Raw genomic sequence first — 210111 nt, forward strand, 5'->3', positions numbered from 1 at the left:
TATGTGTATACAGAGATGTGAGTGCATGTGTGTATATGCACACATCAGACAGAATGAACAGACCAGTGGCCAGTGGTGGAGAGGCCAGTCAGTGATGGATGAACGCAGACTAACAGTCTAACTCCAGGGGGCAGCCTTCTCCTAGAGGAAGAGTTCAAAGCCTGTAGGAGACTCCCTGTCCCACAATCATTACTCCCCTCTATCACTCCCCCCTGAAAGTAATGAGAATGAAGATTTCAATAAAACTATCACATAGGCAGCCCAGCATATAACCAAGGCCCAGGGGCCTAAAGAGAAATCTTCCCCCTCATTTTCAAAGTCCTCCCTTCCACACTTTTACTAGCCACAGACTCCCTGAAGGATCCTTATTCAAGAGCCTATGGTCCCCTTGTATAGTGGGATTGCAGAAAGCACAGAGAAATAGGGATAGCTGGAGACATGGCCAACTGCAGTAGTTCCTCCTCTTAGTAAAGAGGTGGGAGTCTATGGATGTGGCATGTGGTACATCCAGTGAGATTAGGTCATTGTCTGTTGGTTCTGTTCAAATGTTTTTTCTTCGTTATAAGAGGGGAATGAAGTTTAAGGGAAAAATGACTATGATGTAAAAATAAAAAGCATCAATAAAATGTTTAAGTTAAAAATAAATAATAAGATAAGGAAGTTAGAATAGATGATATCTAAGATTGCTTCCAGTTATGTGATTCCATGAATCTAGGAGTTATAAAGCTAGAAATATTCATAAAGATAGGCTCTAAATATATATGCCTGTATAAATGCATGTATGTACATAATATAACATACGTGTATTGGGTATATGCTATTCCAAAAGTCTGAAGCTTTAAAGCTTAAAACCATACTACGACTTTTTGAACATCCTGTGTATAGAGAATAGAAGGTATTTGAGGGAATGAGGAGAAGGAGGACAGGAAGGACAAGAAGGAGGAGGAGGAGGAAAGCCTTTTCCACAGATAAAGCTTGCCCTAGCTGGGGGGGGGGGGGCGGGGAGCGGGAGCAGAGAAAGCTAGTTTCATTGTGAAAGTCTTAGTCCTGTAAGGACTGAGCCATCCTGTGTACTCTAATACCCTATGGAGAAGAAAGGTCAAGTACCAGTGAGAACAGGCCCTTCCTGCATGTCAGGCCCCAGAATCCAATTTTGAGGGCTTGGCCCTCTCCCCCAAATGAGCATGGATGAGGGTTCTGTCCACTCAACCCCACTATCCATCCATTCCTTCCCTCCATCTATCTCTGGCCATTGATCGTTGTTCCTGCTATCCTTAGGGACACTGATGGAGAGATCCATTTCCTAAGTTAGAGCCTGAGCTTAGGGGTATAGGTAAGGAAGGGACTAGTTTCTCTGGCTTAGACTGAAATAGGAAAAGGAAGAAGGAAAAACTATGAGGAAGGCCTGGAGACAACAACCTTTGCAACAAAGGCAGGGTTTGGTCACTTTGAGTAGTGACTGGTAGGCTGCCATGGCCCTGCTTATCTCTTTCAATTCACAGTTCCCAGCCTTCTTCTCCCTTAGTGGCTCTTCTTTAATAACCATGGTAGTATATTCAGTCTTTCCCCCTCTATTGCCTTCTTCTCCTCCAGAAACATATTTGACCTCCTTTAGCCCAATAACCCCTTGACCCTGATGTCCCTTTGAGTATAGAATGGTATCCTATCCCTCCCCTTTCCCTTACTATCAGATTTCTTGAAAAAGTCATCTACATTTGCCTCCACTTTCTCATTATTCCCTTACTCCTCAACCCTCTGCAGTCTAGCCTTGGCCCCAATCGCTCCACCAGCTGCTCTCCCTGGGTCATTAATGACTGCCTATTTCCGAATCCAATGGTCTTTCTTCTCATTCTACTAAAGCAGGATCATGTAATAGAAAGATCATTGGATCTGAACTTGTGTGTTCAGTTTCCTCCCCTGTAAAACGAGAGCTTTGGACTATATTTTTTTTTGGTTCCTTCCAATTCTAAAATCCTTTGATCCTGCTTGCTCCTTCTATAGCATTTGACATTTTGACTATCCCCTAGCACTAGATCTGATATCAGATGACCTGGATTCAAATCCCACTTTGGCTTGTGTGACTCTGGGCAAGTCATTTAATCTTCCTGGGCCTCAGTTTCTTCATCTATAAAATGAGGAGGTTGGACTAGATGCCCTCTGAGGTCCCTAAATCTATCGTTCTCTTATGCTTTCCCCTCTCTTGGCATCTATGACTCTGCCCTCTTTTAATCACTCTCTTAACTCTCTTGTTCCTACTTGTCTCCTTACTGCTTCCTTTATTCTTCTACCTCCTAATTCAGAGAATTTTCTAAGACTCTTCTTTAACTTTTTCCGCTCCTTCCCTCCCAGTTCTCTTCTTTTCCCTCCCCTCCCTTCCCTCTACAACAGTTCTCTAATCGAAGTCAACCAGCTCCCATGGCTTCAATTAACACCTCCATACAAACATGAAAATCTGTATTTCCAGCCTTGACCCCATGGCTCCATGCTTGCCTTTCCAATTGCCCACAGGGCATGTCCACCTGTATACCCCTCTGGTGCCTCAAACCCAATGCATCCAAAAGTGAATGTCATTTTCCCTTAAAACCTGCCCCTCTGCCAAACTTCTTTAAACTTTTGGTAGGTACCATCCTCCATCCAAGTCAACAACCATGGCTCAAAACCCTTGTCAAGCTTAACTCATCCTTTTTCTACTTCCCTCAAACATTCAACCAGTTTTCAAGTCTTGTAAATTCTACCTGCACAGTATCTATTGAGCCTTCCATCTCCTTTCCATTCAAACAGCCATCACACTAGTTCAGGTCCTTATTATCTCTGGACTCTTGTAACAGCCTCCTTTACCTCCAGTCTCCTCCTCCAATCCATCCTTCACAGAGCAGCCAGATTAATCTTCCTAATGCACACTGTTGATCGCATCACTCCCTGCTCAAATGGTCTCCATTGCCTGTGGAATACAGAATCCTCATCCTGACATTAAGGGCCTTCCACTGTTTGACTCCAACCTACCTTTCCAAGCATTATTCATATAATTTTCTTTCACAAATTCTACTTTCCAGCAAAGCTGGACTGTTTGCCCTGTTCCCGTCTTGTTCTGAACCTTTCCCACAATAGTGGGAAATGTGCCTACAATGGTTTCTGCATCCCCTCCTCCCCCCATACGCATACATCCTTCCACCTGTTGAAATCTTTCCATTACTTTAAGACCCATCTCAGGTGCTATTTCCTCAGTCAAGCTTCCCCTAAAGCTATAAGTGAATTCTCCCTTTTTCTAGTTTCTCAAAATATCCTGTTTAGGCCTCTCCTATACATTTATCCTAGTGAATTGTTTATCTCCTATACAAATATTATTCACTCTCATTTGTATTACAGTATTTTATCTCTTCTATCAAATCACAAGCTCCACAGGATCAGGTTCCTCACAATAAACTCCTTTGTCTTGGTATCCCCAGCACCTAGCATGGTGGGTGCCTTGCATATAGTAGGTGCCTAATGAATGCTGGTTCAATTGAATTGTTTCATATCGCTCACCTAGCAAAATGGCTTCCGCATCGGAGGTGTTTAATATTTGTTCAGCAGAATTAAATGTGTTTTGCGTGCCTGTCTGTACGTGTGTTCGTGTCTGTGGCTGCGTGCTCCTTTTTCTTCGTGTATGTCTATGTGTCTACATATGCATGTGTTCGCTCCCTCTCCCCGCAAAAGGTCAGGCTGAAATGGAGGGAGAGGAAGGGGAGGTCTAGATGCCGAGTGGACAGCAGGCGGGACTCCCCTTTCCCAACGTTCCCCCAACTCCCCCAACTTTGGGATCCTTTTCCCTAGGGCATCTCCCAGAGACCGGTCCAGTGTTGTTTGCATGGGCTCAGCCCTCTCCTTATTTCCACTGGTAGAGGTGGTGAAGCCCAGGGTTTGAGTAGCTGCCAGACTTGTCCATCAGAGGCAGGGTGGGCCAGGGGGCGTGCCGAGAGAGGGGCTTTGGCTGGGTTGGGCCGGGCTGGGCTAGGCTCAGCTGGGCTCTGGGCGGGGCTGGGCTGGGGATGCGCTGTGCTGCGCTGGGCACTGCGCCGCCGCCGGCTGAGGATGCTGGCGCTGCCGCCGGGCGCTCGCCGCCGTCTGGGGAACAGAGCAGCTCGAGCCCGAGTCCGAGCGCAGTGAACGACTTGCCTCGGGACCCCTAGGAACCCAGGACCCCCGACCCACGATGTCCAGGAAGAAGACCCCTAAGAGTAAGGCGGGGAGTGCGCCCGCTTCTTCTCTGCCCACAGCCAAGGAGAACGGGCCGGTGGGCTCCGGAGGGGGCGGCTGTAGCCCGGGCCCTGGCCCTGCCCCCAAGGCACAGAGGAACGGGCTCCTGCTGCCAGGCCGCCCGTCCCTTAGCAGCAGCGGTGATTTCTACGACGTTGCTTTCAAGGTAAGCGCTGGGATCCTAAGGGAAACAGCGGGGGAGGGGGGTGAAGAACAGATACTGAGAGGTTGATAGACAGACGAAGCACAGACCCGCCGTGGCTGAGACCATAGGCTAGCAGTGGTTGGCAGAGGGGCACAGACCTTGGCCTGGGGAGGTTGGCACAGGAGCACAGATCGTGGGATGACTGTGGTTGGCACAGGGACACAAACCCTAAAGGACTGAGGGCAGTTGGCCCGGACCATAAAGGTCTGGGAAGGGGAGAAGAGCGGTGACAAGCCCATGGGTAGGACAGGCAGACTTTGTGAGCAGTGGGTGCAGCAGCAGGTGGCCTAGGGCGGACTCTGCTGGTAGGGGCTGTGGAGTAGTGTGGGACCTGGAAGCTGGGCTGGCCTGATGTGACCTTTCCTAAGCAAACACATTCAGCCCCTTCTTAAACTCTGGCTTTGCTTCAAGCCCCGTAGGACCATGGTTTGGACTAGTGGATCTAGAAGACTAAAAAGGGACTTGCTAGCCCAGTACCCTGCTTCCCTTCTACTGATGTCCCCCTCTGTTTTTGACCACTGGAGCTGGGTACAGACAAAAGAACCTTTGTGCATTGCCTAACTCTTCAGATTTTCTATGATGGCTCTGGAAATGAAAGAAGTAGACTCTCCCCACAGGGCTGGTAGACAAGTAGCCCAAGGCTCTCTCCATTTCCTCTCCAGCAGGTCTGGCAGTGACCTCTCCTGGAAGTTAACTCCAAAAGATTTTATTGATCTCAAAGTTACCCCTTTCAAGCTTTTCTGGTTGGGGTCTCCTCTTTTCACAGTTCCTTAAAGGACATATTCAGTGGCTCTCTTTAATATAACCTACAAACTCCTTAGCTTGGCATTTAAAGTCTCATTCCAGCCTACCTCTCCAATTTATTTTACAAAATCCCTTTCTTTCATTGTATTTCAAGCCAGACTGGCCTACTAGCTGTTTCCCCAACTCCAAGTCCCATCTCCTGCCTACATTTGGGAAAGCACAGACTGTCTATCTGCCATGTTGGGCACATACTCCTTCTTCACTTCTACCTCTTAGAATCCTTAGCTTCCTTCAAGAATCAACTCAGATGCTATCTCCTACAGGAAGCTCTTACTGATTATCAGTATTTTCCCTTGATTATTAGTCTTGCTTATTACTACCCTTTGCCTCCTCAGATTATCCTATAGTTCCTCAGCTGTGTGAATGTTTTTGTATCCCTGTTGCCTACTATGACACTTTACATAATATGCACTTAATAAATGCTTGTTGAGTTGCCATACTGAATTGAAATTGGGGAGTACAGTTGTAACTCCTCTCATGTCAGTAGTTCCTCTATATCACCCATTCCCAAGGACTTGCCCATTTCTTTGGGCAGTCTACAGCAGCCTCTGGACACAGTGTTAGCCCAGGTTACTGAGTGCTAGAGATGGAGACCTTTGTCAACAATGAAGGCCCTTGCGCATCAGGAGTAGTCAAGCAGTCATATGTACCAGTTGGAGCTCTTAGTCCTGAGACTTCCCAAGAATTTCAGGCTGTTGCAGTGTCCCCATATAATCCCCATAGGCAGACTCCTCAATGAGTTGGAGAGTGGGTGGTGGTAGCTAGGCTTATCTATTTCTTAATCTTAACCCCTGGGGCAGCCAGCCCATCCAGAATCTGAGAAGCTGACATCAACTTGAGTAAGGAGAGGTCAGCACCCTATGAGGTCTGCTTGTCCTTCTGCCTTCACTGGCTAAAATCTAGGGCAAGTGGAGGGAAAATATGGGCTTCTGAATGAACACTTGATCAGCATTGCTGTGAGGGTCTCTACGGTCTATGGCCAAGGAAGAGGATTCTTTATTTCAGGGGACCACTAGGATCTAGCACAGACATCAGCTGATCCCTTTAGTCAGGGCAAAGCATTGACTTGTCCTAAATGAAGTTACCCCTACCACACGTAAAATATATGTAGTCATTCCCTCTCTCCAATTCCTCGACCTCCCAATGAAAAAAGATAAACCCAAGAGAGTGATTCTCCCTAGCCATAGTTCATGTTCAATTTTCATATTTTCATGAGCTCCCCAAGCTCATAGTGGGGCATCAGTGTACATCTGAGAATGTCAGATTGTGTGTATGTGGGGTGGGGTATGCTCAGATCATACCTCTCAAGGCTAAAGTTTTGTTGAGGAGTGAGATTATAGCTCCTGAGGTAAGGGCTCAGATCACACCTAATGGGTGTAGGGGGTGAAGCTTAAATCTCACTTCCTTAAAGAGATGTTAGTTTGGCAAAGGGGAATCAGATCATACCTCTTGAAGGCAAAGGTGTTAGGTTGGGAGTGCAGGGGGCATCAGATCATACTCCTGAGGGTGAGGGATAAACTAATACCTCTTGAAGGTTGGGGGTGGTGCCCATTTGGGAAGAGCAGGGTTCTGCTCAGATAAAGTCCTAGAAGGACCTGTGGTATATAGGAAAGAATATTGGATTGGGGATCAAGAGGCCAATCTTAGCTCTGCCACTTATTAATTGGGTAGCCTTGGGTAAACATTTAACTTCTTTGGGTTTTGGTTTTCTCTCTACTGCACAGGGCTATTGTGAGGATGAAGTTGTTTTTTTTTAAAAGGCTACAAATCCTTTGTAACCTATGAAGCATAACATAAACATTAGCAATTATTATCACACCTTGGGAGGAGATCGAATAGGAGGTTGACTTGGATGTTTGGTCATGGCTCTGACAAAAGGTATGTCAACCTGGGCAGAAAACTTACCTTCCTTGATCCTCAGTCTCCTTTTCTGTAAAATGGAGATAAAAATATTTGTGTTGCCTACTTCATGGGGCTGTTGGGAAGAAAGTGCTTTGTAAACCTTAAGGCACTACAGGAATGTGAGTTTTAGTATTACTGTTGTTATTTTTGAGAGGTAGCAAAGTGTGTTTTATATAGAGAGGTAGCTTTGGAGTCAGGAATACTTAGGTTCAGATCTTGACGTTGACACATACTGACCTGTGTGACCTTGGGCAAGTCATTTAATCTGCAAAGGCAACTCTAGGTCAATAGTCAGTTAGCAAGGACATATTAAGTGCTTGGTTTGTGCCAGTCACTGTGCTAAGACTCATAGAGAAGTCAACAATCTGTGTTGGTGAAAGGAGTTCCCACACTGGGAGTCCCCTGTGCCAATGACCTCCCTCCCCCACAAAAGTTAATGTTATATCAATGAGAAGTGGTGACAGGTTACAGGATTCTCTGGGGAAGGACAGAGGGTAGCCATTCAGGAGCAGTTCATAACAGGGGGAGGCTTTAGCCTTTCTATGCTTCCATCATCCCAGGACAGTCCTTCACCTGGGATCCTGGGGGGCAGAGGATTTCAGGGCAAGCAGGGACAAGAATCATTGCTATGCTAACTCTTTATTAGCCCCTTCTCTTTTCCTGCTTCCTGCTTAGTGTTTGGGGATGCTATAGGGGAGATGGGAGAAGGAACTGAGGAACCCAAAAGTATGTAGCAACTCAGGACAGAGTGGAAGGGCTTTGTTATACTCACTGTAACCTGCTGAGGATGAAGCACCCTTGCTCATCCAGGCTGTGAACCAAACATCCCAAGGCTAGGTCTACAGCTACTGCCAACACTCCTGACAGCCCCTCCAGGGCTGACACTAAGGTCCACTCTCCTAGAGGGTCCTTCTTTCCTAATGAGCTCCCTGGTCTCCAGAGCTAGGAAAATTCTTCTTGCCTTCCTAGGCCTAACTACCTACCCTATCCTCTCCTCAGGTGATGCTAGTAGGAGACTCAGGAGTGGGGAAGACCTGTCTGCTGGTTCGATTCAAGGATGGTGCCTTCCTGGCTGGGACCTTCATTTCCACTGTGGGCATAGACTTCAGGGTAAGAGCTCCAAGCACTTTTCCCAGCCCTTTAGTCAAAGCCCTGCTGATAAGGAAAGAGATTACCAAGATTAGAAATTGAAGGGAAGAAGACTGACAGGCTCAAAGTGTAGGGAGCTGTAGGGGTCTTTCTGTCTCTGGGGTAACCTCTGGCCAGAACAGCTAGAAATCCCTGGAGAATGATGTTATATGGGAAATGTCGTGGGTGAAGGCCCTCCCCGTCTCTCTCTCTGATCTCTCTTTCCCTGTTTTTATGCATGTGGGTGTATGTGTCTTTCTGTATGGGGGTAGGGTGGGAATCTGTCTCCTCATGTCACCATGTGAGGGCCTCAGTAGTTCCCTACATACCTGTCTCTCTGTGTTTGCTTTTCACTGTGTGTCTTGTCCGTGTGCCTAGTCATGTGTCTGCCTTTTTGTGTGTTTGTGAGCCCTTTTCTCTAGAGAAACCTAAATTCAGTCTTTAACTCTCTCTGTGTGTGTATGTTGTATATATCTCTAGATATGACTTGTCTGTATAGCTCACATCTCTGTCTCCATCTCTCAGTCCCTGTGTGTGTGTTTCACTGTCTGCATCTGTTTCTCTGGTTGCCATTCCAAGAGTCAGAAATAGAGAGCAAGGGGCTCATCTTAATATTCCTGGATCCTGAGGTCCTGGGTCCTAATGGGAAGTGGAAAAAAAACAACCCTTTCCTCTAGTCCTCAATCCCCTCAACTTGCCTGCTCTGAAATCCCAGGATCCAGCATTTGGTTCTAATTTCCTGGTGTAGAATAAGTGCCATGTAGACTGTCTTTCTTACAATCTAATTATTGACATGTTTTATCAGAGGCAGTAGCCGTGTGCACCATGTGGGCATACTTGGGCCTCTTTTACCCTGAGGGGGAAGTGGGGAGGGTGGGATTTGTCTGACCCTGCCCAGAGCCCCTGCTACCCCTTGCCTCCAGACCAGAATGATTCTTCCAGAGACCAGGCTGAGTAGCAGTGAATTCCACCATTCCTCAGGAGAGGGCTCTATGCTCAGCTCAGCCTGGGCCCCTACAGCTAGAGGAAGATGCCTGACTTCCTAGTGTCTGGGCCAAAGTGGCTAAATTCAATTCAACTTAATTATTTACTGATAATTCTAAAGTTCTATCTTCTGGGCTTCTAATTAGGGGGAGGAAGGCCCGTGGGAAAGGCTCTCTGGAGGCTCACAGGCACAAAGCCACTTGGCAAACCCCTCAACAAGTATGGGGAGATTGTGGCTCCCAGTCAAAGCCCCTGCTCCCTTCCATTGCTCTTCAAGCCTCTCCCCCCCCCCCACCACCCCGCTGCCGACTTCTCATAGGATGGCTAGGGTAGAAGTGGAGGAATTTGGGAGAACTCGGACTTGGATACTGGAAAGGGTAGAGGGGCAGAACAGTGATGGAAAGGGAGGGGGGAAAGGACAGTAGAGTATAAAAGGAGGAGGATAAGAGAAAATCTCCCTATAATCATACATGCCTCCCAGCTCTGCCCCAGCCAAGTCTGTGAGCCCAAGAGGGAACAAGTGGGCAGCTGAACGGAGTTCCAGGTCCATTCTCTCTTGGGCTACTCTGGCAGGGCAAAGACTGCAGGCTGCTGTGGGGTGGCCCAAATGTCCCCTAGGGCTTGGGAGAACTAAAGGCAGAGCGTCTGCTCTTTGGTCCTGACTCCCAGCAGGTGCCCCTTGGATCCTCCCCATTCTATCCGCTACAGATGGCTGGCCCTGGCTGGGTTCCCTGGGGCATCAGGAGGATGGAGTAGCAACTCAATAAATAGAGGCTTGGGTTGGTGTGAATTGGCTGCCATTTCAAGGGCTTCTCTTCCTCTGCCTCCCTTCCCCCCAAGCTTTATCACCCCTTCCCAGTCTATGATCCCCTTCCCTGCCTTACTCCTCAGCTTGACTCTAGAAGAGAAGACAACCAAGGCAAGGGACTGCCAGGTTGCCTGAGGCTATATGAGGGTGGAGGTTCCCCCCTGCCCATGCCAATAAAACCCAAGTCCTTCCTGGGCTTTGCCAACCCTGCACCTCTCTATGTATACGGAATTTTTAAGTGGGGCTGGTTTTTCAGTGGGGGCCTGACTGACCTGGGATATCACTGTGGAACACTATGTGTGTGCTCATGTGAATCTAACCAGCAGAGTACAAGCTGTTGCTCTAGCAACACCCCCCCACACCCACCCCCCCCACCCCCCAGTCCCACCTCCTCTCTCAGGTCTGGGCCTCTTGTGAAAAAATGACTCACTGGAAGCACAGGTGCCATGTACGCCCTCCCCCAAAGTCCACACCTTCCCTCCTGCTCCAGGCTCCTAGAGGTGCACACCTGATAAATGCGTTCAGTGTTCTCAAGGTCACTTGGAGCGGCCCCGTGGGCACCCTGTTTGGGCGTCTGCTACTGGGCAGCCTTACTGTGGCAGCAGGGGGGCTGGGCGTGGTGCTGCCACTACCGCCTGCTCCCTGAACACTCTGTTCCCTCCAATGTGCACATTAATATTCAAACCATAATGGCATTAATCTCACTTGGCTCATCCTTAGTCCCATAAGGTGCTGACGTGATCGACCATAATAGCCTGGGATGAACCCAGGCGCCTCTCAAATGAAGAGCATTAGCGGACTCAATAAATAGTGTTATTTGTAACAAACAAAACAAAATCCAACTTGTCAACAGAGCAGAGCAGGGCATGGCAGCTTGTCCTATTTTTTCATCTGTAGGATGGAAACAGTGGAAAGAATACTGGATTTTGAATCAGAAGTCCTGGGTTCAAATTTGGGCACAGGAATTCATCTCTCTGACTGAGTCTGTTTCATAGGTTCATGGGTTCATAAATCTGGAATAGGATCTAGTCCAATCCTCTTATTTTTACAAATCAAGAAACAGAGACTGGGGCACGTAAGTGACTTGCCCAGATTATATAAATAAGGGTTAGGGGTGGGATTTGAACCTGGGTCTTTCCAGCTCAGGAACAAGGATTTGCACTGTACCATACCACATCTTCCTCTGTAAAAAAAAGGGGGTTGGGCTGGATGGCTACTAAGATCCTACTCCAAACTGTGACCCAGCGATCTTTTGTTTTCCTGGGAATTCCAGGAATTCATGGTTAGGCTGATGCACCCCAGACATTTAAGGGGATTTAGCTTTTGATTCCTTAGGGAGCCCTAGCGCTTTGTCAGCTATTACACCACCCTTCTCAATAAGGAGGTAGGAGAGTCCAATGGATAGAGGGCTAGATTTGGCCTTAGCAACTAACTCGGGTTTGAATCCTAACTTAGATGCTTCCTAATCTGTGAAATGCGGATAACAACAGAGCCTCCTTCACCAAGACATTATGAGGACCAAGTAAGATAATACAAATAAAGGGAAAAGGAAGGGGACCTATGATTTCATTGGTATGAGGACCTCCCAGATAAGGAAACTCCCTCCACCAGTGCAGGTGGGCATCTGGTCTGCAACTTGGACTGAGGGGTTAAGTGACTTGTCTACAGTCACATAGCTAATATGTGTCAGAGACGGAACTTGAACCCAGATCTTTCTGTAGCAGCAGGAAGGTATAGTGGCTAGAGCTTTGGACTTGGAGTCAGGAAGAACTGAGTTCACTGAGGCAGTAGCCTCAGACATTTACTAGCTGCGTGTCCCTGGCCAAGTCATTTTACTTATCTGAGCTTCAGTTTCCTACCCCATCAGAAAATTGGGGATTGATAACAGTAACTACCTTGAAGTACCTTCGTAACTAACTATATGTGTATGTATATACATATACCCATACTTGGGAGTGGCCAGTACACACACACACACACACACACACACACACACACACACACAGAGACAGATATGTTATTTCTTTTTCTTCTTTTCCTCCTCCTTTTCTTCCTCCTCTTTTTACCATACTACCCTGTCTCTCACGTAAAGAACTTTGAATTTTTAAAGCATTATATAAATATCAGTTATTTTAATTATTTATTTGGTTGATTGTTATTTCCTGGACTGTTGCTCTGGGCTTTCTCTGTGTCTTTGTGGTAGGATTGTGCCTGGGCAGATCCTCCAAGATCACCTTGATCAGAGTCAGGTTTTCTGTCTTTTCTGAGGCACTGCCAGGAGGTGGTTTGGTGCCACCTGAAGCATTTTCTGGGAAGCCAGAGCTGAGGCACCATCTCTGCTCTGGCTCTGGATGCAAAGACCTCCTCCTGCTGCTGGCCAGAGCAGGCCTGCTCCTATTCTAAGCTCTTGCTCAGCCTTGCCTGGCAGCAGCTGTCAGAGCCTCAGTGACACTAACATGCCAAGTCTGTTCTTTAAAATGGTGCTTTCAGCTACAACCTGTAGGATCAGGTGGTGGAGAGCTTATCTCAGCCCCAGGACGAGGCTGAGGAAGGGGCAGAAGGGCTATTGCTCCCATCTTTCCCAAAACGGTGGGTATCCCATAGAGGCAGAATAGTGCCCCTACCTGAATGTAAAATGCTCCATGACTCTGATTGCTAAGCTTTCACAGATGTCGCAGCACCTGAATTATTGATGCCCAGCCTTTGCTGCTATAGGGAGCATGCTGTGGTGATATTTAGAGAGAGATTGGGAGTGTGCAAAAACCAAAGCTCCGAGATGATGGATAGATACCAAGTGGCCCCTTAGCCCATGGGTAGTTCTGAGCTCCATCCCACTACCCACATACACGCACTTCATGTTCTGGCTGCTCTCCACCAACCAGTCCCTGGCACAGTCTGCAGAGTTGGCAGATGGGTTGTCACCCAAGCCCTTAGCGTTGGGTGAGGTTGGTGTTTTGCTTTCTAGAGATGATCCATCATGGCCAGAGTGCCATTGTGTGTACGTGTGGGAGCAGGGAATGGCTAGAGTCAGCAGGCCACTTTTAATTAACCATGGCCCAGGAAAGGAAGAGAGGAGCCTGCAGAATTATAATCTCACGTTTCTAGAGATGAAAGGGATTTCAGAGGTTAATTAATGTCATTTTACACGTGAGGCCCAGAAAGGGGGGAGAGGGCTTAGCTGACTTCAGTGGCAGGTTAAAAAGGTGATCAGTCATGAGAAAGTTAATCACATAAGGCTTCCTGGAAGCGGTAAGCTTTTAATTGGCTCTTGGAAGAGCGAAGAAAAACAGCAAGAACAGAGATATGGAGGTTAGGCAGGGGACCCACACTGAAGTTTTAGATTTATGCCAGCATGGGGCAGGGTGGAGGAGTGGGAGGGGAAGGTAGACTAGGATGTTATTTCAAGGATGCTTGAGGATGTCAAGCTGTGAGCTGTGCCCAGGAAGGCCACAGTCTGATCAAGTTATGTCAATAAGCATTTAGTGTTTACCGTGTGCACAGCACTGTGTTAGGTACTGGAAATACAAGGAGGAAGAAAAAAAGATAGGTCCTGCCTTCAAGGAGCTTATATTTTAGCATGGGAAAATACCACATGAAAAAAGGTAAAAACTGGGATAATGAGGTGGGGGAGGAAGAAGACAGAGATGAAGGTACGTGGTATGGAGAAAAGGTAGTCCAGAGAGTCAGGAGTACAGCCTTTAAAGGAATTAACACATAGTTGGCTTGGGTGTCCATCTTAAAATGATGGCTCCTGGGGGGAACAGCCAAGAGACAGAGACAGAGACAGAGGGACACAGAGACAGAGAGGGAGAGAGACACAGAGAGACAGATTCGGGCTGAAGGGATAGAGGACACTTCCAACGTGATAGGTAGTCTAGGCATGGAGGGAGCTTCCTGGGTGAAGAGGTTCCTATGCCATGGTAGATAGAGTCAAAAGTCAGGCTTGCAGCTTGAAGAAGAATGAGAACTATTCACAGCAATGAAGCCTGTTCACAGAATAACAGAATTTCTGAGGTGAAAGAGATTCCCTCTACAACACACTCTCCCTTCTAGAGGACCTCCCCTTCTAGATCTTGCCTGAAAACCTCCAATGAGGAGGAGCCCACCGCCACCTGAAACAGCCCTTTGCACTCTGGGATAGGACCTTCCTAATTGTTAGGAAATTCTTCTTTATATGAAACTGAAATCCACCTCTTTGCATCTTCCCTCACTCCTAGTTCTGTCCTTTGGGACCAAATAGAACAAGTCTAATTCCAGGTGACAGTCCTTCAGATACCTGAAGACAGCTATCATGTCCCTCCTAAGTCTTCTCTTCTCCAGGTTAAATATCTACACATCTTTTAACAGGTTCTAATGTGATACAGACTCAAGACCCTTCCACCTCCTGGTGCCTCTTCTAACTCTTAATTGCCGAACCTTAACCAAGTGGCAGGGTGTGTACATCCCTGGGTCTAGCCAAGCTTTAGAGAAGGGGTAAACCTAGACCTGGGTTTTGGAGGAGCTCCAGGATGGCTGAAAAGATGAGACTCTCCCACAGGAAACAATTAGAGAAGAATTAAAGGCCAGACTCTTAAGAATCCTGAAACTTCAGAGGACAAAGAGCTCCAAGGGAGCTGGAGTGGACAGGAAAAGATTCTTGAGCTGAGCTTTGAAGGATAGTAGTAAGAACTTTGAGACAGAGTGTTGAGACAGATCAAACAGATGTCAGGGCCCCGGGCAGAACAGGGTTGTCTAGGTCTCAGAAGCTGGCGAGGACCTTCAGGACTGATTGGCTTTCACCAATTTAGTTGGTTACTAAGGTCTGTATCCTGTCTTCATTTTGGTGGTCCAACTTCCTCAGGAGTGGACAGGGGCTTACAGACTGTTGTTGTTTTTCAGTCATTTCAGTCAAGTCTGGGGTTTTCTTGGCAAAGATACTGGAGTGGTTTGCCATTTTCTTCTCCAGCTCATTTTACAAATGAAGAGCTGAGGCAAACTAGTTAGGTGACTTGCCTGGGTCATAGAGTAAGTAAGTATTTGAGGCCAGATTTGAACTCAGGAAGATGAGTCTTCCTGACTCCAGGCCCAGCACTCTATCTACTGAGCCACCTAGCTGCCCTGGTTTTCAGACAGAAGGTATCCAATCAATGTCAGCTGAGTTAAGGGGCTATACTGAGCTCTCTATGTCCACTCAATCTCCCAACTGGCCTTTTGATCAATATTGGTCAGGTAGCTGACCAACGAGGTAGCTGAAATAAGGGTCAGAGTTCATCTTGGGGCTAGGGTAATGAACAAAATAAGGTTGTACCAGGATGGAACTTATGATTTTGACCTATCATTAGTTGGTTCTATCATATGTTCTAATTAGTGAACTCACCAAGAATGGACACCTAACCTAATTGTGGCAAACTCCTTTCATGTCCCAAACCCACCACAGACTCCTCTTTCACGTGTCTTAACATACCTCATCGACTCCCTCTATATTCAATAGTCGGTCAATAAACATTTATTAAGCACCTACTATGTTTCTGGCACTGTGCTAAATACCAGGGATTCGAAGAAAGACAAAAGATAGCCTCTGTCCTCAAGGAGCTCACAATCTAAACTTTTTCTTTAACTAATTTTTAAATATTATTTTCTTTTTCTTTTTCCCCAATAACATGTAAAAACAATATTTAAGCTTTGTCTTTTTTTTTTTTTTTTTACAATTTTGAGTTCCAAATTCCCTCCCTTCCCCCTTCAAGATGGTGAGCAATCTGATGTGGGTTCTATGTGTGCAATCATGTAAAACATATTTCCCTATTAGTCATTCCTCACAATCTAATCTTAATAAACACTAATTAAACAATAATAATGAACTTTACCGGCACTGTGCTACAAAGACCAAACTTAAACAGACCCTGCCCTTGAGGAACTTAGATCCTTCTGGGGAGTATACTATGTACACAAGGAGGTAAATACAAAGTGATTTTAAGAGGGAAAGAGAGCTAATGACTAGGAGAAGCCTTGTGTAGGACGTAACACTTGAGCTGTGCTTTGAAGAAAGTTAGGGAAATGTTCAGCGTCAGGCAGAGATGAGGAAGGAATGCATTGCTGACACGGCGGGCTGCTTAGACAGACATGGAAACTGGCGATGGAGTGGCATGTACGTGGAAGAGCTAGCAGGCTAGTTTGTCTGGAATAGAGAGCAATGTGAAATAAAAGTGGAAAGGATGGTGAGAATTGGACTGTTGAGATCTTTAAATGCCAGGCTGAGGGATTTGTATTTATCCTGGAGGCAGTAGGGAGCCACTGATGATTTTTGAGTAGGGGAGTGACGTGATCATATTGGTGTTTTAGCGCTATCCATTTGGCAACTGTGTGGGGCATGGATAGGAGAGAGGAGAATAATGGAGGCAGGGAAAGCAATTATGAGTTTATTGCAATAGTCCAGCCTAAAGGTGATAATAGCTTGCTAGGGCATTTCCATTGGGAAGTCTAAAGCATGAGGCAAGGGAAGGGGGGAGCTGGGTGTCCTCGGCTCTGTGCAGGATACTCTTCTTCCCTGCCCTGAGAGAAGAGCCAGGCTAGTGGGAGTGTTATGATCCTACAACTTGCCCGCTCTCTTAAACAAATATTTATGAAGCACCTATGTCATGCCAGGTACTATACTAAGCACTTTACAGATATTATCTCATTTGATAGAAGGAGAATGCCCCAAAACTGTGGGCAGCTCTGGGGAAATCTGGAGGGGAATTGGGGCAAATCAGAAGGTGAGGAAAGGGCTAAGCAGGTTCCCTGGAAGGGAGGAAGCTGCAATCAGAAGTTCTTTTAAATGGTGTCTCATTTCTGTTAACTGACCCCTAGTTATCCTAGTTATCATTGGATGGATTATGGGATTGCCCATTCTGGTATTTGCTTCTCCTGTCCCTTACCCTGGTGGCATCTAGCTTGGCAGCAGAGAATGCCCAAGGCTCATTATCCTTGTGTGTTTCTGGAGGTGGGAGTGGGAGTGGGAAGGGTGGCACTATATATAGAGAGCCCTACCTGACCACGTGTCAACTGCAAGGTTTGTGGGAGGATGGGGCTCCTTTGTTAGAGACTGAGATGCGTTATGACAGGTCTGTGGAGGGGAAGGGTTAGAGACAGGGGAGCTAGGTGGAATGTTTGGGGAGCCACAAGCTCAGACAAAGGTAGAGGTGATGGGTGTGCAGTATCTAAATACTATCATTTCCAGAGCCCCAGAATGTACCCCACCCAATACCATAGGCAGCCTAGGCTGAGGCAGGGAACAGTGTCTGTGTCTCTTAGTGTGCATAGGGCTTTGTCATTAGCAAGTAAAGTTCTCCAAGCCCCTGGCCATCCCTACTCAATTAAGACCTGTTGGCCTTTTCTCTATCCTTAAGTTCTGTCCCAAGGGGATACTGGAAAATATTAGTGCCTGAAGTTTCAATCAGTTCTTCACCCACTAGTTACTCATAACAAAGTCTAATCAGTTAGATTATAATTGGGTTTGTAACTCTCTTTCCTGTCTCTGACTCCATGGCATCTGTGGATGGATTTCGGAGGCAGGAGATGGACAAGATAAGCTTGCAAATATCTCATTTGATCATAAGTCTGGGGTTCTTTCACTTCACTACAATCCTATTAGGTTTTTTTCCATGGAATATAAATAACCATCTCACATAGAACATCCAACCTGTGTGTGGTGTGAATATAAAATATTTCAATATCTGAGATCTGGACCATTGTGGCTTCAGAGAGTTAGTGTACAACTGTGGCTACACTGATGGTGGCCTTGGCAGAAGGAAGTGAGGGCTAGGTAGACAAAATCTTAGGCAGTGATTCACTCCTATGCTTTTGGATTAGAATCTTATATACCAATTACACTTCAGATGTTTGTAGCACAGAAGTATAATGCTCTTTTAGGAGTTCAGAATTTAAAAAACAAAACAAAACAAAACAAACAAAAACCACTTTCCCTGGTTGTTCCTAAGAGGAGGGTTAACAGTCAGATTACTCTTTGCCAGCTTCGCTCCCTCCCACCCAACACTAGTCACACAAAAGATAATTTTTGATAGCAAGCAAACATATTTATCCAAGCAAATAGTGGATCAGGGAAGTAATACAAATCAGAGTAGAGAATAGAACACGCAAAAGTAAATTAATTCTTCCACTCAAGAATGAGCTGAAACCTCATCTCAGTCAAGGGCAGAATGAACTCACCAGGGAAGTCTATTCTGAGCAGCATCTGTGGGTGCAGGTGCTGGGAATCAGGGTATTTGTTGGGGGACCAGATTCCTCATGTCTGTGGCTCTGGGGGCTTCCACCATTCTTTCTCCAAAGTCTTTCCACACTTATAGAAGCTTCTCAGCCAATCAGCAATCATATCTACATCTGTCCTTCATGGAACTGCCCCACCCACCTGGGGGGTAGGGTGGTGTCACATGTAGACTCTGACTCTTAACACTACCCACCCCTCCTCCTTTCTCCCCTCATTAGATGAGATTTCCTTATTTAAATTTAGCACTAAAGACTCCGACTTCTCACCTCCCCATCAGATCCAAAGCTGAGACAGGAATCAGTCAATTACAAAGTATCTGTGATGCCCCGTGAGTGCCTAATCCTGTGTTATAAGGGGAGTAAGAAACAGAGGAGGAGATGACCCAGGCTCTGTCCTTGGGGAACTTGAAGATTGGGTGGGGAGGGGAAGCTTGAAGAATGAAGTGAGGGAACTAAATGCCCAAGTGTGTGGCTCAGATTGAAGGCTATGGACCTTCAGAAGGGAATCAGTGTGGCTGATGTAGTCATGGAAGGCTCTCTAATGGGGAGACTTTTAGCCATGCCTTGAAGGATGGGTAGAATAGAGGGAAAAGAGGGGAAGGAAAGAGGAAGTAGGGAAGGAGAGGAGAAGCCAGAACTTAGTTGGCTTCCCTCCCAGCTCCTTTCCCCCAAGTGAGGTCTCAGTTTAGACATCTTTGGGAAACAGGGCAAATGTGAGCTGGCATGGGTGTGAACAGAAAGCCCATCTGTTTAATCCCTATATCTTCCCATCCCCCCATCCATTCTCCTTCCATAGGACGAGAAAAGGGAGAGGAGCATTGGTATCAGAACTCTGGGCTTGATGGCTTTGGGAGTTTAGGATGGACCTCCTTCTACCCGATACCCTGAGAGGATCCTCCTTCCAGCCCGAAGGAAGCCTCTAGCCCTGTGGGACTACAGAGAGACCTGTAGCTGAGAGTGAAGATGTGTGAGGTTGGCCTAAGACTCTCCTGTTCCCAGGCTGAGTTGGGTTGAGGATTGCTCCCTGGAGTCAAGTGGACAGACAGTACTTCAGGCTCCTCATAGTGGGGGCCAGGAGTCACGCTCTAGCCCTTTGATTGAATCCAAACTTCACAGAACAAATTTCAAGTCTGCCCTTGAAGAGCTAGAGGGCCATGTGTGGCCTCGAGGATGAAGGTTCCCCACCCCTGGGCTAGAACCTCTTCAGATTGTATTGGCTTTGCCTCTAGGCCTGGGCCCAGCATCTCCCCTTGGGGGATAGTGACTGGGCTTTCTCCCTTTTTTCCAATCTTTCAGAATAAAGTCCTGAATGTGGACGGAGTGAAAGTGAAGCTGCAGGTGAGTGAGCTGTGGAGGTGGGCTGGGAGCCGGGCTGAGTGAAGACTCCTCAGGGTTGTGTGAGGGGATGGGGAGGTGGGATCGTAGCTCTGGCTTGATGGCCTCTCTGGCTTTCAGATCTGGGACACTGCTGGGCAGGAGCGGTTCAGAAGTGTGACCCACGCCTATTACCGGGATGCCCATGGTGAGCTCTGGGCCCATGGAGCCTCTGAGTCCATCCCCAGAAGACAGTCCTGCCCAAGCAGGAGAGCAGAATGAGAGGGCTGGTTTGGATACCCATATGTAATTGTATACAGCACTTCTAATTCATACAAAGAATTGGGGGTGGGGGGGAAGTGAAGGAAAGGACGGAGCCTTAGGTCCCCCAGAGGTGGGTGGAGTCCTCGGGCACCTGGGGAAAAGGGAAGGGTTGATACTGGGCTCCCACAGTCCTGATGTCCTCGATACTGCTGAGGTGTGTGAACGGGCTAGAATGAGGTAGGCGTCATGGGAGAGGCGTGATGGGGGACTGACTGTGTGATGTTCACATCCCCTACCTTCTTCTCTTTCTGTCCGCAGCTCTCCTTCTGCTTTACGATGTCACTAACAGAGCATCCTTTGACAACATCCGAGTAAGTGATATGGGACACCATTATATGCCAGAAGCTCCCACCTTGAGGCACGGGGAGGGACAATATGGCCTGTGAGGCCCTTCATCCTAATTGATGTTAGTGTGGCTTGGGCCAAGGGCCAGGCTGAGTTTATACTGTTTGTGCTTGCAGTGAACTGGATCTCCCCTTCCCTTCCTGCCCAGATGTGGGCAGCACACAGCTCTGAGCAGAAGCTGTAATGGGGGTGGACTCTGCCCCCTTCCTTGCCACACCCAAGTATCCCACCAAAGGCCAGTCAAGCAAATATTACTTCAATATTTGCCAGGAAAGCATATGAACATATGGAGAGTGGAGTCCTGGAAACCGGGACATTGGCAATAGGAAGCAAACCTCCTAGGTAGCAGATGGAGGAGTGCTGATGGGGTCAGCCTTTGCCTCCTCCTCTCACGGGGGCCCAGCGCCAGGATTGTTGAAACCCTCCGGAGAGGCTGGGAATCAAACCTTCTTCCTCAACCCCTGTGCCCCACAGACTCCTCATTCTAAGTCCTGTGACCTCTTCTCCACCTGCTTCTGTGTCCCTACCACTATACCCCACCTGTGGGGTGGTGACTCTCCCATCCCATTAATGCCATGTCCTCCAATCCCCATGCTTTCCTCTCCCCTCATGTACTGTGTCTCCCTAACCCTCACGCCAGGTCCTCTCTCCCTCAAACCTCACCCTAGGCCCCATGACCTTCTTCCAGCCACCCTCCAGATGGTTTGAAATGCTCACCCTGCTTCGGCTCTCAGAGAGAAGGGAAATGTTAAAACCCCAATTACCCAGCTCAGAAATCTCTCCCCTCATTCTCAAATAGGGGAGAGGAACTGGGCAGCCTCATGACTAAGGACTAAGTACCTGGGCTCAGGCAGATTTGTGAATGGAAGGAGATAGGGTCAGATGACTTCCTTCCTGCTCGTGTTTCTGACCCACGTCTCACTTATGTGAGGATCTGATGAGAGGTGGTTGGATGGGGACATAGAGGATCTGACAAGGGCAGGTTGCAGTGAGTCTGACAAGAAGATGGGGATGTGGAGGGTCTGATAGACCAGTCTGGAAGGGTCAGTTCCTGACTTCCCATTTTAGGGAAAGCTGGATAGTGTGAGGGTGAGCTTACTGGAAACCATACCAGATATTGATTTCTTGGAGGGATTATGGCTGTTTCAACTGGGGGGGAGGGAGGGGGAGGAGACCTGCAAAAGCAGTTCCTAAGGGTTGGTCAGGTGAAAGAGAGACTGATTAGACTTGTTTTTACTTGGCCCCACAGGGCAGAACCAGGAATAATGAATGGAAGGAAGATGCACAGGGGCAGGCAGACTTCAGTTCTATAAATTTCCTAATCATCAGATCTGTTAGAAGTGACACTGGTTGGCTGCCTGCCTCAAGAAGGAATGAGTTCTCCATCACTGGAGGTCTTCAAGGACACACTAGTGGGCAACTTGTCAGGGACATTGTTGAGGGGATTCTTATTTACAGAGGTTGGGCTAAATGACCTCTGAGGTCCCTTTAAATGGCCATATCTGTAGGGAAAGAGGCCAGTTCAGCATCTATTTTCTCCAGATGTGAAGTGGGGAACAAATTCATTTCAACATTTATCAGGGGCCTAGTGTATGCCTTGAGGACTGGGGGAGACAGAAGCATATTTTCATACTAGTAAGGCAATAAAGAGACAAACAGAGCACTTGATTTGGAGTCAGAGGACCTGGGTTCAAATCCAAGGGCTCTGTTACTTCCTGCTTATGTGATCTTGGGCAAACCTCAGTCTCCTTAACTGTAAGATAGAGGACATCGACTTTTCTTAACATTTTGTGTGTTCTAGACCCCTCTGGCAGTCTGCTGAAGCCTATGGATCCCTTCTTGGGATGTTTTTAAATGCGTAAAATAAAATACATAGGATTATAAAGGAAATCAATTATATTGATCTATATGGACATGAGATAGATCAACAATAACCACAATATATATATATATAATACATTTAATAAAAATATAAATATATATGAAATATCTAGATATAAAAGTCAATTTGATGGACCCCAGTTATGATCCTCTGACTAGACAATCTCTAATGTCTTTTGTAGTTCTATAATGCTATGAACTTATGACATAGTTAACTATACTATGAAGGGATTTTGACCTTACCTGTGATTTCACTGCCCTGGGAGCTCCTGGTGAGGAACTTTTCCTAGGTAAGATCAGTGGTTTCTGGGGAATTCATAATCTTAGAGAATTTTCTGGGGCACTGAGTGGTTGCCTGGATTTGCCCAGGGTCACCACATCTAGTAGGTCTCAAGGCAAGATGAATCCAGATTTTGTAGACTATTCTACTCTGCCTCTCAAGGAAAATTAAGAGGGTGACTAGATGTTCTCCTTAATGCCCCTTCCAGTTTTAAAATCCTACATTTTATCATGATGGGATGTCTTCTATAACAGTATAAGCCGGCTTTAAGTTGAGCTGAGCCCTGAGCATTGTCTGTGCAGACAGAGGTCTGATGGTCTCCATGCTGGGTGAGCTCTTTATCCTGTTCCCATGGGGGTGGTTGAGGGCAAGAGTTGGTAGCCCATCCTGAGCCTGACCTACACACCCAAGGCCTGCAGGGTCAGGAGGACTTAGACTCCTTCTCTGCCCTCTGTCTAGCTTATGGCATAGAACTGATCTGAAGAGAGATGGAAGCCGAAACAGACCCACATTGGCCAGGGCGGAGAAGGGGAGGCGGGGCATCGACATCCGGACACTTGGGAAGTGTGCAGGCTCTCTCCCCTCCCCAGCTCCTTCATTGAAGAGTAGGGGCCATGGTAGCTTTGTGCTGATGTCTTTTTACTTCCATCTAGTGGTGATTCCAAGTCTAGGCTTCTGCTTGTAACCCACATTAAAGGCGTTAGGAGATAGAATTAATAACAATAATCATAACAGCTAATACGGCACTTACTGAGTCCCGGGGACTGTGCTAAGCGCTTTACAATTATAATCTCACATGATCCTCACAACAACCGGGGGTGGCGGGTGGTGGGGAGAGGTAGGTGCTTTTATTATCCCTCTTTTTACAGATGAGGAACCTGAGGCAAATAGAGATTAAGTGACTTGCCCAGGATCACACAGCTAAATGTCTGAAGCTGGATTTGAACTCAGGTTTTCCTGACTCCAGGCCCAGTGCTCTAGCCACCAGCTCATCTAGCTACCCTTAGAGGTCCTCCCTCTTAAGCCCCATTCCCCCTAAACCTTCCCAGAATTCCCCAGCCCTCAGTTTCACCAAGTGCACCTTTTCATTGAGTTGGACATGACTCTCTCAACCCCCTCAGGGAATAAATAACTAAAGGGGGGGATGGGCACTAAAAGGATAATAACTTGTAGACTTACTCCGGAAGGGGAAGTTGTGGGTAACACTGATGCCCCAATAGGGCAGAACGGGGTGATCAGAGCCCTGGGGGACCCAGTGTGGAGCCCGAGTATCTGCATAGGCTTGAGTGCCAGCACTGTCACTGAGCCTCAATTCTCTGTCAAATGGTGACAGTAGCTGTGGCACTGCCAACAGGTACCACCACAGAGAGGTTTTGAGAACTGAGACTTCTCCAAAATGCTTTATAAATCACAGAAGTGCCCTACGAGGGTGTCCAAGCAAACATTTATTAAGTATTTATTGTGTGTAGAACACTGAAGTTAAGCACTGAAGGAGATATTGAGGATTTTTTTCCCCTTTAATTTTTAAATTTTATTTTATTTCCTGTTCTGAATTCTCTCCCTTCTACCCCCTGCCTCACCCCTCACCCACTGAGAAAGCAGGAAAAACAAAACTGTTACAGCTTTGGGTTGCATGTGGAGATTAGACACAATAGCTGCCCTCATGGGGCTCTCAGGCTAGTAGGAAGATATACCACAATACATAATGATATATTAGAGAAATAAAAAATAAAGGGCTACGGAGGTCTAAGGAAAGGTTTTATGATAATGGGTGGGGGAGATTATGCACAAAGTACATTTGGCCAGGGGTGTCTGGATTTGTGATAGTAGGCACTGAATAATCATTTGTTGGATGGAAGATAAGAGGCAGTCTGGGGAAGTAATTAGAGTTGACCAGGGAGCCATGGAGACCTGGCTTCAAGAGTCCAGGGTCCAGAATCTCAGGCTATTGGAGGAGGAGGGCTGGACAAGTCTTCCGGATAAGCCTCTAGGCCATAGTTTTCCTTCTTATTTCCCTGTAGGCCTGGCTGACCGAGATCCACGAATATGCACAAAAAGATGTGGTGCTCATGCTGTTGGGAAACAAGGTAGGTGGTAATAATCGGCTTGACCTCGCCCTGAGCAGAAGCAGAGCTGGGCTGTTGGGGGCACTAACCTCCCTGATCATTACTCTTTAGTGAGGATCTATTGGCAGGCGGTTGCCATTCAGACTCAGCTAGGCCAGACCCCCTGCACTGTGTCCTTGGTGGCTGGAAGGCTCCTTGTTTCCCCCTCAAGAAGCCCAGAAGGCATTACTATGCTCCCATTCTTTGTACCCCATCTTAGGTGGACTCTACCCAGGAGCGAGTGGTTAAAAGGGAAGACGGGGAGAAACTGGCCAAGGTGAGTACACCAAGTGTACATATATTTGATTAGGAGTGGAGATGGAAATAGGTCAATTGGTAGAAGTACTCAAGGGGTATCAGTGAAGGTCCCAGACAGGGCCATGAGCAGCTCTGGTTTATGTCCAGCCTTGTGATTTGGTCCTCTTTAGGAAGGGGGACTCATTGTTACAAGCACATATACAAGCACCTAGTGGGCTTCAGGCCAAACTCTAATTGCAGTGACATGACATATCTTGGTCCCAAATGATAAAACATACTTCCCTCCTCTTATTAAAGAGGTAGGGGACTATGGGTATGGAATGTTGATGCACTCAGTGTGTTGGTAGGTTTTTGTCTTTCTTTGTTGCAAGTGGGCTTTATACAGGGTTGGAGTGGGTTTGTAGGGAAATAAGTGTTGTAAAAAAGCAAAAGGCACTAATGAAACCTTTTTAAAAATGGAGACCCATGAAACCTGCTGTAATAGCCCTATGCTTGTAGCAAAGTCCACTGGCTTTGGAATCCTAAGGTCCCTTTTCTCTTGCCTCAGCTAAGGCAGAAGAGGGAATTAAGAGCTGACAGAAGCAAGCTCCTTAGACCCTTACACTTTCATAAGAACTGGGTAGGGAGAATGCTGGTCGGAGCATCTCCCTCCCCCAACTTAGGCCAAGTGGAAGACAGATGTTCCTGGGATAAACTTTTAACATCCTCAGGGGAAGGCAGATGTTGGGGGTAAGGAATGATTTTGGAGACCCCTGGGCTTTTGGTGGTGAACCTTCCCCCTCCCCTAAAAGCCCCCAGGATTATGCAGGAGGGCCCGCCCGATTCTATGCTCCCTTACCTTCCCTCCAGCTGGCAAGCATGTTTTACAGGAGTATGGGGTGCCCTTCATGGAGACCAGCGCGAAGACAGGCCTGAATGTGGATTTGGCCTTTAAGGCCATTGCAAAGTAAGTCCCCTTTTTTTCCTTCTCTATTTTTCAAGATCTTCTGGAATTGGGTAGTTGAGGTTTTGTGACTTGGACTGTCCATATACAGTGGGAATGTATTTGTGGGGGCTTGTATCAGTTTTTATGTGGTTTGCTTTCCTGCCCATGAAATGCTTAGAGGTTCCCTGTCCTTGGGTGGCTTGGACCCACTGCTCATTAATTCAAATAGGCTGACCCCTCCTCCCCATGGCTCACTGCCCAACTGGGCTTTCTTCATACACATACATCATTTGCAAAATTGTGGGAAAGAGGTCGACACTACCATCCTCGTATCTGCCAAGTATCTTATGTAGGTTCCTAGCTTGACCTTGGCATGTACTTAAGCCCCCTTGTCCACGAGTTCAGAAATGACCAACCAGGGGCATTCTAGCTGGCTCTGTCTCTCTCCTCGCAGGGAGCTGAAGCACAGGTCCATGAAGATGCCAAGTGAACCCAAATTCAAGCTGCATGATTATGTGAAGAGAGAAGTTCGAGGCTCAGGCTGTTGCCACCCCTGACCTGGAGCTCCCAGAGCCTGCTAGCCCTGCCTAGGGACAGGTGACTGTGCTCCAGTGCTTGTGAGCAACCTTTCTTGTGGACAGTATGTGCATGTCTGTTGTGTGTCACTCTTTGTAAAGGTGAGAGAAGGGAGGTGCAGAGAAAAGGACAGCAAACTGGGTGGAAGGAACAATTCTCCTAGGGAGAAGATAACGGTGATGGGAGCTTACTTTGAACCAGCAAGGCTCCAGACCTGCCTGGAAGCATGGTGCTGGACGGCCACAGACTCAGTTCCTGGAATTAAGGTTCAGTAACTTCTTTTTGGCTGGTCAGGACACTCATTCCCTGACCCCGTAAAAGTAATGATGACAAGGGCTTCATGATGAACCCCATCAGCCCTGGTTGTTCAGCATGGCATGTTCCCTTCACAAAGCATCTCACTTGACTAAACAAGTTTTGCCAAAGCTGTTTATAGACAGGAAGAAAGGGTCAGAGCCTTAAAAAGGACTTGCCTTTGTAGCTAACTTGCCTTTCCAGGAAGAAAATGCAAATTTTATTCTAATTTCAATCAATCTGTTGGTTTTCCCACATGCTAACTCACTGGCTTTAGGTGAACTTCAGTTCCACCCACCACAAGCAGAAAACCAACTTGATAAATCATTTCCATAGTGACAGGGGCTCTGGCTCCACACTTTTCGCTGCTTCTCTTCCCTGATGCCCTTAAATGTCTGGTTCATATCCTGTTAGTTGGATTTCTCAAGCTTTCTTTGGAGATCGCTCCTTTACATAAAGCTATCTTTGCCCAAAGACAGAATATAAATAGTAAAGTTGTGGCTTCCCAAAATTTCAGTTGGAATAGGCAAACACAAGAAGAGTCTTATGAGCTGTGCTCTTATTAAGATAGCAGAAAACAAAAGGCTGCAGATGAACTTCAGATAGATCTACTGCTAAACTATTCCATAAAGGCAAGGTTACATTTCGGCACTACCAGGGTACCCAGGATTAAAATTCAAGTGGGACCTCCAAGAAGGCAGGTTACCCATAAAGTAGGCCTTTAGTACTTTGATGGCAAAAATCAATCAAAAGATAGGGACCACGGGAACTATTCCAAGAACTGTTTTGTAACCTGCCCAGAGGGAAAAGAAAAGTAATAGTTCCTCCTTCTCATCAAAATAAACCGGGCTTAATTCTGTCCCAGGAGTAATTGGGAACACTAGCATTTCAATATTAATTCCCTCCCTTTATCAGGTCAGTTTGGAGACCTACTGTGCTGACCAAATGGGACTCTAGCTTTGTACTTAGAGGGCCTGTTGGTCTCCTGGACCTGCATCCTTTGGACCTTTAGATTGTGAGCTCATTGAGGGCAGCAACCATCTTTTGCCTTTTTGTATCCCCAGGGCTTAACATAGTGCCTGGCACATTGTAGGCACTTAATAAACAATTATTTACCGACAAAAATTTGGGCTGTCCTGGATGCTGACAGACTGAAAGCTGGGATAGAGGTGGAAGTCCGGTCTGAGCACACCAGCCTCCAGTCTTGCTTTCTAAGAGCATAAATGCACACAAGGTTTGCATTTATCCTCTTCATTCCTTGGAAGGTGATAAAACCTTAAAAACAATTTTAAAACCAGGTATAGCTTACGAAGATAACCCACATGGTAGTACTTTAAGGTCTTTTCCTATTACAAATCAGGAAATAGCATCTTTTTTGTGGTCTTCTCATATAGAATAAGGTCATGGATACTGACCATAAAATTAATCCCTTACAAATGTACAGCTTTTTACCATTTCTAAGCACATCGCTGTCCTCCCAGCCAAGCCTCTCAATAACCTTGAAGTGGGCAGAGTATCCCATTTTATGGGCGATAAAACAGATCACTATTTACCCAAAATGGTTACATAGCTGGCCCTTAAACCAAGCCTCTTGATTCCTAACATGAAGCCTGTTTCAACTGGGCTCTGCCACATGGCTGTTTTCCCCCTTAACAAGTATCCACTCCTTCAGAGTGCACTCCACTCCAGTTGAAATAAGCTGAAAAACAAAATCCCACTTCCAGGGACTCAAACCATGTATCATTTCAAACCACCGGTGGGGCTTGGAAATGAATGATACTAGGTGTGCTATCAAAGCCAGTCTAGGAGGGCCCTCATACACCAGCAAACTCCATGCGTGGAGACTGAATAGAATATTTTACAGGTAACTATGAAACAATTCTCTAATTTATCAAGTCTCATTTGGCATACTGGAACAAGTTTCAGGTGCTCACCAAAAAGGGTCCGGAACAGTAAGGGTAACAAGGTCTTGAATTACTTAATTAATCAAGTCATCTTGATGGTAGCAGTGTAACCACTGAATTCCACAGAGGACCGTAAACAGCATATAAAAGCGTTCCCAATCAAGAAAGTAGATTTAAAGAGCAATGAGCAAAGCTTTTGTCTTGTTTCCAAAAAGGCTCGTAGGTTCTATAGCCCTGAATTCAGTGGTCATACTGTATTATGTCCAATGATAGCTTTTCATATCATGAAGTTCTGCTGAAACAAGACTAAGTTACTCCGACCTTGTACAAACACCTTTCCTGTTGGCCCTTCTGTTCATGGCTGTTATGTACTACAATGCTGTCAATAAAAAGTTTGTTGGTTTTTAAAAAAGCAATGTTGTATTTTGTGCTTGGCATTCAAGTCACTGGAAATTTGAAAAATCACCCAACTAGGTCAGACCATGATAATCTATTGTACTGGACTCTTCAAAGATCAGAACAGGCAGTAAGAGGGATATGTCCACTCCCAAACTGCTTCCAAACCCAGCTTGTTCACTGCTATGCCCTTCTGCTTCCTATAGCTATCTGACTGGCAACCTCCCCAACAGACTGCCCACAAGCTCACTCTTCTTTCCCAAAACAATTCAGAAAAGGAGATGACCATAAACTTGGCTCCAGTTTGCTGTTTCAGGTTGGCACTCAATTTAGGAAGAGTTGGCCCAACTCATAAGCGACTGCTGTTAAAAAAAAAAAAGACTATTTCTAGGACTAGCCAGGAAATAAGGATATCGAAAGAAAATTACTGTGTTTAAAAAAAAATACTGAATTTAGAGCAGATACTAGATACGGCCTTCAGCAAATCAACTTAAGGAACTTAAGCTGAGAGGCTTTCAAATCCTTTTAAAAAATGAGATTGGGGGCAGCTAGGTGGTGCAGTGAACAGAGCACTGGCCCCGGAGCCAGGAGGACCTGAGTTCAAATCTGGCCGCAGACATTTGACACACTAGCTGTGTGACCTTGGACAAGTCACTTAACCCCGACTGCCCAGCTTTCCCCCCTCAAAAAAAAATGCCATTTATCAGGTGTATTATAGGTATACATAGAAGGGACTCTTGTTCAAAGAAAAGTCGCAATTTACAAACATTCAGTTTATTCAGAAGAACTTTAATAGACAATTGCAATTAATGACATAATATGTAACAAACCACCAATCAAGGGATGCTAATACAAACTAAGGGTGCCATTTGTCTAAACTTGAGCTCAGATATTAGCTCCCTGCAAACTCAAGCACACCCAGATACCTGCACTAGGCACAGAATAGTTGGAGATGATGGATGGGAAGGTGTGAGTGATGATGCCCTCATACTCAACTCCCCAAATGTCCCAACACTGGGAAGGAAGGAAAATAGGCATTATACACTATGTGCCAGGTGCCATGCTAAGCACTTTACAAATACTATCTCAACTGATCCTTATAACCCTGGGAAGTAAGGCACTATGATCTCTTCTAGGTTGTAGCTAAGAAAACTAAGCCAGAGACAGCAATCTCAAAATAGGCCAGGAACCCAGGTCTGGCATCAGTGGCGTTTTTCTGTACAGGTCCTGAGACATTTGGTAACCAAGTCCTTGGTTCTGGGCTGCATTCCTGAGGCTCAGGTTTAGCAAAAAGGGCTTTGCCCTGATCATTTAATTTGGACAATTTACACTAAGACCCAGGGCAATAGATTGTTGGGGAGAGGTTAGAGAAACAGTCCAGAAAAGGACCATCTTCAGCTCTGCATTTAACTATAGTAGGACTTTATGAGTGACAGACTCCAATTCATGGCATTACTCCTACAGAGGCTGCAACTCTACCCTGTGGCACCATTATTTCCCATATGTTGTGAGGTAGATTCACAATGGATGCCAGAGACAGCAATTTATTTTTCCTAGCTGTTTTCATCCTTTTGTCAGAGGTAAACCTCAGACAAGTATCTTTTATGGCAGGTGCCGCCTACAGCTAGTATGGAGTAGCTGCATTTGCAAATTCATCTACATATATGTATGTATTCTGTCAAAATGTGTTATGGCATAGGGCCACACACACACGCAGTCACTGAATGGTACTGGGAAATGGGTCTTCTCCACACTATGTTCTCTCCTTCCTTCCCCAACCACAACAAAGCTGCTACCATGGTAGAAGTGATCCAAAGGAAGGATGCACCTTGGAGCCAGGACACTGAGAAAGCTCCTAAGCACCAGGTGATGCTGTGTTCTAGCTCTATACTTCCATCTCCTTGGCACTTAAATACCTGGAACAATGGGTGAGGGAGACGGCGGGCAGAAATGGACAACAGGAATAAGGCATAAACACCAGGAAGTAGAAAGCTGCTTTAGCATGGAGGCATGCCGTGTTTTTCATTTTTAGATACAAAGGTTTGAAAATTTTATACAGTGAATGGCTATTCAGCTATTGTCAGCTACTGGCTAGAGCCCCTTACCATCCACAACCAAACTGCCTTTTCACTGTGGGCAGACTGGATTTTATCTTCAAGGTGCCCCCCACCCCCAGCTCTAAATCTTTAACTTACCCACAACACAAACAGAAATTCATGCAGGAGAAACTGTTGTAGCTTGCCATGAAATCTAAAAATAATAATAAAAAAAAACACCACGATGTATTTAGAAGGAACAATTCTTGAGAGACTGGTGACTTCCTGCCACCCATTTTTCAGTTGATGTCCAATTAATTATAATCTTTATTGAGCCTCAGCCTTGCTAGATAATCAAACTGCATATGCAGGTTTCATACGAGGTGTCAGAAATGGAATTGTCTCATCACTGGCTCAGACTATATTAAAAATAAAAACATGTACAAATCTCACCTATTTGGTGGTGCAGTTCATCCACAGCACAGGATACACCTAAAAGTTTAAAGAGTGCAGTTATTACCTACAATTCAATGGAATAAAATTCTGAATAAATCGCAGTTCCCGAGCAGAAGTCAATAAATTGCAGCCTCAGATCTCAAGTATAATCAGGTATTGGCATTGGCAATACTCATACGAGGTGTCAGAAATGTGGATTTCATCACCGGCTACAAAGAAGGTGTGGCAAATGGCCCAAGGTAATTAAAAGCTCAGGTCTATTGTATTCCAGGTCATTTTGTGGACGGAGAATGCTTTCACTAGCAACTATGGAATTTCCAGGACCTACCTGAGATCAGGTTAGCTGATAACTTAGAACAGGAAAAATGATATCCCTAAGCTTTTCAAAAGAATTCCTCCGGTGGTCTCCCACTAGGTGGCAGCAAATAAGCGGCACAACAACTGCTTACTAAGTAAGAGTGAAGACAACCAACCCAACAATTGAAGTCGGACTCGGGATTACAGTCCCAGACTCATTATTTTCCCCAACTAGGCACTTTGTTACCTGGATTAATTACTCCATTACCTGGGTACGGCAGTTAATACATTTATTAAAGCGTCTACTATGAGCCAGGCACTGTGCTAGAGCACGAGGGATACAAAGAATAGTGAACACAGTATATCCGCTTCTTCCACGTCAGAGTGAAGCTGGGAGGGGGTTACCTTGGGGCCCATGACCATGAACGCCTTGCTTTACGACCAACGGGAGCTTACTCACGCCCATTGCCTAGCGTGGAGGGGCTCTCAGAAGTTTCCACCTTAAGAGCCTGATACAGAGAATGAGACAACTAGCCCCGGGCTCCCCAGTTAATCAGTAGGCGACCTAGACTAAGTTACGAGACCAGCCCTCCGGGAAAGCAGACAAATAAAAGTTCCATAGAAATGGAAATACCCTTGGTGGGCGTGGGGCAAGTTTCAGTTCCTTCCCTCAAATTTCACACGTGGCCTTAAAGTCAAGGCTGATTCTACCTAACTTTGCCCTTGGGTAGGCTGTGTACCCTTCTGCAGACCTCAATTTCCCCATCTGTAAAAGGAGCAGAGCGGGATAGGTAATCTTTTTAAGATTCGTTCGCGCTCCTACAGGAGTGAGGCCCGCCCACGTGGTTCGACTAGTTCAGTGTGCACGCGGAGCACGAAGGTAATAAGCGAAGGCCGGCCAGGCCAGGGCCAGAGGCCCCGCTCACCTCGATCGTCTGGCGGCGCCGCAGGAAAGCTCCACCTGCTGGAAGATGAGGCCCTTTCGGTTGTTGTTCCCAGGTACTACAGCAGGGTGACAGAGTAAGAGTGAGGCCTGCCCGGAACTCGGAGTTAGCGGTGCCCGGCCAAGCCGAAGCGCAGAAGAACATGCCTAATTACGCAGCCAACAGCAAAGCGCGCGAGCCTCAGAAAGAACGGGAAGCCTGCCTCTTCTGGTTTTTATAGAGCACTAGTACCCTGGCTCTACGATTGGCCTACCCCCACCGGAAGTACCCGCCCACTAATGCCCCTTGGCCCTCTGCCCCGTAGTTTCCGCAGCTCGCGGTCGCACTGATAGTCATTTCGACTCTAGTACATCTATCTGACGATGGCTAGCGTGCCTTCTCAGCGGGGCCACTTCCAGCCACGAGAACCGAAACTTCGCCCTACTATTGGGTCTGATCGGGATGGCCGGTGAACCAAAGCCAATAAAAATCCAAATTGTAACATAGAGTGATTTTGCCGCTTCCAATCAGGATCGGCCACGCGCGAGCCACCGGGAATTGTAGTTTTCTTCAAGGAATCCCCTCCGGCGGCTGCCGAGATCGATGAGGCGGAAGGACTACAAGTCCCAGAGAGCGCGGTTTCCGCGCGGTTCCGGCTTCTCGCACCCCGCCCCCTTCCCGGCAAGAGGAGGAGGAGGACTAAGGGGGTCACTATGTGCCCGGAGGAAGGGGCTTATTCCGCCGCCTCCGCTTTTGGGCAGCAGCTGACCGGTGAGTCCCCGCGGGGCAGCTCACGTAGGACCGGAGAGCTTTGGTGTTTAATGGGTTGCATGATCCCCGAGGAACTGGCGGCCGCCCTTAACTGTCACAGATTATGAGAAAGGGATTTGGGGGTGGTCGGGGCGGCCCCAGGACGGGGTGGAGGTGTCTGGCAGCCTCTAGCTGGGTTATTGGGGCCTGGTCGTCCCAGCCTGGGGGAAGGTGGGCACTGTCACGTCCGTGGAGACTGGGGATGGGGGTGGTCAAGATCTCCTGGGCCGTCACTCATAGAAAAGAGGGAACTGGGCTGTATGGGCTGGACTGGAGTCCGGAGGGTCAGCACTGCCTCTGGGGTGTCAGGGCCATCACAGACTTGGGGAAGGCCCGAGGCTGGCAGGACCCGCAGGCTGAGGGATGGGTTAGGGTTGTCTCAGACCAGATGAGGGGAGTCAGGCAGTGGAGCCAAGACCGTTCAAGGCTGGGGATGGGATGCTCCTGTAGTCTAGAGGGGAGAGGTTCGGTGGCATTTCAGGCTGAGGTGGCACAGGGTCGGGAACGTTCCTGGATAAAGAAAGTGGGGTGGTCAATGTCTTCACCTAATGGTAGGGACGGAGTAGGGACTGGAGAGGGGAGGATAAATGCTTGTGTTATTGGCTGGGTGGGTAAGACCCATTCCTAGGCTGGGGAGGAAGATGAAACCTGGCCACCACAGATTTGGCTGGGAGGGGTGGTGGTTAGAGCTACTATAGTGTTAGAAGGGAATAGATAGGTAAAGATCCTTACAGGCTGAAGGCTGAGCTGCCAGGGCAGTGACAAGATGGAAGTTAGGAGAGTCACTCCCCTACCTGGAAATGGGGAGAAGAAATCTTTTTATCTTAAGGTTACATGGTATTTGTGATCTAGGCTGTCTCTGGATGAAGAGTCAGAGCTCTTAAACTATGGACTATATATCCTGGCTGTTAAATTGACTGTGGTCCAAGCTATTGCCAAAGCACGTGTGAATTGGTGGTTATGGCACATGGCATGTGGGGAGAATAAAGTGACCGGCTGGGGCTATCTCCCTAGGGACTTGATCTTGATACTTTTCCAAAGGTGTAGATGATATCAGTCTTCTGACTTTCAGACTTGAATGCTGCCTGCTGTATAAACACTCAGTTGGGGGTTGGGGAATGTTTCTCCATTCTGTAGTGCGATAATTGTGTTGGGAATTAATGGTCTATGATTCTCTCTCTCCCTTGGTAGGCTGAAACTTCTGTGAAATTTTGCTACCTCTTCCATTTGTACAGATTCCATAGGCTGTGATGATCCTTCCTGCAGGCCTTTTAGCAGATGTTTCTAAGCTCCCACATTCTAAGCTCTACATGCCTTCCCAGAGTTTTTCCCTCCTTTTTCTGGCTGTGTGGCACTTATCCTTTTGACTTCTCTCTTCCTGTCCTCCTCCATAAGGAATCTCTGTTGCCTGTGGTTGTTCCTTCCTAGCTCAAATAGAAGATGACTCTTCAATAAACATTTCAGCTTCTCAAATGCTATGTCCTGACATCCACTTGGATTCTTTCTGATCCTGAGCATCTGTCCAATAAAATCTTCTTTTCCATCAGGGACTTTCTACCTTTGAATACCTTTCTGCCAAAAAGGACTGACTCTCAGACATTGCCTCTGAAACTCCAGTATACCTTTATGTTAACTACTTAGGGGTTTGGGTGGCTGAAAACATATCAAATAAGAAGTATACAAATGTAACTTTTCTAGAAAAGACAGCTCACCCTACAATGTAAAAAAAAGGCTAGTGAAGTATAGAAAAGTGCCTGGAAACTTGAAGGGAGTCCTTAGTGTTACAGTTATTCAGGATAACCCTCTGCTATTTTTGTTGCATTTTAAAAGAAATTTTGCAGAACAGTGCTGAGGGTACTTAGTCACATTTATGCTAGTCGTTGAAGGTGGGGCTTCACTTAAAAGGAGCTCCCAAAGGAGCTGTTCTTAGATTAGTGCTTTTTCTGTAGTCAGAGATGAATTTATCTCCTCCCTCCCACAGATTCCCTCACTACCATTATTTCAGAACCAGATGTTTTATACAATCAGTTAAATCATTTCCTTCTCAAGTATGCCAAGAGTTTGACAACTGAGGCTGTGACCACCTGTTAGTCGCCTATCTTAGAATGTGAGTTCTTTTTGGACAAGGGCCATGTTTTTTACCTTTCTCTGTATCCCTAGTGCTTAGCACAGTGCCTGGCATAAAATAAGTGCTTGAGTGCTTGTCAACCGACATCTTCTCTTTCCATTACCACTATGACTCAGAATTACACAAACTGATGACTGAGCTGGTATACAAGCTTCTGCCCATTTGGTCTTTCTCTGCCTCATACCTAGCAAGTCCTTCTTGATACTTTTCCAATATCCAGTTCCCCTAATGCTTAATTGCTTAACCCTTTTCTCCAGCTCCTTTGCCCCCTTACTTTTGTAATAATAATAACTCATGTTTGTACAGGGCTTTAAGATCTGCATAGCACTTTCCTCTCAACAGCTTAGTGAGATAGGCAGCACAAATATTAAGTGTTATCTCTATATTTTCCCCAAGTATTATTACTCCAATTTTTTCAGATGAAGAAACTAAGACTCAAAGATATAAAATGACCTGCCCAGATTGCCGAGCTAATGAGTGTCAGAGCTGTGATTCCAGCCCAGGCCTCTCCTCTATATAAGTCTAGCATTCTTTCTATTGATCCATGATGCCTCTGGTTCCTCTATACCTCAGCTATAATTCTCCCCAGTTTCATGTTTCTCTGCTAGCCTCTTTCACCATATCTTTGGAACCTCATTCCTTTGTAAACAAACTTCATTTCATCCTCTCACAGTCACCTGGAATTAAAGGAAACCTGGTTTTCCCCTGAGGTCATGTCACTTACCTCTCAAGTGCTGGTCACATCTCTCCTGGTCTCAGACTCGTAGCGCCAGGAGGAAGACTTGGCGTAGTCCTTGTTTCCTGTCGAAACCTTTGACCTTTATTTTGTCACAGTCACTCAGCAATTTCTTTTGAATTTCCTGAGGACCATCTGAGGATCTGGATTTAAGTGCTTACTCTGTTATTTATATATTTATATATAAATATTTATTTATATTTATATTTATATCACCCGTGTGACTTTTACTTCCCCCTCAGGGCCTCAGACCTCTCTCCTGTCAAATATCTCAGAGGTCCTTTCCAACTGGAAGTCTTGTCATTTCTCCTCCTCTCTGTTATTGTTATCTATCTATGGGAGACTTTCCCACCTTCCTCTTATGATCTCAATACCCAGTTTAGTCCTTCTCTTTAGTCTATATTTGCTGGCATCCTTAATGACAGCTCTCAAGTCCAATAGGACTTAAAGGAAACCAGGGAAGCCATTAGGTGGAGATGAGGAGAGAGAGTGTTCCAGGCATGGGGCCAGCTGGAGAAAATGCCTCCAGTGGAGAGTTGGAGCATCTTGTTCATGGGACAGCCAGGAAGCCAGTGTCACTGGGTCAAAGAGTATGTGGCAAGGAACAAGGTGTAATGAGATTGGAAAGGTGGCAGGGGACTAGGTTATAAAGGGCTTTGAATGCCAAATAGAGGACTTTGTATTTGATCTTGAAGGTAATAGGGAGCCACTGGAGTTTATTGAGTAGGAGGGTGTTGAGTAGGGGAACAATGATCTCCTATGATCATAGGCCCCTGCTAGATCTAAATCAATGAATCCATGTAGTTATAATGTACACAAAATGCTTTGCAAACTTTAAAGTCCTATATCAACATAATTATTATTATTATTAATATTTCTGTATTTGAAACCCTTCTCAGACTGGCTCCCACCTACCTTACCAGTCTTATTTTGCACTGATTATATAACAGGTAAACTATACTACTGCGACATTTAAAAAGTTCAAGAGACATATATTCTGGGTAATCAACTATTTTGTTAATAATGCTATCATTTTATTAATAAAAGGGTGTCAACCAGACTGAACCGGTCTCTAATCTGTGGGTGGCTAGAGCCAAACAGAGCAGGCTAGAGACAGGAGAGTCAGGAATCAAACAGTAGTTTAATTTCAAAGTGAAGGAGCTTGCATGCAAGGAGGCAGATTAGACACAGGTGTGGGGGGGAGCCTGTTGGGGGGACCTGCTTTAGTGTGGCTGAACCTTGATTTACATGCTTGTGACTAGAGAAGCAGTCAAAATAGTAATGAGGCACAACAGCAACAGTGAGGTAAGGTTGTTTAGTGACAAAAAGTCCATTTATAGCAGGGCTTCATGTCTGGGCCTGTTGGTGCTTGCTTGAGCTCAGAGACCATCAGTTCTAGAAGGTGAGCACAAAGGATTGTTGTTATGCCAAGTTCAGGGCACAGCTTGCTTGCTGGGCCTTAGCTCTGGAAAACAGGGTCTCTCTTAATATCTTGACAAAGGTCAGTGACACTCTTGAATGCCAAAGATCCCTCATACAGGTGGGCTTACAGTATATATGCCCTTGGAAAAGTGGGTGTTTCTAAAGGCAGTAGTCAACTCTGATTGGTTAGCAAGTGGTGTGGGGGGCAGGGGGGGGGGAATATATGAATATTACAATAAGAGGTGGACCCATTTCAATAGGGGGTTGGGGGGGTGTAACTTTATGTCACTTACTGCTAAATTGCCCAGCCTTGGCCACTCTGTTCAAAGAATTTATACCCCCCCACCCCACTACCCAAGCCTGAGCAGAATGCTATTGGACAGAGTTTCATCTTAGATTAAATTCCATGTAAGATGGGTGGGATCTGAACCAGATTGAGGAGAGAGTTGATTCATTCTATCTCATTATCAGTAATATCCTTCAGAGACTGAACTTTGAAATGAGGAATTTAGAAAAAAACTCTGGATCTCCCCAAATCAGTGGTTATTAATAGTCATTTCTTTCCCTACCTAGTTTTTCCTTGAGCTCACCCTACCCTGTCCTGACGTTATGCCTTTGTGTATGTCATCCCCATGCCTGGAATAGTTAAAATCCTTCTCTTCCTTCAGGATCCAGCTTAGGTGCCACCTCCTCCATGAAGCCTTCCTTTTTCTACTCAACTAGTAATGATTCCTCCCTCCCTCCAAACTGTCTCCCCTGTTTGGCCTTGTCCAAACAACTAGTACATTCTAACACGTAATTATTTGTACACATGCCTTATACCCTTATTGCATTATGAATTCTTTGGGGAATTATGTTGTTTTTCACTTCTGTATAACCAGACATAAGTACAGTACACTGCACACAGTAGGCATTCAATATTTATAGAATTGGTCAGTAGATTGGTATATCAGCCACATGGCTTAGTGAATGAAGCCTTTTAGATAAGTGGAGAATGTGAATGAAAGTTGTTAGGCTCAAGGGGCCCCTTTGTAGTATTTGCTGAAATGCTAATCTTCTTGATAAAATGAGGAAAGGTTGTCCCGTTTTGATGCTGAATTGGACTCTGAGCCTGGACTCCCTGCCTCTGTTATACCCTTAGCCTGCCCTAGAGAAAACCTTTAGAAGTCACTAACAGAGGCCCTCAGCCTCCAGGTATGGCTAGGCAAGCTGTTTTGGCCAGCTTGGCTTGATTCCAACAGGCCCATCCCCTGCATTCCATACTCCCAACAATGGCTGCTCCTCCAGGGGAGCTGGGGTCTAAGGATTCCAGACAAGCCATTCTTCTGCCAGCTCTTGAGGGCCAAGTGTGGTTTATTTGGAAGGAACACAGTGAAGGCTCAGCTGATGGGATTGAGTGTGACAGGGGCTTGTTTGGAAGCAAAGGAGACAGCCAGAGAGCAAGCCCCTCTCTGACCTCTGGGGGCATCACAGCCCTGCACAATAATTGATATTCACCGTGAGAGTGGCAGCAGCTCATATTTATGTAGTGATTTAAGGTGCTTTACTCACAACAACCCTGTGAGGTAGGTGCATCATCAAGGCAAGATTAATTTATGCTTGATATTCTTTGTTTAAGAATAATAATAGTTAACATTAATATAGTGCTTATTTGATGCTCAAAAAAAGCCTGGGAGGTAGGTGCTATTGTTATCCCTACTTTACAGATAACTAAGGCAAACTAAGGCAAATGGAGGTTAAGTGACTTGTCTAGGGTCTCACACAGCTAGCAAGTATGCAAGGCTGGATTTGAACTCAAGTCTTCCTGATTCCAGGCCCAGCACTTTAGCCTCTGTGCTACTTAGCTGTCCCAGTGGCATGTATTTCCCAACAGATTTCCATTCAGGCTGGTGAAAAATTAAAACAAGTTTTGGCATTTAAAATGGTAAGCTTTATTTATTCGGAGAATTTGTTGTTTGATCACCTTCCACAATGAGGATGGATAAGTGAAATGCTACTTCAATAAACTGATTATATTCCAGGGCCAGGATGGTCGACAGACCATAAATGCAGAGATTGGTTAAAAGATGAGAAATCACCCTAGGCTGGAGGAGGAAGGACTTAGTGGATCTTGAAATGATAAATAAAACAATATCCTTTTGCCCATTCATAAGCAAAGGTAGCAAGGAGCATGGTATGTGTGGAGGAGAGTGAAATTAATCTGACTAGAATTGAAGAGACATGGTATAGAATAGGACAAAGAGGGGAATAAAGTTGAAAAATCGATAGAGAATGGCCAGATTGGGGTGGACCTTGAATGTCAGGCTATGCGGTTTGGGTTTGATCTGGAGGCTTTTGGCCTAGGGAAGGATAGGATTAAAGTTGGGCAGATTGAAAGGGGGAGGCTAGATACAGTCAACAGCATTTATTAGGGGCTTACAGTGGCTCCCTATAGCAAGCATTATGTTAAGCCCTGGAGATACAAATACAAACAAAAAGAAAAATCATTCCTGTCCTCAAGGAGTTTACATCCTAATGGGGGAGGGGGAGGCAGGACATGAAAGGGAACTGAAATGCAGAGGGGATAAGCAGAGAAGGGACTATATTGAGGTGGTAAAGTCCAAAGAGTCAGAAACTGCCCTGGGAGAGGAATGAAGGAAGGCTGACCTGAGACCTTCTCCAAAATGGAGGTTCTGGGAGGAACTCACCAATGGGAACAGGGGGCCATGGGGGAAAGGAGACCAGTTACAATAAGACCTGGTCCAGGTTTGGGGGTTCTGGGAATAGAGAAGGAACTAATCTGAAGTTGTGTGCAAGGAGTGATCCATGGGATTTGATGTAGGAAAGGGAAAGGGAGAAGTTGGAGGGTGATGTTGAAAGAAGGGTGACAAATGGTGCCATTGACAAAATTTCAAGTTGAGTTGAAGGGATACCCCTAAGGCATCTGCCTCCTGCAGGCCAGTCCACAGCATACTGGGCCTCACACTATTCCAGTAGAGATGACTCAGTGGAGACTGGCAGAGTGAATGAAAGACAGAGATTCCTGTTGCCATTCAGTTGAATTGCCTTCAGGGTATTTGGGCAGTGGGCCAGAGAAGTGCCTAGATACAGCTGCCCAGACACACACTGCATGTTCCAGGGAAGAACGTCGGGGTGAGAGGAATCTAGTGGCACATCTGGGAGAAAGTCTATGTTTACGTTGCTATGGGAAATCCATGTTTCTATAGTATTTGGAGCCTTTGCTCATAGGCCCCAGTGACATACAGCTGCCTCTGGGATGTGGGGTGGCAGCCAGCACACAGCCTCATAGAGGGCGAGGAACATCTTGGCCAGGATACCAGGTCAGACTGTTCATTCCAATGGAAAGAACCCTCTGGGATCATCATCAGGTCCCACGTGCAGCTTGTGGGGCTTCTGGAAGGAATCCAACAAGCACAGCCTCCCACCTGGAGCTCTGTTTAACTGTCTCTAAAGTCAGACCAGAGTCCACCCAGCTGGGAGCTGATGTTTTCACCAGTCCAGCTCTCCACCCTTCAGGATTATTGCTGCGGAACGTGCAGCTTAATTATGGTTCCAGATCTCAGCATGTGCTGTTCTCTGGAAAATGTCAAACTACTAGGACCCGCCTGCATGCAAGCTGGATGCATAAAGGCTCAGGGCCAAGAAGCACATGCTAAAGCCTCTTCTTTTTCTCATACTCTGGCAGACCAGGCAGCCTGTGACCCTAACAGCAGGCGGCTCTGTTCTGAATACCCAGCCTCAAGAAGAATGTTGAGAGTCTTCCCTTCAAGAGTCACTTGACTCCTGAAGTCCAAGCCTGAAAATACAAATTCCATCCAAGGTGAACCAGGAACTATTGGTCTCCCCTGGGTGATTCTAATGATCCAGGACTAAAAGAGATCTCAAAGCACATCCAGATCCCCAGATTCTAATAAGAATAGTCAATCAGTCAACAAGCATTTATTAAGTGCCTACAATGTGCCAAGTACCATGCTAAGCACTGGAGATACAAAAAGGCAAAAGACATTCTGTCCTCAAGAAGCTCACATTCTAATGACAGGGACTGTATCTGTGACTTTATTGGTATAGGAAGCTATCAAATGAGAAAACTCCCTCCAACAGTGGAGGGCAACACCTTCTCTGTAGTCTCTGACCCTAGAGTACAGAGAGGGTAAGTGCTTTGCCCAAGGTTATACAGCCAGAATATATCAGAGGTATGACCTAAAGCCAGGTTTTTGTGACTCCTAGGACGGCTCTCTATCTCTTGTGCCATGTTGCCTTGTAATAAACAAAATAAATGCAAAAGAAGTAGTGCATGGTGTAGTGGATTGGTACCAGAAGACCTGGGGTTCTAATCCTCATCCTGCCACCAACTTATGTGCAAATCCTTGGACCTCTCGGATACTCCATTTCCTGACCTGTAAAATGGTTAGTCTCTAAGTGCCACCCCCTCCCCCCCCTTCTAGATCTAATATTCCATGGGTTAGAGAAGAATTTGATTGGTGGGTTAGAATGGTCGTGAAAGTGTTCATGGAAGATGTGAACCTTGAAAAATGGGTTGAAAATACAAGGATGGAGCAGTGTGGGCTGGTGGGCCAGCTTTCCAGGTGATGGAAATGTTTTTCTTCTGGGTGACCTAAACAAAACAATGGAGTTCTCCAACTGTTTCCCTAGAAGAGACCTCAGAGCCCAAAGGTGTTAGGCAGGAAGTTTGGAGAGAGAAGGAAAGGACATCTTTTTCTTCATACGTAAATATATGTTCTCAAGAAATTGCATTACTTATACCTGTTCCCTAAACTTATCATTCCATTTCTTACCTCTGTTTTCATACAAGGCATCTCCCGTGGCTGAAATACATTCCCTTCTCTTTGCCTGTCATAATCTTTATCTTCCTTCAAGGCTCAGTTCAGGTGCCACCTTCTCTGTGAAACCTTCCATGATCTCCCTCCTCCTCCTCCTCTTCCTCCTTCTCCTCCTCCCCTCTCCCTCCTCCTCTTCTCCCCTCTCTCTCCCTCCATCCTTACACCCCATCTCTCTGACTCTCTGTCTGTCACACACACACACACACACACACACACACACACACTCTGCTAGGGCTCTCTTCAAGTTCTCTTGCATTATAGTTCTCCAACAGAATGTAAACTTCTTGAGAGCAGGTACTATTTTATTTTCCCTTTTGTCTTTTTATCCTTGTACCTTTCATCCCTTTAGTACACTGTACACAGCAGGCACATAATAAATGTTAAGTTGAATCAAAAGATACAGAGAATCAGAGGGTGGGTATTTCTGGGGGAAGAAGAAAAAAAGAGCACAGGCAAGGGAGATGGTATTGGAGGAGTGAAGAACAATAGTACTAATTGAGGGAATCAGACTCCTTCGGCATGAAAGCGTCTGCTTATGAGCATCGTTAGCCAGAGGTAGCTGTAAATCTTGGCCGAGGAAAGGGCAAGAAACCTTTTTTCAGCTAATAACACATAAGCCAACTTTGAACGGAAGGACGCTGGTATGTATCAGTGAGCCAGCAATAAAGGAATGTTTCTTGAGATGCCTAGTTGAACGTAGATGGAGTTGAAGTAGTTTCTGTCTGGCAGCATGAATAAGATGGGACTCTTGTCCATAGCAGTTATTACACATAAATCAAAAGAGGGGTTAGAATGAGGGGCAGGGAGGGGGAAGACATTGTTGTAATGAAAGGTGATGTGAAAAAGAGATATCAGTAAAAAAGGAAATGTTTTAAAACATAATGGCAGCGTCCCTCCCAACCAGGAGCAGCAATATATTCATCCTTTTGCCTTTGGGGATGAACTGGGCTAACAATGTGAAGGGAGGTTGGGTCTGGATGTGGGAGAGGAAGGATTCTGTTCAGTTTATTTCATCTGGACCAAATCCCACTTCTTACACATACTCTTTGTGACCATGGGCAAGTCATTTCACCTCCTTGGACCTCAGTTTCTTCATCTGTAAAATATGTAGGTTGGACTAGATGGCCTCTGAGGGTCATTCCAGTTCTCTCTGAATCAAAACCTCTGAAAAAAAAAAAAAAAAAACCTCTGAATGTTACTGCTGCATCCTCCTGCTAATGTTGGGCCAGAACATAAGCTATGTTCTAGGGAGTCTCTCCTATGCTGAGAAATCCAAGAAGTATTTGTGAATGTATAATCTTTTATTGTTTGACCTTTGGTCTCAAAATTAGATATATACAAGGCATAAAAAACTGTTCCAATTCAAAATGCAGTGATGTTTTAATGATGGAGACAGAGACCCCTCCAAAGACCATGGGGACCCTCTACAGAGGTACAAAGTTTCCAGTATGAGAATTATTCAGATCCAAATGTTTCCAGTGCGTTGTTACTGTCAGATTTGGGTTCCTTACACATTTTTGAATGGAGACCATCAATTCAGGTTAGGGCAGTAGTCACTTGGTAATTTTATACAAAGTTCCTACTTGTATCCCTCCAGTGATATACACATTCACTTAGGATACTTTGAGGTTTTAGATAGTTTCCTTTTGGGACTGAAATATTCCTTTTGATGTTTGGGTTTTTCTCTCTGTCTTTGTCTTTCTCTCTCTCTGTCTCTTTCCCTCTCTCGTTCCTCCCCTCCCCCCTTCCTTCCCTCTCTCTCCCTCTCTCCTCCTTCCTCTCTCTCTGTTCCCTCCTCTCTCTCCATCTCTCTTTCCCTTTCCTTCTCCTTCTCTCTCTCTCTCTCTCTCTCTCTCTCTCTCTCTCTCTCTCTTCCCCCCCCCCATTCTCTCTACCTCCCTCTTCCTTTCTGCCTTTCCATGTGGCATCCATAGCCGAGTTTCACAGTGCATGCCCTGTCTACCTTTTTGTCTTAACCAAGCTTTGGGATAGCTATTTCTGAGCACTGAAATCCTGAGACATCTCAGCACTAGTTGGTGTGAAGTTGTGCTATGTGCCCTCTGCTAAAAAGCCAGGGCTGATTCTGGGGAAGAAAACACAGCAAGGCAAAAAGGTTTTGGCATCTCCTCCTCCTCTCAGTTTCCTGTTCTTTGAGGAGCTTCTAGGATGACTGGACAACTTCCTAGTCTGGAGAAAGATTGGTTCTAAAGGCTATTTGGCCCAGATATTGCCATAACACATTTTAGGAGTAGACAGGCAGGTTTTCTGGTGTGAGTTTGGGAATTTTTCCCTCATAGATAGCTAGTAAGTATAGTTTTGACCTGCATTACAGGCCAGGCATACAAGATTTCTGACAGAGATACTTCAAATTGAGTGAGGTAGGAGTCCAGACAGACTCCTTTTAAATGGCACTTTCCTTTTCCTGAAGGTCAAATAAGTAAGCTCTGAGCAGTTGGAGGTGAGTGTCACTTGGGAGCCTTTCCTGGTACTGTTTCCTGATTTTGTGTTTCAGGCTGGAAACTTTGTTAATGGAAAATTAACTTCCTCTTGGGTTCTGTGAATTTATCTAAGTAGCTCCCCAGCCTGGGCCCCATAGACAGGCCTTTCTTAAAGTGAAGGAGTCACAGTTGATAATATAATCCCATGATGATTATCAGATTAACTAAGACTCTGAGGTTTTCTTCTTGGATTTAGCAACTTCTGTCCAGCCTGTCAGTCAACAAATATTAAGTGCCTACTACATGCTAGGCACAGTGCCAACCAAGTCTGGGGATACAAAGACAAAAAACAAATAGTCCCCAACCCTTTAGGAGTCTGAAGTCTGTCAGAACTATCATATACACATATATTTATGTATAAAATATATACCAGATCTTCATGTATAAGTATATACAGAATAATGGGGGGAGAAAGGAAATCTGGCAGCTAGGAAGATCAGGAAAGGCCTCATGTAGGAGATGGTACTTGAGCTGAGCTTTGAAGAAGTTAGGGCATCTGAGAGCTAGAGGTGAGGAGAGAATACATTTCAGGCACAGGGGCAATCAGTGAAAAGGCATGCAGATGGGAGATAGGCTATCATATATGAGGAACAGCAAGAAAGACAGTTTGGGTGAATAATTGAGTACATGAAGGGAAGTAACATAAAGTTAGAAGTGTTAATATAATACAGAGTCATGTAAAGTCAGAACAGTTTTGACCAGATTATGAAGGACTTTATATGTCAAAGAGAGGAGTTTGCATTTGATCCTAGACATCCTAGGGAGCCCCTGGAGTTTGAGGGGGGGAAGTGACACAATGAGGCCTGTGCTTCAGGAATGTCAGGTTGGCAGCTGCGGTGTAGAGGATGACTGGAGAGGGGAGAGAGAGTTGTCTCTGGGGGACAGCCCAGTGGGGCCATATCAGAGGCAGATCATTGTTTAGACATACTTTTGCAGGAGAAAGAGCACACTGGATTAGGAGTCAGTCAAGCATTTATTAAACACTTCCTATGTTCCAGGTACCATGCTAAATACGGGGGATACAAAGAAAGGCAAAATAGTCCTGGCCTCAAGGAGCTCACTTTCTAATGAAGGAGGGTCCATGTAAATAACTAGACTTGCAAGATGGGAAGAGTAGATACAAGGTAATCTTAGAAGGGAAGGCACTTAGGGAACTGGGAAAGGCCTCCTCTGGAAGGTCGATTATAAGCTGAGTCTTGAGAGAAGCTAGGGAAATTAGGAGGCAGAGGTGAAGAAGAAGAATATTTCAGTCATGGGGACAGGCGGTACAGAAGGCAGGGAGTCTGGAGGAGCGCCTTGTGCAAGGAACAGTAAGGATGCCAGTGTAGCTGTATGGGAGTGGAGTAAAGTAGAAGACTGAAAGGGACCAGACTGCAAAGAGCTCTCAGTGCCAAATAGAGGATTATTTCTTTGACCCCTGAGGCAACAGAGGGCCATTGGAGTTTACAGAGTATGTGTCTGTGGAGCTATGTGGGGAGTGCTGAGTGACATGGTCAGACCTGTGCTCTAGAAAAATTGCTCTGACAGCTGAGTGGAGGATGGATTGAAATGGGCAAAGATGAGGCAGGGAGAATATTTAGAAGAGATTTGCAGTAGTCCAGGAGAGAAGTGATGAGGGCCTGAGTTAAAGTTAGTAGAGAGCGGCAGCTAGGTGGTGAAGTGAATAGAACACCAGCCCTGAAGTCGGGAGGACCTGAGTTCAAATACTGAGTTCAGATACTTGACACTTACTAGCTGTGTGACCTTGGGCAAGTCATTTAACTCCAATTGCCTTGCCTTCCCCCCTCGAAAAAAAAAGTAAAGTTAGTAGAGAGAAGAGAAAAAGGGACATATGTGAGAGATGTTGTGAAGGTAGAAAGGACAAGATTTGGCAACAGAGTAGATATGTGGGGTGAGTGAAAGTGAGGAGCTGAGGGTGATGCCAAGATTGTAGACCTGTATGGTTAGGTGGCATGATGGTGGTACCCTCAGCAGTAATGAGGAAATTTGGAAGAGGGAGGGTCTGAGAGGAAAATTATGTTTTGGATGTGTTGAGTTTGAGATGTTCAAAAGGCAGTTGATGATGTGGCACTGTAGCTCAAGAAAGGGATCTATGGACCTGGACCTATGTAGGAGATGATAATTGAATCCATAGGAGGCTATGAGATCACTAAGTGAGAAGGTATAGAATGAAAAGAAAAAAGGACCTAGGCTAGAGCCTCGGGGATACCCATAGTTAATGAATACAGCATGGATAATGAGCCAGCAAAAGAGACTGAGGAGTGCTTAAGCAATTGAACCAGGAGAGAGCAGTGCCACATCAACCCAGAGAGTAGATGGTACTCCTGAGAAGGTGCCGAAGGGAGGTCAGCAAGGATGAGGACTGGGAAAAGGCCATTGGATCTGGCAATTACAAGATTATCCGTAACTTTTGAGAGAATAGTTTCTTTTGTATGATGAGACCAGAAGACAGATTGCTGAGGCCTTAGAAGAAAATGAGAGAAGAGGAAGTAAAGGCAGAAGACCTGGGTTCTAGTCCTGGCTCTGCTTAGTTGTATAACCTTAAGTAAATTTCTTAAGCTCTGAGCCTTCAAGAGTCTCACCTGTAAAATGGGGATTACCCAATCTTCTCTATGTCACAGGTCCATTGTGGGTATCAGATGAAATAATATATGTTAAAGCACATTGTAACTTTTGAGTACTGTACAAATCTTGGAATTATAGATTAATAATGATAGCAATAATGGTGATGATGGCTAGCATTTATATAGTGCCTATTATGTGCCAGGCACTGTTCTAAACATTTTCTAAATAGTATTTCATTTAATTCTCACAACAATCCAGCATGGTAAATGCTGTTATTATCCTTATTTTACTGTTGAGGAAACTGAGGCAAACAGGGTTAAGTGACTTGCTCAGGGGCAATGTCTGAGGCCAGATTTGAACTCTGGTTGTCCTAACTGCAGGGCCCTTTCATCACTCTAGGCTTTTATCTACTTACTTGCCTAGCTACCTCCATTAGATCAGATTATTAGATTAAAACTACTAGTGACATTCAGGACTATCCAGCATAGGGCTTCTTAATGTGGGGGTCTATGAAGAGGTTTTAGAGTATCTGTCAACTTGGATTGGAGGAAAAAATTACATCTGTATTTTAATATAACTAACATAATTTTAATATAACTTGAGCTCCTTGGCTTCACTACACTGCCAAAGGGGTCCAGGACACAAAAAAGTGAAGAACCCTGATCTAGTACAGCCACTTCATTGTGCAGATGAGGAAGTTATTATTTAGAGTCACCATGAGCCTCACACACTCTCCCTTCCCAGTCCCCCTCCCACTCCTCTGGCCAAAAACAGTGGCTGCCAATGCTTGGGGCAGAGTAGCCCTGAGCTATGCTGTGCTGTATGTTCTCCCTACATGATTCATTTGCATTCAGCCATAAGAGTTTGGAATCGCTGTGATCTCAACACTTTGGACTGTGCACTGTTGGCCTGGACAAGAAGCAGTGCAGTATGGTGGAGAGCTTTTAGAATCAGAAGCTTCCAGGCTCAAACTCTGCCCTTACTGTTTCTGGGTTCTTGGGAAAGTTACTGCTTCTCTCTGGGTCTCAGATTTCTCATCTGTAAAATGAGAGAGATTGAACTAGATCTAAGGTGTCAAATAGAAACATTTTTACAGGCACACAATGACTTAGAAAATCACAAATGAATATTATCTGGGGTGTATTGTATATTTGGTTGTTAGGGGATTTTTTTGTTAAACATTTCTCAATTACTTTTTAATCCAGTTCTTAAGATTAACCCCACTGAACCAATAGGCTGTATTAAGAGGGAATATGGGATAATTGGAGGAGGAGAGAAGTCATGGATTGCAAAATCAAATCCTGTTTGTGCTCCGCTTTTTAAAAGCTTGAAATATCTTAGTATTGAGGTTCAAAATTTTAAAAAAGCCAGTCCGCTTAGTTGGGAAAACTGCTTCTCATTTCACAACTTAGTTGAATCTAGTTGGTGCCTTTCCATTGAGGATTCTATATGACTGAACATGTGAATAGAAACCTTTTCCCACCTTTCTCCCATCTTCTCATCTCCCCTAGAAAGCTTAGGGCCTTTAAGATGAATCTATTTCTGCTAATGAAGATGGTGGGGGACTGTTTGCCCTCTTAAAATCGTTCAGTTTGGGACAAACTCAACCCAGCTGCAGCAGGAGTTGTGATTGGCCGAGGCCTGGGGTTTTCCAGGGTGATTTGCATATTGTCCAGTTCTCTGCATGCCTTTCTGTTTACATCACTTCAGAGAGACACATAGAGGCACCCACGCAGATTGAGCAAGAGACATTTTGAAAGAGGATGAGTGTGCAGGACCAGCAAGAATTTCCTAGGAGGTAAAGTGTTTGTCTGTTCTTCTAGGCTTGGGGGTAACAGTTGGGTATATTTCAGCAGAGCTGCTGATGCTGCCACCACCCCCACCATCACTACGGGTTGGATTTGTTGCTGATGAAATTGGCATTTTGCATTTTTCCTGTAGCAAACTGTGGTTCCTAGTAGCATATGGATATTAAAATTCAGGTTGGCTTATAATCAGCAAACTCATACTGACCCAGCAGCTTAATTGTTTTTCTGTTCTGTGACTGAAATGGTAGCCCAGGTAAAGGGGGATTTTGAAATGAAATTAATTTCCAGTCTCTAACTCTGCATCTCTCAGGGAACACTTCATTTCATGTTTCTGTAGTGTGACTGCTGGTTTGGCTAACTTGCTGCTAACTTGTTTTCCCAGCAAAATCTTGCCTTAGACATTTCTATAGTTCCTTGGTTTCTTTGCTCTGGACTTTGGACCTCTGACTGAACAGCTTTCAAGACTGCACCTTAGCCCAAACCTGCTCAGATATTCTGCTGTTTGTCTTAACCTCCCAGGATAGAAAATAGTAGTTGCAAGTTGTCTTGTCCTGTTTGAAATCCTTGTCAAAAGCATGCTCGTGAGAGCCTTTGGGTTTTGGCTTTTCTTTTGTGTGGAGAAAGTAAATACCTGTTTCATACCTAGGGCAGGGGAAAAGTCTGCGCCTTCAAACTGGCAATTTTCCCTATGTAAAGAGCTTCTCTATCTGCCCTAGAAGCAAAGTGGTTGTTTTTGTGATAGTGCCAGCTGAGGTGTCCTAGTTAGAGCCGTGTGGTCCAGGGTTTCCAGGGTTTCGAGGCACAGTGAGTGGAGAACAGAAGGGAGACCCTGAGGGCTGTCCTAGTTTTGTTTTGTGTGTGAACCAGACAGCATGCAGGCGAGGAATTGAAGTCACATGTTTTCCTGAACAGAGACTGCTAGTGATTGTCCCCAGCTTGTAGAAGCTGGCTGGCCTTTTGACCCTTGGGAATCTCACCTTCATAGCACCTTTTCTTTCCCCTAATAGATTTTTGAAGACTCCACAGGCTGCCAGACATACTGCTTAATGCTTTATCCACCATGCTGACAGCCCTGTAGAATTTTTATTGTGCTACCAAGAGCCTGCATCCTCCTCTGAGCTAGTGTGGCTTAGGTTTGGGTTCAAACTGAAAAGTAGAATCAGAATTCCTAGCACTGGAAGGGACCTTAAAAATCATCCAGTCTAACCTTCCCATTTTGTGGGTGAAGAAACTAAGATCCAGAGAGTTAATGACCTGAGTCCAAGCTATGTAGAGAGCTGGGACCCAGGGCTGCATTTCTTTTATTCCACCAACTTGGAGATGAAGTAATACTTTGGGTTGGAATGGGTCATACATCCATGTAGCCATTCTAGTTGGAAGTGAAAGTTCCCATCCTTCCTCCTAGCCCTAGGAATGAACAGTACGGGGGGGGGGGTGGGGGGGGGGTGGGAGTGGGGGTGGGGAGGTGCTCATCGTTGGCTTGGAACCCTGTGTAGGTTCCTTCTCATTCCAGAATGTTTGCAAAGGCTACAGGCAAGCCCCTTCATGTGCATTACCTTCATTCTGGGGGGTTCTTCCCACTGGTGAGCACTCATCCTCCTGTAAGCCCCTCTGCCCATAGGGCACCGTCCTGTTCCAACTATCTGTGAGGCGCTGTAACACTAGGGTCATCCCACCGGACCGTCACTTCCCTGCCCTCTTTAAGACTGTGGTTGGTTTGTGTTTATAGACCTATTTGGGGTTGTTTCAACAAATCAATGAGGCACGGTTTCCTGGATGTGCAGGGTATTCATCTGTTTGCTCATGTAATTTCTGGTAGAGTAGAAAGAACACTGGCTTTGTAATCAGAGGACCCTAGGTTTGAATTCTTTCTCTGACACTCTCTGACCTTGGCAAGTCACTTAACTGCCCTGGGTATCATCTGTAAATTGAGGGGACTGGACTATATGGCCTCTTGAGTTCCCTCTCAGCTCTAGATCTATGATCTGCGACCATGTAGAAAAGCAAGCACTTGGACCTCGCCTTCACAGAGCTGCCAAATTAATTAGACAAGTGAGACATATGGAAAGGCGAACTAGTATGATCAGGCAAGACATGGCAAGTACCAAATGAATGGAAGAGACTCCGAGCCAGTTGTTCAGAGGAGGGAGAGATCACTGTGAACCTAGAAGGCTTCCTGGTGGAGGTGGGGCTTGAGTGATAAACAGTATTGATTGGGGAGGGAAGGGAGAGCAAGCATTCCAAGGTGAATTCTGTCAACACAGGTGCAGAGACAGGAATACACTTAGGTGTGTTTAGGGAACAGTCAAGAGACCAGCCTGGAAGGAATGAGGTTTTATGTAGGGAGATGTAGCTATGTTCATGCTAATTCCGTCCATGTGGTCCCAGTTAAATCTAGACTAGAATTCAGAGATGTGGGTCTGAGTCCCAACTTTATTGTATTCTTTGGATGAGTCCCTTTCAGAGGCTCTGTTTCTTCACCTATAAAATGAAAATGATAGCCCCTGCTCTGCCCTGCCTACCTGAACGGGGTGTTGTGAGCATCAAAGAAGACAAGGGGAAAGCACCTCATAAGCTGTAAAGTCCATACAAAGAGGGGGTGGTGGTGTTCTTTCATAGATCTTTATTAGGGAGATGGATGATAGGCCCCCTAACAGTGTCATCTTCACTTTCATACCTTCAAATCAAGGCCTAGAGCGTAAAGAACTTTGGATAATTAGCTCATGATCCTAGAAAACATCAACTGGCTCATTTTGGGATTTAATGTGGTCACCTTTCAGCCTCTATTATAATCCCTTTTCCCCACACTAATTCAGCTCCATTTCTGGAACATTTGTGGTCCTTGCCCTCAAGAACTCCTATTAGAAATACATGAAAAGGACACATACACACGCATTCACAAAATAAGTTGGCTATATGAAACTTCAGCCCATAGTACGGTAACATCCTCCTTAAGTCACAAAATTGTGTTGTGTGTTAGAGCCCTCTATGTTAGTATGTAGCACTAGGAACTATGAAATGTCAGAACTGGGAAGTAAGTTGGGGGTCATGTAATGTGACCCCCTCTTTTTACTGATGAGGAAACTAAAGTCCAGATGAATACAAAGACTTGCCAAGGATCATACGATGAGTTAGTGAAAAGAGCACTGGACATAGTAAGAGAAGAAGACCTGAATCTGACTCCCAGCACTCCTATGTCAATAAACATTTCTCAGTTAACTATATGCAAGGCACTTGGGAAACAAAGACAAATATTAAACGGTCTTTCCCTTCAAGACATTTATTTTTCGTATTGGTGTGACCAATCAGCTTAGGTTCTGCAGTGCCGAGAAGAGCCAGATGGCTGTGGTTGCTTACCTTGGGCTCTGGGACAAGGGCTCTATACCCGGAAAGGGTCCCATCTGAGAAGGAAGCAGTGTTTGAAGGCAGATATGTGGCAGGGGTCAGGGGGTCAGACAGAATCTGCTACAAAAGCTATTTAGCCCAAGCATTCTTGTCTTTGATAGTTTATGTCTGAAGGGAACAGTACTTTTCAATCCCATTGGTTTATGGAATTGTCAGGCTTTTTCCTCTCTAATCCCAGGCAGGAATTGCTGCTGGTCTCCTTGCCAGGCTGATGGCCTCCACTACCACCCCCTCACCCACCCCACCACCACCACCATCCTCTACCAGCTGGAAAAAAATTCCAGCACCTAAGGGTCTCCCATTTTTAGACTTAGTGCAGTGGTTCCAATATAACACCATCCCCACCCACTCCTCCATCCTCTGTCCCATTAGTTTCTTATCTCCTGTGGCTTCTGTCACTGATGGGACCAAGACACGCTGGCCTGGACACAAGACAGGCTGAACTACTAATGATCATCAGATTTGTTGGCATCAATCAAAAAACTTCCCTGGGTGTGGTGGCCTCAGGGTTTCTGCTGGTCAGACAAGGTATGGAGATGGGTGGGAGAAGTCTCTGAGGAGAGTGGATGGCCCTGGACACAGACTGGGCAGTGGTGTTCAGTGCATGAGAGCATTGGGTGCCCTGATGAGCCTGTCAGTAATAATGAGGATAATGGAATTTATGTAACGCTTTAAGGTTTTACCTATATTATCTCATTTTATCTTTTCTGTGAATTAGGTACTGTTATTACCTCCATTTTACAGATGAGGAAACCGAGGTTAAATTATCTGAGATGGTATTTTAACTCACTCGGGTCCTCTGACTCCCAAGTCCTGTCTCTACTATACCTAGTTCCTAGGAGCTCCTTGGTCATCCGGGCTTGGCCAAATGCCTAGGAGCTCTTCTCAGTAGGCCCTCCATACAGGCTTGCTATACCCTCCCTCCTGCTTCCCTTTTTTTCTTTCTTGGCAGAAACTGGGAAGTCACATTCAAAGTCAGCTGAGACGTTGTGGGCCTGGACCATGGACCTGTAGAATCTCATACTTGTTTTCAAGTATAATTCTTACTCTTAGGAAAAGATATGACAGTGACAATACTAAATTGGGGAACATAGCCACTTAGCCCTCTTGTGCTGTTGTAGGCCATCCAAAGGGAAATCTGGCATAGTGTCATAGAAAGATCACTGTATTTGAAATCAAGACCTAGATTCAGGCCCCAGTTTGTTCCTTACTACTCATGTGACCTTACCTCTCTAGGTTTCAGTTTTTTCATCTGTGCAATGAGAAAGCCACTCTGAAATCCTGTGATACTAGACTTGGGGGAACTGTCTGGGCATAGCAGCAAGGTACAGTTTTCTTTCCCAAGAGATGACAAGGTGGGTTGCTTTTTGTAACAGAATTTCAGTGATTTGGGGTCGAATACAACCCATCAACAGGCCTTTGGTGGTAGAGCCATGGAGAGCCATGCCCTCATGACTCGTGGAGTCCCTGATGCTGCCCATGAGACAAGCGAAATTGGTTAGAAACATGATGGCATTGGCCTACCCCTGACCCCTGTGTGGCTCAGTAGGGTGGCCATTAGGGTTCACCAGCTGCCCAGTCATGGGTTAGGGACACAAGGGACACTTTTTAATAGCACTTTTTATAAATGCATCTGGTGCCACAAGGACACAGAGATTTCCACTCCTCACAATCCCTCCTATTTCTTTTTTTGCCACCAGCAAATCCAAGTCCTCATTTACTGGGGCTCCTCAAACCCCAGATCACCTGTTGGGAAGAAGCCACCCAATTCACACAATTTTCACTGTTTCTGCTTTTTCCCTTATTGCCCAAGGAGGATTAAGTACTGGTCCACTGATTTCAAGTATAGAGAACTTCCATAAGAAGCAGTTCTTTCTACCAATGCAGGCCAGCATCTTCTCCACAATTAATGGTTTTAGAGAATTGCCTAGTTCTCCATGGTGAGGTCAAACTCAGATAGAAACTTATCCCTGTGGGTCACATATTGACTTAGAATGCCACAAATTGATATGTTGTATTTTTACTTATTTTATTTTATTTTTATTTATTTTATTTATTTTGTTAAACACTTCCCAATTGCATTTTAATCTGGTTGAGGCTGTGCTGGGGCCTCGAGTACTGAGAGGTTTAGTGACTTGCCTAGAGTCACACAGCAAGTATGTGTCAGAAGTGGGACTGGAACTCAGATCTTCCTGGTTTCAAGGCTAGCTCTACCACACTGCCTTTGTCTTCCCCAGGAACAGCACAAATAAATACACTTAGCTATTTAAAGGAGATTTACCATAAGGTACTACATGAAGGGTATCTACATTGGGGGAGAAGGCACAATAACAGATCGAAAGGGCAATAGTTTTACAATTTACAAAATTTCTTACGGTTAATTCTGACTCTTAGCACCAATGACAAAGCATATGGTCCATTCTCCTTAGTTCCTTCCTGCCTGTTTTCTTGGCCTGGGCCTTGATAGTAACTCATTACTAGTTCTGCTTCTATGGATTTGGCTGGGCAAGGGAAGCCTTCTGGAATCTGGTCGTCCAACCCTCACTATGGCATGGGAACCCAGGACCTAGCAGAGATCTTTCCATTGCTTTCCTGAAAAATGGGGGGGGGGGGGCATTGAACCAGATGATAAGGTCCCCTTAAAGCTCCATGATCTAAGAATATTTTGAAAGAGCAGAACCAGATAAAAGATCCAGTTTGTAGAATCTGTTTCAAGGTAATTGGCACAGTGGATAGAGTTCTGGGCCTGAAGTCAGGAAGACTCATCTTCCTGAGTTCAAATCTGGTCTCAGACAATTACTAGCTGTGTATCCCTGGCCAAATCACTTAATCGTTTGCCTCAGTTTCCTCTATCAGAGTCTCTGTGTCTTACTCTATCAGAGTCAGATTCTATCTTCCCCTTGCCTCAACTCGATTCTTGCTGAAGAAGGTTCTCCAAGCTGGATCTTTTGTGGTTCTTCCCTTTCACAAACTTCAGAGAAAGGGACCGCCTCATATGGCTCAAAACCTTCATTTTCTAGAGAAGTGCAATCTCTTACCCAAACTAGTAAGTAGTGAGTCCAGGACCTGAATTCAGGCTTTCTCACACCAAGTCCAAACCTTGCCACTACACCATAAATGACCTCTTCCATTTCTGCCATATGGCTTTAGCCCTTTGGACTAGGCCCATGTCAGACTCCTCTAATCTTCATCATCCATGCCTTTACTATGTGTCTGCTTATCCTAAATTAACTTGTTTTCTGGCTCTCAACCTATGCTCTTAAATAAATTCCTAATTCCTCAATATTGGCCAAGCTAAGTTCATGGACATACCTACGTCCAGAAGAGATTCTTCCCTTTTCCAGCTACTGTATGCCACCTCAGAGGCATAAGACACTCATGTGGGCCTGTGGATCTTGAAGTTGACATGGTATTGTAATACAGAACTACGTTACATTGTCCATAATCATCAGCGTATTGACTATCTTCCTCACCTTTCCCAGCAACTTAAACAAAGTCATGTCATCACAGAGTATTATCAGTGCCAAAAAATTCATATCTCTCTGATATAGAAATTTATTTTGTAATAAGTCAAATGATCTATTAAAAAGTAAACATTTAAGTGGATAGTAACACAGAGGGCACAATTTTCAAATGTGGAAGGTGGAAGATTAAGCTTGCTCAGGACACACAGATGCCTTCTGGCCTACGTTTGCGGTTTCAACCACTATACATGGAAATAAGCAAGAAGACCCTAGTGTGTTCAGGAGTAGCAGTGGCCTGGGTTGTTTCTGGTTGCTTATTTAAAGCTTTTACTAGCCCTCAGCCTGGCTTTTTTTTTTAAACCTAGACTAATTTTTCTCAGGGCCCTATGGCCTGGTGACTGGAGCTGATTATACAGTAATGAGAACTCACATTTATAAAGGTTTGCAAGTACTTTAGATGCATTGTCCTGTGTGTTCCTCAGAGCAGCCCTGTGAAGTAAATACTGCAGGTATGATTAGCCTTATTTTACAGATGAGAAAACTGAGGCTGAGAGAGAGGAAGTAGCTTGCCCAGGGTCACAGAAATTCAAACCTAGGCCTGCTGCCATCTCTATGTGTGCTGCTCTTCCTGTTATAGCGAACATAGCTCACACATGTTGAACTAAGAGGCAGCAGGACCCTTTGGAAAGGAAATCAAAGTTCCCTAGCAGAGTGAAGAATTAAGGGTCAGCATTCTACAGTGTGGGGTACATGAGGTACTGGCCCTACCTAGATTTTTTGGCCAAGGTGGGACCAAACCTGGGGATCTGACCTTGAGCCAGAAATCCCAGTTAGTAAAATAAATGTCCAGTTTAATTCAACACACCATTATTAATCACCTACTGTAGGTAGAGGCCCTCTGCTGGGTCCTGGGGTATTTAAGGTGAATGAATGAAAAAGTATTTATTAAACATTTACTATATGCCAGGCAAGTATTGAGGATACAAATAGTTTTTAAAATTAGGCCCTGGCCACCAGGAGCTTACATTTTAATGGGGAAGATAACACATGTAGGGAAGTGGTGACTAGGAGAGGTTTGTTCTGGAAAGGTGGCAGACAGATAGTGAGATGGCCTAGGTGAAGAACTGAATGGGATGTGAAGCCAAAGCATGTTCTGGTGCCTAGACCAGCTTTATTTTTTTTTTATTTTAAATTTATTTATTTTTAGTTTTCAACATTTCATTTCCACATGATTTTGAGTTCCAAATTTTCTCCCCATCTCTTCCCTACCCCTCACCCCAAGATGGTATGCATTCTGATTACCCCTTCTCCCAATCTGCCCTCCCTTCTGTCACCACCCCCCCTTATCCACTTCCCCCTTACTTTCTTGTAGGGCAAGATAGATTTCTATACACCATTGCCTGTATATCTTATTTCCAAGTTCCCTGTAAAAACACTGGGCCAGCTTTAGATAGTGAGATGAGTGAGCTATTTTGTACACGGTCACCAACCAGCTAAGTTGGGCATTAAGATGGGAAATTAATCAGACATGGTACCTGCCCTCCTAGAGCTTATACTAGCATCAGAAAATATTTCCTATTTATTAGAACTCTGCAAAAATGGAATGGCCTGCAAAGGGAGTGGGTTTCTCCCTTTCCCTAGAGGTCTTCAAACAAAGGCCAGATGATGTTGATTATATCATAGAGAAGATTCTTAGTCAAATATGACACTTGAGTGGCCTCAAAAATCCCAGCTGTCAGATTCTGTGACAAACACATAGATTTAAGCAACTATATGTTCGAATGACACCTGTATAGAAGAATTCACATGAGAGATTAGGTCTAATAAACAAATTGGAGGAGCACAAAGAACTCTGGACCTTGAACTCAGAAGACCTGAGTTCCTATTCAAGCCCAGCCACTAATAAATGACTGTGTGACTTTGGGCAAATCATCTCGTATCCCTGAGTCTGTTCTTCATGTGTCAAATGGGGATATTAATGCTAGCTGTAATTATCTCACAGGATTGTGAAGAAAATGCTCTGTAAGCTATAAAGTACTTACATAGAAATGTGACATTATTATGAATGATTATTATTAAAGGAGGGAAATGCCATCAAATGTTGATTGCACCCTATTTACATTGTCCTTCACTATGAATTTATAGTTGTTATTTTAGAATTCATAAGAATACTCTTAATGTGTTGTTTTTTAAGGAACGGTCCACATTGGGCAATATTTTTCTCTTTTCTCTGTTGCCTTTGCTCTTGGATGGGGCCCAAGCAATAGAGCAACAGCCATCCTTGGCTTCTGAGACTCGGCCTCACACATGGCCCCAAGAGAGGGAAAGCAGTGCCTTGCCCAAACAGCTCAGCCATGTCTTAGTGTGGCCTCCGAGCCAGGCCTGGGAGGCACAGCCCCGTTTCCATCATCAGGGCTTTCTAACCAAACGCCTGTGGAATCTTACCCTCTCATCTGTGTGGTCCCAAATCTTATTTTTTCCCAGTCTAAAAAACATAGCCACATAGTTGCTTCATCTAACAATCCAGGCAATAGAGCCCTTGGGTGGGTTGGATAGAGAGAGTGTGAAGTCTGCTGCCTCAGTGGTCCCCAGGACCAGCACTTGTCCTGGACATGACTTGTCTCTGCACCAGGAGGGTCTCCCTTCCAATCCCTGAATCACCTCCGGTACACAGCTCATAGCTACTCTTTCTGCTCCTGCTGGTTTCTAGCTGTAGCAGCCTTGACAAATGAGGATCGATGCAGGGGGTGAGGTTGGAGCTAAAACTATCCTGCCTCTCCCTGTTCAGACTTCAATCACTACTCGGAGCAAAGAGCTAGGACAAAGGCTAGGAGATTTGAGGTATGGTCAGGGAGCAGGATAGTAAAGGTAGAGGAAAGAAAATCGGGCAGCACAGTATTGTCTGTTTCCACCTGCCTGTGTCTTTGACTTCTCTCATTTCTTTTTGGTTCTCTCCTCTGAGGTAGGCTGGATTCCCTACCCTCCCAGGCTATCTCCTCCTTTGTCTTCTTTCTGAGAACGCCCAGCACCAGGAATGATATCCCATTGTCTGTCAGGGTAACTAGATTGTCCCTTTGCTGCCCCTTTATATTCCTCCTCTGGGCCTGCTTCTCCCACTCAGTGGACCAGGTCTCTGGGGCAGACACGAGCCCAGTCTGCTCTTTGGTAAGGAGGAAATATGTTCCTGCAGCAAAGTCTAAAGCTAAGCAGACAGTGGGAATGTTGATTGCCCATCCTCCTCCTGACTAGTTTCCCTTTCACATGTCCTCAACCTCCTTGCACACACCCTGTGTCCTGCAGACCTGAGGCTATTTGACCATTAGCATCTGTTTCTGTTTTCAGTGCAGGCACCGATGTTAATAATCATAAAATTCTCATAATTTTCCAAGCATGATGGCTAGGATGCAGTGGCTTAGAAATCAGGAGCCCTGGGTTCTAGTCTTGTCTCTGCCTTTAACTAGGTTAAATTACTGATCTGGGCACCTCATGGGGACAATGAGACTAGTAATCCCTGGCCTACATACCTCACAAGGCTGTTATGAGGACCAAATGAGAAAATGAAATGGGAAAGCATTCATGACCCAGAAAGCCCTGTCCACATGTGAGTGTCAGTTAACTAGCATGGACTAGGCATTGTGCTAGATGTTGTAATACAAGGAAAGACCAGAACAATCTCTGCCTTCCAGAATTTCACATTGTAATGGAGACGGCACCGTGTAAATAACTAGGACATACAAGCTATAGATGCTTGAGTCACCACCCAAGGTAACATAGCTAGTTGGGTGACCTCTCTGAGCCTCAGCACAGCTAGTCAGTGGTTGAGATGGGACTAGACTACATGACGCCTGATTCCACATTTAGTGGCATTTTTTATGCTACACTGCATCATGGCACATCAGGGACTCCATCCTTATTCCTGTGGGGGTCTTCAGCATCTGCTTGCCTTCAAGGCTGATCCTAGAGGGTAAAGCCACTGGCCTTTTAAAGTCAGTGACAAGAGGTAGGTCCTTGGGTTTAGCTTGGAGATAAGTGCTATCTGCAGAATGTGGAATTGCTATTGTGGGCAACAAGAGGGAAGTCTCCCTGCCCACCCTGAGCATGTGATGACTCTTCTCTCCTCCTCCACCACACCTCCTCCTTCCCCCACCACTTCCTCTGCACTGCTGAGAGGCTGTGTTCAGGGAAGAGGGAAGGAAGTGGCTCCATCCTGGGTCTCAGACACCAGAACAAGAATCAGGAAGTGAGGCCTTTGAAATGGGATTGGCTGTCTGAGGGTAATGGGAAAGGAAGGCCTTTAGCCTGATCCGAGTTCAGACTGAATCCCTTGTGGCCTCACCCAGGTGCTCACAGGCACTCAGCACTGTAACTGCTCAGTCTCATACTGAAGGGGGGGAATGGGTTGGTGACATGCTAGCCAAGACTTTGGAGTCTGCTTGTGTTCTTTAAAGAAACTTTGCTTTTTCTCCCCTCCCCACAGAGAAAGCTGCCCGTGGATACTAAATGCTGCTCTAGATTATGAGCTCAAGCAAGAGTGCACGATATAATCGTTTCTCTGGTGGCCCAGCAAACCTCCCTCCCTCGGACAGCACAAACGGGGTAAGGGGGAGAGCAGGCACTCCTCTGAGTTCCTCCCAAATCCCGGATCAGGAGATAGCCTAGGACCCCATCCCGTTCTGTCTTGCCTGTTGATGGCTCAGAGAGAAGCATCCTTTCTAGGCAGGAGGAAGGACTAGTGTACTTTCAATGCTGTCACTGAGGAGCCAACTTCTTTATCCCTATATGCCCTTCCAGACCTTACTACCATGGCCTGTCATAGGCGAGGGGCTTCTTGAGAAACAAACAGCCAGTTCTGGAGCCAAAATCCTGCTAGTGCAGATGAGTGACTAGATGTGGGAGGGAGAGAGCTGCCTGAGCAGCATTTGGTATTTACAGAGGGCTTTACAGACACTTTGGTGAGAATAGCTGCTGGCCTTTCTGACTGCTCCTATGGTTCTCTGCTGGTGGCCACAGGTATAGACAGTACAGAAAATAGTGCTTCCCAGACTAAACTGACCACAGAACACTTTACAGGCTTGAGATATATTCACAGAATCCATAAATCCTCCCGGGAGACTTGGGGTTATGTAATGCTGTTGGGATAAGTAGGGATCTGGGAAATTTTGAAGCAACATAGCAACATAGAGGAAATTAAATTAACTGCTCTACCAAAAAAAAAAACCTGCCATGCACAAATTTTTGGATACGTTTGCAAATTTGATAATCTATTAGAGCAGAAAATGGCACTAGCCTAAAATTTTCATGGAACCCCCCTGCCCCCCCAGTTGGTGTTGGTGGAACAAACAACCTAACCAGGGTTTTATGAAACACTGTTTAGGAGATGCTGATGCAGGGGTGACTACTTGTTTTTACATACTCTGGCCAGCCCCTCCCCGTCCTGATTTTTGGGCACTAGTAGCCATACCATCTGCCCTGGTTCCTGCCCCCCAGAATGTGGTCCCAACTCAAGACCTATTGACCATCCCGTTATCTTGGGTACCCTCATCTTGGTGGAATTTGACAGAACGTGTCTGCCCGCCAGGTTAGTCCTGGCTGAGGCCAATGGCCTGGGCTCGCAGTGGGGAACATTATTATGTTCTGAAAACAGAACTGTGGTTTTGGGAATGACAAGGACCCCTTGCCCATCCTTAGCCTGTGATAGCCTGCCTATTCTGTAGGACTGTGTGGAGAGAAAGAAGGGTTTGGACACAGTGATAAGGAAACTGAGTAGCAGAAAGACTCCAGGCATAGGGTGTTACCTTGAACCGTCTTTAGGAGTCAGAGCCCCACAAGCATTTTGGGGCTTCCCTGGGGCAGAGGTACGGAGCCGAAGGGCCCACATGAAATCTCCCAACGTGGCTCCATTTCTTACAAAGGTTCCTTTCATTGAGGAGTCTCTGAGACTGCTGCTCTGTGCCCTAAGGGGCTTATGTCTGATTCTGGCATCTTCTCTATGTTGAAATATAGGAAGTGGACTGACTATGCACAAGGCTGGGTGGGGGGGTGCCAGTGTTTTCTAAGGTTCTATTGATTGGCTAATTGTTGCCTTTTGTGCCTTACGTAGTAATCCTATCCTAAGTATACCTTACTTCTCTACGTCTCTTAGTGGACAGAGACATGTGCATTAAGTGTTGGGCACTCAGCGGCTAGCCCTGTAAGAGGCAGAAGGCACATAGTGGGTGGAGCGCTGGGCCTGGAGTCATGAAGACCTAAGTTCAAATCAGGCCTCAGACACTTCCTAGCTGGATGACCCTGGCTGAGTCACTTGGCCTCTGCCTGACTCAATTTCTTCATCTGTAAAATGGGGATAATGATAGTACCTCCCTCCCAGGGTTGTTGTGAGGATCAAATGAGATCATATTTGTAACATGCTTATCAAACTTCAAAGCGCTCTATATCATTATTATTATTAGAGCCATTTTAAAAGGCCCTAGGTTAGTCTTTAGGAATCCTCCTCCTTAGCCTCTGGCAGTGCATTAGCTCGAGGGAGGGAATGTGATTATGTCATCTCTGTTCTCTCTTTAGACCAGAATGGAAACTACCTTTGGTCCTGCATTTTCAGCTGTTACCACCATTACTAAAGGTGAGCTCCTGCCAGGATCCAGGTGTTACTCTGAACCTGCCACACAGACTTTGGTCCTTTGGGGGGAAACCTTGGGTGGAGAGAGATCAGGGAGGAGGAATTCCAGTTGTGAATTCACCTGGAGAAAACAGCCAGGTGCCAAAGCCAAGAGGAGGGAGGCGCTTAGGATCATGAGATCATCACTGTAGAAAAGCTGGTAAAAGCCTTGGAGGCCATCTCATCCACTCTCCTTATTTTGGGGGGAGGAAACTGAGTCCCAGGAAGATGCAGTGACTTATCCAAGGTGACTGGAGAGCACAAGTAAGCTCATGGGCTCCCCTCCCTTGTCCACAGTATGGCCTTGACCCTGGGATCCTGGTGGACACCTCCTCCCTTCTACTGCTGGGTAGGTAGGTAGATCAAGTGGGTCAGCCTGCTCCCCTCCCTTTGAGCTTGGGGTCTCAAGATCCAAAAGTGTAAAGCCTTTACTTACCTTAAATAACACAATAGTAGCGTTAAGTTCTCAAGCTGGAGGCAAAGCTCACTGGAATTAGAGGAGACAAATCTGGCAGAGTTGCAGGAAAATTTAGGAGCTCTGGGCTTTCAGCACGACCCTTTTTAATGCTCCGTCACTTAATTGTCCTTCAGATCAGCTCCGTTTCATGATAGCAACGGCCCCTGCTCACACAAAGTGCTTTGTGCACGTGGGTCTCCCTTCAGTGGTTTCTTAAGTGTTGTGTATGCAGCCCTTGGGGAAAGCTCCCAACCCTCTCCTTAAAGAAAGGAGAGCAGGCCATAGAGTTGGTGCCTTTGGTGGACCTGTCTCCCTCCCCCATCCCAGCTACATATACATGTCACTGAGCTGTCTATGGAATTATAGCCGACACTCCTGGGCAGAGTTAGAAGCTGGCAGTCCTTATCTTGCTAACTACCACTCCCCTCTCAATTCACACACACACACACAGCTTTCCTTCTGTGCAAATTTGGGTAATGCCTGAAATGTATCATCTTAAGATCTGAAGGGAAATGTGCTTAACCAACAGTCATGCTAGTATCTAGCTTCCTGGACTGACCCCTCCTCTTTCTTCCTCAACTGGAGCCTCCTTAAGGCCCAGGGAATCTTGGCGCTGGCCTGAGAAGCCCATGGGGGTTCCTAGGGACAAATATTTTTCCTTTGGCCCACCTGCAGAATAAGCATCCATGCTCTAATAGGACTTCAAAAATCCCCAGCCAAAACCAATCCTAATTTATTTACTTGACACTGTGCAGAAAAAGGCTACAAACCACACTTTCCACTGTAAGGGACAAGCTCTGGAACACTTCCGCTCTTTAGCCCAGTGTAATGGAGAGAACCTCAGCAGGGGGTCGGGCAGCCCGGGTTCTGGGCCTGACTCTGTCCCTAGCAAGCTCTGGTCCCATCTGGTTCTGCCATTCTCTGGTCTAGCTACAGCGTTCTTAATTTGAGTCCTTTACAGTTGTGCAGAATCTCAGAGTTCAGAGATCTCCAGATCATCATGTGGCCATCTTGCCTGTGCTCAAACACCTTCAGTCAGGGGTCATCTGCTGCCTCCTGAAGGAGCCCAATCCATTTGTGGACATTTGGCATATTAACATCATTGTTAGCTGGTTTTTCCTTCTATCCAGCCTAAAGTGGCCCCATTGTAATTTCCACCTGTTGCTCCTGGTTCTCTGCCTCTGGGGCCAAAATTAACAAGTATGACCCCTCTCTCACATGGCAGCTCTTCAAACCCTGACTATGATTTCCAGCTCTCTCCACTCCTGCTCCACTGCTTCTCCCTCTTTCCCCCCACCCCCTCCCCTGCATCTTCTCTTCTACAGATTGAACATCTCCTTTTCTTTTAACTAATCCTTGTATGGCACAATCTTAAGGCCTTTCACCATCCTGGTTGCCTTTCCCAGGAAGTTTTCCAGCTTATCAATGTTCTTCCTAAAATATAGCCACTGAGAACTAAACACAGGACTCTAGCTCTAGTCTGACCAGGACTTTCACCCCATAGTCCTGGGTGCTGTGCCTTCCTTAATGCTACAAGGAGCCCCATCACTACTTTGACTATTGTTGGGCGGTACCAGTTAGAGTGTTATACATAACATTGTCTCACCTGGGAAGCTCTAAATTAGTCCGTACTTTGGTCTAAGCTGGATCTGAACTAGATTAGGTTCGAATGTATTTGATTTTGGGATGCGATCAGAAGCTATTTAGACACACATACACACACACACACCACTACCACCACCACCAGGTCTGGTTCTTCCTATCACTCTTTCTGTCCCCAAACTGGACTATGGGGAGAATGGAGATTATGGTTAGACCATTGGTTAGACCATCACTTCTTAAACTGTGGGTTTGACAACAGTAAAAGTTTTCTGAATGCGCAATGACCAAAATGTATTCAAAATCAAATACATAATGAATCCAAGGTGTTTCTGGCAGCATTTGCCATGTTGCATCATACAACTTCATTGCAGACTTAGTTCTGAACACAGAGCTTGGGTACTTTGTACTGCACTTGCTCTCAAGCCATAAAACACCAATTAATGCTGGGAAACTCAAAAGAAGTCTCAAGTGGAAAAGGTTTAAGAGGCCCCAGGGTAGCCAAGGCAGTGGAGACTCAGCTGTATCTCGCACCTAATAGGATTCCTGGCCCAATGGCCCCATTTTCTCCTACAGGTGAAGACTTCCCCTTCCCCTTCCCCAGATGCTTTCTAGGAATAGTTTGAATTTCTCTTCATGCCCTGTCAGTTGGTTTTTCCCTACTAAGACAAAGGGTATGGTTTCTTTGTTTTCCCTACTTTTCCTGAGGATACTTATTTAAGCTGACAAGGATGCTTCTGGTTTTGCTGAAGCTATGGTGAAAATGGTATGTGGCAAATATTGCTCATTTCATCTCCAAAAGTACATGCAGAGCTGTGGATCCAAGCCTACTCCGAGACACTAGAAAAAGGACCCATGTTGTGTTTCTTCCCTCTGGTTTGTCTCAATCTCCTTCCCTTCCACCCCCCAACCTTTATGAAACTCAGAAGTTAGACATAAACCACTCTAGGGCTTTTCCATCTGTTAAAACCATTTTTTGTTTCAGTAGCTGATGGGACCAGCACATACAAACAACACCGTAGGACTCCCTCCTCCTCCAGCACACTCACCTACTCCCAGAGAGATGAAGAGGATGGCATGGTATGTCAACTGTCAAATTGTCTTTCCAGCAAACAAGTTATTGCAGTCAGATAGTAAGCTCAGGAGGCATGAACAGAGTTTGCATTTGGGGCTGGCAGGGCCTATACTGACTTCTCAAAGAATGTGAAGGGTTCTCTCCTGCAAGAATGCCATTTCAAGAAAGGTGGGAAGGTGAGGCCATGTATGGATGAGGCAGCTCAGTTGGTACATGTGTACATTTGAGCTCAGGAGCTCATTAAGGTGAACTCATTTGTGGCTCTTTGGGGGGGGGAGGGGGGCTATTGAAAGCTGTGCCCTGAACCAGACAGAAGCCTGTAGAGCCTTCTGCTCTTCTCCATGGCCTGGGCTCTGGGACACATGGAGAGTGGGCAGGGTGTGGTGCCAAATGGGGGAGGCTTGTTGCCTTAGCCAGTGCCAGGGGCTTTGAAGAAAGAACTTCTGACGTCTTTGAAAGTTCTCAGCCTTGAGGAAGGTGGTGACTGGCAGAGGGGCAGGACACTGGCCGGTTAGTGCTCCAGCCTTGGCACTCTTGGGTGGTCGAGTTTGAGGACAAAAGTTGGAGATACAGAGGTGTTTCAACAACCTGGCTAGCAGCTTCTGTGGGGGTATAAGATTCACCCACAGCCAGCACCCAGAAAGCTGCCAACAGCACAGGTTCTTTCGATCTGCTTAATTAAGGAAAGCAAGGTAAAAGGGTTGACAGGCTTAGTTTTAATTCAAATATCATTCAGTTAGTTCAGGGGAACTGAACTTCAAACCCTGAACTTCAAAACAAAATGCAAACAAATTACAGACATCAACAGACTTTGTCTGATTCAAGTCCCAACAGATAGTTACCAGAGTTCAACAAAGTTTCAACATCCGGGTTTACAAGCTGGAGGGCCCCTTAACTACAGCTGCCCGGAGTCTCCTCATCAACACCATCTCCAGAGCCCCGCAGCAATGGCTCTCTCCTCCCTTCTTATAGGGCTTCAGCCATTAAACATCATCTGAATCACCAGAGCTCAGGCTCTGGTGATTGGTTCTTGAGTTGGCCCCTCCCCTTAGGACCGTGGGAGGTTCACATCCACATGGATTACATTAACACCTAATGGGGTTTGGGTCTGGGGCTTAGCACCTAGTATAAAGCTCACTGAAATAAATTGAGTCACTCAAAGAAAACAAAGGCCATTCTGGTTACAAGAGGCAGGAGCTCTGACCGTCAAGTCATGGGGCCTAGGCTCAAAGCCTACCCCTGTCACTTCACACCTGTGTGACTGTGGGCAGATCATTCATGCTCCCGGAGCCTTGGTTTCCTCGTAGGTAGAATATGGACTGCACTAGATGGTTTTTAAGATCCTTTCCAGGTCTGCATCTCAGGGCCTCGAGGTGATGGAATCCTAATAAAGCTGCCCTTAGCCCCAACATTCTAACTTCCTTATGGGCCCCACTGAACCGTAGAAAGGACCCCTCCCCTATTACCTAATCCCTTAACAAACCCCTCCTGCCTTTTTAATACTCATAATTTCTGTTATGCAATTGCATCCTTACACTATAAAAATACATTTTAATTTCTCTGAAGTTGCTGGTTCCTCTTGGAACTTAGCCCACTTCATGAGAGGCATCATTCTCAGTAAACGCCTATACCTGGATTGGAGGTGGTCTGACTCTGAATTCTTTGAGATGGTTCCACCACAACACATGATGAAACCACAACATGCGTAGCACAAGCAGATGAAACGGTAAAGAGGTTGTTATGTGTAGGCACAATATGTCTAGGAAGCTTTTGTAAAGCCCTTGTGGCTACTTTTGATAACTTCCAATCAATCAGTCTTGGGCTTTTTGGCTTTGTTTTTAACTTTCCATTCCTGTTTCTGTTTTTCATTCTCTTCATGTGAGTACAAAGTTATCAGACTGAGAGCTTTCCTCACCTCTAAGTGCTCTGAACCATGGGAGGGTTGGAGGGTCCTGATGTTGAAGCTGAGCAGGATATGGGGCTCTCAGCTACTCTTTTTTAGCACAGTGCTAGAACAAATGCTTCAAACAGCCAAATGATTGGAGATTTAAAGAGATGGAAGAGGGGGAGAGAGAGGACTGTCGATGCAACACAACAAAATTAGAAGGTCTGGCACGTGCCATGTTCCCTTCCTACCCCTCACCCCAGGCCCCCAGAATGTAAGCTCTTTGAGGGATGGGGGATGGTTTGGGTTTTGCCTTTTATGTCCAGTACCTATCGTTGGTGCTTCACACACAATAGTGCTTAATAAATGTTTGTTAAATTATTTAGGTTTTTTGTTTTTTTTTAAAAAAGAAAGAAAAAACACAAGAACAGGATAGGTGGACAGCCCAAAAGCCTGATGATGATAGGAGTCCCCAGTATCAGGGAGTGTACCAGAGAGGGTCTACCCTTACTGGGCCTGAAAGGCTGGTGAGACTAATCTTCTGTCCTTAGGGCAAGGGCCTCAGCTAGATATTCTCCTGAAGGCAAAGTTGCCCTTTTAAACCCAGGCTCTTTTGTTCTGAATCCTAAGTTTTTCTGTTTGGGGATGTTTGTAGCTATTGCTGTTTTTGTTTTGGCTTTGTCTTGTTTTTTATCCTCAGCACTCAGCCTAGCAGAAGGCTTGTAGAAGGTACTTAATGCTCTTGACTGACTGACTGACTGACCATTGTGCTGGCACCTTTTCTCCTCAAACATTTCTGGTTTATATTTTGCATTTTTCAAGGCTCCCCAGCCTCTTTAGTATAGATCATCCACCAAGGGCTGCAGCAGCAGCTTGGCATTTGTCTTCCAGACTCCCCAGGCACGAAATAGGAGCCTTCATTCCACTGCCTCCTCCACATGGCCACCCTGGCTTCCAGAGCTCTGCTCTGCTCCCAGCCTCCTTTCCTCAGGAAGCTCCAGGCACCCAGTTTGTCCTCCTCTAAGCTTTAGTAAACACTTGCTCCGTTCTAAGCACTGTGCTAGGCACCTGAGATATATAGGCAGAAGTGAAACAGTCCCTGACCTCAAGGTGCTTCCATTCCATCAGGGAAAGTTACTCTATTAATAAATATGTACTTAATGCTTCCCCAGGCAGGAGCCTCATCCTAGGAGCCTCTTGGGACCTGGTTTCCCTGCCACACTCTCCCCACCCTAGTTTCCCATGGCTCAGGCACACAAACGGCAGTGACAGAGCTGTAGGCCAACTGGCTTGGCCGCTCTCCCCGTTTTTTGGAAGTTGTACTTGGCCTCTTGCTGTGGTTTGGATCTGTTCTCTGTGTCTCTCCTGGTTTTCCATTGCCCGTTAGGATGTTTTGACTCATTTCCTTAAACTTTCCACTCTCATTCCTCTTGTGGTGTTTCCATGCAAAGATAATAAAGGAAAAGCTATTTGAAGCATTTCTGAGTGGTGGGAGGGTATTGGCGGGATCTGGCAGCCCTGTTGAGCACACAGGGTACAGAATGAACGTGGCAGCCCTCCATGTGAGGAGCAGGCTGGGAGCACCCTGAAAACTGGCTCTGCTCTGGTCACGTCCTGTTGGAGTAGTGGAGGGCTCACATTTCAGCCCAGACCCAGTTCCCTCTCCTGCCCTCTCACTGGTTATTTTGATTTTTTTTAATGATTAGAGTACAGGGTAGCTCAGCAAGACTGAACAGTGTTCACTGACGCTGACCCAGGGAGAGGATAGATTCGACTAGATGGAGAGGCAGAGGTAATCGTGAGTTCAGCTTCTCTCCTTTCTGGGCTCTGAGCTCCTGTTAGGGGACTGCCCTTCTTCCAGTAAGGCTAGGCCAAGCTTGTATTCTAAGGTCTAAGACCTGTGATGACCAGGTCCCCAAGCACTCCCGGTGCTTAGCAGTAATTTCTGGGCTTGGTGGGAAAGCTGATGGAGTTGGAATTGGAATATGTGGACCTCTCTGTCAGGAAAAATAACTACGACATTCACCCAGGGGGAAGATGTGTTTATGGTTGTCCTGGGAATGGTGAGCAGCAATTTCCATCTCCTCCGTGGATAAATGAGAAAAGATGGGTTTGTACTGCAGCTGGAGGGATTTCAGTTAAGCACAGGCAAGTTTGGGGCTTTAGTTTAGTTGTTTGGTTCTTTGTTTTTTTCTTATACTCTGAGCCTGAGAAATTAGAGCATCTGAACACAGGAAGGTCCAGGCATCTCTGTTTCTGGAGACATATCTGATGAGCCATGTAGGCTCCCCTGGGTCAGGGATGGGTTAGCTCCAGTCAGGTCTGAAGAGGGGGTGGCCACTAGAGGTCCCTTCAGCCTTGGAAGGAATCCTGTCTTTTATGGGATCCTTAGAAACTCTTTGACCTTAACAATCCAAAGCAGCCTCAAGAGCTTTCCAGAAAAAGTGGAGCAGTGTTTGTGGCCTGAGCAGGCCCCCTCCCTTTCCCCACTAGAGGCATGCATGCATGGGCCCTTCTCAGGCTACGGAGAAGGTATCACCTTGCTTTCCAGAAAGAACAACTTTGTGTTTGTAGATTTAGTCTTTTGCTGTTTCAGCTATTCTGCTCCTTCCCTATGTGCCTGCCCACTAGGTCAAATTGTCTGATTTTCATGGCCTGGCCTGGCCTGACCTTTTGGAGGATGGAGAGAACTCAGGTTTAGGGTGGCAGCAAAACCCTTTCTAGTGAGCTCTGAGGATCATGCTAGCACCTCCCTCTCGATGCCATCGATGGTCAGATGGTAGTAAACTTCAGTAGCAAGGGCCTGATTGTCTCATGCCGTGCCCACCCCCCGCATCCCCAAAGACTGGTGGGAGCAGGATTTTGTGTTGGCCTTTGGACTGCCCCACTAAACACAGGAAGCAGGAAACAGCCCAAGAGTGTCCTCATTGAATTGAATAGGAGGAAGTCACTCCATTGACACAAAGAAAGTTGGCAGATGTTAGATAGGGAGTAAAACAACAAGTTCTTGGGCTGCGGCTTCTGGGCCAGTCAGCCCCGGGTGCTTTCTCTTTCTTCGGGGAATGATTCTGTTTCAAGGGACTCTGCTCTTTCAGCGCTTCCACAAGTAGGCCCTAGTGGGATGGGTGGAGCGGAGCCTGGTGCGTTGACGTGAGCGTGTGACTGGTGCTCATGCTTGAGAGACTTTGTCCACCATCACACTCACATCCCTTCCTTTATGGGGATCACCACAGGCTGGAAGGCAGCAGGGCTCAGGAGCCAAATCTGAGCTAAGCCCTGGCTCACTGTTGCCTGACTTGAGGGAGCCTCACCGCGGCTCCAGAGCCTTGGAGGATACGGAGGTCTCTGCCGAGCTGCCAGGCGAGCCAGAGCACCAGATCTGTTGGGGCCTGGCCTTAGAGGTCACGGCTGACATTTCCTGAGGTAGGGTCTGAGGCTGACTCTTGTCTTTCTGTCTGTCTTCCCTTTGCAGCCCCCAATCAACACTCCTCGTCGCTCTGATTCGGCCATATCTGTCCGCTCCTTGCATTCCGAATCCAGCATGTCCTTACGGTCCACGTTCTCCCTGCATGAGGAGGAAGAAGAGCCAGTACGTATCTGGGTTGTGGGAGGGGTCAGGAGAAGCACATGCAGCAATGTGGAGACCCAAGGGGGCCAATATTCTTCTAGTTGGTCATAGAATTTAGAGCTAGAGGGGGCCTTGGAGGTCATTTAGCTCGACTTCCTCATTTTACAGATGAGATAGTGAAGCCCAGAGAAGTGACTTGCACAAGGTCACACAAACATCAGTAGCAGAACTAAGGTTAGAAGCCAGGTTCTCTGACTCTACATGTCCTATCCTTTCTGCCATAGCGCACTGCGTCCCTCAAGGATGGCCCCTGATCAGTGTATGGAGCAGGGTCCTCAGCCTCAAGGCATTTAAGTGAGAATTAATGCTGCCCCCTCTGCATGCTCATAAGAATATACGCTACACCTTCCCTGCTCAGCCAGTGAAATGTTTCACTGACCTTTGAAGAAATATCCCAGGCAACCTCAGGAATGAATTAATACTAAACAAGGAAATCAATAGTGTTTTTCTCTCTGCATTCCCATCTCTATCGCAGATGGCACTGCACAGACCTGGTTCTCTTTGTGATTTTCCTGGGCTTTGGTGTTCTTCTGTCTTAGTCTGTTTCATAGTACCCTGGTTGGATGCAGGAGATTTATGATTTGGGGTAACTTGGCTCATGTCCCTGAATTCATAAGATTCCCAGAATTCAAAGTGGTTTCAGATTCAGTCTGTCCCCTACTTCACTGTAGTAGCAGAGTCCTGACCCTGAGCCTGCTCGAGGCAGGTACCCTTTTTACTTCTTGGAGCCTATGTCAGACAGCTACAGATTTAGAGCCAAAAGGGACCTCAGAGGTCACTGAATCCAACTTTTTTTTTTTACAGATGTGGAAACTGAGGCTCAGAGAGGTTAAATTACTTGCCCTAAGTCATAAAGGTAATAAGTGGCAAAGACAGGACTGAAACCCAGGTCCTCTGACTCCAGGTCTAATGTTCTTTCTGCCACATTATGCTAAGTACAGGAGAAAGCCATAAGACCCCACAGAAAATTTGTATATAATGTAGATGGGAGCCAGCCCTACTTCCACTGACCCTCTTCACCTATCTGTGCCTCTGGAGCCACATTTGCAAGACCTAGGAATTCTTTTTGCAACACCTAGGCTGACATTTTCTCCTGTGGAGAAAGAAGGCTTGCAGAACCATCTCTTACCCAAGAGCTGTGGCCTCAGTGTCACTGTTCTAATGACCCTGGCACTGGCCTCTTCTTTGCTGAGGAGTGAAAGGAACTGGTGCCTCAGCCATTCCTGTGGTATCCTTAATTCAGCAGATTTAGTTTAATTCAGCACATGTTTTTAATACTTTTTTGGTTCTTAATTTTTATTGTCATCTTTTGTTTTTACATCACCTTAATTTCCAAATATGTCACTCTGTTCTTCTCTCCCCAGTAAGCCATCCCTTGTAACAAAAAGGAAAAAAAATTTTTTTAAGTGTTCAGCAAAAATAAACAAGACACCAACCAAAACCAACAGTAGATGCAAATATTGTATCTCACCTCTGCAAAGAAGGAACAGAGGTGCATTTTCTTATCTCTTCTCCAAGACCAGGCTTGTTCATTATAATCACACAGCATTCAGTTTGGGCATTTTGGTCTTTGTTGTTGTCACTGTATAAATCGTGTTCCTTGTTCTGTTTACTTCATTCTGCAAGAGTTCACTTAGCCTTCCCATGGTCCTCTCAGTTTTCCATATTCTTCATTTCCAGCAACATGACAATATTCCATTACAGGCAGGTATCATAGTTAGTTTAGCTGGTCCCCAATTGGCAGGCATCTACTTTCCAGCAGACATTTATTAAAACTCCCACTAGGTGCCCTTTACTGAGCTCTGGGATGCACAGGTAGAAACCACCCAGACCCTTTCTTTCAAAGGCCTTACAGGCCACTAAAAGAGGAAGCCAGGCACATAAATAACTGACTCACAGGAGAGTGCACTTCTATGCAGGGGGGGAAACCAAACAAAATCAGAATACTCTGTGAAACTGCAAGAGGGAAGAGGCCTGGAAGGGTTGGGGGAGAGAAGAGGAAGGTTTCATGAAGGGTTGGCCCTTCACCTTAGAGGAGATGGGGAAAGGAAGGAGCGACGTCTGAGTTCGGGACAATGTTCACTGTCTAGCTAGAAACTGCCTTTGAGTGATACTTATTCCTTGAGGAAGTTGTGTGTGCAGAGGGCTCGCCATCTTGGGGGAAGGCAGCTGACTCCCTCCCCAAAGCAAGATGCTCTTCCCTGAACTTGTGGACCTCCTCTCTCCATGTGGCACGCAGCACATTGTGGGTGCTTTGGGGGTCTTTCCAGAGGGAGGGAGATAGCCCCACTATGACTAGAGCTGAGTGATGATTGTTACTGGACTGGCAGTGGTGAAGGGGCTGCCTGTGCTAAGATGGAGGCTCCTCGAGGTCAGGAATTATTTCCTTTTTATGTATGTGTCCACATTGCCAAGTGCTGTTCCTGACACATAGTAAACACTTAATAAATGTTTATTGGATTGGATTTGAATACTAAGGCTGCATTTGGCACAAGGCGTCAGTGGTCCTTCCCTGAACACCTGCCCATTCAATCAGATCCTTGTCCTTTTGAGGGACCGATGGTCACCTGGCCATTGGCAGTGTCTTCTCCCCTCCTGTGGCCTCTGAGGGAAATGAACCATTCGAAAGGATTTCAATAGCCCTTTTAGAATGGATCTGACCAATTAGGTCTGGCTTGGGGGTCATGTACTGAGCAACCCACCTTGGTTCACTAACTTCCAAACCTGTCAACATGGGTGGAATGTCTCCCTGAATCTTCCACAGTAGCTTAGTTAGCAAGAGTACAAGGATCACTTTTTCCACAGCTCAGGCCACCAGTGCTTTGTGCCCAGCAGGCTGGTCCCTTTGGGGCTCTCCTTGAGCCCCTCATTCTTGGTCCTCCTTGGTCCTGCTCAGAGGGAGGCAGGGAGGCATCTCTGCCCGCAGTGGCCAGCCTGACCTGCATGCTGAGAACAGCCCTTGGAGGAGGTTTGCCACCACCAGCTTCACCCTGGGGCACAGGCAGCTTTTTGGCTTTTCTTCCAATGTCCTCAGCCTCCCTTTTCATCTCGGTTCTAGGAGCCTCTGGTGTTTGCGGAGCAGCCGTCAGTGAAGCTGTGCTGTCAGCTGTGCTGCAGTGTGTTCAAGGACCCAGTGATCACGACCTGTGGGGTAAGGAACCTACCCCCTACCCCAGAGCACCAGGGTTGTGGGACCATGCTGTGCTCTCTCTCTGCTCAGGGTTTGCAACCCCCAAATCCTCAGTGGGAGAGGCAGTGTGGTATAGTTCAAATCCCACCTCAGACCCTCACCAGCAGCTGTGTGCCTCTGGGCAAGTCACTGAACTGAGATTTGCTAGCAAAATCAGAAAGCCTGCCACCTGCAAAAGACTGGCTTTGTTAGCTGGATTGTGGGCTCCAGAGTCTGCCTGCCTTAGGCTGGGGTGGAGGGGGCGGCATGGGAGTGGAGGAAGGGGGAGTGGGGAGAATAGGGCACAGTCATTGGATTTGGAGCTAGGAGTGACCTTTGAAGTCATTTTGGACCATCTTCTCCATTTCCAGCCTAGGGAAAGGACATGACCTGCTCGGTGTTACACAGTCAGTTAGTGGTCAGAGCCAGGATGAAATCCCAGGTCTCCTGACAGCCAGTTCAGCTGCCTTTGTTGTACCATGCCACAATATCTGAAATGTAGCATTGCTGTGATAGGGACATGCGGCCTTCCAGGCCCCAGACCAGAATTACCAGTGCTGACACCATGGGGAGTAGTTCTGGGGACAGGTTCACTTCTGTGGTTACTATAACTTCCCCCACAGCAGATTCTGTGTTTTCTACAAGTCACCCCTAAATGTTCTCTGGTGGTCACCTTGTCCTGGTAGGAAAGGCAAAAGGAAAACCATTCTTCAGCAGGGGAGTCAGGCCAAGCCAGGCCACTGAGCTGAGAGCAACAGTGATCAGCCAGGCCGTGGCCTTCAGACCACCCGAGGGCCTCTCATCCATGTCTTTAGTGATTCAGGGACCGATTGGGCCTTGAGGAGTAGCCGTGGGATCATTGGGCTTAGGGCTAGAGATCTCAGAGATATCTCCCTAATCCAACTCCTGTAGGTAAGAGAAAAGGAAACTGAGATCCAGAGAAGTTAAGTAACTTGCCCAGAGCCATAGAGATAGTAGTTGCACCCCTGGGATGCAAGCTCAGGTTTTCTAACTCCAAAGCCAATGTGCTTTTCTCACCATGGGGGGTTGGGCCCTGGTTCCCAGAGCATGAGTCTGTGTGTGAGCCAGGCTAGTTACCAGGTCTCCTGGTCTGAGCTCACCCAGGTAGCAGGCCCCTGGCGCAGGCCTGGGGGGTGGGGGCCAGGTCCAGGCAGAATCAGACACTGACAGCTTTTGAAAACTATCTGAATGAGAGTCCTGTTGTGAGCCCACTTTTTCATTGTCTCCACAGCACACATTCTGTAGAAGATGTGCCTTAAAGTCTGGTAGGTACTCGACCCTCTGCACCACACTCCGCAAGCCTGCCTTGTATCTCTGCCAGTTTGTTAACTTTCCTCTGTACAAAAATGCAGCCAACTTCACAGCCTGGAGAAGGGCTTTTTAAGGGCATCCCAGGGTGCCGCCTCTCTAAGCTGCCTGGCATTATTGATGGATGCCGCTGCTCCGGCCTAATTGTCACCATTAGCAGCGAAGTGCTTTTGGGATTTGCTGTGATTAAAATTCCAAAGAGCAAATCGGAGATGCCTGAGAGCTTCCGAAGGGGGGTGGGGAATGGAGAGGAAAGGAGATGCCAGGGGCTCAAGAATGGTCTAGAATATGCCCTGCAACCTCTGCAGCCCTTCTGTTCACCTTTAAGGGGGGTAGTGGGGCAGGGCAGGAGGCCGTCACACATCTTGCCACATCCTTGGGAATACCTGTGCCCTCTTTCAGACAGTCACTCAAGGGGACACGGTTAAAATAGCTAGATGTTTCAATAAGAGAATAAAATTGGCCCAGTGCTTCCGTTAGCCCCTAAGCTCTCATTCCATCTGGTTGAAGGTGACTACGGCTGTGAGCTTGAGCCCTCACCTGAGACTCACCTCTAGGTGGTATTCTGTGTTAGGAGTGATCAGTTATGATTTGGGTCAGGTGGAGGAATGTCAGCCCAGCCCAGGGTCAGGGAGTATGCAGCTTGGTGCTCAGTAACTTTGACCTAGATGCCAAATATCTCACCTGCCTGACAGTCCCTTTTCCCATCCTTGAGGTCTGCCCACCATCTCTCTATCCCACCTTCCATCCTCAGAGAGAGAGTCTCTTTGAGACCAGTCACTGCCCCATACCCCTCCCCTTACCTAAGTTTGAATGAGGCTCAAGGCAGGCTTTTGGGAAGGTAGAGATCTTGGGACAGATGTTCTAGCTTCCTGATTCTTTTGTCTTATGACTCCCAGATCTGAAAACCTGTCCTCCAGGGCGAGGCCGGCCCCTGGGAAAGAGCGGAGGAGAGAGTCCCCTCTCAGGGTCTTTGTGCCATCCCCTGCTAGGGCTCCATGCTGGTACCCTGGTTGATAAAGGCCCCTTTTGCTGGGCCTCAGTTTCCCCATTTGTAACCTGGGGATAATAGTAGCAGCTAGCATTTCTGTGACCATCTATTGTCTCAGTCGATCATCCTGACAACCCTGTAAGGTAGGTGCTGTTACTGTCCCCGTCTTACTGAGAAGGAGACTGAACAGCGGTGGGCTTCAGCCAGCTCATGCCCCTTCGGCAGAACCAGTGCCTGATTTTAGGTTGAGCCAGGGCGGGGCCTCGTCTCGGTTCCATGGAGAGCCGGTTGTTAATTTGTTTGAATCCCACCACTGAAAGTGAGGCTGGAAGCAGTTTAAATGACTTGCTCATGATCCTGTAGCTAGTATCTGGGGCAAGATTTGAACTCGGGTCTTCCTGAATTCATGTCCAGCACTCTGTTTGTTGTAGCACCAGCCCGTTCACCTATCTTCTCCTTCAGATAAGGAAGGGGGTGATTTAATATAGAAAATAGTTCCCTGGAGACCGAATGTTCTCAAGTGAGCCCCGCCCCTCCCGCCCCTGCAGTCCCTGTACCCCCCCATGCTTCTCTGAAGCACATAACAGGCTGGACTGTAAGCAGGTGGGGTGGGAAGGAAGTGGGCAAGCAGAGGCCCCCCAGAGAAGGAAGGCCCGGCCCCACAAAGCTTCTCCCTCACTCCAGGCCCCAGGCCTGACTAGCTTCTCTGCCAGCTCCCTGGAAGGGCGGTGACTCGTCTGACCAGGGAGGCACGGGTCTTGGCTTCCTGGGAACTTCAAAGCCCTCACAGTGACAGAACACATGAATACCATTGTCACCCGCTCCCTGTTTGCGGAGCCCTCTCCTCACTTGCCACATCTCGCCCTCCCTTCAGAGAAGTGCCCAGTGGACAACGCCAAGCTGACCGTGGTGGTGAACAACATCGCCGTGGCTGAGCAGATTGGCGAGCTCTTTGTTCACTGCAAGCACGGCTGCCGCCCCGTGGGCAGCGGAAAGCCTGCCACCTTTGAGGTCGACCCCCGAGGCTGCCCATTCACCATCAAACTCAGCTCCAGGAAGTAAGTGAATGTGCCTGGAAGCCATTCTTCACACCCTGGGGGCATGTGCTGAGACTGAGGCCATCTCCAGCCTCTCCTTTTTGGGGACTTCTCCCTGGTGGGCCTCTCCCAGGGCCAAATGGATTCAGTCAGAGGGCTGTACTTGAGGCCAAGGTGCAGGTTTTCCCATCCTGGCCCAGCCCCTTCAGGAGCTTCATAGCCAGCATATCCCCATTTGTTACCACACTTACACCTCTCTCTAGTTCCGGCTGGTGGCCCAGTTTCAGGAGGGACTTCTAATCCATGTTCTGGGGCTGAGGCCTGGGGAAGTGAGGCTTTCCCCAGGTCAAGTCCCTGGGCTCAAATTCTTGTCGTGTCCTTGAGCAGAGACCACGAAGGCAGCTGTGACTACCGGCCTGTGAGATGCCCCAACAACCCCAGCTGCCCCCCTCTGCTGAAAATGAACCTGGAGGCACATCTCAAAGAATGCGAGCACATCAAGTGTCCTCACTCCAAATATGGGTGAGTGGCCTGAGCCAGGGCCGAGCCTGGACAGGGCGCTGCAGCAGGCCACTTGGCAGGTGGGGGGACCACCCTGCCTAGGCCAAGGCTTGGGGATGGGGGCCTCAGCTGGCAGTCCTGGCTGGGCCTCTGGCTTCCTCGAGCCTGGAAGAAGCTGTTGCTTATGAAGATGACTGTGAAAGGGTACTAAAACCCATTCTCTGACAAGGGCAAAGATAAGCCTGTCCCTTGAGGGAGGTCTAGATTCAGAGGTCCTAATAATAGTAGTAGTTCTAAGAGCTGGCATTTTCATACTGATTTAATGTTTACAAAGCATTTTACTTAGGCTGTCTCATTTGAGCCTTACAATAACTCCTTAGGAAGTAATTATCCCCAACTTACAGATGAGGAAACTTAGGCTGAGAGTTAAGTGACGTACCCAGGCTCACATAGCTAGTAAGTGACTTTGGTGGGATTTGAACTCAGGTCTTCCTGACTCTGTGCCAAGCACTCTATCCACTAAGATACCTAGCTACAGAGGTTCGTCCCCAGCCCCAGTGGGGAGCGCATCCTGGCTGATTGCCTTCCAAGCTATCGGGGAGCATTTGAAGCCTAAACAGGACAGGAGCTACTTGGAGCACATTCTTCACTCTAGGTGCCGGCGCTGCCAGCATCCAGATGGCCAACGCAAGCCTCCTCCGTGCCCCTAGGGAAGGAAGCTAAAGAGGGGATTCTGAGAGCTCATAGAAGGGGGGGAGGCTAGTGGGTAATATTGGGAATATTGGTAACTCCAGCTACCAACTGGAGCCCTTGGTGTGACAGGGAGAACTATCTACGTCCTGCTAATATTTATCCGTAGACAGCGTAGGGTCTGGGCCCAGCCATGCCTTTTTCTTTCCCCAGCTGTACATTCATAGGAAATCAGGACACCTATGAAACTCACCTGGAGACCTGCAAGTTCGAAGGTCTGAAGGAGTTCTTGCAGCAGACAGATGATCGTTTCCATGAAATGCATGTGGCCCTGGCGCAGAAAGACCAAGAAATCGCCTTCCTCCGATCGATGCTGGGGAAACTGTCCGAGAAGATTGACCAGCTGGAGAAGAGCCTGGAGCTCAAGTTTGGTACGGGAGTGCAGTCCGGGCCTCTGCGGAGGAAAGCAGATTCTAGTAGTACTGGGTCCTGACCAGAATCGGGCCTCATCTGCCGCACAAGTCAATGCCCAGTGGAGCATTTCCTGAGAACCCCTCCTGGGTCGGCAGAGAGAACTTGGGGAGTGATGGGGAGGCCTCTTATCTCCTTAGCCCCAGGGCCAACGACAGAGAGAGAGAGAAGTGCTCCAATTCCTGAGCATCCTTGGGGGTGAAATAGAATTAGTGAGTAACCTCAGCAATACCTGCAGCCAAGTGATGGCTGAAGAGTGCCCCCCACCCTCCCTGGAAGATGGGCGCCTTCTTCCCCTTTCCTTAAGCAGTGACCACCTTTGCTCTAATCCTGGCCATGCCTTCTGACTTGTTCCTTCTAGATGTGTTGGATGAGAACCAGAGCAAACTGAGTGAAGACCTCATGGAGTTCCGACGGGATGCATCCATGTTGAATGTAAGCCTTTGGTCTTTGGGGCCACTCTTTGTTGTCTGTAGCTCCTAGAAGTCTGGGCATAAATTCCAGGGGGACTCAAACTTGGGACCGAGCTTGAGCTTTACCTTCTTTGGGGCCAAGTGATAAACTGGGATCTCTAGCAATAGGGCCAAGGATGGGCCTCAGCACCCCACTGCCCCCCCCCACACACACACACACGCATGCGCACCCACGGGTACATTTAGCAGGCTCCAAGTAGTATGGGATCCTTCCCCCATCCCCATGCAGTAGGACGTTTTACAGGACATTTGTTGGCTAAAGCCTCCCCTTTGTGAAATTACTTGATATTAGTCATAAGGCGAGCCTTTGTCTGAAGCTGATCCTCAGGCCCTGGCGCTGTGCCAGTGAGGGGAAAGGAGCAGGAATCATGACTCTCCCTGCCCATATTTTTCAGGATGAGCTGTCTCATATCAATGCCCGCTTAAATATGGGAATCCTAGGATGTAAGTATTCGCTCCCAATCTGTCTTTTCTCCAAAAGGGTTCAGACCTTTCTGATGTTCCCAAGGGTCCCTGTTTATTGAGGTTCGGGGTGGGCTTAGCGGGGAGCAGGGCAGAGCTCAGTGCCAACGTGAACCTGCACCCTGGGGCAGGGACCAGCCGCTGGCCTTTAGCCTCACAGCTCTTGTTTGTTTCTCAGCCTATGACCCCCAGCAGATCTTCAAGTGCAAAGGGACCTTTGTGGGCCACCAGGGCCCTGTGTGGTGTCTCTGTGTCTACTCCATGGGGGACCTGCTTTTCAGCGGTTCATCAGACAAAACCATTAAGGTAGGCTAGGTCCCCTGGGAACGCGAGCATGTGTCCCCAGGGCACAAATTTCAGACCTGACTGTGGTGTTGTATTGTCCTGTGGTCTCCTGTCACTCTGGGTCTTAACGGCTCTGGGCATTTTGGCAGCTGAACTCCCCATTGTTCCCTGTGCCCCAGGGGTGATGGGGAACAGCATGTCATTATTCCCTCTTCTGGCCTCCAAATGCTGTCTTTTCCCAAGTGTGTTTGACTGAGCCTGTTGCCCTGACAGCTCACACAAGGTTGTCAGCCTCTGGCAGCCTTGAAGGTGACCTGTCAGGGGTCAGGGAGCTTTGGGAGCAGGACTTGCCTGAGCCATCAGGGAAAGGATTTTGTTTTGCAGACCCTCCCTAAACAATGGCCATGCTAGCCTCAGTCTAGTGCTTTCCCCCTCTGATTTGGGAGACCGTGAGCATACCCTGTACAGTATTTAGGAGGGAGAAGAGAACACTGGAGCTCCTAGGGTACCACTAACCTGTCTAGAGCTGTCAGGTGGCACAGAGCCCTGGGTGAAGCAAGAGATGGCAGCTGCTAATCACCCACAGCCTGTTGTTTTTGAAACAGATAAGGAAATAAAAACATCTTTGGGCTGTTCTTCTCTAGCCAGATCCTCCCATGCCAGCATTCACTGCCCTACTAGGAAGCCTTTGTGTCTGGGTCCAGACCTGTGTGTCTGAAGTGAGGGGGAAGCAGCCAGGGTCTCCTGGCCTCTTTCTCTGAGACTCCTGGACCAAAAGTTCAGCCCTCCCTCCCCCCTTCCCTCATAAAGGCCTTTCTGCTCCCTGAAGGTAGGATTGAGAAGCCTCAGGCAGGACCCAAGCACATTACGTTCTTCATACTCCCTGCCCTTGCCTCCTCTGTGCCTGTGCCCCTTTCTAGAACCCCTGACCACAGAGGCCTTCAAATGCTGCCCTACTTCTGCAGAGTCAATGGGCATCTGCATTTCCAGTGAGTGCCAGTGCAGGGTCTGTACTTAGAAGGGGCTTTTCCAGGAGCCCCTGGATCCTGGGGATTATAGGTCCAGAGTCAGAAGGGACAACCTAGTGCAACTCCTTCATTTTGTAGATAAGGAAATTGGGGCACAGAGATCCAGGGATCTGGCTACGGTCTTATAGGCTATAGGCTGTAAATTGCCTGGCTAGAATCTGAACCCAGGGCCGCTGACTCTTGGGACAGCTAGGTGGCACAATGCATAGCGTGCCAGGCCTGGAGTCAGGAAGACTCATCTTCCTGAATTCGAATCTGGCCTCGGATACTTATTAGCTGTGTGATCCTGGGTAGGTCACTTAACCTTATTTGCCTTGGTTTCCTTATCTGTAAAATGAGCTAGAGAAGGAAATGCCAAACCATTCTAGTATCTTTACCAAGAATACCCCAAACAGGGTCACGGAGAGTCGGATGTGACTGAAACACCTCAACAGCAACCACCCCTGACTCTTATGCTCAGTCAGCTTTTCCACACTATGATGCCTCATCTCTCTAGAGGGCAATTGCTTTCTTTGCTGGGGGGAGGACCTTAGGGCCTCATTGCTTGTTGTCAGGAGTGAGAGGAAACAGCTGCAAAGGACAGGCTCTCCTTTGATTCCTGCTTCCTCTCATCAGCTGACTTTCCAGCCTGGGGTCAGGGCGGCTGTCCAGGCCAGGTCTGCAGCCTGAGACCTGTTTTTCCTGTTAGGTGTGGGACACCTGCACGACCTACAAATGCCAGAAGACCCTGGAAGGCCACGATGGCATCGTGCTCGCGCTCTGTATACAAGGGTGAGTGTGGAGGAGGAGGCCGCTCTCACCAGCATGCACACACATATCTCTGCGTATGCGTGATGGTGTTTGTAGTCTGTAAGGGGCGAGGGATCAGCGCTCATCAGCACTAGTGTACAGAGGATGGAGGCGTAAGCCTTTGGTAGCTCTCCAAGGAAGTTCCTGGGTCAGTGAGGCCACTGGCACAGGGAGCAGCCCTCGGGCAGGTGGAAGTGGGGTGGTGAGTGAGGGGCCTGTGATGTGTTTTGTTTAGGGGCTCAGCAAGCCACTCATGGCCAGATGCTACCAAGATAGCAGCTTTGCTGTGCATAGACTGCAGATTTATTCAGCGCTAATGTGCACAGTAATTACTTCACAGCTCATATTTGCACAACGTTTTCCAGACATTCATCAGTACACAGCGACGGGGATGGGGATGACAGGCAGGGGCACTCCCATTGTTCAGATGAGAAAACTGAACCCAAGGCTTGGGGAAGGTCCTTTTGGTCCTGTGTGTAGACGAGCTGAGGAAGAGCATGAGGGTCCTGGCATCTGATGCTGACCCTGGCCTTCGAGGCCGCAGACGGGAGCAGCACTTGAGAGCTGTGTACCAGCTGGAGGTCTCTCCCATGTCACTGCAGCTGTTCCCTTTAATTCTCCAGGTGCAAGCTCTACAGTGGATCTGCAGATTGTACCATCATTGTGAGTGTGGCAGAAGAAAGGGCTGGGGCAGGCTGGAAGAGAGTGGGGAAGGGGCTGGGTGTCCTGTTCTCCAGAGATGGCAGTGACTTCAGGGCAAATGTGGGAGGGATACTGAGAACCCTTGCCACAGCCTGTGCTGCAGGGACCTTCCAGGAGAGGCTCTGCATCTCTGCCTCCATGGGTATTCCTCAAGGCCTGCTCACCTGAGGGGGCTGTTTCAGTAAGGCATCAGGTCTTCTTTCCCTGCCTTTGTCTTATTAACCTAAGGGTCCAGGCCCACTCCACTCCCTGAGAGAGAAAGCAGTGGTACTCCTCCCAGAACATGCTGCCTTCTCACCTTTTCTAACATTGACTGCAGCTTCAGCCAGAACCCAGCATCATAAGCCCCTGCTCATTTCAGATCATAGAAAACAAGTTCATCCTGGGCTCACTGATGAGCTGGGAACGAGTTTAAAAACCTGTACTCGGTCTCCACCCCTAACACTCCTAGCCTCAGAAGCCCAGAGTTGAGAAGGACATAAAGGGACTAGGTCTCCTGGAGCTGGGCTCTTGCCTTTGGGAACCCTAGATTGGAGATGGGTTTTTTCTGGGCCCCAACTCTCAGATTCACTGAGACTGAAGGGACCAGGCCCTGACTGAGCCTAATTCCCCACATGTTTGCCCCCCAGGGAAAACAGGAAGCTGGAAGCCCAAGTACTGAGACACCCCTCCAGAGCACCGAGTCACAGTTAGCTCCTGTCTCTTCCTTCTCTAGGTCTGGGACATTCAGAACCTGCAGAAGGTCAACACCATCCGAGCTCATGACAATCCTGTTTGCACTTTGGTTTCCTCACATAACATGCTCTTCAGTGGTTCCCTCAAAGCCATCAAGGTACAGAGAGAGTCGGAGATGAGTGTCCCTCAGGGCCCTGCCAAACGTGAACCATGTATAATTTAAGGGGTTGGGGGAAAGAGTATTGTGAACTAGCAGTGCCTGGTTGAATATTTCTCTAGGAAAAGGAATGTGAGACTGACCATAACTCATAGAAGAAGTGGATAGAGAGGTACAAATGTGGAAAGTGGTGCCCAGTGTGTATGTGGGGATGGCTGCCACAGAAGTTGGTGGGAGGAGTCAGGGGAGGTCTAGATTTAATCAGAGAGAGGAGTCTGGGTATTAGGAAGAGGATACGCAGGGATTTTGGCAGCTGACCACAAATGGAGGGCTGGTTAAAATGCCAGGTAGATGATAGCACAGTTAGTCCAGGAAATTGTGCCAGTCTCTGTGGCTCAATTAGAGTTGTCTTCAGCTAAGGTCCCTATGCTGTGTAGGTCAGCACTTCTATGCTCTTTATATGCATTTTATTTTATTGTATTTCCCTTAAGTGCTAGTAAAGTCCTTTGGAAAAAAGCATCTTCTATTTGAAGTGAGCTAAAGAAGGAACACAAGAACTGAGAGCGGTGGAGAGAGACACAAGGGCTGGCCTCTTCATCTTTGGGGGCAAATTACTAAAGGTAGAGTACAGGATAGAAGAGGAAAGGAAACCTAGCTGGAATGGGCTGGCTAGTCTTCTTTGCACTTAGGGTCTGCTTTCCTTATTGGGTAGGTGTGTGCATGTGCATGCATATGTTTATATGCATGTATACACACATACATGGTGGCACCTGCAGAGGTACCCACTGTGTGTGGCTCTGACACAAGTAGCCATTATCTGCACAACTAGGCCTCTCGAATGGTCTCCCCCCCGGCATGTTGATGTCCACGGTGCCCAGGCTCTTAGGATACACATGCCTTGTCCACTAGAGCTGTACTGTCTCCATCAGCCTCAACCCACGTGGCTCTCCTACAGAGGGGGAGGCAGGATGGCCAGTTTTTGCCCAGCCTCAGAGGACTTTTTGACTGCCCTTCAGGTTCACCAGAAGTTGTAGGCTGCTTCTGGGACCCCTGGAGAGTACCGTCCCATAAGCTTGGGTCTTTAAATTTAATGCTCCAGGTTAGCCTGGTCTTACAAATCCAAAGACTGGTTCATTTTTCCCCTCGTCCCCTGGCCGCTGGACCTCCATAGTACCCTGAAGCTCCAGCTGCCCAGCATTCCTTATGGTGGCTTTTGACAGCAGGGCACTCGCACATATAATACATAGAAATATACCCATGTGGATAAGAACAATCATCTAACAAGGCTTTATTAAGTACCTACTATGTACCAGGCACATGGGGCAACTAAATGGTGCCATAAATAGAGTGCCGGGGTCTGAGTTCAAATCTGGCCTCAGGTGCTAACTGTGTGACCCTGAGCAAGTCATTTAGCTCTCTTTGCCTTGGTTTCCTCATCTGTGTAATGAGCTGGAGAAGGAAATGGCAAACCACTCCAGTATCTGCCAAGAAAAGCCCAAATGGGGTCACAGGGAGTCAGACACAACTGAAAACAAGTGAACAACAGCCATGTGCCGGACAGTGTGTGCTGAGCACTAGGGATATAAAGAGGGAAGTGAAAAGCTCTCTGCCCCAAGGAGCTTATATTCTAACCAGGGAGACAACATGCACATATCTATCAGTATATACTAAATGAATGCAGAGTAGTTCTGAAAGGGGGAACACTAGCAGCTTGGGGTTTCAAGAGAAATAGAGGATCCATTTGAGTCCTAGGTGACAAGAGAGCATTCCCAAGAACGGGGGGCAGCCAGTGAAAAGGCCCACAGAGGAGAGCTAGAGGGAAGGCATGTGTAAGAAGGATGGGACGATCGAAAGGGACTGAGTGTCAAGAGCTTTCTATGCCGAGCAGAGCTGCTTCTGTGTGACCCGAGGTGGGATAAGGGCTCAGAGGGGGTGACACGGTGGGTGTGCTGGGGGAGACAGCAGGCCAGGTGGAAGGAGGTAAGGGCCTGAACCAAGGAGGTAGTTACGGAAGTGAAGAGAAGGAGATACCCCCAAGAGATGCTGGGTGATATGTGGGAGAGAAGTAACACGATTTGGCAGTGGATTGGCTTTGTGAGTCGAATTTGAGAAATATCCAATAGGGCAGGTTTATAACTGAGGTTGTTTTTCTGGCCTTTTGAATGAGGGGAGGGGGAAAGGACAGACACAGGTAGGTGGCAGGGAAAGAAGGCAGATCTTCATTTGAAAAAAAAAATCTAATTTGATTTTTTAAAATGTCCAAAAGGCAGTTGGTGACACTGTATTTTAGTTCAAGAGAGAGACTGAAGCCGAACAAATAGATGTAGGATTCATGTACACTGAACCCATGGAAGCTTACGAATTCAGCAAGGGAGAGAGTGTAGAGAGAAGAGAAGGCTCAGGACAGAGCCTTGAGAGAATATCCACGATTAGAGCATATGATAAGGATGATGATTCAGCAAAAGAAACCAAGAAAAAATGGCCAGGCATGGAGGAGAACCAAGAGAAAGCAGTGTCACATGAGCCCAGAGAGGAGAGCCTCCCCCGGAAGAGGAGGTGGGCAAAGTGTCAGGAAGGCCGGGCATGGAGAAGAGGACCTTAGGCTTGGCAAGGCCAAGATCACTGGCCGCTTTGGAGAGGGCACCTTCAGCTGAGTGATGAGATTGGGGGCTGGACAGCAAAGGGTTTAGGAGAGAATGATAGAAATGGAAGCAGCAAATAGAGATGGTTTTTCAAAAAGTTAGACTGAAAAAGGAAAGACACAGAGGATGCTAGCCAGTGGGGAGGGAGGAGGGTATGTTTGCAGACAGCAGGGAAGAAACCAGGAGATGGGAGAAATGGGATATTAGAAGGAGGAGTGAGAGTGGAGGATTTCTGCCCAGGAAAACAGGCAGGGTCGGGATCAGGGGTGTGTTTAGAGGAGCTGGCCTTTCAGGTGAAGACCCACCTCTTCATCAAGGACTGGACTAAAGGAAAGAGTTGGGGACTGAGATGAGGCGGGGAGAAAAGCGCTTTCAGCACAGAGCCTCGGTAAAGTATGAGATGAGGTCTTTGGGTGAGCCGGTGGGAGAAGGTCTGAGGGAAGAGAAAGGTGAGACAGCCCTTGAGAGGGGGCTAGAGGGTCAGCAGAGATGGCTCCTGGTGGACATTCGCCTACTGGAACTTGCAAGCAGGTTCCTCTGGGCCGCTGGTCACCAGCTGTTCTGTTTACTTGCAGGTTTGGGACATTGTGGGCACAGAGCTGAAGCTCAAGAAGGAGCTCACAGGCCTCAATCACTGGGTACGGGCCCTGGTGGCCTCTCAGAACTACCTGTACAGTGGCTCCTACCAGACAATCAAGGTACTGGGACCGGAGGGCCAGAGACCAGGAATTGCCTAAAGCAGGGGCCTGGCCTGGCCTAACTAAGCTTCCATCCCCACCCCAGCCCTGAGAGAGATGCTCCAGAGGCAACCCATTTGTGATACTGTGAGGAGGGAGCAGGGCCTGTCTCCATGGCAATGCTCAGCTACCATCTCCTGTGCAGAACCACAGCTTTCAGCCTGCAGCAGAGGGGAGGCCAGGGGCTGGCTGGGGAGTGGGAGTCTGTCTCATCCCTGGCAACTGCCTCCTGTGGGGCACTGGACAGGATGTAGTTCTATAGAGGAAACCCCAGCAGCAGAAGATGGCACAGCGAGTGGTACACTGCATATTTTGAGGCAGAAATCAAATGTCTGGATGTGCCCAAGATTATCTGTCTCTGTATCTTAGGACTTTCCCCTTTTGAGGGAAGGGGAGGCTCCAGCAGAGAGACTGAAGCCTATCCCCAAGGGCACCCCCGGAAACCCCAATAGGAGGGCTATGCAGCAGCACCTGCTGCTCTAATCACACCCCTAGCAACTTCCAGCCCTATGCTACATCAGAAATGGAGAGGAAGAGGCAGAGCCTGAACAGAGTTCGGCAGCCTCCTCTCCCCTCGGCCTGCCCAGCCCTCCTCCCTGGGCTCCCCTCGTGCCCTGGGATGGTACGTGTAGAGAGGTAGGCCTAGAAATCCCTCCCTGATGAGCAGGACAGGGCTTTTTCCTAGGCATGTTTAGTGTCTGGTAAGTGGCTAAGGAAAGAGAGGGAGCTGGGAAAGAACCACACCTCCACACCCCCAAATGGAGACCTGACCTTTCACTCGGCCACAGATCTGGGACATCCGAAACCTCGAGTGTATCCATGTGCTACAGACTTCGGGGGGCAGCGTCTACTCCATCGCAGTGACAAATCACCACATCGTCTGCGGGACTTACGAGAACCTCATCCATGTAAGAGAGAAGGACCCTCGCCATTCCTCGTCTGGCCCAGCCAACCCACTCAGTTGCCTTGCTTTCTCAAGACATGGCTCTGTTTCTGGGGCCTCTGACCTCGGGGTCAACATGGGGAGCACCCAGGCAGAAAGTGCTATTTCTGTTCACTCTGCCTCTTTGCCTGCACCTGCCTCTTTGTGTTTGCCTATCTTTACTTGTGGTCACCCATCTATCTCATTTGTCTCTGCCCACCTGTCTGTCAAACACCATGTCTGCTCATTGGCCTGTCTGGCAGGGCCATTGGGGATGCTCATTGCCCTGCTTCCGACCATCTTTATGTCTCATTTTCTTCCCCAGGTTTGGGATATTGAATCTAAGGAACAGGTGCGGACATTAACAGGCCACGTGGGGACAGTATATGCCCTGGCAGTCATCTCAACCCCAGACCAGACCAAAGTCTTCAGCGCCTCCTACGATCGGTCACTCAGGGTACGTGTCTTGGGCTTGGTGGCTAGAAGCCTCTAAGAGTGCCTCCAGTGGGAGGGGGCATGGCCCCTGGCTCCAGGTTTGGTCCTGTGCTTGGTCAGAGCTCAGGGCCCATTGCTCTCTCTTCCCCCTCTCTCCTCAGGTCTGGAGCATGGACAACATGATCTGCACACAGACTCTTCTCCGACACCAGGGCAGTGTCACTGCACTGGCCGTCTCCCGGGGTCGACTTTTCTCCGGAGCTGTAGACAGCACTGTCAAGGTGAGTAACTAAGAACACATCCTTGTTCATCCCCAAAAGGTCCTGACCCTTCCCGTTGGTCCCCGACGAGCAGAGTTGGGTTGCCCATTTGGTTAGGACGTCATGCCCTAGGGGACCTCTCCAACCTCAGTCTGACACAGTCCTCTTTCTCTTTTCCTCAGAGAACAACCTACAGTAGGGTGAGGGTGATGCAGTCTCTGCTCAGAACCACAGGAATCAGGGCAAAACATCTCATGTTACCCATTTTTGACTGGGGTATCCCCAGTCTCTCCCACTATGAAGTCTCAGTGATACTTGCTGGCTAGACTTCCCTAAGTAATAGGCAGGTTGGATCATTCGTCAAAGATGCCTTGAATGGGGGCCAGGGCTAAGAACTGGTTTGGATCATTCTGAAACCTTTTCTTTCACAGGTTTGGACGTGTTAATGGGAGAATCCAGGCCAGTCCTCCCCCTGGGAACCATCAGATCCTTGCCCTGTGTTGTGCCATCCCATGGCCAGAGCCTTGGAGGGAATCCCCAGGAATGGTTGCCACACAAGTCAGCCAAGCAGCTGCTCCTGAACTTTTGCCCCAAAGCTGCTGCCCCAGGTACTGGGCACCCTCCTGGGCAGTGCAGGTACCTCAGCCCTCCTGCTCTGCCCATCCCACCCCAGCCACAGGATGGAACATTAAGTGGACCCATGGTGGACTCCTCCACAAACTTACACACGTGCACATGTTCATGCCAGACGCAGAACTCCAGCCAGCTCCTCAGAGCCCCTGTCAGAGCAGCCTGGTGCGGTGGGGGTGGGTGGCCCCAGCCCAGAGGCCCAACCACTCCTAGAGAAAAGGGGTACCCCCCCTTCCCTTTGCAGACGGTAATAGATGCTCCCCCAGCACTTGGGGCCTGCTGGTTGGGCCACACACACAGACACTCCTTTCCTCCTGCCCACTGTTGCTCGTCATGCTGCCAAGACACTGTCAAGCTCCTATCAGAGGGTGGGCTGTTGGGGACGTTTACCCAGAGTCACCAGGTACGATGCTCAAGGCCCACAACAGTCCTCCATTCACACTCCCCACATCATGGAAACCCCTCGTCAGGCAAGGGACTGGCCTTGGGTACATTTTTACTCACATTTTTTACTGTTTTTAGACTGTATATAGATTTGATTATGTCCTCATTGACAATAAAATCTAAATGGTGGTGAGTCTGAGTTCCTGGGGCCTGGGCGTGGGCTAGGCTGGGGTCTCTTGACTCTGAGGACATAACAGGCACACAGGTGTGGAGAGGAGAGATCTGTGTGCATATGTTATACTCACACAAGTATATATGTACATATACTTAAACATAAAATATGATTTTCATAAGTCTTTTTTAGGACCTATGAAAGGTCAAGGGTAGGGGGTGAGGAGACATGAATCTAAAGGTTCCCAGAGAACACCAGGCTCCAAGTCCGTCGGAAGCAGGGTGCAAGATGTGGTCTGACTGCTCCATCTGCTGGCTCCAGAGCCCCGACCTGCATTCTCTCCAGGCCTTTGGGGGTCCACTGCCTCAGAAGAGAATGAGTTATTCCCTCACTCCCCCAGCACAGTTAAAAGAAGAATCCCCTGGTAGCTCCCCCAGTGACCTCTGCCACATTTGATCCTCCTACCTCACCTGAGGCTACATGGAAAACCCATGATGACCTCTTCCACAAAAGACAAGTGGAGTTTACCTCAGTATCTCCAGAATGAGTCATCATTGTGGGGGTAGCATCACGTCCACAGTTATGCTGTTTCTGATAACCAGATACCATAACCTCTGTGAGTCCCAGCTCCCCACCTTCCCCAAAAAACTGGCCAGCACTTCCATTTTCTGACATTTATTGAGAGCCGATGGCAGGAAGCGCAGACGGCTGCATAGACCACTCACCATCCCACAGGGCTGGGCACACAGATCCTAGAAAGTCCAGTCTGTCCAGGGCCCAGATCCCTCAGACACACACCGACCAGACGCACAGATGGACGGCCTGGGTGCTGTGAGCCTCATCCACCGTGGGAATGACAAGGCCATGATGTCCTCTTGGGTGTGTCAGGGGGACCTTGGTCCAGATGCTTTGGATGTTTGCCGCCCAGCCTCAGACTTGGAGGAGCAAACCAAAAGCCCCGTGGGAAGGGGGCATCACCAATCACCAGGGAGATGGCAGCGCACACATACACACACACGCACACACGCACATACAGCGTGGGGAGCACCAAGGGAGATGGACAGCTGGAACAATGTAGTACAATACAGAATCTGGACCAAACAACCAGCACAGAGCACACCTGTCTCCCCAGCCCAGAGGCCTTCGGAGCTGTCACACACACATAGTCGTCTTCACAACAGCTAGTTTCAGGCTTTTAAAAAATTTGTGTTTAAGAAATGTCAAAAGTTGTGCCCAACACATCTGGATCAGCAAACAACAATGGAGATTAGTCAGTACTTTTTGAGTGAGGGAAAAGGGGTCTCAGGAAGGATGGAGGAGAAAGGAGGAGAAAAAGAATGAGCACACAACGCTTTTCAGACCACGAGCAAAGGCGTTCATCTGAACTTGGAGTGGGGTCTGCACTGGCCACTTGGGGCAGGAACAGCCACTGTTGCATTCCAGAGGGTCGCTCACACCCTCACACCCACACACATACACCCACACACACACACACACACACACACACACACACACACACCACCTGCACAGATGAGCCAAAACACATGGAATTATACACCAACACACTCCATCCGCCCTTCACAGGCACACCCACATGTGCTAACATAGAAGGATACATCAACACACACTCTATCCTCTTACACACACACACCTCACCATGCCCACTCATCCACACCCACAGCTACCCTCAAACCAGCCAGGCAGACACCACACAAACAGCCCGCCTCGGTGTGTGTTTCCTCCGCACACACACAATCGCACTCCCCAGGGCCACAGCCACACCCAAGAGGAGGAGGAGAAGGGAAGCCCCTAGTGCCCGAAGGTCTCTGTGGTGTGGTGCCAGGGGACGCAGCCCGTCAGCAAACAAGGCACATCCTTCTTGTTCTTCAAACGCAGAGAAAGAGATGAAGAAAGAAGAGCAGCAGGCATGGGATGGAGACTTCTCGGAGCCCCCAGGCACACTGATCCCACCCTCTGGAGGGATGGGAAGCCTCCTGTTTGTGCTACTGGGAAAGTGGTCTGGCCACTGAGGGACAGACAGACAGTCAGACAGACAGACAAGACAGGTGGCCTTGGCCTCCAACAGCTTTTGTCTCAAACTAAAATCCAGTTTTCTCTTGGTTGGTAAATGGTTTTCTATAGAATCAATAATATTTCTTTCTTTAAATATATATTTGTTAAAGTTAAAGTTTTTACCCTTTTGGATCTCTGGGAAAATCTGCCTCAGCTCATTTCCAATAAATTAATACTCTTCTATAGCTTATTATCTGGTCTATGCCTCTCGCTTGGGGGGGTAGGGGTAGGGGTGGGGTCATTGGGAACACTCTGACCCAGGGTCAGTCTGTGGGCAGGAGCCTTGGGAGGAGCTGTCTCTGCAGACTTACCCCAGGACCAGGCTACTACGACTGGTTGCTTTGTGCTGTGATGGGGCCCAGAGTGCGGGGCTGGGACAGAGGCACCACCACCCCCAACCCCAGAAAGAAAGTTAAGCAAGAAGAGGCAGTCCCCTCCTCCCCCCGGCAAGAACTCCCAATCGTAAGCAGTTCCTGTGCTGTACCTCTGGTCCTCAGGCCTGTGCTCTGCGGCTGATTGGGAGTAAGGGGAGGGGAGGGGGCCTGGGCCTGCCTGAGGGTGGGTACTCCCCCACCCTCCAGTGGTCCAGGGAGTTCATCCTAGGGAGCCTAGGACCAGCCCAGCCCACAAGCCTTCTTGTCCCCTACTGTCTCCACCTCCAGCCAGCCCCACTTAGCCTTGTCCCGTGGGCACTGAGGCCAGCAGCCCTTGACCCTACCCTTACCACCCAGCCACCCTTAGGGGCCTGACATAAGAGTGAGGCCCCCAGATGAGGCCTGGGGACCCCCTCCCCCTCTCCCTGTAGTAGTGGAGATAGGGAGGGCACATCCTGGACAGATTGATGGGGACCACAGGAGAGGGAGGAGGAAGGAGAAAGAGCTAACCCAGCTGTTATTATTGCATCATGGAGGGGGGGGAGCGGTTTGAAGCAAGAGGAATGCAGCCCAGGGCCGCTGTGAGGCGATCACTGGCAGCAGCTGCACCGGTGACCAGAAAGCCCTTGGACAGGGTAGGCCAACCTCTGACCCCAGCCTCCTGCTCTGCACATGGCCCCCCGAAATGTTGTGCTTGTGATCAGGGGGGGCATGGAAGGGCAAGGGGTGGGGACCCCTTTCAAGGGCACTGCTCTCTCGGTCCCAATCCCCCCACCCCAACATCCCAACCACCAATTACCAGTGCTAAAACACCAACCACCATCTGATCAGCCAGGCCCTGGGGCAGGGGACGGGGTGACCCTCTCCGTCTCCTCCCACCCACCCCCAGGAATACTCCAGCCCCCAAGGACTCTGAGTCCTTGCCCCCCAACCTCTCTACCTGCTCCACACCCTCATCCAGCCCAAGTCCCTGCCTGGAGGCTGGGTCAGTGCCAGGCAGAGGTCAAGGATGGGGCAAGGAGGCAGCAGCAGCAAGGGGCCAGATGGGGAGGGGGTTCCATCGAGGAGGCCATCCCCCCAGAGAGCACCCTCCCCCAGCCTGCAGCACAAAGAAGGCGGCCAAAGGATGGCCTGCTTGGAGCCCAATCCTGAGGTAAAGTTCTGTGTGTGGAGCCCGGGGTGGGGCAAGGGGGGGAGTCCTGAGGTTGGCTGGGCACCTGACGGGCTCACTCCAACATGGCATCCAGCTGGTCAGCCAGGTCATCAAACATGCTGCCAATGTCATCCAGGATGCTGACTGTACTCTTGGACTCAGCGGCCGAACTAAAATGAAGAGACAGAAATTGGGGGTGAGGACTGAGGAGGCAGTGGCCAAAGGGGAGGGGGAGGGGGAAATCACAGATTTAGAACCAGAAGGGACCCCCCCCCCAGGTCATCTAGTCCAACACCTTTGTTTTACAGATGATAAAAATGAGTCCCAGAGAGGGTGGTAACTTACACAAAGTCACATGACATTCGAATTCAGGCCTGATTATCGACCAAGAGAATGGTGACCAGGTAACTATGCATAAGGGGACAGTGATGGGGAGAAGGGGAAGAGGCAGTGACAGAGGGAAGGGTAATTGGAGGAACAGTGGCAGAAAAGAAGGGACAATAATCAGGGAGACATTGAGCTGGGGGCACAGAACATACTCAGCTGCCTGCCCGTTATCTTGTTTAATTTTCTCCTCCACAGCCTGCAGGGCAGCAGCCAGAGAGGCGCTGGTCTCCTCCAGCTTCTGGTGAGCACTGTCGCTGGCACTGCCATCTCCGGGGGGCACGGCCATGGCGGCCCGAGGTGGCTTGATGGGCACCTGCTGGGGGGGCACACCCGGCGATGGGGGCTTGGCAGGGCTGGCACAGAGGGAGGGCGGTGTGCTGGCTGGCTTACTGGTAGCGGCAGCAGCAGGTGCCTGGCGGGCTGGGGAGGGTGTGGGCGTGGGGCTGGCACTCACAGACTGTAGTCCCAAAGGGGCCTTGACTGGTTTGGGTGCTGTGGGCGGGGGTGGTGGCTTGGGAGACACCGGCGGGGGCGTTCCATGGGCTCGCTTCACCTCTGTTGCGGGGGAGAAAGAAAGTTTTACCAGCCATGCCATCTTCAGACCTTCTAGATCCTGCTTTGGTGGAAAAACTAGCCAATGGTCTATTCCTGCTGGCCAGAGCTACCACCAGCTGTGCCAGCTCTGGCCGGCAGGGACACACAGCTAACCCATTCCTTCGCCGGTACCCATCCCGAGTCAGGGGCCCTGGAGGAGCTGGGTCCCACTAAACAAAAAGGATTCTGAATGTCTTAACCTAAAGGACCAGGCAGAGTCCCCCTGGTGATGATCTCCTGGGATGAGCCTAGGAGGCAATCCAGTCTAGGCTCAGGGTAGGTCTGGAGAGCACAGAAGTATCTAGTTCAATGACTCTAGTTCCTTCTTCTTCTTTGAGTGGTGGGTATGTTCTGTGGAGAGGAAGGCAGTCCAAGAGCTCTAGGCTCCTGACCCTGTGGAAATCTAGGAAGTAGGAGCCAGTGCCTAGGCATACTGACGTGTAGGGTACAAACAAGTCACTGCCTGTGTGGGGGCCTAGGGGCAGCAGGAGCCAGTGGATATGGCATGATATCTATCAAGTGTCCAGGTGTACGAACATCACTGAAAATGCTGCCCCATCCCATCTCTTGCACAGGTGTGGACCAGGGGTGAGGCAGGAGCCCTGTCTTGGTCCTTGTGCAAAATGCAGATTCCACTGTATTTGCAATCCAACGTCTAGATTCCTGCTACTTACTCTCTGTACAACCTTAGACTTAACTGCTCTGAGCCTCAATGTCGATATCACATAGAAAATGAAGGGATTGAACCAGATCGTCTCTAAGGTCACCTTGAAGCACTAAATCTTATGTTCCTAAGAAAAGAGTCCATTTTTTTGATGGGAGGTCCTTCCGTGTAACGTCTGCCCTGCCTCCTCTCCTTCAGGGTCCTGGATCTCAGATAGCTGCTCACTGGGGACAGGGCTGTACATACCTGGGCTGCCAGGGCTAGGAAGTGGTGCCTTCTTGGAGGTGGTTGGAGGTGAGCCTTGGATCTTGGGGACCGGTTGGGCCAGGACAGGTTTAGGGGACACTGGGGGCTTGGCAGGCTTTTTGGCCTCTCCGTCAGGTGGGGGGGGAAGAGGCAGATGGGTGAGGTCTGCAGGAGGGGGCACAGCAGGGGGGGGCAGCAGGGGCAGCTCTGCAGGGCCACCACTCTGTTCAGAGGCTGGTCGCCGGCGGACAGTACCCGTGCCATTCTGATACACGGACAGTGGGGGTGGCTCCAGCCCAGGTTCCCCCCGTTCCTTGGTCTTAGGCCTCCGTTTCACTGTATCTGACTCGGTCAAGATAAACTTGACATTCTCCTGCTGGCTCTGCTTGGCCCGGATGCGACGCTTTAGCGTGGCACTGGCCTCAACCTTGGCCAGGGGAGGGCCTTCGCTCCCCTCCCCTTTGGCTGGGCCCCGCGGCCGCTGCCTAATAGTGAGGCTGCCCTCCTCGGCGAAGGGGATGTGCTCGGGGGGGCCCTGCTCCCCACGGCGGGCAGCAGCCAGCAGCCCAGTGACAGGGCCACTAAGGGTACGCCGACGATTGACTACCTCACCGTCCAGTCCAATAGCATCCTTGTGCTTCACTGAGGCCAGCACTGTGACCACACGGCCCGGCTCAGGGCTGGCAGGATGCACGGCTGGCCCTGGGTGCATGGGATGCCCTTCGGGGGGCCTACGGGCAGCCCGGGCCCCACCCCCAATGGACGACAGCTCCAACATGGCAGCAATGCTCTTGACACTGCCCGCACTTCCTGTGTCCACGCTGCCAGCCAAGTCGCTGGCCCTCCGTCGCTGGGCCCGCCCACCCGATGCGCCCTCCTCGGGCCCGGCCTCCTCTCCCTCTCCACCCTGGACCGGTTCATCTACCAGACTGGCACTGGACACAGCGGAGCTGGAGCGCTTGGGTGGGGGTGGGGGGGGCCCCTTCTTCTTGGGCCTCACGGCAAAGGACTGGCTGCGGTTGACGTTCTTGTCGCTGCCCGCCGGGGTCCTCACCGAGTGGCTCCGTCCCACCCGTCTCTGCACCGTGGCGTAGGGCCCCGCAGCGGGCACCGTCAGCTCATCACGGTCAGGCTCGCCGTCTGAGGCTGCATAGCGGTTCAGGCTGTGTGCCCGCTTCTTGGGCCGCCCGGGCTCCTCCTCCTCGGCCTCCCCCACGGCCCCAGGCGGCAGACACAACACGGGTACGGCCATAGGAGTTGGAGCCACCGGTGGGGGCGGCCCACCTTCGCCTTCCACAGGCTGGGGCAGCACGTAAGCGAAGCCCCGGTGGGTGGGCGACTGAGGAAGCGAGCGGGGTGACATGGGACGCTCGGCCGGAGGCAGCAGCTGCGGAGTAGGCTTCACCTTGGCAGTGGCCGGGGCTGGGCTGTGGGGAGTGCCCAGTGTCTGTGGGGAAGCTGGACGGGGCTTGGTGGGCGTCTGAGGCGGTGTGAAGTGGCTCCCAGCAGCACCTGGGGGGAAGGACTGCCGAGGCTTGCCAGGCACCGGGGGCACGCTGGCTCTCTTGACGCTGTGTCCGTGGCGCGAGGGCCGCGCCTCCTTGGGGCTGGGAGTGGAGGCGCCCTCATCGGCCAGGTACTCTTGGCTACGGGACATGGGTCCGCTGGGGCCTGGAGGCCCATCTCCCAGAAGCTCTTGGGAGCTGCTCATGTGTCGTGCCCTCCCACTCAGGCTGGGCTCATGAGGTAGGGCACTGGCCCGAGGCGTGGGGGGCAGACTATTGGTGGGCTTCTCAGCCCCACCCTCAGGACCCGAGGGTGGGCCTGTCATGGCAGCCTGCAGTTCATCGCTCAGTTCACTGTCTTGGAATGTGATCATCTTGGGTGACTGACATTCAGCGGGGGTGGGCTCCGGAGGCGGGGGAGACTCAATGGCCACCACCTCCAGGGACTGAGGGGCCTTCCTGCGCAGGGCCCCTGCCTCATACTTCCCATACTCAGCTTTCTGCAGCTCTGCCAACTTCCGGACTGCCAACATCAGCTTCTTCTGGTGCCCTGGATGGGAAATGCAGCAGATTAGTCTAGCCATGCCATGGGGACAGTTAAAGAGCTGGCCAATAACAGAGGCCCCACCCCAGATATTCCCTGGGTCACCTGGGGAAAGGGCGAGGCTAGGCAGAGTGGGGGAAGAAAGGTACCTTACCCAGCTTAGTGATGCCAATCTCCTGCAGATCCTCCCAGGTGATGTCAGTGATAAAGTCAATGTTCTCATAGCCATTTTCCACAAGCACTTTGTAATATTGGGCAAGGCCGATCATGGAAAGCCACACAGCCAGGTTAGCCTGAGGAAGGAGACAGCAAAGGACTCTCCTAGGTCTCAGGACAAGCCAAGCCTAAACAGATAGGTCCAGGCTTCCCCTGAGGCCCTCCCTGGCCACTGCCTTGTCTTGCCTTTCCCCCATCTCCCCCCAGCTGTTCTCAGGGTCACTAACTTGTGGCTGGGGTCAGGAAAGGGAGCAGTAGACTGGGGAAGAACAGACAGACGGACAGACAGACAGGTCGGCAGGTGCCTCAGAGAAATCTGATCATGAGAATATCAGACAGCAGACATTGTCCTGAGTCTTGCTCTAGGCCTAAGACCTTGGGGAGGCCAGTGCTGGAGGCGGGGGAAGGCCCCCTAGTCTGAGCCAGCCCAGCCTGGCCTGCCCGGGCACTGGCACTCACCACACACCACCGTAGACACCAAAGCATCCAACATTTTTGTCTGTAACACACCTGTGACCTTACCCAGACATATGGAGTAGGGAGGGCCATGTGACTGCTTCCCCACCCCCTCCCCCACCCAGCCAGCCAGCCATTGGTCCAACCATCTGTCCACCCCACCACCACTACTCTACACAGACACACATGGACACACATCTAACCACATCCTACGTACATGTAAAACCCCAGACACACACACACACACACACACACACACAATGTATCTCATACCCACCATATACGGATACAGTACACACACACACACACACACACACACACACACACACAATGTATCTCACTCATACCCACCATATATGTATACAGCACACACACACACCATCTTCTCTCCCCACCACAATCATGACTACAGCTTCACCTTCTACTTCCCTGACCAGAACAGAAGCAAAAAAGAAGAAAGAAGCCTGGGACACATCTGTGTTGAGCCCTAATGTAGGTATGTGCTTGCTGAGATGTGGTGACTTCCCCCTACTGACCCCACTTGTCATATGTGTGCTTGGGCGATCCCCACGAGAAAAGAAACTAGGATATCATCCTTGGGCAAGGAGTCCCAGGTGAGGGAAGGGTTGGATGAATGGCGTCCCTGAGAGCAGGGCATGGAATCAAAATGGACAGAGCCCTTCAAGATCTACTGGTCCATCTTTCTGCCCCATTCCCACTAGTAGATGAAAAAGCCAAGACCAAGGGAAGACTGAATGGCGGGTTTGAGGTCCCCTCCATGAGCATGAGTGACCAGCCCAGGACAAACCACCAGTTAGTTTCCAGGGCTCTCCTCACCACCTCCTATAGTATGTGTATGAGTCCAGTGGGCAGGTATTGATTGGGTGGGCCTGACCTGGTGGTTTGTGGGAATGTGGAGGGCGGGAGTTAACAATGCGTATATGCATACAGCTCTGTGGATTTCATACTATAGGTGCTTAATAAATGCTTGCTGATCGAATGACTCTGTACCTGCTCTTGGGCCTTGGCACTTGCCTAGCAAAGAATAAAAGCTCTTCAGCTACCCTGAACCCAGGGCCCAAGACTCTGGGTCCAGCATCTCCTTCTTTCTCCTTCTCTCTCAGCCCAGACTCCAGACAGTGCACAGCCCTGGCCCCAACCATGCCCCACTGCCCTAGGACCTGCCCCACTGGGGAGGCCAGCCCTGGTGCCCATGATGGACAGATGGCTGGACAGGTGGCTCACTGCTGGCAGGGCCCGCGCTGCTCCCGAGGGGCCATCCTCAGTGTCTGACCGAAACGTCGCCTCGCTCGTCTCCCCAGGGCCATGTTGGGGGCAGCGGCTTCGTCCAGGCCAGCGGGGGCTGATGGGGCCCTGGGGTGGCCCAGCGAAGTTGCAGGTATATGCCCCATGCCATTGGCCCCAGGTGTGGCTGCCCTGTGCTGGGCAGCACCTGGGCTCCAGCGCAGAGGGTGACTGTCTGTCTGTCCTGGGGCTCCAGAGTGGGGCAGCACCCTCTGCCCTCCCCATGCCCGCCACGGCTCTGCCACTGCCGGGGCGGGAGGGGCCTTACGGGTTTGTGTTCAGGCAGCCAGTCGGGGAGGGTCAGGCTGTTGATCTCTGAGGTTATCTTCTTCCGGTGGCCAGGTTTGGTGACACCAATGGCCGTGAGATCCTAGGGCAGAGAAAAGGCCCCGTTATGGAGGTGGCAGGGTTCCTGGGGCCCATCTTCTGGGCCCAGCCAGTGGCCAGCTCACCTCAGGGGTCATGCGGCTGATAGTGGGGAGATCGTAGCCAGAGGTGATGAAGTTGGAGGCATAGTGCTGCAACTGGAAGGTGGCGAGCCATTGGGTGACAGCCTCCGCACTCTGGAAGACACAAGGGAGCACCTGCGGCAGGCTGGGCCGCCGGTGGACAAGCCTTCACTGCCCTGTGGGGTGGGCGCTTCCCGGCCTCTCCTGGGACCACTCAGCCCCAATTCTGCTGCTTCCTCTTTCAGCCTGGCCATGGTCATCTGTAGGGCTGCAGCCGTCATCCAGGCCCCTCCCCAGTGCCGGCTTTTCCTCCTCCTCCTCCTCCTCCTCACTGGCCTTGCCTGGGCTCAGATGCTGCAGCTGCTGCCCAGCCTGGCCACCATCCTCCAGCGCTGCTCAGCCCTCGGGCCCTCCATCCGGCCCCTCCAGCGGAGTCCAGCCACTGTCCAGGGGCCTCACACCTCCCTCCCTTATCCCTCCTCCATCTTTGTATCCATTGCTCCAGACCTGCTCCCCCAGGATACAGAAAACCTAACCGTGTGTGTGTGGGAACATCCTGTGGATAGATGTGGATGTGTCTTAGTGTTAGCCAGAGATCATGTGCCTGATCTCTTCTAACCTGAAGGCTCCCTAGGGCAGGTTTATAGCCCCCTAATTGGGGGTGGGAGTGGGGAAGGGGGTAGAGAAGAGAAAACCTTTCCACAGGACCAGGAATAGGCCTGATCATCTCTGCCCACAGCGGCCTTTCCCCCCATACTGTAGCCTGGTCCATCCTAGCACACTTCCTCCAAGGCCCTGGAGGCCTGACCCCAGGAGCAAGGATGCCAGTGACGCTCCAGAGAGAATTCAGCTCCACATGCCACCTCCCCACCCCCCACATACACTCAACATCTTCCATACATAATACACCTCTCCCAAAACACACACACACACACACACACACACACACACACACACACACACACCTCATCAACTCTAGATACACACATGCATTCCCACGCACCCCCCCCATACACACCACACCATCCCATCCTGACAGAAACATACACATATATACGCCAGTGACTGCCTAGTCTACAACAGATAGACAGTGGCCGAGCTTGCCCTGTGCCTCCTTGCGGGTCATGATTCCCACTCTCTGACCCCCATCTAGGGCTCCTGGCAGGTGACCTGGCAGGGTCTCGCTGATTCTCTCAGAGATCCCCGCTCTTTCCTGCTTGCCTCCTGAACTTGAGCCCTTCATCAAGCCTCCCTGCCCCCACAAGTTAATAGGATCCCTGTAAAGGGAGCAGTTCTATGACCTAAGAAGAGCCCCAGGTTGATCCCTCACCTTTCCCTCCGATGCAGGCTCCATTTTTTTGGGTGGCTGCTCACCATAGGCCTGTCCTGTGTGTGTGACAGGCTGGGCACGTGAGGGACCTGGGCAACAAGAGCAGGAGGAAGAGCTCATTAGAGGCTAGGGACGTCTGAGGCACATCAGAGGAAGTCAGAGGGGAGGAGGTGGAATGATCGAAGTCTCACCTGCAGGGCCCTCGAGGGGCTTGGTTGGACTGTCCCCTGGACCTGACTCCTGGATGGACTTCTGAGAGAGCACAGTTGCTAAGAGCTGCCAAAGCAAAGGCACAGACCCGCTGGGGTCACCAAAGAGCCAGCCTTTGCTGGGGATGTCCCCTTCCCACCTGCTTGCCCATGTGTCCAGTCATACCTTGACTCCTTCAGAGCTGGCGTGCAGAGCATGGCTCCCACTCCCCCCACTGCGCCCACTGGCCATGCCGCCTAGACTACCGCTGCGGTCTGCACCTGCTGACACAAGAGAAACTTCAGGAGTGGTGCCCACTCCCTCGGCCCCTCCTACCAAGTGTTGCTTGCCAGCTGTAGCTAGTGATGCCCATGAGAGAGGAGCCCCTGGCCTGCCCTGGTTTCCATACCAGTGAAGGGTTTCCTCAGGACCCAGATTTCCTCTGGAGGGGCTGCAGAACTGCCCTGGGAAGGGGACAGGTGGGACGGGCTCATGTCAGCTCCTCGGGAACCTTCAAACACAACACAGGTATGCCCTGAGTCTTGACCCCTTACCTCCTGGAAGACACTTAGGCCCCTACTTATGAGGAGTGGGGCCCTGGCTGGGCCTCTCTGGGCTCCCCAAGGTGAGCACAGCAGCCAAGTAGCAATCTCCCTTCTAGAGTACCCCAGGACCCTGAAACCCCAAATAGCGTTGCTCTCTCTTAGTGGGGTAGGTCCTCTGGTGGAAGCAGACAGGCAGGCTGGCCACGGCCAGTTAACCCTTTCTCCCCTCTCATACCCCAGCCCTGAGTTCACAGCCAGGGGCAGGCCAGTGAACCCTCCCCCTTGTACCACAGCCCCGAACCCTGGTATTCTTCAGAGCAGGGGATCAAACAGGGGCCTTGGATCATTTCTGCTCCGCTCTACGTGGGCTAAGGACACACAGAAAGGAGAGAGGGGACAGAAAGCAAATGGAGAGGAAACTGAATAGGCAGATAATACTTCTAAGCCATGCTCATTCCCTCCAGCACCACCTCTGTTCCCCGAAGCTGAGCTCCTCAGAGTGTCCTTCTCTTTCTCAGCTGGTTAGGGCCTACCCTCCCCTCTTACAGAGTTGCAGGAGAGAGAAAGACATAGAGATACCCACAAATATCAGAGACAAGAAGATGGAGACAGGAGAAAGACCCAGAGAAAATGGGAGACAGGAACCAATGAGGGAAATGCAGAGACAGACAAACTGGGTCGAAATGCTAGTAGAACCAGCAAGTGAGGGGCCTGAGTCACTGGCTGTCACTGACCAGGGGAGGGAAACACTCAAAGTAGACAAGTTTGCAGTCAGCCTGTCTGGGGCTTCTCTGGACCACTGCCAAGAATGGCATTCTGGGGAACAGCTGGAGGGAGGAGGAGGGACACTGATGGGGAGAAGGGGTGGAGGAAGATGAAGGGAGGAAATAGAAGCCTTGACAGCACAAGTCAAATGAATATCTCCTCCACCCCACCCCCCCAACCTCAGCTCCAGGGGAGACTGGGTTCATTCTAGGTATTTTTAGGAGTTGATGTAAGAAGTGGGCTAAGGGGATAGGAAAGCTCCAGGCTCCAGACTCTAAACACTGACCTCTGGGTTCCCTCTCTCAGAACAGCTCTGGTTCTACCAAAGCCTAGACAGGTCTGGGTCCTCCTCGGCCTAGCTCCTGATTTCCTATATGATGAACTACCTGGGACTCAGGATCGTCAGGAACATCAGAGGAGACCTTTCTCATTTCTGCAGCTGAGTGATGTTCACATACATGCACACATGCACCCATGTTCAGTTCTCTGACTACCCAGTATGAACATGAGAACCACATGCCAAGGTCACACCATAGGGGTATGGTGGGGGAGGGAGAGAGGATCAAGAAGGGGGTGTTACCTGGTATGTCAGAAGGGAAGAGATGGGAAGGGAAAGGGAGCCACTCCTGCCCCCTACTGCCAGGCAGAAAGACAGTTTTCTCTTCCCACCCCTCTTCCCAGAATGGGTCTGTACTGTTCTCAAACCCCAGAGACTAGAAAAAACCCTGGAAATTGTCCAGGGCTAGGAAACTGAGTCTGATCAGGACTCAGGGCAACTGTTTAGGGTCAGGGATACAGCAAGGTTTAGGAGTGAGGATAAGAATTGGGAGGTGAAGGGCAAAGTTGAAGGTCAAAGCCCAGATGAGGGTCAAAGTAGACTAGTTGCCTGCTCGTTTGGTGATGGCCTCGCCTAGGGTAGATGGGAAATAGCCAACACGATCATTGCCAGTCCGGTTGTCATGGATACAGCCTTTCCACCTGCCATCGGGATGCTGTTCAAGGACCTGTACCAAGTAGGGGGAAGGGTTGAGGGCCTATTGGAGGCTTGAGGGGTCTCGGGGCCCAGGATAGCATGATTCAGGGAAGATCCATCCCCCAACATGAACACACTGTAGTTAAGATAGCAAAATAGCAGAGACAGCAGGGAGGAAGGGTTCAGGAGACCCCACCTCTCGTCCTTTGCTGTCAAGTAGAGCAGGAAATTAAGCTCTGCCCCAAATGGGCTACTGAGGGCATGTTAGTATCACTAGTGACTCTCAACTGATTAGGAATTCTTCTAGATTATTAACTACAGGAAGGGAACAGCTCTGCATCCTGTCCTGGAGCCAACCCTCCCTTGGAAGCCCTAACTCCCCTCCAATGTCCATGTCTCCCGATGATCATTCCCCCCAAAGTGGCCACATTTCCCCAATATCCACAGGGGAGATGGGGTAGGGACCAAGGCCCCAGGAAGTCTCTGACCTCGGTCTGCCTCACTGACTGACCACATCCTCCCAGGACCAATTCCCCCACCCTGGAAAAAGCTACTCATTCTCCCACTTACAGTGATCACATCTCCTGCCTTCACATTCAAACTTGTCAGGTCATAGTTGTTACAATAGTCCTTTGTTGCCCGGACCTGCAGAGCTGCTGATGCCTCTGGAAGTACAAGAGAACAAACCCACCCAGTCCCTGGAAATGAATCCAGCCATCACGCCTTTCACCCTCTAAGGATCCCTGGGTCAAGCTTCTTTAGAGCAGCCTGACCTTCACTCACCACCCCAGACGTTCCCACCTCTCAGCAGCTGTTTGATCTCCTTGCTGGCCTGGGAAGTAGTGAACTGGTGGACGATGTCCAGCGCGGTCTGGCTGTAGGTGTTCCTTACATGGGCATTGATTCCACTCTGGTTGGAGGGGGAAGGCAAACTCAGGTGGAGAGGCTAGGGACCTGGGTGGGGGGTGGCTAGAAGAGCTTGGGATAAAAGCAGAAGATGGGCACCAAACCCACTGCCTCCTCCAGAATGACCACGAGGGAGATGGGGTGGGGACCGAGGACCCTGGAGGTCTCTGACCTCTGTCTAACTCTTGATCTCAGTGCCCCCAGCCCTTCTCTCCCAGACTCTGTCTCCCCCTCCCGGAGCTTACATCCAGCAGGAGCCGAACCACATCCGTCTTCCCACAGAGTGCGGCCTCATGCAGGGCAGTGCCTGACTTGGTCTGACGGTTAATGTCAATGCCAGCTTGGAGGAGGAGTCTGAGCATAGGGGAAGGCAAGAGGGCCGGAGGTGAAGCAGGACACTAGCAGCTAGGTCTCATCACAACCTCCTATCTCTGGCAATGAGTCTGCACCCCCATCACACATCTCTCAGGTCAAAGACTCGGAAAAATCTGACCCTTTCCTTTTTCTCATTTTCTCTTCTCAAATGATCCAATCTGGTGCTATATCTTCTTGGATCTACTGCCACAGCAATACATCTGTCCTCCCCCTTTTCCACTCCTATGCCCACCATTCTGGGATAGGTATAGAACCATTACTATGGCCTCCAAATTGGTCTCTTTGCTTGCATTCCTTCCTCTTTCAAATTCATCCTTTACTGCCAAAGTAATCTCCGTAACACACTACTCCGATGACATTACTTCCTCACTCAAAAACCTTCAATAGTTCCCCATTGCCCACCAGATAAAAATTATATTTCTTTGATTGTCATTCAATGCCCTCTACAGCTTGGGCCTACCCAAATATAGCTCTCTGCTCTAAGCCAGCATCTCTTTCCTTACTGGCTCTCCTGAATTACACATGGCTCATCCCAGCACTCACATTGCTTCCCTTCCCAGGAATCTCACCCCTCACCCCCACCACCTCTGTGAAACTTTCTTTGGTCTTTCCAGCCCAGGCTGCTCTGCCACCTCTGAGCTGAAGCGCACAGTCCAGTCCTCTCTCCCACATGCTCTCTTCCTGCTTTCTCACTTTTCTCTGTGTAAATCTAGCTTCCCTCACTGAGTGTGAGCACCTTTCTCAGGGACAAGAACCTGCTTTGTTCCTTCTCTGTCTCCCTCCCGGACTCTGAACTTCCCAAGGGCAGGGCCAAGGTCTGCTCCTTCCCTGTCTCGCTCTTAGGAATAGGAAAGGAACATGAAGCCCCTGCTACTTGCCAGGTAATACAGTGTGTAACAAATAGCATCTCATTTGATCTTCACAACAACCCTGGGAGGTAGGTGCTATTATTATCCCCACTTTACAGGCAAGGAAACTGAGGCAGAGGCCAATTGATTTACTTAATGTCATCCAGCTAGTGAGTATCTGAGGCTGGATTTGAGCTCAGGTCATCCTGACTCCAACTCCAGATCTCGATCTACTGAACCACCTAGCTGCACAAGACCGGGCATATGGGGTGAGGGAGTATTTAGGAGAGACAGGTTAGTTAACTAATAGAGAAAGAGAAAAAAAAATCCCAGAGCCTCCCCTCCCCTCTCCTGTCTATCCCTCACCAAGAACATACCTGATAATGTCAATGTGACCATTTTTGGCTGCCAGGTGCAAAGGGCTGGTGCCATTTGGGTCAGTGGCATCTCCTGGCCGAGGCTCTAACAGGGCCGCACACATGTTACTACTTAGGAGCAGCTGCACCACCTTTAGGGGCATAAAAGGGAGAAGGAGAGGAGAATCAGGGCAGCTCCTAGCATGGATGATATCACTGTGCCAGAGAAGTTGGGAAGGAGGGACAAGATCAGACATTATCCATCTGGTCTCCCAGGACCATCCCCTAGGCTCCAAACGCAAAAGCACCTGTACTCTCCCTATCCCTCCCCCCATCCCCAGGGCACCACCTACCAAGGAGCCCCATGGAAACTTACCCCAACACGTCCAAACTCACAGGCCAGGTCCAAAGGCGTCTTCCCTGAATTGTCCACAATACACGGGTTGGATTGATGCTGAAGGAGCATCTCTGACTGCAGGTCCCACAGGGGAGGGAAGGCAGGACAGGGAGGTCAGCAAGAGCCGATCTAGGGCTGGCCCCCATCCCTGCCCTGGTCCTCCCTCGACATCTGCTCCAGAGCCCTCACCACATCATAGTGACCGTGCTGGGCCGCCAGGTGTAGCGGGATGTGGCCCTCATCCGACGGGACGTTCACGGCAGAGCCTGCCTTCAACACCAGCTTCATAGGCTCCTTCCTGCCTTGCCAGGCTGCGTAGTGCAGAGGCCGCATCCCTGGGGTAGGAGGTTGATGGTCAACTAGACCCTGACCCCTGACTCGGCCTAGGGTCTCCCCTCCAGAGGGGGCAGGAATGAGCAAGTGGTGGGAGTGGGGAGGACTTGCCTTTATTGTCTTTGATGTCCACAGCGGCCTGGGCCTCCAGAAGCAGGGCAATGAGCTCTGTGTTGCCATTGAGGGCAGCGTGGTGGAGGGCTGAGAAGCTGGGGGAACGGAGTTGGAAGGTCATGTTAGAGAGGCATCCAGCCTCATCTCAAACCCCTCCCATCCACGGGCCAGAGGAAGAATCCCCCGGTGACTTCCCTACTCACCCATCGGGGTCCTGGAAGTTGACATTGACCTTCTTAGCCGAGCCCAGGAGCTCTAGGAGGGAAGAGAGGAATGAAAAGGATGCATGGGAAATCATTGCTCTCCCTGACTCCTGGGAAGGGCATAGAGAGGAGGCCACAGACCACCCCCCCCCAAACACATATATTCACAAAGAGCCTAACGTCAATAGCCTGGCTCTAGAGGAGAGACAGCCCAAATCCAAGTCCAAGGTTAATAGTAATGAATAATAATTATTATAACAATGACATTTTATATAGCACTTAGTACATGCCAGGCACTTTACCATTATCTCACTTTGTCCTCACGATGACCCAAGGAGGTAGGCGCTTTTTCATAATCCCCATTTTACAGATAAAAAAACTGAGGCAGAAGGAAGTAACGTGAAGCTGCAGAGCTAGGAAGTATCTGAAGCCAAATTCTAATTCAGGTCTCCCTGATTCCAGGACCAGCACTCTCTCCAATGCACCGCCTGGCTGCCTAGCAGACGCTTCCACAGTGTTTTGTGATTTACAAAGTACGTCGTCGCCTTCAATCCTCACGACAACAATCACCCTGCCAGGAAGCTATCCTTGTTCCCGTTTTACAGATGGGGAGGCAAACCTCACACAGCCAAAAGCATCAGATCCAAGATGGAAACCCAGACCCTTTCTCTCCACCACACCACAGGTGCTGTCTGTCCTCATTGATGGGAAAAAAGGTGACTTGGAGAGTCAGAGTGATGGGAGGTGGGAGGGGGCAGGGAGGGAGGGAGCAACTGGAAGCTCCCTAGGTTTAAATATACATATTCTACCTTCTTCCCAACACACAAAAATCGAGGCCTGGGGCCGGACCTTTCTCCTCCTTTGACTGCCTAGAACTACATTTCACAGAAGTAGGGACAGGTGATTTTGGCCCTTTGTACCTCAGTTTACCCACTGGTCCCTCTCTAGTGCCCGACTATCATAAGATTTGAGATGCCAAAGGCTCTAGAGATTTCCTCACTACTACAAGAAACCCCTGCAATAGCCTGTAGAACTAGGCTATGAGCCCTGAGCCAATCTCCCCCTTAAGCCTCACCCCATCCCCACCCCCCTAAACACACACACACACACACATTGCCATCTTCCCCTGGGCTCTTGGCCCACCAGGGCACTGATCCAGATGCTGCTGCTACTGCTCTACTGCTTCTCTTCTACTAAATATAGCCTAGGGGGTGGGGTGGGGGAGACAGGGAGAACACACAACAGACTCTCATACACAAACACACACACACACACACACACACACACACTTCCAGGACAAGCTGAGGACTCTGTATGGGAACTAATTGGATAACTCCCCCAGTGAGTGATCCATCTTCTTGACGTCTGCAGGCTGGGTGGGGCAGCTTGGGAAGGCTGGTAGATCCAGGACAGGGGTGTCTCTTGGGGAGTGGTGGAGGCCCCCAAGGCCTCAACGTTAAGCTACTGGCTCAGTGAAGCCCTCACCCACTTTTCTGCACATTCAAGAATAGAGCTGTTGCTTTCCCTTCTCCACCCCACCTCCCCCTCCCCAACTTCCCCCTGGTTCCTCCGCAGGCCCAGCATAACTTGGGAGAGGCTAGGACCAGCTCTAAGGTCACTTCCTGGTCCAGCAGCATAAAGCAGAACAGTCCCTGCTAAATGCTGAAGGAAATGTACATGCATGTGTGAGTATCTCTATCTGTCTCTCCATCTCTGTCTCTAGGTGTTTGAAGCACTCCTAACAAGACTGAGATTCTGATTGATAACAAACCTCGGCCTGAGCCAAAACTCCAGTTCTGCCCTTCTACCAACCCTCCCTGCCACTGTCACACCCTAGGGACCCCCCCACCCCCCACCCAGGATTCAGGCCCAGAACAACCCAGAGCCTGTACTATAGCTTCATAGCCCTCCCTAGAATAGAACCAAACACCCTGCATCAGTCCCCAATTGTCCAGCCCTTCCCTCAGCTTCCTCAATCCTCTTGGAACTGTCTCCTCCAGCTCCACTCCTCAAAGTCCCCAGGATCTGCCATTCCCATTCTGTCAGTTGGACTGCCCCCTTCTGCCTCTTTCTATGGTTACTACCCCAGAGCCAGGACCAGTAGAGACAGTTCAAGACACTGAAGCTGAACTCTTGCTAGAGAAGGAATAGGACAGAGGGCTGGATGGATGGACAAAACACATAGAAAAATGGGCAGCCAGATGGATGAATGGGTGGACGGGCATGGACAGACAGATGTAAGACAATCCCCTCAGAGCTGGCTCTCTTGTCCCCTGCCCTAGGCTCAGGCCCTTCGCCGGATCTGAGTCAGCCCTGGCCAGACTCTAGTGGCCCCCCACCACCACTGGGCCTGCCAGGGCATTGGTTACATAACCTGTTTGTGGGTCAATCAACTCCATGGGGGAGGGGACCTCTAGGCTGGACAGAAGCCCCTTTGTCCCCATTAGGATGAGGGGGTGGGGACTTATGGAGAGGCCTAGGGGGTGCAGCCTGGTGGAAGTATGATAGGATCGAGGAGGAATAGAGAGAAGGGTGTGATTTCTGGGTTGGGAGTTGAGTACTGTGTTCTAGTCCTAATTCTGCCACTGACTATGTGACTTTAAGTAACTTCATCCTGTGACTTAGTTTCTCCCATACGTGAAATCAGGGGTTTGGATTAGATCATCTGTAAGGTCTCTCCTGTTTTCTAAGATTTCTCTTCCAGCTCTAACATTCTGTGTTCTAAAGGTGCCTTCCCTTCCCTAAGGAGGAAGCCTAAGTACTATAGTGGGGTAACAGTGCTGGGCCAGGAAGACCTGAATTCAAATCCTGCCTATGACACTCATCAGTTCTGTGACCCTGAGAAAGACATTTAGCCTCTATTTGCCTCAGTTTCCTCAACTGTAAAATGGGGGACATAATAGCACCTACTTCACAAGGTTGTTTTAAGGATCAAATGAGATCACATTTGTTAAAAAAAAAAAGCACATCACAGCACCTGGCACATAATAAGTGCTTAATAAATATTTATTTCCTTCCTTCTTTCCTATCTCTCTTTCCCTCCCTTTTTTCTTCCCTCTCACTTCTTCCTTCCTATTCTTCCCTCCCTCCCTCTTTTTCTTCCTTCTTTCCTCCCTTTCTCTTTCCCTTCTCCCCTCCCAGATAACATTCTGGGTATCAAAGTCTCTTCTGGCTCCAACATTCTGTGTTCTCAGGTCACTTTCAGTGTTGTCTTTTCTAGCGCTAACATTCTAGACACTAAATCCCTCCAAGCACTAATATTCTGTGTTGTAAATTTCTTCCAGCTCAGGCCTTCTATGGTTCTGCAATTCTATCCAATGAGACCCACACATACATCTGCTCAGTCACACCACAGCAGAGCAGATCTAACTCATTAGCACATAATAGGTGCTCAACAAATATTTTTTGAATGAATGAAGTCACACATCCACATAGTCACAGATCCACGAACTGTCACAGACACAAGTCACCCACGCTTGCCTCCCTGGCCAGGGGGTGAAATTTTATAGAAAATGAGGCTGATTCTCTGGGATGGATTTGAAACTAACACTGGGAAAATGGGAGGGTCCTTGCCAAGAAAGGAATCCCCTACCCCCATCACACACATGTCACATAATCAAACACAGACACAAAAACACAAAGAGAATAAGGCCATAGATAGCCTGGCTATCTTGATGACATCCAGAGATAGGGAGAATCTGTCTCGCCATCAGACAGATTAGGAAATCGAACCAAGATACAGGACACTTGTCCTCTTTTTTTGCTCCAGTCCAGTTCTGTCTTAGAGATCTCCTAGTATTTGGTGAGAGGAGATAGGAGGGAGAGTGAAGATATGGGATCCCAGCTCTTCCATCCCCCTCTTTCCCTCAATCCACACAGAAGGTCACAGATAGCCTCAGGTCTTCCAAGGCATTTTTTGAGGTCATCAGCTCTTTCTCTATTCCTTTAGGGAAAACAGCTAATCCTTCAGTCCAAGAGTTTCCTCAGCAGACATAATAAATGACCACACAGAGACCTTGAGAGCTTCCCACTGGATTATCATCATATACCATCCTTTGATATCAGCTCTGACTCCAGATCTTAACCAACCTGATCCTAATGTCACTGAATAACCCTAAGACAATTACACTGACCTCCAAGCATCAACAAAACCCAGCTCAAGATATCAAGTACCCTGATGCTGTGATAGTGGCATTCTGAGCCCATATTACCGCACTGACTCTGAGATATCACTATACTGACCTCCCAATATCAGCATTGACCCTGTGATATCACCACATTCACCCTAAGATATAATCATACTGATCCCATAATATCACTACAATGACCCTGGGATAGATCACCATGTCATTTCCTAGATATTACACCAACCCCGTGATACCACCCTGACTCAGTGGTATCACTGTACTAATCCCAAGACAGCATTGTTCTGAGCCCCCTAATATCACATCTTGCCCTGTAGATGCTGACAAATGTGCCTGAGTGTGTCCTGTGTCCCCTCGGTAAGGGGCAGGTCTTCTCTCCACAGAGTGAGAGATGCCCGAGGACAAAGGTTGCACACATACATTCAACCCCTAGAGTTCAGTCAAGCTCTGACAAAGCTAAGGTTTTGGCATGGGATAGTAGTAATAGCTTTATGACATGAAGGGAAGGAGTGGGATAGAGGGAGAGCTCCAAGTACAGTGCATTAACTTTAAGGGAGTGGGAGAAAAATAGCACTTCTGGATTCTCTCAGCTCTTGGGAAGCCCTGACTCTAAGGGAAGAGTGGACACACACATCATTGTGTTGATATCATGGCAGATTCCTTGTGGGTTGATTGGTAGAAGGTTGGAGGAATCAGTGCCTTGATGCTCCTGGTTGCTCCCATCACCCACTCTGGTCACAACAAGGTAGGCAAAGCATTAGGTTGACCCATACCCTTGGCCTCTCAAGATCCTTGAATTATATAGCAGCAAAATGATTACAGGCCACTGACAAATGGTCCTCATGGTTTATATACAAAAACACACAGAGAGACAGATATGAATATATGGATATCGATTGTAGGAGAAGATTCCCCAGTCATGGATCTGGGTGATGCTCTTCCTCACATCCCAACACCCATCAGCAGCTAAGTTTTGTCCAGCTACCTCAGTAATATTTTCGGCATCCATTCCCACTTCTCCACTCACCCAGCCACCACCCTAGAAGAGGCCTTCACTACTGCTTTCCTGGATGATCCCAATAGCCTCCCAACAGCCTTCACTTCTCGCCCTTCCAATTCATGCTGCATAAGCTGCCAAGTCAATCCTCCCAATGTATCGCTCTGATCCCGTAACTCCTGTTCAGTGGCTCCCTATTGCTTACTAAATAACCTGATATTCAAGGGCCTTTACAATTTGGCCCCAGCCTACTTCCCCTCACAAAAACATACACATAATAACTCACTTTTCCGTAGCTCTCTGCGGTTTACAGAGTGCTTTCCCTCGATGGTGCTCAACCTCCTTGAGAGCAAGGGTAAATTTGTGTTTTCCCTTTGTATGCAAAAAGTTTTCTTTGCACACGGTAGGGACAGAATAAGAATGTTTTGTTGAATTAAATTGCACAGGATCATAGGGATAAGGCCCCCAGATCTGTGATTCCATTGACATAGGAAGAATTGCCATTGAGGAACTTCCTCTACAAATGCAGTAGAGGACATTCTGTGCAATTTACAGATTTAGTGTGTTGTCTAGAACACTGAAAGGTCACGTGACTTGACCACTATCACAAAGCTTGCACATGCCAGAGATAAGACTTGAACCCAGGCCTCACAAGCCCTGAGACCAACGCCACATCCACCATTCCATCCTGCTTCTCTATGGAGTTGATAATGCAAATATTACTGTTCCCATTTCTAGATGAGAAAACTGAAGCTTAGAGGAATATAGGGTCTAGCTCAGAACCCCAGTCTCAAATACAGCACTCTATATAGCTATTCAAGTGGTATAGTATAAAGAGACTTGGTCTCTGAAGTCAGGAAACCTATATTGAATCCCAGCCTGAATATTTACTTGCTATATATCCTTGGGCAAATCACATAACATCTCAGCCTGTCTTCTAATGTGTAAAATTGATATTAAGACATTCGCACTACCTACCTCAATTCAAAACAGTTCAACATTTTGTTTTGTGGTTTTTTGAGGCCATTAGGATTAAGTGACTTACCCAAGGTGACACAGCTAGTGTCTGAGGCTGGATTTTAACTCATGTCCTCCTGATTACAGTACTGGTCCTCTATCCACTGTGCCACCTAGGTGCCTCCACATTTATATATTAAATGGCTACTATGTGCCAGGGCATCAGGAATACTAATGCTAATGAAAGTTACCTCTGAACTTTTGGTCACAGTCCCCTCTGCCTAGAATTCCTTCCCCTTCCATCTCTTCTTATCTAAGTCCGACTCCTACTTCAAGGTCCAGCTTAAGTCTGACTTCCTCCAAGAAGGCTGGAGGAAGGATGAGGAAATCCAGTTTGAGCAGTTCAGTCCACACTGAACTTCTTCCTCTCTGAGTTTCTACACTATTTGAACTGAGCACCCCCCACCCCTCCAGCCTAGTCCCTGATCATCCCACTCTGTCCTGTCCTTTCATCCCCCAAGATGATAAGCCCAAAAGCCGACATTTGTTCCCCCAGCCCCACCTCCACACACCAAACATTAAACTGGGTACATGGGGCACTCAGTTCAGGCAGGCTAGCCAGACTGGTATGAACTGGTGATAAAAATAAGACGGGAGCATGAAAGAGGATGATGGGCAGGGGAGGTGGTGTGTGAAATGGATGGTGGACGATAATGGAGGAAGGAGACAGGGGCATGGGGAAGATGATCAGAGGACAGTGGAGAAAGGAAGATGGTAGAGATGGGAAGCTGGTTAACAGTGGAGTAGGAGGAATGATGGAGAACAAGAGAGCCTTCTGGTTATAGCGGGGAAAATTTCTATTTCCTCCGAGCACCAGAGCTGCCCACCGAACATCACTCCCTGCCCTGGCTCCACCCTCCCACTCCCTGGGCCCAAATTCCAGCTGCACTTTGCTGAATCAAAATATATCTTACTCCAAAGCAGGCCAGTGTCACCATGGCAACCGTGCTAATTCATGAAGGGGTTTCTCCTCTCTGATTTATGAAGCCCGCCCCCTTGGAGTCAGAGCACCCAGTTGGGGTTTCTGTCCCTGTCTGTCCCTGTCTCTATCTATGTGTGTGTGTGTGTCTGTGTCTGTGTCTTTCCCTGTCACTGTCTCTCCCTGTCCTTAGCATCATCTCTGTCTCTCCCAGTTTCTGTCTCTTCTGTCACTATTTCTTCCTGTCTCTCTTTTCCCCTGTCTATGGACCTAACTGAGCTCTTCCAGAGCCTAGAAACAGATTCTTCTGACTCTGAATCTCAATGTTCCTAGTTCAGGACTTTCCAAGTGGATATCTGACTTGTGACCCTTGGGAGGGGAAGGGTGTTAAGCCAGGTGAGCTTCTGAGAGAACCTATGTGTGATCAAAGGGCATGATCACACTCAGAGGAGAACTTTGCCTTGAGGGGAGGGGGAGTCTGAGAGCTACCAAAAATTGATAGAAGTCAGAGAGATAAGAAATGAGTGCTGAGGGAGAGGGAGTGTCCCCCTACTCTAACTAGTTCCCACCTCCTTATGCCTTGTGTCTGTCTATGTGTGTTTATCTGTCTGTGTCTATGTCAGTGTATTGAACTGCTATATGTCCGTGGGTAATTGTGTTTATCTTTCCATGTATGTTGGTCTATACCTGTGAGTTATTTTATGGGGAGGTGGGGAAGGGGTAGTGCATATGATATTCTGGTCTTCCATCTGATTCTAAGGAAGCCTGAAAAAAATAAGACCTGGGATCTCGGTTCTCACCCCCATCCCACCCTCTGACTCCCCAGAGAGGATAAACATTAAGGCAAGGGTTGGACCAGAGGCTGGCTACCTTGGGGGCTTGATGACTGCCTCCCTCCCCTCACCCTCACCCCCAAGACTGAGAGTGCCTCAAGCCCCTGACATTCCTGGGAAGGGGGGAGCTCCCCCCCCGCCCCGATTTCCCAAGAAACCCCTCCCACTACATTGGTCCCAGGTCTTGAGAATAGGTGGGGCAGAGGGGCCAGATTCACATAAACAACCTGCAATTGTTCACTAACACTCAGTGACACACTTGTACACACGTATTGCCAACTACTGCTCACACACAGATGCACTTTGGTATACACGCCATAGCCACACACGCAGTCAGTCACATGCAGAGGGAGGCATAATCTCGCACACTCTAGGAATTGGCTTCTATCTCCATCTCTCTCCCCCCCTTTCCATCCTTCCCCCGCCCTCCCCCAGCCCCTCCATCCATCTCCTGCTCCTGGGGGAGGCTCTGGCTGAGCCAGGATCAGCGTTAGGATCAGGAGGCTGAGCAGAGGCTCCTGAGCCCTCCCAAGGGGAGCTCACTGCAGCCAAGGGTTCTAACCTCACTACTCTCCTAGCTTCCTCCCTTCCATATCAGCAGAAGGAGACAGGCATTGGGTGCTTAGAGATCCTTTCTCCTCAGCTTCTCTAGACTGCTTAATAAGAGATCCCACTAGGCTAGAGAAATGAGCTCCAAGAATAGACTGGTAGCTCAGACACCTGAGTTCTTATCCTGGTTCTGCCCCAAGTTGGGCGACCTTGGACAGGTCACTCAGTCACTTTGTGCCTCAGTTTCCCCATCAGTAAAACACTGCCTAAACCATATCTTCAGGGGCCATGAAATGGGATTATGTCTCCCCACAGAGCCCCTCCCCTCTGTCCCTTGCCTTTAGCCACCCCTCCCACATATATGCATGCATACATACATACATACTTACATACACACGGTCACATCAGCCACACCCTCAGGGTGGCCCCTGCCCAGTTTTCTCCAACCTTTGTTATTAAGCATGATGAGAAAGTGTAGATAGAAGACCCACCCCTGTCCCCCTGGGGACTACAGGGATGGACAGCCCCTCAAAGAGTGAGAGAATCAGAGAGGTAGGACCCTACCCCTCACTTTCCCCAACCGCACACCTAGGGAGAGGGAGTACACACATGGGACTGTCCAGGTGGCCCAGTTGCTTACGTCTGTCCACCTGTGTGTCTTGGAGTCCCTGTGACCCTGTTCTGTCTGTCCTAGCCCTCTCTGTCCCCATCCATCTCTGTGTCCCTATAGCTTTCTGTAAACCTCTTGAGTATGTGGTGGAGATTGGGGTGGGGGGGGGAGGTGGAGGGACGACATAGAAGGGCAGGGGGAGGTGCGGGTTTGGGCTGCTGGATAAAATGCGCCTCCAGAGCCTGGTGAGGGCGAGTCATCGCCTGGCCCCCACCACCTTCTCTCGGCCCCAGGCCAGCCTCTCTGCAGCCTCTGGTTAAAGTGGGGGGGGGGGAGGAGGCGGGCTACTGGGGGCGGGGCCACAGACACCGCCCCCCTCAGCCTGTATCCCCCTCAACCTCCCAGAGCCCCCAGACACTGCAACCCCCCAGTATCTCCCCACCCCCTGGGTCCCCAGGGGATCCCCTCAGACCCTGCATTCCTATCCCCCAGCATCTCTTCGTTCCATGTATTCCCCTACCTGCACCCCCTCCCAGACCTTACACGCTCCCCTGGCATCTGGCGGCCCTGACAGATCCCCAGGGCCTCCCATGACACCCCAAATTCTCCCAATGCGTGCCCCCAGACCCAGCATCGCCCCTGGACCCCGCATCCCCCAGGCAAGCATCTCACCACCTCAGGAGCCCTCTTGCCCCAAGCCCCCCACCCTCTTCCCAGGCACCCCCCCATTTCTCCGCCCCCAGCCCAAAGCAACCCCCCCGCCGCCCCCGCCCCCGCCCCCGCTCACTGGCTTTCCCGGGCCGCGGCCTCTGCAGCAGCCTCTGCACGGCGCCCACGTCCTCCGTCTTTACCGCCTGCACCAGCTCCTGGTCCTTGCCCATGACGGGGTAGCCCGCCTGGCCCTGCCTGGCCCTGTCCGGCCCTGGTCCCGCTCCGCCCAGGCTCCAACCCCGGCTCCCGGCCTGAGTCTCCCGACCCCAGCCCCAGCCCCGGCCCCGGCCCCGGCCCCGGCTCCGCGCTCGGGCTCGGGCTCAGCGGCGCCGGAGCATCCTCGCCGCGGCTCACGGGCGGGAGGGGGGAGCGCGTCACGGGCGGGGGGCGGCCCGGGGGCGGGGGGATGGCGGGGATGGGCGGGGGCGGGGCCGGGGGGAGGGGCTGCTGCGGCCCCGGGCGGAGGGGGTGTGTGTGTTTGGGGGGGTGGGGTGGTTAATGGGGTTGGGGGAGCCTGGTTACCTGGCGCCGCCTCCAGGACGCCTGGATCCCAAGCATCTCCTTACATCTTCCCCCCACCCCCTTCCGTAATCACAGTGGGTTCCCTCTTGTCCAGCGTGTCTGTGATTCTGTCTGTGTCTGTGTCTGTGCTGGGGAAGATGGATGGAGATGCATAACCTCCATCCCTGGGCAGGATGATGAGTCCTGGGGAGGACTCTCTTCTTGACCCAGTCCTGCAGCATCTCCTGGGGTTTTTCCATCTTGAGATAGATGGTGCTCAGACCCCCTCTAGAGTCATCCTGGGGTGGAGGTAGGGGAAAATATTCCCATGGTGCTCAGAGAAACCCTAACGTGCCTAGTGTGAAGGGGATGGTGCTGAGGATTTTTGGGGGGGGGATGAGGGAGGGGCTCAAACACCTTCTCAGAATCTCAAGAGCATGTAGGGGCCTCAGAGCAGTCAGAGATCCAGAGATAGGTATCAGGAACTCAGAGATGATGTCAAGGGATCTGAGACATTGTCAGAGGCTCAGAGACATGTCAGAGACTCAGAGATGTGTCAGAAAAGGTGTCAGAGATAGTGTTGAAGAGGAATCTCCCGGTAATGAATTCAGCGTCAGTGAACCTTCTGAGAACCTCCGTTCCCTCCCCGCCCCCACCCCCAGTGGCACCTCCACAGCCTGAAGCCTTTTACACATTCACACTTCCTGGAAAACACAAAACACCCCCACCCACCTCCTTCCAGCCCCTTCTCCCCGATGGGGGTGAGCAGTCTTGGACTAAAATGGTATTAGGGTTCTGTCAGCTGTAAACCCTTAGCTCCCTTTGAGCCTAGATCTAGTAACCAACAACAGTCCTGCAGTACTCCAGATTTCAGGACTTCACCCCAGCTATGTATCTGTCTGCTCTAGGATGCTGGGGTCAGAGCCTGGAGGATTGCTGGGTCCTACATCAGATATATATACACACCCACAAATTCTCCCTTCACCACCCAGTAAGTACCTCTGCTAAAAACATTTTGATAGAGCCCCATTGCTTACAGCAGCACATTAGCATAGCATTCAAGGCTCCCGATAATCTGCTATCACCCTAATTAGAATTTTGCCCCAATATTCCCCTTTCCATTCTGCACACTCCAGTCAACTTGATGGGGTGGGGAGCCTGCTCTCCTCATTCTCATCCTCCAGTCTCCCATTCTGTAGGCTTTGTTCACATCATTTTCTGCTCCTGAATGCCCCTTCCCCCTACCCCAACATTCAATATGTTGAAAACCTACCCATCTTTCAAGGCCCACTTCAGGTGCTACTTTCTCCAGGAAGCCCACTATGATAACATACTCTCCCCATCCCCACCCCCAACTGAAATGCTCTCTCCCTCATCCGAACCTCCCCCTCACTTCTCAGAACACATATAGTATTTGTGTCACATTCTTCTGGGTATGATGGTCAAAAGGGTCCTTGTTCCATCACTGATATTAAATTAGTTCCCTCAGAGGGCAGACCTGGGTCTTCTTCATCTTCTTCTCCCCCTTCCCCCCGGCTCTTACCCCTTCCCCAGAAGAACACACATGTTTGAGAAATGAATGTTTATCCTCAGATAGGGACATGTAAATTTAGCCCTTGACCCAAGAAGCATTGGCAAGGGCAGATGGCAAGGTATAACCCCATCACCACCACCACCATCAGATACACAGAGGCCTTCCATAGCCAGAACTGGTCAGCCTTGGGGCCCTATTACCTGCTGATGTCAGGGGCAGAAAAGCTAGTTATCTCCTGCCTAAATGCTCTCAAGGCTCACACACTCAGCTCATATATACACTCAGCCCATAGTTTCCCAGGCCTAGGGAAAAGAATAAGACTGCCTTCATCATCCCACATACTGTAACCAGATTTCCTTGGTAGAAGGAGAGAAGTACATGATGTGCAATGTGGTTTGCACAGGCATTGCCCTTCCTCCCCCTCATCCTGGGATTCTCCCACCCTGGGGAATGGCTCAGCCTTCTAGGGATGATACCGAGACCTGCACACCAAGAGGGCCCTGGCTCTGTTCTGCAATTTCCCTCCCAAGATACCAGCCCTACTCTCAACCCTGAGACCTCCCCACCCCAGCCTACCTCCCTTAGGTCATTCTGAAATCTTGGGGGCAAGCCATGACTCTGCATCCCTGGGACTGGCCCTGGCTCCATTCTGGACACCTCTCTGATCCCACTCAGACACACCTCCCTGAATCCACTCCATGCCCCTGGCATTGGCCCTGGCCTCACTTTCCATACTCTTCAGGGCTTGCTCCAACAAAGAAGTTTCTCTCTACCGGTCATTGGCCCACGTCTAACAGCTCTCCCCAATACCAGGGCAGGACCTCAGGCGCAAAGTTTTAACTGGCTAAAGTCCCCTCCTTCCACCACTGTGCATCTGTGAGCCTAAGAGAAGAGCTCAGTCACACAAAGGACATACATGCATTCAAGCCAAGAATCTTGGTGTGATGAAAAACATGCAGGATTTAATATCAGTTCAAATCCCTGCTCTGCTGCCTGTATGACCATGGGAAAGTCTCTTCCCCTTTATGGGCCTCGATTATTTGATAAAGTGATAGGATTAGAGTAAATGATCTACCATGTTTCTTGCAGTTCTAAGCTGGACCACATGGTGACTGAGAACTATACCCTACACTGGTCAGTCTAGGCGTGTGCTGGTAAATGTTTAAGAACTAGCATTAAAAAAAAGATGTATGGGACACTTTTATGTTTAATTTGCAATATTAACATTTTCCGCATTCCCCTTTCTTAAGTCTTTAAAATTAACAAAGCAATAAATCAAGCCCCAATTTGTGATGTTTGAGGATTTTGGAGGCAAAATGCTTGCAATGAAAATTTAAGAGCTGGCATTCAGCATACCATTGCCATGCTAGTGACCTTCCCCAACTGTAAAGAATAAGATGTTTCTTCTCCTAAGTGACAAATGCCTACAGTCCCAACATAACTTGTGTTTTACAAAGAGGCTATCTAGGAGATCCCATAACTGGGAAATTGCCCGAAAGATGACGACTTACTCTGCTCTATTCTCTTTAAAAGATCAAGCCCCCAGAGATTGGACTTAGCAAGCAAAGAAGCTGGTCTTTAGTCATCTACTGGTTAGAAGCAGCAATAGGAAGAAAGTGGTATCTTTTTTTAATGGGGGAAAAGGGGCAGCTAGTATATTGAGCACCAGCCCTGAAGTCAGGAGGACCCGAGTTCAAATCCAACCTCAGACACCTACTAGCTGTGTGATCCTGGGCAAGTCACTTAACCCCAATTGCCTCAAAAATGGGGGAAGAACTGGTTGTCAGAAGGTCCCCAAGGTGGTGAGATGTTTGCCTCAGGGATGCTCATCCAATTTGCAGATGATATAAAGCAAAAGTTCTTTGTTAGGGCCATGGAAAAGAAGGGTGCAGAGTTCTCAAGGACAGTGGCAGCAGAGAGGGACAGGTTTCTATGGCTAGATATGGTTCATGTGAGAAAGATCGAGGAGTTTTCATGAACCTGAAGATCAATGGTCAAAAGTATGATGTAGAAGGGGGGGCGGGGAAGCCATTTTGTTCATTTCATTATTTTAAGAAAATGTTATTTCACAGTGGGTATATATATATTCCCTCTACCAAGGCAGAATGCAACCCCTCTGATGCCTTGGCAGGTTGTCCTGATGAGTTGCGATGGCTGACCAACATATTGATGAATATCTCCAAACTTAGCTGGGTTCATCCTTAGATAGCAGATATACATTCCATTTCTGGCCTATGCTCAAAAAAGCCCTTCCAGTTTGGTAGGACCTCCTAGAACCTTTGTTCTACTAACATTTTTTGTTATATTACTTCTACCAGAGTTACTTCTATGCCATGATGAGACATTGGCACCACAGTTCAAAGAAGGGATACATGATCAGGCCATATTAATAGAACTTTTATATCCAGAATGGGGGAAATCATAGTCTCCCTGTACCCTACGCCCTGATCAGACCATATCTGAAGTATTCTGACCAACTCTGAGTGCCAAATTTTCAAAGGGACATCCAGAGATGAGCAATTGAGCTAATGAGGGGACTTAATATTATTCCATACAAGGCTCAAGTAAAGGAATTGAAAATGTTTGGCCTAATGAAGAGTTAGGAGGGACATAAAAGCAGTCTTCAAATATATGAAGAACTGTCATGAGGAAGAGAGATTAGACCTCTCTTGCTTGTCCAGACGGCAGAATTAGAGGCAATGGGTAAGAGAGTGAAAAGGGGCACAATTGGCTTGGTATAAAGAAAGTTTTGTTAACAAAACTTTCCAAAAGTAGATGGGGATGCCCTGGAAGATGGCATCCTTTCACTTGGGGGCTACAGGTGGAGAAGAGTTCTGGTTGGGAATGTTGCTGTATAGTCTTTTGTAATATGTCACGGCTGCTTGTGAATTCATCAATCAATCAACATTTATTAAGCGACTCCTCTTTACCAGGCACTGTGCTAAGTGCTGGAGGTACAAAAAGAAGCAAAAGACAGTCCTCGTTCTCAAGAAGCTTATAGTCTAACGGGCAAGACAATCTATAAACAAATATAAACAAAGCAAGCTATAATTAAGAGAGGGAAGGCACTGGAATTCAGAGGGGCTGGGAAAGGCTTCCTGTAGAAGGTAGAATTTTAGTTGGGACTTCAAAGATGCAAGGGAAGTCAGTAGGTGGAGATGAGGAAGGAGAGCGTTCCAGGCATGAGGGACAGCCAGAGAAAATGGCCAGACCAAGGGGCAGCTAGGTGGTGCAGTGAGTAGAGCACCAGCCCTAGAGTCAGGAGGACCTGAGTTCAAATCTGGCCTCAGACACTTGACATACTTACTAGCTGTGTGACCTTGGGCAAGTCGCTCAACCCCAATTGCCCTGCCTTCCCCCCTCCAAAAAGAAAAGAAAGAAAATGTCCGGACCTGAGAAATCGAATGCCTTGTTTGTGGAACAACCAGGAGGCCAATGGTACTAAATTAAGAAGATTGGCAAGGTAGGGGGTTATGAATGGTTTTGAATGCCAACTAGAGGGGTTTTTATTTGATCACGAAGGTGAGAGGGAGCCACTGGAGTTTATTAAGTGGGAGGAAAGGGCGGTTTGACATGATCAGACCAGTGATTTAGGAAAATCATTTTGGTGACTGAATGGAGAATGAATTGGAGTGGGGAGAGATGAGGCAGGCAAACCCATCAGCAGGCTATTGCAGTAGTCCAGACATGAGGTGATGAGGATCTGCACCAGAATGGTAGCACTGTCAGAGGAGAGAAGAGGGCATATTTAAAAGATATTGCAAAGATAAAATCAACAGGCCTCGACAACAGCTTGGATATGTGGGGGGGAGGGGAAGGGGAGATAGTGAGGAATCGAGGATAACTTCTAAGGTATTGAGACTGAAGGACTGTGGGGACGATGTTGCCCTCTACAGTAATAGGGAAGGTAGGAGGTAAGAGGATTGGGGGGGGGGGAGAATAATGAGTTCTAATTCAGATATGGTTAGCTTAAGATGTCTACTAGACATTTAATTTGAGAAATCTGAAAGGCAGTTGGAGATTTGAGATTAGAGGTCAGCAGAGAGGTTAGAGCAAGACAGGTAGATTTGAGAATCATCAGCACAGAGATGGTAATTAAATCCATGGGAGCTGATGAGATCACCAAGTGAAATAGTATAGAGGAAGAAAAGAAGAAGGTCCAGGGGAGAAACTTGAGGGACACCTACAGTTAGAGGGTGTGATCTGGAGAAGGATCAAGCAAAGGAGATTGAGAAGGAATGGTCAGATAGGACAAGGACCAGGAGAGAGGGGCATCCTGAAAACCTAGAAGAGAGAAGAGAGTATCAAGGAGGAGAGGGTGATCAATGGTGTCAAAAGCTGCAGAAAAGTCAAGGAAAAGAATGAAGATTGAGAAAAGGTCATCAGACTTGGCAACTCAGAGATCATTAGTAATTTTGGAGAGAGCAGATTCAGTGAAATGATAAGGACAGAAACCAGATTGTAAGAGGTTAGAAAGAGAGTGAGAGGCACCTAGTGTAGATGGCCTTTTTGAGGATTTTTAGCTACGAAGGTGAGAAGAGAGATAAGATGATACTTAGAGGGGATAGAAGGCTCAAATGAGGGTTTTTTCAGGATGGGAGAGAGATGGACATGTTTTTGAGCAATAGAGAATGAGCCAGTAGAGAGGGAGAGATTGAAAACAAGTGAAAGTATAGGGATGACACAGGGGCAATCTGTTGGAAGAGATGTGATGAGATGGGATCATTTGAACAGGTAAGGGGTTAACCTTGGTCAGGAGTAAGGCCACCTCATCCTGTGAGAGAGGAGGGAAGGAAGAGATATGGCAGAAGGTATCTAAGTGACAGGAAATGAGGAGGAGGGGAAAAGAGGGAGCTCACAGCAAATGGTTTCAATTTTTTTCTGTAAAATATGAGGCAAAGATCTCAGCTGAGAGAGTCAGGGGAGGGGGAGCTATGGCAGGTTTGAAAAGGGATAAAAAGGTTTGGAAGAGCCACTGTGGAGATAGTGGGATAATGAATTAATAAGGGAAGTATAGTAGGATTGCCTCACAGCAGTGAGAACCCAGTTGAGATTGTGTAACATAAATTTGTAGTGGACGCAGTCAGAAAGTCGCATGATTTCCTCCACCTTCACTCAGAAGCATATTTTCAGGAGTGATACAAGGCTGAGGTTTAGTAGGGCATAGTTGGCAATGTGTTAAGAGGTTAAGGGATTCAAGGGAGGAAGACAGTGTAGAGTTGAATTGGCTAACCAAGGGTTCAAGAGGGGAAAAAGATGGGGACATCTAGGTGGCTCAGTGGATAAAGCACTGACCCTGGTGGGAGGATCTGAGTTCAAATGCAGCTTCAGACACTTACTTTAGCTGTGTGATCTTGGGCAAGTCACTTACCCCAATTGCCTCAAAAAAATATGGGGAAAAGAGGAGAGAATTTCTAGTGCAGGGAAGATTGACAGGGAGAGAACTGAAGGATTAAGAGATTAGAGGCTGGAAATGGATAAAAAGTAGGATTTTGTAAGGGAAGAAAGGGAGAGGTAAAAAGTCAATAGGTTGTGATCAGATAGGGGATTTTGGAATTCTTGAATACAGAGTGCATTTGTGAACAAGATCAGAAGTACGGCCATCCCAAAGGATATGAACAGGCAGTTTTCAGAGGAAGAAATTAAAGATACCAATAAGCATATGAAAAAATGCTCTAAATCACTATTGATTAGAGAAACGCAAATCAAAACAACTCTTAGGTACCTTAGGTACCTCTCCTGTCAGATTGGCTAACATGACAAAACAGGAAAATCATAAATGCTGGAGAAGATGTGGGGAAATTAGAGCACTGTTACATTGTTGATGGAGTTGTGAACTGATCTAGCCATTCTGGAGAGCAATTTGGAACTATGCCCAAAGGACTATAAAGATGTGTATACCCTTCGACCTAGCAATACCACTTCTAGGGCTGTATCCCAAAGAGAAATGGACCCATATGTACAAAAATATTTATAGCAGCTCTTTTTATGGTGGCAAAGAAATGGAAATCAAGGGGATGCCCATCTATTGGGGAATAGCTAAATAAGTTGTGGTATATGAATGTAATGGAATACTATTGTGCTATAAGAAATGGGGAGCAGACTTCATAATAACCTGGAAAGATCTATGTGATCTGATGCTGAGTGAGGAGAGCAGAACCACGGGAACATTATACGTGATTACAGACATACAGTATCTGTGATGACTAACTCTGATAGACTTGGCTCTTCTCAGAAATACAAAGTTCGAAGACAGCTCCAAAAGACTCATGATGGAAAAAGCTATCCACATCCAGAGAAGGAATAACGGAGTCTGAATGCAGATTGAGACAAACTATTTGCTCTCTCTTTTTTTTTTCTTTTGTCTTCTTTTTTGGTTTTATTTCTTCTTTCTCCTGATTCATTCAATTGGTTATAATTCTTCTTTACAACTTGACTATTATGTAAATAAGTTTAACGTGAAGGTATATGTAGAACCTATTTCAGATTACATGCTATCTTGGGGGGAGGGGGGAGGTGAGGGAGGGGAAGAAAATTTGGAACTCAAAAACTTGTGGAACTGAGTGTTGTAAACTAAAAGTAAAAAATTAAAGTAAAAATAAAGATAAAAAAATTATGACCATCCCCTAAGCCCAATTGGCAAAGACATAACTTTCCACTTTCTTCTATTAGTGGCTCCCTATTACCTGTAGAATAGAGCACAAAATGAAACTTCTTTTGTCTAAATACCCTTTAATGTCCCCCACAGCCTTGGATCACCCCCACTATTTGCTGCCTTAGCTCTTACATACATGCTGGAGAAAAAATCATGAAACTATGCTGACTGAGTTCAGAAGCGAAGATGGTAAGACAGCAGGAAAATGTATAGTAAGTTTTCCCCCAAAACTCCTCCAAACAGACCTAAAAGTATACTTCTGAATCCTCATAGGGAAATCCAAAAAAAAGTCATAGTCATTTTTCCAGCCTAGTGGACACTGGGAACTGGGATCTGGCAAGGATCTTGCCATGGGCAGAACATTCCAGCACAGAGAGAGGCTGGGCACCAGGGCAAGAAGAGGTGCCAGACCCACACTCAGACACTGTGACCTCATGTGGAGTATGAGAACAGGTGCCATCTGGCATCTTTGTCACTCACTGTTCACTACCAGATCCAGGTCATAGATCCATGGCAGAATGAGGAGGGGACCTGAAAACAGTGGTAGAAGTGTAGTTCAGAAGCCAGGAGCAGTAGCATGACTCTGGTCCCAGGGACAGAGCAGGGTCTCAGTTCCAGCTTCTGGCCCAGTTTGAACCCTGAAGAGGAATGATCAGGGCAGGAATCCCAGACCAAAGAGGAACTTGCAAATCCGTCACTCTGAACCAGTGGAGCTTCCCAGCTGACTGATAGCAACTGAGTCCAGCAGCAGTCTCCTGTTGCTCAGACCTGAACCCAAGTCAGGGACTTGCAGAGCTCAGACCAGAAGGGTAACAAACAGACTTTTCACTGGATCAGATCTTTTTGGGAGCACTGAAAGCTTTTAAGTCCCAAGCCTGAGCTGTCCCTGCAATCCTGTAATAATACAACACTCAATACTCGAAGAAAGTAACCTTAGGACTAGCTCAGACCTTCCCTCCAAAAGTGCAAAGAACCTGGCCCTAATATTAAATCTGAAATCAGGAAGTAGGCTGGAAGAATGAGCAAACAAAAGAAGAATCCCACCATAAAAAGCTACTATGGTGACAGGGATACTCAAGATACAAATCCAAAAGAAAAGGACCCTAAAACATCTACAAAGCAAAACCATAAAGGAATACATAGCTTCGGTGCAAATTCAACTTGAGAATTCCTGGAAGAGATAAAGCAAGAGTTTTTTTTTTTTAAAGAGTTTTAAATGATTTTATAAATGAAATGAGATTGATAGAGAAAACAATTAGAAAATAAGTGAGAGCTATGGAAGAAAGAATTGGAAAGGGAATTAACAGCTTAGCACAAGAAGTACAAAACTTTTCCCAAGTAACAAACTCCTTGAAAATTAGAATGGACCAAATATAAGCCAGTGACTCTATGAAGCAACAAGAAATGTTAAAACAAAGCCAAAAGACTGAAAAACTAGAAGAAAATGTAAGATATTTCACAGCAAAAACAAGTGACCTGGAAAACAGATCAAGGAGAAAAAAAATTTAAGAATCATTGGACTATCAATAACAAAAACAATTAAAATTACATTGTTATATCAAGAGATAAAAAAACCTTTAACAAAATGTAGTACCCATTTTAAGACACTCACGCTCACACACACACAAGCACACAAAAGCAAGGGATAAATGCAGCTTTCTTTAAAATATTAAGTGGTATCTATTTAAAATGAAAAATAAGCATTATCTAAGGCTTTCTAATAAGAGCAGGGGTGAAACGAGGATGTCCATTATCATCATTATTATTCAGTATTGTACTAAAAATACTAGACATAGCAATAAGACAAGAAAAAGAAGTTGAATAAATAAACAAAGGCAATGAGAAAAAAAAACCTATCACTTCCTGTAGATGATATGAAAATAATGGTTTACTTACAGACTCCTAGAAAGTCAACTAAAAAGCTAATTGAAACAATTAACAACTTCAGCAAAGTTGCAGGATATAAAATAAACCCAAACAAATCTTTAGCATTTTTGTATATTACCTATAAAACCCAGCAAGAAGAGATAGAAAGAAAAATTATAGGGGCAGCTGGGGCCACAGTGAGTAGAGCACTGGCCCTGGAGTCAGGAGGACCTGAGTTCAAATCTGCCCTCAGATGCTTAACATTAGTTGTATGACCTTGGCAAGTCACTTAACCCCAATTGCCTCACCTCCCCCCTCAAAACAAAAAAAAAAGAAAAAGAAAAATTTCATTTAAAATAACTACAGAAACTATAAAATACTTAGGATCTATCTGCCAAGACACACACAGGAATTATATAAACACGATTACAAAACACTCTGAAGCTAAAGAGTAGGCTGAGTCACTATGATAAAAATGACAATACTATGTAAATTAATTTACTTATTCAATGCCACACCAATCAAACTACCAAAGAATTACTTTGTAGAGCTAGAAGAATAACAACAAAATTCATCTGGAAGAACAAAAGGTCAAGCATATCAAGGGAATTAGTGAAAAAAAAAAAAAGAGGAAGGGGGACTAGCAGTACCAGATCCCAAACTAGACTACAAAGCTATAACTGTCAAACCAATTTGTACTGGATAAGAAACAAAGCGGTTGATCAGAGGAACAGATTAGGTATACAATATACAGAAGCAAATGAGCAAGATAATCTAGAGTTTGATAAACTTAAAGATCATAGCTACTGGGGCAAGAACTCTGTATTTCACAAAAAAAAAACTATTAGGAAAACCGGAAATCAGTCTGACAGAAACTAGGCATAGACCAGCATCGCATACCATAAACTAAGATAAACTCAAAATGGGTACATGATTTAAACATAAATGGTGGTATCATAAGCAAATTAGTGAAGCATAGAATTACCTGCCAGATCTATGGATAGGGGAAAAGTTTATCACCAAAGTAGAGATAAAGAGGCTACAGGAGGTCAAAATAACAATAATAGTAATAATAATTCTGATTATATAAAATTTAAAAGTTTTTGCACAAACCAATACAGTTAAAATTAGGAGAAAAGCAGGAAACTAGGAAAGAAATCTTTGTATCTCTGATTAAGGCTTACTTTCTAAAATATAAAGAGAACTGAGCCAAATTTATAAGAATAAGAGCTAGTCCTCAATTAATAAATGGTTAAAGGATATGAATAGGCAGCTTTCAGAGGAAGAAATCAAAGCTATCAATGGTCATACAAAAAATGCTTGAAATCACTAGTAAAGAAATGCACATTAAAACAACTCTCAGATACCACTTCACACCCATTAGATTGACTAAGATGATGGAAAAGGAAAATAATAAATGATGAAGGAGATGTGGGAAAATAGGTACACTAAAGCACTATTAGTGGAGCTGTGAAATGGAACAATTTGGAGATAGGCCCAAAAGGCAATCAAACTACAGATACCCTTTGACCCAACAATATCACTACTAGGTCTGTACCCCAAAGAGATCAAAGGAAAAGGAAAAGGACCTATATGTACAAAAATATTTATAGCAATTCTTTTTGTGGTAGCAATGAATTGGAAATTGAGGGAATGTCCATCAACTGGGAAATGGCTGAACAAGTTGTGTAGATGACTGTGACAGAATACTATCATGCTAGAAGAAATGAGCAGCAGAATGGTTCCAGAAAAACCTAGGAAGACATATGAACTGATGCAAAATGAAGTGACAGGACAACATTGTACATGCTAACTGCAATTTTGTAACAATAATCAACTGTGAAAGACATGGCTTCTCTGATCAATAGAATGATCCAAGACAATTCCAAAGGACCCAAGATGAAAAATGCTATCTACTTCCAGAGAGAGAACTGATTAATTCTCAATGTAAATTGAAGCCTATTTTTTCACTTTCTTTGTTTTTCTTGCTTTAAAAATTCTTTTTTGCAACATGGCTAATATGGAAATGTTTTGCATGACTTCACATGTATAATTGATACCATATTGCTTGCCTTCTTGATGGGTGGGAGAGGGGTGGGTGGGAAGGAGAGGATTTGGCACTCAAAATTTAAAAAAATGAATGTTAAAAAGAAAAACCTGAGAAAATTTATATAAATGGACACAAAGTGAAGTGAGCAGAATCAGAACAATTTACACAGTAACACCAATACTGTAAAGATAATCAATTGTGAAAGACTTGGTAATTCTGATCAACAAAATGACCTACCTACCACAATTCCAAAGGACTCATGATGAAAAATATTATCTACCTCCAGACAGAGAATGGATACTTTGTTCTTTTTCTTTTTCTGGCTTCACCCCACCCCCTTGAACCTAGCTAGCACAGAAATGTGTTATGCATGACTTCATATTTATGATGGGTTTTATAATTTTTGCCTTCTCAATGGGTAGAAGAGAATCTGAAACTGAAAATAAAATAAAATTGAATTTTAAAAAAAGAACAAAGGAAGTACACAATGGCAGGATATCCCAAAATAAATGACCTTAGTTATCAAAGACCTGGATTCAAATTCAACCTTGGATTCATATTAACTATGTCACCTGTGATAAGTCATTTTATCTTTTTTGTCCTCACTTTCTCCATCTATAAATAGAGGATGTTTGTCTAGCTGACCTCTAAGGTCAAACAGTTATAAAATATAATCCTAAACGAAGAAGAATAATATGCTATTGTTATAATTATCTTGTATCCCAGCACTGGCCATTTTTAGGGATAGAGATAAGGATTGGACTTGTGAGAAACTTCCTTTTATAGTGCAGATCTGGACTTTCTAGGCAATTTACAGTCTGAGAAAGTTGGGTGGGACACTGAAAGATTAGATAATTTTCCAGGGTCACACTGCAGGTAGGTAAACCAAGGCCGTCCTAGTTCCAAGGCTAGCTCCCTATCTACTATCACCCCAGATAAAAGATAGGAATAAAAATAAAATAAAATATAACTGGAAATTTACCAAGATGGATATTTCAAAGATAAAACAATTCTGGGAAATTTCCAAATTACATGTGGGTGATAGGATCACAGGGTCATGTATCTAGAACTTATAGGGAGTCCTCAGAGGCCATCTATGAGGAAACTGAGACCTTATGGAAGTTAAGTGACTTGCACAAGGTCACATAGGTGATAAGTGTCAGAGACAGTATTTGAACGCAGGTAATTTGATTTCAGAATTGGTATACTTTTTGAGACAATTATCATTTTCTATAAAAAATTTATTTATAACAAATTTTTATTTGATATCATTTGGAATTTATTTAGGAATGTGTGTCTATATATGTGTATATATACGTATAAAGCTTCATAATAAAATGTTATTTTCATTTTTAAAAAATTATTAGACTACATGAAAACCATGACAAAAAAATAGCCTTCAAGAAATATTAGAAGAAAATTGCCCAGATCTCTTAGAACCAAAAGGTAAAGTAGGACTAGAATGAATCCACTGATCCCCTCCTGAAAGAAACCTCAAAATGAAAACTCCCAGGACCATTATAGCTAAAATCTAGAGCTTCTAGATCAAATTTTAAAAATACTGCAAATAGTCAGAAAGAAAGAAATTTATGTTATATAACCTCAACTAAGTCTTCACTGCTGCAAGGCAATTCTTTTACACCTGCCTAATTAATTCCCTGTCCCACTCACCAAACCTTTTCATCCCTCTTCAACCTTCCTGTGGCTCCCCAGCTGCCTACTCTCTCAATTGAGAACCTTTACTCATTCTTTACTGAAAAAAATTGAGATTAAGCTTCCTCTTCTCCCCTCTTTCTCATCCCACATCATCCAGATGACTTCTCTCACTATCTCCTCCTTCACCCTATCTCACATAAATAAAAGGTGGCCCTTCTCCTTGCCAAGACACACCCCTCTACATGCACAAATGATTCCATTCCATCGCTTTCTCCAGCAGGTTGCCCTTCCAATCATTCCCACTCTACCACTTCTATTCAATTTCTCCTTGTTCACTAGCTATTTCCCTCCTACAAAAATGTCCATGGATAACCCATCCTAAAAAAAAAAAATCCTCACTTGATCCATCCATCTCAGATCTGCTGGCTATCATCTTTACTCCCTTTCAGGGCTAAAGTCCTTGAGAAAGCAATCTACTTAGGTGCCTTGGTGGTCTTTCCTCCCACTCTCTTCTTAAGTCTCTGTAGTCTGATGTCTGACCTCATCATCCATCCCAAACTGCTCTCCTTTTTGGGATCTCCATCCAGGTCATAAATGTTAATGTCTCTCCTGGGCCCTCTTCTCTCTTCCCTTTATACTGTTTCATTTGGTGATCTGATCAGTTCCCAGGGGTTCATCTATCTTCTATGTTGATAATTATTAAATCATTTTATCCAGCCCTAACTTTTCTTTTAACTTCCATTTGCTCATCTCTGACTGTCTATTGAGCACCTTTAACTGGATGTCCCATAGACATCTTAAGCTCAATATGTCTAAAATGAAATTCATCATTTCCCCTGCCTCTCCCCCATAAACTTTCCCCTCTTCCTAAATTCCCTATTACTGTTGAGGGTGCCATCATGCTCTCAGTCAGCTAGGCTGGAAACCCAAGTATCATCTTGGATTCCTCACTCTTTTTCACCCCCCATATTGAATCTATTGACAAGACCTGTCAATTTTGCCTTCATGACATCTCTCAAATAGGTTCCCTTTTCTCTGCTGGCTTGGCCACCACCCCAGTGGGTGGTACTACCACCCAGGCACGTCCTCATCACCTCATGCCTGAACTATTGCAATGGGTGGTTAATTGATCTCCCTCCCACAAGTCTCTCCCCTCTCCACTCAGCTGTCAAAGTAATCTTCCTAAAGCACAGGTCTACCATGTGTCCCCCCCCCCTTACTCAATAGATGCTAATGGCTCCCTATCACCTTCAGGACCAAGCATACAATAACAACAGCGACAACAACTAACATTCATACAGTGCTTACTATGCACCAGACACTGTGCTAAGTACTTTATAATTATTATCTCATTTTAGCCTCACACCAAGGAGACAGGAACTATTATTATCCCCAATGATGAGGAAACTGAGGCAAACAGACATTAAGTGATTTGTCCAGGATCCCATAGCTAGCAGGTGTCCGAGGCAACATTGGAACTCAAGTCTTCCTGACTCCATGCTTGGTGCTCTATCCATTGCTCCTCCTAGCTGCCTATATTTGGCTTTTAAAGCCCTTCATAATCTGGTTTTCCTGTCTCCATATATTTTACTCCACCTCACTCCCTCCCCATATTATCTTTCATCCAGCAACACTGGCCTCCTTGCTGTTCTTCGAACAAAACACTCTGTCTCCCAACTCCAGGCATTTTCCCTGGCTGTCTCCCATTCCTGGAATGCTCTCTCTTCTCATCTCTGCCTCATAGAATCCCTGGCTTCCTTCAAATTGCAGCCAAAATCCTACCTTCTATAAGAAGCCTTTTCCAATTCTGCTTAATTCTAGTGCCTTCCCTTTGTTGATTATTTCCAATTTATCCTGTCTACAACTCGTTTGTCCATGGTTAATGTCTCCCTCATTAGACTGCGAGCTCCTTGAGAACAGGCATTGTGTTTTGCCCTTCTTTGTATTCCTAGCACTAAGCATAGTGCCTAGCAAATCGTAGGTGGTTAAAAAATATTTATTGCCTGACTGACGATGCATTTCCAGCGTTTCTGATCTTTTCCCTTGTGAAAAAGCTTTAGAAAGTGAATTCAATCTCTTGAGTGTGTGGTACACACTCAAGGGGTAGTGGAAGCATAGTGGGATTAGTTAGCTCAACGACCAGAGGCTCTGCTAAAGGGCTCAGTACCTGGGGACAAATATTTGGATAATAGTTATTGTTTGCTTACAATACAAAGTGATTTCAAGGTCATTGGGGCATCATTCTCTGAGGAAGACTTGAATAGACATGTTATCCCTAGAGAAACTGAGTGTCCCCATGGACCCTCTGCCAGGATAGTTTTTATATAGCCTGATCAAAATTCTCTCCTTGGCACAGCCTCCCTGCAGACTCTTAGCTACCAATGTCACTGGTTCTCACGTCTTCCCAGTTCCAATCACAGGGACATCCCATGATGGAGCTGCATGCATGTAGACAGGTACCGATGCCCCCCTTAGTCTTCATGGATGCGGTACCCTATGCTCAGAGACTGAGTTTCAGACTCCACCCACTGCAGAATCTCAGCTGCCCCCTGGCGCCCCCTGGTGGTCACAAGGAGTAGCAGCCAAAGCCTATGTCAGGCAACGGCTATGACCACCTCCCCGGGTCATCTTGGAGATCACTGAGCTGTGTACTGGACCCCTCCCACAGAGGACTCTATTCCCTCCAGGTTCTTCTGTGGCCTCACTCTATCAATCATCTCTTCTCCTGCATGTTCAATTTTTTCCTCTCCACTGGCTTCTTTCCCTCTGCCTAAAATCATCATCCCAAAAATCCCAAAATGCCTTCTTTTCACCCTACTGTCTGCTCAACAAAGGGTTTAGAGCTGGAAGGAACCTTAGAGATCATTATATCATTACAACAATCCTCTAATTGGTTTCTCTGCCTCGAGTCTCTCTCCATTCCATTCTATTCTACACACTGCTGCCAAAGTAATTTTCCTCAAATGCTGATCTGACCATGATTCCCTACTCATCCAATTCCACTAGCTTCCTATTGCCTCTAGAATAGGAATTTCTAGCCTGGATAGATTTCATGGGGCAGCAGAGGTCCATGAATTTGGATGGGGGGAAATGCATCTTGATTTCAATAGAATTTATTTCGTTTGTAATCTTATATGTTTTATTTTATGCATTTAAAACATCGTTCTGAGAAGGGGTCCATACGTTTCACCAAACTGCCAAAGGGTTCCTGGACAGAAAAAGGGCCAAGAACCCCCATTCTAGCTGTTTAGCTTTAAAAGCCCTGTCTTTACAGCCTTATCTGACATCATTCCCTCCCTTTTCCCACACCCAAAAATGTTGTACTCCAGCCAAACTGGCCTTCTTCAGGTAAGGGACAGAGGTCCCACACATCTCTCATCCCTGTGCCTTCACATGGGCAACCCCACAAGCCTTCCCACCTCAGGGAGTTCTGCTTTTCCTTTAATACTCAGCTTTAAGAACCATCTTCTGCATGAAGCCTTTCTCCAATTGCTACTGCCCTCTCTCCCAAAATACCTTGAATTTAATTACTCTGTATGTGTATGTGTGTGAATATACACGCACACATTTGTACGTATGTATTATTTACTTTATTTACATGTTTAATTTTATATTTCATTAATTTTATTTACATGTATTTATATTTTATATATTGCCATGTAATATATAATGTGCATATAATTATATATGTATGAATGTACCCTGTCCCAAAACCCATTGATATGGGACTCTCTCCTTATTGGTAGAGACAAAGGCCCTACCAGGCATGAGAGACAGGGAAGAGTTAGTGAGAGGCGAGAGAATTCAAACTTTCACCAGTTCCCTTAGAGTCCCACTTTGGGGTGACCCTTGGGTGCTCCTGGATTCCAGCTTCAAAAGAGATGAAAGAGGCCAATCTCACTTCAGATAACTGAAGGGAAAGACTCTGGGGAGACAAGACATAAGAGAAGTGGACAGTCCATTACGCCTCTATTTCCAATTTGCTACTCTAGAGACTTTAGGGGGTTTTCCCCAGGTGAGCTATCTTCCTCCCAATGGGAGAGTTCTTTTACTCTATATTGTATAGCATATATTATCCTATTTATGTCATATGCATGTTATGTATCCTTCTCTGATTTCTGTTTTGCTATTATTTGGATAAATGGGCTTCTTTGCTGTTCTCCATGTGTCTTCACTGTGGAACTGGTATAAGGTAGAGAAGGGGTCAAGCCTTGGATATAAAGTTTAGAATCCCTCCTCCCCCTCAAAAAAATGACAGAACAAACAAAAGCTAGCTTGAACTAGAGCATATACGCAGACAAAAATATTTATGGGAGCTAATAGAATTCTAGCCTTGAACCCCACTTCTCTCTCTGAGGAGAGTAGATTGGTCTCAGCCATAACTTCCTGCCTTCCTCTCCTGGCAGGAATGAAAGTCTTCTTTGGAGAAGAGTAGGAGAAGAAGAGCTAGAGATGTCTATTCTGCCTCTCCTTGAGCCACACACAAGGTCCCACCACATGTGGACCCTCACACCAACACCTAGAACCATTATTGGCACATAGTAGGAGATTCATAAATATTTGTCAGTTGATTAATGGTATTCATTCCCCTCATTTTTCCCAATGAGGAAATCTGTTGCATCCCCCCCACTTCTCATGGCCACACTCACTGTAGAGTCAATGATACTTTATACCTCCATTTCCATAGCACCCACTCATTTCTCAGATTTCAAACTAGCTTCAAGACCTACCACACTTGACTGAAAATGCTCTCTCCCAGTTCCTCCATAACCCCATTAGAACTAAATCCAATGGCTATAATTTCTCATTCCTAGTCCTTCTTGTTCTTTCTGCAGCATTTGACATAGCTGCCCAACTTCTTTCTCCTGGATGTGATTTCCTCCCTTGGCTTCCCTGCTACTGTTCTCTCTTGATTCCCCTAGTTCTCAATCATTATTTCTCTGTTTCCAGCTATCCCCTAAATATAAGCATTCCCCAAGTCTTAGTCCTTGGTTCCCTTCCCTTTCCTGTCTTCATTCTTTCTTGGTGAGTTTATGCATTCCCATGGTCATCTTTATGCAGATGGCTCCCTAATCTAATCTCCAGCCCCAACCCATTGACTGAGTTTTCAGTTTCTGCTTTCTTCTTCTCCTGGGTGTCTAGCCTCAAACTCCACACATTATTAAAAGCAAGCTCTTCAATTTGGAACTATGCCCAAAGGGCTATCAAGTTGTGCATACCCTTTGATTCAGCAATACCACTACTAGGTCTATATCCCAAAGAGATCAAAGAAAAGGGGAATAGAACCTATTAGCACAAAAATATTTATAGCAACTCTTTTTGTGGTAGCTAAGAATTGGAAATTGAGGGGATGCCCATCAATTGGGGAATGGCTGAACAAATTGTGGTGTATGATTATAATGGAATATTATTGTGCTATAAGAAATGATAAGGAGGATGATTTCAGAAAAAAAACTGAAAGACTTACATGAATTTATACAAAGTGAACTGAGAAGAACCAGAACACTGTACACAGTAACAGCAGTATTGGATGATGAAGAGCTGTGAATGACTTAGCCATTCTCAGCAGTATTATGATCCAAGATAATCCCAAAGGACTCATGACGAAAAATGCTATCTGCCTCCCGAGAAAGAACTGATATTGTCTGAATACAGACTGAAGCATACGATCTCTCTCTCTCTCTCTCTCTCTCTCTCTCTCTCTCTCTCTCTCTCTCTCTCTCTTTCTCTCTCTCTCTGAGTTTTCTTGCACAAAATTACTCATATGGAAATGTTTTACAAAATTGCACATGTATAACCTTTATCAGATTACTTACCATCTCAGGGAGGGGTGGGGGGTGGGGGGATAGAATTTGGAACTCAAAAATTTTTAAAGAATATTAAAAATTATTATTACATGTAATTGGGGGAAAATACTCTTTAAAACAAAAAAGAAGGTAAGCTCTTGAGGGCAGAGGCTGTATCTCTTTCTGCTAGTGTTTGTGTCCCCAGGGTGTAGCACAGTGCCTAACACTTACTAAGTGTTTAATAAATGCTGATTGACACATCCAGGACCAAGCTAATCTTTCCTCTCCAAATCTATTATTTTTCCTCCCAGCTTCCCTGTTTCAGTGGTATCATCATCCTATTGGTCATTTGAGTTTGAAACCTGAATATTGTCTATGATTCCTCCCTCATCTCTTACAACCAATCAGTTGCTAAGGCTGGCGGATTCTACTTCCATTATCTCTCTCCCCTCCATCATCTCCTCACTCTCTCTCCTCTAGTTCAAGCTCACATCATGTCTCCTTTTAATTATTACGATATCCTGCCAACTCACCTCTCTGACTTCAGTCTCTTCCCTCAGTTCCATCCTCTACCTAGGGATAGGGATAGGGACCAAGTAGGTTGGAATGGATGGCCTCTGCATCTTGTTTGTTTGTTCTCCATTCTCAGAGACAACCAATCTAGGAGCCTGTAAATGGACCTATGATTCCACTAGCTCCAGGAACTAACTCCTAGATGAGGCCATTCCCTCTACCTGTGCAGGGTGACACTTTTTCTGAAATTTCAAGTCTTAGAGAGTTACTAAGGGGCTAAGAGGTTTAGTGCCTTGCTCAGGGTCAGTCACTAAAGCTAGTATGAGTCAGAGGTGGAACTGGACTCCGGTCTTTCTGCATTCAGGGCCAAATCCCCATCTCCTATACATACTGCTAGATGAGTCTTCCTATTACTCTCTTCAACACTTTCCATTGTCATAAAGACAAAGCTTGAGCTGTCATTCAAGGTCCCCCATGACCCCCAAGGTACCTCCAACTTGTTCCGTGATTTCTGGACCCTCCAGGCTCTTACCTGCCTCTGTGACTTTTATAAGGATTCTCTTAATACCTGGGATGGTCTTTCCTACTTTGATGCCTTTCTAAATCCTACCTGTGTTTCAAAGCCATGCTCTGGAGTCCTCTCCTTGAGAAAGTGTCCCCTGTAAAATCCACTCTATGTGGAGCTCCTTTGTTTGAGATGGATCATCCATCCATCCTTCAGTCACTTATGTAGTTCTCTTAAGTGTGTCTCCCCTTCTCAATTTCCTATTTTCCTATTCCTTACCTGTGGAATAATGAGTGTATTCTGCCTCAATCAGATTATACCTAGAATATTACGTTGAATTCTAGGTCACCCATAATTTGGGAAGGTTCCTTCCAACGCTAAAATTCTGTGGAATAAGGAATGTATTCTGACCCAATCAGACTATACCTAGAATACTACATTGAACTCTAGGTCATCATAATTTGGGAAGGTTCCTTCCAATGCTAAAATTCTGTGGAATAAGGAATGTATTCTGCCACAATCAGACTATACCTAGAATATTACATTGAATTCTAGGTCATCATAATTTGGGAAGGTTCCTTCCAATGCTAAAATTCTGTGGAATAAGGAATGTATTCTGCCACAATCAGACTACACCTAGAATATTATGTTGAACTCCAGGTCACCTATAATTTAGGAAGGTTTCTTCCAATTCTAAAATTCTGTGATTCCATGAGTCTCCTCTCCAGAGTGGCCCATCACAGAGGACCAGGTAAAGATGTGTTGACTCGAATCTGACCCCTTCCCACCCACTGCCAGTTCCCCTCAAAAAGAAAAAGGAAAGATTCTTCAGAAGCTCATTTAAGAAAATACCTTTTAATCCTCAAAGTCAGTTTTATATTCCCATCTCCCTCAGAGGGAGCCCACCACCACCATGCACCTCAGCCCCCGAATGAGCCATCACCTGGACTCTCCCTCCTGGAACGGGGCCCTCGGAAGCCGGGGCCTGGAGTAGGGTTGACTTGGGGATTCAGCACAACCTCCCCAGGCCGGGCCCCTCCTGGTTTCCCTTTCAGCTGGAGGAGATCCTGGTAATCCCGCACCATAGCCCTCAAGGGTTCTAGCTCTGGTAACACATACTCCTCCAACCACTCCTCCACAGTATTAGAGTAGAACACAACACCCAAATGCATCTGCAGGGTCGGCAGCAGGGTCTCCCAGGCCTCGGACACCCTGAGGGAAGGAAATGAGGACATCCATAGGTCACCCTCCCCCCACCAGCCTCCAGAAATCAGTCCTCCCTTAGCCCATGGACATCAGCTTCAGGCTCTCCACTGCTCTCTGAAAACCCTGAGGAGTCAGCCTCAGCATCATTCCTTCCCCGCACACACTACTCACTTGGCCAGTTTTCGGCCAAAGGCCTCCAGATTCTGAGGATTCCCAAACCGATTTTTACGATGGTAAGGGCTGAACCAGCCCTGAGCTGTGCTAGAGGTACACAATGGCAGAACAGGGTACTTCAGCAACTGGTCATACGTCCCCTGCCCTCTCATTTTTCATGTACTAAGAGGAGAATGGGGGTTGGGGGCCAGACCACCCAGTTCTTCTCAAAGTCCTCCCCCCAAGGGTTCTCAGGAATGAGGCACCAGGAGCTGCTCCCTCCTCCTCCCTGGTGGGGGGGAGCGGTCAGAGGGGTGGATGTAGGAGGTACCTGTCCTCCTCCAGAGCTCTCAGCCCAGTCTCCTTCAAATCCTTGACTTGTTCCACCAGGTGATAGACCTCGGCCCCAGGAAACATACCATCTCCTTGGCTATGGATAGGAAGGGAAGAGGATCAAGCAGGACCTGGACTGGAAAGAGGTTAGTCTTCGGCCAGACTTCAGACCGACATGCTAAACTGGACCTCCCCATCCTCTCCCAACTTCCTTCTTCCCCAAGCCCTGCCCCAGGCTCCCATCAAGCAGTGGTCTCCAGGCTGGCATGCAGAGCCCCTCCCAGAGCCCTAACTAGGGAACCCACACCCCAGTCTGGCCCATGACCTTCCCCACCAGGTGCTGGACTCCAGATTGATAGACTGAAACCCCAGAAGCTCCATGACCGTCTTCTTGGTCACCTCAGTGAATTCTCCTAATGGAAGGAAAGGGGGGAAAAAAACCAGGTGATCCAGGTGAGCTGCCCTGTCCACACCAGAGGGGTTGAAATCTAATTCAGTGCATGACTCTAGGCAAGTTCCTTCTGCTCTCTGGGAAAGTCACTGTGAATAGCAACTGTCTGATTGTCTAAGAATGGTAACTAAAGTCCAGAGTACATATAGAAAGAGGGAAACCACACTTTCTTGGGCATTGTCTCCCCTCTCCCTGGCTGGCCAAGCTGATGGTTAACACCAGCCTCAGTTTCCTTTTCTGTAAAATGGGAATAATTATATGTATAGTATCAACCTCACAGGGTTTTTATGAGTAAACTGCTCTATAAATTTTATAGTGCTACAGACATGAGTTACGATGGTTATGACCAAATCCTCAGGGCTACCTAGTATCTTCCCATATGTGTTAAGGAACTGGCAGAAAACCAACTAATGAGGGTTGAGGGTGGATGGGAGGGGAGAGGGGAAGAACTACGGAAGGGAGGTGTAAAGTCCCAGCTGGTGTCCAGTCTCCTCTCCCAAAACTTTTCCAAGTAGTCCTGGGACTCTCATTTGTAACACTCAGGAGGGAGCAAGATGAGAAAGTCTTTAAATTCCCTTCAAGCCCAACATCTTGGGAATGACCACCCTGGAACAAAAGCCATACCAGCAACTAGGGTCTGCAGACAGATGGCCAAGGAAGGAACAGCCACAGGGAGCAGCTCACACAGCACAGAATAGTGGTCATACCTGAAAAGAGGAAGAGAAGAGAGACCCAGAGATGTGCCCAAGACTCTCCATTAGAATGCAACTTCTTGAGGGCAGGTACCCTGCTTTTTACCTTTCTTTGTATCCTCAGCACTTAGCGAAGTGCCTGACACATTGTAGTAGATGCTTGATAATTTCCCATTCTCACCCCATCCCACCCCTCTCTGCCCTCAGCCTAAGCCTTCACCTCTGCCAACCAGTCAGAACAATGCCCTGGCAGCGGATAGGGTGGGCATCCCGAACGTGGGGGCCAGCAGATGCAGCCTGCAGTGCTCGGAGAACACGGAGCCACGACAGTTGGTTGCTCAGGTGATGGCTAAGAGGTGTCCACATCTGGGCTGGGCCAGTGGAACCCTTGAAGGAGCTGGCAAACCACAGACTGCGGAAGCCACTTTCTGCATATTTAGCAATGATCCGTCCTGGGGGTGGGGGGAACACAAGGAGTATAAGAACCTAGAAAGCCGGAGTAGGGGGATGCTGCTATCAAGGGGTCTGGGGAGGGTCCACTCATCCAGGGGATCAAGAGGAGCATCTTTACCACCTTTACTATCTCACGTTGTCCTAGGCCAGTTAAGGGAGGGCAATATAGCTAGTCACAAGTCAGCCTTGGCCCACCTAACAACCAGGGCAGCGGGGCATATGACTCCAATTCTGACAGGCCACATGCTCACCAATCTGGTCAGTGTCCAAGTCAGGGTCATAGAACCATATCATAGGGTCTGCAAGTTGAGGGATCCCCGATTCTAGGAGAACAGGAAAGACTATTAAGAGGGTGCTGAGGAGACCAACCCCAAGGCAGGGACAAAGCATGCCAAAGTTTCCTCCATATCTGGGTCTTGTCCCTCCACCCTCCCCCCCTCCACAGCAGTCCAAACTGTCTTGGGGTTTGAGAGGACCTTCCATAACCAGTTCTTGGGCATGGAAAGGCCTTAGAGGAGTCCTGGGGATGGGGAGAGGAGAATGTCTTAGAGCTGAGGAATAGATTCTAATGAAGGAATGTCAGGGTCTGTAAGATGGGAATATTCCAGGACACCAGAGGCCCAGAATCCAAAGTATGAATATCAACTAGGCAAAGTGAGAGTGTCTGGGATGGGGGGACCCTAGGATTCCAGGGTTGAGGGACAATTGCCAATGAAGGAAGAAAATGGTCTTTAAGATGGGGGCATCCCAGGATACTAGGGTTGGGGAACAAATGCCAGTAAGAGAAAGTTAGGGCCTCTAAAATGGGGGTTTCCAGGATCCTAGGGTTAGGGGTATTCCTATCACTGGGGAGCAAGGAGGGGTCCCAGGGCTGGGGGATGGATGCCAATGAGAGAAGGTCAAGGTCTCTGGGATCAGAGGACTCTGGAATTCTAGAGTTGTGGGGAAAATACCAATGATGGAATGATAAGTGTCTCCATGTTGGGAAGGGGGATACCAGGGCCCAGAGTTGGTAGCATTCCTAGCATCCTCCAACCCTGGAAGGTTGAGAGATGAATGCCAATGAGGGAAGGTCAGGGTCTCTGGGATGGGAAGGGGACCCAGACCCTCAACCCAGAGTTGAAAGATGAATGCCAATGAGGGAATATCAGGATTCCTAGAAATTGGGGGATCCCAGGGTTGGGGTCCCCCTGCCTCGGACGGCCTGGGGTGGGAGTCTTCGAAGCACATCATCCCAAAGTAGCAGTCGAAGCCCTGGGTGGCGCCAGCTCAGGAAGGTCACGACCTCTCGAACATGGTTCAAGTACATGTGACCAACATCTTCCCCATGGCGGAGTAGCCAGGCACGGGAGTCTGCACCCTCACCCAGGTGGAACACCTGCATCCCAAGGGGAGATGGATCAGCTCAGGCAAGACCCCCAAAGCCTGGTCCGACAGCTCCCCATAGGACTCTCCACCATCTCTCTTCCCTCTCTCAGCTCTGACCTCATCAGCTCCCACATGTAACCAGCGGGCATGAGGATGCTGGTCCAGGACCTGGCCCAGGATGGCCCTGATTAGTGGCATCGCCCCAGGCGCGTGAGGATTCAGGGTGCTGGGATAACGATCCACCTCCCGCAGGGGCCAGAACTTCTCATGCTTCAGCACAAACTAGATTGAGAAACACCAAGATGAAGAGGTAAGGGGAGAAGGGGATCAGAGAAGCTGAGAATTTAGGGGGCAACAACCAGTTCCCCATGGAAAGGGAATATGTCCTAATATTTGATCAGTACAGCATCTGCTCTGAGCCAGGACAGAAGTAGAAACAGCTTGGGGGGACCAGGGTGAGGGGGGACAGGTCAGAGAGCTGTGGACTCTTCCCTTTGCCCTTCTGGGATCATCCCCCCAACCCTGAAAAGTCACTGGCCCCTGGGATCCCTGGTCAGGATTAAGATTGGAGGATCTTAGTCAAGCATCAAAGGTTATGGGCCAGGATGAGGATCAATTGCCAGATTCTGAGGTCAGGTTAATAGACTCATGGGCTGGGGCAGGGAGCAGGGGGCTGGTACCTCGAAGTGCCCAAATGTCTGCACCAGGGGAATCACTTCCAGGTGGTTCTGTGTTGCCAACTGCTGTATGCGCTCAATGTCATGCTTACTAAGGATACCAGGGTCCTTATCAGGCCCCCAGTAGCCCCATTGTCATGGCTCCCATCCCCTGCCACTCTTACTCCTGGCTCCCTCTACCTAATGGCCAGCCTTCTACATTAAACCCCACAGATTCCTCCCTCTATCAGACCCTACCGCCCTGGTCTCCTTCCCCTATCAGATGCTGAGGATCCCCACATCTCTGGGCAACCTCCCTTATTGAACCCCATGGTTGTAATACATCCCCCCCCATCTAATTCAGTTCCCACAGACTGATCCTGTTCCCTTATCAGGATCCTCTCTCAGATCCTAGGGCCTCCTAAATCCACAGCCCCACTCCTCCATCAGTCCCCACAAACCCAACCCCCTTCCCACCTGTAGGAGTGGGGTGAACGTAACAACTCCAGGTCCCCATGGAAAGGGAACATGTCCTCATATTCAATCAGCACAGCATCTGCCCCGAGCCGGGACAGAAGTGGAAACAGCTTGGGGGGACAAGAGTGAGGGCAACAGGTCAGAGGGACTTGGATTCTTCCATTTGCCCTGAAAGTCATTGTCCCTCCCCCTTCAGCACAGCCCCTTCCCAGATCCCTTCCCTCATCAGTGGAGGCGACTCGGCCATCCTAGCCAACTGTCTCACCTGTTCCAGATACGATACCCTGGGAGCAGCTCCCTTCATGTCCAGGTGGACAACCTTCATCACTCCTGTTTCATCTCTTCGAGGAACCTCCCCAGTCAACCTCTGGGACCAAGACCCCAGAGTGCTCTCCTCAATCGGTTCAGGAGATGGCTGGCTACCTGCTTCACCCCAGGGCCTGCCTGATGTTGGCTCCAGGCTGAGAAAGCAAAAGACCAAAAAAAAAAATCAGAGATCATTGATCAGCCAAGAGGGAGCAAGGGGTGGGTGGGGTGAGGTCCAAGGAGCACCCACGCACACACATCTTTCCCTCTTCCTGCTCTATGCCTAGAAAAGCACCTGCCCTGATCCAGGAGCTCCTGATTATGGCCTGGTTAGTGATGTATCTTTTGTACATCCAAAGATACCATGGACCTTTACTGGCGTATGAACAATTTTCCTCCCCGACCCTCCCAAGCTCTCCACCCCTCATGCAGCAGCCCTAGCCCCTCACCACCGGGGCAGAAGCAGTCTGAGGCCGGCGCAAGCACAGAGGAGCAAGGAGGCCACTTGCAGAAGCAATTTCTGGTTCCTTTGCAACATCCTGGGGGGTGTAGTTATTCCTGGGGTAAAATAGGAGGGGGGGTCAGTGGGTCAAGCACGGGTCTGGGAAAGGGAGGAATTGTCATCCCTGTGGGGTATTGAGGGGAGATCAAGTCTCAATGGATGGATGGGAGGAGGGTCAGCCTGAGAGTCGATGGGGTGCGGAGAGGGGTGGTTAGGAAGGGGGAAGGGGAGGGGGGGAGGGGAGAGCACCGCCTGGCTTTGCAGCCTCCCCTCCCCCAGGCGAGAACAGAAGGGAGGGAGCCTCGGGTGGAAGCTGGCGGAGAGAGAGGGGTTGATTGATGCTCTAGACCCGGAGCATGGGGGCGCAGAGGCGGGGCGCCCCCGCGAGTCCCGCTCCCGCCTCCCAGCCCCAGCCCGCGCCCGGCCCGCCCAGGTCCCCCCGCACCTGGCTGAGCTGCTCTCCTCCCGGCCCCGTTAGGCGCAGCCGGGTTCCGACGCCTCCAGGCCCCGCCCGCACCGCTGCCCCCCCAACCCCTCCGGGCGGTCGCCGAACCGACCCCCGCTCCCCGGTGCGGGCGGGCAGGTGGGGAGCGCACCGAGATCCCCAGGCTGCGGGTAGCGGGCCGAGACAGCCTCAAGCCCCACCCGACGCTGCGATTGGACGCGAACTGCCGCGGCAAGCTCCGCCCGCTGCCCGAGATGACAGCTCGGGAGGAAGAAAGGATGTAGAGGGATGCAGGGGCGGGGGCGGGGAGGGGGAAGGGAAAGTGTGGGGAAGAACCCCCCCACCCCCACCCAGGAGCGAGTCGCCATAGCCAATTCTAAAAGCCCCACCGGGACCCCATTCCTTTTCCTTTCCACCCCCAGACCCTGCTACAGCTGGACAGGCTTATGGGGCCAACCTCCATCCAACAGAGAACATGTGGACCACCGCCCACCCTTTCCCGAATATCTGGGACCCCCAGGGACTCCCATCCTTCCACATCTAACATGTCCTTCAAGCTTACCTTCCACCATCCTGTCTCCTCCATCACTCTCCCCAGAACTTTCCCCGTCTATATCCTCCGGTCTTCTCATTCCTGCCTGCGATCGATGGGTACTAAGCCTCCCCAGGCTTGCTCCACCCACTCCGCGCCTGCTCTAGCCCCTTCTACTGTGCCCTGTGGAACCCCTGTTCTACTGTGAGCTCTCCATCCCCCACCTTTTCCACAAGCACTCCTTCCAGCTGCCCGCCTTAACAAGAACCTGGCTTTTTCCCTGACAACACCGATTCCCTCCCTGACAATTCTCTCCAATGGAGACTGCTTCTCCCACTCCCTGTGAATGACAGGAACAGAAGGAGGAGTCAGGATGCTTCTTGCTCACTACCATTTACTTATGTCTCCTAGACCTTCAATCTGCCACTATCATTCAAAAACCTTTTCTTCCTTGAAACTCATGCGTTCTTTTTATAACACTCTCCATCTTAGCAATCATCATTCACCTCCAGGACCCTCTCCTCCTCTTCTTCAGGGGCTTTAGTACCTGACCCACTGTTTCTATTAAATCATCCTCAGTGACTTCAGTATTTATACTAATGGCCCGTATAAAGCCCAGATCCCAGAATTCTTCAACATACTCAGCTCTCTTGACCTCCACTTCACCCACATCTTAGACAACAGCTTCACAAGAAACTCTATCGCCTCCCTGATTCTGAACTAAAATACTCCTTTTTCTTACTATTTTTTTTTGGTGAGGCAATTGGGGTTGTGACTTACCCCGAGTCACAAAGCTAGTAAGTGTCAAGTGTCTGAGGCCAAATTTGAACTCAGGTCTTCCTGACTCCAGGGCCTGTGCTCTATCCACTGCACCACCTAGCAACCCCATTTTTCATTCAATTTTTGCTCTTCCTGCATCTCGTTTTTTACCTCATCGTGACCTCTAGCCCTTTGACCTTCCCATATTTTCCCAATCCATTATCCATTATTGCTTTTCCTACCTCTCTATCCAACCCTGGGTAACATGCTGTAGTGGATAAAGAGTTGACTTTGAATCTAGGATAGACCTGGGTTCAAATCCCACCTCTGAGTGTGTGACCCTAGGCAAAAGACTTAACCTTTCAGTACTCTAGGCAACTTTTTAAGACTGAAAGTTGCATAGAAAGTGTCAACCTGCATTGCTAGAGAGTTTCCTCATTTAGAAGTTGCCTAGACCAATCTCAGGTCTCATCCTTAGCCTAGCTAGACTGTACTCTATGGTCAGCCATTGCAACAATGGCTTCCTAAGAAGAAATATAAACTCTAAGAAAAAAATATAAACTCTGTTTGGTTTCTAAAGCCTTTCAAACCTGGCTCCAACCCATCCTTCTAGCCTTATCAGATGTGACTCCCTTCCCTGCACTTTGAACTGGCACTAATCCTAACCCTCATCCCCAGAGTGCCTTCCTCTTTACCTTTGCCCCATAGCATCCCTCTCTTCCTTCAAGAAACAGCTTAAGCCCCACCTTTTACATGACGCCTTTTTGGATTCTCTCACATCCTCATGCCTTCCATTACAAGAAGTACTAAATCTTACCCAAGCAACAAACTCCCTGAAAATTAGAATGGACCAAATGGAAGCCAATGACTCCATGAGGCAACAAGAAATATTAAAGTCAAAAGGCTTGGGAAGAAAATGTAAGTTACCTCTTAGCAAAAACAACTGACCTGGAAAACAGATAGAGGAGGAAAAAAATTTTAAAATCATTGGACTACACAAAAGCCAAGATCAAAACAAGAACCTAGATTTCTTATTTCAAAATCTTGAAATGTCTAGATGTCTTAGAAACATAGAGCAAAGTGGAAATAGAATCCACTCATCACCTCCTGAAAGAATCCCCAAAATGAAAATTCCTAGGAAAATTATAGCCCAAATCTACAGCTTCCAGGTCAAAGAAAAAATACTGTGAGCAGCCAGAAAGAAAGAATGCAAGTACTGAGGAGCCACAGTCAGGACCACGGACAATTTAGCAGCAAACACTATAAAGGAACCAAGGACTTGGAATATGATATTCCAGAAGGCAAAGCTTATGGCTTTACAATCAAGAATAACTTACCCAACAAAACTGAGCATAATGATGGGGGAAGCAGAGAGGAGAAGAGGGACCTTTAATGAAATAGAGAATCCAAACATTCCTGATGAAGACTAGTGTTGTAGAGAAACTTTGAAGTTCAAACACAGGGATGAAGAGCAACATAAAAAGGTAAACATGAGTGAATAATGGTTAAACAAGGATAAACTAAGAAGTTCAAATATAGGGGGATGATACATGTGTCCCCCTTCTCATCATCAGGGTTCATAGAAGGTCCAATTAAACAAGCCCAATTAGACAACCACAAGGAGTGGTTCTGTTATGTCTTGATGATCTTAGTAAAAGAATGGAAAGAGCAGGGAAGAGGAATACACTCTAGGAGAAAGGAAAGGAAGGTTAAGGAAAATTATCTTACATAATGAAGGTGCACAAGTACACCTATACAAATAAAAAAGGAGGCAGTGGGTGGAATGTCTGACACTTGAACCTCACTCTCATCACTACTGGTCAAAAACAGGAAGAACACACACACTTGGGTATAGAAATCCCTTTTACTCAACAGGGAAATAGGAGGAAAAGGGGGAAAAGGGAAAGGGAGATTTAGAAGGAGGGTAGGTTAAGGGAGGGATTCGTCCTAAGAAAAACAAACTCTAAGGGTATTCAAAAATATTTATAGCTTTCTTTAAAATGGCAAAGAATGGGAATCTAAGAAGGTGCCCACAAAATGAAGAACTGATGCACAAGTTATAGTATATAAATGTGATGGGATACTATTGTGCTGAACTCTTTTTATTGGCTCAGTAACCAAAAAGGATTCCAGGGAACTTTTAAGGAAATCTGCTATCCATCTGCTGACAGAGAGGTGAAGAATGCAGAATGAAACAAATATTTTTGGACATAGCAAATGTGGAAATTTATTTTGATTAAGTATATATGTTTGTAATGGGCTTTAGTTTCTTTGTACTCTCAACTGCAGGTGAGGGGTTGGGTGAGAGTGTGAGAAGGTAGATATTGGTTAATGAAAACAAATATTTAAAAAGTAAAAAAAAAAATTAATTTAAAAAATCCTATTGCCTTCCCTGCCAAATCAAACTGCTTCAAAGTTATTCTCATTTATCTCTATATACTTATGTGTAATGCAAGTATATATATATACATTTTATGTGTATGTATATACATAAATGTGTGTGTATGTGTGTTTGTACATATGTATATGTATATATGTATATGTGTGTTTCAGCTAGGTTGTGCAGTGGATAGAATGTTAAGCCTGGGAGTCAGGAAGCCAACTTTCCTAAATTAAAATCTGGCCTCAAACACTTATTAGCTGTGTGACCCTGGGCAAGTCACTTACCCCTATTTGCCTCAGTTTCCTCATCTGTAAAATGAGCTAGAGGAGGAAATAGCAAACCACTCCAGTATCTTTACCAAGAAAACCTCAAATAGTGTCAGAATAATCAGACATTACTGAAAAACAAATGAACAACATATATATCCGCACATATGTACATATGTATGTATGTATGTATATACACATATAACCTATAAACATATAAACCTATATAACATATAAATGATGAAGCATTTCTATGTGCTAATCACTGAGGATACAGATAGAAGAGTAAGATAGTCCATTCTAATATGAGAAACAACACATAGAAGTTTTCAGATGCAAGTAGGATGGAAGGTCCCATAGTCCTTAAGGTATGTGGCAAAACAGACGGTAATGCTTCTAATGTTATTTTCACTGATAAAATCCTCTAAATTTCTCATGTTGAACCACTTGATGGTAGCAAGAACTTCTTTTTTCTTCCTGGGCCCTGGGTAGCGGTAGCTGTAGCCCCTGCAGGAACAATTGCCGGGTTCCATCTCCACAGGGTCATGGTCTTTCCCAGGGCCAAGGCCTGCAGGCACTGGACTGGAAGCATTGCTATTCCAAAGGCCTTTGGATTGTCTCCTTCAGGGTCTAGCTTGCCTGCCCTGTCTGTGTATGGAAACTGGTTAGCGGTTGATGGGGATAGCTGCCCCCTTCTCCTCATGAGTTTATTCCCCTGGATGATGGCTGTGAGGGCTGGGCTAGAAGCAGGGAATGGTGGATGCTTACAAATGGAATACTCAGTGGTACAGTAGATAGAGCTCTGTGCTTGGAGCAAGGAAGACATGAGTTCAAATCTCCCCTCAGACACTTATTAGCTGTGTGACCCTGGGCAAGTTGCTTAACCCTGTTTGCCTCACTTTCCTCATATGCAAAATGAGCTGGAGAAGGAAATGGCAGACTACTCTGGCATCTTTGCCAAGAAAATCCCAAAAGGGGCCACAAAGAACCAAACATGACTACAAATAACAAACAATGGAATACCATAATACTTTCATTTTTACCTTTAAATCCCTTGCCCTTTTGACTTTCCATTATTCCTACCCTGAAAATTCCCAGTGTGGTATAATTTCTGGGCTTTCTCATCTGCCTTCTCCACTGCTACTCTTGTGTTCATTGGTTCTATATAGTTCATTCTATCTAGACTTTAGGACTTTCACTGCTGTATTGTAATCCTTTTATATATTGGAGATTTATATTATTGGAGATAAAAGTGGATAGAGGTCTAGATTTGGAGTCTAGATATGGATTCCAATCCCATACTTACTAGATGTATGACACGATGTGTGACCAAGTCATTTAACTTCTATAGGCCTCCGTTTTCTCATCTGGAAATGAGAGAATCAGACAATGAATTCTGAGGTAACTTCCTTAGCTCTAAATCTATGATTCTATGACTTCCTGTCATGTTCCCCACAGCAAAGGCTCCAAGCTTCCTCCACTCTCTTCAAATGTCCAATCTCATCCCCCACCCTTACTGCTTTATTCACTCTCTTTAGATAACTTCCCCTTAATACTTTTTATATACTTACATACTTATATACTTTTTATACTTATACTGAGAAGATGGAGACCATCCTATATGCTCTCTCTCAACTCTCTTTCTCTACACCTCAAGGTTTATGTCATCCTTTCCTCCCTTCTGGACTCATCTTTGCCAACTTTAATCCTTCAATCTATGCTCTTGATCCCATGCCCCTCCCCCCACCTCTTTAGGGTTTGGCTCAATTACCAATCATCTCTTCATTCAAACATACTCGGTTCCTAATCCTAACAAAAAAAACCTTCCCTTTACCCTGCTGTCCCCGTGAGCTCCTGAGTTGTCTCCTCTTTTTATCACTGAACTAGAACAAAATATTCTAGACACAATGACTACTTCCTCATCAACCATTCACTCCTTAATATTCTATATCCCTGTCACCTGGCTTTTATCTCCTTCATTCTATCAGCATCTCTCTCTTCGAAGTCACAGGTGGCCTTATCACCAAATCCAATGGCCTCAGTTTCTGTATTTGATGCTGCTAACCATACTCCTTCTCAAGAGATACTTTCTCTTTCCCTGGCTTTGTGAAATCGAATTCTCCTGGTTCTCCCTCCATCTCTTCTGTCTGTCTGGCCCTCCTTTTGCCTTCTTTGCTGTCTGCTCATCTTATCCCTTCCCCAAATTAAAGACATCCTCCTGGGGCAGCTAGGTGGCCCAGTGAGTAGAGCACCAGCCCTGGAGTCAGGAGGACCTGACTTCAAATTCAGCCTCAGACAGTTGACACACTTACTAGCTGTGTGATGTTAGGCAACATCTAACCCCAATTGCCTTGCCTTCCCCCCTCAAAAAAAAACAAAATACAACAAAAAAATTTTAAAAAGACATCCTCCCAAGATCCTATCTCTAGCCATCTTCTCCACTCTCTTTCTTTTCTATTCTTATTATTTCAGCTACAACCTCTCCACAGTTGACTCTCGAATCTCTATTGGCCACAACAATAATAGTCAGCATTTATAAAGTGCTTTAAGGTTTGCAATGTGCTTCACAAATAATATATTGCATTTGATCCTCAGAACAGCACTGGGAGATCGATGCTATTATTATCCCCCTTTTACAACTGAGGAAACTGAGGCAGAGAGCTGTTAAGTGACTTGCCTAAGGTCACACAGCTAGTAAATATCTGGGGCAGAATTTGAATTCAGGCCTTCCTGACTCCAGGTCCAATGCTCTATCCACTCAACCACCTAGCTACAATCCTGCCCTGTTAGGAGAGAGCAATTTTTCCAACAGCCTGATTGTCCATTATTATCTTAAGGTTGGTTGGACAGGTTGAAGGGAGAAAAATCTTTGGAAAGGATCCTACCCCCAATTTCACAGGTGCATAACATTTTTAGTATCATCATCAATGTTGATCAAAATTCATTCTCTCATCTTTTCCCCAAATGTAAATAGGAAACAAAAACTCATACTTGTAAACTTACAATTCTATAACACAAACCAACAGATTCAATTGAATTAATTATACTTCAATACTCTAAAGATTTCTGATTCTGCCTTTCTTCACCAAACCAGACCACCACTCCACTATAATTACGCAGAAAGTCTTCATGAGTTACCGAAGCTGTGAAATTCCCCATCCCATAGCCAGCCTAGTGGAGAACTTTTCCAAAATGAGCTAGATTGGTCATCAGACAACAGATGTACATACAGTCTTTTGCTTGTCCCAAGCTTAAAGCCTTGGCAGATACCGCCAGGATTTATATTCCATTGGCATAGCCTTCAAGAATCTAGGGTCTCCACATAGACAAAAATATTTATAGCAGCTCTTTTTTGTGGGCAAAGAATTGGAAATTGAGGAGATGCTCATGAATTAGGGAATACGTGAACAAGTTGTGGTATATGAATGTAACGGAATAGCATTGTGCTATAAGAAATGATGAGCAGGCAGATTTCAGAAAAACCTGAAAAGACTTACACGAACTGATGCTGACTGAAGTGAGCAGAACCAGGAGAACATTGTACACAGTAACAGCAACACTGTGTGATGATCAATTATGATAGACTTATATCTTCTCAGCAATACAATGATCCAAGACAATTCCAAAAGACTCATGATAGACAATGCTATCCACATCCCGAGAAAGAACTAAGGCATCTGAACGCAGGTCAAAGAACACTATTTTACCTTTTTTTGCTTTCTCGGGGTTTTTCCCTTTTGTTCCGATTCTTCTTTCACAGCATGATTAATGTGGAAATATGTTTAACATGACTGTACATGTATAACCTATATCAGATTGCCTGCTGTCTTGGGGAGGGAGGAGAAGAGGGGAAGGGAAAGGAAAGGAGGGAGGAGGGGAGAGGAGGGGAGGAAGAAAAATTTGAAACTCAAAATCTTATTAAAAATGAATGTTGAAAATGATTTTTACATGTAATTGGAAAAACAAATATTATTAAGTGGAGGGGAAGACTCTAGGATCCTCCTCATGCCATGAGGAGACACTGGATTGGACTTTGATGGAGGAATAATAGTAATAGTCACAACAACAACAGGACTTTTAAGGTCTATAAAGCAATTTGCCTCCGGTATTTCCTTTAATCTTTGGATTCAGCTGACTGCAAATGTTTAGATTATCCACATGGATCAAATGCTCCATCTTTGCGTTTCCCATTTGGGCTTTATCTGTCCACTGAATTCAAAAGCCACCATAGAGCATAGTTAACAAAATCAATGTGAGTCATCTCTGCAATGATCTAACATCCCTGCATGAACATGACACTCCTATCGATGACTCCCCAGCAGCAATCATATGTGCCGCAGAGAAATCATCTTGTCTCCAGATAATATCTATAACAGATGTATTCCCACATAGTACATAGAATATTTCCTATTAGGGTTTTATCTAATCCTATCAAACCCAAAATATAAACGAGAAAGAATAACCATAGAAAGTAAACAAAATTGTTAAGAGGCATGATGGCCTTTGAGAAGCTTCTTTTTCCAGGACCGCAGAATGTTAAGGTAGGTCTCAGTCCTCCCAACTATAAAAAAAAAATCCTTTACACAAATAAATGTATAAACAACTCCCAAATTTACTCCAAATCTATAGCTTTTCATCCTGAGAAATTTAGGAAGCCAGACATAATTGCTTATACTTTTGGACAGGAAGTAAAAGACCTAAGCCAGGTTGAAATTTATATCCAAAAGGTAGTTTGACAACAATTATTAATAGCAATAGCTAGCATTTATATAGCATTTTCAGGTTTGCTAAGTGCTTTATATGTGTTATTTCCTTTGATCTTCACAAAGATTATCATTCCTATTTTTCAGACAAAGGAATCTGAGGCAGACAGACCTGCCCAGGGTCCCACAGCTAGTAAGTGTCTGAGGCAAGGTTTGAACTCATAACTTCCTGACTTCAAATGTAGCACTCTATGCACTTCACCACCTAGCAACCTCAATACACAATCCATTATCCAATTGAAAAGTATATATTCATTCTTTTCTGACCAATTTTGGTTCAATACCCATTTCAAGCAGTGTAGTATGCTAGAAAGAGCATTAGAAGAAGAGAAAGAAGACCTGAGTTCAGATCTCTGTTCTGCTGCTTACTCCTTATATGACCTCAGTAAAGTCAATTAACTTCTCTAGCCTCAGTATCCTCATCTGTAAAATGAGGTTAGATTAAATGATGTCTGGCATTTCTTCTAGCTCTACATCTATGATACTAGATGACCTTCAGAATTTCACCCTGTTCTGAGAGGACCTAAGCTCAAATTTGGTCCCAGACACTTAGATGCTGTGTGACCCTGGGTAGGCCACTTTCCCTTAAGTGCCTCAAAAAAACATTTCTTCCTATTTTAAAAACCATTTGTTCCTATAATCTCAGTCTCTAAACAAGTCATCAGCAGTCTGAAATTATTTTAGACGCCAGTTACTTTCCTCTTGGACACTGTGCTACTTAAGGAAAACACGCAATTGTCCAGAAACAAATTTGTCCTTAGTACACCAATCTACATTCTACCCAGAGGAGATGCATATTTATGAAAATAAACACTTTCCTGCATTAGTGCTAAATTAGATTCTTAGCATCTACTGGCTTAAAATTTCACATTAGACAAACCTACAAGTTGAAAACTATCCCACATGTTTCCAAACTTACATACACCACCACCACCACCACCACCACCAATATAACTAAACAAAAACATTTGCACATTACCTGAATATTTCATCACTGTGGGGACTGCCTCCCTAGTCCAGACTTCAAACCCTCACTCTCTCAGTAGCTTATTATCGTGACCTGCTGTGGCCCCTAACATTATTACCCATTGGCTGGCCCTCTGGTGATCACCCTCTACCCACTTGGATAGACAGCTTTTCAAGACACAAGCATACAATCTAATATCAAATCAAGAATGAAAGCTTGGTAGTGTCAATTAAAGTCCCACCTTTTTCAAGAAGTCTTCCCCAATCCTCCTTTATCTTAGTGCCTTCCCTCAAAATTGCCCTCAAATTATCCTATTTATATATTGTTTATTCATATTTGTTTGTGTGTTGGATCCTGCATTAGACTGTGAGTTCCTTGAGAACAGGGACTGGCTTTTTTTTTTTTTGCCTTGATCTGTGTCCCAAGAGCTTAGCACAGTGCTTGGCATATAGCAGGCAATTACAAACTGCTAGTTGACTGACTAGGGCTGCTAGATGGCACCAAAGTGCACAGAGAGCTAGGCCTGAAGTCAGAAAAACTCATCTTCCTGTGTTCAAATCCAGCCCCAGACTCTTAGTAGCTGAGTGCCCCATCGCATACTTTTCTCCTTCCCATTTTGGCAAGACCCTGAGAGTCGGTGGGGAGAGAGAGGGATGGGAAGGGGGTGTAAAGAACCAGAGATAATGTGAAAGAGCCTGACTGACCCCTACCTCTCTTGGTGGTCAGGTTCACCCAAGATTGAATCTAGTCTGGTGAAGGCGAGAACCAAAACTAGGGTACCCTTAATAGGAGAGGGAAAGGGTAAGAGCTCCAGCCTCCCTGGGTCCAGCAGCGGTTCTTATGTTGTTATATAAATACTAGTATATGGGGGGGTATATAGATTATACATATAAATTATGAGGTCATTTGGTGGGGAAGGCAACTGAGGAAGAGGGTATAGATTAGGAAAAGCTCATTAGCACTAGCACTTGAAATGAGCTTTGAAGGAAGTGATGTATTCAAAGAGGTGGAGGCGGAGGTGTGCTAGCCAATGTTTAGCAACCGGCTCTCTAAAAAAAATACAGGAAACAGTTTTAAGTTTAATCTGCATTATTAACATTTTTCTCCATTACTTTCTTGAGTGCAATCAGCCATACAACAAAACAAGTTCTGATTTATAGCAGTTGCTAGTTTCTGAAGTGTAAAAGGTCAACTCGAAAATTTAACAAGTGGCTCTAGCAAACAGCATTTAAGCTGACTCTAGCACACACCAGGGCAGAAGTGAAGGAGTATGTTTTTGGGATCTGGTCTCATCAGGAGGCCCCTCTGTTTGGACCCTTGGCCTGGAGGGAAGGTCCATTGGCACCAGGGCCTCTATTTAAGGAGGGTGCTTAGTACAGTTTTTCTCCACATTTCCTACCACCTACATGACTTTTGAACTTCTTAGGTACTGTCCATCATGCTTCTCAGTGGGTACCTTCCTACTCCCCACAACCCCCTGCTTTTCAATTTCCTTTTGTGTGCTGTCTTACCCCATTACATCATAGGCTCCTGAAGAGCAGAGATTGTCTTCCTAGTACCTGGCACATAGTAGGTGCTTAATAAATGTTAATTGACTTGATTTGGGATGGCTCATACAAAGTCACAGAAATGAGAGATAGAGTGCTATGTATGAAAAACAGCAAAAAAGCCATTTTGGCTGAACCCTATAGTGAATGAAGAGAATACATAAACTCATTTTTAAATCATATTGCTATTTGCCTAAACCACATTGCTGCCCAATTAGAATGGGATTTTTTGCTGCCTTTTCTAAGTCTATTTGTCTCCCCCCAAAAAATGAACTCAAACATTTTGGGGAAGTCAATATTCTTTAATTAAAAAAAAATCTGCTTAGTCATAAAGGCTAATACCTGATTGTTATTTGAATTATTCTTCAAAAAGCTAATTAAGCATACCAGTTTTCTCAATCATTGGTATCTCTCATGTCCTTACTAATTTGATTGTTTCTTTGGGGCTGTTTGTTAATTGCTGATCTATAGTTTTCAAAACCTGAATTAAGAGAATATCTTATTCCTATCTTGATACTCTATGGCTAGGGTGACGTACATTTAGGTTAATGTTGAAGGAAAAAAATATTAATACTAATACGGTACTTTACATTTAGATCTGTAAGTTCTGTCATTTAATAAACATTTATTAAACATTTATGTGTCAAGCACTGTGCTAAGCCAGAAAGTTTTATTTAACGTAATCTTTTACATCCCAACCATTTCTAGCTTGAAGAGAGTGATGCCCAACTGGCATAGTCATCTATGCTCTCTGACCTGACTCTCTGCCCCAAGATTTCAGGTGACATTTAGAGAAATCTTGAACAAGGGAAAGATAACTTAAAATACAGACTGAGTTAACCTTCCATAATTGAATAGTCATTGTCCCATTCCTCCCATTCCCAGAATTAAACAATGGAACTACCTCCCTTGCATTGATATCTTAATCCTTTTCTCTACAGAGAAAGGTCATGGACCTAACTCCAATCTCTTCTGGCAGTTATTCTTTGTTAAAAAACCTTTTTGTCCTCAGCCTCTCACTCACCTTTCCAAGGCACTTTTCCCAAGAGTCTAGAAAGGGCTTTAGAGAAAAATATTATTTCGTAATATTTCTAGAGAAACTAAAAAGTTGTTATTTTGTTTTGTTTTAAAATAAGCCTCCATACCAGTAACAGTTCATCAGCATTGTACATCAATTTCATGATAGCACGCTTGCCCGGGTTCTAGATAATGGACAATGCTCTTGCGCCCTCCCTGTCACCAGTGGAGTGAAACAGGGCTGTGTGCTTTCTCCCGTGCCTTTTAGCTTGATATTTTCGGCCATGTCGTCAAATGCTTTCCATGAGGATGAACACGGCATCAAGGTCAGCTACCGCACTGATGGTAAATTCTTCAACTTGAAAAGGCTACAAATCAAGACCAAAATGGAGGGAGTGTTGGCGCATGATTTTCTGTTTGCAGATGATTGTGCACTCGATGCAGCCTCTGAAGCTGAGATGCAACAAAGTATGGGTCAATTCTCTGCTGCTTGTGCTAATTTTGGCCTAACAATTAACACCAAGAAAACTCAGGTGCTCCATCAGCCACCACCATACCATCCATATGTGGAACTATCAGTTACAACAAATGAAGAAGTTTTAAATGCTATGGATAAGTTCAGTTATGTTGGTAGTGTACTTTCCAGGGATGTACACATTGATAATGAGGTTGACACATGCATTGCCAGAGCTGGCTCAGTGTTTGGGAGGCTCCAGAAGAAAGTATGGGAGAGAAGAGGTATTAGACTGACTACCAAACTGAAAGTCTACAAAGCCAGGCTGACCTCATTAATGTATGCCTATGAAACCTGGACAATATACCAGCGCCATGCCAGGAAACCGAATGGGTTCCATTTGAATTGTCTTAGGAAGATTCTGAAGACTACCTGGCAGGATAAGCTACCAGCCACTGAGGTCCTTACTCAAACTAAACTGCCAAGCATTCAAACTCTGCTTCAGAAAGCACAACTCTGATGGGCTGGCCACGTTGTTCGAACGCAAAATGTATGCTTGCCAAAAAGACTGTTTTATGAAGAACTCACACAGAGCAAGCATTCACATGGTGGTCAGAAGAAGTGATACAAGGACACTCTCAAGGTCTCTCTTAAGAACTTTGGAATTGATTGTGTGACATGGGAGACGTTGGCACATCGGCATGGCATGCCCACACCAGAGAAGGTGCTGTGCTCTATGAGCAAAGCAGAATTGAAACAGCTCAAAGGAAATGCAGGATGCGCAAGTTTGGAGTATCCACCCTAAATGTTTATTTGTGCCCAACCTGTGGTAGAACATTCCAACCTCGTATTGGTCTGATCAGCCACAGTCGGATACACTGAAACTTGACTCTAGCATAGTGATGCCATTTTAGTCTTCTTCCAAAACAAAGGACAACAACCAACCAACCAGTTCACCTTAACCTGCCTCTCTCACTTCTCCACAATGCCACAGGAAGCTCATTATTGGGAAACCTCATCATCCTGCAAGATCCCATTAGCCTTGGTATTTTACCTCATCACTCCCCTCTGGAGTGGAGCCTTGAACTCCAAAATCCTCCATTCTGGGATTTCTCTTATTTCTTCTCCACCTTCCTCTTTTTAGCATTCTTTTGTGTGTTGTCTTCCCCCATTAATCAATCAATAAACATTTATTAAGTGCCTATTATGTGCCAGGCATGTGATAATTAGATTGTCAGCTTCCTTAGATTATAAGTTCCTTGAGAGCAGGGACTGTTTAATACAGAAACACAACCAAAAAGAGAATGAAGCATAACAGACCTGGGCTGTACCCCAAAATGAAGGCTCCCGAAGGATATCACCAGTGGGAGAAGGAGGCTGGCATGGTGGAAGGATATTCCAGAGTGAGAAGACCCCCAAGCACTACTCTACCATGTGCCTTCTTCAGTCCTGCTCCCAGGCCACCAAGTATTACTGTGATGGAAGAAATCGTCAAATAGTGATGAATAGACCCATTATAAATTTGTGCCCTCTAATTTCACCTGGGCACTCACAGATGCATAGAAATTCTTTGGCTCATCTCTGATTAACTATCATGTTGCCCACTTCATCTGTTCCAAACTTTTTCCTCTCTACTCAAGATCTCACTCCCCATGCATTCTCAGTAGCAGATGCCCTCACCTCCAACTTTATCAAGAAAATTGAGATCACCCTCTACATCTAAAAATATCTGTTTCCTTAACCATCCTTTCTAACCCTTTGTATCAGACAGAGGATAATGTGATCTTTCTTTTTACCAAGATTAATTGCTATGTCTTGTGCCCTTTATTCCATCCCACCACATTTCATTTCCTTCACTCTATCAATAACTCCTCTGGTCTCTATCAATAACTCCATCTCGGTCTCAATATTACCAAAAAAGATGAACCAGAGGTCTTAACCCAAGAAGGCATATTTTAATTCCTACATGTTACTGAGATGCAGTGTGATGAAAATCATGACTGGAATATCAGTCTGGAAGGATCTGCTCAAATGGGTCTATGATCTCATAAATTTGGATCTTCCTTCCAACAATGGATATTGCAATATTGCCATGCCTGCTCATCTTGTGAAACTCTTATCCATGTCCTTCTATAAGTTCACAACAATGGGTCCACGGCTTAAACTCAAACTTTTTCCATTCTAGGGTGTCAATTGGGGAATGGCTGAATAAATTATGGTGTATAAGTGTGAAGGAATACTATCATGTTGTAAGAAATGATTTCAGAAAAACCTGGGAAGACTTGTCTGAATTGATGCAGAATTAGGTGAGCAGAACCAAGAGAAGAATTTATACAATAACAACAATATTACAAAGTAACTTTGAAAGAAAGTAATGACCAACTAGGATTCCAGAGGACCCATGAAGAAACATTCTACCAAACTTCTGATAGAGAAGTACAGATTGACAAACTCTTTTGTTTTGTTTTTTGACAGAGCCAATGTGGGAATTTGTTTGCTTGATTATACATATTTGTAATGGGAGTTTGTTTTTCTTTCTTTCTCAATTGAGGGAGGAGAGAAAACAGTAGATTTTTGTTGATTGATAAAAGCAAAATTTAATTTAAAACAAAACAAAAAATGCTTCTTCCCTTTCTTATGACACTATAAGGATACAAGTGGAGCATTTGAGTCATCCCTTGCCCTTTCCCTATGGTCAGCTTAAGGACTCTTCACCTCTTCATCTTCTCTTCTTGTCATATATTTCTTTGACTATCCTTTAGTTTTATTCTTCTTTGGTATTCTTCAGGGTTTATATGTTGTTACCTGTGCACACACACACATACATGCATGCATGCATATACACACCCATTATGAGACTTCCCTTGCCCTCTAGGAGGTATTCATTTTTAATTTTTCAGAAATAATAGCAGACATTTATATGATGCATACTATGTGCCAGGCACTGTGCTAAGTGCTTACAAATAGGAAAGTAGGTGCTATTACTATCCCCATTTTACAGTTGAGAAAACTGAAGCAAACAGAAGTTAAGTGACTTGCTCAAGGTCACACAGCTAAAAAAAATTTCTGAGGAGAAATTTGAACTCAGATCTTCCTGACTCCAGGCCCAGATCTCTATCCACTGTGCCACCTAGCTGTCTATTATATTATGTTTTATATTGAAGATATTTTTTATATTCTTTATCTTGGTGCCGTACAGAGACACTGGTGGAATCCTGGTATTAAAAAGATGAGACATTGTCTTTGGGAAAGTTTGGGAGTGCTTAGAGCTTGGTCAAACATCAAAGACACCAAGATCACCCACTGCATTCTGGGCTATTGCCAGTCATCTTGACTTTTGTCTTGCTATTGGACTTCCCAGATTCTGGAAGAGAGTGTGAGGCTGATGACTCTGCCTCACTTAAATCCAATTCATGCACAAGTCAAGATATCATCCCGTAATACCATTGGTCCTCTTCAGAAATGAAGGACAAATAATAGCTGGAACTGAATTCTGGTGACCATGGGGGAATGTGGGTAGTGCTGGTGTCAATGTGCACACAACAGTACTTCATTGCAATCATATACCACAGCTTATTCAGTCATTCCCCAATTGATGAGCATCCCCTTGATTTCCAATTCTTTGCCACCACAAAAAGAGCTGCTATCAATGTTGTTGTACATATATGTCCTTTTCCTTCTTCTTTGATCTCTTTGGTGGGGTCAGATCTAGTAGTGGTATTGCTGGGTCAAAGGGTATTTGTGCCTCTTTTACCAAGTTGTTCATTCTCTTTTCATAATCTTCTTGCATCACTCTCATTTCTTTTTCCAATTTTTCCTTTACCATTCTTATCTCCTTCTTTAATGCTTCCAGGAATTCTTGTTGGCCTTGGAATTTTTTTCTTTAAGGTTTCACTTGTAGCTGTTTTCACATTGTTTTCTTCTTCTAAGTTTATGTGTTGATATTCCCTGCCACTGTAGTAACTTTTTACAGTCAAGTTTTTTTTTGTTGTTATTTTCTCATTTTCCTAGACTATTTCTTTACTTTGAACTTTATGCTAAAGTTGGGCTCTGCTCACCTGGGGGTAGAAAGGCACTGTGCCAAACTTTAGGCTTTTTAGTGCACCTGTTTTCAAAGGTATTACTAAGAGGGGGTCTGCAAGTTTTTGGTGCTTCCAAGGTGGTGTTAACCTGGGAGAGGTTCGGTCACTGGTCTCCTGGTCTGTGCTCTGATTTTTACCTATGAAGGGCCCCTCCTCTCCTACAATCACAAGTGCTAGCACTCCTTTTGGCCCTGGAACTGTTACCAAGACCTCTGCTCCCTTGTGACTGATTGCAAACACTCCTCCTTACCCTGAAATTGCAACCCAGAACTGCTTATGGGCAATGGAGTTGTCAATCAGCACCAGCAAAGGGTCTCCTGTCACCTCTTTCTGACTGGTTATCTGACTCCCTTACCATCTCTGAGCTGAGAGCTTCTCAAAGTTGCAACTTCAGCCACTGTCCTGGCCATCTCTAAGGCCCATCCCCAGGCTAGATTTTAATGGGAAGGATGTTGCTTGTTCATAAGTCCCCAAAGTATGTTTCCCTTCCAGGGAAGGTTAAACCACGGGATGTCATTGAGTCTAGAGAAAATATTATATAAGCCTATGGGAGAGAAGGATTTCACTAAACAATGACCAGTCACCTGCCTCTTGGCTTCCACTGGCCTTGCTGCAGAACCTTAACTGGTAACCTAATCATCTGCTTCCCACTTTAGTGCCCTCTAAAGCTTCCTCCTGGAAAAGGAAATGGCAAATGGAGGAGAAAATGGCAAAGCACTCCAGTATCTTTGCCAAGAAAACCCCATGGACAACATTGGTTTGCTATGGTCCGTGGGGTCATGAAGAGTCAGACACAACTGAACAACTCAATGGCAACAAGGCCTCCTCTGGCACTTCCCCAATTGGACTAAGACCCTCTCCACCTCCTAGCTCCCAGTGCCTTTTCCAATGCAAACCCTACGCACAGCCTCCTGACCAGTCTCCCACACTCCCTCTTCCTCCTCCCTGTTGAGAGGTAGGTCTCCCAGGACACAACAGCACCACCTGCTACAAGACTGGACCTCAAGGAGGATGTACTTCTCTCAACAGTCCATCCTCCATACTCTACCTCAATCTATTCTTCAGTGGTTGGCCAACTCCCATCTCCTTTTAATCTAGTCATTCCCAACTCCCTGTTCCCTTACTCCTTCTGGGATAATGGGATGGGGAAGTTAGTTGTAGAGGAAAATAATGCTAGTTAATTGAAAAAATCAAATTCTTAATAATAAATGTAATAATTATGATTACACATGATTATAAAATATAATTAGTAATAAATTAGATAATAAATTTAAATAAATGCATGGATTGAATCTTTGTCCTAGAAAACCAATAAGAACACTTCTTCCTTTCATTAGCAAGACAGATGACTATAGAAGCAGAATACGCCATATGCTATCACTGTATTAGCTGCTTTTGCTTAAATGTTTTTTGTTTGTTACAAGGGAGTATTTACTTGTAAAGGAGAGAGTGTTAAAGGAAATTACCTTGGTGCAAAAGCTATTCAACAATAACATTGCTTTAAAATAACAAAATAATTCCTAAAAGAAAGTCTTCGATATTTAGTACCTTAACTTCTCTTACTGTTTTCTAAATAATCTGCTCTCTGACATCATTCAACTGAAACTGCTCTCTCCAGAGTTAACAGTGATCTCTTAATTGCCAAATCGAATGACCTCGTCTCAATTCTTATCCTTCTTGACCTCTCTGCTACATTTGATACTATGGATCACCTTCCCCTGAATAATCTTCCCTCTCTGGGTTTTCTTGATCACATCTGTCTGACCGCTCCTCAGATTCCTATGTTTCCTCATCCAGGTCATACTATGGCTGTCCCTCAAGGCTCTGTCTTGAGCCCTCTTCTCTTTTTTCTCCGTGCCATCTCACTTGGTGGTCTTATCAGTTCCAGGAGGTTTAATTGTCATCTCTGTGCAGATAATTTTTGGGTCAATATATCCATCTTTAATCTCCCACATGAGCACCAGTCCTACATCACCACCTTCCTTTTGGACATCTCAAACAGGATGCCCCATTGGCGTCTCTCAAACTTGACATGTTTAAAACAACTGGTTAACTTTCTCCTCCAATTCTGCCTTCTTTCAAGCTTCCTTATTACTATCTAGAGTACTACTATCCTCCCAGTTAGTCAGGCTCAAAACCTTGGAGTCATTCTTGACTGCTTATTTTCACAGTACATAGCCAATCTATTGTCAAATCTTGTTGTTTCTACCTTGACAACAGCTCTCATATACCTGTGCTTCTCTCTGCTCATGAAACCACCACCCTAATTAACCCCAGGCCTTCATCCTCTCTTCCTATTGCGAAACCCTATGATTGGTGTCCCAAGTCCTTTCTCACTCCAGTCCAATCCATTTCCCACTCAGCTATCAAAAGATATTTTCCCACCTTCTCTTTATATATCTGGTATGTCCGTAGATATTTGTACACTATCTCTCTCGTTAGAATGTGAGTTAAAGCAAGGCTGTTTTTGCTTTTGTATCCCTAGCATAGCACAGTGCTTGGCATATAGTAAGTATAGTCAAGATATTGCCATGATGATACCCCAAATTCAGTTATGTTATTGGGGGTAGGTGATAGACATTCTCTGGGGCGTTTTTTTGCATCTGTTTATGAGCTCCTGTGACTCCTTTGCTTCTTATTTTCTTTCTCTTTTTTTTTTTGGTAAATGGGAGAGTCTTGCTCAACTCTCTTTTTTGTTTTTTGGAGTTTTTGCAGGGGGGAGGGCAGGGCAATTGGGGTTAAGTGACTTGCCCAAGGTCACACAGCTAGTAAATATGTCAAGTGTCTGAGGTCACATTTGAACTCAGGTCCTCCTGACTCCAGGGCAGGTGCTCTACTCACTGCGCCACCTAGCTGCCCCCTACTTCTTATTTTCTTTAAGGTGATATAAAGGCTGCCTGATACTTGAAACCCTCATTGTACTTCAAATACTTGGATGGGAGCTAGGGACTCTTTTTATCAACTTTTGGAAAAACCCTTCACAAAAGCTATACAATGGTTTTACTAGCAAATTTTCCTGGAGCAACTCCAGGTGGGCAATGAGCCAAAAAGAGAAAATGATACTTTGAGATAAGGCTCCAGGACTGGATGAGAAGGTGCTCCTTAGATACCTCCAACTAAAGCTTATGCTCTTTAATCTAATGAAGTTGATTGGGGAATTCATCAAATTTGAGTAGGGATTCCCTTGATCCAATCCTGTTACAGATAAAATCTGGTACATTATAATAGTGGCCTTATACTATAGGCTACCTGTTCTCAAGTTCTAGGCTATATTTGGCAGTAGTCTATTCAGTAGACATGCTGGTGGCAATCTAGGCAAGCTAATCTGAGGAATAATTTTATAACTGTGTGTTGGAATGAATAACTGTTACAGTTACTCAGTTATCTGAGAATGGGTGCTAAATGGTGGAAGAAGACTCTCAGTCAGGGCTATTGGATTAGGAAGGCATACTGTATACGATAACAAAAACATTGAAAAGATGTTCCATCATGCTGTAACATCTCAGGAGGCATAAGGTACTGAATAAGGCACACAAGAAGGAAGATAATGCAGTTGTCATGCTGCATGAGCTGCCTGAAACCAAGGAAATTTGCAGATCCCCAAAGAGATAACTAGAAAGGAAGGTACTTGAAAATTAGTTACTTACCATCAGTGACTAGCAACTTTAAAACCTCCCAGGTGATAAATGAATGGACGGAGAAGGATATATATGTCCTATAGGGAAAAGATGCCCTCCTTAGCAGCAAGTGGCCCAGGGATAGCACCCTCCTCAGTCAGTCAATAAACATTTATTAAGGGCCTACTATGTGCCAGGCACTGTGCTAGGTGATGGGGATACAAAAAGAAGCAAAAACCAGTCCTTTTCCCTTAAGGAGCTCACAGGGGAGATAACACATATGTACAAACAAGCTCCATACAGAATAAATAGGAAATAATTAAGAGAGGGAAAGAACTAGAATTGAGAGGGGTTGGGGAAGGCTCTTTGTAGCAGATGGGTTTTTAGTTTGGACTTAAAGGAAGCCAGAGAAGCCAGTAGGCTGAGGTCAGGAGGGAGAGTATTCCAGGCCTGCAGGACAGCCAGAGAAAATGCCCAGAGCCAAGAGATAGAGTTCATGGAACAGCCAGGAGGCCAATGTCACTGGATTAGAATATGTGCCAAGAAGACTGGAAGGTGGGAGGCAGCTAGGTTTGAAAGACAAACAAGATTTTGTATTTGATCCTAGAGGTGATGGGGAGACATTGGAGTTGATTAATTGGGGTGGGGGAGGGGCAGTGTGATCAGACTTGTGCTTTATTTAGGAAGGTCAAATATGAGTCAAATATGGATCGGAGTATGGAGAGATAAAGCAGACAGACCCACCAGCAGGCTATTGAGCAACCAGTGACCCTGTTCAAATAGTTGCCAAGTCTAGTCCCAGATGACTGGCTTTTAGTCAACAAGTTACAGTCATAGGGGCATCATCATGGAAATTCCAGTCATATTCAGGTTGCATCACTGCCTATCAGAAGATGTCCTAGCTAGGACATGCCACAAGAATGAGGCAAGAGCAGTTGGGGACTGAAGCAGATAAATGTAAGCTATATCTCCTAAGCCTCAGGGAACCTGCCTTTGCCTTATTCTATCTATCATATCATGGGGGACTGGCCAATGAGGGCTTGGTTCAGGGAGCATGCTCAATAGGTTCTGCCTGCTGGCAACCCAGGCAAGCTAATCTAAGGAGCATGCTGAGTAGTTTATGAGCTGGTGGGATACGTATTTCTCTCTCTCTCTCTCTCTCTCTCTCTCTCTCTCTCTCTCTCTCTCTCTCTCTCTCTCTCTCTCTCTCCCCCTCTCTATCTATCTATCTATATATGTAAAGATGTACATATATGAGAGAGGAATTCTCTCTCTCTATGTAAAAATGTACATATACGAGTATACAAGAGAGGTATATATATATATATATGTGTGTGTATTTGTACTTTGCACCACATCACGCTGCTCCCACTACCCCCGGCGTCATTACCTCTTTCCTGGACATGTCTTCATCCCCTTTCTGGTGAAGCCTAGCTGTTATTTTTTTCTCTTTTTGGATCTCAAAGATTTTTCATTCTGAATTCAGTTTGTACATTGCTTAAGAGGTTTGCATAAATTCTGTTGAGTCATTCTGTACTCCTTTGTGCATTTGCACAGACCATTCACCATGTCTGATATACTCACCCTCCTCATCTCTGCCTTTTGAAATCTTTCTCTTCCTTCAAGGCTTAGTAGCCACAACCATGGGGAAAAAAACCCAATAATTCCTCTAGTGAAAATGATCTGTTCCTCCTCAAATTTTCCTAGAATACTTTGTATAAATGCCTCCTTTATCCCAGCAAGGCTGAAATGGAATAAAACACTGTATTTGAGGTAAAAAGACTCAGGTTCAGATCCTGGCTCCCTCACTTATTTACTGTCTTTGTGAGGCTTATGTTACTTGAACTTCAGTTTCCTCATCTATAAAACAAGGGGATTGGACAAAATTACCTCTAAGTTTTTGTTTAGCTCTAAATCTAAACCTATGATCCTATCATTTCATGTGTCACTCTAACTCGTACTTATTTGTAGACATGTATTATATTTTCCTGTTATATTGTCAGATCCTCCTCACCATGACCTCCAGTCCTTCTGCCCCTTTGGTACTCTTCCAGATCATCACTCTTGCTTTGTCTTTTATTTCTTCTCTTCCCAATTGACACAACAATTAACCAGTTCAGCATCATACAACATGCTCTACTTTCAAGTCTTTGTTTCCTCTTGTCCAAGTGTTGCTCATGACTGAACCTTGGATTATTCCCACCACCCCATCACCATACCCATTCTCCCTTCTTATCTCTTATTACTCAGATGACTGCTGCTGCTTATCTCCTCCCTCACCTCTGTCTCAAATGAAGAAGTGACCTTATTCCAGCTTCTGACCTTAACATTGCACCAGAACTGTTCTCTCCAAAGTTACCAGTGATCTCCTAAGTAAGAGATCAATGGCCTTTTCTCAGTCCTCATACTTCTTGATCTTTCTTCAGCCTTTGTCACAATTAATCACCCTCTTCTTCTTGATACTCTCTTCTCTCTAGGTTTTTGGAACACCACTCTTTCCTGGTTCTCTTTCTATGTGTCTGACTGCGTCTTGTCAGTCTCCTTTGCTAGATCCTTATCAATGTTCTCTTTTCACATTTCTCTTGATTCTTGTATTTGAAAGTCAAATTTTCTATTCGGCTCTGGTCTTTTCATCGAGAATGCTTGAAAGTCCTCTATTTCATTGAAAATCCATATTTTGCCCTGAAGCATTATACTCAGTTTTGCTGGGCAGGTGATTCTTGGTTTTAATCTTAGCTCCTTTGACCTCTGGAATATCATATTCCAAGCCCTTTGATCCCTTAATGTAGAAGCTGCCAGATCTTGTATTATCCTGATTGTGTTTCCACAATACTTGAATTGTTTCTTTCTGGCTGCTTGCAGTATTTGCTCCTTGACCTGAGAACTCTGGAATTTGGCTACAATAGTCCTAGGAGTTTTCTTTTTGTGATCTTTTTCAAGAGGTGATTGCTGGATTCTTTCAATTTTTATTTTACCTTCTGGTTCTAGAATATCAGGGAAGTTTTTCTTTCTAATTTCTTGAAAGATGATGTCTAGGCTCTTTTTTTGATCATGGCTTTCAGACAGTCCAATAATTTTTAAATTATCTCTCCTGGATCTATTCTCCAGGTCAGTGGTTTTTTCAATGAGATATTTCACAGTCTTCCATTTTTTCATTCTTTTGGTTCTGTTTTATAATTTCTTGACTTCTCATAAAGTCACTAGCTTCCACTTGCTCCATTCTAATTTTTAAGTCATTATTTTCTTCAGTGATCTTTTGGACCTCCTTTTCCACTGGGCTAATTCTGCCTTTTAAGGCATTCTCCTCCTCAATGGCTTTTTTGACCTCTTTTTGCCATTTGGGTTAGTCTATTTTTTAAGGCATTATTTTCTTCAGTATTTCTTTGGGTCTCTTTGGCAAGATTTTGACTCATTTTTCACGATTTTCTTGCATCACTCTCATTTCTCTTCCCAATTTTTCCTCTACTTCTCTTACTTGATTTTCCAAATCCTTTTTGAGCTCTTCCATGGCCTGAGCCCAACTCATATTTTTCTTGGAGGCTTTTGATGTAGGATCTTCAGCTTTGTTGACTTCTTCTGGCTATATGTTTTGATCTTCTTGGTCACCAAAGTAAGATTCTGTAGTCTGAGTCCTTTTACACCGCCTGCTCATTTTCCCAGCCAATTACCTGACTTCTTAGCTCTTTGTCAAGGTATGACTGCTTCCAGAGTAGAGAGTGCTCTGTCCCAAGCTTAGGGTTTTTGCACTGCTGTTTTCAGAACTATTTCTATTCTGAGGTGGTATGACACTCCTCTCCTGGCCTATGCTCTGGTCTGTGCATGCAAGCACTCCTTTCTGCATTGTAACTACCAGGAGGACTCCCTCTCCACAGCCACCACAAGCTCTGCCACACAGTGCTCCTCCTCTGCCAAGGACTGCCAAGCAGGACTGTGACCCAGATCCAAGCAGGGCAAAGCAAGAGAATCCTGCCTCAGCACCAGCAAAGAGATCCCTACACTCCTGTTCTGATCAGCTGCTTGATTCCCCCCACCATTTGTGGGCTCTGAAGGCAGCTGCCACTGCTGCTGCTGCCACAGCCCTTGCAGCCATCTCTGCCACCCCGGGGCTGGGGCCAGACCACACACTTCTCTCACCCAGGTCCAACAGCTTTCTCACTGATCTGCTAAGTTGTCTTTGGCATTTGTGGGTTGAGAAGTCTGGAAACTGACACAGCTCAGTGATTTAGGGCCCTGCAGCCTGCTCTACCCGGCCTACTCCAGCCCGGTCTGTCTTGGTGTGGGGCTGCACTCCACTCCCAGCATGGTGAGATAGACCCTTCCCAGAGACTATCCAGGCCACCTTGGGCTGGAGCCTTGTTTCACTGTGTCATTTCATGTTTTCTGTAGATCTAGAATTTGTTTAGAGTCATTTTTTACAGGGGTTTGGAGGGATTTTGGGGAGACCTAGAGGGAGTCCCTGTTTTCATGCTGCCATCTTGGCTCCACCTCTCATCCTAGCTGTGCTTTAAGAGTCTCCCCATCTGCAGTCCACTCAGAGCCTAGATACCTGTCTCTTCTCTCCTTAGGGACTCAATGTCTGGTTTTCTGCTCAGGAGCTGCATTGTTTATATGCCTCCTAAGGCTGCTATCCCTATTAGGGACTGGATTTCCATCTGTCCTCTCAGACTTTAAACATCAGTCTGTCTCTTCAGGGTTTAAATATTTCTATTTGGGCACCCATCTGCCTCTTCCAGGATCTGGAAGTCTCTGTCTTCTCTTTATGGCCTGGATGTCTATATCCTCAAAGAGTTTGGATGTTGGTCTGTCTACTCTGACCCCGGATTTTTGTCTCTTTCTCTGTCAGGACCTCTTTTCCCTTAGAGCATAGATGTTCTGTTTCTCCCTTTCAAAGGTTGAATATGATAATGTGTATATAGCCCATAGAGTGAAAGAATCATGGATCTCTGGAGCTGGAAGGGACTTCAGAGGCCATCTAGTGCAACTCCCATTAGAAAGAGGAGAAAAACAAAGGCCTGGGAAGATTAAGCGATTTGCCTAAGGTCACACAGATGGTAAGACTGGTAGGAACTGAATACAAGTTCTTCGGCTCCAAAGCTGATTAATTCACTTTCCACTGTTCCAGGCTGCCTCTAGGGGTGGTACCTTTTCTGTCTAGATCTGGATGTTCATCTTTTCTTTAATGGGCCCTCATGTCTGTTTGTCATTTTCAAAGCCTAATGATTAGGCCCCAATATCTGAATCTGCCCTTCAGAACTGTGTATCTGCTCGCTCACTCAGCTAGGTGGTTCATTGGATAGACCACAGGGCCTAGAGTCAGGAAGATGTGAGTTCAGATCCAGCCTCAGACTCTTACTAGCTGTGTGACCCTGGGCAAGTCATTTAACCTCTGCTTGCTTCAGTCTCCTCAACCATAAAATGGAGATTGACAATTATAGCACCTACCTCATCAGGTTATTGTAAAGATCAAATTAGACAATATACCAAAAACGTGGCTGATACAGAATAGGTATTATTAAAAATGCCTATTCCCTTCCTCTTCTCTTATCTGGTGACCCTGGATATGTTGTTCCCCTCTGAGTCAAGTCTGTCTTGGTCTCTCACTTTCAGGACCTGATTGTTTATTCCCTCAGGGTCTGCATATCCATTTGTTCCAGTGTGGGCCTGGATATCTCTGTATGTCCCCTCAGGATCTGGACATGTTTGTCCCTCCCAAGCTGGGGCTAGGAGGTATCTCTCCTCTCTCTGGAATGGAATGTCTCTCCACTCAGAGCCTTGGGTGTCTTCTTCCTCTATTCCTCTAAAGCCTGACCCTTCACCATTGATAGGTCCTGAATATCTGTCCTCCCAGAATCCATAGTCAGTCTATATCTGAAAAAGCCTGAATGCTTTTCCTTCCCCTCAAGGTCAGATGTCTCTGTCTATCCCCTTCGAGACCTGGGATCAGTCTATCCTGACAGACCTGGTTACCTGCCACTTTTGGACACTGATGTCTGTCCCCTCAACAGTTCTACAACTATTCTTGTTGTCGAGTCAACAAATATTTATTGAGTATCTACTATGTGCCAGGCACTGTGCTAAGGTAAAAGATAGATCCTGCTCTCAAGGAGACTAACAGGGGAGATAATATGCAAATGACTACATACACGCAAAACACATAAATCATAAATTGGAGAAAATGAACAGAGGGAATGTACCAGCACTAATGGAGCACTGGTTAGTGCCCTCTGTGTCTAAGGTACGGAGGATACAAACACACACACACACACACACACACACAAGTTTCTGCCATCAAAGAGTTTATAAGCTTATATTCAATATTTGGCTAATTACATAGTTCAATAAATACAAGATAATATAAAGAAGGAAAGGATACCAATAACTAAGGAGAAGAAAAAAGGCTTTCTATAGGAGATAGTGCTTAAACTGAACATTGCCAAATTCAGGGAGGGCTAAGTAGCTTGGTTTGACTGGAATGTAGAATACATAAAAGGGAACAATGTGAAATAAGTCTGGAGAGATTAGGTGGGGCTAGGCTTAAAATGCCAATTTAACATGCTTTTATTAAGGGGCAGCTAGGTGGCCCAATGCCAGCCTTGGAGTCAGGAGTACCTGAGCGCAAATCAGGCTTCAGACACTTACTAGTTGTGTGACCCCTGGCCAAGTCACTTAACACTCTTTGCCTTAGTTTCCTTATCTGTAAAATGAGCTGGAGAAGGAAATGGCAAACCACTGTAGTATCTTTGCCAAGAAAACCCCAAAAAGGATCACAGAGAGTCAGAACTGACTGAAACAACAAATTAAGCTAGACAACGAATGTATTAAGTGCAAGGGATGCAAAGACAAAAGGAAAAAGAGTACCTGTCCTTAAGAAGTTTACAATCTACTGAGAGGACACTATATTCCACAGATAGGTAAATATAAGATAATTTGAGAAGGGAGAAAACAGTAACAGGGAAGGTGGTCAGGAAAGGAAATAACCTACGAGTTGAGCCTTGAAGTAAAGGAAAAAGTCTAAATGTTGGGGATTCAAAGGACTGTATCATGGGTGTGGGAAGGCAGCCTGGACACAGGCCCAGATATGAAAGATGGAAGGTTCAAAGTGGTAGACTGTAAGTCAGTTTGGTTGGCATAAGGGAAGAATGTGAAATAATGGTGGAAAGGCATTTTGGTGCCAGGTTGCAGAAAACCTTAAATTCCAGGTGAAGGAATCTGTGTCTTATCTTGAGAAAATAGGCCACTTGGGAATTTTTGAGCAAGGAAATAACAGTCAGGCATTAGGAAGATTTTTTTTTTGGTGGCTATATGTGGAGGATGGTGGAGAGAGTGGAAGCAGGGAGACCGATTGTATATAGACTATATTGCAGGAATCCAAGGGAGAAGTGAGGAGGGTCTGAACTAAGAGGAGGCCAGGTAAGTGGATGGATTCCAGAAATCTAGTTTGCAGAGACAGAAACAATAATACTCAACTGCTTATTGTTTGGGAATGACAACTGAATGGTTGTTCTCTTAATAGAAAGGCAAGACATTTAACCCTGATTGCCTCAGTTTCCTCATCTGTAAAAATGAGCTGAAGAAAGAAATGGCAAAGCACTCCATTACTTTGAAAACCCTAAATGAAGTCATGAAGAGTTGGACACGACTGAATGACAACAAAGGTTTGTGGATGGGGAGTGAGAAGACAGAGTTCAGTTTTGGACATGTTGAATCTGAGATGGAGGAAGGGGATAGTAACCCAGAGCTCAGTTTTGGACATGTTGAATCTGGGATGGAGAAAGGGGATAGTAACCCAAGATATCAGTGAAGAGGATCAGCAGGCAATGAATTGGTCATGTGGCTTGAAGTCCAGGAAAAATATTAGTCAGTCAATAGTCAATAAGCAATTACTAGGATTTAACTATGCCACAGACACTGTGCTAAGCACCAAGGACACAAAGAAAATTAAAAAGAGAAACTCAGTCCCAACTCTCAAGGAGCTCTCATTTTAAAGAGGGAGACTGGAAATATATACATATATATATATATATATATATATGTGTGTATTACGTATAAATATGTGTATAGAGAGATATATGTATATGGAGAGGGAAAGAGAGAGAGAAGGAAGAGGAGGGGGAGGAGTAGGAAGAAAGAGAGAAAAAGAGACAGACAGAGAGACAGAGACAGAAACAGAGACAGAGAGACACAGAGAGATTGGGAACTGACTTGACATGACCAAGAAGGAAATTATAGAGAGAGAAAAGAGAAAGACCAGGACAGAGCTTTGGGAAATGCTCATGGTTTAGAAGATGAATGGTGAGAAAACAAAGGAGACTGAGGAGTAGACGGAAGGAGAAACAGGAAAGAAAAACATTTCAAATCCAAGGGAAACAGAGAATATCCTGAAGAAGGATGTGGTGAATAATATCAAAAGCTGCTGAGAGATCAAGAAGGATAAAAAATAGAAGAAAAAAACCATCATGTTTATTAGCCATTAATATTTGAGGGAAAGGAGATGACAGTGAGCACAATCTGATAGGAACCAAGGGTACATGTACAGGGTTTGTACCTTCATCTGAGATTGGCATAAAGGGGGAGGGAGGGGCTCATACTAAGGGCTAAGAGATGTAGACAAGGGAACTAGTGACATATTGCCTCAATTTAATTTCCCCACTAAAGTATGATGCAAGGTGCTCGGCTGGGGGGCAGGAAGGGGACGCGATGGGCAGAAGGCTGCAGTGGGAGGAGAAAAGAGGTCTGGAGCCGATGCAGTGCGGGAGTGCCAGAGAGAATCCATTAAGAAGCAGCACAAGCTTCCAGAGCTCAGTTGAGATTAGATGACATAAATTTGTAGTGGATGTGGTCAAGCCTATCGTCTGTCTAAGGTCACATGTTCTCATTTTCCCTGCACACAGCTGGGGGTCCCTCTCATATAGGAGGAAAACCAAGGGCAAGCAGCTCCACGAACTATCAGGGAAGTGTATGGCCACCCAGGGGAGGGTGGTCAGCACTATCATATGTGGCAGAAAGGTCGAGGAGGATGAGGACTGAGAAAAAGGTAATTAGACTGGGCCAGAAGGCCTGGATGATTGCCTGCAATATGCAATCGAGATGCAGAAGGGACAGTCCCAGGGGCTCCTAAAAAGACGAAAAGTTCCCCCCACTACGCCGAGCAATGGTCTCATCCCGTTTCCCTTCCCCTCCTTTCCTATGGTTTCGCCCTACAGCTAAAAGAATCCAATCGATGACTCCACGCTCAGGTTCGCTGCCCATCGATTCGTTCCGACTCTTACAGCCGTCCTGAGCCCTGGTGGAGTGGGGATCCTTGTGTGAGTGAGGTACGGTGCCTGGGTCCCTGCGGCAGGGGGCTCGGGAGGCAGACTGAGCGGCGTATGGGGCAGGGGGGGAAGGTTTAGGCGGCTAGCGCAGCTCCACGGACCTGGGACCGAGCTAAAGTGACTCACGACCCTAAAACCCTTCGCCCCGCCGGTTCAGCTGTATTAAGCTGAGCATGCGCCATGGCGGCGGCGGCCGCGGAGGCGGCGTAGGCTTAATCCTGGCGGCCGTCCCTCCCTTCCTCTGCATCGCGCCCCGCGCCCCCGCCCTCCAGGCCATGCGCCTGCGCTTCGCATTACTGCGCCACTCCCTGGCCTGGCAGGCGGTGGCTGCCCCCTTGTGGCCCCAATGCGGGCTGCAGGGCTGACAGCAGGGGTCCCTCCTACCTCCTTAGTCCCTTGTGCTCTGGGTGGGTGAAAAGGGGACATCCTCTTTCTCCTTTGAGAGGGGAGTCCGACCTTTTGGAACCTGGGCTCCTGAAAGCCAGAAGAGGTGCTTCAGGAACGGCCTCATTCATTCAACAAAGATTTATGCATGTAAACACTTGTCATACTTTGTATCTCTTTTAAAAACAATAACAAAAACCTTGTAGATTTCAGGCCCTCTCAAGGCAGGACCTGGGCCATTTTCTGTAGGTCCTGGCGCAGTCCCTTGCACATTGTAGAAGCTTAATGGATGGTTGTTGCAATGAGTATTTGTATAGGCAGCACTTAGCATAATGTGTTGCACCCAGTAGGTGCTTATTACTGTGTTGGACTGTTAAGTACCTATTTCCTGCAGTGCTGACATCCAAGACCTACCTCTGCCTTCATAGAGTCAGGGAGCACAGAACACATAGTGGAAAGGCTCGATGTATGGGAACTGTTTGTCATGCCATCTATCTAAATAGGTCTCTCTAACCTGTTTAAATGAAGTCTTGGCTTAGCTTGGCCGCTAGGGGCTTAAAGATTCTGAGACTGGAGATTCGAAAGAAGCATGTTAACAGGGTTGGGTAACAGCGTCTGTAAACCTGGACACTGGAGATGAACTGTCATTTTGGAAAAATAGCTAGTAGTCCAATATGATTGAAGCAGTGTGTGTGATAGCAGTGTTCTAGGCTGGGCCAGACTTAAGTCAGAACTGTAGTTCAGGTTCAATATTAAAACAAAATGGGACAGTTAACATTTATTAAGCACCTACTATGTGCTAAACCAAGTACTGTAGAGACAAGGAAAAAAACCGCTCAGAGCAATTGGCAGAATGGATAGAAAGCTGGGTCTGGAGTCAGGAAGATCTAAATTCAAATATGGCCTCAGACACTAACTGGCTGTGTGACCCAGGGCAAGTCACTTGATTTCTCATTTTCTCAGTTCCCTCAACTATAAAATGAGGATAATAATAGCACCTACCTCCCAGGTTTGTTGTGAGGTTCAACTGAGATGATATTTGTAAAAAGTACTTAGCATAGTACCTGGCACATAGTAGGTGTGTGTTCCTGTCCTTCCATAGCAGCAGAATATCGAATAAAATTAAGCATTGAAGACGTCCCTACTTGATTCAACTGAATGAAGCTCTCATCTGAGTTGTCACTCATTTTCCACCAGCCAGTTATAGAGAGCACCTGAAGTTCCTCCTGGCTGTTTTGTACTCAGGCAATGGGGAAGCCAGTTCATCAGCCTGAGCCTTTGGTTCTTTTAGCACATCAAATTTCAAGGATGGTTTCAAATTTTGTTTAATGATTTGATCAAAATTTCATATTTGATTAAATCTCTTTCATGCATAAGTATGATGCATTTCCCCGCCATGTTTATTAGATTTTGTCAGTTTAAAAAAATCAATCAACCTTGTACAGAACATTGAAAAGCCAAAAATAAAGGATACTGTGGGATATATATGTCTATATATGCACACATATATTAATATATATGCATATAGGCACACACAGATAGATATTTATTAAAGGCCTTTCTTTGGTTTTATCATCTATAATTAGGTCACTAAAGACAGATTTTTTTAAAAAATGGTATTTAATTTTTCCCTAATTACATGTAAAGACAATTTTCAACATTCATTTTTGTTGTTTACAATTTTGAGTTTCAAATTTTCTCTCTCCCTTCCTCACCTGAGACAGTAAGCAATTTGATAAAGATTATACATGTTCAGTAATGTAAAACATATTACCATATTAGTTATGTTGTGAAAGAAGACAGAGAGCCAAAGGAAAAAAAATACAGAGAAAGAAAAATAGTATGCTTTGATCTGCATTCAGACTCCCTCAGTTCTTTCTCGGGAGGTGGATGGCATTTTTCATCATGAGTCCTTTGGAATTGTCTTGGATCACTGTGTTGCTGAGAATAGCTAAGTCATTCACAGTTGATCATCGTACAGTATTGCTGTTAACTGGGTACAATGTTCTCCTTGTCATGTTCACTTCATTTTGCATCAGTTCATATTTAAGTCTTTCCAGGTTTTTCTGAAATTAGCCTGCTCAACATTTCTCATAGCACAGTAGTATTACATTACAATTATATGCCACAACTCATTCAACCATTCCCCAGCCAATTCCCAGTCAGTCTCTAATTTTTTGCCACTACAAAAAGAGCAGCTGTAAATATTTTTGTACAGTTGGGTCATTTCCCGCCTTTTTAAAAAATCTCTTTGGGATATAGATCTAGCAGTGATATTGCTGGATCAAAGGGTGTACACAATTTTATAGCCCTTTGAGGGTAGTTCCAAATTGTTCTCCAGAATGATTGGATCAGATCACAACTTCACTACTAGTATATTAGTGTCCCAATTTTCCTACATCACCTCCAACATTTATAATTTTCCTTTTATGTCATATTAGGCAATCTGATAGATCTGAGGTAGTACCTCAGAGTTGTTTTAATCAGCATTTCACTAATCAGTAGTGATTTAGAGCATTTCTATATGACTATAGATAGTTTTGATTTCTTTCCCTGAAAACTGCCTGTTCACATCCTTGACCATTTAGCAATTGGGGAATGACTTGTATTCTTATAAATTTGACTCAGTTCTCTATACATTAGAGAATCAGATGTTCCATTTCAATTTACATGCTGTAAAAATTGTTTCCCAGTTTTTTGCTTTCCTTCTAATCTTAGTTTTGTTTTGCATTGGTTTTTATTTGTGCAAAACTCTTTTTAATTTAATATAATCAAAATTGTCCACTTTACATCTAGTAATACTCTCTATCTCTTGTTTGGTCATAAATTCTTTCCTTCTCTATAGGTCTGACAGGTAAACTATGCCTTGCCCTCTTAATTTGCTTATGGTCTCATCCTCTATGTTTAAATGATGTACCCATTTTGATTTTATCTTAGTACGTGGTGTAAGATGTTGGTTTCTGCCTACTTTCTACAATACCACTTTCCAGTTTTCCCAGCAGTTTTTGTCAGATAGCGAGTTCTTGTCCCAAAAGCTGAGGCCTTTGGGTTTATCAAACACTAGAATACTATGGTCATTTACTCCTAAGTCTTGTGTAACTATTCCATTCCACTGATCCACCACTCTTTCTTAGTCAGTACCAGATAGTTTTGATGATTACTGCTTTATAATACAGATTGAGATCTACTATGCCCAGGCCACCTTCCTTCACTTTTTTTTTTTCATTAATTCCCTGGATATTCTTGACCTTTGGTTCTTCCAGATTAATTTTGTTATGACTTTTTCTAGCACTGCAAAATAATTTTTTTGTAGTTTGGTATGGCACTGAATAAGTAGATTAATTTAGGTAGAATTGTCATTTTATTATATTGGCTCAGCCTACCCATGAGCAATTAATATTTTTCCATTTGTTCAGATGTAACTTTATTTGTGTGAAAAGTGTTTTGTAATTGTGTTCATATAATTCCTGGGTTTGTCTGGACGGGTAGCCCAAGTATTTTATATTGTCTACAGTTATTTTAAATGGGATTTCTCTTTCCTTCTCTAAATACAGATTATGAAAATCATTCTTTTAGTTCTCTAAGATGCTCATTGCTGTCACTGTCCACCACAGTCCAGGCCCCTTTTGCATTCTGTCAATAGCATTATCTGTAAAGTCTCCCCAAACGAGGATTTCCTGAGACACCTCAGGGAAGTTTCTGAGCAAAAATCTTTGTGCTTAAAAAGGTCAATTTCAGAAGTTGCAAGGCTGCATACCCTTGTTAGGTATTTCTTCATTGCTCTAGAAAACCTTTTGCAGTACTCTCTTCTTTTTTTGTTTTATTTGACCCCACCACCTGACTTGTGTTATTTTCTTCCCTTTCTCTTTTCCTGTTCCATAGTAAATTTTATAAACTCATTTGGAAAATTCTCCTCTAACCACTATTTACATTTAGCAGCATCAATATGTATTTGCAGTGCTCTGCTGAGAATGAACAGACTCCATAGTAAAGGAATTGAAGCGGGTAATTTGTGTCTAACTTGGTATTGCTCCTCAGGTTCCTTTATACATAGGCACAGCGGCCTCAGAAAAGTTCCCAGTATCTCACAAATCTGTGTTCACAGCCTACCACCACCTCGACCCACTGAATACATGCAGTTCCCACTCCCATCCCAAGCCCTAAAGCCCTCCTCAGCCTCAATCCTTTTTAAGGAAAATCTAGTCTAACTTGTATGGGTACAAGAGTTGGGATGTTGCTCCTTCTACAAGGAGTGATAATGTAAAAGTAGCTCAAAGCTAGATTGTGGAGAGCCTGAAAAGCCAGTTTCTGTTTTATCCTAGAGGTAATAGGAAACTGCCGAATGTAGTACAACCCTCATTATAGAGGACTTCTTGTTCAACACTCATTTTACAAATGAGGAAATGTGTAAAGCCTCATCTTAAGTTCTCCTCTGATACCTAAGCCCGGCACGGGGGTGTCCCCAGGTTCTCCAAGGCCATATGCCTACGTCTTCCCCGGCCTCAAGAAACCTTCTTTCATTTTTCCTCCATTTCTTCACCTCCCTACTCACTTGTCAACCACTTGTGGTCTAGCTTCTGAATCCACCCTCTGCTGAAATTGCTCTTGAACAAGTCGATTTCCTAATTGTCTATTGCTATGGTGTTTTCTGAGTCCCCATCTTGTTTGATGCAGTCAGCGCCCCACGCCCCCAGACGTTTTCTCCTCTCTGACCTGCCCTTCTCAATTTTCTTCACTAGATCCTCCTACCTCGTGCTCGACATAAGCAGAGCACCTCAATGCTATGTGCTGGGACCTCTTCTTTTCTGTCTGTTTTGGTGATCTCATTGGTTCCCATGTGTCTGACTGTCATCTCAAAACAGGGCATTCCCAGGTTTATATATGTAGCCCTAATCTCTCCTCTGACCATCGCCATCTCGCTGTCCTCTTAGCATCTCAAATTCAGCATGTTCAAGGTGATGCCATTTATATTCTTGATCCTCTTAGGTATGTCAAGCAGCCTTCCCAGGAAAGTGGATGTGTTTGTTTTGAGCCATGCATACGTTCACAGCAGGTCATCTTAACTTGGATTCATCCTTCTCATCCTTCTATTCACCCACGAGAAGTGAATATTTCATCATGCTTCACCACAACATCTGAGAAAAGCACCTCTGCCCTCTGAGCCATCAAGCACCTAAAACATCACACCTTCCCTAGTTTTGTTGAGGCACCAGCTTTCCAGTAATCTAGGTTCAGAACCTTAGAGGCATCCTTGATTTCTCCTCAACTATCAGTTGCCAAGACCTAGTCAATTTAACCTCCATATCACTTCATATTTCATATTCATCTCAGGGACACCACCCTAGTTTAGGCTCTCATCACCTCTTACCTGGATTATTCTGTCAGCCTCCTAATTGGTCCCCCCACCTACAGCCTCTCCCCTCCCTGGTCCATCTTCCATATGGCTGTCTGAGGCATAGATCTGACCATGTCCTGGGTTCACACATCTTCAGTGACTCCCTGTTGACTTTAGAATAATAGAGAAACTTCTCAACCTGACTTTTAAAGCTCTATGCCATCCAGCTCCAACCAGGCTTATTATACATTACTCTCCTTCATATAGCTACATTTGAGCCAAGCTGGACTAATCTATAACATTGCAACACAAAATTCCATCTCTCCTCTCCATGTCCTTTCACAGGTCATTTCCCCTTGTTTGGAAAGCATTCTTTCCTCCCCCTGGCTTTTCATGATCCTTCAAAGTTCAACTTAGTTCAACACCCTCTAAGAAGCCTTCCTTCATTCTCCCAGCTGTTAGAGTGTTCTCCCTTCTTCTCAGATTACCTTTTATTTCTTTCTGTGTCCTTTTTAATCACTCTCTAGAATGGAAACCCATTAGGACCAGAGACTGTCTCACATCTTTTCCATCTCTAGTACCCAGCACAGTGCTTTGTATCTGATACGCACTTAAATACGTGAAATTGGCCACCCCATGGCAGATTTGATTTGTGATTTCTCACCTATCCTCATTTAACCATCCTACCTTCTGTGGGTGTTGAGTATGTTTTTTAAGTGGTCCAAACTAAGCAAAGGCAGTGGGCACTATGACTGGTATTTGTTTATTGGTCACTCTCCTTGCTTATGGATGGCTGCCATTGGCAGGGATCAGCTGTTCTTAACCAGATTTTGCATTTTCCTTTCATTTGGATTATGGGTTTATAGAGCAGAAAGGCACCTTATAGGTATTTCAATCAGCATTCCCAGAAAGGAGGACATGTTTTCATTGAGCCATCCACACTTTCACAACCGGCCACTTGGATCTGGATTTATCCTTGTGTAGGGAACCTCCCTTCTCCTTCATCTGAGAAAAGCAACACTATCTTAGGCCTCTGAAGTATCATACACCCAAAATCCTGACCTCTCACCACCAGGGCCACAGACAGTGGGTCAGACAGAAAGCAAGTGTGTTGTCCACAAGCAGATTATCTTCTGGATGTTCATCATCTGTTATCTTGGAGTGCTGCAAAGGAATTGGCACCAAGTATGAATTCACCTGGGGACTCAAGCACCAGGTATTTACTGACTCAGATGCCTAACCTGATCTCTTTTCCTTCTCAGCCCCATTCTTCCCTGGTGTTTGAAGACCAAGAAGAGTCTGATGTTGTCCTTTGTAATCACAGGAAGCTAGAGTGGAAGCTTCCCCCATCCTTTGTCTAACAAACTTCCATCTCTTCCTCTCCAGAATCAAAACCACTGTCTGCTAAAGCAAAAACTCCCCTCCCTAGCTCTAGCCCCTTCACCTCAGCCCTACCCCTTCCTGGTCCTAATCCTCTGCTCTCCATTTGTATTATGCTCCCTAGAACCCCTGTGCTAACAGTTTCCTTCACTCTGAACCCTTCCTCCCACATATTTTCCATCATCTTGTACTTGTAGGATCCTGGCTACACCCAGAGGATATTAGAACTCTGAAAGCTTCTCTCACGTATCCTAACAGAGTGGGACACAAGAAGTGTAGGGATATTTTTTGCTCCTTAATATTACTTCTAGACCTTCCCTCCACTGCCTTTAATTGTCAGACTTTCCTCCTTTAAGATGAACTTAATCCATCTATGTCACTTTGTGCAGATCCTTGCTGCATGTATTTACTAGTCTCCAGCTAATTCTTCCTTTCTCAAGGAATTCAATACCCTAGTCCATTCCAACCCCTTCCTTCATACTTGGATATTTTAATAAACACGTTTCTCTCTCATCAAACACATTGGCCTTGTATTTCATCCACCTCTTCAACTCACTTGACTTACATTTTTTTACCTCTGCCGTTCACCAAAGTAGGTATTCTCTCACTCTCACTTTAACCCATGATACTACTACTCTGCTACTCTGATAATAATTTCTTGTTATTCTGTCATCTCTATTTTTGTTTCATTCCTCCTAAATCTGTTCTTTGCCTTCACTGTGACCTCTGAACCTCCCTGCCTCTCCCTATTCTTTCAGCCCATCACTGATTCTTTCCTTCACTTTCTACCTTTGAAATCTCAACTATACAGTTAGCCAGTTCAACTATATGCTGTCCTTTCTGTTTGAATCCCTTGCCTTCCTGACCTGTTGCCACTCATGACTTGTCAAATTTCAGCGTTGGGTTATTGTCACCTTCCTGTGTTACTTTTGCTTAATTTGCAGCTAAATGTCGGTAGAGGAAATTATACAACCACCACGTGGGTCTATGGCAGATTTATGTTACCTAATCTCTGCTGGGCCCTCACTGCTGCATAGGAATCCTTTTATTCTTTCCTGATGGATGTGAGGTTGCGTTCCCCATTGAAGCTGTCCCAAACTTCTCTTTCCTCCTTAAGCTGTCCTTTCCCCTGTCCTTTTTAGGAGAGGACCCCAGCTCCTGTTTTATACAAAAAACTGTCCACTGCAGTCTCTCTTATCACTTAATCAGCTTTTATTAAGCATATAATTTATCCCAGGTGCCATGTACACATATACGTGCATTTAAAATATATACAAAATAAATCCAAGGTAATTTCCTGGGAGTAGACAAGAGGCACAAGAGAGCTCTGGGAAAAGCTTCATGTCATAGGAAATGCTTGACCAAGCTTACAAGGAAGCTAGGGATCCAAAAAGGTGGAGATGAGGAGGGGATAGCCCATGCAAAGTCACAGATGGGAGAGAGATGGGCTGTCTTTTAGAGGAGGGCCACTAGCAACAGAATGCATGATAAGGAGTCATATGTAATAAATCTGGACCCCTCCTGTGAAGGCTTCTAAGTGCCAAACAGAGGACTTTGTATCTGATTCTAGAGGGAAGAGAAAACCACATGGGCTTCTTCCCTGGGTTACATCAACAAACCCCTCTACCTTGTTTCCTCCCATTCTCGCCTTCTTTGCTCTAGTCCCTTAGGAAGAGGGGGTGCTTAACTTTGTAAAGGCCAGTTTTTTCTATTTATGTCCATCTCTTTTTGTCTCTTCTGGGAACTTACCCCTTCTCCTATACTTCTTCTCTCTCATCATCAATCTCTCCTTGTTTCTTCTGGGAACTTACCCTTCTACACTCCTCTCTCTCATCATCAGTCTTTCCTAAATATTGGCTCCCCTCTTGCTTCTCACAAACATGCCCATTTTTCCCCCATTCTTAAAAGCTTCAGTGGATGCTGCCACCCCTTCAAGCTTTCACTCTGTATTCTCCTTTTAAATATAAACTCCTAGAAAAAGACATCTATACTCATTTCCTCAACTCTACTCCTTTTCAGCTCTTTGCCTCTGACTTCACAAGCAACCTTTTACTGAAACTATTATTTCCAAGGTTATCAGTGAGTGATCTCTTAACTATCAAATCGTCCTCCTCAGGACCTCCTCAGGTATTTGACCTCCTCAGCATTTTTTGACATCATAGCCCCACTTACTCCCTTCTCCTTCCTTGTTTTCCATAGCATAGGAGTCGATGATCTCGTTCAGTCAGATACTAAATTCCTCGAGAAGAGAGGGACAAGGCTAGTAGGAATACTTGTGTTTCCCTGGATTTCTGTAACAAAGTTCTCTCCTGGTTCTCACAGCTACCAAACTGATCAGTTTCCTTTTCTAGATCACTCAATTTAACAAGCATTTGTTAAGATTCTTGTAGTGCATTTCCTACCTCCTAAGCGTGGGTATCATTTAGTTCTTGGTCGTCTTCTTTCCCTATGCTCGCCCTTCTGCTCAACATATTCAGTCATCAACTCTGTACAGATGACTTCCCAGATATTTAACTTTGATATCTCTTTTGAACTCTATCCCAGCTTCCTGCTGTCTACTTGCATTGGGATATCCTGCTGGCATCTCAAATTGAACATGGCCAAAGCAGAATTGATTATCTTCCTTCTCCTAATTGTACTCTTCTTCTAAATTTCCTTATTTCTTTAAAAAAAAATTCCATTGCTACCTTTTGTTTCTATATGACCTTTGTTTCTGAATACATCCTTCCCTAGTATCCTCCCCAAGAAGCAATCCTTTGTAACAAAAAATAAAAAAGGAAGAAAAAAAATCAGTTTACCAACACATCAGTGGAATCAATTTCCATACCCATGTTGTCCTACCTGTGCAAAGAAAGAAAAGAAGTCCTTTTTCTCATTTCTTCTTCACTTGGCCAAACTTGCTCACTATGATTACCCAGCATTCAATTTCATTGGATTCATTTTCTTTTAAATAAATATTAATTGGTATATTTAGTTTTTACCTGACCTATTATCCCAATGTATCTATCACTCCTCTCTCCCTGTCCTAGAGAGGTATACTATATAACAAAGATTAAAAAGAGGGGGGAAAAACTTCCACAAAATTAGCAAGCAAACTGAAACAGTCTGGCATTATTTGTAGTGTTCAGTACCCATAACCTGCTGCCTTTGCAAAGAAGGGAGAGAGAGAGGCTCCTTGTCATGTCTCTTCTTGGGGGCTAAGCTTGATTGTTACAATTTTGCCGCATTCAGTTTCAGTGGTTTTGTTGTTCTTTTCATTTGCCTTGTTGTAGTTATTGTCTATGTTGTTTTCCTAGTTCTGCTTTGTCCACTTGACATCAGTTCATGTAAGTCTTCCCATACTTCCTTGGGCACAATAATATTCCACTACACTCATATAACCATTTGTTTAGCCATTCTCCAGTCGATGGCTATCTACTTTGTTTGCAGTTCTTTTCAACTACAAAATGTGATGCTCTAAATATTTTGGTGTTCCTTCCTCCTTTGGATGTTATGTACAGCAGTAGGCTGTCTGGCTTAAAGGGTGTGCATGTTTTATTCATGTTCTTAGAATAATTCCAAATTCCTTTCCAGGACAATTAGACCAATTTATTCCTCATTCAACAATGTATTAGTGTTCCTGGCTTCCCACAGTCCCTCCAATATTGACTGTTCCCTTTCTTTTGTCATCTTTGCCAGTGTGCCAGTGAGATGAAACTTCAGAGTTGTTTCAATTTGCATTTCTCTTATTAGTAGTAATTTGGAGTAATTGTTCATGTGGTTGTTAATAGTTTGCAGTTCTTTTGAGAACTGTTTGTGTCCTTTAACCATTTACCTGTTAGGAAATAGTTCTTGACCGTAACACATTTATGTTAGTTTAGGTATCAGACCCTAATAAGCGATATTAGATGCAGTTTTTTTTAACCCAATCAATAGCTTCCCTTCTCATCCTAGATGCATTAATTTTGTTTGTACAAAAGCTTTTTAATTTTGTGTAATAAAAATTCATCTTTTGTGATCCTCTCTGACCCTTATTTGGTTAAGAACTCTTCCCTTAGTTAGTGCGATGAAAGGTACCTGATCTGTTTCTTTAAAAAAATTTATGACGTGACTTTTAACATTCAAGTGCTGTGTCCATTTGGACATTATTGTGGGTTTGTGACGTAAACCTAATTTCTGCCCAACTACCTTCCAGTTGTTTTGTTTAGCAACTTTTGTCAATTAGGGAGTTGTTTCTCCAAGTGGTAATAATAATCCTTGCTGGCATTTAAACAATGATGTAAACTTTGCACAGTACTTCACACGCGTTATCTCATCTGATCCTCATGACAACCCTTTGAGGAAGATGCTATTATGACCTCCTTTTTACAAATAAAGTAACTTTTAAATTACCTACACAGTTGCACAGCTGGTAAGTGTCCAAGGCAGGATTCCAATTCAGAGCTTCCTGGCACCGAGAGTGCCGTAGCTGCTGGATCACCAAGCAACCTAAAGTAATCTGCATGCTTAGGTTTATGGAACACTGTTACTGACTTTGATAGTTTCTGATTCTTCCTTAGGTAGTCCATCCCATTAATCAACTTTTCTATCTCATCACCGCTTCCAAATGGTTTGATGCTTATGACCAAAATTGAGTTCCAGAATTGCTATTCTCCCTTCTTTCCGATTTTTTCATTATTTTCCTTGATATTCTAGGCCTTTTACCCCTCCCAATTAATTTTGTTACTATTTTGCCTAACTCTGTAAAGTATCTCCTTGATAGTTGGGTGTAACCCTAATTATGTAAGTTCGTTTGGGTAGTATATCAATGTTGTCATATTGATGTGGCCCAACTAATCAGCATTGAATATCCCTCCCAACAAGAGTGTTTTGTAATTGTGTTTACATAAGTCTTGAGCATCCTTTGGTAGATTGAACTTCTCTTTTTCTTATGAGGGCTTTCCTACTGCTGGTACCAATGTTTACAATCTTGTTCCTCTTCTTCACACTGCATATCTAACCCTTTGCCAAGTGCTGATAGGCGTTGTCTTTCAGTGGAAAGCACCCTGGCTCTTGAATCAGAGAATGCGTGTTAAAATTTCATCTATGAAGCTTACTTACTGTGTCTCCAATTTTGGGCAAGTCACTTAACCACCAGGGGTCTTGGTTTGCTCATCTGTAAAGATGGCTTTTGAAGTCCCTCTCCTTCTAAAGCTGTGATCCTGTGATCCTTTTCATTCTACCTCCAGGCCTTCTCTTGTGTCCATCAACTTCTCTGCATACAGTTGGTAGATCCTGCCTGGGTCATTGTAATAGTCTCCTAACCGGTCTCCTGATTCTAACCTCTGCCCTTTCTACTCCACCTTCCACACAGCTGCCAGAGTAGTCTTGCTGAGGCACAGGCCTGACCAGGGCACTCCCCTGCTCAGAAATCTTCAGGGGCCCTCTATGAGAAGAAGATACAAACTCCTGGTGGTGAAGGCTCTTCATGCTCTGACTCTAGCCAATGTTTTCAGTCTTATTGCATGCATTCTCCATCTCAGCCAAAGTGAACTGCTAGCTGTTTCTTCATTTCTCCATGTCCTCATCCCTGCCTTTCAGAGTCCTTATCTTCCTTAGCTACTTCCTCCTCTGCAGTCTTCCCTCATTCTGCCAGGTATAAGTGCTCTCTCCCTCATATCACTGAGTATTTACTTCTGTGTGCCCATGTTGTAACCCCGCCCCCCCACACACACATACACTCCCCACTCCAGTAGAATGTAAGCTTACCAGAGGCAGGATCTGGTTTGGTTTTTCTCTTTGTATTCCTAGTACCTAGCAGAAGAACTTACACATAGTAAGCATTTAATAAATGTTTATCGAATTGAATATGATGAATATTTTTGACTACAACAACTCACTAAAGCTGTCTGCTAATGCATAGAATGGTTACTGTTTGCCTCGGTGGAAGAGCTTACACACAAACGAAATCATGACTCTCAGAAGTAATTGAGTATGTACAAAGCACTACGTTGGATGCAGGGGGACAAAGATAAATGAGATACAATCTCTGGCATGGAGCTTAGACTTCCAATGGTTGTTACTTTCTGGAGTGGAACCACATGCCATCCATGTACCTTCCTGGGTCACATATCATGATGGGAGGGAATTTTGAAGCTATCAGATGAGGAACCTCTCACCCATCACAGCAGCAACAGTACCGCTAAGAGGTGGCTTCTAGAGATCCCTTCATGTAACGAACTTGACTAAGTGTGAGACAACAAAATTTAGATAAGCCACACTCTAGTAAGACACAAAGATAGCCATAATACAGTGCGTTAGAGAATTCTGAAACAAAATGCAGTATGAGTTCTGGGAAGGAAGGCTGTTACTGATCAGGAAGATATAGGATATATTTATTATTTGAATTGTACTTTAAAGGATGGATAAGAAGAAAGAAGGGGAAGACAATTCCAGCCTAGGGAAGAGTATAAACAAAGGCAAAAAGGTGAGGGAGTTCAGGATGTGTACAAGGGGTAAAGATAAGTTCATTTTGACTAAATTTTTGAGTGTTTGGTGGGGAGTAATATGCATCTGAAGGGGTCAGGTGCACTATATTATAGAGTGCCTTGAATGCTAGACTAAAGAGTTTGAACTGTATTTAGGAGGAAGGTCTCACTCAAGATATACAGATTTATAAGACCAAGAGTTTTCCCCTCATAGATAAATTGTCAGATATGAGTGGGCAGTTTTCAGAGGAAGAAATCTAAGCTATCAACAACAGTGTGTAAAAAAAATTGGCAAAGGTGGAAAAGAAAATGGCGTTCTTGGAGGAGCTGTGGGGAAACAGGCACATTAATGCACTGTTGGTAGAGCTGTGAATTGATCTCGCTGTTCTGGAAAGCAATTTGGAACTGTGCCGCAAAAGTCACTAAACTGTGCTGAACTGCTACTAAACCACTGACATAGTGATAACGCTCCTAGGCCTGTATCCCAAAGAAATCAAAGAAAGAGGCCCATATGTACAAAAATATTTGTAGCAGCTCTTTTTTTGGTGGCAAAGAACAGGAAACTAAGGGGATGCCCATCAATTGGGGAGTTGCTGTACAAATCATGACATATGAATGTAATAGAATATTATATCATAAGAAATGACAAAAGAGATGATGTCAGAGAAACCTGGGAAGATTTGTATGAACTGATACAGAATAAAATGAGCAGAATCAAGAGAACAAATTATACAATAATAATATTATGAAGAAAATAACTTTGAAAGACTTAATGCTTATGAGTGAAAACAATTCCAGGTTACCAGTGATGAAGCCTGTTATTCACTTCCTAATAGAGAGCTGATGTTCACAAAATGCAGAATGAGACATACATTTTTGAACATGGCCAATGTAGGACTTTGTTTTGCTTAATTATGCATATTTATTAACAGGGGTTTTGTTTTCTTTTTTCCCCCCTAAATTGAGGAGGAGAGGTTGCCTGGAAGAAGAAGGTTAGGAATGGGATTGCCAAAAAAGAAGGTCATTGAAACTTTTTTGCGGGGGACGGGACACAGAAGAAAGAGGCCCAACTGTGTCAAGTGACTCTTACACGACCCCCAGATCACTCCTTTCTGGGGCTTTTCCATGTTGTCCTTGGTAGTTCCATTATATGCTAAACTTGTCAAGACTGCCAGAAATATTTTCAGCAAAGGATTTAATTTGGGATAGATGTGAAAACAAGTCTTTCAGAGGAATGGAATTCTTATTATCTGGTCCATCTAATACAAGCACTGTGAACTTAAGGGGACTTTGTGAAGCAAATAGAAATGATGTGAATCTGGTCTGATTTTCACAGAACAGTGGAACGTTGCTAACTACTTAGAGCTGAAATCTCCCTAGCAGATCAGATTTACCAAGGTTTGAGGTTGACATCTGACACTACCTTCTCATCAAACTCAGGAAAGAAAGAAAAGCACTTAAATAGAGTTTGCTTGCAAACAGCAATGTGTAAGCTTTGGCCACAACAGTAACTTTGGTTTGGCTAGACCAGCAAATCCCACGTCAGCTGTTTTTTATTATTTAAGAAGCTTGCTGGTCACCAGATGACCTTTAAAAGTGCCAATTCAAAGTTGACTAGGAATAACTTTGCAGGGGATTATGGGGCTAGATCCTTCCAGCTGCATACTAATGTCCATGATGGAACAGAATTTAGAGGTTCTTTTCATCAGAAGTGGGCAGCTAGGTGGCTCAGTGGATAGAGTGCCGGACGTGGAGTCAGGAAGACATCTTCCTGAGTGCAAATCCAGCCTCAGACACTTATTAGCTGTGTGACCCTGGGCAAGTCACTTAACCCTGTTTGCCTCAGCTTCTTCATCAGGAAAATGAGCTAGAGAAAGAAATAGCAAGATATTCCAGTATCTTTGCCAAGAAAACCCCAAATAGGGTCGCAAAGAGTTGGACGCGGCTGAGACAACCAGACAGCAACAAAATTCATCAGAAAGCATGTGATGATCTTAATACTTCTCTAAACCTAACTTGGACATCATGTCCTTCTTGTACCCACTTTGGCATCGCAGCTAGTATCAGATGGATCCTGTTGCTTCTATTTCTGCACAAGTCGCTGGTGCTAGTTTCACTGAAGTTGGCTACGCTCAGACAGACCCTGAGGCCTTGTGTGAAGCTTACATTGTTTGCCCTGATCAAAAAGAAATGCTGAAGGCCACAGGCTGGGGCTCACCTTAGAGTCAGAGCCTTAGTACAACTGAAAAAAACCTGTGGATGATTTAAATAAGAAATGATCTAAATAAGAGCTATACTTTAAATATTTAGATGTGACTTGCTGGTTTCTGATTAAGTTGATGATCTATCTAGTTATCAATGCTACAGTAGTACAGTCACCCATAAGTCATTTAAATATATTTGGTTGCCTATTGACACCACCTACCAATAATGAAATAGAGCTTTATGGATACTGAAAAAAACGCACAGAAGAAAACAAGGAAAGACAGAAGGAATTACAAACAGTACGGCTTTGAAAGTTCTGTGTTGAATTTATCGTATACTTTAAAAGAAAAGCAAACTACATAATAGAGATCCACAGTTTCATCTTCTACTATATACCGTAGTATATATACACTATGTGTGTGTGTGTGTGTGTGTGTGTGTGTGTGTTCTAATATACACACACACACATACACACACACGGAAATTTTTATTTTCTTTTGTATTTGTTAAGTTCAAGATTAGAAAAAATAAAAATTCAAAACTTTGGTAGGCAATAGGGAACCCCCGGATATTTTTGACATGACAAGTGACATTGTTTTTGTGTGAGAAAAATGATTCTGGCGCTTTGACATGGATTGGAGAGGGGAGAGAATGGATGCAAGGAAGGCCTATTGCAGTGTGTTAAGTGGGCACTAAAGAAGGCCTCTCCTGCTGGTGCACCTGGTGACAGGGACACAGGTATTGCAGAAATGAAATTGGTGGAATTTTGTAACTGATCCGATGTGAAGGATGAGTTGAAGATAGTAACCAAGGTTATGAAGATAAGAGAGAGCTTGTAGTGGGAGAGGATCAGTAGATATGGATCTGGAGGGTTTCAGAGTTTACCAAGTATTTTCCTCGTAACTTTCCTGTGAGGTAGGTATTGTGATTGGTCTTTATCTCCGTTTTCCAGATGAGGAAGCCTCCGAGGCTCCAGTCAGTTAAGTAACTCACCTTGAGGCACGCTTAGGAATCTGCAGAGTGAGCCATCTCACGTCAGCTCCAGGGCCCTCTCCTGTGGGCGGTCACCTTCCACAAACCTCTAATCATGAACACCTCCCAGGGCACTGTGGGCAGTGACCCCGTCATCCTCGCCACAGCCGGCTATGACCACACCGTACGCTTCTGGCAGGCACACAGTGGGATATGTACCCGCACAGTGCAGCACCAAGACTCAGTATCCTTTGGAGTGGTTTGGAGACTCAGGCCTGGCCTGTGGAATAGGGGCCATTGTTCCCCAGAGCTTGAGCTCCAAAGCCAGATCAGCTAGCATGGGATAGGGGGTGCTGTAGGAGTGAGAGGATGACTGAACACCATTCCCACCTCAGGGAGTGCTCACTGTCAGTGTGTGATCGAGGCAGCTATGTGTGGACTCAGAGCCAGGAAGATGTGAGATTGAAGATTGCCTTAGACATTGGTGAGCCATGTGACTAGGCAGGCCACTCAACCTCCCTGTGCCACAATTTCCTCATTGATAAAATGGGCTCAATGCCAAGTGAGATGCCTTCCAGCTCAATATCTAGGAGCCTTTCAGTCTTAATTTGTGTGGGAATCTTAGGGAACCATGCAGTCCAACCCTCTCATTTTACAGAGAAGAAAACTGAGGCCCAGTGAGGGGAAGTAACTTGTCCAGAGAGATACATCAAGCTAATGGCAGAGCCAATGCTAGAATTGACTTAGTCTCCATCAGTAAACATTTATTGAGCACCTGCTGTGTGCCAGATATTGTGCTAAGTATCCAGTGCCCCTTCTATTCCCCTACATTGCCTCTCGAGAGACGGGTGAGGACTATAGTAATTGGACAAGGAAGGCTTCCTGTAGGAAATGGGATTGGAATTGGGCCTTGAAAGATTTGAAGAGACTGAGGAGGGAGGAAGGTGAGAAGAGCATGGGTAAAGATAGAGGGGCAGGAGGGGAGCCGGAGGAGGGAGAAGAGTTGGAGAGGGAAGGCAAAGTTAAGTTAAGGAGGTCTCGAATGCCTGGCTAAGCAGTTTGGCCTTACTGCTTCGGGCCCTGAGAGCCCTATCTAGTGGATGTGTGGTTCTTCATGCTCTGCCTCCCCATCTGTCCCAGGCCTGAGGCTTCTGCCCTTTGTCTTGTCACAGTCTGGTTTTCTGAGTAGCTAAATGAGCAGTCTGAGTAGCAGAGAAATGTTATGATAGCATCTTTTGTTCTGCTCCTAGCTCTGTCCTCAATCACCTTAACCTAACCACCTAGCAAGTGAATGCCCTGGAGATCACCCCAGACAGAAGCATGATTGCGGCCGCAGGTACCCACACTGGACCTGATGGGATGAGGGAGTGTCCTGGATTAGCACCAATTACAGATCTTTGGCACCAAGCAAGACCAGGGCCCGAAAATGACAGGCCCTGCAAACCCCAATGTAGTCATAATATTGGCACAGCAGAGGTGGGCGATGGGTTATAACATGGAGCAGTCCCTCCCAAGGGCTAGGGAGCTAGGCATTTCAAAGATTTGTCACTGGTTCTACTACTGAGATGAGCGAGAGGGGAAATACCAGTGCCAAGAACTTCATACAGGAAGCTCTGCCACCTCTGGAATCCTGTCCTTGCCACCCAGCTGGTCAGACGGTAGGCACAGCAAAACCATTTTTCATGCTGATTCCTCTTAATATGGTAAGATGGAGAGGTGTGGATGCTCTGGGACAGAGTGAGGGAAGGTCCCCTAGGGAATCAGTGACTTAGCATAAAGCCTTGAAGCTTTTAGAGGGATATCTTTTGTCATTTCCTCTCCGTTCAGGGCTAGGGTATGAGGAGAGATGTGTTGGTGCCTGCCTTCTGTCCCACCCTAGGTAGATCATGCTGTCAGTCATTTTTCTTCAGGGATTCGTTGCCACCAGCCTGGCTTTCTCTCATGCCTGCCCACGACTCCTGAAGGGAAGTCTGTCTCTCACCCTGGAGGGTGAGAGGGTAACTAGTAAGACTGCACTTGTGCCCCTCAGGTTACCAGCACATCCGGATGTATGATCTCAATTCCAATAACCCCAACCCTGTTATCAACTATGATGGAGTGAGCAAGAATATCACCTCTGTGGGCTTCCATGAGGATGGCCGCTGGATGTACACAGGAGGAGAGGACAGCATGGCCAGGATCTGGGACCTCAGGTGCCAACCCAGGGCCCAGGGGAACACCTGCCTGTGTCTGGGTAATGGGAGACCAAAGAGGGTCTGGTGTAGGATGAGGAGTAAGGAAATGAGAATGATTCAACCTGCTCCGGGAAAACAGGATGAGGGCTGAGCCCAGCTCAGCCCTTGTCCCGGGAATCCGAGAAACACATCATAGAGATTCTTCCTGTGTCTCAAACAGTATTGTTGAGGGCTCACCTGCTTAGATCCTATAAGCAGAAGTGAGAAACACCTGTTCCTCCATAGAGTGTCAGACCTGGAGCTGCAAGCTTAGCAGGGAGCTGCCATACTCCCAGAACCTAGTTCCCCAATGACAGGCCTTCTGGGGCTGCTGATCATTCCCAGGGGCCTGGGTTTTCTGGCAACTCAGGGTAAGGAGCCAGAGTGACTCTCATCTCCAAGATAAGCTGGTACATTGGCACTGCCCCAAGCACCAATCTGAGTTTGTACTTAATGCCAGGTCACGGAATCTCCAGTGCCAGCGAATTTTCCAAGTGAATGCGCCCATTAACTGTGTGTGTCTGCACCCCAACCAGGTAACCTGCTTTCCTGTCTGCCTACTTCCCATCCCTACCCCAGCCAGCAGCCTCCTCTGTCCGTGGCAGCCACCACAACTGAGCTCTCTCTGGGCCTGGCACGCTTGCCTGCAGTGGGCTGATCTCTGGAGGTGTTTCCCCTTGGAAATGGGCTTTGTTGGGTATATGTGAGTCTGAGTCTTTTCTAGGCAGAAGGAAGTTACAGGGAGCTTTTCTGAGGAGGCAGGTGGGTAGGTGTTCATTTGTCTATACCTGCTTCTTGGGGTCAGACTATCAAGAGTGTGGCTAAACAGGAGTGACTGGGACAGAGCAGGTGTGAGAGTCACATGTTGAGCAGATCTGCTGCTTTTCCCTTTTAATGACTTCCATCTCTTGATTCACATTTTCCTTTTGGGGACATCAGTAAGTGAAGGAGAGTAAAAGTGGAGACACAGAGTTAGATTCAAGAGCACCAAGCCTCTGGAATGAGCCATGGCAGCATGCTCTGGTCAGAAAGCTTTGCACCAAACAGTGAAAGCAGCACCAAAAATCAGGCTGAAACTCAAGCCAACCCCTGTGCAGGGCAATAAAGTCCAGACCATTGATTCAGTCCTTTAGATGTCAGAAGTGCCCTTCCACTGGAGTTTGGGCATGGGAGGCCAGAGGTCTACCCTCGGGTCTTTTGGGGGGCATCAGCAACTGATCCTGCCATCCATGCAGGCTGAACTGATTGTGGGTGACCAAAGCGGCGCTATCCACATCTGGGACCTGAAAACTGACCACAACGAGCAGCTGATTCCTGAGCCTGAGGTCTCCGTGAACTCAGTTCACATTGACCCTGATGCCAGTTACATGGCAGCTGTCAACAGTACAGTAAGAACCTTTTGGTTTTTTCCCCACTTAGGGACTCCTGCCTACCGTTTGCATAGCTACCAAACTTCTCTGTGGGCCCAGGCCTGTGGTCGCTGTGCAGAGGGGAAAACCCCAAGCTCCTTCAGCAAGAAAAGAAAAGGAGTAATCTCTGAAGCCCTATCATCCATTCCTACCAACAACTCCAGAGTCTACCCCCTTAGTCTGCGGTCTCCTTAGAGAGACTTCTCACTGAAGGCCTCTGCCAATGAATTTGCATGCCCTTAGCCTGACCAAACCCTGCCCAGGTCAGAATGGCTCCCCATCCTTCCTATTCCAAGCCAGCACTTCTATTCCAGACCTCTCCACACGGCCACACCTGGCCTGGCTCCCAGAGGCTCATGCCCCACTTGTGGGCACACCTTTTGGAAGTAACTACCTCAGCTTCAGGTGCTCAGGGCTCCCTCTTCAGTACCACAGAGCTTTGGGCTGAGATAGTACTGGCCTTTGCCTTGCCTCCTATTCACGTGTTGACATTCAGCCCCTATCCTGGGATGGCCAACTTGAGGCAGACCTCAGAGGACTAAGACCTTCAAGCCCATGGGGGGAAGTAACTTCAGAATTTCCCCTCAACCTCTCTCTCTCACTTTGATTTTGTAGGGAAACTGTTATGTTTGGAACTTGACTGGAGGCATTGGAGAAGAAGTGACTCAGCTGATTCCCAAAACCAAAATTCCAGCTCATACAAGATACGCCCTGCAGTGTCGGTTCAGCCCAGACTCAACGTGAGTGCAGAACAGGACCACTAGCTGAGGGAATCAGGCCAAGGCCCAATAAACACAGGGCCTCTGGCGTTCTTTCACAGTATCCTGGGGGATAGGATGCAAAAGTATAACTCACAGGGTACTGCCGTAAGGTGGCATTGTGGTCCACTGAGTCCAGGGACTGGTTTATCTCACTAAGTACCTTCTATATTCACTGGAGCTCAAGTAAGACATGCATGTTAATAAGGACAGTGCAAAGCAGGCTGTGCCAAGGACCACAGTGAGAGTGCTCTGATACCTGATAGCAGGGAGAGACAGCTTCCACTTGGGGCAGCCCATGAAGACATCCTGTGGCAGAACCATATGGTACAGATGAAAGAACATTGAAACTGCAGTCAGGAGAATTGGGTTAAGATCCTGGCTTAGGTACTGATTAGCTGTGTGACCTTGGACAAATGACTGGACTTTCTTGAGACTACAGAGTCAGCTTAAATCTGATATGCTCCACAAACAACTCACAGCTCAACTCCTATTTGTATGGTACATTTAAGATTTGTAAATAGCATTTACTAAAGACATTCCAGCCTGGCCCATCATTCCAGGCTATCTGGAATTTCATAAATTTGAGTTAATCCCTATCCAGCTCAAAATCCTGTAATCCTGTGATTGGTGTCAACCTGCTGGGACATCTGTCGGGGCGTGCCACAGGGTTCTGTCTTTGGGCAGTTTTATTTTTGGTGCAATCTTGGATGAAGGTATAGATTGCATGCTCATCAGATCTGCATGTGACATAGTGCAGGGAGGGGTAACTTACAAGTTGGATAACGGAATCAGGATATCAGAGGGTCGTGATGGGCAGAATCAAAGGTGGTTGAAAAACAAAGATAAAAGTAGTCTTGTGCTTAATTAGGTTCAGAAAATCAGCTGCACAGATATAGGATGGGAAGACATGGTTAGCTAGTTCATAGTGACTATAAGGTCAGCCTGAGTCAGTAGTGTGATGTGGCAGCCAAAGAAAAGTGACTGTGACGTGAGGCAGTCCTAATAGAAATGGAGTATCCTGAGTGAGGGAGGTCATAGTCCTGCTGAACTGTGCCAGACCATATCTGGGGTGTGGTTTGCAGGGTGGGACTCCATATTTTAAGAGGGGCATGGATGAACTGGAATGTGTCCTGAGAAGAATAACCAGGATGAAGGCAGCATCATGCCTTAGGAACTGGAAATGTGTAGCCTAAAGAAGAAAAGGATTAGGAGGACCTATAATTACTACCTTCAATGATCTGAAGGGCTGTTGTGTGGAAGGGTGGTTTCAGGGATGAGTATAGGGACTAATGGATAGAAGTTTGAGGGAGATACATTTGAGCTCATCTATAAGGAAGAAATGCCTGTGGCTACATTGAGACATAGTGAGTTCCCTATCACTCTTAAGTATGCAAGCAGAAGCTAGATGATCATCTATCAGATTTTCTAAAGGGGAAATGTGAGCATTGGGCAGGGACTGCTCAGAAATTCCAGTAATGTTCACCCTTTCCTTTCCCAGTAAACCACCTGGAGAGCCATCTCTGGGGAACAGAAGATGAGAGTGTAGGTATAGGCAGGCTCTCAGCCTTGTGGCCTGGTTTGGCTTCCCATGAGCCTTGAGCAAACCATTTAAATTCTCTAAGCCACAGTTACATAATCTGTCAAATGAAGCACTTCGAAGCCATAAAACACTATATAGAGATCTCAGTTATCTCTTAGGAGGAACATATATATATATATGCAGTGTGGGTCTCTGCAAGAAGTATGGTGCTTCCAGGCTGAGCTCCTGTGTCTTAGGGATGCCTTGAGATCCTGTCATAGGGAACAGGTTGGCCATTGGTCCTCTTCTTCATCAGATTTTCCCCTTCCCCAGTACTTCATACTCTCTGTCATTTAAGACAGAGGTGTCAAACAAGCATTCTGAGGGTCCCATCCTCCCAAGTGTCAAACCATTAAAATGTAATTGGGAAATGTTTAACAAAATATCCAATAGAATATAGATAATGTTAATGTGTCATTTTCTAAGTCAGTCTGTGGCCCGGAGGGATCCTTATGTAGGGTTTAGTGGCCCCCATTTCTATTTGACACCACCGCTGTCAGCCTGGTATGCTCAGTCGAGTAAAGACAGCTGAACTGGGAAGAGTCCTGTGAGGTGTGAGCCAAGGTGTCCAGTCAGCCATAGGGCAGGCCTGGTGGTTTGGTCTGGGTCCCCTGGTAGAGCACTAAGGAGCTCTCGCTTTCCCATAGGCTCTTGGCCACCTGCTCAGCAGACCAAACATGCAAAATCTGGAGGACCTCCAATTTCTCTTTGATGACCGAGCTAAGCATCAAGAGCAACAATCCTGGGGAGACTTCGAGAGGCTGGATGTGGGACTGCGCCTTTTCTGGAGACTCTCAGTACATTGTAACAGGTAGGGTGCTCCTTGGGGCCTTGGGCCCATTCCCTCTAGACTTAGAAACCAGACAGCATAAAGCCCAGCTTTCTGAGCCAGCCATGAGTTTGCCCTGAGATAAGGTTGTGGTGTCCCAGAAAGCTAGGGCTTCAAAATCCTAACATTGGCCTTAGTAAATAAAGCCTAGCCTGCCAGCCTCTGAGTGGGGAGTGTGAAGGGCTAGACTAATGCCTTTAGTGGCAGCTCCTATTAGAGGGACCATGGCCCAGAGGACAGGACACATCCATTGTGGGCAAGGAGGGGAGGGAAGTGACAGCAGTATTCTAGTTTCCTTTGGGAAGAACCTTCTCCCAGTAATGGGACCTCTTTTCCTCTTTATCTCCAGCCTCCTCCGACAATTTAGCACGGCTGTGGTGCGTGGATACAGGAGAGATCAAGAGAGAGTATGGTGGACACCAGAAGGCTGTAGTCTGCCTGGCATTCAATGACAGTGTCCTGGGCTAGCCTGAAAGCCTCCTTTCTGCCCTTGGGCCTTCAGGGAACAAGAGCTGCTCAAGACTGCAGTGCTAGGCAAAGATATTGGGCTTTTCTGACCTTGGAAAGTCTCAGCTTCAGCTCAGAGCAGAATACTGTCTCTATCCCTTCTTGGTCTGAGGGCACTGGAGAACAGTTCACAGGAGTGGAACTGGGGGAAGAGAAAAGGGACCTTGGGACTGAGCCTCCCACTGGCTAGTTGTAGGGCAGTTTAGGGCTATTGGGTTCCACCAGGGGGCTTCCTGCATGGCCAGGACATTCCCTTTATATGTGTATGTACATATATACAAAGATATCTCTTAGGCAGAGAAGAGTTGGACATTAAAAAGCCAGTTGCATCTGGTGCCTGTGCACACAGCCTCATCAGCTTCAAAAGTGAAGCAGTTCTCTTCAGGCCCTGACCCTCAACGTCATCCTTAAACCTAACATAACTCTTGGCCTGCTGTACAGAGAGTTTGGTGTGGAAGGAGTAAACCCAGGTGGTGCCCAGTCCAGCTGAGCTGCTGGAAAACAGAAAGGGGGTGGACTAGGCCTTGGAGACCTGAGACAACAGGTCCAGAGCGTGGCTGCTTAGAGATGACAGGCTTAGGAGCTCTGGTCGCACCTAAAGCAGGGATGGAGGCACCTTGCCAGATACTGCTTCTGTAGGATAGAAGGGCGTGGGGTTGGCTCCTGATCCCGGGAAGAGCCTGCAAAATCCCAAAGGCTGGGATAGGACATGACCAAGCCACCGAGTCAGCACAGGATCAGGACATTTGTAATCATTTTATTCAGGACTAAGACCAAGCGCTCCCCGGCACCTCCTGTATTAACAGAGAAACCCCTGGTTTCCAGAGAGAAACTTTGACACCTGGCCTACAGCCCACTTGGCTGCCCCACCCATGGACCTGGGGGGATTATGTCCCTGCTTCAGTCCCTGATTCCTGCAGTGACCACGGACAGGCTGGAGCAGGCAGGGCAAAGAGAATCACCCAGGGTGCCTAGGCCTAAGGCTATTCCTAATCAGGAAGATAATAAAAGCAGACAGACACACAGATGTTGTTTGGAAAACAAATATCAATGCAGAGATAAATTAATCTCTGTTTCCGTGAACCTGTAAAGAAAATGTCCAAAATTAAATATCCCCCAAATTGAGACATGAAAATCTAAGATCCCATCTCTGACCCAGGCATTTCTGTTTCCACCAGATACACCCCCTTTCCCCACCATACAGTTCCTATTCCATTGCCCTCCCTCCATTCCCCCCTGGGCCCTGCTAGTGAGGAAGAAGAGAAGGACCAGAGGGCTGGGGACATTCTTTTGGCATATCTATCTCCTTTCATCTGTTTCTCCTGAGTGTTCCATCTCCTGGATGCCTTTAGGAATTTACTCACCTTCTGCCCTTTGCACCCAGTAGATGGGGAGTTGGTCACAGAGGTTCTGGACTGGTCCTCCTACCAGAGCAGGGTCCACTTCATGCCCCGCTAGCACCCCCAAAAACTCTTGAGTATATCTGGTGTCTTTGTTGGGACCCAGTGGCCAATCAGCCTGAAGGAGAAATTAGCATTGTGGGCAGAAGGACCTGAATAACACTGAAGGTGGAACGATCTGAGGGGGCCAGAAATGGGGGATTCCCTCTAACAGTGCCCACATTTTTCCACAGCTTCTCTAACCTCATCTCAAGTTGGAGGGAAGACCCCCCCCCCCATACATGTTAATCTTGTTAATGGAGCAAGGGGAGCTGTAGTCAGGGATTTCCTGGAGCCAGGGACACCCCTACCTCCCAACCCCCTTCATCCATCTGGATGCTCTCTACTGTCACTGTCCCCTCATTATTGAGAAAGGGAGGGGGCAGGAAGTCTCTCAGTCCACCCTAGCCCTACCCTACCCATTGTCCCTGTAAGAAAACCCAGGGTATCTATCATCAGACACAGCCGAGGGAAGATAAGAGTCCTCTGTTCCCCTGAAACCAGAACCCTAGTCCCTCTGCCCTCCCAACATGGCAGAGGGACAGTCATCAGTCACTGGGGGGTCAGGAAACAGGGGCCCTTTGTCTCCTTCCTCCCAGCCCTTACACCACTGTAACTGAATCACAGGGGTATGCGGGGCAGCCAGCTGAACTCCGGAAGAACACTACATGGTGAGCAAGGTCCCTCACCTGAGAGGTGTTGAGGACCAGCTTTAGGGTTTCTCGGTCCCAGGTCTCCATCCTCCGCAGAAAGCAGGACCTTTGTTCCCCAGGGCGATAACACACGTAACCCTGGGGGCAGTGGTACAGGTGTTTGGGGAAAGACAATCCCCCAAACCTCTGGGGGGCTCACAGCACCTCCCCATTCCAAGCCCGGGGACTAGAGAGACAACATTCCAATTTTATAGACCTGGAAAGTGGGTGGATGACTGGCTTGAAGTGTGTTACCCTTACCTATCCAAGTCATACCTAACCTAGGTAAGGGAGGTTGACTCACGTTGTGGCTGTCAAATAGCACGGCCCAGCTGTGGTTGTTCTGAGGTGGGGTCACCACATAGGTCACTGTATCCTGGGCCAGGTCCACTGTGGCTGTCTGATTGGGCCAGGAAGTAGAAGGATTCGAGAATGTCCATCGAACGGCCTGCAGCATAGGCTATGGACAGTGGGTGAGTTCAGAAGGGAGGGTATGGACAAAATAGAGGAGTCCCCAAGTTCCAGGGATGCTCCCCTACATTTAGTGTCCACATCCATCTCATCCAGGCATGGATAGGGAAAGCTAGTTTCAGACAAACTAGAAGCAGGCAAGAGATTCACAACCCAGTAGTTCTAGTTCCCATCTGAACACACAGCCTTAGGTATGGGTTGAACTATGGAAGAGAGTGGGATCCAGACCACCTGGTGTGGGATTTAAGAGCCTGAGCCACCAACTTTCCCAGGGAAGGCTCCCTCTCATGCCCCTTACGCTTAGGGTAGGGGGCAGCTGGAGGCAGGGACTTACCTCAGCAGGGCTGTGTGCCAAGCCAAGGAGCCCACCAACCACAGCCCCAGCCAAAGCCAGCAACAGCAGCAGCAGTGCCAGGCCCAGGACTGGCCAGTGTAACCCTATGGGCAGTTTGGAGCTCACCTGGAGAAGGCCATGCAAGGCAATGTCAAAGCTAGCACTTTCTTTCCTCCTCCCCACCCTCCCACCCTGCTGCATTTTGCAGGGGAATTCTAAATCAGGTCCCTGATATAAATAGAGCTAGGAAAGGAAACTCTTAAAACAATTACTAGGCTCTAACAGTAGAGATATATCCAAGAATATGCAAACATATACCTCCACAAATCTATAATGTGCACAGCACAGATTGCCCTGAGCCTAATAAAGGAGCTGCTCCCCAGATAAGGGGCATCATATTACTCATTTTACCCTTTGGGAGTTCAGTGGTAAAGGGGTAGAAGACACTCACCTTGAAGGGCCCTTGCCCCTGAGCCCCAGGTCCGCTGCTCTGTCCCTCCATGCTGCAGCCTAGGCTCTGCTCCCACTCACAATATCTGGATTGTGCTTGGCCCTGCCCAACCTGGCTCCTTGGAGCCAGCCACAGAAACCCAAGGATGTGTCCATCAAAGCCAAACAAACACAATCTTCCCGGAGGACCCTCAGATCTCTCCCCCCCACCCCCACCTGTGTCACCTGACACTGACATCCCAGGGCAAGACCAGCCAGGAAACCCCCCTTCTCTGTGCCCCAAATACACTCACAGGTGGAGAGAGTTTCTGTCACAGGCCCTCCTAGAACAAGCACCATTTATCAAGGGAGGGTCACAGGGCCTAGCTGCGAGCCTCTAGTGTCAGGCTACCTCCAGACTCCTACTTTGTACAAGCATGTGCATACACATACAAGCAAATATACTCAGGAGCCCTTACTTTAGCTGTGCTAATAGACCTGTGTCCAGTGTGCTAAGAACATTAGCCTCTACCACTTATGCTGATGAGTCAAAATCCGTTCCATTTATGAGCCATGTAGCTATGGGCATGATTTAACCAGAGCTCCAGTCCTCCCAGTCTATAAAGTGGAAAGTAACAATTCCCCTGCCTCCCTCACAGGGTTGTTGTAAGGAAAGCACTTCATAAATTCAGTAGAAATGTGAGCTAACATAGCTATGGCACATATAAAAAAGTTCCAAATGTAAACCAACATATCTGGGGCATTTTCCTAATGACATTCAGCTGGCTGTACTGCAAGAATAGTTTAGTTTTGCCTTTTCTCTGGGGACACCCAGGTTTGACTTGGATCCACGTTATTTGCCATAGGTAACTCATACACATGTTCAAAAACTGAAGACAAACATCATCCCTCCTGCCCAAGTTCACACTGAAGGCCTGGAAGGATGGAGGCTGGGGTCTGAGATTGGTGGAAATTTACAGTGGTCTTAAACAAAGCTCACCAATACCAGGAAAGGGCTCTCAACTTAGTGAACATGGCAAGAGACCAAGAAAACGGCTGCACAGGGCAATGTAACATGAAAAACGGGAGTGGGAAGTGTAGGTTCACAGCTCTGCCATTAGCTGTTGGGCCTTAAAAGCTTGTTGGGCCTTAAGTCTCCCTATTTTGTAAAATGAGAGACGTGGATTGTCAACTCTAACAATTTCTGAATGTGTCCACTGCTTCCTTCCTTCATGAGTTATTGGCGCTTTGAAGGTTGCTCCATCCACAGAACCATCTATCCCAGATTTTATCATCATATGCTATATAGAGGTCTTCACTCTTAAACTGGATTAAAGTTCACAACAGTTTTAGAAAAAAGAAACAACCCTAAGAAAAGAGTCTGAGCAGGTTTGCAAGTTTAATACGAATTCGGGTAAATACAGAGGGATGAGCCCCAGGGGGCATGGAAGGTTCACAAACACTTTACCAGTACAGTTCCATGGCAGATAGGACAACCAAGGGCCTCAGACTTCTGACCTAGGAAACTACCCCAAACAGGATGTGATATTATACCTACTCCCTCTACTCTAGAATTGGCTTGTAACAGTCGAATAGACCTGTTGAGAATATGATCTAGCAGAACCAAGCTTTTAAACCCACAAAAAGATTTCTTTCTATAAATCACATATGGAAGAGGGAGACCGGGGTTGATATATGGCATACACAGCTGACAGTGCCAAGGAAAAATACCCACTTACTGCCTGTAGCTGAGACTGTGGAAGAAGCTGGAGACAGGTAAGTCCTGTGTGTTTATTGCTATGGGAACAAACATCTGTGGGCATCTCATGTGAATTTTCTTGTGAAGTTCTGCCATCTTGCTGTGCAACCCCGTTAACACTGCTTAGAGAATTTGGCTATCAGAATGCTGCTTTTCCTAGTACAGAACCACATTTCCACACTGAGGAGATACCCAATGGCCCAGGGAAGGATCAAAAGCCACAAGATGTCCCTAAAGACTCCACAGGAAGCACCAAATGGTGGTGTGTACTTCCAGTTTCTATAGGCCATGGGCCTCCTAATTCAAAGCCCAGCATCAAAAAGGATGCACATAAGTGTCTCCCCATACCACAGTCCAGGGCAAGCAGCAATTTTACACTGCTGGCATCTAAACCCCCAGAAGAAAGGGGTGTGTGTGTATGTATGTATGTGTGTATGTGTATGTATGTGTGCATGTGTCTCTCACAGGAAAAGGCTGCAAAGCTATACACAGCCTTGCACTGCTTTGGCCTTCTGCTTTTTAAAAGGATCCCATTCTCATTGGCTTGTTCCCACTACCAGACATGGCTGCAGTCGTGCAGGTTGTTTAAGATGAGGCACCTTTGTCATGGGTCTAAGCTTCTTTCCACGGTGGGAGTCAGAAGCCTGGCATGTCTAAAGCAGACCCCGAAGCTCTTTTTCTCACCCACCCACAGAAGCACTGCCAGCACATGTCCTAAGTATTTGAAATCCTTTTAAATATTTTTCCTAGGACATGAGAACAGCAATTAGTACACAGAAGATTTAATTCCACCACTTTACAAAGTTGTTCAAAAGTAAAAAAATAGTTTTTGGTACCAACACCCACTTTCAGTTCACTAAACAGCAGTACTAAACAAGGAGACTGGGTAAGGTGGACACCATTTACATTCTCTCTAGTACGCACTTAATAAACTGTTCTATATAATATACTTCACTTAATATTTTAAATAAATATTGGAGATGGATTGAGACTTCCTCAGGCCTTCTGAGTTGTCCTGAGATTTTACAGATACATCTGGATGGAGGCAAAGCAAGGCCCAAGGGCCCTGAGTTTGAAATGCAACAAATGCCCATTTGTGACATCAATCAGAGTGCAGTTGTCTTGAAAGGGAACGGGTAAGAGGAAAAGAGATGGGGACAGACCCTCGCTTCAATGGAGGGTCTCCAAATGGGAATGTTCCCTTCTCCTTCCCCAAGTCTTGTTAACCCTAAGGCAAAGGCCTCTAAGATGTGGCTCCACCTAGGACAAAAAGATGTTGAGGCTGGCCCTGGTTTGGTTTGTACCAGTACTCAGAAGTCACAAAATAGCCCCACCTCCCTGCCTGAAAAAAAGGCTTATCCCTGAATAAACTTTGAATTTCAGAGTTTTCTGAAAGATAAATTTGAACAAAAGCCTGAAACACCCTTCCCTAACCCTGCTGCTTCAGTTACAACTCTGAAGTTAGCTGAATCCCTGGAAGGCAGGTATTGTGGTGGGCTCTCCCTCCCAACAAAATACACAGTCAGGAGGCACTACAATGTTCCCCCTCCTACTTTTCAAAGTGCATCTTAAAATAGAGGAAATTTGTAAACAAAATCATCCCCTCTGCTCCCCCCCTCCCTAGTTCAATTGCAAGGTTTACAAACTAAGATTTCTTAAATTCCAATACATTCTTTGTACTCATCTAGATGAGTACGTGCTCAAGCCCACCCATTGATTAAGGTAACTTATTTTTTATTTTTTATTTTGGAGATTAAAGACATTGTAACTCTTTAATCTTCAAGAGCTGGTATTAGGTCAGCTATGCTGTCGACATAGAAATCAGGAACCATTTTGTTCCTGGAAGAACAGTCACTTTGCTGGTTGCCTTTCACATCCTCCAGGCTGGAGACCCCAGTAAGAGTCAAGATGGTCTTGAGGCCACAGGTAACCCCCAGGAGGATGTCTGTGTCTAGACGATCTCCCACCATGACGGTGCGGTCTGGATTGAGGCCGAACTCCTTGGCCACACAATCGAAGATGAATCTGCTGGGTTTACCTATGATCTCTGCCTGCCGCTGCGCAGCCATCTCCACTGCCCGGACTAGACAGCCAGTACCTGTGCGTGGAACAAGGAGATGATGGTCACTAGCCTGGGACCCTGGCGTTAGCCCCAGCCTTGGGGGAGCGGGGTGGCCCACAGTGGGTGGCCCTCTTCCCTTCCCACCTAGAGCTGAAGTGATGTCAACAGGGCACTCTCAACGGGCAGGAGGATGCACGGGCGGGCAGTCCCTTTGGGACCTCTGCCCTCAATGACCCAGGCTGGGGAGGAAGGGGATGGGAGGAGACCTTGTCCAAGGCGGACCCGTTTCCCCAGGATTCCGAACAGAAGGAACACGTCCTGCCCTGACCCTCCAGGGGCTGCAGTCCCTAGCCCGGCCCGGGGCCCCTTCCCGGGCTCCCTCCCCCGAACTGACCGGCAATGTAGCTTCCGCCCTCCAGCGGGAGTCGGTTGTCCATGTTGGTGCCCACGAGGAGGCAGCCCGGTTGTTGGAGGTAGCGTACGGCCTTGGTCAGCTTCGCGTAGCTGAAGTGGGGGTCGAAGCCCACCACCACGGCGCCCACGCCGGAATCCAGCGGCTCAGCCAGCCAGTCTCCGGGGCCGACGCCCCGCAGGGGCTCGGGCCCCACGCCCACGCTCGAGATGCCCATGGCCTCCAGCTCGGCGGCCAGGGCCGGGCTGCCCAGCACGTAGGCCTTGGCCGGGACCCCGCCGCCCTCCAGGCGCTGCCGGAGGTAGAGGGCGGTGCAGTAGGCCGTGCCGAAAACCTCGGGGCCGGCGCCGGGCTCCGCAGGGCCGCCGAAGCCCAGGCGCTGCAGCTTCTCGGCGTAGGCCTCGCGGGTCTTGCTGCTGTTGTTGGTCACGAAGCCCAGCCGCTTGCCCTGGGCCCGCAGCGCGGTCAGAGCCTCGGGCGCGCCGGGCACCGCGGTCTCCCCTCGCCACAGCACGCCGTCGCAGTCGAAGAGCAGCGTGTCCACGTCGGCCAGCAGTGCCTGCGCCCTATCGGCACTCAGCCGGACGCAGCGGCCATCGTCGCCGCCCGCCTCAGCCTCCGCCATCGCTGCCCGGCCCGCTCGGCCGCCTAGCCCGCCAGCCCGCCAGCCCCGGACCCGGCCCCGATCTACCTTGGCTCCGTCCCGCCCCCAACGGCCTCATTGGGCGCGAGGCTACGGTGTGCCCCACCCCTCCACCCGTCAGCCAATCCTAAACCATCCTCCTTGTCGCGCGCACCGCCCCCGGTGCGGCTTGGAACGAAGCACCAACTGTCACAGCCCGGCGCGTGATAGCCTACGGAATGCTGGAGCCGATTGGCTGAAGAGCTCGGAGGCCGTTGATGATTGGCTGAGAAGTTTCCAATCGGTGCCTGTCTGGATCTCACCTCTCGCTTGACCTTAGTTTTACTCCCGACTAAAGCTCTCACGTGGTTAATTCGGAGTGCCCTGGGTAACGCTGCCTCCTAATGGTGGGATTGAGGGATTGCATGATTTCGGTCGGCCCTAGTAAAGATATTTGGTGGCCCTCCTGGAGGAATAGAAATAGCCCTGGTTTCGGAGTCAAAGAAGCTGCATTTGAATTCTGCCCCTGCTACTTGCTATTGTGTGATTTGGGGCAAGTAATTTAATTTTCCGCTGTCTGGGAATGTTAAATCATTTCAGTCGTGTCAGACTCTTCGTGACCCCATTTGGGGTTTTTTTTTTTGGCAAAGATAATGGACTGGGTTTGCCATTTCCTTCCCCAAAATCCTATGAATACTTGCCCTAAAACCTCTTCAAGAAAAGCATTGCTGGAAATACTGGCTGCTCGTCCCCCTGCCTGCACATTCCTCTAACTATTGGGAGCCAGGAATCTTACCTCTGCCCATAACTTAGTTGATATTTCAGCTGACTTGCCTATTTTCTCATAGAATTCACCCTTTAACCCAAATGGAAGGGCCTCCCATCATCCTGAGGTCCCCGGTAATTCAACTGTATCGGCCAATTAGTCCAGTGGTCTTCTTTGAGAAGTTTTCAAAGCCGTCTTTTTTTTTTTTTAATTAAATTTTATTTTCAGTTCTGGATTCTCTCCCTCCAGCCATTAAGAAGGCAAGAAATACAAAGCCCATTTCACATACGAAATTGTGCAAAACAAACCTCTGCGTCAGTCATGTTGCAGAGGAAAAAGAAAAAATACACTTCAATATGTATTCTGAGTCCATCAGTTCTCTATGTGGAGGTGAATAGCATGTTTGATCATAAATCTTTTGGAACTGTGATGGATCATTGTGTTGATCAGAGTTACTAAGTCTTCCCCATCTTTACAATGTTGCTATTACTATGTAAACTATTCTCCTGGTTCTACTCCCTTCACTTTGCATCAATTTCTGTCTTTTAGGGCTTTTCTGAAACCATTTCCTTTAATCATTTCTTACAGGGCTTCATATACTGTAAGGTGTTATTCATCCATCCCTCAGTTGATGGCCTTCCCCTCAGTTTCCAATTCTTTGCCACCACAAAAAGAGCTGCTATAGTTATGCGCATGTTCTTTGTCCTTTTTCTTTCAAAGCTGTCTTTAACAAGCAAGATATGTCATCCTAGGTAGCCCTGAAACTTGATGGGATGAGACCCATGATGAGAATACTGAGACCTAGAGAGGGTATGCACTATTTAAGAAAGAAAAAACCAGGAGTGGTAGAAGGGGGCAGCAGCCCAGTAGGACTGTATGTTGAGAAGATAAAGAAGTAAATAGAGCGCCCGCCCTGGAGTCTGGAGTCTGAGTTCAAATCTGGCCTCAGATACTTGACTAGCTGTGTGACCTTGGTCAAGTCACTTAACCCCAATCGCCTTGCCAACTCCCTCCAAAAAAATTTTTTTAAAGAGAAGAAGAAGAAGATAAAGAGATTTCCTCCAGCGGGGACATCCTGGAATCATTGTAATAGAGCACACTTGGAGGAAGATCAGAAACAGAAGCAATAGCCAGTAGAGTACAACAGGACAAAAAAAAGAGAAGTAACTGAGGAGATGAGGAAATAGATCATAAACCTGCTACAGAGGCGTGATATGGTAGTGATGATGTGGGGGGGATGGGGCCTTCAATTATGTAGATATGAATGAAGCATTTATTAAGCAGTTACTACATGAAAAACACTGTGCTAAGTGCTAGAAATAGAGAGCTGGACCTGGAGTCAGCAAGACCCTGAGACACTTACTAGCTGTGTGACCCTGGGCAAGTCACTTAACCTTTGTTTGCCTTAATCCACTGGAGAAGGAAACAGCAAAGCCACTCCAGTAACTTTGCCAAGAAAACCCCATGGACAGTATGGGTCACAAGCAACAATAACAAAATGCTTGAGAAAGCAAGACAGTCCCTGTTCTCAAGGAAGAGGAAGTCAACATATGTGGGTTTCAGGTCTAAATCAGGTGAAAAGGTCCCCAGGTCCTGGACTGTCTGCATGAGAGTTTAAGGGAGCTGGTGGTGGTGGCTTGACTTGCCGGGCACATGTTAGCCCTCACCCTCTCCCC

At 46.7% G+C, this 210111-nt stretch overlaps 7 protein-coding genes, 1 long non-coding RNA gene, 2 other non-coding genes and 1 pseudogene across 18 annotated transcripts; 4 read left to right on the forward strand and 7 right to left on the reverse strand.

Annotated features, from left to right (window-relative positions):
• Positions 1 to 4070: 4070 nt before the first annotated feature.
• On the forward strand, positions 4071 to 28926 carry RAB26 (RAB26, member RAS oncogene family). 2 transcript variants are annotated; one of them, XM_036739188.1, is made up of 10 exons: positions 4071 to 4402; positions 8147 to 8257; positions 19605 to 19646; positions 19764 to 19830; positions 20205 to 20257; positions 24474 to 24539; positions 24778 to 24834; positions 25685 to 25761; positions 26195 to 26337; positions 27526 to 28926. In XM_036739188.1, the coding sequence occupies exons 1-9, from the start codon at positions 4193 to 4195 to the stop codon at positions 26295 to 26297; spliced, it is 786 nt and encodes a 261-aa protein (XP_036595083.1). In that variant the 5' UTR covers positions 4071 to 4192; the 3' UTR covers positions 26298 to 26337; positions 27526 to 28926. The 2 variants fall into 2 exon arrangements, with proteins under 2 accessions (XP_036595083.1, XP_036595084.1); XM_036739189.1 differs by lacking the exon at positions 27526 to 28926 and having other exon boundaries at positions 25665 to 25761; positions 26195 to 26284.
• Positions 28927 to 29678: 752 nt separating this feature from the next.
• LOC118831751 lies at positions 29679 to 32833 on the reverse strand. Its single transcript, XR_005009152.1, has 3 exons — positions 32626 to 32833; positions 31400 to 31438; positions 29679 to 31160 (listed from the first exon to the last, which is right to left on the reverse strand). It is a non-coding gene; the product is annotated as an uncharacterized LOC118831751 (long non-coding RNA).
• LOC118832432 lies at positions 31279 to 31361 on the reverse strand. The gene has a single exon (XR_005009194.1). It is a non-coding gene; the product is annotated as a small nucleolar RNA SNORD60 (small nucleolar RNA).
• On the reverse strand, positions 31530 to 31613 carry LOC118832433. Its single transcript, XR_005009195.1, has one exon. It is a non-coding gene; the product is annotated as a small nucleolar RNA SNORD60 (small nucleolar RNA).
• Positions 32834 to 33280: 447 nt separating the features above from the next.
• TRAF7 (TNF receptor associated factor 7) lies at positions 33281 to 90556 on the forward strand. Of its 7 annotated transcripts, none has more exons than XM_036738314.1 (21): positions 33281 to 33393; positions 60777 to 60895; positions 62861 to 62918; positions 65999 to 66090; positions 71443 to 71559; positions 74657 to 74749; positions 76020 to 76053; positions 77962 to 78145; positions 78512 to 78646; positions 79529 to 79746; positions 80148 to 80221; positions 80655 to 80703; positions 80900 to 81027; positions 82723 to 82805; positions 83447 to 83486; positions 84241 to 84357; positions 87575 to 87697; positions 88525 to 88644; positions 88984 to 89115; positions 89255 to 89374; positions 89785 to 90556. In XM_036738314.1, exons 2-21 carry the CDS (start codon positions 60815 to 60817, stop codon positions 89797 to 89799), a joined length of 2013 nt encoding a protein of 670 aa, XP_036594209.1. In that variant the 5' UTR covers positions 33281 to 33393; positions 60777 to 60814; the 3' UTR covers positions 89800 to 90556. The 7 variants fall into 7 exon arrangements, with proteins under 7 accessions (XP_036594209.1, XP_036594207.1, XP_036594210.1 ...); XM_036738312.1 differs by having other exon boundaries at positions 33308 to 33393; positions 65996 to 66090; XM_036738313.1 differs by lacking the exon at positions 33281 to 33393 and adding an exon at positions 49358 to 49420 and having other exon boundaries at positions 65996 to 66090.
• Positions 90557 to 94181: 3625 nt separating this feature from the next.
• On the reverse strand, positions 94182 to 117790 carry CASKIN1 (CASK interacting protein 1). The gene is made up of 20 exons (XM_036738319.1): positions 117697 to 117790; positions 107840 to 107891; positions 107634 to 107731; positions 107379 to 107524; positions 107169 to 107264; positions 106814 to 106944; positions 105459 to 105567; positions 105109 to 105217; positions 104878 to 104972; positions 104221 to 104338; positions 102434 to 102535; positions 102211 to 102305; positions 102027 to 102111; positions 101836 to 101924; positions 100509 to 100619; positions 100325 to 100426; positions 98234 to 98372; positions 96031 to 98085; positions 94679 to 95081; positions 94182 to 94309 (listed from the first exon to the last, which is right to left on the reverse strand). Exons 1-20 carry the CDS (start codon positions 117788 to 117790, stop codon positions 94213 to 94215), a joined length of 4326 nt encoding a protein of 1441 aa, XP_036594214.1. The 3' UTR covers positions 94182 to 94212.
• Positions 117791 to 139522: 21732 nt separating this feature from the next.
• LOC118830648 (hexosaminidase D-like) lies at positions 139523 to 145913 on the reverse strand. Its single transcript, XM_036737549.1, has 14 exons — positions 145729 to 145913; positions 145231 to 145339; positions 144741 to 144936; positions 144476 to 144585; positions 144023 to 144110; positions 143460 to 143624; positions 143169 to 143352; positions 142226 to 142297; positions 141742 to 141973; positions 141454 to 141536; positions 140713 to 140791; positions 140377 to 140475; positions 140064 to 140153; positions 139523 to 139898 (listed from the first exon to the last, which is right to left on the reverse strand). Exons 2-14 carry the CDS (start codon positions 145317 to 145319, stop codon positions 139607 to 139609), a joined length of 1779 nt encoding a protein of 592 aa, XP_036593444.1. The 5' UTR covers positions 145320 to 145339; positions 145729 to 145913; the 3' UTR covers positions 139523 to 139606.
• A 29452-nt stretch (positions 145914 to 175365) lies between these two features.
• MLST8 (MTOR associated protein, LST8 homolog) lies at positions 175366 to 200574 on the forward strand. Of its 2 annotated transcripts, XM_036739287.1 has the most exons (9): positions 175366 to 175429; positions 192132 to 192395; positions 193436 to 193487; positions 194181 to 194343; positions 194825 to 194900; positions 195600 to 195752; positions 196389 to 196513; positions 198761 to 198924; positions 199292 to 200574. In XM_036739287.1, the coding sequence occupies exons 2-9, from the start codon at positions 192267 to 192269 to the stop codon at positions 199408 to 199410; spliced, it is 981 nt and encodes a 326-aa protein (XP_036595182.1). In that variant the 5' UTR covers positions 175366 to 175429; positions 192132 to 192266; the 3' UTR covers positions 199411 to 200574. The 2 variants fall into 2 exon arrangements, with proteins under 2 accessions (XP_036595182.1, XP_036595183.1); XM_036739288.1 differs by lacking the exons at positions 192132 to 192395; positions 193436 to 193487 and having other exon boundaries at positions 175378 to 175429.
• On the forward strand, positions 190209 to 191171 carry LOC118832160 (annotated as a pseudogene).
• BRICD5 (BRICHOS domain containing 5) lies at positions 200439 to 202887 on the reverse strand. Its single transcript, XM_036739289.1, has 6 exons — positions 202837 to 202887; positions 202386 to 202511; positions 201885 to 202040; positions 201578 to 201679; positions 200814 to 200967; positions 200439 to 200533 (listed from the first exon to the last, which is right to left on the reverse strand). Exons 1-6 carry the CDS (start codon positions 202885 to 202887, stop codon positions 200439 to 200441), a joined length of 684 nt encoding a protein of 227 aa, XP_036595184.1.
• A 1301-nt stretch (positions 202888 to 204188) lies between these two features.
• Positions 204189 to 207836, reverse strand: LOC118831792 (phosphoglycolate phosphatase). Its single transcript, XM_036739224.1, has 2 exons — positions 207030 to 207836; positions 204189 to 206671 (listed from the first exon to the last, which is right to left on the reverse strand). The coding sequence occupies exons 1-2, from the start codon at positions 207670 to 207672 to the stop codon at positions 206346 to 206348; spliced, it is 969 nt and encodes a 322-aa protein (XP_036595119.1). The 5' UTR covers positions 207673 to 207836; the 3' UTR covers positions 204189 to 206345.
• Between the last annotated feature and the right edge of the window lie 2275 nt (positions 207837 to 210111).

Source organism: Trichosurus vulpecula, chromosome 9 (genome assembly GCF_011100635.1).
Source record: "Trichosurus vulpecula isolate mTriVul1 chromosome 9, mTriVul1.pri, whole genome shotgun sequence".
NCBI classification, from domain to species: domain Eukaryota; kingdom Metazoa; phylum Chordata; class Mammalia; order Diprotodontia; family Phalangeridae; genus Trichosurus; species Trichosurus vulpecula.

Bases quoted from the DNA above. Each gene is read 5' to 3' on its own strand.
- CASKIN1 (XM_036738319.1), bottom strand. From the start codon at position 117,790: ATGGGCAAGGACCAGGAGCTGGTGCAGGCGGTAAAGACGGAGGACGTG. The intron at 101,925-102,026 runs GTGAGACTTCGA...CTTGTTGCCCAG, and splicing joins GCCCCTCGAGGGCCCTGCAG to GTCCCTCACGTGCCCAGCCT. The intron at 98,086-98,233 runs GTAAGGTACCTT...TTTCCCATCCAG, and splicing joins GATTGGCATCACTAAGCTGG to GGCACCAGAAGAAGCTGATG.
- LOC118831792 (XM_036739224.1), bottom strand. From the start codon at position 207,672: ATGGCGGAGGCTGAGGCGGGCGGCGACGATGGCCGCTGCGTCCGGCTG. The intron at 206,672-207,029 runs GTCAGTTCGGGG...TTCCACGCACAG, and splicing joins GGGCGGAAGCTACATTGCCG to GTACTGGCTGTCTAGTCCGG.
- TRAF7 (XM_036738312.1), top strand. From the start codon at position 60,815: ATGAGCTCAAGCAAGAGTGCACGATATAATCGTTTCTCTGGTGGCCCA. The intron at 76,054-77,961 runs GTAGGTACTCGA...CCCTCCCTTCAG, and splicing joins AAGATGTGCCTTAAAGTCTG to AGAAGTGCCCAGTGGACAAC. The intron at 87,698-88,524 runs GTACTGGGACCG...ACTCGGCCACAG, and splicing joins GCTCCTACCAGACAATCAAG to ATCTGGGACATCCGAAACCT.
- RAB26 (XM_036739188.1), top strand. From the start codon at position 4,193: ATGTCCAGGAAGAAGACCCCTAAGAGTAAGGCGGGGAGTGCGCCCGCT. The intron at 19,831-20,204 runs GTGAGCTCTGGG...TTCTGTCCGCAG, and splicing joins CTATTACCGGGATGCCCATG to CTCTCCTTCTGCTTTACGAT. The intron at 25,762-26,194 runs GTAAGTCCCCTT...CTCTCCTCGCAG, and splicing joins GCCTTTAAGGCCATTGCAAA to GGAGCTGAAGCACAGGTCCA.
- BRICD5 (XM_036739289.1), bottom strand. From the start codon at position 202,887: ATGGAGGGACAGAGCAGCGGACCTGGGGCTCAGGGGCAAGGGCCCTTC. The intron at 202,512-202,836 runs GTGAGTGTCTTC...GGCCTTCTCCAG, and splicing joins AGGGGCAAGGGCCCTTCAAG to GTGAGCTCCAAACTGCCCAT. The intron at 200,534-200,813 runs GTGAGTAAATTC...TTTTCTTTACAG, and splicing joins CTGGGTGCAAAGGGCAGAAG to GTTCACGGAAACAGAGATTA.
- LOC118830648 (XM_036737549.1), bottom strand. From the start codon at position 145,319: ATGTTGCAAAGGAACCAGAAATTGCTTCTGCAAGTGGCCTCCTTGCTC. The intron at 144,586-144,740 runs GTGAGACAGTTG...TGTCCCCCCAAG, and splicing joins GGGTATCGTATCTGGAACAG to CTGTTTCCACTTCTGTCCCG. The intron at 143,353-143,459 runs GTCAGAGCTGAG...CTTGGGATGCAG, and splicing joins TACATGTGGGAGCTGATGAG to GTGTTCCACCTGGGTGAGGG.
- MLST8 (XM_036739287.1), top strand. From the start codon at position 192,267: ATGAACACCTCCCAGGGCACTGTGGGCAGTGACCCCGTCATCCTCGCC. The intron at 192,396-193,435 runs GTATCCTTTGGA...CTAACCACCTAG, and splicing joins CAGTGCAGCACCAAGACTCA to CAAGTGAATGCCCTGGAGAT. The intron at 193,488-194,180 runs GTACCCACACTG...TGTGCCCCTCAG, and splicing joins AAGCATGATTGCGGCCGCAG to GTTACCAGCACATCCGGATG.